The sequence below is a fragment of the Cervus canadensis genome, chromosome 21 (genome assembly GCF_019320065.1).
Source record: "Cervus canadensis isolate Bull #8, Minnesota chromosome 21, ASM1932006v1, whole genome shotgun sequence".
In the NCBI taxonomy this organism is placed as follows: Eukaryota; Metazoa; Chordata; class Mammalia; order Artiodactyla; family Cervidae; genus Cervus; species Cervus canadensis.
The window spans coordinates 6,263,645-6,545,252 of NC_057406.1; the positions used below are offsets into that span (position 1 = coordinate 6,263,645).

The window sequence follows — 281,608 nt, forward strand, 5'->3', positions numbered from 1 at the left end:
TGTGGGTGTTACCAAATTCATGTTTGGTTGCTCCTCACTCAGTAATCCAATACTGAGGACTCCCTTAGTGGTCCAGCAGATAAGAATCCACCTGCCAAGGCAGGGGACATGGGTTCAATCCCTGGGCGAGGAAGATCCCACATGCTTTGGAACAACAATTGAAGCCCATGCATACAGCCTGTACTCTGCACCAATAAGAAGCCTTCACATTGCAATGAAGCGTAGCCTAAGCCTGTTACAACTAGAGAAACCCTGAGCACAGCAGTGAAGACCCATCATAGCCAAAAATAGAAATAAATAAATACACGAAAAAAAATTTTAAATTCTGTATTAAAAAAAAAAAAGAATCTAATCCTGAGAGACAAGTATTAGGTAAAAGGAAAGGCAACTTTATCGAGGAACCTGGCAGTCCTGGGGAGGAGGTGGACTCATGCCCCAAAGAATCAACTTCCCGTTGCTGATCAAAGGACAAGTTTTTATTTATTTTATTTTATTTTATTTTATTTTTTAAGGGACAAGTTTTTAAAGGGGAATTTCTGGGGTGCTTAGGTGGGGGAGGTGGGGTGGCTATGTACAGAAGAGCACAGTCAGCTCTGACAATCATCTTGAAATCAGCTATGTGGTGGTCTGACCAGCGTCATCTTGATTGTTTTAAGTACACTTAATCTTTGGTTTCAAAGTCAGTTTGTTCTCATTTCCTTGCGGCCAGCTCCCTGAATTGTGTAAGATGGAACACATTATGTCATGGTTACAACCTGGTCATCATATAGTTAACTTCTTCCACTTGGTGAGGGTTTCAGTACCTGCAAAACAGCTCAAAGGACACAGCTCAGAATATTATCTATAGTCCTTGAAGGAGAACTAAAGCTCCTTGACTTTGTTTAAAGACTAACTTATTATTGTCTTGTTTGACCATTTCCCTTTGCTTCTGTGTTTTTCTCATTTTTCTGATTAAATGTATTATTTGACTAAGATTTTTCTACTTACAAGAGGCAGACAGAGGACGTGAAGGCAGGGGCTGGATGGCGGGGAGGGGGCATTCTGTGCTGGGGAGGCCCTGTAGAGTCGTGCTCCACGACATTGGGAATGGGGTAGTGCTCCACGACAATGGGAATGTTACATCCATACAGATATCCCACTGACTCAACACCATTTACTAGAGATGTGTGTTATTGTAGTGTGGCTGGCACTGCTCGGCCTGTGCACTCACCTTCCTGTTAAAAGCTCACCTTGCCTATGGTCCACTATTGTCCCCATCCTGCAGGGGAAGAGACCGAGGCTCAGGAACCCGGGGACTTGCCCACAGCACACAGGTAGTGCTCACACAACAGAGCCGGAATTCAAACCTGGACAGATCCAGCTGTAAGGCTGTTTTGAAGGAAAATGGTGACGATGGTGATTGATGATGGTGATGACAATGATGAGCCTTTGGGGTGACTTCACAGTTCAGAGCGTCCCGTATCCAGAGAGGGGCTGTGACTCTGGTCCATTGTTCCTGGTTGGCCCCAGATGGAGGACAGGGTCTCAGAGCCCAAAGGAAAAGACAAACCCACCTGAGGAAGGGGGCGTACTTTGGGATGGCTGTAGCTGAGACATTCCTGGGGCTTCCTGGAGGAGATGTAGACAGGGTTTGGGGTGGGAAGCAGGGAAGAATCTTCCTGGAACTCACCCAGAGCACAGATGGTACTTCGGAAATGGCAGGAGTCTGCCTCTTTAATTTCTTCCTCTCACTCAGAAATTACATCAGGCCAGGAAAACCTAGTGATGGATTGTGGGGACCTAATTGGTATTTAATTTGCTGATCTTGTCCATTTGGAGAGGGTAGAGCAGCAAAGAAATCTGCCAGACCTGGAGCCAGATGCCTGGATAATTTGGTTAGTGCCAAGACTGTGTGGACAGAAGGCCTGACAAGTGTCCTGGGAGGACCAAGGGAGGGAGGCCACGGGCCACAGAGGCACGAACTCTCATGGCAAGGGAGTCATGTGGTCCGCTTCGATGGTGCCCTCATCCCCGACACAAGCCCCCAGGTAGCGACTCTTCATCCTGAACTTGGGAGGGAAGGATGAGTTTTATTTCTGGTTTGACAATGAGGAACCTGAGGCTCCGAGTGGCCCACAGTCTCCTGGAGGATGAACAGCTGAGGGATGAGATGCCCAGACAAGCCCACAGTACGGAGGGGCCCTAGCATTTCTGCTCCCCCTCTCTCCCTTCGCCCTTGCCCCCCACCAAGGGGACCCAGGACAGGTTCGGGTGCAGGGAACCTGCCTCTCAATGCTGCCTGAGTACAGGGGATGCCTGTCACCCCTTCCCACGTGTATTTGTGATTCTGGGGACAATTTATTTTATTTAAAATTTTCATTTATTTATTTTTAGCTGCGCTGGATCCTGGTTGCCGCACATGGGCTTTCTTTAGTTGCAGTGAGCGGGGGCTGTTCTGATTGGGGTGCCCGGGTTTCTCACTGGGGAGGCTTCTCTTGTCTCACAGCACAGCTCTGGGTGCAGGGGCTTCACTGGTTGTGGCACATGGACTTAGTTGCCTTACAACGTGTGGAATCTTCCCAGACCAGGGATTGAACCCATGTCCCCCGCATGGGCAGTTGGATTCTTAACCACTGGATCACCAGGGAAGTCCCCAGGGATAATTTAAATTCCTCTCTTTGTTCCAAAATTGTTGCCACACCTGTCCAGCTTTTGGGGAAGCCATTTAAGCTGGTTAAGGGACAGAGGAGTCTGGTGTGCTGCAGTCCATGGGGTTGCAAAGAGTCAGACACAACTTAGAGACGGAACACGGGACTTTTCTTTCTTTCTTTTTTTGGCCAAGCCTCAGAGTTAGCCAGATCTCAGTTCCCTGACCAGGGTCTGAACCCAGGCCACAGCACTGAAAGCCCAGAATCCTAACCACGAGGCTACTAGGGGACTCCCTAGGGGATTGTTTTTATGTCCTGTTTTGCTTTATTTCAAATGACAGGTCAAAGCAGCTCTGAGTAGGGTAGTCAGAGAATCGCATGTGACCTGGGGCAGCCTAATTCTGTGGATGGAGAAGACAGTGGTGGCCCCGCCGAGCTGTGGGCTCTGTGTGAGGCCCCCCACAAAGACTAATCGGATTCTGAGTCCGGGCAGCAGGCCTGGGGCCAGCGGTGCCCACAGCTGGCTCGGTCCCCACTCTCCACTCCCTCTGGCCTCACCCTTTGGGAGGCCCCACCCCCATGGGAGCAGTTTCCTAATGTGGAGGGTTGGCCATGGGGGATCTGGTCTTGGTCCTGCCGAATCTGGGCCCCACTGCACAAGGAAGAAGGTGAGGAAGCAGGCCTGGCCCTTGGCTTTCTCAGAGCCCTGGCCCAAAGCCCGACTCAGCCCCAGCTACCAGCCCCCCTTTCTCTTCCTCATCTGCAATCTGGAGACCCTTGTCCGGTCCCAGCTACCGAGGCTCTTTGAGGGCAAAGCGACCTGGTCATCGTGCTCCCTCATCGGGTATGTTCTTGATTTTGCCTCCTGGAGACTCATTTGTTTGGAAAACAGAAGCCCAGAAGGCCTTGGAGCCCAGCCACCTGATCTGAAGAGCCGACTCATTGGACAAGCCCCTGATGCTAGGAAAGAGTGAAGGCAAAAGGAGAAGGGGGCGGCAGAAGATGAGATGGTAAGATAGTATTACCAGCTCAGTTGGATACGAATTTGAGCGAACTCTGGGAGATAGTGCAGGACAGAAGACCTGGCAGGCTGCAGTCCACGGGGTCGCAAAAAGTTGGACATGACTGAGCGACTGCACAACAGTAAAGAATCTGGCTGACAGCAGAACTCACAGGGCTATAGTTGGTAGTGATGACACGAGATTCCTATTTTACGGCAAGAGGAGACACATTTAAACATAAACTTTTTCTTTGCCCATTTGGGCCTGCTCCCTCCGGTTCAGTGTATGTTCTGTGTCTGCCTTAACCAGTCCTCCTTAATATTGAGATAGCATTCCTTCTTAATCTCACCAAGGGTTACAGCTTCCTTGGAGATAACCTTTCTTGTTAATCTCTTAAGAGGCCACAGCAACCCAGAACTCACCATTTGCTTTCCACATGTAGACCTAGATTGTGCAAACAATCAAGAACACGTCATCTGACGTATAACCTTCTTTGTCTCAAACATGTGTATCACTGTGCTTTGACCTCTAAGGGGAGGAACAGTCCTCAGAGCTTTTTAGAAGACTGTTTCCTGTGTTATAATCCTCTGTGTGTGTGTGTGTGTGTGTGTGCCTGCGTGGTCAGCTGCTTAGTCATGTCCAACTCTTTGAGACCCCATGGACTGTAGCCCAACAGGCTCATCTGTCCATGGGATTTCCTAGGCAAGAGTACCGGAGTAAGCTGCCATTTCCTACTCCAGGGGAGCTTCACGGACCCAGGGATCAAACCAGCATTTCCTGCATTAGCAGGCAGATTTTTTTTTACCACTGTGCCACCTGGGAAGCTCTAAAATCCTCAGGTTGCCTCCAATAACATTTTCCATTTCTTTCTTCGATGGACTATTGATTGATTTTTCATCAACAATAGTGATGAAGGACCTGGGTCTGGCCAGAGGCCGTGGGTCATTGGCCACCCACAGGCCTAGCCTCAGGGCGCCCAAGAGGGGCTTGGCTGGGCCTGTGCCTGGCCTTTGACAGGGGCGGACGAGCACCTGGAGAAACCAGCCTGCAAGTTGGGACATGCTGGGGACTCACTGGTCATCCAAAGAGAGGGGACGAGACAGGGACCTCAGTGCCCAGGACACTCACCATCGTTCTTGGTCCCCATATCACCTCCACACGAGGGACCCGGATATAACACCTGTGGGGACACTTGGGTTGCCCCTGTGTGCTGTCACCCAGGATCTGAGCCTTACCAGATGATCCCATCTTGTGTTTTGCTTTAGATTTTTTTTTTGCACTGTGCCACACAGCATGTGGGATCTTAGTTCCCTGACTAGGGATCGAACCTGCATCCCCTGCATCGGAAAGGGCGGAGTCTTAACCACTGGGCCACCAGGGAAGTCCCAGACCCCGTCTTGTTAAGTACAATTACTGTGAGGTACATATGCTCAAAGGGCTTCCCAGGTGGTTCAATGGTAGAGCATCCACCTGCCAACGCAGGAGACACAAGAGATGTGGGTTCAAAAAAAAAAAAAGAGATGTGGGTTCGATCCCTGGGTCGGAAGATCCCCTGGAAAAGGAAACGGCAACCCACTGCAGTACTCTTGTCTGGGAAATCCCATGAACAGAGGAGCCTGGCAGGCCGCAGTCCATAAGGCTGCAGAGAGTCAGACAGAACTTTGTGACCAAACAACAACAGGAAGCAAGGAGCCAGCACAAGCTCTGCCTGGTGCTGAGTTCCTGCTGTGAGCGAGCACTCCATCCACCCTGAGAACCTGCTGCGCAGCGGTAATTACGCTTATTTCTGCTTCAGATAGCTGCAGTGATCCACCCAAGGTCCCACAGGGGAGGGCAGGGCCCCGTGGACACTGGAAGGAGACCCAGGCCAGACGTTCCTCCCACAGCCAAGGCCCAGCACATGAAAACTCAGGGGAGCACAGGGCAGGTAGGGAGATGCTTTGAGCCCCATAGGAGGCAGCTCTTTCTTCCACTCCTACGGATGAATCCAAACCTCCTCCAAGGTGAGCCGCACCCTGCAGCCGCCAAGGCCAGTAGTGGGGCAGGGAACCTCATTCCATCTTCAGGAGGAAAACGCTGAGGTCCAGAGAGGGCGAGGGGCTTGGCCAGGACCACAAAGGCTCTGCAGCAGGACTTGGACCCAGGCCTCCTGAGGCTGAGGACGGAGAGGCTGTAGGAGTGGGCCCAGGCAGGCCTGGGGACCAGGCTGTCATGCAAGAGCATCCCTACCTGGCCTGGGGGGTGGTAAGGGCCAGGCACCTGGCCCATGAGGCTGGGGAGGGTGGCTAAGCAGCTCTCAGGAGAGGACGGAGCTAGGGGAGCAGAGAGTGACCCTGGCAAGACTCTGAGATCGAGTTCTGCCTGGCCGTGAAGCCGGGGGAGCTGGCTGTCACCAAAGGAACAGCATGTTGTATTCAGAGGCCGTGGGAACTCAGAGGAGGTGTTTGAACTTTGCAGTCTTGAAACTGTGTGACTCAGATTGGGACTTGAACCCACGGTCTTTTTACTGAGACCACATACCTGGTTTCAGGGCTTCAGGAAGCTCAGGTCCTTGACGTCTCATCACAGAAAGAATTCAGTGAGAGACAAAGCGATGGGAAAGAAGCAGGTTTAATTAAAGAGAAACACACTCCACAGACAGAGTGAGAGTGGCCCTGGGGTATGGGGTTGGCAGTTTTTATTTTGTTGTTGCTGTTTAGTTGCTAAGTCATGTCTGACTCTTTGCAGCCCCATGGACTGCAGCACACCAGGCTTCCCTGTCTTCACTGTCCTCCGGAGTTTGCTCAAATTCACGTCCATCAAGTCGGTGATCTACTATTGACTAAAAAGATGCACAGCTTAAGAGTTTTGAGTTAAGTTCTATTTGGGGCCAAGTAAGGACTGCAGTCCGGGAGACAGCACCTCGGAGAGCTCTAAGAGGCTGCTCCAAAGAGGCAGTGCGGGACTGTCAAGATAGAAGATTTTGATGAAGGGGGAGTTCAGTGCAATCAAGCATCTACTTTACAAAAGCTTTGCTGCTAATCACGAGGAGCTGATGTCACCATGAAGAGATTTAGTGCTCCTCTAGACACGAAGAGATGCAAGGATTGTGATCATGAAATCAGTTCCTGAAAGTATCTAACTATATAAAGACCCGTTCCACCAGATTCCCCGGAGCACAGAGTGCCTCACTGCACCCTGAATTCCCCTCAAGGGGAATTGAAGGTCGGCAACTGCAGCAGGCCAGGGTTCAGTCTCCAAGGAGGCAGATGACAATTGCCCTTGTTGTTGTTCAGTCTCTGGCAAATGCTCTTGGCAAGCGCCAATTTACAGTTGACAGCTAAGATGTGGATTTGAAGAGAAACACACTCCAGAATGTGGGCCATCTGTGAAGGTGAGAGCGACCCCAGGGTTGTCTGTTCTTATTTTGTTGTTGTTGTTCACTCTTTGTGACCTCGTGGACGGCGGCACACCAGGCTCCTCTGTCCTTTGCCATCTCCCAGAGTTTGTTCAAATTCACATCCATCAAGTTGGTGATGCCATCCAACCATCTCATCCTCTGCTGCCTCTGTTGCCTCTTTAATCTTTCCCAGAACCCCGGTCTTTTCCAACAGTCAGCTCTTCACACCAGGCGGCCAAAGTATTGGAGTTTCAGCTTTATCAACAGTCTTTCCAATGATTATTCAAAGTTGATTTTCTTTAGGATTAACTGGTTTGATCTCCTTGCTGTCCAAGGGACTCTCAAGAGCTTTCTCCAACCCCACAGTTCAAAAGCATCAATTCTTCAGCACTCAGCTTTCTTTATGGTCCAACGCTCACATCCATACATGACTACTAGAAAATCATAGCTGACTATATGGACCTTTGCTGGCAAAGTCACGTCTCTGCTTTTTAATATGCTGTCTAGGTTTTTCACAGTTTTCCCTTTCAATGAGCAAGCATCTTTTAACTTCATGACTGCACTGATTTTGGAGCCCAAGAATAAAAAATCTGACACTGCTTCCACTTTTTTTTTTTTTTTTGCTTCCACTTTTTACCCTTCTGTTTGCCATGAAGTGATAGGACTGGATGCCATGATCTTATTTTTTTATACTGTCAGTTTTTATAGAAGTGGGTAATTATACTGGCAGAAGAGTGGGAGGAGTATTGCAGTTATTTGGGGAAAGGGGTGAGGATTTCCAAGAATTGGGCCACCACCCACCTTCTGTTCTTGAAACTGTAGCGGCGCCATTGGGTATTTCATTTAGCTTACTGATGTGTTGAAAGAAGAAAGTGAAAGTGTTAGTCACTCAGTCATGTCTGACTCTTTGTGACCCCGTGGACTGTAGCCCATCAGGATCCTCTGTCCATGGAATTCTCTAGGCAAGAATATTGGAGTGGGTTGCCACTTCCTTCTCCAGGAGATCTTCCCGACTCAGGGATCGAACCCTGAGTCTCCCGTATTGCAGGCAGACTCTTTACCAACTGAGCCACAAGGTCTGGTGGAAGTCAACTCATCAGCCATATTAGACCCATTTGGTACTTATCAGTTTATGTTGTGTCCTTGGGCTATGCCATTGTTTTAAAGGTTATGCCCTGCCCCCTTCCCTCCTGTTTCAATTTTGTAAAAATGAAATTGAGTGGAGCCCTGTGGGGCTGCCAGGCACAGAGGCCTTTTTTGTCCCCCATTTCTTGTAGACAAGACTCCAGTCTCCATGCTGTTTCCTGAGTTCCCAAGGGCAGATTTGGACAGTTGGTAATTAAGGGAGGAGTAACCCAGAAACCTCCTGAGTTCAGACCAAAGAAACCAGAGAAGCTCATCAAGATAAGCTGAAGGACTTCACTGGTGATCCAGTGGTTAAGACTCCATGCTTCCACTGCAGGAATGTGGGTTTGATCCCTGGTCAGGGGACTAAGATCCCCAAATGTAGCCCAGCCAAACTAAGATTAAAAAAAAAGATTACCTGAGACCTGAAACAAGATTAAAGGAGGACAGAGCCTAATCAAATCCCTTACGACTATACAGTGGAAGTGAGAAATAGATTTAAAGGACTAGATCTGATAGACAGAGTGCCTGATGAACTATGGATGGAGGTTCATGACATTGTACAGGAGACAGAAATCAAGACCATCCCCAAGAAAAAGAAATGCAAAAAAGCAAAATGCCTGTCTGAGGAGGCCTTACAAATAGCTGTGAAAAGAAGGGAAGTGAAAAGCAAAGGAGAAAAGGGAAGATATTCCCATTGGAATGCAGAGTTCCAAAGAATAGCAAGGAGAGATAAGAAAGCCTTCCTCAGCAATCAGTGCAAAGAAATAGAGGAAAACAATAGAATGGGAAAGACTAGAGATCTCTTCAAGAAAATCAGAGATACCAAGGGAACATTTCATGCAAAGAAGGGCTCAATAAAGGACAGAAATGGTAGGGACCTAACAGAAGCAGAAGATATTAAGAAGAGGTGGCAAGAATACACAGAAGAACTGTACAAAAAAGATATTCATGACCCAGATAATCACAATGGTGTGATCACTCACCTAGAGCCAGACAACCTGAAATGTGAAGTCAAGTGGGCCTTAGGAATCATCACTATGAACAAAGCTAGTGGAGGTGATGGAATTCCAGTTGAGCTATTTCAAATCCTACAAGATGGTGCTGTGAAAGTGCTGCACTCAATATGCCAGCACATTTGGAAAACTCAGCAGTAGCCACAGGACTGGAAAAGGTCAGTTTTCATTCCAATCCCAAAGAAAGGCAATGCCAAAGAATGCTCAAACTACTGCACAATTGCACTCATCTCACACGCTAGTAAAGTAATGCTCAAAATTCTCCAAGCCAGGCTTCAGCAATACATGAACCGTGAACTTCCAGATGTTCAAGCTGGTTTTGGAAAAGGCAGAGGAACCAGAGATCAAATTGTCAACATCCGCTGGATCATTGAAAAAGCAAGAGAGTTTCAGAAAAACATCTATTTCTGCTTTATTGACTATGCCAAAGCTTTTGACTGTGTGGATCACAATAAACTGTGGAAAATTCTGAAGGAGATGGGCATACCAGACCACCTGACCTGCCTCCTGAGAAACCTGTATGCAGGTCAGGAAGCAACGGTTAGAACTGGACATGGAATAACAGACTGGTTCCAAATAGGAAAAGGAGTATGTCAAGGCTGTATATTGTCACCCTGCTTATTTAACTTATATGCAGAGTACGTCATGAGGAATGCTGGGCTGGAGGAAGCACAAGCTGGAATCAAGATTTCCGGGAGAAATATCAATAACCTCAGATATGCAGATGACACCACCCTTATGGCAGAAAGTGAAGAAGAACGAAAGAGCCTCTTGATGAAAGTGAAAGAGGAGAGTGAAAAAGTTAGCCTAAAGCTCAACATTCAGAAAACTAAGATCATGGCATCTGGTCCCATCACTTCATGGGAAATAGATGGGGGAATAGTGGCTGACTTTTTTTTTTCTAGGCTCCGAAATCACTGCAGATGGTGATTGCAGCCATGAAATTAAAAGACGCTTACTCCTTGGAAAGAAAGTTATGACCAACCTAGACAGCATATTAAAAAGCAGAGACATTACTTTGCCAACAAAGGTCAATCTAGTCAAGGCTATGGTTTTTCCAGTGGTCATGTATGGATGTGAGAGTTGGACTGTAAAGATAGCCGAGCGCCGAAGAATTGATGCTTTTGAACTGTGGTGTTGGAGAAGACTCTTGAGAGTTCCTTGGACTGCAAAGAGCTCCAATCAGTCCATCCTAAAGGAGATCAGTCCTGGGTGTTCACTGGTAGGACTGATGTTGAAGCTGAAACTCCAATACTTTGGCCACCTGATGCAAAGAGCTGACTCACTGGAAAAGACCCTGATGCTGGGAAAGCTTGAGGGCAGGAGGAGAAGGGGATGACAGAGGAAGAGATGGTTGGATGCCATCACTGACTCCATGGATATGGGTTTGGGTGGACTCCTGGAGTTGGTGATGGACAGGGAAGCCTGGAGTGCTGCAGTTCATGGGGTTGCAAAGAGTCAGACATGACTGAGCTACTGAACTGAACTGAGCCTAATCATATCAGATGCCCTAATCAGATGTCCCACCCTTGAGACATTGCCATAAATCTTCTCACCAAACTCTAGTGGGTTGGGACATTCAGTTTCAAAGGCAAGAGCCCACAGGGACCCCCTTTTCCTGGCAAAGCAATAAAACTATCCTTTTCTACTTCACCAAAAACTTTGTCTGTGAGATTCGGTTCGGCTCCAGCATACAGAGAAGTTGAGTTTCAGCATCAGAAACATATCAAGGGTTAGGGGCTTTCCTAGGTGGCTCAGTGGTAAAGAATCTGCCTGTCTGACACAGGAGACACTGGTCCAGGAATATCCCACATGCCTCAGAGCAACTAAGCCCATAAACCACAACTACTAAGCCTGTTGGGAAGATCCCCTGGAGAAGGAAATGGCAACCCACTCCAGTAGTCTTGTCTGGAGAATCCTGTGGGCAGGGGAGTCTGGCAGGCTACAGTCCATGGGGTCACAAGAGTCGGACAGGACTTAGCGACTAAACCACCCCTGAGCCTATGCTCTAGAGCTGAAAATAATGAGTCCACAACTATGGAAGCCTGCACACCCTAGAGCCCGTGCTCCCCAACAAGAAAAACCACTGCAGGAAGAACTCTGCCCACCTTAGAGAGCAGCCCCTGCCTGCTGCAACTGGAGAACAGCCCTCAAAGCAACAAAGATCCAACACGGCCAAAAATAATTGAGAAATAAAATTATTTTTTTTAAATACCTAGATTTACATTACTTTTGTTTATTCTGCTTGACATATGCTGAGATTCCCGTATTTGTAGATCCATGCCTTACACCATTTCTGGAATATTCTCAGCCATTATCTCTTCTTTGGCCACCCCGCCCTCTAGGACTCAGGTTAGAGCTGCTCTCTGTCTTTTTGCTTCTGTCTCCTGCTCTCTGTGCTGCGTCCTGAGCAATGTCTTCATATTCAGCGAATTTTTCTCTGTGTCTAATGTGCTGTTTAAGGTCCTCCACACTGAGAATTTAATTAAAATTTTTTTAATGTTTACACGTTCTATTTGGCTTAATTTAAAATCAGCTGGACCGCTTTGGATGGTCTCTTGTTCCCCGCTCACTATTTTTGCTCCATCTTCTCTATCTCTAAACATTTGAAACTTGGTGGTTTTATAGTCTAAATCTGATATCCACTACCTGTAGTCCTCGATTTGGGGGGAGTTAACGGCTGCATTTCTCGTGTGTTATTTCAGTTCTCAGTGGAAACAGTGACAGACTTTATATTCTTGGGCTCCAAAATCACTTCAGATGGTGACTGCAGCCATGAAATTAAAAGGCGCTCACTCCTTGGAAGAAAAGCTATGACCAACCTAGACAGCATATTAAAAAGCAGAGATATTACTTTGCCAACAAAGGTCTGTCTATGCAAAGCTATGGTTTTTCCAGTAGTCCTGTATGGATGCAAGAGTTGGACCATAAAGAAGGTTGAGTGCCTAAGAATTGATGCTTTTGAAGTGTGGTATTGGAGAAGACTTGAAAGTCTCTTAGACTGCAAAGAGATTAAACCAGTCAATCCTAAAAGAAATCAACCCTGAATATTCATTGGAAGGACTGTTGCTGAAGCTGAAGCTCCAACACTTTGACCACCTGATGCAAAGAGCTGACTTGGAAAAGACCAGGATCCTGGGAAAGATTGAAGGCAAAAGAAGAAGAGGGCAACAGAGGATGAGATGATTGGATGGCATCACTGACTCAATGGACATGAATTTGAGCAAACTCTGGGAGATAGTGAAGGACAGGGAAGCCTGGCATGCCGCAGCCCATGGGGTTGCAAACAGTCAGACACAGCTGAGTGACTGAACATTTCAGTTCTCAGAGTGTATGTGTGTGTGTGGTGTAAATTCACATGTTGTTGAACTTAATCTGGAAATCCAGAGAGCTCACACTGGGGATATATCCCTCCAAAGAGGACGTGTACCTGCTTCTGCCAGGAGCCGGGTTCTTGGATCATCACTGGGACTTCAGTGCCCTTGAACAGCCCAGTTTTAAGGGCTTTTTTTGGTGGTGGTTTTTTGTTTTTTAAAAAATATTTATTTATTTTTGGCTGTGCTGGATCTTCATTGCTGCGCGGGCTTTTTCTCTAGTTGCAGCAGTGGGCTTCTCATTGCAGGGCTTCTCTTGTTGTGGAACGCAGGCTCTAGGACCCAGGGCTTCAGTAGTTGCCACACAAGGGCTTAGTTGCTCCGAGGAGGTACATGGGATCTTCCCCGACCAGAGACCTTTCTGGGGAAGCAAACAAAGACCAAATGACAAAGTGAAGAGCAGCCCCAAGAGTGGAGGGGCCAGGTGGGTCTCCGGCCAGGCTGTTTCCCGGGGCCAGGCCTGAGCCTGGCTGCAGATGTCTGCCCCCCACCCCACCAGGGGCTTCCTACCCCAGCCTCTGGGCCTCTGTATCAGTCAAGGGCCCCCAGATGCTCTCTCCAATCCCCGGGGAGCGCCAGTAGGAGAAGTGAGAGGCAGCAGGTCAGGGGGCAGGGCTGGAGTTCCCTGGAGGCAGCGACATAACCAAAAATGAAGTGTCTGTCCTCTGAGAGGTGGGTCAGCAGCCCGGAACTGAGGTCGTTCTGGCCCCAGCCCCATCTGAGAGTCCCTGCCTGAGACCCTCACATTTTTTCCATTTCCTGCCACACTAGATGGTCGCTGATGGGGGAGAGTCTTCCCAGAGGAAGGGGACACTCTGACCAGCCATTGTGTGTCCAAACCACAGGCAACTGGCTGGGAGGACCAGTCAGGACCTGCATCGGGGATTTTGCAAACTGGAGCCAAGGAAGAGAAAGCAATGTTTCCCTGGGGCAAGAAATGTCCCAAGTGGAAATGGAAGCCTTTGGCAGAGCCGTTTCTGACCACAGGGAAGGACTTGATCTCCAGGACTGGGAGTGCGGGGTGGGGCATGAGAGAAAAGTCAGGGGGGCGGGGGGAGAGCCCTCTGCTCCTGATGGGCAGGGGGTGGCATGGGGTGGCATGTGAGCCCCAGGCCCGGGGCACTTTTGTCCTCCCCAAGATTTGGTTTTGAAGGGGTTCAGAACATGCTACCCCCAAATACACTGCTTTGGAATATTGATTACTCTGAGCTGAAGATATTTGAGAAACAGAAGATGCAGGAAGGGCTCTCCCCTTCCCACCTAAATTCAGGTCACACATTTCCCAAGAGAAACATGCCCTTCTGCACCAGGAAGAGAGCAACTAGTCACCAGAGACTGGGTGGAGGGGAGAGAGGGGGGTGATGCTGAAAGGGATCTGTACAAGCAAGCTGCTAAAATAACCTTGGTTTTCCATTAGTTTCCCCCACGTATTTCCTAGTCACTGACCCACAACTTACTGCCCCGGCCCCAGCCCCTCCATCCCGTCACATCTCCACAAAGTGCCATTGTTCATGTAAAAAGATATATAAGCTTTGGGACCTGAGACCTCCCTGGGGTCATCATTTTCCTTTTGAAGACTCCTGCATACATGTGAAAATATTAAACAAAACGTGAGTGCTTCTCTTCTATTAATTGGCCTTTGATCAGTTTAATTCTCAAGCCAGCCACAGAGCCTAAGAGGGCAGCAAGATATCTTTCCTTCCCTACAATTTGGAATCTTCTACCTACTCCATCGGTTTTCCCGGGGCTACTTAAAGAATCTGCCTGCCAAGCAGGGGACTCGGGCTCAAACCCTTGAAGACGGAAATGGCAACCCACTCCAGTACTCTTGCCTGGGAAATCCCACGGACAGAGGAGCCTGGTGGGCTACAGTCCATAGGGTCACAAAGAGTGGGACACAACTTATCAACTAAACAACAACACAATAACCTATTCCACCAGCCCATGAATCCCCTTGTGTCTAAGGGAATGTGAATTAGGTTTCTGACACTTAGAACCCAATAATCAACCTGAAAACAAAACAAACAAGAAACAAATCTAGCTCATCACCTTCTGGCTCCAGGTCGTCCCTACTCCCCTTTGCTATCCACACTTCTCAGGAGAGCGGTCTACACTTCCTGTCCCTGCTTCCTCCCACCAGCCTCTCATCCCTGGGTCCCATGCTTCTGGAATTCCCCCCAAACCCCCGCAGGGTCCAATGCTGCCCGAAGCCTCCTTCCCGAAGACCTCTCCTCTGGCCTGTTTCTGCATCACGGGAGGGCTGTCAGCTCCCCCAGCCCGGCCCGGCCCGGAATGTTGCAACGCCCTAGAGCTCAGTCCAACCTCTCATCTTCCCATGGAGAACTGCTCCACACCGTTCCCAGGGCAACAGCATCCCCACGTCCCGGTCTCCAGCCCAGTGACTCTGCTGACCTCCGTGGACCTCCCCCACAGGAGATGCCCCCAGGTGTGAAACACGTCAAGACTGAGCTCATTCCTTCCCCAGAGCCCTGCCTCCCGGCCTCTGGACCGGCCGTCCCCTCTGCCAGGCTCACCCTTGCTACTCAGGCCCTCAAGATAAAACGCCTTTCATGCTTCAAAACCGGTCCTAGAGCAAAGATGGTCACTTCCTCCTTTGTCGTCATTCGGATTTCAGCATCACTGGGATCGACCAACTCAGGCCAGGCTTTTGTCGGAGCTGGAGGAGCCGAGTGCGGGGAGGGACAGGAACCCCGCAGGCCTGAGTCAGTCACACGCCAACCCCGCCTCCGTCCTAGGACAGTCTGTAGGGTGGGGACAGTGACCTCCAGCTCACCTGCCTCCTGGGCTGACCTGCAAGTCAGGTGAGGGGTAGGACTCCATCATTTCACGGGAGCAGCGTGGTTTCTCTTTCTTGGACACCTTAATGGGGTGTCAAAACCAAGCCACTTAGAGTTAAAAAGGCACTTTGAGCTGAGATTTCTGGAGAAGCCTCACTTCATTTATTCACTCATTCATTCATTTATTGTTCGGTCATCCAACACTGCCTGAGTGTCTAGCACCTTCCAGGCCCTGGGTTTGAATCAAACCTGGGCCTGCCCTCCAGAAGCCCTTGGTCAGTGGGGCCAAGAGGGGAAACAGCGGACTAAATCCCTACCCTGTCACCAGGCTGACTTGGGGCAGGGAGAGGCCAGGCAGCACAGAGAACCAAAAGCCCCGGGGGTCCCGAGAAGAGCTTGGGGGCTGGCCCACAGCCATATGCATATTGGGAGGCAGAGCCAGAACACAGAGCCAAATTTCTGCCTCCCGACCCAGAACTCCCCGAGGCAAGGGCCTCCCCAGCACTGTCTCCAGCAGCGGCTCATCTCCCAGGGCCAGGAGCGCTCTAGGCAGAAGAGGGTCACAAGGCTACAAGGCCTCAAGGTTACAGCAGAAGAGGATTCAGCCTTCTGGGTCCCCATCTGATGGGCAAGCGTCCACACCAGGCAGCAGCCAGGACAGGGTAAGGGTGGAAGCTGCCAGTCCCCTGTGCTGCCCACTACCCTCCTCGGACAAAGCAAACAGGTGCCCCAGAATGAGCCCCATCCTCGTCTCTATTTCTGGGGTGGCCAAGGTCAGCGTGAGCTGAGGGCAGGCTTTTAAGACCAGAATTCGTGCATGCGCGCTCAGTCACTTCAGTCGAGTCTGACACTTTGCAACCCTATGGACTGTAGCCCGCCAGGCTCCTCTGTCCATGGGAGTTCTCCAGGCAAGAATACTGGAGTGGGTTGCCATGCCCTCATCTAGGGGATCTTTCCGACCGATCAAACCCACATCGCCTGTGTCTCCTGCATCACAGGTGGATTCTTTGCCCACTGAGCCACCTCGGAGGCCCTAGGCCAGAGCCCAGCATTGCCCAGTGCCAGGCCGCTGATGCCGGTACAAACAAAAAGATCCTCCCCAGGGCTTCTCAAAGTGGACTTCTCAGATCAGCAGCAGCAGCACCTCCTGTGGGAAATGCAGGTTCCTAGGCCCCATCCGTGGAGAAGGCAATGGCACCCCACTCCGGTACTCTTGCCTAGAGAATCCCATGGACAGAGGAGCCTGGTAGGCTGCAGTCCATGGGGTCGCTAAGAGTTGGACACGACTAAGCGACTTCACTTTCACTCTTCACTTTCATGCATTGGAGAAGGAAATGGCAACCCACTCCGGTGTTCTTGCCTGGAGAATCCCGGGGATGGGGGAGCCTGGTGGGCTGCCGTCTATGGGGTCACACAGAGTTGGACACGACTGAAGTGACTTAGCAGCAGCAGCAGGCCCCCATCCCAGACCTGCCAAGTCAGAAACTCCAGGGATGGAGTCCAGCCACCTGTGTTGTTACAAGTCCACCCAGCGATCCTGGCGCCTTCTCGTCCTAGAGTCCAGAGGACTGTCCACGGAGATGGTAATCGATGTCTGGTATGCACTGGGCACTCTGCCTGCGTCATCTCAGACAACTCCTCCAACAACACATGCAGAGGGGCCAGCATGGCCCGCAGAGGCTGGGGAGAGTCACGTGTCAGCCCAGGGCCGTGTGATCACTCCAGTCAGGTGGCTGATGGCTTCAACCACCGGACCAAACTCTGTGCAAGACTCAGCACGCACGCAGCAATGGGTAGGCTTGCAAAGGCCTTTTGTGTGCCTCTGCTGCTGTTTCCCACGCCTCTAGATGCTCCAGCGAGGCAGGCACCTCTATGCTCTGCTGGATTGGTTAACAAATTAGTCCTAACTAGGGTCTGCTGAGCAAACTCAAAAGAGGAAGGCAGATAGATTTGGTACCATGTCTGGTACACTGACCCCAACGTGTCCAGCAGTTTCTTTGAGGCTCAATTTCTTTATCCGTAAAACAAGATGATAATCCTTCCTACACAGTCTGGCAGCGAGGTTGAGATCTTATGTTGAAGAACCACCTCTACCTTCTTACAAATCTCAACCAAAATGACACAAAAGGGATATTTTTAGAGGCGTAAATCCTCAAGGACAGAAGGGAAAATAGGAAAGAGATGGTGATAACACTTTGGAAGCTGAATGGCGGATGGATGAGAGGAACTCATTGAACAGACCCAGAGAAGATGAACCCTAAGCAGATGCGACCAGTTTCAGAAGCTGCAGATCCAGCAAGGTTGACACCTCAGAAAAACCTAGGGGGATGGTGGTTGGACATCCACTTGACAAGGAGTTGTGGAGATCTCTCTCTCTAGCTCTGATAGAGAAGTTTACAGAGCATCGATGATCCCACCAAGATCTGGGATCTGGAAAAGCGAGATGTAATACCCAGTCAAACAAACCAAACCACAAAAGCAATGTGTTTGAAGGCATTATTTAAAAGCTTTGGAAGAAATCGAGTTTAAGGGGGACTTCCCTGGCAGTCCAGTGGTTAAGGTTCAGTCCCTGGTCAGGGAGCAAAGATCCTGAATGCTGTTAGGTGTAAGGGAACCACCTTTGAGAGAAGCTTTTCCCTCCGGCCATCTGCTTATCTGAGAGTCTGGCAAGCTGTGAATTGGGACAGATGGAACAGACGGCCTGGGCAGAGGGCTACAGAGAAGACAGCAAAGCTTCTGACCATCTTGTGAAGCTGGTGAGCAAAACTTAGAGCCGCAAGGGCTAGGATCCCAGAGAGAAGGGAAGGATAGAGAACTGAGCCCAACATCCCCTATCTCCCCCAGATATTTGCAGAATTCTGCATACAGGATGTGAGGTGCAGAACCTCTGATAAGCAGAGTGGAGGTTGGGTAGGCAGGGGAAAGGAGACTGGGAATTGGGGGAAGTAAGGAAGAGAGCTAAATCTTCAGCTTCCAAAAGTTATCTGTAACTTAAAAAATTAAGAAATGGCAGTATACATTTATAATTTTAAGTTATGAGGGATGTATCAGTTAGAAAGACCTTTGCCTTTTAAAAAAACAATAAGAACAAAACCGTAAATGCTCATTTCAAAGCTTAATCTGTTTCTCTTCCTTTCTCTGCTTCATATAGCAAGAATTATGGAAGTATGCAGCTGCTAGGATTAGTTTCGAGGCTTGATGCTGTGAGAGCCAATATCTTGAGATTCTCTTTGCCCTTTGTGCTTGATACCTCATAGTTACAAAATGATGGGTGCAGCTCCAACCACCACATCCATATTCCAGCAGGAAGAAAGGAAAGAGGCAACTTCCGTATCAGGAAAGAAACCATCTTTTAAGAAATGTCATGGCAGACTTCTCCCTGTGTCTGCTGGCCACTTGCCCACCCTGGCTGGAGTACTGTGAAAGAAAAGAGAGAGAGAAATGGGAGCTGGGTGAGCTGGCCACAGTATTTACCACAGAGCCACAGAGATAAATATCAAAGGAAACAATTGAAAATGTCTGCTTCTGGGGAGCCACTGCAGAAGACTGGTGTTTTAAATTATGTCTTATAGGACTAATTTTCTTTAAGCTATGCATCCATGTAACTTACACAAAAATGAAAATTAAGTTTCACAAAAGAAAGGGCATACACACACACACACAAAAGAAAGAGTAGATAATGTCCCAGGAAAAACTGATGCAGAATTCTCATCTTACTAAAGTTACTGAACTTTAACAAAAGAATTCTTTGAACATCCCTGCAAAAGGCTAATGTCACCCATAAGGATGACCTCAGAATTCTCCATAGCAACATCTGGGGCTGGACTGAGCTGACACTGTCCTCCAGGAAAGAAAGCAGGATCCAAGAATATTATAGCCAGCCTGAGTGATTTAAAGTGTAAAGGCCATGGACACATGTTCTGAAGCATGCTAGAATGCAAGGAGTACGGTTTCCATGGTCTCTCCTTGTGTGTGTGTGTGTGTCTGCCTTATTGAAGTATAGTTGATTTACAGTGTTGGGCCAGCCTCTGCCGTCCAGCAAACTGACTCAGTTATACACATATATAGATTCTTCTTAAATATTTTTTCCACTATGATTTATCCCAAGAGATTGGATATAGTTCCCTGGGCTGTATAGCAGGACCTTGGTGTTTATCCATTCTAAATGTAATAGTTTGCATTCACCAACCCCAAACTCCAGGTGCATCCCTCTCCCTTCCCCCTTCCCCTTGGCAACCACACATCTGATCTCTATGTTGTTGTTGTTATCCAGTCGCTAAGCTGTGTCGGACTCTTTGAGACCCCATGGGCTATAGCATGCGAGGCTCCTCTGCTCTCCACTACCTCCTGGAGTTTGCGTAAATTCAAGCCCATGGAGTCGGTGATGCTATCTTACCGCCTCATCCTCTGCCACCCACTTCTCCTTCTGCCTGATCTCTATGGGTGTGGGTCTATTTCTGTTTTGTAGGCACGTTCATTTGTGCCACATTTTAGATTCTACCTGTAAGTGGTATCATATGGTATTTGTCTTTCTCTTTCTGACTTACTTCACCTAGTATGATAATCTTTAGTTGCATCCATGTTGCTGCACATGGCATTATTTCATTCTTCTTTTATGATTTAGTGTTCCATTGTATATATGTACCACATCTTTATCCATTCACCCATCAGTGGACATTTAGGTTGTTCCCATGTCTTGGTTATTGTGAATAGTACTGCTGTGAACACAGGGGTGCATGTATCTTCTTGGATTATAGTTTTGTCCCAGGAATGGGGTTGCTGGATCATATGACAATTCCATTTTTAGTTTTCTGTGGAACCTCCGTACTGTTTCCATAGTAGCTGCAACAACTTACATTCCCACCGACAGTATAGGAGAGTCCCCTTTTTTCCACACCCTCTCCAGCATGTGTTATGTGTAGACTTTTAGTGATGGCCATTCTTTTTCATTTTTAACTTTTTATTCTGTATTGGGACATAGTCGGTTATCAATGTTGTGATAGTTCTAGGTGAACAGCAAAGGGACTCAGCCATACAGTGATGACCATTCTGACCAGCGAGAGCTGGTACCTCACTGTAGTTGTCATTTGCATTTCTCTAATAATCAGTGATGTTGAGCATCTTTTCATGTGTCTACCGGCCGTCTGTGTGTCTTCTTTGGAGAAATGTCTATTAAGGTCTTCTACCCACTTTTAGATTGAGATAGTTGGTCTTTGTTGTTGTTATTGTTGAGTTGTATGAGTGGACTGTGTATTTTGGAGATTAAGCCCTTGTTAGTCACATCATTTGCAAATGTTTTCTCCCATTTCTTTTTTTTTATGGTTTCCTTTGCTGATCAAAAGCTTGTAAGTTTGCTTAGATCCCATTTGTTTATCTTTTGTTTTATTTCCATTGCCTTGGGCGACAGTAAAACACATCCCTCAAAGGTCCTTTCAGAAAAGTTTAAACGATACTTGAGGGAAACAAGGCCTTCTCCAATGACCCAGCAGTAGAGAATCTTCCTGCAATGCAGGAGATGCAGGTTCGATCCCTAGGTTGGGAAGATCCCCTGGAAAGGGAAATGGCAACCCACTCCACTATTCTTGCCTGGAGAATCCCATGGACAGAGGAGCCTGACGGGCTGCAGTCCATGGGGTCGATTAAGAGTTGGACATGACTGAGCAGGTGATGGATGGATGGATGGATGGATGGATGGGTGGATGGGTGGATGGGTGGATGGATGGATGGGGTGAAAAAGGAAATCAAAATTCAAGCTGCAGAATATTTAGGAAAAAAAACAATAAAATCATATGTCAGACCTTTGGGATATGGGGTGAAGCAGTGCTCCACACATATTAAAGGACAGGACTTGTTTGTGTTAACAAACCAGAAAGAATGAAAGAAAAGAAATCAAAGCACAAAGGAGTTATAGAACATGCCTGAGATCATAGCCGGTACAGAGCAGAGGTAGTATCTGAATTCAGTCTGCTTAATATGAACAAACATTGTCATTACAGCTCACTTTGTAAGAGCCACTCTCTCAGGGGGAAAAAGGGAAAGAAAAAAACAATTAAAAGGGTGTCCAGCAAAATTTAAACAACCATAACACAGCCCTGCCAGGAGACAGGCACACAGGAGGGAGAGGCAGCCATCTCGCCAGTCCCTAGCACTATGAACATGAATTAGCTTCTCTCCTGGGTACCTAGAAAGTATTGGCTACTTCCCGTCACGGGGACCATTGAGAAAGTAGCCCTCCACCTCACGTTCACGTCCTCAAATCTCAAATCTCTCAATGAACCTGACTGAGAACCTGGTTGTTGCTTGTGCAGTAGAAAGTCCTCCAAGATACATTGTTAAGGGAAAAGGCCAAATGCAGAACAGTGCATCTGTGTGTGTGTGTGTGTGTGAGTGTGCTAAGAAGAGCTGCCACTGGAGAGGGAAATGGGGAATAAGGGAAGGAGACTCACTTTTTCTCTCCACTTCTTTTACATTTTATACCATGTGCAAGTATGACCCACCCCAATAAATCATCACAAATATATTTTTGGCTTTTGTTAAAAATAGGATTTTTAAACCAACAGACTTTATTTCTCAGAGCAGTTGTGAGTTTTCTGAGAATTTAGCTGACACTAGATGGTGTTTATCAAGATGAGTCAGTTCCTGGGAATTCCCCAGTGGTCCAGTAGTTAGAACTATATATTTCATTGCTAAACGTCTGGTAGGAGAATTAAGATCACAAAAGCGTCACAGAACAGTCAAAAAAAGAAAGAGGACATTCCCGTGTATGCTGGTGGGTGTTGGATTTTGTGTCAAATGCGTCTCTAAAGCATTTAGATGTGATTGCATGATTCTTTTTAGCTTGTTGATGTGATTATAGACTTCCCTGATGGCTTGAGCGGTAAAGAATCCTCCTGCCAATGCAGGAGACACAAGAGACATGGGTTCAATCCCTGGGCCAGGAAGATTCCCTGGAGAAGGAAATGGCAACACACTCCAGTATTCTTGCTTGGGAAATCATAGGCACAGAGGAGCCTGGTGGACTACAATGCACAGGGTCGCAAAGAATCAGAAATGAGTTAGAACATGATAGATTATAATAATTGATTTTTTAATGCAACCAGTCTTGCCTACCTGAAATAAATCTCACTTGATCATGGTGAATATACATTTTTCAAATTATTTTCCATTATAGGTTCTTGTAAGATATTGAATATAGTTCTCTGTGCTATACAGTAAATCCTTGTTGTTTATTTATTATACATGTAGTGATGTGTATCTGTTTATCCCACACTCCTAGCTTATCCTTTCCATAGTAGCTGTATCAATTTACATTCCTACCAACAGAGTAGGAGGGTTCATTTTTCTCTACACCCTCTCTAGCATTTATTCTTTGTAGACTTTTTGATGACGGCTACTCTGGCTGGCGTGAAGTGATACTGATAGGAATAGAATAGGATAGTTATACAGACAGCTGTAGCAGTCCCAGCAGAGGGCTATAGATAGAGAAGGAAAGCTAGGAAACTTTTGGGGAACCACTGTAAATTAATGGTCGCTCAAGAAAGCTATTGGAACACTCTTCAGTGAAGTAGCCTTGCTTAATGATAAAAACATAAGTAAAACCACAAGATATGCCTGAAGCCATTAGATGGAAGAAAAATGTCACCACCCTTCTACTAATACAATAATCCTAGTTTGACCTCATTTCTGCCTAATATGAAGTGGGAACGAGTGATGTATGTCTGCACCTGCATCCACTTGAAAGCAAGATTAGAAAGAATTGGTGCCATTTCTTCTCCAAACGATTGGTAGAATCCACCAGTGATAAAATCTGGGCCCAGTGCTTCCTGTTTGGAAAGGTTATGAAGGAGAGACTTTCTATAAGCTTTTATTTAAATCTCTATCGTTGTTGTTTTTATTTTGGGTAGGCCAGAGTCCCTGGGCTGTGACCTTCAGGGGAGTTTCATAGCCTGTTTTTCTTCCCTTTTGTAGGACCAGAAGGTTAGAGTGAGTGCAATTGACTAATTTCCCTTTCCTAGGTGGGATAAGCCTCTGGCTCCCAGCCAAGGGCTGCCTTGGTTACTGAAGGGCTCAGGACATCCCCCCCACCACCACCAAACTTGCCACTCTGACATGCTATTTTGACTTCAAAACACTTGAGAAACAGCATTTGAATGAACGGCACATTCTGACTTTGCTTTTTTTCCTGAAAGCAGGAGGCAAAATTTCCAAGTGAAAGACGTCCTCTGCGTTCCAGGAAGAGAAAGCATTCCTATCACCAGAGGCTGAGGGTTAAGAGAAATCTATGCAAACAGACCCTATTATCAATACAATATCTCTCAGCTCCCTGTAGTCCTCCCAGGTCATTTCGTTGCGATTTGTTGCCGCCCCCGAGGACTGTAGCCTGCCAGGCTCCTCTGTCCATGGGGATTCTTCAGGCAAGAATTACTGGGTTCCTTGTCCACAATTGCTGCTCTTTCTTTAACAGAGTATATAGAACATTTGGATCTCATCACTTCTCCGGGTCACTTTGCTGTGAGGGCTCCCACTTCTCTGTAAATAAAATCCGTCTGCTTTTCCGCTCTTACTGTTTTATGTCAGTCTCGGCTGGCAACCTTAAGAGGGTAGATGGGCCATCCTTACTTTCCCTACACGACAGATGGAATGTATTTCAACATGGCTCGTGTATTTCAGAATGTGTTTCAAAATGGTTGGTTTTCTGTCTTCCTGCCCGAAGCACCGTGTGAGTTCCTTAAAGTCTTTAACTCCCAGGCTCGGCTATGCTGAGCCGCCTGCAGGGTGACTGTCCGACCAGCGCCGGCCCCAGCTGTGGGCCTCCGCCCAGGTGCGGCTGTGATCCTGTGCACCCACCTCTCCCTCCGGTTTTCAGGCCGCTGCTTTGCCCTGCGACCTCAGTTCTCTGACAGATCTGAGAAGAGTTACTGATTTTCAGCTTGTTCAGATTTTTTCTCTTGTTGTGAGAATGGGAATGATGACTTCAAAGTCCTTTACATGCTCGACCCCAAAACTGGAAGTTCTCATTATTTCTAAGAGAAAAAAAAAAAGTCACCACCCTGATGGCAAACATTCAGCAACTCTCCTGATGGACCTTGAACCTGTTGCCCCTCAGGTCTCTGCCCAGGTGTCCATCACTCTAAGCCAATGACCTCCGACAGCCCAGACCCATGCTTGGGGCTCTAGCACCAATATCCTTCTTCCTTTGCCCCCCACCTGGATGGCACTGGTGCCTCAAATACACCTCACACACGCGTTAAGTTGAATTCACCATCTTTCTCCCCCAAACTAATCTACAGCTCAGGTTTCCTGTCTCAAGGGGCTGGCACAAATCTCAGCCTCCCCCGAAAACCTTCACTGGGTCCCCCTCCTGCCTGCACACAGCCAGTGGCCTCAAGTGTATGCGGGATAAACTCTGCTTCTCCCAGCTGGCAACACAAGGCCAGGTGACCCTTGCACCTGCTTGGTCCTCCCTCCAGAATCCCTTCTGCACTCCCAGCATCCTTCTCTGAAATCACTTACTTCTTTTCTAGGATAGACCAATGGTTCTTGCCCACTTTTGAGTGAGCCATAAGCAGGCAGGTCAAATGTTCCAGGTGAAGGTAACACTTGCCCACCCCTCCCCCCACTCATTCTGCCAGCCTCAGCTCGGAAGTCGTCTCCTCCAAGAGGCTGTCTACATCTCCCAGACCTGGGTGAGCTGCAGCCGCGTGTTAACCACTTGCTCTGCAGGAAGTCTGATGTGCAGCGTTTGCCAATTTCCGTGGTGTAAATATTCCCAGGATAGCCAATTTCACTCTGCCAATGTGATATCACTGAACTTGAGCTGGGAAGAGATGCTGACGTCAGTCAGCTCAAGCATGTACCAGGTGGAGGAGCCTCTTGGGGACTCACATCACACCTTGTATAACCCTGCATCACGTAGGGCTCACAGGCTTCCCCAGTGGCTCAGTGGTAAAGAATCCTCCTGCAATGCAGGAGACACTGGTTCCATCCCTGGGTTGGGACGATCCCCTGGAGGAAGGTGTGACAACCCACACATTTTCTTGCCTGGAAAATCCCATGGACAGAGGAGCCTGGCGAGTTACAGTTCAAAGGGTTGCAAAGAGTCGGACACGACTGAGCAAATGAACATACATGCGTGCTAAGTTGCTCAGTTGTGTCCAACTCTTTGTGACCCTGTGGACTGTAGCCTGCCAGGGTCCTCTGTCCATGTGATTCTCCAGGCAGGAATACACACACACACACACACACACACACAAACACACACACACACGAAGTATGGCTCACAAGGAGATGCTCAAAAACAAAAACTCTAGTGGTCCAACAGAAGGATAGGTTGAAAGGCTTAGCTCTAATCCCCACTCATCGCTTTCCTGGCTGTGTGACTGGAGGTCACTGGCCAAGCCTCTCTGAGCCTTAGATGTGTTGTCTATAAAATGGACAACATAACATGTTCTTCCTAAGCTTGTATAGAAATTAAATGAATGTAAACACTGTAAAATCCCACGAAGTTAGAGGGGCAGTCAAGGAGTAGGGAGGGACATTCATGGGGAGACGACCAGCAGGAGAACAGAGAAGCAAGAGGGAGAGGATGTACTATCTTAGTTGGAGCCGACCTGGGAACCCTGGGTGGGAAGGCAGTGGGGAAGCCCAGGAGGGCGGTCTTTGGTGGGCAGTGTAAGGGACTGGGGTTCATCCTCAACCCTGGGAGCTTTGGGAAGTTCAGAAGAAAAATTAAATTGGCTATATTAGAAGCAGGAGATCATTCAGGAGTTGCTGGTGGGCGAGGGGCACAGGACTGGTCAGGCCACGGCCCTTTCAGAGGTTGGGGTAGATGCCGTGAAAGGGAAAGGGGTTGAGGGCCACAGTGTTTGGTTTCTTCTCTGGAGATGGGGTGAAAGCCTCGTGCATCTTAGTTATCAAGCTCAGGAGGCAAGAGGCTCACTAAGCATCATGGGAAATTCCCCTATCCAGCCAGGAATAGGAGAAGAACCCTGTCCTAGGGAAGATGATTTGATGAAAGAACCCAGATGACTGCATTTGTCCTGGAGAAGGCCTTAACTGGGTCAAAAGAACTCTCCACCCTGGGCCCTCCAAGGCCCTCTGCCCACGCTCTTTGGCAAGACTCCAAACCCCTGTGTAACCCGGGACCTTGTTACTCAAAGAATAGGTCTGGAATCACTAGCAGCAGCAGCAGTACCTGGGAGCCTCTTGGAAATACAGAGTCGCAGGCCCCACCTCAGACCCGTAGCATCAAATTTTGCATTTTAACCAGTCCCCCGGAACTGGTGTGCTCAGTGAAGCTTGAGAAGGGCTGGCACAGGCTCCAAATGGCAGGACCTGGTCCATCTTGTGTTTCTAGGACCTTAAACATTGTGAGGGCTCAGAGAGTGCCGAGGGATGGATTGACAGCTGTCTGAGGGCTGTTTTAGGGGGACAGAAAGGAGAAGGCGTGTTTGAAAGAATGAGAAGGTGAGTTCAGCAAGACTGAACTGGGTGGTTGATTGGTTACTGCAGTGGGACAGACGAGGGCCCAAGAGAGTTGATGCCACCATTTCATGAGGTTGAGCAAGTGGTTGCCCTGAGTATCTACAATGCCATTGTGGTCTGAACAAGGTCTCAGCTTTGGAAAGAGGCCAGGGTGGGGTGGAGGCCTGGCCACAGGTGTAGGAGACACCTGGGCAACGTGCAAGGCAAAGGGAGAAGGGGCTAGGAAAGGGCTGAGGGGCTCCTGTGTGTGGCAGCGGTAGGTTGAGAAAGAAAAGTCCACCAGAAGATGACCAGTCCGAGGGGCAGGAGGCCAAAGGCATGGATAATTCATGGCCAGCTGTCAAATGCCACCAGGACAATCAGAGAGGCAGCCTATAAACCACCCACTGCATTTATTGATGCAGTTGTTGCTATCAAGATGTCTCATTCCCCGGATCTAGGCAGACCCGAAAGCTCTTCTATCTCACAAATAAAATTTAAAAATCCAATTTTTCTTGAGTATCAGATGTGATTACAAACTTGAGTAAGTAACCCTCTGTCGATTTAAAGTGCAATTACAGAATTTTTTATGGCTGCATCCAAGAACAACATTGTTATAACAATTATACGTAAAACTCTTGTAAAATGTCAAGACCATGAGCATCATTTCCATCCTGGCTTTTATTTCTTCTTAGGGATTTTGCCATATTTGTGGTTTCTCTCCAGGGCTTTGCTGGTGAAATCTGGATACCCTCTCATGTTTGTGATAATCTTCCAAAACTAACTGAGGTCACTGTATCCGGATGTTTGACCTTGGTCTTTGGCTAGGACACCAGAGCTTGACTGCCTCTCCTGGAGAATGTGTGTGTGTGTGTGTGTGTGTGTGCGTGTATTCAGTTGCCAAGTCATGTCCGACTTTTTGCGACCCCATGGACTGCAACATGCCAGCCTTCCCTGTCCCTCACCATCTCCTGGAGTTTGCCCAAGTTCATGTCCATTGAGTTGATACTGTCATCCAACCATCTCATCCTCTGTCGCCCTCTTCTCCTTCTGCCTTCAATCTTTCCCAGCATCAGGGTCTTTTCTAATGAGTTGGCTGTTTGCAATAGGTGGCCAAAGTATTGGAGCTTCAGCTTCAGTACCAACCATTCCAATGAGTTTTGAGGGTTGATTTCCTTTAGGATTGGCTGGTTTGATCTATTTGCTGTCCAAGGGACTCTCAAGAGTCTTCTCTAGAGTTCAAAAGCGTCAGTTCTTCTCCTGGAGTGACACTTAGCTAATTAATCATTGTGGATATTTTCTGTGAACTTTTCTTTCCTGGGATAACTGAGACTGACCCATGTTGTGAACCTAAAGGAGCCTCACCTGCCTGAGGTTCTGTGCGGTCACCAGGAGTTACCCCTCTTTCTGTGGTACAGTTCCTGCCTCTCCCACTCCTTCAAGAGAATTATAATTACCTTGTAATTGCACATACAAAGCAAACATGTCTCTCCAATTAGTTAACCCTAATAAAAGAAAGAAGATACACAAAGTAACACATCCCAACTTAATAAGCTCCATAAAAATCCAAACAAGTCATACAACAGTCATCTTTCCTATACTACAATCCCCTTTGAAGGCGCTATGGTCATGTTTCATTTTAAAGTGTCATTATAGCCATGGCTTTTCACGGAGTGAATTTATTCAAATTAACTATAATTATTTCCATTAACACCTTTGATGCCTGTATTGCTACAGGTTGACTAGCGTTGGGGGAGACGTCTAATCTTCCCTCATCTTTCCCTTGCTTCTCTAATATTTCTGAGAGTGGCCTTCTTTCCTGCCACAACAGGGCATTCTGAATCATTAATGTATACATATATATATGTATATATTTATTTCTTTGGGCTTCGCTTGTGGCTCAGCTGTTAAAGAATCCTCCTGCAATGCTCCAGACCTGGGTTTGATCCCTGGATTGGGAAGATCCCCTGGAGAAGGGAAAGGCTACCCACTCCAGTATTCTGGCCTAGAGAATTCCGTGGACTGTATAGTCCATGGGGTCGCAAAGAGTCAGACACGACTGAGTGACTTTCACTTTCATATATTTATTTATGTTCCAAGGAATCCATTTTCCTTTGGTGGAGAAGGTCTTAGAAACCAAAGTCTCAGCACTGGGGTGCCCGCTGAGACTTGGGGGTGGCAGACCAGAGGCTACTGTGGCTTTTGGGTCACTCTTGTCAGAGACAAAGCTGGAAATACTTTTTATTTTTGAGATCTTAAGTTGACAGTCAATTCTTTCAGCTTGTTGTTTTGTGAACAAAGGTTAAGGATGCTGTTGTTAATCCTGTCTTGATGGGACTGGGCCACAAGCAGGAGACAAGCTGGGGGACCGGGGAGGGCAGGATCAGAAACAGCAAGTGGAGATGACTCTTTGGACAAACCTGGTTCGAGGCGGGAGAGAACTGGAGGTAATGGGTGGACTTGGCTTTTTGTTTTCTTGTCCTTTTTATTAAAATGGGAGAGGCTCCGGGTGGAGCAGAAAGTGCTGCCGTGAGAGCTATATCAATTAGGACTCTTCTGTGTTCAAGGGGAAAAGAATCCAGACCATCTGGTTAAACCAAGCTGTATAAAGGGGAAGCCAAGGGCCAATCAGACCAAGCCCTGAAGGACACAGAGGCTCCAGGGATGTTCCCCGGCCTGTGTCTAGCCTCCCTGGGGACGGGCTCTGTTCTGAGATGGGCCCTCCCTTCTTGTGGTGGCCAGGCAGCAACACAGCTCTGGTCTCTACACTCCTCCTCCAGAAGAAAGAGAGTACACCCCACACCCACACAGAAGAAAGGATACCCTTTTCTCCCAGACTTCCACAAAAATCCCGGGGGGGGCCAGGCTATGCTTCTCAGGCAGCACTTTATAGATGGGTAAACTGTGGCCAGCCCCCTCAAACTCCCCAAACAACTGCCCCAGCAACCAGGCCAGCTCCGATGAGAGGAGACTTGGCCTCAGAGGCCACTGAGGACCTAGGATCTGGCAACGGAAATTCCAGTCTCTGCCCACGTTAATGTGCTCTGTGAGCTTGGGCGGGCTTCCACCTCGGCCTCAGCATTCTCATCTGTAAGATGGGGGGGTGGTGATGGCATGATCTCAGAGGGCTGTTGTTCAATTAGTCAAGCTGCAAGGTGGTAGATTCCCTGGGGACATCTGAGCACAGCGCTGGAGATGGCTTCCAGGAGAAAGCCATTGCCCTCTCGATTCCGGATTTCATTTTTTTTTTTAAAGTTCTCTGCTAAGGTCCAGGTCCAGAGTTGGTCTCTACCAGGTGCTGGCCTGCCTTCACCACCTTTCTATACCTTGTGAATCTCACTTTTTCACAGGAAGAGGGCAGGAAGTGGCTCAGCCCTTAGACAGGCAATGGGACCCCCAAAGCCTTAGAACAGTTTTATTCTCATCTCTACTGTTTTATTCTAGGCTAGTGATAGTGGTGCTCCACCTAGGGCAGTAATAGAAAGTTTCCTTTTAAAATAAGTTTATTAGAATCAAATAGCCAACATAAGGGGCTTCCCAGGTGGCGCTAGTGGTAAAGAACTCACCTGCCAATGCAGGAGACATAGCAGATGCAGCAGGTTCTGTCCCTGGCTCAGGAAGGTCCCCTGGAGGAGGGCATGGCCACCCACCCCAGTATTCTTGCTTGGAGAATTACATGGACGAGGAGCCTGGCGGCTACAGTTCTTAGGATTGCAGAGAGTCGGACAGGACTGAAGCGACTCAGCACACACACAGCCAACATAAAGGAAAAGTATTGTAATATCAGCCGCGGTGAAGGGGTACAAGCTGATCCATTCCACACACAGTTGCTGAGTTGCCCAGTTACTGGTCCAGACACCGTTTCAGGAGGAGATCACAGCAGGGAACAAGTATAATAAATCAGCAGGACCCCCTGCTCTGTGAACACATTCTAGGGCAGGGGGTTGGCAATAAAATGAGTGGAGAGAAACATGAAACAAGTGAGACGGTGGCGATGCTGATAAGCGTGTGGGGGGGAGTGGGGAAAGGAGTGCCGTGGGGAGTGCAAGATAGGTGTGTCTGGAGGTCAAGGAAGTCTCACAGAGGAGCTGAACCTGGAAGCTTGAACCTGGAGAGAAGTAGCTGCAAGGATATGTAGTCAAGGCTGTTCCAGGCAGAGGAGTGGCAATAGCAAAGGCCCTGGAGGGGGTGAGAGCCAGCAGGGAGGCAAGTATGGCTAACCCAGCCCAAGGAGAGGAAGAGGATGTGGCTAGAGGGCAGGGGTGAGGTTTTTTTCTGAGTTCAGTGGGGAGCCTGTGGTGGGCTGAATTCAGTGGAGGGGGTGGGGCAGAGGAGGGCTGTGAGCTGGATCTAGTTCTGCCATCATCCGTCAGGCTGCTGTTTGGACAGGGGGCTGGGGGAGGCAGGGCTAAGAGTGAGAAGAGGCCCCTGCACTCGGCCTGGGGAGGGGCTGGGAGCTTGGACAAGAGGGTGGGGTGAGAAATGTCAGATTCCGGGGGTGCTTTCAAGGTGGAGCCCGTGGAATTCGCTGTTGGACTAGGTGTGGGGTGTGTGGTGGCGGGCAGAGCGAGGAAGCCAGGGGTTTTTTGCCGGTTGTTTTTGTTGTTCAGTTGCTCAGTCATGTCCGATTGTTCGCGACCCCATGGACTGCATGCATCCCTATCCTTCACCATCTCCCGGAGCTGGAGTACCTAGAAAATGGGCTTCCCAGGTGGCTCAGGGGTAAAGAATCCTCCTGCCAATGCTGGAGATGTGGGTTCAATCCCTGGCTTGGGAAGATACTCTGGAGAGGGAAATGGCAACCCACTCCAGGATTCTTGCCTGGAGAATCCCATAGACGGAGGAGCCTGGCGGGCTCCAGTCCACTGGGTCACCCAAGAGTTGGACAGAACTTAGCGACTAGACAACAACCACCTAGAAAATGGAGTTTTCAGTAACTGAGAGGAAGATGCAGGATGACAACTCTGGGGAAAGAAGATAGGGACGTTGGATGGAGAGAGATAAGGGAGGTCTCCAGCACACAGATACATGAGCTTCGGAAGAGGGCCAGACTCCCGGGTGTCCTCAGCAGATAGAAGCTGCAGGCTGGGGTGACATTTAGAAGCTGGGGGCTGCTACAAAGGAGAATGGGGGTCACCGAGGAGGAGAAGGAGAACCAGGCAAGTGTGGTGTTAGGGCAGCCAAGAGAGGAGGGTGCATCGGAGAAGAGGGAGTGGGCAGCAGGGACAAATCCGGCTGGAGAGACCAGGAGGACAGAATGGAGACCTTGCACTGTATCCAGTGACTGTACATCACTGGAGCCCCAGCAGGACGGTTCTGGGGGATCAGTGGGAAGAGGGACAAGAGCCCGATTAGGGGGTTTTTAAGGAGAATGGAAGGAGGGAGACTGAAGACAGCCTGGAGAAACAGCTCTTGGAGGGCTTTTGCGTAAAGGGAAGAGGAAATGAGACAGCAGTAGCTGGAGGGGGCAGAGGGATCCTAAGACAGTTTTTGGTGGTTTTTATCCCCCCCTCTGGTTTCGGTTTTAGGATAGGAGAAGTTAACAGTGTGTGAACAGATGGGAATGATTGGACAGAAGGGAAAGAGAGCAGAATCACTTGATCGGCATCGGCTTGAAGGGTGGGATCTTGTGGACAAGTGGACAAGTGGGCTTCCCCTGGTCATCCTGAGTGAGAGGATGGGTGAGGAGAAAGTGAGGACAGCGTGGCACGTGTGCAGTGGACCAGCGAGTGAGAGGGAAAAGATCAGGGCAGGAAGGCTGTGCAACACTGGATGGATGCAGGCAAAACGTTTAGCACCGGTCACCTGGTGATGGAGGGAGGAGGGACAGAGGCAACAGGCAGGCCCGAGTTCAGATGCCGCTACTGCTCTTGCCCAGCTGCTTGACGTGGAAGTCACTTAACCGCTCTGAGCCTCGTTCGGCCCCTCTGTTAAATGGGGGGTGGGGAAGGGATCGTAAACCCAAAGACGACGCGGCAGGGAGGCACAGGGAGTGCTCCGTACCTGTGGGCCCGCGGGCTGATGGGGGTCCAGCCCCCGGCGCCGCGAGCCGCGAGGACTCGCGGGACCCCCTCGGGGCGGGGCGGGGCGGGGCGGCGCTGACCCCGCCCCGGGACTTGAGGAGCCGCGCTCGGTCTGCAGGTCTCCCGGCCCTGCCCGCCCGCCGCCTGCCGCCCGCCTGCCGCCCGCCCGGCTCGCGGGGCCGCGTTGTCCGCCGCCTGGAATCGCAGGAGCCGGAGGTACGAGTGGCCGGGCTCCGGGGTACAGACCGGGGGGCGCCCCGGGCCGGGGCGAGGAGGCGCGCTCCGAGAGAAGGAAGGGGCAGGGGCTGCGGAGGGCTCGGCCGCCTCCCGCCGGGACCACCTGTTCCGGAGGGTCGCTCTCGTGCGCACCGATTTTGCGCTCTGGTTCCCCGACCGCCGCCTCCGCCCCAGAGGCACCCGAAGTTGAGCGCGGCGGCTGGGCTGGAAGCCCAGCCCGAGAAGGGAGGGCGCGCCCCGCCCGGGAGCCCTCCGGGCAGCGCCGCCCGGGCGGGGGTCCCCGCGGCAGTAGCAGAGCGGCCATGGGGGCGAGAAGCCCGGGTCTGAGGGCCGGCTCCCCCGGCCCACGCTGCGCCCTTGGGCGAGCCGCGCGGCTCTGCCTGGGGGAGCGCGTAAGTCCCGGAGGCCTCGCCGCCGGCCGCGATCGCCGCTGGCCCCGAGGGGAGCCGCTGGTGAGAGGGGTCGGGGGGAGCAGCAGTCTGCGGGGAAGACTGCAGGGCGGAGGGGAGGCGTGCCCCTGGGTCTTTGAGGATGCTGAAGCTTTGGACGGCGAAGGGGGGAAGGGTCTCTCCGGGAGAGACCGCCCGGGTCGGAACTGGGAAGTGGGGAGGGCAGGGTCTAAGCGCTCCGTCTCGGGGATCGGGATCCGCAGACCACCCCCTCTTTCCGGCATGCTTCTCTCCTCCAGATGGGAAACGTCGAGTCCCAGCGGGAGCTGTGGTGCGCTGGCAGAGGCTCTTTCCGGGGATGTCCAGTCTCAGTCCACGCCCCTTGGCGCTAGCCGAGTCCCCTGGCCTCAGTTTCCGCTTCTGACACATGGGAGATAGAGGTTCCCACCTCCCGGCCAGACGCAGCCGAGCCCCCCAGCTGTGAGAGGGTTAGGAGCCACCTCCCCTGACCTCCCGGCCCTCTCCCTGGAGGACACCCTTTTGCTCTCCGCCAAATACGGAGTGATCGGCGGCTCCGTGGTGGCCCTTTGGGGGTCTCTGGAATCGCTTTGTGCCCTCCTCCTTCAAACTCCGCGGGGCACCTGGTGTGCTACCCCTCTGGCACCCCCTCCACCCCCACCCCAGCTGCCCAAGGAGTCCTCCTTTGTTACCACCTCCCCAAGATGGGGGAATCACCCTGCCCAGAGCGACAAAGCAGGGCCCAGGCTGGCCGCGACTGTCCCCTCCTGCTCACACCCCTGTTCCCACTGCCAGAGAGCCCTGTAGCCAAACCAGGCCCAAATAAAAAATAAAAAAGGAGACTCAAGATGGAACTTTCTCAGTTGCTCCTTTTCCTTCCAAACCCGTTTCCTGTCCCTGCTTGTCCACTGTGGCCGCTCCATGTTAGAGGACAAACGCCGAAGTGGAAATTCTTTGACATTTTGTTTTGCTTCCTTGTACCCGTTGAAGCCCTATAGCTGCCTGGGCTAGTGGACTTGCTCCTGGTGTGTGCGGGGGTTGGCAGAATCTTTCAATGTGACTTGTACTTAGTCGCTCCGTCGTGTCCGACTCTTTGCGACCCCCATGGACTGTAGCCCGCCAGGCTCCTCTGCTCATGGGGATTCTCCAGACAAGAGTACTGGAGTGGGTAGCCTGTCCCTTCTCCAGGGGAACTTCCCGACCCAGGAATTGAACCAGGGTCTCCTGCATTGCAGGCTGATTCTTTAGCAGCTGAGCTGCCTGGGGGAAGGTGATTTACTTGGAACTTAAGGAAGTGGTGACGCACCACATCATCAGGTCGGCCCCCGTCAGCCCCTTCCACAGGGCCATGGAGGGCCGTCCGGCTCTTCAGGGACCCAGGGCAGCGGAGAATGCTGTTCCCCGTGGGTCAGAGTTGGTACCAGGGCAGAGTGAGACAAGGTGGCTGCCGGGGGCATTTGTAACCAGATGGGAAGAGGGGTGGATGAGAAAAGGGGAGCTTAATCTGTGAAAACAGCTCTTCCCCACCCCGTCCCCCCACCCTCATCCCACCAGCTGCCCCACGTCCTGGTGGGGATGGTCCCACCTTCAATCCTGCCACCCAAGCTGTACTCATTACTGCGCTGTCTGGAGTGCACTTTCTCCTGGCCAGGTATCTCCAGTTGACTGATCTGCCCTGCATCCCATTGCCTTCCTCCTCCTCTCCAGATTGGAAGCTCCTGGAGGGAGGAACCTTGCCAGGAGCCTAGAGCCCAGTCTGACATAGTAGTTGTTTACTGCCTTTTGCTTGGATGAATGAACTGAAAGTAGGGGGTAAAACTCCATATTCACATCACTTGGAGCTATGCTGTGCTTAGTCACTCAGTCATGTCTGACTCTGTGACCCCATGGACCGTACACCCCAAGCGCCTCTGTCCATGGGGATTCTCCAGGCAAGAATACTGGAGTGGGTTGCCATGCCCTCTTCCAGGAGATCTTCCAACCCAGAGATCAAACGACCGTCTGAGCCACCAGTTATCACTTGGAGATAACTGTTGTTAAAATTTGCCAGACTTTTTAAAAAACACATTGATACATATTTGAATGGGCTTCCCTGGTAGCTCAGTGATAAAGAACCCGCCTGACAATGCAGGGGACTCAGCCTCCATCCCTAGGTTGGGAAGATCCCCCGGAGAAGGAAATGACAACCCACTCCAGTACTTTTGCCTGGGAAATCCCATGGACAGAGGAACCTGGTGGGCTCCAGTCCACAGGGTTGCAAAGAATCAGACATGACTGAGCAACCAAACAACAACAACATATTTGGATATCTTGTTTATACAAACGTTGCAAATTCCTCATCTTTCTCAAATTCTTTTTTTATAGTTTTCAATGCTTAGATATTGTGACATCATATTTAGTTAATGAATTTCAATTGACATTTAGGTTTTGTTTGGGTTTTTTTTTTTTTTATATTTGGCTCTTTTAGATAGTATTACATTGAGTTCATAGATAAATTTATGCATTGCCAGATATTTTCTTCTGGAGAGGGAATTACCTGATAGTCAGTGTAGCATCAGCTGTCTCTCCAGAGGAACAAGTGCCGTTGTGTACTTACTTAGGCTGTGAATGTACATTTCCTGTTATTGAAATTACTGGGGTCAAAGAGTATGAACATCTAGTATCTTTGGGTGTTTTCTTATTCACTTGTTTGAGTTCATCAGTGAGACACTTGCCCCTTGTCTGGTCTCTTGGTGGCAAAGATCTTCTCCCAGGTTATGACTAGGCTATTACTATTTTTGCTGCTGATGGTGTGTGTATTTGAGCAGCACGTTTTAAATTTTTATTTTACTGTGTCTGTGCTTTTGGATAAGGGAGGCTTGGCTGCATTTATAAGCTGATGGGAAAGAGCCAGGCGAGGGAGTGGCTGAAGTCCCTGAAGAGGGAGGGGCAGGTCGGTAGATGAAGTCCCAGAGGATGCTGGAGGCGGGAGAGGGCTGGAACTGGTCCAGAGGGGGGCCTTCTGAACTGGTGAGGACAGGAGGTGTGAGGGAGGGGCTGGGAGGGCATCTTATGAATCGGCTTTGATCTTCCCAGAGAAGAAAGTAAAAAAAGCATCATCAGCGGGTTCTGGACCTGAGGCCCCCAGCGCCCTGTGCTGTTTGCCAGCCTCATTTCCCTTGAGTCCTCCTTGTTTCCCTGGGAGGTAGGAGGTGTTATCATCCCCATCGACAGACTCCAGAGGGGAGGGAAGTGCCTTGCCCCCTGCACTCACCGCCTGCCCTTGAGAGTCCTCGCCGAGCCTCCATCTCTAGTAGCTAGCGGGAAACAGTACCCATGTCCCTGTGTCTCGAGCTTGGTGAGCGAGCATCCCTTCCTCTCCTGCCTGCCTCTGTTTGTCTCCCCTCTGGACAGACCCCAGTGGGGCCAGGGGCTTCCAGCTCCGCAGAGCTGGCCACAGGGACTGGGAGGGCCCCTCCCACTCAGGGCAGTGCCCACACCTTCTGTCACCCAGTGCTGCAGGGGCACACGGCCTTCTGGATGTCACACTTGTGCGAAGTCTGAATTGCTGGGTAGACGTGAAAGTAAAACAGAAAAGTAGTCCTTACATCCCATGAACGGCTTGATTTGAAAGTGCAGACCCCATTGTGCCAGATACAGATATGGGGCCCAGAGACACCCGCCCCAACCCCTCCCCAAGTGTCTGTAGTCATCAGTTGCTTTTTTCCAGCAGCTTCCAAGGCAATCTCCTGATTTGAGGGCAGGCTTCTGGCTTAGACAGGAAAGAATCCACCTTCAGTGCAGGAGACCCCGGTTTGATCTCTGTGTCCGGAAGATCCCCTGGAAAAGGGAATGGCAACCCACTCCAGTATCCTTGCCTGAAGAATTCCATGGACAGAGGAGCCTGGTGGGCTACAGTTTATGGGGTCGCGAGGAGTCGGACTTGACTAACACTTTCACTTTTCTTTCCATTGATCAAGCCCCCACCTGATTCCAGAGCTTTTGTTAACCCGATCTTTTTTTAAACCCCCTCAGCCCTCCTGAGCTGTCAGCCCCATCTTACAGATGAGGAACTGAGAGTCAGCTGCCTCCTCTTGACCACAGCAAGATCTGAGCCCCTGGCCACAGCGCAGGCCCAGTTGAATGGGACTGAGTTACAGAGTTATTTCACCTGGGAGAGGGTGTTTGAATCCCAGCTGGGCCTCGGTTTCCAATTCTTAAACTGTAATTGATAATAAGAGGGCCTGCTTCACGCAGCTATTGGGAAGATTAAACAAGTTACTGAAGGAAAAACCACTCCAACCAGTGGCTCTGCATGGTAAGCCCTCAGGAAATATACACTGTTGTTAGTATTAAACCACATAGCTCCATTCCTGACGGGGAGCTTTTAATAAATGCTAACTCGGCCACACCCATCTCTCTTCCGGATGAGAGGATGGAAAGGAGGACAAGCCCTGACCCTGGAGAGAACTTGGACTTTTTAAGTTCTTGAGACCAGTGATGACCTGTATGGAGAACAGATTTGTATTTCCTTTTACCTAAGCAGCTCATTTCTAGAAACAGTCCTACAGAAGTGATTAAGGATGCGTTGAGAGATGTAAGTGCTAAGACACCACAGTGTTGTCTATAAAAGCAAAAAGATAGAAGCTACCTTTTCAGCAGTCAAAGTGAAAAGTGAAAGTCGCTCGGTTGAGTCTGACTCTGTGCAACCTCATGGACTATACAGTCCATGGAATTCTCCAGGCAGATTACTGGAGTGGGTAGCGTTTCTCTTCTCCAGGGGATCTTCCCAACCCAGAGATTGAATCCAGGTCTGTGCATTGCAGGCAGAGTCTTTACCAGCTGAGCTACAAGGGTATGCCCCTCTAGCAGTCAAGGTGGGTTACCCTGGAGAGGTAGGGTGTGGAGCTGTGTCTACTATCATAACAGAGGCAAGGCATGTATTTCCAGAGTTTAATTCAGGTAGAATTTACACCCCACTGCATGCATCCAGTTTGATGAGTTTTAGGAAATGGGTCTGGTTATGTAACTGCCACCACCTGGTTTTAGGAGACAGGGGCCCCGCATATTTTTAGGTGAAAAATAAAACAAGGTGTAGAACAGTGTGGGTAAGGATCACTTTCTGTGCGCCTCCTGGACACAGCCTGTGTAAACATGCTCCGTGTGAGTGGAGGCCGCTGAAGGACTGGAAAGCATATGCCAAAATGCTGACGTGTCACATACCCTCACCTCAAACCTTCACGATAAAGAGCAAAGCAAGAACTGTTCCCTGAGGGTGGTGACTGGATGTCCCCTCCCCTGCCTGGATGTCCCCAGGCACGCACGCACACACACACACACACATACACACACATCCCGCTAGAAGAACTGGGAGCCCCACCAGCCGTGATCCCACTGTTGGCTAAGTGTCTGTGTATTCGCACTGTGGAAACACAGAGGCAATACTCAAAGGAATGAAGAAAACCATGACAGTCTTTTGATGGATTCTTGGCAAATAGCAGCTCATCTTCCCCACCATGACTGAGAGGTTGCCGGCTCGGGAAGGTGGAGGGACATTTTGGGAAGAAGAAAGAGTTTGTTTCAGAAACTTGGTGTTCCCAGAGCCTGGTGCCTTGAGCAACAGAGAAGAGCTGTTTTTTCTTGCAAGTTTTTAACCATCATTTTCAAAGGCATTGAGGATATATCGGGATGGCTGTCCTGTATCCCTCACCACTGTCAGTCATCACGCACTTATCGTGCACCTGCTGTATGCCAGGCCCTCCCTGATTTAATATCAGGCTGAGTGGGCAGCGTCTGGCTTGGTGCCCACTTTCCTGCTATCCCAGTTCACTCCAAGACCACATCCAACCCGGCGGTTCCCCACAGGACTTGCTCAGGGTCTCTGAAGGTCTGCCAGGGGTCTGGGCCGTGGGGGAAGCACAGGGTTTGGGGTGAGTGCTGTTCGTACTCCTTTGAAAGGTAGCCACGCGCTCCTCCTGGTGTGAATGTGTACAGAAATGGGGACCCAGCCCATGGGCCACAGTAAGAGTCAATATCTGGGCAGATTCCTAGGTCAGGAGAGATGCAGGAAGGAGAGTCTGAGACTGGGGAACACATACCTGGGTGGTACCGATCCTGCCTCCCACCTTCACTAGCCCAGCAGCCCCTTTGCTCTGCACCTTAGTTTTTCATTCGTAAGAGGGGCCACCGCAGTAGACATGGAGACCCAGGATGCGTGGTGTTCAGTGGGGTGCCTGGTAGGCGGTGTATTCCGGACAGATGATAAACTTCCTTCGTACCTTTTCTGCTCAGGAGGTTCCAGGGGAGCATGGAGAGATGTTTTTTGGGAAGAGGAAAGAGTAGGTTGCAGAAACCTGGAACTTCCAGAGCCTGGTGGCTTCAGCAATAGGGCAGACATCAGCTTGCTAGTCTGGAGGTCATGCGCCCAGAGCGGGCAAGGCTAGGGGGGCAGAGCTTGCAGGACCTCAGCACTGTGGGGTCTGCGGGCTTGTGTGGGGCTGCAGCAGGAGGAGGCTGGGGTGGCGCATCCCAGGCATCCCAGGACAGGGACCAAGAGATGGAGAGAGCTGAGCTGGGCTGGGGGGAGCGAAGGAGTGGTAGAGGGGAAATCTGTTTAGCGGAGCTCTCCCCCTACTTCCCTGTCTCCACTTCCCTCTCCCCAGATCATCACAATAGCCCTGTAACACATTCCTGTTGCTCCACATCCCCTGTGATTTAGACTCAAAAAGCAGCCAGGTCGTAAAGATTTCTTTAAGACATGAATCACATTAGGGAATTCCCTGGCAGTCCAGTGGTTAGGATTTGGGGCTCTCACTGCCAAGGTGGGGAACTAGGATTCCACAAGCCATACAGGGTGACCCCCCCAAAAAAAAGTCACGCTATAACCCTTTCCTCCTCAAAAGTACCCAATGGCAACCCCTGCCAATCAGCTGTCAAGTCCTCCCAGTGGCCCGCAAGCCCCCTGCCCACCCCAGCCCAGTCTCCCCTTTATCTCTCTGGCCTCTCCTGGTACTTTGGTGACTCCACGGTCAGCTCCTCAGGCACACATGCCCCAGGGCCTTTGCACTCACTGACTTTCTTCCCTGGGCACCCTTTCCCCGGAAATCCGTCCAGCTGCTGCCCCACCTCCTTCTGGCGTCTGCACACGTGTCAGCTTTTCAAGAGAAGCCATCCATAACCATTCCGCAACCCTGCCCCTGGTCCTCCCAGTCCAGGGACGCTAAGAGCAGATGTCTGGGTGTCCAGGTCCATGGTGAGTTATCACTCCCCGCGCTGAGCAGAAGGTGACTTCACCGTGATCCTGAGAGCGGAGCCCAGGCTCTACTGCAGAGTGACCTTGGGGGGCCGGGATGGCCTCAGGGAAGAAAAAAGCCTCTGAGACTTTCAGATGCAGACACACATGACAGTAGATCCTGGCACCATCCCCCCCTCGACCCCTCCTCCCCACCAGGTACTAGCTATGTCGTGTTGGGAAGGTCCCCTTTCTCTCCTGGGACAGGTGCATACTCAGGTACTTGAATATAAGGGACCATATTTTGTGCCCTTAGCTGGTGAGGCGGGACACATCAGTTACACATTCTGACAGTTGTCCTCTGCACGGGCTCGGGGTTTACCAGGTTGCAGATGCCACTCCCTTAGATTAGTTGCTCATTTGGTCCTGGCTTTCTGGACAGTTTAGGGATCATTCATTCATTCTTTCAGAAAATATGTATTAAGCACCTATGATGGGCGAGGGTCTCTGCTGTCCATGCGAGACCAGGCGATGAGTCAGAGTGACCTTGTTTCTGGCCCCCTGGGAGCAGACATTGTTTTGCAAGATATCGGTGTCACTGTGTGTTTCACCAGTCCCTTCAAGGAAGACCTTGGGTTATTTCTAATCATTTGCGGTTGCAAACAAACCTGTGACCAGTACAGATGTCACTTATCTGTAGGATAAATTCACAGAGTGGGACGCGAGGTGAAAGGGCATGTGAATGTGTAATTCTGATAGATGTTGGTCACGCGCCCTCCACCCTGACCAGCACTGTATAGGTGCCTGTGTCCTCAGAGCCTTGCCTGAAGGATGTGTTGTTCAAAGTTTTAGATTCTTGCACATCTGATGGGTGAGAGATGCTATCTGACTGTTTTGACTTGCATTTTTCTTACTTACAAAAAGCTCCCTCATCTTGGCTTACCTGTTTAAGCATCAGTGTGTGTGTGTGTGTGTGTGTGTGTGTGTGAGGTGACCTTGGCTCGTTTTCCTTTGGATTGCTCATTTTTTCTCCTTGATTTGTGGGATTGCTTTCTAAGTTAGAAAAATGAGACATCTGGTATCTGAGAGAAACAAAAGCCATCCCAAGATGTCACTTGTATTTTTTACTTTCTCGGTATTTGGCAAAAGGTTGCAGGGAAATTTTTCCTTTTCATGACTTCTGGATTTCATGCATAATTAAGAAAACCTTCCCAATTCTAAGTTTATTAAGGAATTCACCCATGTTTTGTCTGAAACATTTATTATTTTACATTTGGGATTTATCCTGGGCATATTCTGAGATACCAGCTCATCTGGTTCTTTTTCCCCCTTCCCTGCTTGCCCAACAGTTGTATCAAAAAATCCATTTTTACTCGAGCATTTGGAGATGCTGCCTGTGTTGGATATGCGAATATCATACTCTTTCTGTGATTTGTTTCAATGCCCTGTTTATATGCAAAAACTAGGTTCTTTTAATTATTGGTGCGTCATGTGTCAATCTCTAAAAGACCAGTCCTTCTTCTTGTGTTCCTTTCCCCAGAGTTTTCCTGTAGGTTCTTGCTTATTATTTTTTTTTCATTTATTTTTATTCGTTGGAGCCTAATTACTTTACAATATTGTAGCGGTTTTTGTCATACATTGACATGAATCAGCCATGGAGTTACATGTATTCCCCATCCCGATCCCCGCTTCCACCTCCCTCTCTACCCGATCCCTCTGGGTCCTCTCAGTGCACCAGGCCCGAGCACTTGTCTCATGCATCCAACCTGGGCTGGTGATCTGTTTCACGCTAGATAATATACATGTTTCGATGCTGTTCTCTCTAAACATCCCACCCTCGCCTTCTCCTACAGAGTCCAAAAGTCTGTACTGTTCTGTGTCTCTTTTTCTGTTTTGCATATAGGGTTATCATTACCATCTTTCTAAATTCCATATATATGCATTAGTATACTGTAATGGTCTTTATCTTTCTGGCTTACTTCACTCTGTATAATGGGCTCCAGTTTCATCCATCTCATTAGAACTGATTCAAATGAATTCTTTTAATGGCTGAGTAATATTCCATGGTGTATATGTACCACAGCTTCCTTATCCATTCGTCTGCTGGTGGGCATCTAGGTTGCTTCCATGTCCTGGCAATTAGAAACAGTGCTGCGATGAACATTGGGGTGCACGTGTCTCTTTCAGATCTGGTTTCCTCGGTGTGTGTGCCCAGGAGTGGGATTGCTGGGTCAGATGGCAGTTCTATTTCCAGTTTTTTAAGGAATCTCCACACTGTTCTCCATAGTGGCTGTACTAGTTTGCATTCCCACCAACAGTGTAAGAGGGTTCCTTTTTCTCCACGCCCTCTCCAGCATTTATTGCTTGTAGACTTTCTTTTTTAAATTCTATTTTATTTTATTTCTGTATTTGGCTGTGCTGAGTCCTCGTTTCTCTAGTTGCAGCGAGTGGGGGTTACTCTCTAGTTGTGGGGCTCAGACTTATTGCAGTGGCTTCTCTCGTTGCAGAGCACAGGCTCTATCTAGGTGCATGGGCTTCAGGAGTGGTGGCTCATGGGCTTAGTTGCCCTGTGGTGTGTGGAATCTTCCTTGACCGGGGATTGAACCCATGTCCCCTACATGAGCAAGCAGATCCTTTACCACTGTACCACCAAGGAAGTCCCTTGCTTATTTTTCTAGATAAACTTTAGAATCCATTTGTTGAACTGCAGAACCGAGTGCAGTTTATACATTGGCTAAGAGAAAATGGACCTCTTTAAAAAGCTGAATCTTCTATCCAAAAACATAGTGCAAGTTTCCACTTGTTCAAGTGTACTTACTTTGTATTGTTGGCAGCTTTAAATTGTTGTTCACATGAATGTTGAACGTCTTTTGTTAAGTTTAACCCTAAGTATTGTGGTGGTGGTTGTAAGTAGGAGTCTTTTCATTATATCTTCTGCTTCTAGCTGCTTTTTTATATTTGTGTATGTGTCTGTCTGTTTCCTATCACCTTATGGTATTTTTTAATTATTAGGAGTTTTTCAACAGTTTCTCATGACTTTTCTAGGTATATAGTAGTATCGTATAAAAATAGCAGTAATTTTAGCTTTTTCTATTTGGGGGGTTGGGTTGGTTTCCCCCCCGCCCCCCGCCCCTGTTTGTATCATAGCTTTGCTGGTAGCTCAGACAGTAAAGAATCTGCCTGCAGTGTTGGAGACCCAGGTTCAATCCCTGGGTCAGGAAGATGTCCTAGAGAAGGGAATGGCAACCCACTCTAGTATTCTTGCCTGGAGTATTCCATGGACAGAGGAGCCTGGCAGGCTACAGTCCATGGGGTGGCAAAGAGTCAGACATGACTGAGCAATTTTCACTTTCATTCGGTTTTTATAGCTCTAATTTCTTTCTCTTGTCGAGTTGCCTTGATGAATACCTCCAGTGCCCATGAGGGTGCTGGACACTTTGTCCTTTTCCTATCTTCAGCAAGAGTTCCCTCATGTATGAAGCTGAGTGTTCATACTCCTGTATGAAGCTGGCTCTTGACTTTGATGTTGATATACATAATTTTGTTAAGGAAATTTCCATTGATTACTAATTTATCCAGAAAGAGTGTTGGAAATCTTGTCAAATTACTTTAGCCTTTCTGGGGATAATAGTATGGTTTTTTCTCCTTAGATCTATGAATATGGTTAATTATATTAAAGACATCCTAATATTGAACCATCCTTGCATTCCAAGAATAAACCCACTTGGTTTTGTTTTGATTTGTTGTGGCATGTGGGATCTAGTTCCCTGACCAGGGATTGACCCAGGGCCCCCTGCATTGGGAGTGTGGAGTCTTAGCCACTGGACCACCAGGGAAGTGCCAACCCACATGGTTTTGATTTTTCATTCTTTGATGTGCCGTTGAATTCTATTTGCTTTTTTTATTTAGGATTTTTACAGTAGTATTCGTAAGTGATAGTGGTCAGTAGAGTGTCTTGTGCAGTCTTTGTCAGGTTTTGATGTCCATATTGTACTAATTTAAATTCTTTATACTTAACTTAGACTTCTCTGGTGGCTCAGTCAGTAAAGAATCCATCCGCCTGCAATGCAGGAGACCTGGATTCGATCCCTGGGTCAGGAAGGTACCCTGGAGAAGGAAATGACAATCGACTCCAGTATTCTTGCCTGGAAAATCACGTGGATGGAGGAGCCTGGTGGGCTACAGTCCATGTGATTGCAAGAGTCCGATATGACTTAGTGACTAAACCACCATACTTAATTTTTTTTAAAGTGTTCCTTCTTATATTTTGCTATTTAACACCTTTAAAAGCATTGAGATCTTTTATATAAATTCATAAAATTCCTCTCTAAAAATATCTGGTCCTGTTGCTTTTGCTTCTTAATGATCTTGTATAATTCTATTTCTTATGTAAAAGTTTGCCTGTCTAGACTGACTGTTCTGGGAGCAGTCTTGATTTATTACATTTGTCTAGAAATTATTTTTTTCAGGTTTCAAATGTTATTTGCAAAGTACTATCTTGTGATTAAAAAAAAAGTTTTCCTCTGCTTCTTTGGTTCCTTTCCCGTTTGGCATGACTTAGTTTGCACTGGATGCTCACCCCTCATCTCCTCACTCTCTTGTTTTCTTAATTAGGTTAATGGTGATTTATATATTTCATTGAATTTTTTCCAAGGAGCCAGTTTTTTGGCCTTATGTCTTAGTTCTGCTGCTTATCTGCTTCCTGACTTTTTTCTACTGTAATTTTTCTTTCCTTAGTCTTCTTGTTTATTTTCTAACATTTTAAGAAAATGTTTAGGTTCTTTTTCTACCATTTTTTGCCTGCTGCTTGCTTTCTTCTTATCAGTCCTATTTTACTTGTCACATGTATTGGAGGCTATAAATATTCTTCTGATAAATCTGCAACTGTGTCTTATAGATTCAGGTTATTGGTATTTTGATATGGCTGTTTTCTAGAAATGCCACAAATCCCGTTTGTACTTCCCTTTTGACTTAAGAATTGTCCAAGAGAGAGGTTTTGTTTTTAAAAAAATTTCCTAACTTTTACGTTAATTTCTCCTCATACTGCTTTGTATTTATAAAATGTATTTTTTATGTTTATGGGTTTTGTTGAGGTTTTCAATTTTCATAAATGTTCCATCTGCTCTTGAAAAGAAAGTGAATTATCTATTATTAAGATCAAGAATTTGATATAGAATGGTACTTTTTGATATATTGGTAGATCTTCTGAATTACTTTGTGTTTGATCTACTTGCTTCTTGGGCTCAGAAAGGTGAATTAAAGTCTGTTATTAGTGTGTTGCCATCTGTTTATCCTGACATCCCTGTAATTTCTTCTTCCTGAAAATTGCTGCAGTGTTTTTGATGCCTTGTGAATTATACCACTTAGCATTATAAGTGGCTTTTCTTTGGCTCATTTAGGGATGCCTGGCTTCAATTCCCATTGTCCGATACTAAGATTATGGCTTCAGCTTTGTTTTTGCTTGTATGTGTCTTTAAACCTTTGCTCATTCTTTTACTTTTAACCTTCTAGATCACTTTTTTGATGTATGTCTCTCAAATACAAGATAGAATTGGAATTTGCTTGTGATCTAAACTAAAAAAAACTTTTCCTTTGTATAGATAAGTTAAATCTGTTTATATTTATTGATATGGCTGATGTCTATGATCTTTCCAGTCATGCTGTGTGCATACTTGTGCATGCCTTGGTGCTTGTGGGGGAGCTACATTCTTTTTTATATACAATATATACACATGTGTATTTACTTGTTTGGTTGTACCGGGCCTTAGTTGCAAGCATGAGAGATCCATAGTTGCAGCAGGTGGGATCTTTTGTTGTGACATGTGGGATCTAGTTCCCTAACCAGGGACTGAACCCAGTCCCCCTGCCTTGGTAGCACGGAGTCTTAGCCACTGGACCACTGGGGAAGCCCCTGGGAGGGCTATATTCTGATGAAAACAAACAAACAAACAACCCAAAACAAAAAATAACAATCTTTCTGATGTTTGGAAAAGCTTGTATTTTTGTTCTAGTGGCTACATTTTGGTTTTTTTTTATCCTTCATATAATACTCTTAGTTCCTTCTTTCTTTAGATAGTGTCTATTGTTTCTCTTCTATGAACAACAATACATTTAACTTGTTTCTTCTCCATCCTCCCCTTTCTCTAGTCACTACTCATTTCAACTGATTCTGTACTGAGCAAAGGTGTATATTGTTTCCATCCAGTGCTTCTGGAAGCTCAGTCAGGCGGTGTTCCTGACAGTTGACACTTCCTGCTCATGCAGTGACATGATAACCTGAAGAGATGTCCGCAGCTCAGAAAAATCCTCCCGAGGCAAGGGCGAAGCACCCTTTGAAGAGTAGTGCGCCATCCACAGTTGATGGAAAGTGTGAGCCAAAGATTAATATGTGGTTGTCCCTTAGTATCCACGCAGGGAATCCCCCACCGCCACCAAAATCCTCCCACACTCAAGTTCATGATGTAAACTGGGCTGGATGGTACCACGTAGGAAAACACAGACATCAGTGACACTGAGGTGAGCTCATTCAGAAGAATTAGGTTTTACGTGTGGTGAAATTTCAGGAACACCTTACTAAAACTTTATTTGTTTCACTTATATTCTTTCCTATAAGTACACAGATGTGATAGGTGATTTAAAAATCTAACTTAAAAAAAACTCTTGCAAAAGAAAAATCCTACATAATAAGAAAGCAGAGTAGCTTAGCTTAATTGGCAGCGTTTTTATTCTTTTAGTGGTATATAACATAATGATGCATTTTAGTAAATGCGCTAACATTGGGGAGTGTTATCCTTCTTCGTATCACCTTTGCACTTTAAATATGCTCACACTTTTACCACTTTAGTTTTTACCCCCAACAATTAGAGATGAGGCAACCACTGAGTTTGTTCTACTTTCCAACTTTTGGCCCACCCTACCAAATTTTTGTTTACATTTTCACATTGTCTGACTAGCTACCATTGTCATTCCACCCTGTCATCCTTATTCCTACCGTTTTGATGGGTGGAGAGGAACTGAAGTTAAATATACTCAGTCCTGTTACTAAAGCTAGTCCAGTCACCATTTGGTTTGCTGTGTTTATTCCTTATAATACATTAGTGCCCAAGTCCTTATATTTTGAAACTTGGTGTATAACCTTTATATTTAAAGAACAGCTTGGCTATACACTCAACCCTCCAAATCTCTGGGTTCCACATCCACAGATTCAACAAACTGTGGGTCTAAAATATTAAAAGGAAAAAAATTCCAGAACATTCCAAAAAGGAAAACCTGAATGTGCTGCACGCTTGCAGCTATTAATGTAGCGTTTACATTGCTGAGCGGCGAACACGTTCACTTTTCACCTTATATTGGGTATTGTAAATAATCTAGAGATGATTTAGAGAATTTGGGAAATGTGTCTCGCTTATATGCAAATAGTACACCATTTTATGTCATGGACTTGAGTATCTGTGGATTTTGGTGGCTGTGGGAGTCCTGGAACCACTTCCCTGCATGGATACCAAGGGATGACGTATATTAATACTTGGCTCACACTTTCTTTCCTTGAGGATCCTGTAGGTGTTGCTCTGCTATCTGTCATTTAATGTCTGCTGAGAAATCTGATACAAGCTGACTCTGTTTCCTTCATAGATCTTTCTGTGTGTGTGCTCAGTCACTCAATCATGTCTGACTCTTTGTGACCCTACGGACTGTAGCCCGCTAGGCTCCTCTGTCCCTGGGATTCTCCAGGCAAGAATACTGGAGTGGGTAGCCATTCCCTCCTCCAGCGGATCTTCCCAACCCAGGGATCGAACCTGGGTCTCCTGTATTGCAAGCAGATTCTTTACCATCTGAGCCACCAGTAGCTGCCCAAAGATTTATTTTTGTGTCTTTATAAAGTTCATTCATTTTACTAGAAAATGTCTTGGGACTTAACATTCTGGGTCACTGATCTCCAGTACTACATGGGGTACCTTTTTGATTCATGAAATGAAATCATCCCTTATTTCAGAAAAGTTTTTCTGAATTATAATTTTAAATATTTATTCTGGTCCACTGTTTTCATTTTCTTTAGAAACCCTAGTTATGCATTTGCTGGATCTCCTTTACATCTTCTCTCCATCTTCTTGAATTCTTTCATCTCTTTATTTCTATTTGGTTTTGTTCCCTTTTCTCATTTTAATCTCTGTACCTCTTACTGTACTTCATATGAAGTCTACTCTCTTTGTGTTTCTTGTAGTTTGGTCTTCATTTCTGAAATGTTTTTGTCTTTTTCTTTTTTTTTTTTTTTTTGCAGATTTAACTGTCTTTTTCTTCTAGTTCTTTCCTGAGGTCTATCAGTTCTCACCTGTTGTCCTTATATCTTTTTCAAGAACTTCTCCAGTCATTGTATTTCTGTTTTCTGGTCTTCCTTCAAGCGGGAATTACTTTTTTCTCAGCATTTTTTATTTTAATTGTTTTCAATTCATGCTGCCATTTTGGATTAGAATTTCTGTTTGTTTTGTGGTGATATTTTTATAGTGACTCATCTTTTTACATAAGGGAACACCAGTGTTCCTTTCCCTCTTCATTCATGTAGCATCTTTGGATGGATGTTGTGTTTATGCCTTTAACAAATTTTTTTTCCCCTCTATTTGAATTAGCAGAATTTTCCTGGACCAGCAACTAACAGGAGGTTTTGATGGAAATTGGGAGAGAGGCCAGCATCTTTCTCTAGATTTCTCTACTGAAAGACTCCCTCTGTTTTTACAGGAATAGATTGTCCCTTTAATATATGGTCTTCCTCTGCAACTTCTCTTCTGTTGCCTGTCAGAACCCAACCTGATTGAAGAGGCCACCATCTCCAACCTTGAATTCTCCTGGTTCATTAAGCCCTTGGCCCCTGTCTTATTCATCTTCATTTTTTAAATTTGTTTATTTTTTGGCCGCACCGCATGGTATGTGGGATCTTAGTTCCCCAACCAGAGATCATACCCATGCCCCCTGCATTGGAAGCAGAGTCTTAACTACTGGACCAACAAGGCATCCCTTTTAGAAGTGGTGATTGCTGTGATCTTGCACTGGTGGGTACCCCTGGTACCACGCTCTTCCCCACCCCCACTGCCGTATCTGCTGGTCTCAGGTGCCTTGTGCAACACTTACATGTGACTTGGAGTTTATGAGTTTTTCCTGCTCCTGGTTTCTCTCCCTAATGCTGTAGCTTGTGGTTTATTTTTTTCCTTTCCCTCATTGCTCAGTCTGACATCAGTAGAAGAGGGAAGACTCAGAACTAAGAATATGCCTTATTCTTCTTGGAAACAGAGGTTTCCTCCTATTTTTCTGTCTGTCGTAACCCCCCAAAAGCAAGCCGCTGCCTGTTGACTCCTGGCTTCAGGAATTTCTGTCCTCGGAACAACTTACAGGCTTTGGAGGGGAACATTTTGTAACCTCGGCTCTGGAAACAGCCACTTATACAAGGATCATTGCCTTCTAGTATCCGTCAGTCTTACTTCTTGAGTAGAAATCATTTATGCCCTGAAAGAGTGGGGGTGGGGTCCATGGGAGGACCATACAGCAGATCCTCCAAGTGGGGTTTGGAAGCTGGAGATACTGATTTTTCCCACTGAGGAGGGTCTGAATTCTAAGACCAAAAGCCAACCCCCCTCAATTTTATGAATGTAAAGGGCATGGGGGCAGGCACAGGCCCAAGGTCACAGAGCCAATCAGTGGTGGAACAGAAGCTGTCAGCAGGGACCTGCGTTTGAATTCTATACTCCATTTCCTGGCTGGGTGACCTGCCCCGGGATCCCTCGGTGTAGAGCCTCCATATCTGCTCAGCCATTAACTTATCAAGGAGGTAGATCAGCACCGGCCCTGCGTTCCCACAGTTAGAACTTTCGGTTAGTCCGGCTCTGGCTTCCCCGCGGTGCAGAAGGAAATCTGAGGCCCAACAAAGGAAGGGAGTTGCCTAAAGTCACAGAGCAAATCCAACGGGGCTGGGCAGACCGGCAGGCACCCTCCAGCCCCACTGCCACTAGCACGGCCCCTTGGACAAGTCACTTACGTTTCCTGAAGGTTAAACAGGGGAGCGGGTGCTGGGGTGAGCCGGAGTAATCCTGCAGCCCTCACTGGGGATCAGGCTGAACTGAGAAACACACTGACCCCAGCCGGGGCCGGTCAGGGCCTCCTGACCCCCATGAGATGCATCCTCCTCAAGCAGAAGGATGCAGTTGACTCTCTGATCTCTTCTTTTTTTAATTAACCATTTTATTTTATTTACTTGTGTTTTGGTCGTGCTTTTTTGTCATGTGGGATCTTGTTCCCCGACCAGAGATGGAACCCCAGCCCCCTGTGATGGAAGGGCAGTCTTGAGCCCTGGACCACAAGGGAAGTCCTCCCCATCTCTTCTGTCACCCATGGCACCCCCCTCCCCTGCCAGGTCTCCAGCCCTAAACCTCCCGGTACTTAATGAACCCCTGTGTGTTTGACTTGATATGGGGCACAGGTGCCAAATGGGGCCTTTGTGTCCCTCGCCTGGGGAAGAGCTTCCTTGGGGCGAGGGGAGGCAGCTGCCTATCTGGGTCCTTTGAATGTGGTCAACCTGGCCTTTGGCCCCTGTCTGCCTCTGTGTCCTCCCCTTGCACCCCTGCCCCTATGCAGTATCATGGGGTCAAGGACCAAAAGGGCACCCCAGGGTTGTTTGAGAGGGAAAGAGATGGAGAGAGAGACAGACCAGGTGGGGCAGCAGGGGGGAGGAATGTGTAGGAGGGACCGAGAGAGGGGCCAGGGACAGAAAGGCAGAGAGAGGAAGAGGCGAGTGGGGTTGAGGCATCGATGGATTGCTGATTGGTTGATTGGAGAAATCTCTGGAAGGTGCCATCCTTTGGCTCCAAGGCTCTTCTCTCCTCTCCGGTCAGGGTCCGCCCTCCATGTCAGAGAACAAGGTTCCGCCAGCTGCTACCTCTGCCGTCCTGGGAGTCTCCAGGAAGGAGAAGGACCCTCTGGCAGTGCCTCCCCCATCCGTCCTATGGATATCTGCCCCCAGGCATTGGTTTCCAAACCCTACACTGCCCCCAACCGAGAGCAGAGCCAGCAAGGGCCACGTGCAGGTAGAGAGGCAGGTAGAGATGCATGTGGTACCCAGGGCAGCCTCTGCACTCCCCTCCCACAGGTGAGGAAACTGAGGCCCCCGGTCTTAGGTGACCTGTCGGGGACTTCCCTGGTGGTCCAGTGGCTAAGACTCCACACTCCCGATGCAGGGGGCCCAGGTTTGATCCCTGGTCACAGAACTAGATCTCACAGGCCACAGTGAAGATCAAAGACCCCACGTGCTGTAACAGACCCAGCACAGCCAAATGAATAAATGAATAAAATAAATTAATAAAAAGAAGGGAGGACTTCCCTGGCAGTCCAGTGGTTAAGACTCCACACTTCCACTGCAGGTGGCTTGGGTCCAATCCTTGGTCGGGGAACTAAGATCCCACAGGCCATGTGGCAAGGCCAAAAAAAATTATAAAAATTTTTTTAAATCTTTTTTTTAAATTAAGTGACTATCGCAGAAGTTGAGGACAGGTAGTCGTTTGCATCTGCTGAGTCCAGAGCTGGGTCCTGGCTCCCAGGGCCCATGGGAGGGAAACAGTGGAGAAACTGCAACCCTGACATCTAGTTGCATGTGGGCTGGTGTGAGAGCTGAGTTCTAGTCCCGCCTCGACTGTGATTCTCTGCGTGGGAATGGGCATCACTAAGCCTCCATTTCTCCCCCTCTGGTGTGAGGGGCTGGGCAAGTCGTCTCTAGCTTGGGTTGGTCGGTGGCTCCTAAACCCAGTAAGTGCCAGAGCCCTGTCCCACGTTCACCGGGTCTTGTCCTTGTGCTCCCCAGTGAGCAGGCCACCAGCATCCCTGGCACCTCCTGGGCTCTGGGAGCAGAGACTGTGGCTGGGGAGCGCTGCTCAGCCAGTACCCAGACCTGAATCCTGTGCCCACCCCCAGAGCTGGGAGTGGAGTCTGTGGGGCAGGGGCGGGTCCCCAAAGGAAATGGGGGTGCGGTTATCAGAAGTGGGAATGCACACTGGACAACCCAGACCAGCAGACGGCCACCCCGTCTCCCCTGGGGACTCCAGTTACACATGACTTATAACCCTTTTCTCTGCCATGGGCTGGACCCAGGAGCCCAGCGAGGGTCAGAGGTGGAACCTCCCTACTCGGGGGGCAGAGTTGGGTGTAGGCCACGGTGGGGGGTGATGAGCGCCAGGTCCAGGAGCCTTTTCTAGATATGTGAGCCTGATGCCCTTGATGCCATGCTCCTGAGGTGGGATCCACGGAGCCTGTGCTGAGGGCCAGCTCAGAAGGGGACTGGTCAGACCTTTAGCCCTCTGTCTCCGCCAGCCTGCACTTCTTACCCTTCCTTCCTCCCTGAGCTGGATCACGGCAGGTCTTGATGATGGAGAGCCACAGAAGGACAGAGCCGGGACATGACCGCAGTTAGGTGCTAATGGGGAATATCTCCCCAAGGCAGGGCTGGAGGTGGTGGCCGGGAGATAGGAGGTGGCAGGAACGCGCCAGGCTGCACTTACAAAGGCCAGGACTTGGGCTGTGAGGCTCTCCGGGGACTGGAGAGTGCTTTGGGCCTGAGGTCACATGGCTACTGGGCTGCGGCCAGCTTCGCGTCATAAACGGTTTCCATTCCCGGGTCTTGGGCTCCGGCACCAAATACGGTGCTGCTGCTCGCGTCTGGCTCCCTCAACCACGGCCAGCACATCCTGCCTCCTCGACAGGCACCTATCCCCATCCTGAAAAAACACCCCATGGGAGAGCCAGGACCCTCCGGGCCCCCACACAGCCCCGGCCTCGCTCCATCCACCGCCGGTCTGTGTGTGCTCAGCAGTGTGGTTCACAGAGGATTAAAAATACTCAGGACCAAAATAGCCTCTCTCCCTGTAGGGGAAAACCAGGGCCCGGGGAACACACGGTTATGGGTTGACATCAACGGCTCTGCCACTCACAACCCGGCTGGGGGATCCCAGGCAGCTCTCTTTGACACCCCCCAGTTTCCTCCCCTCATGTGCTCACTATTCCCTCACTCGTTGATTTGCTAACTCATTCATCTATTGATTCATTCATTCACTGATCATTGATTGGCCCCTTCATTCACTCACTTGCTCCTTTACGTGTGACACACCCACACGCTGAGTCACTCACTTACTATTTATTACATACCAAGACCCAGGCACTATTCTAGGCACTGAAAAAATAAATAATAAACCTACACCAGACATATGAAAATACCTATCCTCATAGGGGTTACATTCCAAATAAATAACCAAAACAGACAAGTACAGAAACATACAGTATATTAGAATAAGTACTAGGGAGAACAGACCAGAGGAGGAGGCTGTGGGGCGGTGGGGAAGCTGGGATCTTAGAGGGGCCGGGGCAGGGAGGACGTGGGAAGATGAAGGAGCCAGCCCTGTGAACATCTACAGGAAGAGCATTCCGAGCAGAGGGAACAGCAGGTGCGGAGGCCCTGAGACATCAGCATTGGGGGATGGGTTTGAGGAAGAACCAGGAAGCCAGGTGGTGATGGGGAGAGAAGCGGGTGTGAGGTCAGGGTGGGGGAACGTGCCACCCCTCATGAACTGGGCCTCCCACCTCACTCATCGTCTGAGCAGAGGAGCAGCCTAGCCAGACTTGTGTTTTTAAATCGTCCCCCTGGCTGTTGCCTGGAAAATCCCTTGGACGGAGGAGCATGGTAGCTTATAGTACAAGGGGTCCAAGAGTCAGACACGACTAAGCGAGTTCACTTTCTTTCTTTTCTTTCTTGGCTGTTGAGTGGGTAAATCAGGAGGTGAGTCCGTTTCCTGTTGACTGCTGTCTACCTGATGCTGAGCCAGGCCCTGGGGAGAGAGAGGTGTGCAGGTCTCCTCTGCGCTCACGGCTGACTCCCTTCTCATCAAGTGTCACCTCCTCCAGGAAGCCGCCTGCTCCCTCTCTGCTGGCCCCTTGGCTCCAGTTCTGCCATCACTGAGTTGATTGCCTCTCTCCACATGATCTCCCCTTGAAGCTGAGCACTCCTCCAGAGTGGAGCTGCACCTAACTCTTCTCTTCTCCCCAGCATGTTCCCCTTAGGGGCTGAGTTTCACTCTGTCTCTCGCCATCTTTTGCAGATGGATTTGCGGGCATGGAGAGCGTGGGGAAGGACCCAGTTCCTGCTGACAGAGAAGGCTGGCTGCTGACCCAGGGTGTGTCTCCAGGAGGCCAACCAGGCTGCCCAGTTCCCCACCTCGCCACCATGGGCTGCCCAGGCTGGTCAGTTTCCAGCCCATGCCGTGGCTGTGGTTCCCAACCTCAGCTTTGGGGAGGGACAGGCCCCAGTGGACAAGTCACAGCCTTCTGGGACCCTGCTGTGACCACAAGACCCCTCTGTCCTGGGGAAGGGTTGACCCTGGCTCCCCCAGGCTCCCTGGCTATACCCAGTGCCCCGCCCGCTTGCACCCAAGCTTCCTGGCCTCAAAAGTGGAAACTATGCAACTGCACCCTGGCATTATTGAGGGCTGGGTGGATGTAGATTCAGGACAGTAAACGCTGGCCAGCGTCCTGTTAATAGTGAGTACTCTCCAGGTCGACGTGTACAGAGTCCCCAAGCGCCAGCACGTTCACACGGTTGTGCCATCTCTCTGCAGGGCAGGATGGCACAGTGGTGAAAGCACAGACCTAGAGCCAGGTGGCCTGGCCTCAAAGCCCCCGCCCTGCTACTTGCCGACCAGAGGACTCTGCATGAGTTACCGAACTTCTCTGTGCCTTGGTGTCCTCACCATGTAAAAGGAGGATGGTTCCCGCCCCACAGGATGGCTGTATTTAATGAGCTAATATGTTTGAAATGCTGAGAAGACCCCCTGACATGTGCATGGTGGCCAGTCAGTATTCGCTGAGTGAATGAATATAATCCTTGCTCCAGTATGACCATCCTGCAGCTGGTTCAGACAGACGCAGGTCCCATGTGTCCCAGGATTCACCTGGTCCCACCACAAGCCTCTCCTGTTCCTCCCAGCCTCCTGCAAGGCACCCGGGAATGTTCCTGCTGCCGGCCAGCCACAGCCTGGGCATCAAGAGAGAGTGAGGGTCCGAGGGCAGCGGTGCTAGTCAGGTGACAGAGTGACAGCTTATATAGCACGACCTCCCGTCCCTCTCCCTCCAGGCAAGGGCTAGGGAAGCCAGGGGCCCAGGAGACTCTGTTATGTCCACCCCAAGGGCTTGGGGACCCAGCAAGCATGCCCACGTGCCTGGAGTCCACCCGTCCTGCTTCTGAGTGAGCTTGCATGCCAGCACCCAGCCCCCCAGGCCTCCTGCTAAAAGTCCCTGTGGCTGCAGGCAGCCCTTCCTCAGACCAGCTCCAGGCCCGGCTGGTGGAACCGAATGAGGCTGAGAGATGCCTGCACTGGGGACTCACATCACAGGCCACCAGGCTGGCAGTTCAGAGGGGACAGACCTTGCAGAGAGGCCAGAGCCTGCCCTGGGCCCATGTTGGCCTCACATTGTGGGTGGCGCCGGCCCAGCCCTTGGGGAGCTCACCGGTATGTCGCAGAGTGGAAGGGACCCTGCCCAGATCTCAGCCCATGGCCTGCTGCTCCCACTTTACAGTTGAGGTCAGAGAGGGGGCCCTGAGCACCTGGCCGGCCCGTGGGGTCTGGAAGCCGGCGTCAGCCACGGCTGGTGTCTGTAGGCAGTGTTCTTGGGCTGGGGAAGCCAGCAGGCTGCCTGAGTGTGGTGCTCATCTCTTACAGACCAGCTGATTCCTGCTGGAGGCTCCTGACATCTGGGGAGATGACGTCTGCGCCCCCCGACTGCCTGCTGCGGCTGCTCCGGGGCACCCCGAGGCAGCGGGTCTGCACCCTGTTCATCATCGGCTTCAAGTTCACGTTCTTTGTCTCCATCATGGTCTACTGGCACGTCGTGGGAGAGCCCGGGGGCCGGGGACAGCTCTCTAACCTGCCTGTCGACGTCCCCTGCCCCCACGTGGTCCCCCCGACCCCCCTGCCCTCTGGCACCGCGCCTCCAGGCAACATCTTCTTCCTGGAGACCTCCGACCGGACGAACCCCAACTTCCTGTTCATGTGCTCTGTGGAGTCAGCCGCCAGGGCGCACCCCGAGTCCCCGGTGGTGGTCCTGATGAAGGGACTGCCTGGCGGAAACGCCTCCCGCCCGCGGCACCTGGGCCTCTCGCTCCTGGGCTGCTTCCCCAATGTCCAGATGCGCCCCCTGGACCTGGGGGAGCTCTTCCGGGACACGCCCCTGGCCGCCTGGTACGTGGCCGTGCAGCGGCGCTGGGAGCCCTATCTGCTGCCCGTGCTCTCGGACGCCTCCAGGATCGCGCTGCTGTGGAAGTTCGGCGGCATCTACCTGGACACGGACTTCATCGTCCTCAAGGACCTGAGGAACCTGACCAACGCGTTGGGCACCCAGTCCCGCTACGTCCTCAACGGCGCCTTCCTGGCCTTCGAGCGGCACCATGAGTTCATGGCGCAGTGCATGCATGATTTCGTGGCCCACTACAACGGCTGGATCTGGGGCCACCAGGGCCCGCAGCTGCTCACGCGGGTCTTCAAGAAGTGGTGCTCCATCCGCAGCCTGAGCGAGAGCAGCGCCTGCCGCGGCGTCACCACCCTGCCCCCCGAGTCCTTCTACCCCATCCCCTGGCAGAACTGGAAGAAGTACTTCGAAGACATCACCCCGGAGGAGCTGACCCGGCTACTCAATGCCACCTTCGCGGTCCATGTGTGGAACAAGAAGAGCCAGGGCACGCGCTTCGAGGCCACGTCCAGGGCTCTGCTGGCCCAGCTCCACGCCCGCTACTGCCCCACGACGCACGAGGCCATGAAGATGTACTTGTGAGGGGGCCTGCCGGCTCACCTCTCTGCACATGGCAGAGAGGGGCTCTGGGTGCCTGCCTTCCTGGGGGAGGTGAGATGGGAGGGTGGAGACGGGGAGGCTGGGCTGCTGCAGCCCCGGGATCTGGGGCAGGTGGTGGGGAGGACGGAGAATTGTTGGCCAGAGAGCTGTTACTGGAGGGCGCGCTGCGGCCCCTGGGGCCTGCTCTGGTGGGCCAGCCCCTGGGCCCACGCACCGTCACAGGGTTGAGACGACCAGTGGTGGGGGAAGCGTCTCCAGACAGAATGAGCTGGAGTGGGCTGGGTGAGCACCCCTGGGTCTTGTTCACAACGGGCAAGCCCAGCGAATATGCAAGCACCTTGCAGGGTGGCAGGCTGGACTAAAGTGCCCACGAAGTTGGGCGTGGGGGTGGTGTGGGGGGAGCACTGAGGGGAGCACGGAGAAGCAGGTAGGAAGGAAGGGGAGGAGGCAGTTGGTGGGGGGGAGGGCCGGGCGGCAGACCCAGCTTCAGGAGCCCAAGGGGTGGGGTGCTTTCGGGGTTTTGGTTTCTTTTTCCGGGGGAGGTGGGGTGGCGGGGTGCAGCTGGCAGAGTTGGCCTGGGGAGCTCTTTGGGGAAGGCCCTGACTGCCCACCCCATCCTTTCTCCCAGAGATGTTGCAGGAGTGACATGGACCAGCTGCCCACTCAGGGGCAAGGGGCCTGGAGTCCTTTCGGCTCAGGAAAAGCATTTTAAAGAAAACACCCCCTACCCTGCCCGCAGTAAACACAATAAAGTGACTCACCCACATCCAGCGCTTTCTGGTGGCTGAAATGCATTCATTCGCACCACTCTTGTGAGCCCCACCCTGCAGCTGCCGGCAGGCATCTGGGCGGGTAGTGCTGGTGACTCGCCTGAGTGCACACGGCCTGCCTTGGTCAGAGGGGTCCGGGGACCTGGCCACTGGGCGGGCTCTAGGCCTGGGTGCCGGAGAGTGACTGGGGTGGGCAAGGGGAGGAGCCTGCCTTCCCACCTCATTTTTCAAGGCTCAGACAGCCTCAGTTGGGTCCCCCCTGAACCCCCACCTCCACCCCATAATCAGCCTGATTCTGTTCTGGCCTGAACAGAGCCAGATGAGGAACCCACCACCCGGGCATGTGCCTCCTAGGTTAGAGGAGGCCCAGGGAGGGAGGTGCGAGGCCTGTGGGGTCCCTCCCGGCTCACGCTGGCTGGCTGACTGAGAACCTTGGAGAGACTACAGTGTCATGCTGGCAGCCCCAGGGATGGGCCAGAGGAAAATCTCGCAGGGTGAGGCCCCAGCTGGTTTGTGTTGAGGAAGGAGGCTTCCTGTGAGAGCTGGGCCTTCCAGCAGGCTGCAGAAGCCCTCCCCGTAGGACAGAGGACTGGGGATACTGTCAGGAACTCGGGCTCAGCAGGCTGCTCTTTGGCAGCCAAGGCAGAGGTGTTTAGAGGCCTCGATCCTGCCAGTAGAAGATCGTGGGCAGCCTGGTAAGGAGGTGAGGTCCCTGGTTCTAGGGGTAATCAAGAGCAGGTGACATTTTTGATTGAAACAATGAATGTATGAGGTAGTTCTCCAACCATAGTATCATCTCACCTGTCTTTTAAAATCTTTTGAAAATTAGTAGATTTTACTTCAATAGTACAGCCTGGGGTGAGAGTTTGCCCTCCTCATCACCTCTGGGTGCAGCACCTCCAGTCCAGAACCCTTTCTGGGCCCCTGGGCCTGGACTGGATTCCAGAGAGACCCTCTGCTTCCTTTTGCCCCGTCCCAAGTTCATCATATGATGCCTGGCAGCATCAGTCCGCTGACCCTGACAGAACCTTTGTTGGGCATTTGCTCTTAAATTCTCAGAAAGGAGAAGAAAGGGAGGTGGCTACTGCCCTGGCGACAGTAATCAGATCCTAGGAATCCTGTTATTTGTTTCGGGCCGATGTTTTTACAGATATTTTTGTCTGGGGAGATGAGATCCCATCCCTCCACTAGGGGGCAGTGTGTGGTCCAGCAGGGGCCAATGGCAGGTTTCCCGTCAATTATTTAATGAACCCCCCGAAGCTGACCAGTCACACGCAAGCAAGTAGGTAGCATTTCCAGCAGCTCTGGGGTGGGGGAATAATTCCCCCTTGCTGCTGTATCAATATTCAACTTCTTGTTTAAACATTAAATTAGAATGTCCTCTATCTGAGAAAGAAGAATGGGGATAATTTAGGGCTCTGTTCCTGGAAGTCTGGTTTCATGGTTCACTTGTTCCTAAATCTCTGTCCTAAAGTGGACCAGCCAGTGCAAGCCGTGCTGGGAAGTCTGCTGTGGCCCAGCCAGCGCAAGGCACGCTGGGAAGTCTGCTGTGGACCAGCCAGTGCAAGGCATGCTGGGAAGTCTGCTGTTAGGTGGACCTGACAATGGACAGAAGACTCAAGTGCAATCTAGGCACCACGGTGGGGGTCAGGGAGGTCATCCCCTTCCCTGGACAGGGACCAGGAGTAGGAGGGAAAGGTGGTAGGCGAGACTAAACTTGGTGGGATGTCGGGAGGAGACAACCTCAAACAGGAAGACATTCCTTGCAGACATAGTCCACCATCAACAAAAATTGGAACTCCACACCAGCCCCCACCAACTTCCGAGGAAGAAAGATCAGAGAGGAGGTCCTGGCTGCTAGAAACAACTCAGGTAGCTGAAATCAGGAGGGCACTTATTTTTTTATTTTTATTTTTACAAAGTGTTTATTGATTTATTTGTTTGGCTGCATCAGGCCTTAGTTGCAACACTAGACATCTTCGTTGTGTCACATGGGATCTTTCTCTGCAGCACACAGACTCTAGTTGTGGTACACGGGCTTAGTTGCTCCAAGGCATATGGGATCTTAGTTCCCCGACCAGGGATCAAACCCGAATGCCCTGCGTTGCAAGGTGGACTCTTAACCACTGGACCACCAGGTAAGTCCCAAGAAAGCATTTATTATTCCACATGATATATTGGCTAAGGTACTTGAGAAGCTACTGTAACAAAAAGACCCCAAAATAAAGTCACTTAAATAAAGTAAAAGATTGTTTCTGTCTCAAATCATTGCTCCAAGGTGAGTGTGCCAAGGCCGATGGGGCTTCCAAAAGACTACATGTGTGCTAAGTCGCTTCAGTCATGTCTGACTCTGTGACCCCATGGACTGTAGCCCACCAGGCTCTTCTGTCCATGGGATTCTCCAGGCAAGAATATTGGAGTGGGTTGCCATTTCCCTTTCCAGGAGATCTTCCCGACCCAGGGATCAAACCTGTGATTCCTGCATTGCAGGCGGATTCTTTACCACTGAGGCTCCAAGGGACTCTAGCTGTTGCAATTTTCCAGCTAGTGGGAACAGGGGAAGAGAACGCCCAAGGCAAATGTCTTTTTTTTTTTTTTTTTTTAAGTATAGTTGGTTTACAATGCTGTGTTAGTTTCTGCCTGCTAAGTCTATTCAGTGGTGTCTGAGTCTTTGTGACCCTATGGACTGTAAGTTCCTCCAAGTTCCTCGGTCCATGGGATTCTCCAGGCAAGGATACTGGAGTGGGTTGCCATTTCCTCCACCAGGGGATCGTCCTGACCCAGGGATCAAACCTGCATCTCTTTTGTCTCCTGCACTGGCAGGCAGATTCTTCACCAACAGAGCCACCTAGGAAGTGTTAGTTTTACTGCACAGCAAAGTGAATGAGTTCTATACATAAACATATGAAAAGTTAAAGTGATTCTTTACTGTCTGGACCACGAGGGAAACCCACATATACATACATCCACTCCTTTTTAGATTCTCTCATGTAGGTCATTACAGAATATTGAGTAGAGTACAATAGGTCCTTATCAGTTATCTATTTTATATATAGTAGTGTGAAGGCAAACATCCTTAAGGAACTAATACAGAAATTGTAGGTATCACTTGTGTTTACGTCCCATTGGCCTGGACTTGGTCACATGGCCACACCCAACTGCCAAGGATGCTAGAAAGTGTGGTCTGCAACTGGGGCTCCCAGATGTCCAACTAAAACTCAACAAGGTTTATTACTAGAAGGATGACAGGAAGAATGGCCACTAGAGGACAGTTAACAGTGCCAACCATAAGCAATAAGGAGTCTGGTGATAGGGTTTCTCCAGGGTTGATTAATTTAGTAGCTCACCAATGTCTTCATGTCTTCAAGGATCCAGTATAGTCTCCGGCTTGTTCCCTCATGGCCTCAAGATGGCCACCACTACTCCAGCATCACACCCTTAGGCACTAAAGCAAAAAGGCAGAAAAGAGAATGTTTCTTCCTTGTGTCTGTGAAAACTCAGAAATCCCCTTCTCCAAATGACTTCCTCTAATTCTCCTTGGCCAGAATAGCATTACCTGTCCATTCCTGCTCCAATTACTAGCAAAGGGAGTGGAATGACCAAAATCGGCTTAAGACCTGTTGAGAATCACCCTCAGGGCATGTGATATTTCTACTTCATAATCATTTCTAAGAACTTAGAGACAACTTAACTAAAGGAGAAGTTGAGCTGTGATGCAGTCCCTTTACAAGGCTCAGGCAACTCCCTGATGCTGAGATGGACTTGCAGAGCTGTCCTGAGCTGGGGCAAGTTTCTAGGTCCTTACGGTCCACATTGATCTGTCACTGGAGACAGGCTGTCCCTGAAGAAACGACCTGGGATGAGCCAGTTTCTTCAGCCCAGGCAAATGAGCTCTTCTGGTGTTTCTGCCTCAGGAGCTTGGAGGAAGGATCCCGTTGACCCAGCCCCAGGCCTCTGAAGAGGGGCCACCAGTCAGCTGGGGCCAGAGTCTCTGAGGAGGTGGGATGCAGAGTTTGGAGAAAAATCTAGAACTGGGACTGAGTGTCACTGCTGCCTGAAGAGCCCAGAAATAAACCCTTATACTTACGGTCAATTCTTTTTACATGGGTGGCAAGACAATTCAATGGGGAAAAAATAGTTTTCTCAACATATGGTGCTAGAAAACCGGATATCCACACGCAAAAGAATGAAGTTGGACCTCCCCACACACATCATATTTGAAAAGCAATTCAAAACGTATTGTCATGTAAGGGTTAAAACTATAAGACTCAGAAGAAAACATAGGATTTAATCCTTACCAGTTTGGATTAAGCAATGGTTTAAATATGACACTAAAAGCACAGGTGACTAAAGAAGAAAATAGTTGAATTGGACTTCATTATAATTACATTTGTTTTTTTGTCTCAAAAGGACACCATCAAGGAAGGGAAAAGACCAAATTCCCTGGCAGTCCAGTGGTTAGTCAGGACTCAGCACTTTCACTGCTGAGGTCCCTGGTCAAGGAACTAAGATCCCACAAGCTGCCTGGTGCAGAAAAAAAAAAAAGAGAGAACCCACAGAATGGAATAATTTGTTTTTTCGGGTGGGGGGGCAGTGCTTGTAGGATCCTACTGCATGTTTTGTAGGATCTTAGTTCCTTGACCAGGGATGGAACTCTGTGCCCTGTGCAGTGGAAGTGCAGCCATTGGACCACCATGGAATTCCCTGGAATCAATTATTAATTTTTATCAATTATATATCTGATAAGGGACTTGAATCTGGAATATATAAAGAATTCTCACAACTAAAAAAAACAACAAAAAGCAATTAAAAATGGACAATGGATTTGAAAACATTTCTCCAAGGAAGATGTATACAATGACCCAAAAGTACATAAAAGGATGTTCAACATCATTAATCATTTGGGGAGTAGAACCAAAGCCACGATGAGATACCAACTTCACACCCACTAGGATGGCTATAATCAGAAAGACGAGGCAACGACCAGCATCAGAGAGATGTCTTACATGGCTGGGGGACACAAAATGGTGTAGCCGCTTTGGAAAACAGTTGGGCAACTCCTCAAAAAGCTAAGTGTGGAGTTACCTCATGACCCAGAAATTCCCTTCACCAGTGTATACCCAAGAGAACTGAAAACGTATCCACACAAAAACACGTACTTGAATGTTCTTTTTTTTGGCTGTGCCGGATCTTAGTTGCAGCACGTGGGATGGAATTCCCCAGCCAGACATATAACCCAGGCCCCAGGCATTGGCAGCACAGAGTCTTGGCCACTGGACCACCAGGGAAGTCCCACGTACATGAGTGTATACAGCAGTGTTATCATTATAGCCAAAGGCGATAACAACCCAAATATCCACCAACTGATGAATGGATATGTCCATACAGTGGAATATCATTCCGCAATAAAACGGAAGGAAGTATTGACACATGACACATTGACATAACACGGATGAACTTTGAAAATATGCGGAGTGAAAGAGGCCAGACAGAAAAGGCTTTGGAATCGTTATGAATAGATTCATACCATTCTAATAGAGTCATATGATTCTATTCATATAGAATGTACCAAATAGGCAAATCCATAGAGACAGAAAACAGATCAGTGGTTGCCAGGGGCTGGAGGGAGTGAGGAATGGAAGTGACTGCTAATAGGAACGGCGGTTCTTTTTTGGAATGATGAAACTGTTCTAAAATTAGTAATGATGATTGCCTAATTCTGTAAATATACTAAAAAGGGGGGGGGGGCAAATGTTATGGTAATAATATTTTAAAATGTATAATTTATATTTTATATATTATATATATTTACTTTATCTGTTTACTTTGGTCCCAGGGATAGGGAGATTAACACGGCCTTGTAGCAGTCCCAGCTTCCAATTCAGTGAAACCATTGATCTGTCCACTGTTGGAAACATTCCCCCTGCAAGTTTCAAGAAAAGGAAACAAAAATTCTGTAAGCAATCACTGGGTATAGTCATGATTCCTGACTGTGTGTTTTGTTACAGGACATGTTGGTCTCTGATTCACAGACAGTGTAGCCTCTAAAGTCAGGACCCCGTTTTTCAGGTGTTGCTTCCCAACTAGTCATACCTTGAGTCTTCATGGTGTGGGTCATGCCCCATTCTCTTCGACCAGCTGTTTCTTTTACTTTTTAAAAAAAATTTTATTTATTTATTTTTGGCCATGCTGGGCCTTTGTTGCTGTGCTTGGGCTTTCTCTGGCTGCAGTGAGAGGGGTCCTCTTCCTGCAGAGGCTTCTCTTGCTGCAGAGCAAGGGCTCTAGAGCATGTGGGCGTCAGTAGAATGTGGTCCACGGGTTTAGCTTCCCCCTGGGATGTGGGATCTTCCTGAACCAGGGATCGAACCTGTGTCTCCTGCATTGGCAGGTGTATTCTTAGCCACTGGGCCACCAGGGAAGTCCTGAACGAGCTGTTTCTGAATGGCAAACCATCTTAGAGACAATAGGCTAAGAAAGGCCCACTCCGTCCTGGCTTGCAGATGAAGTGTGCACAGTTGTGCTCGCCCAGCTATCAAGCAGGACAGGGGCAGGGGGAGCAGCAGCTCTGACCCCAGCTTGCTTTAAAGTCATGAGTGAGACGTGACCCCCCATCCCCCACCCCACCCCAGTTGAAATGTTTAGGAAGAGTTCATTTTACTGGAAAGGAAACAAGGATTGAATAGTGATGGCTGAGAGAGAGAGAATTTTACCATCAAGATCCTGGAAGATAATATTCAAAACGAAAATAATGACGAGCCAAAACAATGTGAAAGGACTAAAAAATTGTTGTCGTTGTTCAGTTGCTGAGACGTGTCTGACTCTTTTGCAACTCCATGGACTATCACCCACCAGGCAAGCTCCTCTGTCCTTGGGATTTTCCAGGCAAGGGTATTGAAGTGGGTTGCCATTTCCTTCTCCAAGGGATCTTCCTGACCCAGGGATTGAACCCGAATCTCCTGCATTGGCAGGTGGGTTCTTTACCACTAAGCCACCAGGGAAGCCTATACTGAACACCACTGAACTTTATACTTAAAAATGCCTGAGAGGGGACTTCCCTGTTGATCCAGTTGTCAAAACTCCATGCTTCCAATGCAGAAGACGCGGGTTCAATCCTTGGTCCAGGAACTAAGATCCCATATGCCTTGCAGCCAAAAAACAAATTATTTTTAAATGAGAGAATACATTTTATATTATGCATATTTTACCACAATTAAGTTTTTAAAAATGAGTAAAAAGGAGATGGGAAGTGTGAGGCCAGGTCAGGAAGCACTATGACAAGCGAAGTCAGTGGCTCGAATTTGAAAGCCATCCAACAGATATGTGTCAAGGCTGACTTGTGCTTAAAAGACAGAAGTCCCAAACCAGAAGGTCCTCAAATTTCAGGGAAATTGAAACAGCTCACAATTTGCCTTTAGAAGTCAGACACGTCTTGCCTTTCCACTGTTTTTAAAGCAGCATGGAACTCTCTCATGACAAAACTTTCTTGGTCTGAAAGACCACAGCTGACTCCAGTGAATAACTGTCTGTTTAAACAAGGGCGGGCGGAGGGAAGGGAGGACGATGACAATGATAATGGTGATGATTGATGATGGTGGCGGCAGTGGCTGCTAACATTTTCCAGCCCTTATTCTCAGCCAAGCACTGTCATGGCATGCTAAGTCACTTCAGTCGTGTCCAACTCTGCAATCCTATGGACTGTAGCCCGCCAGACTCCTCTGTCCATGTGATTCTCCAGGCAAGAATACCGGAGTGGGCTGCCATGCCCTCCTCCAGGGGAATCTTCCCAAGCCAGGGGTCAAACCCACGTCTCTTATGTTTCTGCACTGGCAGGCAGCTTCTTTACCACCAGCACCACCTAAGCACTTTTTATACGGTAACTCATTCACTCCGCGTTCAGCCTTTGAGGAAGGGCGTGTACTGACCCCACTTCACAAGATCTGGAAACACCTTCTAAGTCAGGATGATTCATGTGTAGTCAATGTCATTTTGACATTGGTCTTTCCACTTCCGTGTTTGGCCAGTCTGACTCCTGGGGAAGCATGCGAGGTGAGTCTCCCTGGATAAGATCAGAGAGAGGGCAGCATGGGGACTGTGCCCCTGGAACCAGTACCTGGCTTCCCTGCCCTCAGACCTCTGTTCTCAGCCAATGCTGCCCTGTCACCCACTCTTCCATTTCTGCCTCTGCCTTAGCCTCACCATGCTGGGGCTCCAGGCTCCATCTCCTGGCAACCCCACCTCCCCTTTCACTTCTGCATTTGTCTCCCCCACCCCCTGAGCCTCCCCATTCTGTTCCCTGCCCCAGGCAAGTCCCCACACACCCAGAAACATAAGAGAAGCCAAATAAACCTGAATATTTCTTCACCAGGAAACTCCACATCCTAACCATACTGGAAAAACAAGCATTTTTTTTTTTCTTAATCAGAGTTCATGAAACCTCCAATTACTTCACAGTGTTTTGGCAGAGAACAAACAAAACCCAGCATTTCACAAAATGGATTTCTGGCTATTGCAAAATGATCATCAACTGTCCCTACTTCCCAGAGAGGCCGAAAGGAAAATTCGTTTGCAAACAGCTTCTTACTTTCCATTTGGGTTTTAAATATAGTCCGACCCCTAGTTCAGTTACAGAAGGTCAGAACTGAGGTTGAGGGAAAATATTCACACAAAGAAAAGGAAGACATGATCAGCATCCAGTCCAGAGCCAAGAAACTGCTGGAAGCCCTCAGCCCAGCCCAACCCTTTCCCATCAAAACGCCACAGAATTTCAGGACTGAAAGTTACTGTAGACCTATATTAGCCCAGCTGTTACATCCCTGGACAAGCATTTTCCCTTCCATTTGGATTGTCTATAAATTACCATGATTTGATATGTGAAAACAAACACTGAAGTTAACAATGGCTTAAAGAGAACTCTGGGCCTGACATTTAAGAAAACAGGCGGTTTCTACTTCTTCCCTCTTGTACCTGAATGCCATGCTGTGAGGAAACCTAAAAGGGCTTGAGAACCCCTTACACAGCAAGGAGATCAAACCAGTGCATCCTAATGGAAATCAACCCTGAGTATTCATTGGAAGAACTGATGCTGAAGCGGAAGCTCCAATACTTTGGTCACCTGATGTGAAGAGCTGACTCACTGGAAAAGACCCTGATGCTGGGAAAGATTTAGGGCAAGGGGAGAAGGGGACGACAGAGGATGAGATGGTTGGATGGCATCACCGACTCAATGGACATGAGTTTGAGCAAACTCTGGGAGACAGTGAAGGACAGGGAGGCCTGGCATGGTGCGGTCCACAAGGTGGCAAAGATTCAGACATGACAGCAACAAAAGAAGCGAGAATTATTTCTCTTTTCTCTTAGGTAAGAGGCCAGAGGTGGGAAGTCAGGGCTCAAGGATTTAGCCACCCCCCAAATTCATTCAAAGACCCCAGGCGTTGGCTACCCTGTCTGTCCATTCACGCTCAGTTTTCATCTCATGGTCACTCCTGCCATTGCACCCATACTCAGCCAGCAGATCTGACTCAGAGATCACTCTCATCACTTCTGCTTTCAAGGGGAACTGGGGGGAAAAAAACCGAAAACAGTTGTTAGTTGGGAAGCCAGGTGCCCAACCAAAAAATCTGTTGCTGTATAAGATAGAGAAATGGGTATTAGGGAGGAACTGGCCATGTCTGCCACAGAGGGCTCCTATGGAAAAATGCAAGTCATTTTATGACACAAATTTCCAGAATTCATTGTGCTGAAGCATGAAGAATGTCACATTTTGTTTTATTTGGAACTCGCTAGCATCTTGGGCACAGTTCCACTTTGTTCTTAATGCCAAAATCACATCTCAAGAAAAAAATGTAATGGCTATTGGACTTGGCTGCTGGTGGACTCTGGACTGTTTAGGCTTGATTCTGGGCTCTCCTTACAAGGCAAATGGCTTTGGGCAAGTTACCTACCTGCCTGTGACTCCGTTTCCTCATCTGTAAAATCAGGGATGTGGTAGTCTCCAAAGATGACCCCAAACAGTCCCAGCCCCCCATGTACACAGGCCCCTCCTCCATCAAGACCTGAAGCTTACGTCTAACCCTTGAGTCTGGGATGGGACTGGGACCCAGCAGATGTGCTGGGCGTGCCACTCTGGGCCTGACATTTAAGAAAACAGGCGGTTTCTACTTCTTCCCTCTTGTACCTGAATGCCATGCTGTGAGGAAACCTAAGCAGCTGCCTGGACAGGCCCACATGGAAGACAACCAGGTTCCTAGCTCATCCAACAGTCTCCACTGAGCTCCCCGCCTTGTGAGGGAGCCCTGTGGGAAGTGAATCTTCTGGGCAGTCAGCTATCCCCGTTGATGCCATGTAGAGCTGAGGGATGATCCTGCCGAGTCTATGAAATGCAAGCTGTGAGCAAAGAAATGATTGTTGCTTTAAGCTGCTAACTTTGGGGATAGTTTTTAATGCAGCAACAGATGTTACTGTTTAAGCACTAAGTTGTGTCCGCCTCTTTTGTGACCCCATGGACTGCAGCCTGCCAGGCTCCTCTGTCCATGGGATATTCCAGGCAAGGATACTGAAGTGGGTTGCAATTTCCTTATCCAGGGCATCTTCCTGACCTAGGGATCGAATCCCCATCTCCTGCATTGTAGGCGGATTCTGTACCACTGAGCCACCAGTGGAACGCACAGCAATAGATGACCAGAAGGCAAATTGATAGGTACAAGTAGGATGCTGTTGAAATAAAAACTTTAAACATGGGGCACTGGTTTGGGAACCAGATGGTAGGAAGGGCCTCAAGCAAACTGTTAGTGAAGCTTAAAGAACCGTGAGGAGATTGCTATTGGATGCTGAAGAAAACAGAACCCCAAGAAAAACAAACATCATATATTAATACATACATGTGGAATCTAGAAAAATGATGTAGATCAACTTATTTGCAAAACAGAAATAGAGACATAGACATAGAGAACAAACACATGGACACCAAGAGGAAAAGGAGTGGGGGGGGGCATGAATTGGGAGACTGGGGCTGACATATATACAATCCTATGTATGAAACAATTAGTAAGAACAGGGAACTCTACCCAGGCTCTGTGTGACCTAAATGGGAAGGAAATCCAAAAAAGGGGATATATGTATATGCAGGGCTGTACGGCAGAAACGAACACATTGTAAAGCAACTATCATCCAATAACAATAAAAATAATTAACTGAAAATAAAATTTGAAGAAAAAACTAGGACCCCAGCAGGTAGCCAAGGTTGGATAAAAGCAGACACTTGTGAGTAGACCCTGAGTGAGCAGGTGGCCTCCATTTCCCCATCTGTGGAGTGGTGGTGATATAGACATCTTCCTCCCAGAGCGGTGGAAGGAGCGGATGAGTTAAGGTGTGTGCACAGCGTCAGGCATATAGCGAACATTCTCCTTTCATCATCAGCCTAATCATCTGATGAACAGATGAATGGAATTCATTGCAAAACCATAAGGTAGACAGGAAATTAACTCCATTTTAGAGATGAGAAAATGGAAGCTCAGAGGTATTAAAAAGGTTGCCAGAGACAGAATGGGTACAATTATTCTCATTTTACAGATGAGGAAACTGGGGCTCAGGAAGTTAAGTAACAAACTCAAGGTCAAAGGCAGGTCCAGGCTCCCCCTCTGTCCTCAGTCACATCCCCCTCTTTAGACTTCTGCCCTAACCCAGCAGGATTTCATAGAAAGCACAGGTGGCCGTCCTCACCAATGGCCAGGACAAGTGGCCTGAGATGACGGGAGGTTCTGCAGTAGCTTGAGCCTTCCAAAATCTGCCCGGGGCCTCACCGGCTCAGGTCTCACTGGCTCGTGTTGCAGGGAGTCCCCCTGGGAAATGTTGGCTCAGGAACCCCCACCCCTCTCCCAGTGGGCTCAGCACCTTCCCCTGCCTAGGAGGATGGAGGTGGGCGTGGGTGAGTGTAGGGGGGAGTGTGGGGGAGGGGGGAGGGCTGGACTTGGAGACCCTCAGGACCTCACCCCCAGTTGGCTGGTGCACCATGATTGGGTCCTTTGGGTTTAAGGTGCTATGTGGCTGGAACTTCCTCAAGAAACAGAAGTTCCCCGGGGCGGGAGTGTTAAGAGTTCCTAATCGGTAGCAGACAGCAAGAGCTGGGTGTCTTTCTGGATTTTTAGTCAAAGGATGGAGTCTGTTTGGAAGGAACGGAAGTGGAAAGGCATGGAGGAAAAGTCCAGAGTGTGGAAGTCAGAGGCGGGGTGGACTGGTACCTACGGGAGGTTTTGGGGGCGGGGGGGGGGAGACTGCAGTTCAGAAAAGCTCGCGGATGAAGAGCGTTCTTTGTGCCGGGCTCTGAGCTCCGCGAACCCGCCAGGTGGGGACGGCCTGCGGCGAGCCGTCCACAGGTCTCGTCCCGCGGACCCCAGCGCGGCCTCCGTGCAAGCTCTCCATCCCACCGACCTCTGGAGAACCAGGGGCGCAGGAGAACTAGGGGGACCCGGCTAGACGACCTGAGCGCAGCGAGGCAATAAACGGGAGAAAGGCAGACGCGGGAAGGAGCTGGAGGGGGACAGGAGGAGGATTTTTGTCTTGAGCGCTGGGGGGTGGGGGTGGGGGGCTCGGCCCTGCCTCCTGGGAGGCAGACGTGAAGCGGGGGCGCTCAGAGGCGCCCGGGGACACCTGCCGCCTCCCGGGGAGTCTGCGGGCGCCCTCAACGACGGCCGCAGGGCAGGGGACGCAGGTCTCGGCAGGTGGACCCCCGCCCCTCACCGGCGCCCCAGCCGGCCTCTCCCACTCTGGCTTAGGGCCCCCCCCCCACCCAACCCCCAGATCTCGCAACCTCAGGGCTGTGCCCCCGGCCTGGAACCCTTCCGCCACGCATTTAACTCCGCGTCCTCCCAGGCCTACTCCCAGGCCTCCCCAGCAGCCTCCCTCGGCCGTGCACCCCTCCCGGGGACAGTTTCCCCAGAGCCCCACAGCCCTCGGGTCCAGCGTCCTCTCCCCTCCCCATCGAGGAGTCCGCAGGCTCCGACAGGCAGATGCCGAATGAACTGGAAGAGCTGGAGCGGCGGGGACGCGGGGCGCGGCGGGTCAGCCCCCTCCCCCCCCATGGACCCCCACGCCCGCCTCCCAGGGGCCGCCACGTGGGTGGAGGCAGAGACCGCAGGACCCGGCGCGGCCGCCGGGAGCCCTTTCCTGGCCCAAGGCCGCCCCCTGGAGGCCAGAGCCTCCCAGCGGGCACGTTCCCCGGCTTGAAGCGCCCCCTAAGTCCGACCTCTGGCCGGGTGCGCCCCCGAGAGCCCCTCCCCCCCCACCTCCCCACCTCTCGCCAGCGTCCACGACTGTAGGTCTCTGAATCAGACCGGGCGCCTCCTGGTGAATACAGGAGAAGGAGCGGCCCGGAGAGCAGATCTGAATCCGCCACGACCCGGCCTCTTGTCGCAGACTCCCCCGCTCCCCTGGGTGACACGTGCACACCCTGGGCACACACGACATGCGCTCACACACATCCACCTGTGCCTGCTCGCACACGCGTCCACAGCGCCCTTTCTGGAAGTATGGTCCACCCTTCTGCCCACCTCACCTCGCCTGGGTCATCCCCAGATGGTGCTCCCCAGGCCTTGCCTCCCGTCTCAATCCCTCCTGCTGCTCAGGTTCGCTGCAGGGCAGAGGTGCGCGCCTGCTCAGTCCTCTGTCCTGTCTGACCCCACGCACTGCAGCCCACCAGGCTCCTCCATCCAGGGCATTTCCCAGACAAGGGTACTGGAGTGGGTTGCCGGTTCCCCCTCCAGAGGAACCTTCCTGACCCAGGGATGTAACCAGAGTCTCCTTGTCTCCTGCATTGGCAGGTTCTTCACCCCGAGCCACCTGGGAAGCCAGGGCAGGGGTAGTATTGGTATTTCCCAGAATCCCTTAGGGATGCCCACCTTCCAGACTAGGCCCTTCCACTGCCTACTCACACGTAACCCACTCATGAGCCAGGCCCCTGGGAACAGAATACCGGATAAATTAGCACTGCTCTAAGAATGGATTTGACAATGACTAGCGTGACTGCACCTTAACTCAGCCAGAGGGGCTATGTTGGTGGAATTGTAGGTCATGTGACAGACTGTGGCGGGGGGCGGGGAGGAGATCTCAGTAATCTCCACCAACCTCTTTATTGACTAATTCATCATCTTTCCCCCTCGATTTGAAATGCCACCTGTATCCTTTGGTCTGTCTCTGGACTCTCAAACGGTTCCATTGATGTCCAGTCTGCATTGGACAGGGCTTCCCAGGTGGCGCTAGTGGTAAAGAACCCACCTGCAATGCAGGAGACATAACGAGATGCAGGTTCCATCCCTGGGTTGGGAAGATCCCCTGGAGGAGGACATGGCAACCCACTCCAGTGTTCTTGCCTAAAGAATCCCAGTTATAACTTCTGGGCATACACACTGAGGAAACCAGATCTGAAAGAGACATGTGCACCCCAATGTTCATCGCAGCACTGTTTATAATAGCCAGGACATGGAAACAACCTAGATGCCCATCAGCAGACGAATGGATAAGGAAGCTGTGGTACATATACACCATGGAATATTACTCAGCCATTAAAAGAATTCATTTGAATCAGTTCTAATGAGATGGATGAAACTGGAGCCCATTATACAGAGTGAAGTAAGCCAGAAAGATAAAGACCATTACAGTATACTAACGCATATATATGGAATTTAGAAAGATGGTAACGATAACCCTATATGCAAAACAGAAAAAGAGACACAGAAGTACAGAACAGACTTTTGGACTCTGTGGGAGAAGGCGAGGGTGGGATGTTTCAAGAGAACAGCATCAAAACATGTATATTATCTAGGGTGAAACAGATCACCAGCCCAGGTTGGATGCATGAGACAAGTGCTCGGGGCTGGTGCACTGGGAAGACCCAGAGGGATGGGATGGGGAGGGAGGCGGGAGGGGGGATCGGGGTGGGGAATACATGTAACTCCATGGCTGATTCATGTCAATGTATGACAAAAACCACTACAATATTGTAAAGTAATTAGCCTCCAACTAATAAAAATAAATGAAAAAAAAAAAAGAATCCCAGGGATAGAAGCTGGAGGGCTACAGTCCATAGGGTTGCAAAGAGTCGGACGTGACTGAGTGACTGAGCACACAAACACACATTTTACACAAAATTTACAAGAGTCCACACCTGGTGTTGCACAGTGCTGTGCGCTTAGACGAATGCGTGTCAGGGGTCCACCATTTTGAATCACACAGAATAATTTCACTGCTCTGAACATCCACTGTTCATCCTTCTCCCTACTCCCCTAGGACCCTAGGCATTGATCTTTTTACTGTCTGTATAGTTTTGCCTTTTCCAGAATGTCATATAGCTGGAATCATACAGTAAATAGCCTTTCCAGACTGACCTCTTTAACTAATTGATAGTTTGAAGTTACTTGACATCTTTTTGGTGGCTTGATAGCCACATTTCATCTTAGTGCTGAATAATATTCCACTTTATGGATGTATATTTCACTATCCATTCGCCTATGGAAGGATGTCATGGCTGCTTTTTAGGTTTCAGCAATTATGCAAACATTATGAAATTAATCATTTAACATTAATAATTTAATAATCATTTGATTATTGAGTGATTAATAATCATTTAATAAATTATGAAATCATAACACTGCTATATATATCCACGTGCATGTTTTTGTGTGGACATAAGTGCTGGGGTCCAGCCTCGGCAGGATCCAGGGGGTACCCTCAGGATGAATGGCGTAGGCGAGAGATAGAAGACACGTGAGATCAGCCTTGATAGGGCCAAGTCTGCGAGGGAGAGAGAGAGACAGAGAGAGAGAGTGACCAGACGGGGGGTGCAGAGTCTGGCAATGCTTTTTTTATACCGTGGCTTTTATACCCCAAGTTAGTACATTTCTAAGGGGAAGATAGTTTAACATTACATCAGCTTGTTCTTCATGAAACCAGGATGTTTTCTGCATACTTCTTTGTTTATGAGGGTCTTGTACATTATCTTCTGGCCTTGGGGCCTATTAACATTTTATGCAGGTCAGGTGAATGTAAACCTATTTTCTGTTTCTCTGGTGACCTTAACTGAAAGGTAGCAGTCTCATAGGGCAACAGTACAGAGTAGAAGTATAACCTTGTTAACACAAAAATTAATCCTTCTGCAGAAGTTGTCAGTTGAGTTTATCTGAGAAGTTTACCCCACACAGACTCTGCGGCTTCAGTGAGGCAGCCTCTGCCTAGCACTCCTGGCTGACAATTAACAACCATTTCATTGTTACGACACTAGGGCTAAGTTCTTATTTCTCTAGATCTTTAACTATATTAACAATGGTTTCTATAACACAACCTTAGCACATTAAGAGCAAAAACACAGCAAGCAAAACACAGCAAGCAAACGTCAACCCAATAACCACCTTTAGAATAATTTTTCTCATGTTTTCTAATAGGACTCCTTCACCCCTCAAAAATGCTCCATGTCTATTAGGGCTTTTATATGATCAGGTTCTTTATGTTATTTTATGATTAGGGTATTATAAGCAATCATGCATATTAGTACCAAGGGCATAAACGCATTTGCCAAACAAACTAAAATACCAGCAAAGGAGTTTAAATTAAAACACTCCTTTCACCCTGGATAATCTCATAAAATACCACCACCTGGGAAACTTATTGATTAAAGTTCTAAATTGATTCTTATTTGGAAAGAGATCGGGGAAGGCCTTCTGCTTGTGTCACAAAAATTAGGGAGTAGTCTATCGAGGCAGGCATCAGAAAGACAGATATCATCTTTAAGGTGAGCACCAGGGGCAGCTTTTCGAAATCCCTGAAAACCTGATCTGTCTTGCCTGTCAGGCTTTCTCCTCGTGACCTTGTCATGGGTAGGGTCTCGTGTGTTGGCTCCCAGCACATAAGTTTTCAAGTCCTTTGAGTAAATACCTTGGAGTGTGATTGCTGGATCATATAGTAAGGCTGTTTAGCTCTGTAAGAAACTGCCAAGCTGTCTTCCAAAGGGGCTGCTTTGCATTTCTACCAGCGATGAATGAGACTTCCTGTTGCTCCACCTCCACGTTGGTATTTGGAGCTATCCACGTTGGAGTTGGAGTTGCTCCACCTCCACGTTGGTTTTGTTTTGTTTTTCAGTTTTTTGGATTTGAGCCATTGGATTTTAATAAGCATGCAGTGGTATCTCACTATTTTAATCTGCAATTGCCTAATATGGATTATATTGCCATCTTTTCCTATGCTTATGTGCTATGTGTATGTCTTCTTTGGTGAGGTGTCTGCCTCCATCTTTTGCCCATTTTAAACTGGGTCATTCTTTTTTTTTTTCTCATTGCTGAGTTAGAAGAGTTCTTTGTATATTTTGCATGTAAGTTATCAGATATGTGTTTTTCAAATATTTTCTCCCAGTGTCTGACTTGTCTGTTCATTCCCTTGATGGAGTTCTACTTTACAAAGCCCATGGTGGCTCAGTGGTACAGAATTCGCCTGTCCATGCAAGAGACACGGGTTCAATTTCTGATCTGGGAAGATTTCACATTCCATGGAGCAACTAAGCCCATATGCCACAAACATTTAGCCTGTGCTCCCGAGCCCAGGGGCTGCAACTACTGAGCCCACAGGCCCCAGAGCCCCTGCTCTACAAGAAAAGCCTCCACAATGAGAAGCCTGAGCACCTCAAAGAAGAGTAGCCCCTACTCGCCACAACTAGAGGAAACCCATGCACAGCAACAAACACCCACCACAGTAAAAAAAAAAAAAAAAAAATCTTAAAAAAAAAAAGAAAAGAAAAACGCTGAGACTTCCCTGGTGATCGAGTGGCTAAGACTCCATGCTCCCAATGCTGCCTGAGTTCAGTCCCTGACCAGGGGAACTAGATCCCATATCCCAAAACTAAGGCCCAGAGCAGTCTAATAAATAAATATTAAAAAAGAAGCCCACTGTTGCCCCTGCCTCTGCCTTGGCCTCTAATCCAGCTTCTATCAGTAAAATAAGGATATATTGACCTGACTTCCTCGTCTTCCTCTCAGTGGATCTGAACCTTTGCAGGAGAAAAGGGTCCATGTATTAAGCCCCTACTTCCACCAAGTGTTGTCATGAAGATCAAATGCTTTAGTCTTTATAAAGCCCTTGGAACAGGGCCTGAAACATTAAGTGCTCAGTTGCTGTGGAAAATTATAATAACAAGCATCACATCTTTTAATAGCAAATAGAGTCAGTCCTTCCTCATTACTCTTCCTTTTCAGGATTTTCCTAGCTATTTTCACACATTTACTCTTCTAGGTAAGTCATTTGATTAATTTTTAAATATCCTGTTTGGATTTTTTAAATAAGTAATTCAGAAAAAAAAATGGGCATTTTCATGATGTTGACTAGATTTCTCATTCAAGAATAAAGACTGTCTTTTTATTTAAATCTTTCTTCACATAGGACTTACACAATCCTTACCTGGGGTTATTCAAGGAGGGTGGCGGCAGGTGTGTTAGAAGTCCAGCCTGCTGCAGACTTTCTGGGACCTGAAAGGTTACCTTTGCATTCCTGTTCACACCAGTGAAAACTCGGCGTCAGGGAGGCGGGGAGGGATAGCCAATTAGCTGATGACCTCCTGGGATTGAATCCCACTTTACAAATGACAAAGCTGAGAATTCCAGTGGCCTGCCTAAAACCCAGAACAGGTAAGAAGTGGGGACGGGATTCAGACGGGGTTGCCTGTGGCTGTCCCACCGGGGAAGGGAGGGCAATGCTGCTTTTCTCTCATTTATTTCAGGATTTCCTGTCATTCTCATATTGTCCACCTGGGGGCGCCGGATAACAAGATTGTGAAGGGAGCCTTGCAGAGCGCTCTGGGCCCCCTGCTCCTATTGCTTCCGCTCATAGGCTCCTCCTCCACGCCGGCCCTGGGGCCGAGGGAGACGCCCCAGGTGACATCTTTTGCTCGCCCTCCCCAGCCCTGAGTGCGAGAGGCCTGGCCTGTGCTGATCAAGGTCACACATCAAGACGCGGGCGGTCTGGCCCCATCGCTGGCCTCGGCCCTGGGCCCTGCCCCCTCACCTCCTCCATCACCAGAACTCCTTTTTCTTCTCCCCTTTTCTCCTCCCTTTCCTTCTCCATCTTTGCCTTAAAGCCGAGGGCCCAGCAGGTGACCTCCCGGGGCTGCTCACAGGCTCGCGGGAGCTGCCTGTCCTTCCCTCCCCCTTGGTGCCCCCTCCGCCATCTCCGTCTGTCACACCTGTTTCTGAGCCTGCACCCCATCCCTGCAGCTCCCGAAGGCAGGCCCGCAGGGGCCTCCCTGCAGTGTGCGGGGTGCACCAACAGCATGAGGTCCCCCGGGGTAAAGAAATGTGTCTGGACAGGACAGGGATCCTCAGGACCAACCTCAGGGGGGCTGCCCTGGGGTCCTCTGCCCCTGGCATTCCCAGCAGGAATGGACTGTGGGACTTGACTTTCAATTAAGGAGACCCGGAACAACTGACCAAGAACCCAGAGCAGCCAGGTCTTAGTTTACACAGAGGACACACCTTAGTTTACATAGAGGGACTCGCCTGAGTGTGGGCACGGCCCACTGGGGCCAGGGGGTCCTTGAGTCAAAACCTAAACTGTGTATTAAAAAGCAGAGAAATCACTTTGCTGACAAAGGTCCGTATAATCAAAGCTATGGTTTTTCCAGTAGTCATGTATGGAGGTGAGAGTTGGACCATAAAGAAGGCTGAGCACCAAAAAATTGATGCTTTTGAACTGTGGTGTTGGAGAAGACTCGTGAGAGTCCCTTGGACTCCAAGGAGACCCAACCAGTCCATCCTGAAGGAGATCAGTCCTGAATATTCATCGGAAGGACTGATGCTGAAGCTGAAACTCCAGTACTTTTGCCACCTCACGCGAAGAGCCGACTCATTGGAAAAGATCCTGATGCTGGGAAAAATTGAAGGCAGGAGGAGAAGGGGACGACAGAGGATGAGATGGTTGGATGGCATCACCGACTCAATGGACATGAGTTTGAGCAGGCTCCAGGAGATGGTGAAGGACAGGGAAGCCTGCGTGCTGCAGTCCATGGGGTCACCAAGAGTAGGACACGACTGAGTGAACAACACGTCGTGGCAGGCATTAACTGATGTGGACTTTCGTGGATAGAAAGCGCCTACCTTTTCAAGTCTCTTTCCCACCTTCTGTGGAGGAGAAAGCTCAGTTCAGGGTGAGGACACCTGGCCGCCTCTGAGCACCTTCTGTCCAGAGGACAGCAGGCCCCCCTCGGGCCTCTGGTCACCCCAGTGCACAGCTCGAATGTGGCCCCGTATCGCCGCCGCGCTCATCTTTATGGTTTTACTTTCTGTTTCTGACAAGGGATCCTTGTCCTCTGCTTGTGAGGACATAGTTTCTTTTTTAAGGAAAAAAGCGAATCGATTTAAGGACTTAACAGAGGAGGTGGGGCTCAGGGGAACAAACCTGTCACAGGCCCTGGGATGGCTGGAGTTTGGGAAATGGGAGGTGTGCTCTTCTGAGCCATGATACCATCAGGTAGGAGGTATTGTCCGCTTGCACAGATGAGGAAACTGAGGCCTGGAGCGGTGAAGTGACCATGACAGTGAAAGCCCTTTGGGTGGGAATGTGCTTCCCTCTTTCTCCCATTGCCCACACCTGGCATCCCAGAACCTGGGCCCCTTCTCATGGGGCCAGGAGCCCACACCTTGGCTGGTACCTGGACTTGGGGGCTGGGATGGCAAAGCCCATTCGTTTCTTTAAAACTAAGGTCAGGACTGGATGAAGCCAGAGAGGCTGTCTCCTCAGGGCCCAAAATGAAGGGGCGCCCAAAAGCAGTGATTAAGACAACCCAGTTAACAGTCGGGGGCCTGAGCAGCAGTTCTGTCGCCAAAGCACTGGGCTCCTGAGAGGTACCCCCGGTGGAGGAGAGAGCGCAGACCCACAGGAGGGGTGTCCCACAGAGGATGCGTGTGTTGTCATTGTCTCCATGTGGCAGCGGGGGAGACTCCAGCCTGGCCACGCAGCCAGTGCATGGAGGGGCCGGGCCTTGAACCCGGGTCTGTTGGACACCAGAGAGCCCCGAATGCCAGGCCACACACCAGCCGTGGGGCCGCTCCCGCCCTGCTGTGGGCGTGTCATGGCCCCGGGAAACTGGGCTGTTACCTGTGTCTGTAGCCCGCCCAGGGCTGCAGTGCGGGCCCAGGGACGTGGTGGGCAAGCTGAGACTGAAACCCGGCCGTCACCGAGCTCCTCTCCTCTCCTGGACCCTGGGTCTGTCCCGTCGTCTCCCCACACAGGATGCTGTCACGTGGTCAGGCCCCCTCTTCTCCCTGGTGGGACGGGGACGGTCAGTTAGTGAAGGAGCTCTTGGACTCAGAGGCGCATGCGTGCCTTAAGCAGCTTGCCTTAAGTGCTGTGAGTGGACATCCCCTCGGAATTTGTTGATGAGGACCCCAGACGTCTCTGGAGGTTGGAGCTGCCCTGGAGACAGGCCCTTGCTTTTGGTGTTACCCACCCCCACCAGGTGAGGCTTCCCTGGTGACTCCGTGGTCAAGAATTTGCCTGCCAGTGCAGGAGATGCGGGTTGGATCCCTGGGTCAGGAAGGTCCCCTGGAGAAGGAAATGACTACCCATTCCAGTATTCTTGCCTGGGAAATCCCATGGACAGAGGTGCCTGACGGGCTACAGTCCATGGGGTTGCAAAAGGGTCAGACACAACTGAGCAACTAAACAATAACCCCCACCAGGCAGTATCTGGGACTCCAGGCTTGGCTCCCAGGGAGAGTTCGAAATCTTCAGAGATTTAAGAAGCCATCTGAGTGCAGAATTAAGCAGTCATTTCACCCACCTAATTTGGAGGGTTTTTTTTCTTTTTTGGCTGCACCATGCAGCATGCAGGGCTTTGTTCCCCAAGCAGGGTTCGAACCCATGCCCTCTGCAGTGAAAGCATGGAGTCTTAACCACTGGGCCAGCAGGGAATTTCCCATCCTGCAGAAACTTTATGCAAGTTGCCTATATCAGACTTTTCCATGGGATTCAAGTTTGTTTTCACAGAAACCCCCACAATCCTTCTGTTAGCCCTCAGGTTTCAGCAGCTTATGTGACACTGAATTACTTGAAGGGTTACAGTGGAAAGGACTCAACAGGCACAAACCGGTTTGGGGACAGACATCCTGGAGCTGGCTCAGCTGGGGGTGACCTGCAGGCATGGAGGGACAGGGGTGCCAGAGAAGCCAGCAGGTTGTGCCTGTTTTGTGCCAGCTCTTCAAGCCCAGATGCCCTGATAGTTCCCACTCCCTTTCTATGGGCCAAGTGAGCCCTCCAGCACCTCCTCCCCACACACACTGGGGCATCCACCCCCCCGGAGTTGGGACTCCTCATCCTTGTGGCTGCCCCATTCTCATCCCACATCTGGTGACCAAAACCTCTGGGAATGGATGAGATGCCCCCTCACTCAAGTCCACTACCCCCCATTCTTTTCTTTAAAACTAAGGTCAGGACTGGGTGAAACCAAAGAGGCTGTCTCCTCAGGCCCCAAATTGAAGGGGTGCCCAAAAGCAGTGATTAAGACAACCCAGTTAACAGTGGGCAATTCCCTGTAGCTCATGCGGTAAAAAATCTGCCTGCAATGCAAGAGACCCAGGTTCAGTCCCTGGGCTGGGAACATCCTCTGGAGAAGGAAATGGCAGCCCACTCCAGGATTCTTGCCTGGAGAATCCCATGGAGAGAAGAGCCTGGCGGGCTATAGTCTGTGGGGTTGCAAAGAGTCAAACACGACTGAGCAACGAACACCACCCACAGGGTCTGAATGGACATTTCTCCAAGGTACACAAAAGCCCAACAAGCATATAAAAAGAGGCCCTTGAGATCATCAGCTCTTAGGGAAATACAAGTCAATACCACATCATACCCACTAGCATGGCTATAATCGAAAAGACAGATGATAACAAGCATTGGTGAGAACATGGAGAAATTGGAACCCTCCTACACTGCTGATGGTTATGGAAAATGCTTTAGCAAACTGGTTGTGGAAAATGCTTTAGCAAACTGGTGGTTCCTCAGTAAGATAAACATAGAATTATATGACCCAGGAACTCCTAGGTATGCCACCAGGAGAAATGAAAACATGCCCGCAGAAAAATTTGTACACAAATGCTGTTCATAGTAGCATTACTCATAATAGCCAATAAGTGGAAAACAGCTTAAATATTCATAAATAGATGGGTGGATAAATAAAATATTTATCCATACAATGGAGTATCACGCAGCCAGATCTTGGCTTCTAATGCCATTCTCCAATAAAAGGAACCTGGTCTCCTTGGAGAAATGCCTGATCATAGAACTAGGGCAGGGATTATACAGAATGTCTGGGCTTGTCTGGGCTTCCTGTGTAGCTCAGTCGGTAAAGCATCTGCCTGCAACTCGGGAGACCTGGGTTCAACTTTTGGGTAGGGAATTTCCCCTGGAGAAGGAAATGGCAACCCACTTTGGTATTCTTGCCTGGAGAATCCCATGGACAGAGGAGCCTGGCAAGCCACAGTTCATGGGATCGCAAGAGCCGAGCACGACTTAGCACTATCTTTCTTCTTTCTTATACAGAATGAGCCTAGAGCACTTTGCAATGCCAGAAACTACGGAAAGACTCAAACACACACATACAAACACGTATACTGTGTTAAAGGGACACGGGCCAACTGACAGAGCTCCCAACAGGCAAAGGTTGAACAATCTGAAGAAGATAAGGAAGGAAGGAAGGGAGGGAAGAAGTTTCAGATGAGGGATTGGGTGGAGCTTGCCTTGGTCACCGGTCCTCAGAGGCTTCTGCTGGTCACCTGTCTTCACCAATCAGCATGGGGGGCTGAAACCAAGCAGCTCTTTGCTTCTTCCCCACCTCCGTGTGCCCAAGAGGCTTCTCTGGGGAGAGTGCCTGGGTCCCGGTGGCCCATGTACACCAGGAGGACCCCTGCGCTATAGCGATATAGCCCACCAGGAAGCAGGTGCAGTCAGAACCATCTTGTCTTGTTGTGCGGGAACCCAGCGGAGGTGGGAGTGGAAACCCAGCTCAACACCCAGTGTGGTCACTCACCAAGCCCTGGATCCCAGCGTGGGGCCGAGGTAGGGGGCTCTCCCAGAGAGGCGCCTTTCCCTAACTCACACAAGGCATCCCTGGACCAGCACCAGTGCGGGACGCAGACCCCTCGGCTCCAGGATCTGCATTCTCCCTTAGCCTCTCCCCTCTTGGTCCAGCCCTGGGTCCATCTCTCCAGGCAGGGCTGGGAGCCTTCCCTCCTCCACGTGTCCTCAGGGAGCCCTGTCCATGCCGGGAACCCTCCCCCTGACCCAGACTGCTGGCTTTCCGCTCTCCCGGACTTTCCCCTGGGGCAGTGAGCACATGGAAAGGGAAGGAGAAAAATACAGGGGAAACTAGAGAAAGCAGAGCCCCGATCAATGTCTCGGATCCAATTGTTCCACACAGGCAAAGTGCCTGGCACCAGGGGCTGGCCCCCTTCCCCCTTGGTTTACACAAAATCACAGTGTTTTTTGGTTTTTTAATTTATTGATTGATTGTATTTGACTGTGCTGGGTCTTTGCTGTTGTGTGTGGTCCGTCTCTAGTTGTGGCAAGCAGGGGCTACTCTTCGCTGCAGTCTTCAGGCTTCTCATTCCAATGGTTTCTCTTGTTTCTGATCATGGGCTCTAGGTGCACAGGCTTCAGGAGTCGTGACGTGTGGGCTTAGCATATGGGGTCTTCGCGGATCAGAGATCAAACCCATGTCTCCTGCGTTGGCGGTAGATTCTTTACCACTGAGCCACCACGGAAGCCCAACAACAATAGTCTTTTAATTTGCTTACTGTTGTGAAATTTGAGCAGAGCTTGTGGGGGGTATGGCTTCATCTGCTCCACAAGGTGTCAGCTGGGGTGCTTAATGGCGGGGTAGGGTGGGGGGAGGAGGGGTTGGAGGACCTGCTTCCGGGATGACACACTCACATGGCTGGCAAATTGGCAAACTGGTGTTGACTGTTGGCTGGGGAGCTCAGCTGTGCTGAGGGTCAGAGACCTCGGTTCTTCTCTACACGGACCTCTCTATGGACTGCTTGGGCTTTCTCACAGCATGGAGGCTGGGTTTCAAGAGCTAGCTCCCTAGTGGGTGGGGTGGGGGATATATTGGAAGATCGGGATTGACAAAAACACACAATTATATATAAAATTTATAACTAATCAGGACCTACTGTATAGCACAGGGAATTCTACTCAATACTCTGTAATAGTCTACGTGGGCAAAGAATCTAAAAAAGAGTGAACATGTGTGTACGTATAATAAATTCAATTTGCTGTACACCTAAAACTAACACGATGTTGTAAATCAACTATACCACGATAAGAGTCTGAAAAAAGAGCAAGCATCCCAAGAGACAGAAAGTGGAAGCCAATCTCTTATGGTCTGGCCCCCACCACAATGGCAGCGGGTCACTCAGTCAACAGAGCTTCTATTGGTCAAGAAGTCACAGAACCCAGATTCAAGGGGAGGGGACACAGACTCCCATGGATTGAAAGTCAAAGAATTTACAGACATTTTTTTTTTCCATTTATTTGTATTAGTTGGAGGCTAATTACTTTACAATATTGTAGTGGTTTTTGCCATACATTGACATGAATCAGCCATGGATTTACATGTGTTCCCCATCCCGATCCCCCCTCCTGCCTCCCTCTCCATCCCATCCCTCTGGGTCTTCCCAGCGCACCAGCCCTGAGCACTTGTACAGACATGTTTTAAAACTGCTTTAGGTTTGCTATGAGGATTAAGTCAAATCATGCAATCACAGTCTCAAAAGACCACCCCATGGATGACATTAAATACAAAGAGGCTGGAAAAAAGACCTTTATAGGGAGAAGACTGGCAGACATGGCTGGGCCAAGTGGTCAAAGCTGGCTTCACAGTCAAGGAACAAACTGACATCATTGCTGCTTCTTTTTTTTTTTCATTGCTGCTTCTTAAAGGAGCCAAACACCCCCCTGTCTCAGGGCATTTGCACTTGCTATTCTCACTGTGTGGAATGCTCTTTCCCCGTTATCCACAGGGCTTGCTTGTTGACTTCCTGCAGGACTCTGCTTTAATAGCATCACCTCTGGAAGGCCTCCCTGGCTCCTAAATAAAACAGCAATTCCCCCACTACCACCTGTGTCCCTGTGACTCTGGTCTGCTGTTCCTTTTCCCAGTGAAGTCACATGTCTATTTTTAAAAATTATTTTTTATTTACTCTCCACCTACCCCCAATGTCAGCTCTTCCAAGGCACTTTTGTCTGTCTTGCTCACTGCTCCAGTACCTAGAATAGTGCCTGGAACAGAGAAGGGACTCAGTAAAGATACGGGGAATGAGGGAATTCCCTGGTGGTCCAGTGGCCCCAAAGCTCCATGCTTTTGCTGCCGAAGGCATGGGTTCAATCTCTGATCGGGAACTAAGATCCTGTAAGCCACACAGCATAGCTCCCCCCACCCAAAAAAAGATATGAGAAATGAATGAATGAATCTGGCGGCAGCAGCTCAATATCACCTCCTCGATGAGGTCTCCCTTGATTTCACTCATAAGTGAAAGACCCAGACCCGGGGTTCCTCCCCACTGTTCTCAGCTCGGTCCTTCTGTGTGTCTCTGGGGACGAAGCCGCATTCAGGTGTGATTCCTCAGCCTAGCGTTCAGCATAACATAAACATTCAGGTAATGATGCTTCTAATTCCTACCTGTCCATAGAACTGGTTTTGTAAAGCAGGTTGACAGCTGACATCTCAGTCCATCCTCCCCATAGACTTTTGAGATGGGTGTGTCACCCCTGTTCACAGTTGTGACCTGGAGAGGGCTGGTGACTGGCTCAAGATGAGACAGCTGATTGGGAGCTGAGCCATGCCTAGAACGCGTCTCCCGCTTCCCCGGAAGCAAAGGCTATGGAAATTATGTTGTGGGAGCACCTTGGGAGGATTTTAGAATGAGCAGCACCAGAGGCTGCGACCGCAGCACCTGCAAGGCCTGCAGCTGGGAGCTGGTGCAGCAGGAGCCTCAGATTTGTCACAAGAAGTCAGAAATCCTAACTTGGCAATTGACTCAAATGAAGCTCAAACCCAGAACAGACTCTTACGGGGGCAGGATGCCAACCTTCGGCCAACAATTTGCCACCTTTGCTCTATCAGATTCTACTGGATTCTAGATAATCCCTCACTTTACAGCTGATAAAACTGAGGCCCAGAAAGGAGAGGAATTTGCCCAAGGTCACCCAGCAAGAGTCAAGATTTGAAAATCTCTGATCTGGAGAAGACAAGCTTTGGAGGAAGCGACACAGACCCCCTCACCCCCTAGTCAGTCTCTAACCTTCTCTGGAAGGTGGCTCAGGCCAGCAGGGAATAGGAAAACAGATGCCTGATTCCAGGGGCAGGAGAATATGGGGAGAGCTGAGTTTCAGAAGCCAATAGACCTGGGTTGAAACTGCATTCCCAGCCCTCACCAGCTTTGTGACTTTGGGCCAGGCTCTTCCCTCTCTGAGCCACGGCCTCTCCTCTGTAAGATGGAGACAGGATGCCCTGATGACTCACTCTCAGCCTCGCTGGCCCAGGGGTGCTGGCCAGACGCCACTGGCTCCATGGGGTTTGGGATCCTGCCGGCCGGGCCTGTGCTGTGAATCCCTCTGGAGAACTTGGCGCGGTTGCCACAGCGCATGCAGGGCACCAGTTCCTGTTGCATCAACATTCCAGCTCCGCTGGTATAGGTTCTGCACCAGAGCAGACTGTGTGGCTTCCAGAAAGGCCTCCGCAGGACAGGCTTGGTGACACCGGAGCCGCCCTCCGCTCCCAGCGCCCACTCCCCGCTGAAGCCCGCTCACAGCCTGAACAGGTGCTTAATTCTACCAGTAAAGCCTCAGTCACTGGCTAAAAAGCGACTCCAGTCCCTGCTGCCCCTTCTTTTTTAAAAAAACGAACTATCTCCAAGGACAGAGGAGCCTGGTGGGCTACAGTCCCTGGGGTCACAAAGAGTTGGACACAGCTGAGCGACTGAACATGCACGTTCTCTTCGGATTGCAAATGCACAAGGGGATTAACACATCCTCTCCCAACATATCATCTCCCCGGTCTCTCCAGACACTCAGCTCTGAGTGCAGGTAGGCGGGTGGTGAGGCTGGTTCTGGTTGCACCCGCTCCCGCCTCCAGGAGCCAGGAGACACAGCCCTCCTCTCCCAGGGCCCTTAGGTCCTGCCAGCTCCTCCTACAGCAGAAATGTGGCGGGGGAATACTTCAGGCAGAAATGCCTCCTTGGCGGTCACTCCACAGTCCCCCACCTGCCCCAGCCTCATGTCCCTCCTTCCCTGCCGCCGGGCCACTCTCTCCTCCTTCTGAACTTCAGATTCTGGTCTCTACTGCCTCTCAGACTTTCCCCACCCCCTCCCAAAGTCCCTCCGAAACTTGCCCCCCTCCCATGCCAGGCCAGAAGCCTCCTGCCTACTCGCTCCAGCTGGGGGGCCTCAGGCCCCATCAGTCCTGCCTCCTGAATGCTCTCTGCATCCCCTGACAACTGGCCTGAGCCTCATAGCATGTCGCCGGCCACCGTGGTCTCCCCCGACTGGTCCCTGGCCTTTAGTTTGGCTCCCCTCTGCCCATGCTCCATAGCCAGAGAACTTTCTAGAACTGTTTGGCAGCGGACCTCCAAGCTTTCATCCCTTCTTTCAAAACTGTCAGCTACTATCAGAAGCGCAGCTCAGCCCAGCATTCAAGGCCCCACTGACTTAACCTGCCTCATTTCCTAAACGTGGTAACACATGCTATGCATTTTAAAAACTTATTTATTTTACCAAAATTTATGAGATCACCCTCTGCCCCTTTTGAAAGTGCTTTTTTTAAAAAAAGAAAAAGAAGAACATTTATTTGGCTTCCTCGGGCCTTCGTTACAGCAGGTGGGATCTTTCATTGCAGCGTGTGGACTGAGCAGCCGCAGCATGCAGGCTTGCTCCTTCACAGCATGTGGAGTCTTAGTTCCCCGACCAGGGATTGAACCTGCGTCCCCAGCATTTCAAGGCAGATTCCTAACCCCTGGGCCACTGGGGAAGTTCCTTGAAAGTGCTTTTGACTGATTTCTTCCTGATGATTTTCTTTCTTTCTTTTTAAATTGAAGTATAGCTGCTTTCCAATGTTGTATTACTTTCTGCTGTGTAACTAGGGGAATCAGCTCTATGTGCCACACATTATTTATTTATTTATGTGGCCATTCCGCCTGGCATGTGAAACCTTAGTTACCCAACCAGGGGTCAACCCAGGCCCCCTGCAGTGGAAGCCTGGAGTTTTAACCAATGGACCACCAGGGAAGTCCCATATAGGCCATACATTTTTTTAATTCCCCATACCCAGGTGAAAAAATCATCCATTGTTTCTCTGAAATTAAATTTGAACTGTGTCCCATATTTTACCTAGCAACCCTAATGTCAGTCCAAACACCCTGGACATCTTGAGGTTTTAGTTTAATTTTTTTTTAATATAGGTATGTTTAAGTGCATAGGTATGTATAGGTATGTTTAAGGCTTCCCAGGTGGTGCTAGTGGTAAAGAACCCGCCTGCCAATGCAGAAGACATAAGAGACTCAGGTTCAATCCCTGGGTTGGGAAGATCCCCTGGAGTAGGAAATGGCAACCAACTCCAGTATTCTCACCTGGAGAATTCCATGGACAGAGGAGCCTGGTGGGCTGCAGTCCATGAGGTCTCAAACGAGTCGGACACGACTGAGCGACTTTCACTTCACGTATAAGTGCAATATCTTGGAATACTTGAACTAAAAAATGACTCTTCCTTTAGCCTAAATTCAAATCTAATTGGGCATCCTGAATTTTTATTTGCCAAATCTGGCAACCTCGGTCCTACACAGGTAACAGAGACCAGATGGCTGGCAGGGGTTGGGTAGTCCCAACCCTGGACCCCGATGCTCTGCCCCACAGTTGGCCTGAAAGCCTCCTTCCCAGACTCCTGCCTTGGTCCATGGAAGGAATGGGAGCCCAGAGACCCTTGGGAGGAATTTTTCCACAGCTTCCCACTTCTCTCCTCTCTCTGGACCTAGGTTCCTCCTATATAAAAGGTTCCTCCTATGCAAAAAGAAACTCATGGTTTCTCTGCCCTGTTTCCCCGCCTCTCCTAGGGATCTGAGACTTGAGTAGAGCAGGGGATTCTTAGCCTACCCCGAAGGCAAACAGGCTTGTGAGAGTTTCTGTTCTTTGGCTCAATGAAGGGCCTTGAGGAATGACTAAGACAAAGGTCCTTTCTTTTTTTCCCCACAAAGTACCTTGTAAACCTGGCTTCCCAGGTGGCTTAGTGGTCAAGAATCCATCTGCCAAGCAGGAGTCATGGGTTCGATCCCTGGATAGGGAAGATCCCCTAGAGGAGGAAATGGCAACCCACTCCAGTATTCTTGCCTGGAGAATCCCATGGACAGAGAAGCCTGGTGGGCTACAGTCCATGGGGTTGCAAAGAGATGGACATGATTTAGCAACTAAACAACAACCTTGTAAACGAATTAAACCACGTTAACAAGAACTGTTACAGACAAAGATCATCAACAGATGCTAAAACCATTGGATGGAAGTTTGTTGGGAATTAAGACATTCACACGGTATCAAAGGAAAAGTTACCTTTACAATAGGGAGACCAGGCAGGCGCCAACAGACCCGTCACCTGCCCTGTGATCCAATCTGTCCACTGGTTAAAGGAGACTAAAGACATCTGCCAAGTAAACGCCAAGCCTGACCTGGGATTAGAGCCTGGACCAGAAAAAACAATGGCTAGAAAGGACATTATGGAGCAACCGGGACAAGTGGAATGTAGACTGGAGATAAGATAATTGTGTTGTTTCAGCGTTACATTCCCTGAATTTGATGCTTGCATAGTGGTATGTAGGAGAATGGCCTCATTCTTGGCAGATGCTTGGTGAACGGTTCAGAGGTGAAGGGCCATTTATCTGCAACTAACTCTCCATGGTTGAGCCAAAGCAAACAGATAGATAGGGAAGAAAGAAGGAAGACGTCAAATGATGATGTTGTCATTCATTCGCTAAGCTGTGTCTGACTCTTTGTGACCCTGTGGACTGTAGCACACCAGGCTCCTCTGTCCACCACTATCTCTTGGGGTTCGCTCAAATTCATATCCATTGAGTCAGTGATGGCATCCAACCATCTTATCTGTCACCCCTTTCTTTTCCTGCCCTCAATCTTTCTCAGCATCAGGGTCTTTTCCACTGAGCCGGATCTTCGAATCAAATAGCCAAAGTATTGGAGCTTTAGCTTCACAACAGTCCTTCCAGTGAATATTCAGGGCTGATTTCCTTTAGGATGGACTGGTTGGATCTCCTTGCAGTCCAAGGGACTCTCAAGAGTCTTCTCCAGCACCACAATTTGAAAGCATCGATTCTTTGGTGATCAGTCTTTACAGACCAGCTCTCACATCCATACGTGACTACTGGAAAAACCATATGATAACAGTTGATGAATCTGACCACTTTACCATATTGTTCTTGCAACTTCTCTGTGCATTGGACATTTTTCCAAATACAAAGCCTGAAGGAGGACTTCCCTGGTGGTCTAATGGTTAAAACACAGGGGACATGGGTTTGATCCATGGTCTGGGAAGATTTTACATGCCCCGGGGCAACTAAGCCAGCGTGCCACAACTATGGAAGCCAGCTTGTCCTTTGTGCTCTGCAGCAAAAGAAGCTGCTGTAATGAAAAGCCTGCACACGACAACAAGGAGTAGCTCCCATTCGCCTCAACTAGACAAAGTCCATGTGCAGCAATAAAGACCCAGTGCAGCCAAAATAAATAAATAAAACAAAATTCGAAAAAGCCTGAAGGAATGCCCACACAGAATAAAATATCAGATGTAGCCCTTTCCCAGAGATAGAAAGGTCTTGGCCTGTGGTCATATAGTGAATTGGCTGCTGAACCTGCCCCACTGGGTTCGCATCCCCAGAGTAGGGATGGGCCACCTAATCAAGGTCACCCCTTGTTCTTCTCATCACTCCCTCTCACTTGCCAACATTTTGCCACTGAGGCCTCCCTACAGTCAAGCAAGAGGTGAACAGGCCCTTTGGAGTCTGGGGAGAAATTTACCCTGTAACCCTACAAAGAAACTGGGTCACAACTCCCGCCTGCGAGGCCAAGCCTGGCATGCGGGTTACTTTTAGAGAAGCCTTCAGATGTAAGCAGAAGTGAAATCCTCTTTTGCACTTTACACATAGAAGTGTGTCAGCGGGGTGAGGTGTAAACACAACAGGTTTTACTGTGGTGAAAGTAAAATGCTTCAGTAATTTATATTGATTGTTATTGTGTAAATTTTATATATCGAAACAATTATGAAAAGGCTCAAAAAGATAAACAGGAAAAGAAATGGGCAGTTAATATGACCTTAAGAGAGGCAACCACAGCAATGATAACTTAAAGAGGGAGGCTATTTCCTTTTTGAGTCTACAAGTGCATATAGTAATTTAAGTGAGAATATAAGACAGAAGCCAGGCTTCAGCTATACGTGAACTGTGAACTTCCAGATGTTCAAGCTGGTTTTAAAAAAGGCAGAGGAACCAGAGATCAAATTGCCAACATCCGCTGGATCATGGAAAAAGCAAGAGAGTTCTAGAAAAACATCTATTTCTGCTTTATGACTATGCCAAAGCCTTTGACTGTGTGGATCACAATAAACTGTGGAAAATTCTTAAAGAGATGGGAATACCAGACCATCTGACCTGTCTCTTGAGAAACCTGTATGCAGGTCAGGAAGCAACAGTTAGAACTGGACATGGAACAACAGACTGGTTCCAAATAGGAAAAGGAGTACGTCAAGGCTGTATATTGTCACCCTGCTTATTTAACTTATATGCAGAGTACATCATGAGGAACGCTGGGCTGGAGGAAGTACAAGCTGGAATCAAGATTTCTGGGAGAGATATCAATAACCTCAGATATGCAGACCCTTATGGCAGAAAGTGAAGAGGAATTTAAAAACCTCTTGATGAAAGTGAAGGAGGAGAGTGAAAAAATTGGCTTAAAGCTCAACATTCAGAAAACTAAGATCATAGCATCTGGTCCCATCACTTCATGGGAAATAGATGGGGAGACAGTGGAAACAGTGTCAGACTTTATTTTTCTGGGCTTTGAAATCACTGCAGATGGTGATTGCAGCCATGAAATTAAAAGACGCTTACTCCTTGGAAGGAAAGTTATGACCAACCTGGATAGCATATTTAAAAGCAGAGACATTACTTTGCCAACAAAGTTCTGTCTAGTCAAGGCTATGGTTTTTCCAGTAGTCATGTATGGATGTGAGAGTTGGATGGTGAAGAAAGTTGAGCACTGAAGAACTGATGCTTTTGAACTGTAGTTTTGGAGAAGACTCTTGAGAGTCCCTTGGACTGCAAGAAGATCCAACCAGTCCATCCTAAAGGAGATCAGTCCTGGGTGTTCATTGGAAGGACTGATGTTGAAGCTGAAACTCCAATACTTTGGCCACCTCATTCGAAGAGTTGACTCATTGGAAAAGACCCTAATGTTGGGAAGGACTGGGGGCAGGAGGAGAAGGGGGCGACAGAGGATGAGATGACTGGATGGCATCATTGACTCGATGGACATGGGTTTGGGTAGACTCCGGGAGTTGGTGATGGACAGGGAGGCCTGGCATGCTGCGATTCATGGGGTTGCAGAGTCGGACACGACTGAGCGACTGAATTGAACTGAACTGATAAGACAGAAAAAGAGACTCAATCTTAATTGTAACTCTGTAGGGTTTTTTCATTGGATTAGTGTCTATAGCTTTGATCCAAATAGGATTTAAGTTTTGTTGATTTAATGCCACTTAGGTGATGAGTCTTTAGAGGAAAAGCCCTGTGGGAATACTTCACGGCTTGTGAGAGAATGATTAAAAGGAGAAAGCCAACTTAGTCACCTCCAAATTACACAAGGAGAAGAAAACCCAGCATCACATATCCACTTTTGCCAGAGCCGTCATCGATCCAGGTGTGACAATAAACAGGGAGAAAATTCGAAGTGACTGGGGGAGACACAGAGGTTGGGGGTGACCTGCTGCTCTCCCGGCCTCCGTGGAAGGTGGCTCTGGAGAGGGTACCTGTGCCGTGGATAGCCTAGGAAGCACCTAGCCCTGGGAACTTACCGGCTGCACACGCTGCGGTCAAGCTTTCCTATTTGTAATATGAAAACTGTGATCCTCAAAACTGAAAGAACACCTAACTGATCTGCGGTGACATTTACCCTTGTGTTCTGTGGTAAGACGTCTCTCTCCCTGTCTCTCTCACCATGCTGTGCCCAGGGTTCTATTCTTGAAAATGATTTACTCATTCATTTATTTATTTTTGACTGTGCTGGGTCTCTGTTGCTGAGTACTGGCTTTCTCTGTCTGCGGGTGGTGTGGGCTTCTCATTGCAGTGGCTTCTCTTGTTGTGGAGCACGGGCTCTAGGCGCATGGACTTCAGTCGTTGCAGCACGCAGCCTTGGTAGTTGTGGCTCATGGGCTTAGTTGCTCCATCGCATTATGGACTCTTCCCAGACCAACCAGGGATTGAAGCCGTGTGGCCTGCATTGGCAGGCGAACTCCTAATCACTGGACCACCAGGGAAGTCCGTTTCCCCTTTCAAAACCAGCTGGTCTCTCCCCCACCTGCCTAAATCCTCCAGGGCTCCCCACAACCCCCTCCATCCCAGTTCCCTCCACCTGGGTCCCCACACTGCCTCACCCTGACCTCACATCACACCAGTGCCTCCAGGTCCCACTGTCTCAGCCCCTCTGTTCTTGCTGACCCTGCGTCTGTCCACCTCTTCCCCAGGCTCTGCCCGGCTCCTTCTGCCGGGCGGGCCCAGCTGTCCTCTGCCTGGCCAGCTCCACACTGCAGGACACACTGCCTGCCGCAGGCTGCTGGTCACAGTACCAGGAGCTCACGGTCCGGTTCAAGACCATTCCAGAAGAGCAAGGCTAGAGAGCCCCGTGGGGCCGGCATGGGTTTGTCCAGAACAGGTGCCCACTGCCTGTTTTTAAGTCACTCAGTAAACAAGTATTTATTGAGCACCAACTATTTGCAACTGGGCTTCCTAGGTGGCTCAGATAGTAAAGAATCTGCCTGCAATGTGGGAGATGTGCGTTCGATCCCTGGGTTAGGAAGATCCCCTGGAAAAAGGAATGGCTACCCACTCCAGCATTCTTGCCTGGAGAATCCCTATGGACAGAGGAGCCTGGTGTGCTACAGTCCATGGTGGGGGGAGGGGGTCACAAAGAGTTGGACAGGACTGAGCGACTAACAGAACTCTTTCGCTTTTTTTCTGCCCCCATCCCACCCCGCCCCCCTTTGCTACCATATGCTCTGTGCTATGGCAACCCACTCCGGTAATCTTGCCTGGAGAATTCCATGAACAGAGGAGCTTGGCAGGCTACAGTCCATGGGGGTGCAAAGAGTCAGGCATGACTGAGCAACTATCACTCACAACTATCACTCACTCAGGCTCCAGGCATGCAGGCAGCCCAGAGTTCTCTGTGATGGGGTAGGACAAGGGGCAGGCCACCCTTGAGAAAACGCACAGGATGACTTCAGCTCAATGCTAAGTGCTGGGAAGACCACCAGGGGCGGCCTGCAGGGGGCGGGCGGGTCAGGGCAGGTCTCACTGAGAAGGGAACATCTGACCTGATGCCCAAGCAATAAGGCGGGACTGACCCTGAGGCAAGTGGGGATGGTCTTCCAGGGAGAGAAAAAGGCCTGGAGGTGGGAGCCAGCCAGTCTGAGGAACGAGAAGGCCCTGGGGAGGCCCAGGAGTGCGATCAGAATCAGGCCAAGCGGGGGCTTCCTCCTGCCAGCCTGGGAAGCCACAGTTTCCGGATTTTATTTTAGAGCCCAACAATGGGGGTGGGGGCGCCATCTTCTCCCCTTTGGGGACGGCCAACGAGGCCCAGAGACCGCCAGCGTCCTACTGGAGGCCACACAGCGGGCCGGTGGGTGGGCTTTGGTGGGGGCGGTGGCCGGCAGCGCCGGCCGGCCATGCGTTCCGCCGGCCCCTCTCCGGTATCTTCTGGCCGCGGACGGAAGCGGGCGGGGCGGGGCGGGGCCTGGAGGCCGGCCTCCCGCCCCCCGCGCGCCGCCACTGGGCCGAGCTCGGCGCGCCCCTCCTCCGGGGTGACGCGGCCGCGGGCGGGCCCGGGGCGCGTTGGTGTCGGCGGCGGAGCGAGCGCAGCGCGGCGCCAACATGGGGGCCCAGCTGAGCACGGTAGGCGGGGAGCGGGGCTCCGGCCGCCGCGGGCCGGGGTGCATCGCTGCGGACTGGAGCCGCGGGCGCCGGGCCTCCATCCCGGGCAGCGACAACTGCGGCCGGCCTCGGGGTCGGGGGCGGGGGGGCGCCCGGCTCGGACGTGGGGCGCAGGACCCCACCCGGCCCCGCCCTGCCCGCCGCGCCCCGGCCGTCCCCTGGCGGCCGTGACTCAGGCTCCGGGCTCCTGCCCTCCGGCCGGCCCTCCCGGCCGAGGGGCGTCGCCCGGAGCCGGGGTTGGGGTGGCGGGGGTGGCGGAGCGTTCCGGGGGAGCCCCGCCCCTCTGCCGGGCCCAGGAGTGCGGGTGTGCGCGCCAGGGATGGGAGAGGGCGGGGTGGGGGCGATGAAAGAGACTGGTGACCCCGCCTGTGAGTTCATGAGTGTGTACACGTGTGAAGTGTGAACGGTCGCCTCTGTGCGCGTGTGAGATGTGTGTGTGACCGGGGTGCGGTGCGACGTGTGTGCATGTGCAACCGTGTGTTTAGGGGTGTGTTTAGGTGTTTGGGGACGCTGAATGAGTGTGCATGTGTGCGGCAGTGTGAACAAGTGCGTACCTGCGCGTTCGTGCGTGTGGAGTGGGTGTGTGTGTGCACACGTGCGATGTTGCTGGATCACAGAGTGTTGTTTTTTTTTTTTACCACCCACCACCCGGGGGCCCTGTTCTGGGCTGCACCCTGGGCTCTCCTTTTCTCCTAACCCAACAAATTGGCGAGGCCCCATTTTACAGATGAAGAAAATGCCGCCGGGGCCTTGGCCTCCGGCCCAGCTGGCTGAGTCTGAACTCCCGAGACCGCAAAGTCCACTGTCATGCTGTCACGTTGGCCAGGCCCAGGGCTGCCTCTTTTGTGATTCCTCAAGCCGCAGTGGGGGTGGGCGGCCTGTGTTCCCCCTGGAGGCTGTGACCAGGCCCGCCCCCCACACTAGTCCCTGGGGCTGGCTGGGGTTCTCCGGGAGGGAGCCGGAGGCCCAGAGCCTCTTGCCTGGCCTCCTCCCCCACCTCCGCCCTCCGGCTCTGTGCGGCTCCCCCTTCAGGATGAGGCAGAAAGCCTCCTGGCCTGGCCAGTTTGCTCCTGGGTGAGTGGCCCAGCCTGGGACCCTGGGGGCCATTCAGACGGAGGGGCAGCTTTGCTCAGGGCGAGCCTGGGGGCATCAGCCCAGCTCAGTGGAACATCCTGACCGTGTTCCCAGAAATCGTCTTCCTCCCTCGCCGCTCAGCCTCCCACCCGCCAGCCCAGACACCTCCCACCCCGTGCTGTGTTTCCCACAGGGCTTCTCACCTTCTAGCCATCCACGTTGCCTGGATTTGGCTCTGCGTCCCTTCGATGGGCTTCCCTGGTGGCTCAGATGGTAAAGAATCCGCCTGCAATGCAGGAGACCTGGGTTCCATCCCTGGATTAGGAAGATCCCCTGGAGGAGGGCATGGCAACCCACTCCAGTACTCTGGCCTGGAGAATCCCACGGACAGAGGAGCCTGGCGGGCTGCGGTACACGGGGTCACAGAGTCAGACACGACTGAGTGACTAGGTGCTCACCCTGGGACGTGGCTGCTCAGTATTTTTGCCGAGCTGCCAAGGATCCCTCGTAGCCCCTCCGTGAGGGACAGAGCCCCGTGTGAGCGTCAGGAGACCTGCCCCAACTCCTGAGCCTCCTCTGTCCAAGGGGTGGTGGGATGGCCTCTTCCTCGTGGGCCCTTTTGGGGTCCCCGCTTGGCCCAGAATACCTAGAGCAGATCCCAGTCCTGCCTCCGGGCACAGAGGCTCCACGCAGTCTGCAGGAGGCCCGCTCAGGCTCGGGGCACCAGACTTCTTATCTGGGATGTGCAGGCCCTGCAAGAGGCCTCCTCCCACTGACGGAAGAGGGGTTAGCTCTGGAGTCTGCCAGCCACCTGGGGTACATGCTGGGGGGCTTAGCTGGCCAGCCCCAACCCTGACTCCCCTGGCCCCAGCACAGACGTGAGCGCTCAGTGGACCCGGACAGGACCACAGGTAGAGTCCAAGGCTTTCTCCTGCCCTGGCAGCTCTGTGCCTCGTCTGTGGTCCCAGCCCCCCCGCCCCTGGGCAGCAGGGCTGGGTCTCCCTCGTGGAGGGCGGATCGGCTCTGCACCCGCCCCTCCTCCTGGGTTCCCTTCACCGCAAGCCCTGAGCCAGGAGCCCTTCGCTGCAGCACTTCCTCTGCTCCCTCCTCCTTCCTGAGAAGGGGGCTATGAGGGAGGTGAACGCCCAGATCCCAGCCAGACAGCTGGCGGGCAGGCAGCAGGCAGGTAAGCCTCAGCACTGGGGCTGGCACCTGGGGAGGAACACGCCTGCCAGGTGGAGGTCCTGGCAGGTCCCTTTGCCCGCTGGGATCTGACCTGGGTAGAGAGGATGGCAGGGTCCCGGGGTGGTGTGGGGGGAATTCCAGTGGGGAGCAGCTGGCAGGGTGCCACCTAGGGGTGGCACGGCTACCCAGCCTCTCTGCTCTGTTGGGCAGGCTGGGGGCTCCCTGGAGACACCCTGGCACCCCATTTTCTTCTCCCCGTCCTATGTTATCAGAGGCGGGGAAAGGCAGGTGGGTTCCCTGGTGGGCAGAGTGTGACCTTTGGGGCGCCAGGTTAAGGCCTGGGAGGCAGCTGTCCCCTGGTCCCCCGGGTGGGTGGGGGAGGTGGTGTGTGTGTGCGCGTGTGTGTGCAGTGCACTCAGGAGCTGGGATGGGGCCGTAGCCTCGTCCGTCCTGTTTACTCTGCCCACTGTTTGCAGGGGTGGCAGGGCATCCCAGCCCCTTGTGAGTCTGGTGAAGCCTCCAATTTCCCAGACACAAAGCTTTGACCTTTCCATGGCACCCTTTTCTCAGCCAGCTGTGCCCACTGGGGTTTGGGTCCTGAAGGACAGACTGACGGCGAGAGTCTGCCCACAGCTGCCCTTTAGAAAGGAGTTTGTGCAGAGTCCACCCCTGGTCTCTTCGGTGGCCACACTGTCCGCAGGGGCAGAGATGTGGCTGCGGGGCTCAGGGCCGCCAGTTCTCACCCTGCCTCAGTGTCCTCACTGAAGTAGGGTGGCCGTAGTCCCCGCGTGCTGGGCTCAAGGACCTGTGCTCACGCGGGGCGGCCAGGCGCGGGAACTGGAGGAAAGGCCGCTGGTGTTTACCCATCCATCCGGGGTCAGCCCCTTCCAGCAGCGGCTCCAGCCCCGCCTCACCTCTGGGAGGCAGGTGTGTCTGGCAGGTGTGGAAAGAGCCAGGAATTCAGGATCCACCCATCTGGCCAGTGCCTGGTGGAGGGCCAATTCCTGCCCTCCCCCTGGGGGCATCTGGTCTCCTGTCCTGGTTACTGAAACGTTCAAAGTAAGAGAAGTCAGACTGCAGGGTAGGCGCTGGTGGTTGTCCCTGTGTGAATTTATCCACAGATGTTTACCAAGTCTCTGCTCTGACTGCCGGAGATGAGACACCAAGGCCCCCGCCTCCCTGTGTCTGCCATTCTGCATTGTGATCGCGCGTGGGGAGCTGGCCCAGCCGTGTGAGCCCCAGGCTGGCATCCAGGGCACACGGAGCTTGTGTCTAGAATGTGCAAGTTCTGTGGGAGGGCCGAGGTCAGTGTTGAGGGCTTGCCTTCAGAGCTGTTGACGAATGAGCCTTTTTCATGGCTCAGCACCTGCCCTGGGTTGGCATTTGGGGCAGGTGAGAGATTGGAGGGGAGAGACAGAAATTGGGGAACCAGAGCCCAGACTCTACCCTGGGCCGCGCCGAGCCGATGAGGGAGGCAGCTGGCCCGCCTCCCACAGCTGAGGGTCAACGAGGAAGCACAGAGGAAGGTGCTATGCAGACTGCGCAGCAAAATGCTGGCCAGGGGTGTGTGTGAGTCACTCAGTCGTGTCTGACTCTCTGTGACCCCACAGAAGCCCGCCAGGCTTCTCTGGTCCATGGAATTCTCCAGGCAAGAATACTGGAGTGGGTTGCCATTTCCTTCTCCGGGGATCTTTCCAAACCAGGGATCAAACCCGGGTCCCCTGCATCACGGGCAGATTCCTTACCTGCCAGCCAGAGATCTTAGTTATCCAACCTGGCTGTGCATGCACTTAGACAGCTGTGCTGGGAGGAAGTGAAACTCCAGGGAGCAGAGCTCCACTTGGCTCTTAATGTCATTTAAGTTTATTTCCAGGGCTGCCAACAATAGTGATTTCCTGCAAATGTAACTTGGCTCAATTTTTTTCCTAAACAATGTTCCCGGTGGATATGCCTTCCCTGATAGACGTGGAAGGGGCCTGGAGCAGAGGAATCATCAGAGTGCCCCACCCTCATCCCCAGGGAGTTGGCAGAGGGCAGTAGGGGCTCCGGAAGTCTGTTAAGGACTTGATTAGCCAGGGAGGGGCCAGGCAGGTGAGATCTGAGGTTTGAGCTGGACTCTTGGAAGCTAAATAGGAAAGGAATGTGCTGGTTGGATGAGGGAAGAATGTGCAGAGGCCTGAGGCAAAAAAGGCTGGTGACCGGCTGGTAGGGACCTTGAGTGTAGGCAGTGGGGAGCCGTGGTGGGGGGTGCTTGGGGGTCGGGGGGAGCAGCTGGGGCCTGGCTTTGGGAGGTAGGAGATGGGATTTCAGTGGAGCTGGGGATCTGGGCTGTGGGCTCCGGGGTATCTGTCTTGGGAGGCGCCTCCGGCAGAACCAGACTATACAGGACTGGGTTTCATGGCCTTGGGCAAGTCACTTAACCTCTCTGAAAAATGGGGACAGCAGTCTCACTTGTTTTGAGCGTGGTCCCTTGAGGACAGACTTTGTTTATTCTTAACTGGATGATAGTCACGGTGCTGCAGCCTGCGGTTGAAGTGAGGATTAGCTCAGAGGATTCACAGCCCACTCGTGGAGCAGTGCCAGCTCGGGGCCACGCGTGCTCTGTGCATGGCCTTTTCCAGCCTCAAGTCCCCCCCAGCCTTAGGTGGGACCTTCCTGAGGAGGGTGGAGCCTGGAGAGGTGAAGGTTCTCTACTGAAGTCCTGAGCTGGGTCTCAAACCCGGGTCTCTTGACCCTGGAGTCCTGGGCTGCCAACGGGCCTTTTTTTCGATACTTATCTTATTCCTTGATTTATTTGGCTGTGTCTGGTCTTAGTTGTGGCACATGGGATCTAGTTCCCTGACCAGGGATTGAACCTGGACCCCCTGCATTGGGAGCGAGGAGTCTTAGCCACTGGACCGCCAGGGAAGTCCCCCCAGTGGGCCCTAAATGAAATTCAGCGTGGGAGAAATAGCACGTGGTGGTCAGGACATGGTAGGTGCTGGATTAGTGAGCAGGAGGCCAGAGACCCTGTGTGTGGCCCTGGGCAGGCCAGGGGCCGGGGAGTGTGTGTGCTGGGGCCAGCTCCGTCGGGCCTTCCCTTTACACCCACTGGTACAGACCAGGGGCCCCGTGGGATGAGGCCTTGGCTGCACGCAGCCTGGAGGCCCTGTCTGCCGGAGAGGCACTGTCGATGGAGTTCTGAGCCCAACAAAAGGCCTGTAACCAAAGCTGCGGCTTTGCAACTTGAAGCCGCTGGGCCGGTTTGGGGGGCAGGGCCAGGCCTGGTGTGGAATCCGGGTACCTGTGTTCTTCATTGGCTTGTGGTGGGGGCCCCATGAGGGTGGTAGAGAAAGCTCCTGTGTGTGTGTGCGCACACGCATGCACACGTGCCCACATTCCGCAGGTTGTAGACCCCTCCGTGACCTCAGCCCCCCACCTCATCTCATGTTCCAGCTCCCCTGGGCGGTAGGCCAGCCAGTGGCCTTGACCTCTTTCCATAGATAAGAACAGCAAGGTTCAGAGAGGCCTCAGGTACTGGCAGGGCTTCCAGGAAGGGAGGGAGCAGTGAGGCTCGGCCTAGAGAGGGGAGGATCTTCTCAAGCGGTCTGCAGAGGAAGCAGAGAGGCCTCCCTGCAGGCAAGGAACTTGGCTGTGAGCTTCCTGGCGGCCAAGGAAAAAGGGGAACTCGTGCGGGTGTGATGAGAAGAATACGTACAGTCAGTCGTCTACCGTGAGAACTAAACTCAGGGAGCTACCCTGGGGAGGACAAGTGAACAAGCTGTGAGGCTGTTTTCTTGAGAACCAGTGTTTTGGGAGAACTTTCGGTTCTTGACCTCGCTGTTTGAACTGCCAGTATGGACTCCCTTCTTCACTTTTTATTTTGAAATAGTTTCAAACCTACAGTAAGTTTGGAAGAATGCATAAAAGAGCCGTTATATACTCTTGACCAAAATATACCAGATGTTAACATTTGCATGTATTTACTTTATTATTGTATGTGTGTATTTTAACCCGTTTGAGAGTAAATGACATTATGTTAATTCTTTGCCTCTAAATCCTTGCGTCTGTCTCCTAAGAGCAAGGACTTTCTTCTGCATAACTGCAGGACGATGATCAAATCAGAAACATACGGTGCTATTGTCTAATCCCTGGGCCTTAATGCATATTCCGCCAGTTGTCTCAGGATTGGCCTTCACAGCTGTGTTGTTTTTCTTCCCTCCTGGCCCAGAATCAAATTCAAAACCACACATTGCATTCAGTTTTTCTGTCCCTTTGGCCTCTGTACAGTAAGTCTCCTCCACACAAACCTTGTCCCTGTCCCTCGGGGGAAGTGGAGGTTTTCGCAGAAAACACGGGGGTGTAGAGTACGTCCCTTACACACGAACCTTCAAGTTGCAAACTTGCAAAGATGCGAATGTGTATTCCATCAACGTGAGGCGTGAATGAAATCACCTTATCTTGCTCGGCCTCCGTCTCCTCTTGCTGACGATCCTTCAGTTCCGCCGTCTCCCACCTCTTCTCCCGCCTCCAGTCCGTAACTCTTCTTGTCTGTTGACTCAATGCCAGACCCTGTGTGCCACCTGTTGTCCTGGACTACTGTATTTATCAAGGTACTCTACTGTAAGACTAAAAAATGTTGTCTTTATTTTTTGTTTGTGTATCATTTGTGTGAGAAGTATTATAAGCCTATTAGAATAGAGTACTACGTAGCCGGTTGTGCGAATTGGGTGCCTGTGTCAGACTTAAGAACAAATTGGACTTAACAAAAGCGCTCTCGGGACGGAACTTGTTTGTAGGTACGGGACTTCCCTGTCTTCATTTCCTATGACTGCATATAAATTGTCACAAACTGGGTGGCATAAGCGATGGAAATTCCTTCTCTCACACTCTGGAGGCCCAAAGTCTGAAATGGGGGTATTGCAGGGCTCACTCTGGAGGCTGAGGGGAGGGTCCTTTCCTCCTTCATGCAGCCCTCTCCCCTGAATCTTCTCTCTCTTAGAAGGAACTTGTCATAGGATTTGGGGCCTACTGGCAGAATCTAAGAGGATCTCACGTCTAGATCCTTAGTTGTTTTTTTTTCCAGTTAATTAATTTCAGTGGCACTGGGTCTCTGTGGCTGTGAGAGCTTTCTCCTGTCGTGGCGAGCGGGGCTACCCTTCCCTGGGGTGCCCAGGCTTCTCATTGCGGTGGCTTCTCTCGTCATGGAGACGGGCTCTAGGTGTGCGGTCCGGGGACTCTAGTAGGTGCAGCTTGTGGGCTCTAGGGCGCAGGCTCAGTATTTGTGGCGTTTGGGCTTTCGTTACCCTGAGACATGTGGAATCTTAGTTCCCTGACCAGGGATCGAACCCATGTCCCCTGCATCAGCAGGCAGATTCTCATCCACTGTACCACCAGGGAAGTCCTCCTTGGTTTAATTACAGCTGCAGAACCTCTTTTCCCATCCCCTGGATCTGGGTGGACAGGTCTTTTGGGGGCCACCCTGCAACCCACCAAAGCGTCCTTTAATCTGGAACCTGTTCCTCAGCCTTCGTTTCTCGTGGCTTTGATATCTTTGAAGCGTCGTGCCAGTGACCCCAGAGGATGGCCCCTCGGTGTTTCCTCCTGTCAGAGGCGGGTCCTGAAGGAGGCACAGGGCGGTGCTGGCCCCTCGCTCCGTGTCAGGAGTTGCCTGGCCCTTTCCTGTGCTGCTCGCTGGTCAGGGTGGGTCTGCCAGCTTCTCTACTGCAGGGTTGGTCTGAGCGGTCTTGAGGCTGTTCTTGTCTTCTCCTTGGGTCTCGCTTGTGGTCCAGTTTGTGGAGGCTGCCCAGGACACGACTTCCGGATGGCCCCGGGTAGCCGCTGCACCCACATACATGCCCAGTGAGGTCACATGCCTGCTGGGGGACAGCCTGGGTTAGCCGTTTTCCATGGCTGATTTCCATCTTGACAACCAGGAAGTGTGGTTTCTGATCCCCATTTCACAGATGGAGAAGCAGAGCAGGGAGGCTCAGTGGGTTTCCTTCCCAGGGACAAACATAGCTAGAAAGAGCAGCAGGCTAGTTGCCTTTCTTTGCAAGGATGTCCTCTCCAGGTGAAACCTAAGCAGTTTTATATGGCCATGTGATTTGAGTTTTCTCTGTTTTCAAAGTATCCAGACCACCTCTGAGGGTCTTTGTGAGGCTGAGAGTATGGGGCAGGGCGTGCAGGGGGCTGGCAAGGAAGAGCCTCTTAGAGCCACATAGCAGGGTGAGTGTGATGTTGAGGGTGAGGACTGATGAGTGCCTGTGGGTGAGTTGCTTCGCCTCTCTGAGCTGTTCCCTTGTCTGTAAAGTGGCAGTGATGTTAGCACCTTCTTCAGGGTCATTGTGAGGTTAACCCCTGTGTGGGGCTCAGCACCGTGCGGAGAGCTTCAGGGACCTTGCCGATCACCTTTGTCGGGTTCAGTTTGGAGTCGGGGAAAGGACTCGCCCAGGGTCACCCAGCCAGCAAGGAGCAGATCTTCCCAGCATCCAGCTCAGTGCCCCGGCTGCCCCTCGCACCTGAAGGCAGAACCCCAGGGCTCAGGGGTTTGTCTGTAGAGAACTAGCACTTCGCATCACGTAATGGGGTCAGGGAGATTGACTTGAGGAGGGAGGAGGGGAGCTCCTCAAGGTTAAGCACTCCTCCTCAGTGCTCAAGGTTAAGCACAGGTACTTGAGAACTTTGTGCTGAGCTTCCTGGCAGCCAAACTGAAAAGGGCCACGTGCTCAGTTACATAGCTTTCCTTGTCCCTGTTCCTCAGGGGAAATGGAGCTTTTCCAGTGGCTCAGTAACACAGTGATGGCTTTCATGAGTTTGAGTTTTGTATTAATAGCGTCTCCCAGCTGGCACCAAGATGGTGCCAGGGTCCCTGGATGAACTGGGGAGAGGGTGTTCCTGGCAGAGGAGCGGTCCGGAGGTGTGGACCAAGTGGTGTGTTTGGGGGAAGGGCAGGGGGCAGGCCCTCTGCTGGGCCGAGCTGACCTCTTGGGTCTGCCCTGTCGTTTCAGTTGGGCCACGTGGTCCTCTCCCCAGTCTGGTTCGTGTACAGCCTGCTCATGAAGCTGTTCCGGCGCTCCACCCCGGCCATCACGCTCGAGAATCCAGACATCAAGTACCCGCTGCGGCTGATCGACAAGGAGGTCAGTGCGGGGCCCGAGGGTCATGGGTCACGGGCACCTCTCTCTCCTTCTCAGCATCACAGCATTTCGTGGGCATCTACTGTGTGCTCAGGGCACGGCCCCTCTTGAAGTAGATCCCATTATTTGCCCATTTTACAGATGGGGAAAGTGAGGTGATGTCCCTTTCTAAGGTCTTCCCAGGTGGCACTAGTGATAAAGAACCTGCCTGCCAATGCAGGAGACATAAGAGATGTGGGTTCAATCCCCTGGAGGAGGGCCTGGCAACCCACTCCAGTATTCTTGCCTGGAGAACCCCATGGACAGAGGAGCCTGGCAGGCTACAGTCCATGGGGTCACAAAGAGTCGAACACGACTGAAGTGACTTGGCATGCATGCACGCATGTCCATTTCTAAGGCTACCAGTAAATTACCGAGGAATTTGAACCCGGGTCTTTGATCACAGAGCAGGTTCTCTGAACCACACTTACTATCCCACAGAAAATCAGAGTGAGAGGGATGCTGTAAGGACTTTTGGGTCCAGGTACCCATTTAACAGATGTGAAAACAGAGGGCAAGAGAGGAGTAACTCGGGTCACATTGTGAGTTAGGGCTGGGTTAGGACTCAGGCCTAGGCCCCGTGGTCATTCAGGGTGCCGCATCCCAGAGCCCCTTCCTTAAAGACAAGGTCTCCTCCCTTTCTCCTACCCTCACTCCCAGGCCCACACACTCAGGGCCCCTAGAGCCCTGCTTCCCTGCGTGTTCCCGTGATCTCACATGTGGCTCGGTCTGCACCTCCGGCAGGCTCACTCCTGCTCTTCCCCTCCAATGCTTTTCCGTTTTCAAACGTCCAGTCGTGGTTTTGATTTCAAACCATCCTCTCCCCATCTTCGCCCAGCCGCCCACCCTGTAAGGCCGCCTCCCTCCTCGCTCTCCCCCACCAAAGCCCCTCCCCCGTGCTATTTCTGGCCACAGGCAGCTGCCTCAGAAGGGGTGTGGCAGGGAGGACTGAGTCATGGGGCAGAGAAAGCCAGTCACCTGCTGCCAGCCTGAACCCCGGGCTCTGGTCTCTGCGCTGGGCTCCACGTTAGCGCTGGAGCGTCTGTGACCGTGGTTGTACCAGGAGTTCTTCTCGGAAGTCGAAAACCAGAAAGAGGCCAAAAAAAAAAATGACCACTTCCCAGATGAGACCAGACTTATACACAGTTTTTTCTTACTAAAATAAAACCACAACGTTTTGAATCCTTCTCCTTTCATAAAGTTCTTTTTCCTTGTTTTTTTCACCACGTGGTTTGTGGGATCTTAGTTTCCCGACCAGGGATTGAACCCTGGCCATGGCAGTGAAAGCCCAGAATTCTAACCACTAGGCCACCAGGGAACGCCCTTGTTACTGTTTTTTAAACCCAGAAGTAGCATATGATTTACATGTGCTCACTATAAAAATGGTACTTTTATAAAAGAAAAGCGCAGATTTATACATGCTCTGTTCTCGAGCTGTGACTGTTCCCCTCCCCCACCATGACCCCTGTGCAGAGGGTCCCATTCCCGGGTCATCGTGAGCCTTTTCTGGTGTCACATTTGTTACGTACATGAGGTGGGGACGTTCAGGTGTGTGTATCCTTAGTTTCTCTTTTTAAATAACCTGATGTTTTTACCTGGCTGTGCAACACGGACTTCCCTGGTGGCTCAGACGGTAAAGAACCCACCTGCAATGCAGGAGATGCGGATTCGATCCCTGGGTCGGGAAGATCCCCTGGAGGAGGAAATGGCAACCCACTCCAGTATTCTTGCCTGGAGAATCCCCATGGACAGAGGAGCCTGGCGTGCTACAGTCCAAGGGGTCGCAAAGAGTCAGACACAACTGAGCGACTAACACTTTCACTTTCACACACAGCACAGACACCTTTTCAGGTCTAACCCAAAGCCGATTCATTCTGTTTGACGACTCTCTGGTCTTTTGTCACAGGGATGTCCGCAGTGGACCCTCCAGGCCCCTTCGATTGAGCAGGTGGCGAATGTCCTAGCAGTTACCCTCCCCCGTTGTAGCCTCCTGGTGGCTTTGCAGGGTCAGCAGGCGGACTTGCTCTTGCTACTTGCTGTGGTGCAGGGAGGGGTCCTGGCTGCCTGCCCTTCCCTTCTCCGAACGGGACTGGACCAGGTGATGGGCAGGGTCACCCTGAGCTCTGAGTGTCCACTGCTCGGCTTGTCTTGGCCAGCGGCTTCCTGGAAGCAGCAGCGTGCCAAGCCCTCACAGACGTTAGCCTTGTGACTTCTGCTGTCCTGGGCTAGAGATTGTCGAACACAGTAATCATCAGGGTCTTTGCCTCATTTCTGTTCTTCCTCCAAAAATGTCTGGCATGTGGGTTTCTGACCTCGAACCCCAGGACTGCTTGATAATCCTGGAATCCACTTGCGGGAGGCCTTGGGCTTCTGTTTGCAGCTGGACTGTGGGGCAGAGAGACCCTCCAGCTGCCAACAAGCCCTGTATCCTGAGTGGGGGCTGGGCGCCGTCTTTCCTGAGATCCAGGCCTCCTGCCCCAGCTTGCTCACCCCAGTGATGCTCTGGCCCTTTGGAGAGGTCTCTTGACCCTCCCTGGGTGGTAGCACTGTCCATCACTGGACCTTGCCTCATGTGAGCGTGAACACAAGTGCTGGACCACTAGCTGCCTGTCTTTCCAACAGCCCTTCCGCAACCACTGTCCTGCAGCGCCTGGTGCAGGGGAGACCCCCCAAGGGCCTTCTGGAGCCCAGTCAGGGTCTGGGCACTGGGTTCACGTCCTAGCTCTGACACTGTGGGATGCTTGCCTCCCTGGCCTCTGTTAAGACCAGGCCCCATCCTCGGCCCAGCCTTGGTCCTAAGCCCCCTCTGCCCCACCCTGGAGGGGAAATGGCCTTTGCCCATTGCCCACGCCCTGGGTGCACATGGCCACGTCCACCTCCCAGGCCGTGAGGCTGCCATGCCTCCTGCTCTCTGTAGCCCCACCACAGTCATGCCATCCTGCCTTTGGGGGGCTTTTAGTTTAGTGGCTTCTGGAGCCCCTCTCTCGGGCCCAAGACTCACATGGATCCTTGTCTCAGCCCTCCCCCCCTCTGCAGCCAACCCCCAAGCTCTTCCCGCCACCCCAGGACAGGACACTTCTCAAGCTATGGCAGAGGTGGGTCCTTCCCTCCTGCCCCTGGAAGCCCTGGAATTTTCTGGGCCATTTGGCAGCCTCCCTTTGGGATCTGGAGCTCGCTCCTGCGGGTCCCTGCCTTTCTCCAGGCCAACGAGAACAGAGTACTTGCAGTGTTGCTTACCTCTGTGTCCTCACTCACACACGTGTGTGCAGGGCGTGTGTCCACCTGTCAGTGTCATCTCTTAGTGACACCCTGGTGCTGGGGCAGAGTGGGGGCTCTGGGTCCAGTGGCCCCTCTGGCCTGGGTGCCATCCAGCAGCTTGGCCTCCTTGCAGGTCATCAGCCATGACACCCGGCGGTTCCGCTTCGCGCTGCCGTCGCCCGAGCACATCCTGGGCCTCCCAGTCGGTGAGTGCAGCCCCGATCCAGCCCACACGGAGCCAGCCAGCCAGAGCCAGGAAAGGGAGGCAGGGCGGGGCTTTGCATTTCAGTGAGAGCAGGGAGGGCTTCAAGGAGGAGGTGTCAGCCATCCAGGCCTTCAAGGGTGAGTGTCAGAAAGAGAGGGCAAAATACCCCAGTGTTCCTGGCAGTGGCCCCATCAGGAGCAAAGGCAGAGAGCTAGGATGTGATGGGAGTCCCTGGGGTGGGAGGCGGTGAAGGGTACAGCGGGAGCCAGGGTCAGTCCAGGCTGTGGATGCTGGGTAGGGTGCAGGGAAGTGGGTTGACAAGACCTAGGGGACACTGCAGGGATGGTCCCCAGCCCAGACTCACCCCCACCGCCCTGCAGGCCAGCACATCTACCTCTCGGCTCGAATTGATGGGAACCTGGTCATTCGGCCCTATACGCCCGTCTCCAGCGATGACGACAAGGGCTTTGTGGACCTGGTCATCAAGGTGAGGCCCTGGGGCCCACAGCTGGGTGGGGCGGGGGTGACCACATGGCAGCCCAGGCCTCCACGGGGCCCAGGTGCCCGAGTCTGGCCTCTGCAGGCCCTGTGCTCACTGAGCCCAATCTCGGAGTGAGGAGCACCCCGTGGTTCTCAGCACAAGCCAAGCATGGGGGTCTCAGCAGAGGGCAGGGGGCTGGGTTCGGGATCAATGTCTTCAAACCAGGACAGATGGTCTGTGGAGAGGAAGCAGGCAGGCCCACCAGCTCACACAGGGCCCGCCTTCCCATCACAGACAGGGAAGCCCGGGGAGCTGGGCGCCCGCTCACCCTTGAGAAGCACCCCAGAGGCCCACTGGGGCTGCAGTGTGTGGGGCTTGTGGGTCCTTGTCTGGGCGCTGGGGTGAGGGGCTCTCTGGGATCCCCCACCAGTCAGGGGCTGGGTGCACACCACGGGGAAGATACAGCTGTTAGATGCAACAGACCAGAGAGACACAGACCACCCAGAAAGGCTTGTAAAAACCAAGACACGTGGAAGGAGAAGTGACGCCTCTAAGCCAGCACGTGTTTGTGAAAGTTAGAAACACAAGCTTTACAGCAGTGAGTCACTTTCTCTGATTATACACCCCAAAAGCGGGAAGCTGCCAGAGCTGCTGGTGGGCGTGGGGTGTTAGACACCTTCCCCAGTCAAGGCCCAAACCACACCCCCACCCACAGCCACCCTGGCTCAGAACTCCCCCGGGCACCAGGCTTATTGTCCCAACGCTGCTGTGCAGGCCCCAGGCCCCCTCACTGAACCCCAGGGTGGAGGGTGCAGAAACAGACCCCTGCTGGGCCGCAGCTTCAGCCCCGGGGGTTTTCAGGGTCCCGGGCCGGGCGCTGGGTCTGTGAGGGCAGGAAGGGAGTGGCCTGGCAGTCCTGGCTCTGGCCTGGGTCCCTTCTTCACTCGGTGTCACGCAAACCGCACGCCGGGTGCCCAGCCCACCGGGCCTTGGGAGCCTATCTTTGGCTGGAGAGTGGCCACTGAACAGGTGGGCACACAGAGGTCAGTATTTGTTCAGGGGACGGACACCGGAGCTGGGTCAGGGTGATGACAATTGTGCCTCCTACCCCCTGCCCCGAGCAGGCAACTGTGAGGCGAGCAGGTGGAGATGGAGGGAAAGGACCCTCCCGGTGCAAAGGCCCTGGGGTCAAGAGGAGGCTTGAGGACTTGAGGGTCAAGAAGGGGAGAGGTCAGCAGGGCCGGGCAGAACCTTGGAGGCCCTGCAGGAAGGGGGGCTTTGTCCAGAAGGAACGGGAAGGTGGTGAGGGTTCATGCATCTCTTCTTGCTGAACTCACTGCAGCCAGATGTGGAGGAGGTGTTGGGGGGGGATTCAAGTAGAGGATGAAACGCTCATGAGGACCAGGTCCTTCCTGGCTTGGAGGCCTTGTGGCCCCCTTGGTTCGCCCTCGCTAAAAGTCAGAACGCTGGCCTGGCACACAGTGGGCTTGCCCACTCTCCTCCCGAATCCCAGACACACAGACACACCCACTGTCCTGCAGCCACACGTTCTCCCCCCCCACCCCCGAGGCTGCAAGCCGTGTGAGGCCCCCCGCCTTGGCACACCCTGCCCCTGCCCCCTCTCTGCCTGTCGGTCCTGCTTCCCCTTCAAGGCCCAGCACAATGCCCCCAGTGTAGCCCCCTCTGCCCTGGAGCTGCTCCTCCGTCTGCCCATCTCTTTGTCGAGAGTCGAAGCTGCATCCCTTTTTCCCAAAGCTGAAATCCCAAAGGGCACAGAGAAGGAAGTTGTTCCAAGAGTGACGTTTTCATGGCAGCACAAAGCGGAAAGAACTGAACATCCACCAGCAGGGCCTGCCCTGGGCTGACAGCCGTGGGAATCTCCTGCCGGGAGGGGTCACAGACACGGGTCTTGGCAGAACGTTATACATCAGGCCCTCGGGTCAGCTGCCGTGGACACCGGGCTGATGCTTTGACCTCCAAGGGGACGTTACGGGGAAGGCAGGCCCCCCAGGGGGACGGGACACAGACAGGGAAGTTCTGATGGGTGGGAGCAGCACCGAGTGAGCAGGCCACACGTGGCCGCAGAAGACCCCAGAAGAGGGTCTTCCCACTGTGCCCAGAGCTCTCCCTGGCACCCTGGGGACAGGGGCTGAGAATGGTGTGTGTGTCTTGCAGGTTTACTTCAAAGACACACACCCTAAGTTTCCCGCTGGAGGGAAGATGTCCCAGTACCTGGAAAGCATGAAGATTGGCGACACTATTGAGTTCCGGGGCCCCAACGGGCTGCTGGTCTACCAGGGCAAAGGTGATCTGGGTTGGACTCCCCAAGGGCCTGGCGGATGCCGTGGATATTGGTGCAGGTCCCGCCCCTGCTGCTGTCTGGAGGGGTGACTCCTGTAGGGCAGGCCACCTCCTCTCCGGGGCCTCAGTTTCCCCAGCTGCTAGGGATCAAGGTGGCCAGCGCAGGAGTTGCAGACCAGTCTTGGGAGGCACATCCAGCTCACAGACTAGCTTTGTTAGGCTGGAAACAACCAGGGGAGAGCTGAGCTGGGATCCCCTGCTTCTCCAGCCTCCTGCTCCTCTTGGCATTTGAGCTGGTCCTAGTCCCCCCTTCCCATCCCCCTCACCTGACTGGCTGGAGGGGGGTATGGTGGTCGCCGCACCCAAACCCTTGAGATGGGGACAGGGTCTCATCCTGTCTGACCCCCAAGCACGGTGTGTTTGAGAGCTGGACTTCACCCCGTCTGCTCTCCCCAGGAAAGTTTGCCATCCGTCCAGACAAGAAGTCCGACCCTGTTGTCAAGACGGTGAAGTCTGTGGGCATGATCGCGGGAGGAACGGGTATGTGGACCTGGAGCCCCGCCCCAGTCCCCGGTGGGCGGAGTTGGGGGCAGGGTGTGGGACGCCGCACAGGTTACGAGCGCCCGGGAGCTGCCTGAGGTCAGGGTTGTCCTGGCTGGCACTTCCCCGGGCATCTGTCTGGCACTGTGTGTATGCAGAAGGCGCTCACACAGCGTGTGGGGGTGGCTTGTTTTGCAGGCATCACCCCGATGCTGCAGGTGATCCGCGCCATCATGAAGGACCCTGAAGACCACACTGTGTGCCACCTGCTCTTTGCCAACCAGGTCAGCAGGTGGTCCTGAGGTCTGCAGGCCCGAGGGTGGGGTGCCAGGCAGGCACTGCTCGGGGGGCTGCGAGGCACTGCGGAGACGCTCAGGGTGGCTGGAAGGTGTGTTGAGTGTTCTGTGCACAGCGGCCTTGCAGCAGCTGGTGAGGTCGGGCAGAGCTAGAGCGTCTGACCCGAGCCGGCCGCTTCGGTGGTGGGGGTGAGGCCCCTGGAGCACCCCCACACCAAGACTGGCTCCCCTGGCCGCTTCCTCGGCACCTCAGCGCTCCCTCCACCGCACGTGGAATTTGGGACTCAGCAGGGACGTGGGAAGAGCCTGAGGGTGCGTCTGCATAGATGCAGTGCAGAGGACACACCCACACGAGGTCCCTGAGCTGGCAGCATTGGGATTGCGTTCGGACCTGGGCACTCTGGCTCCCGAGCACGTGTCCTCCTCCCCATGCCTGCCGCTTGCCTGCCTGCCCTGGCCTGCTGTGTGGCCTTGGACAAGTCATTCTCCTTCTCTGGGCTTCCCTGTCTCCCTGAGGAATGAGCTGATGAAGGCAGGTCATCACGAGGATCTCTCCAGGCTCAGCGTTTCATGACTGAATATGTGGATTTTGCAGCGAGGCCCCTTTGTGGGGAGGCTCAGATGGGACACCCCCTGCCTGCGTGGGGGCGTTCACCAGGCCCCCCGCACCTCTCAGATACGGTTCAGGTCAGCCTGCCCCCGGGTCCGTCTGCCCTAGGCTCTGCCCCGTCCATCTGTGAGGACGCTGAGCCAGGAGGGAAAAGTTCGCCTGCGGTCCCTGGGCTCCCACACAGCTGCAGAAAACTGCCCTGAGGTCAACCAGTGCAGCCTTGACCAGGCCCGGGGGTGGGTGGAAAGAGCCAGAAATTCCAGGCTGGCTGGTGGGGTGAGAGGGTGGGCTGCACTCAGCTTGGTGGTGCTGGGCGGTCTCCATGGAGGCCCTCCATCGCCTGAAGGCATCTCTTTGCCCGTCGAGGGGCGGTGGCTTCCGTTACCTATTTCTGCCTTTAGTCAGTGCAGTATCACAAGTCACGGAGCCTCTGAGAGTTCCACTCCGCACTTGCGAGGGAGCAAGAGTGAAAAAAGTGCAAAAAAAAAAGTATCACGTGAAAATTGTTCTGATCTCAGGGTCCCACTGGAGGGTCTCAGGGACCCCAGGGGTCCACAGGGAGCCCCACACTGGGAACCCCAGCTTTGTTCCAGTCGAGTTGTTGCCTCTCCCTCCTTCCCCCTGAGTGACGTGCGTGCTTGACTGGGACGGGGGCCACAGCCCCTTCAATTCCCCATCTGCAATGTAGGGTAACGGGGGTCCACCTCTCAGGACCATGTGAAGACTGAGGTGGCCTGGGACCGGAGCACCTAACATTGCAGATGTGTGCGTTCTTCCTGGGGGGACCAGGTGGCCGGGAATGGAGGCCGGTAGGGGCCCAGGGTGAGGAGGGTGTCCTGGGTCAGCCAAAAGCTCAGGCTCTGCCCCCAGTCTCAGCCGAAGGGAAGCCCCACTTTCAGAAGGGCGTCAGGGAGACAGTAAACAGCAGGGCAGCCTGGTTCTTGGGCAGGGAGACTGATGTTTGAAGGCGTCTGTTCTGCAGAAAGTAATACTCAGAAGTCCCAGTGGGATCATTTTTTTCCTGTTATGATGTGACAAAATGATGCACTATGGCCTGAAAGACCAAGTATACGTGGATAGCCAAGAAAGTTTTGAAAAAGAAGAGTGACAAGGAAGGAATACTAAAAAGTGTTGGTGATAAAAATAGCTCTGGAGCCACACGTGAGACCTGGGTTTACTGGACTGGCTGTTTCTGGGTAATACAGCAGGAAGTCTGGACTGTGCTGGAACATGCTAGAATATGTGGCTATTTACACTGAGGTTAGTTAAGACTAAATAAAATTAAAAACTCACTTTCCCAGTCTCTCTAGGCACCTTTTGTTGATTCCATAGTCTCATATGACCAGTGGTTACCCTGTTGAATAACACAGATCTAGAACATTCCCATCATTGTAGAAGGCTCGGTTGAACAGCCCTGGCCTAGAAGCAGACCTGAGTGTAAATGAGACTCTATCTGATGCAGGTGACATGTCAAACCTGAGGAGATGAAAAGGAGTGTTGGGTTAGTGCTGTGCACTTAGGAAAAATGTAGATCCCTACCTTACCTTATAGAAAAATGAAGTGTAGGTTAAGGATGTATGTATAACAAAGTGAAGCTTTAAAAGTAAAGGGTGAGCATTTTTAAATACAAGAAGTGTCATTGAATGAGTGAACAAAGATGGTCAGGCTAAGCAAGACACTGAAGGAAAGCCCGTCAAGAAGGCTGATAGACCCATCTGCTTGAAAATGAAAAGCTCCTCTGGGGAAAAAACACAAACTAAATAAGGTAGAAAGATAAACAACTGAGGGTGAGACACATAATGTATCATCAATAAAAATTAATATCCTTCATATAAAAAGAGTTTTTACAAACTAGTAAGAAAAAATATGAGCAGACCAGTGACAAGCTTACTAATAATAAAAGATAAAACACAAGCTTTACTTTCCATCAATCTGATTGGCAAAGCTTAAATGATTATTACCCAGTCCTGGTAGAGGTGTAGAGGGGTGAGTACCCCAGGACTCCCTGCTGGCCTCTGTGTTGGTTGTAACCTACGTGGGGAATAAAGCAGCGGCTTGTATCGAACGCCCTAACCATGTGGAATTTTCTGCCCTGGACTCCACTTCCTCAAGTTGATCCTAAGGAATTGACAGGGCACTGAGGATGGTCAGAGAGATGTTGTTCACAAAGGAGGATGTTCAGAACAATTTCCATACCTCTCTCGTTGCCTGCCTATCCCAGCGGGGGGCTCAGGAGAGGTCGGTGAGCGGGTGACCTTTGCTGGTTGACGGAGCTCTTTGGCCCCAGTTTCACAACAGTCCTGTGAGTCCGTCATACTGCCCACTGACCGGAGGAGCCAGGTCTGTGAGTGACCTGCAAACATTCCGGGCAAAGTCTGTGCTTAGGAATGGAAAGGGGATGTTTCCGGAGTAGATTGCTAACACTCCCCGGGGGTCTAGGAAGGCTTCCCGGAAGAGGTGACACAAGCTGAACTCTACAGGGCCACGTGGGGCTGGCTGAGTGAAATCAGTGGGGGTGAAGGTGGGGAGCTGCAGGCCAAGCAGAGGGATCGATGTGGGCAAGGTTGCGGGTTGTGTGATTTGGGGAGTCGCATCTATATTTCCTAAATTATGCACCTATTGATACAGCCTGAGATGCCAGAACATAAAAAGACTTGGACTTTCCCTGGAAGCTTTGCCAAGCGTGTGGCCCATGGGTGGGCGGGATGACGAGGGTCTCCAAGGGCAGTCCCTGTCGCTGTCCCTCCTGACCACTGGGCCCTGTCCGCCCCCCCGCAGACTGAGAAAGACATCCTACTGCGGCCTGAGCTGGAGGAACTAAGGAATGAGCACTCTGCGCGCTTCAAGCTCTGGTACACAGTGGACAAAGCCCCTGAAGGTGAGCGGCCCGGGCCAGCGGGCGGGCTGGGGTGGGGGCGCTGGCCCACGCCCGCCTGTGCTGTGAGCCCTCTGCCAGGTGGAGCCTTCTGTCTGCATGGTCTCCCTTGGTCCAGCTCACCGTGGCCCTGTGAGAGGAGGGTGGTAAGGAAAGAGGGATCAGAGAGGGGAGGTAAGTGCCCCGCAGCGCACAGTGAGAAAACCCCAGAGCTGGGACTTGAACTCGTGTTCACCTCTTACGGAGCCCTAGGCCTCCCCCTGCCTGCACTGCTGGACACAGAAGGCCAGCATTCTCCCCTGGATCTGGGGCCGGTGCTAGGGGTGGAGGGTGATCGTTTCCACACACAGTGCAGTCATCAGCCCTGGGGGGTGGGCTGCACTAACGTACAGTTACCCTCAGTCTACCTGTCCAGATGCTTGGGCTGTTTGCCAAGGACATATAGGAGGCAGGGAGTGAAGGCTGCCCCCAAAACTTGAAACAAGGTTGTCCTCTGGGAGCTAGACCCTGCTCCAGTCTCTTGCCAGCGAAAGGCCCAGCCGCGCTGTTAGTTGGAGAAGGGCATGGCAACCCACTCCAGTATTCTTGCCTGGAGAATCCCATGGACAGAGGAGCCTGGAGGGCTACAGTCCATGGGGTCGCAAAGAGTCAACTGAAAAAGACAACTGAAGCGACTTAGCATGCACAGGATGCATGCATGCACTGTTCGTGGACACTGCCCTCTGGTGGTGGCACCTGGCAACGCCGGAACCAAAGTGCCTCCTTCTGGGGACAGTTTTAAGAGGAGTCAAGTAGTCCTGGCCAGGAAGAGACACAGTTGGGTAGTTTTCTGGTATTTTGCACTTACATTTATTATTACCCTGTCCGCAATTCGAGAGTAGTTGGAGGGCTGCTGAACCATCAGGTATAAACTGGAAAAGGTAGATGCTGAAAAAGAACACAGTACCAGGCCAGCGTGGCGATTGTGGAGCTAGAGGAGTGGGGGGAGGGGCCTGCTGGCTGTGTTTCCCCCACAAAGTCTCCTTCAGTATACATGTAAAGAGAAAGACTTATCTAAAAAAAATCCTTGTCAAACTGAGATGTCTCTTATACACCTGTACATTTCATACACTAGCAAATAGGGTTTAATCCCATTAAGTTTTTTTACAAAGTACTTTGAGATCTGTTGATAAAATGTGATCTACATGCCTACATCCTGCCCTGTTCCAGAGGGATTTTAGGCAGTTTAGGGAGACTTTGTGGAGTGAGTCAGAGTGGTACCAATGGAAAGTGGGAGTGAAAGAAAAAACCAAGGGCAGACCCATAAAATGGAACCTAGAGTGAGGTTTGTACAGGAGTATGGGCGGTGGTGCACCCTTACCAGGACTGACCATGCGTATCCCTCTGAGCTTCCCAGCAGCCAGTTACTGAGCACAGTGCCCGTGTAGTAGAGAGTATACCCTGTTTCTCAGCACAGTGGAGGCTTCCTCATCTAGGACCAGCTGAGACTGACTTGCTCCCCCTCCCCCAAGGGACCTCCCCCTCCCTCGTGGAGCGTGCACAGTGTGACACGGGGCAGTGTCCATCTAGACAAGGCCCCTCAACCTCCGCATGACCTTGGACTTCTGCAGCTGCGTTTCTGTTGGTGTCAAAGGCTTTAGTGAGGCTCTTCCAGATTGTGAAGGACAGAGAGAAGCCAGATAAGTGGGTGTTTGGAGCTGGAGGTACTCAGGGAACAGGACCCGTCCCCCAGCCTCAGGCGGGCCTGGTGGAGCCTGCTGGCCTGATAGACGCAGTGTTGCTCTGTCTGCTGCTCGCACGGCCCTCGGCCTGCTGTCTTGCCGGAGCCAAACCAGAGGGCTGGCCTGGGTAGGCCCCCCACTCGTTGGCCAGGGCTCAGAGGCTGGCCTGGGGTCAGGCACCTCCTGTGGGATCAGGAGGTGGCTGACTGTGGCTTCTCGGAGGGGAGGGAGCATGTGGCAGGTGGCAAGTATCTGGCGGGTCCCTCTGTCCCTCTGGGGTTGAGATCCTGCTGAGCTGCTCGGCACAGGGGTCACTTGAGGGGCCAGCATGTGCCCTCAGTCCCTAAGCAGTGTTTGTCCCGACTGACCATTGAAGAACTGCGGAGCAAGGTGAGCTTCAGACTGGGTTGCTCCTCACACATCTGCAAAAGGGGGTCACATTGTTGGGCAGGACAGATGATGGGGGCAGGGAGCCGCGCACCAGGACCGGCTGGTCCCCTGTCCCTGAGCAGCCCCCATCAGCGGGTCAGTCCTGAGGGTCCGTGTGGGACTAGAGTCCTGCTGGCCCCAGGGTGCCGGGTTCTCACCATGGGCACCGGCAGTCACTGGGAGGAATAAAAGGCAGCTCTGGATCTCAGGTGAAATCTGGAGACACAACTGCGCATGTGCGTGTGCAAGACAGGGAAGCAAGCAGGACTTCGAGGAGCTGAGGCTGCTCTTTTGAGGACCCTGCATCTGAAACTTCAGCCTATGTCCTGGCCTTGCTGTTTTCCAGCTCAGTTCAGTTCAGTTCAGTCGCCCAGTCGTGTCCGACTCTGCGACCCCATGGAGAGAAGCACGCCAGGCCTCCCTGTCCATCACCAATTCCCAGGGTCCACCCAAACCCATGTCCTTTGAGTTGGTGATGCCATCCAACCACCTCATCCTCTGTCATCCCCTTCTCCTGCCTTCAGTCTTTCCCAGCATCAGGGTCTTTTCCAATGAGTCAGTTCTTCACATCAGATGGCCAAAGTATTGGAATTTCAGCTTCAGGTGAATATATTCCAATGAATATTCAGGACTGATTTCCTTTAGTATAGACTGATCGGATCTCCTTGCAGTCCAAGGGACTCTCAAGAGTCTCCTCCAACACCACAGTTCAAAAGCATCTGATGCTTATTTGGGACACATTCCTTTGTTCATTATTTATTGAGCTACTACTCTGTGCTCAGCTATCTAGGCACTGGGACTACAGCTGTGGATCAGACATGGCTCCTCGTGGGCTGACGCCCAGCGGAGGGAAGAGTCAGACAGTAGGCATGGGACTCTTAGGTAGCAAGGTGGTGGTGGGGGGGTAGGCAGTGTCACCCTGACCAGCCTGGCACTGAGCACTGGCTGGGGGGACCTCTGGGACCTGGGGTTGATGTCCCAGCCCTGTCCATGCCTTGCTGTGTGACCTGAGACAACTCAGTTCTGGGTCCTCTGGGCTCAGATTCCACATCTGTAAAATGGGATCAGTAGGTCCCGCCCTGTCCATCCACGAGGGTCACACAAGAGGCAAGTAGAAATGAAAGGCTTTGCAAACTGTAAAGTGTGGTTAGGGAACCTTGACAGGCTTGCATTTGTGGTCCAGGTAAGCCAGGCATGGGGGCAGGGGATCAGGGCTGAGGTCTGCTCCATTCTGTTTGTTGAAAGGAGGAATTCACGGGCACAATAGCTTCGGCATGGAGGAGGGGGCGGTGGGCAGTTGGTGGTCGGTCACACGGCCACCCTCGGGCTCACCTGGTCTCCTGCCCCGCAGCCTGGGACTACAGCCAGGGCTTCGTGAACGAGGAGATGATCCGGGACCACCTGCCGCCCCCGGAGGAGGAACCGCTGGTGCTGATGTGCGGACCGCCCCCCATGATCCAGTACGCCTGCCTGCCCAACCTGGACCGTGTGGGCCACCCCAAGGAGCGCTGCTTCGCCTTCTGATGGATGGGCCCTGGCCGCCAGGCCTGCCCACTCTCACTGTGCCCTGGCCGCACCCACCCCTCCTGCCATTGTTCGTTAACACCACCTGCCCTGTGTCTCCTGCTGCGGCCGGGTTCAGCCTGGCCTGCCCGTGCCTGGGAGGTCACCCCGCTGGGCTGGCCCCTGAGGGGCCCCTTTGGGAGCAGGTGTCTGTTACAGGTGCGCCGCCGTTGGCCACCTTTAAGGCAGATCCCTGTCTAGGCCTCGCTGGAGATGTTCCTGCCCTTCCCCCCGACCCCAACATACACACTACTAGGCAGAGGCTACCAGCACCATGCTCTCCAACCTCCCCAGAGCATCCCGCACCCTGGAAATAAGCAGAAATGTACAGGCATCCCTTAGCTACGGGTCCCAGGCCCTCACCCCCAGCCTCAGACCCTCGCCTGCCGCCCCTGCCTGCTTCAGGGCCACGGCCAGACTTCCACACCTGATACTACGTGGTAGCTGACACCAGTAAGTCCCTTTGGCAGGGGCTGCTGGGGTGAGAGGTTACCCCCACCCACCCAGGGCCCAGCAGGTCCGGTCAGCAGGGAGGTAGGCTGTCCCTGGGCTGGTGTGGGAGGAGGGGGCTGGCCAAGGGCCCTTCCAGCTGGCACATGGACCCTCCCAAAGCCTCAGCAGAAACACCCAAACATTCGGACAGCTTTGGAAGTTCCAAGCAGTCCACCTCCCATCGACTGCCTTAGTGTCCCGGGCAGCCAGCCCTGATGGCAGAGCTGAGATGGTGTACATTTATTCATCCGTCCCAGAGCCCCCCTGCTGCCCCTGCCCCAAGTCAGGGAGATTTCGAGCAGAGCCCCTTGTCTGAAGGACATTCACAGTGGCCTCGATGTTGCCTTAGACACAGCGTGTTAGCCTCTTGCATATCGGCTTTTTCAGAACCATTTATGAGCAAACATAACATTAAAGTAAAACTTTGCTAGTTTGAACCCTTTTGGAACTCCTAGAGGCTCTGTGACCTACGTTGTTGGGGGTGGGGGGTGGGGAAGGGGCTGTGCAAGACCTGGCATTTATTTCTGAGGTTTATTTGTGTTTGTAGTAGAACTCTGGGGAACTCCTTGACTGTTTCTCCACTCCATGCTTCCACTGCAGGGGGCACAGGTTCTATCCCTAGTCAGGGAACTAAGATTCCACAGGCTCTGCAGCATGGCCAAAAAAGAGAAAGAAAATTTGTGGAGAGTACAGAAAAATATACACAGGAAAAGAAATATTCACAGGAAAAATATATATGCAGGAAAAATAAAAACTATACCCAGGAAAAGAGCAGACATCCAGAGGCAAACACTTATAACTTAGATGAAACCACACGGTCCACTGTGCGGCCGCTGCTTGCCCTAATGGCAGGCATGCTTTCCCTCTGTGGTCAGAAACTTGCCATAGGCCTGCTGGATCATGGCTTTTTGGTAGCAGATCCCTGCTGTTGGACAGTTGGGCTGTTTCCAGTTTGCGGATTTGTAAATAACAGTGGCTATCTTCAGCCTCCTCTCTGGTGGTTTCTTTTAGGATAGACTCCTGGAAAACAGAGTGTGGACACTGGAGTTCAGCATCTGTCATACCCAGTCTTGCACAGATCATCTCCGCCGTGTCAGAAGGTGTCCCCAGTCCTAACTTCAGACAACCCCATGTGACCCGTCTTTTCCATTGTACACTCTCCTCTGGACACCCTGAAAGAAGTAGAAAGAAGTTAGTAGCCCCCTCTCTCCCACAGAGAGACTGAGGCTGAGGGCAGTGAGTGGCTTTCAGGGTTGGGGGGAGGTGGCCCGAGGTGAGGCAGGTGTCACCGTGTCCTGTGGAGGCTACAGGTAGAGAAGGGAGTTCCTTCATTGAGGGTCCAGGTAAAGAATCTGCCTGCAACGCAGGAGACCTGGGTTTGATCCCTGGGTCAGGAAGATCCCCTGGAGAAGGGCATGGCAACTCACTCCAGTATTCCTGCCTGGAGAATCCCTTGGACAGAGGAGACTGGCAGGCTACAGTCCATGGGGTTGCAAAGAGTCCGACCCCGACTGAGCAACTTCCACTTTAACAGCCCCTTTACTCACCTGAGGTGAATTCACAGGGTGATAGATATCACCTACCCATACAGAATTTTTAAGAAATCAACGCAAAGCTCCAACTATATTATAAAAGCAAAAAAAGAAAAAGAAAAGGAGGCGATCTAGGTTAAGACTTAGTGCTTCCACTGCAGTGGGTAACAAGTTTCATCTCTGGTCGGGGAACGAAGACCTCACATGCCTTTGGGCCATAAAAAAAGAAAGAAAGGAATGTATAAAGTTATGCAGATTTCAGCAAGTCAGTGCTGGGCGCAGGCCGGGGAGGAAGCACCGGCCTGTGCCCAGACACAGGGGCTCCGCCCAGCGCAGTCTCGCCTCCCGGGCTCTGCCTCCCGATGCAGTTCTCCCAGGCCCAGGCCCAATCCTTGCTTAGTCTCCAAGGAAGGCAGGACCCAGTACCCTTGGCTACAGCGCAGTTGCACTGCTGGCAATCTATGTGTGTTCTCACCGGACAAAAAGTCCTGCGTGTTCGTACAAGAAACGGAGCGAAACCCCGGCCCAGAGAATCGTAACCGGAGCCTCCGGCCCCCAGACGTCGGGCATGGGAAGGCCAGCGGGACGCCCCACCGCGTGGCCGGATCCCCGCCGCCCGAGCCGCCAAGTGCGACCCCAGAGTTGCGAAATCTCCCTGGTGGAGGGCCATCCCGCTCACTGTCACAGATACGGTATCAGTTAAGGACCCTACTGTAGTTTAGGGGGCCGGCACCCAGTTTCGGCAGTGCAGAGGCGACCTGTATTTTCCCCCTCCGTCTGGAGCCCAATCTCAGACCCCCTCCGGCTTCACCAGCTCGTTTTTCCAGTGACCTTCCAATGCCGGATTTTTTATTGTGTTGTGGTGCTCTGTCAAGAGTAACTAACTCCACTGGCAGGACTTAGAAAAGATTAACAGTAGTGACTCATAGGGCACTTAATCCGTGCCTGGCACTGTGCTCAAGGCATTGCCTGTATTTTCCATTGATTGTGTGTGTTAATGTCTCAGTCGTGTCCGACTGTGCGACTCCACGGACTGCAGCCCACCAGGGTCCTCTGTCCTTGAGATTCTCCGGGCAAGAATACTAGAGTGGGTTGCCTTGCCCTCCCTCCTCCACGGGAGCTTCCCAACCCAGACAGAGACTGAACTGAACGCGCGTCTCCGGCATTATACGCAGATTCTTTACCGTCTGAGCCACAAGGGACCCAGGTTTCACTAACTCCTCAGATACGACTGAATACCCATCTCATACCAGGGTCAGTGCAGGAGGTTCAATGAAAAGGTAATTCAACATGTTGCCCACTTAAGTCACAAAAGCCTGTGTTACTTGCCCCACTTGCACACTACAGACCAGCAAGACACAAGCACATACATACACGTGAAGGAAAAACGGCTGGCTTCTGAAGATTATAGAGCACGGAAGTGTGACACGTGAGACTGGAAGCTGTTTGAATCCCATGCGCTGCACTCAAACATAAATAACTAACGTTAAAAATGTTAGCTGCTTACGCGATCACCTTTGAAAAACAGAAGCAAGTTGGTCGCCGCAAACTTAACCTGTAACAAGCATACCAACAGTGATTGCTTTCGACTTTAATCCTGTATCATACACATCCAGACTGTTCTATTTTTTAAAGTAAAAGGGGGACGGGCAGATCGCGACTCCCAGGCATCCCGCAAAGTAGGCGGGTCACCTTAGGGGCAACCTTTACCCGCTCAAAAATTCGTCTCACATTAGCAGTGAGGATTCGGGCGTCACCCCGAATCGTTATTTTCCTTACTCATAAGTTTAAGGCATAAAGACGTACCTGTCTTACTTCCTAGGTAATGAATCCCATTCTCATTAGCGATACGGTGAGTATAAAAGTGGAACGTTGAAGGCCGCACTTTGTTCGGTGAAGGTTGCCTTATTCATTTCATTGTTTTGTGTCGCTTTTCATTTTACTACTTTTTTGTTGTGAGAGAGGGGGAACGGTAGGGCCACAATATGCAGATAAGCAACCGGTTCGCAAAGGTTCACGGGGAGAGCCCCGCCCCTTCCGGTTCCTTTCTCAGTCTGAACTGTCGCGAGAGTTCATCTGCCGAACGCCGGAAGCCGCTAGTCGCTCCACAGCGGCCGAAGGGGCGGGCTCGAAGGCTGAGGGAACCTAAGGTGCTCTCGGCTCGCTCGGCGGTGCAAGATGGCCGACATCTCTCTGGACGAGCTCATCCGAAAGCGAGGAGCTGCAGCGAAGGGGCGGTGAGTGGCCTCTTTCCCTTCGGGTTTCTGGGTCCTGGTCTTAGCGGGGCTTGGGGCGGAGGAGGGAGAGGCCCGGGAGCTACGCGCAGGGCCGGTCTGCGCCCGCCCCCTACCTCAGCCGCGCTCCTCATTGGCCCGGCCGCCGTCGCCGCCGCTGGCCAGGTCGCCCTACTCCCCTCCTGGCTGCAGGCGCAGTCGCTCCTGCTGGCCGGAGGAGGCTGGTGGGGCCGCCGCTGATGAAGGGGTAGGACTGCTGGGCTTGTGCGAGCGGCCCGAGGGGCGGCCCGCCGAGGGCGGAGCTGCGGCCGCCGACGGGACACGTTGCCCCGCGGCCTGCCTGGGGTCCGGAGGGTCTCCCCGGCGCACCCCCCTCCTCCTCTGAGTAGACGGGCGCGGCGCCAAGGTCTCAGCGCGGCCTTCGAGTTAGGACGACTGGAGTTTCTCGGGGAATTGACTTGCTCAAACTCTCCGGGTCTGTTCCTACCGAAACCGCGACTCAAAGCCAGACCTTTAAAATTTTCAAATTCTTCGCCCGGCTCCCCGCTGTTCACACTCGCGGCATTTTGTGAGGCATTTCAGGTTCTCGGGGGTCGCTTTGCCGCCGGCTCGCAGTCCTGTCAGCCAGCTATTAATGTTTTCCAAATGAAGGGCTTGAGGTGGAATTTGCCCGCGGCCGCGGAGAGCTCAGAGCAGGGCCGAGTGCGCTCTGAGAGTTGGCCTCAGGCTTGGGCAAGACAAACTGGCGGGACGGGGCGGGAGGCCGGCCGTTTCTTGATGACTCTCAGAGAACCCTGTTCAGTGTCGGAGTGAACAGTCGCGGAGCTGGTTTGCAGTTCTGTGACCCAAACTTACTCTGGACCCTCAAAATAATGGTAGTCATTTCCAGACTCAATAGGGGCTCCAGTTCATCTGTGTGAAAGAGATGGGAAACCTGGGCCAGTGGTTTTCTAGCACGCGTTAAATTAGTTCAGATGTCCTTGTGGAAAAGCCAGCCTGTAAAGAAGGATGTTTTCTCAGACAGTCGTTCACCCGGCAGATGTTTATTGATACCGCCTGTGTGCCCGTGGCTGGAAAATGGATTCTTTTCATTGTGTAAGGTATTCCCCACCCTCAACCTGCACACACAGATCCACCACAACTGCTCCCGCCCCCGCCTAATTCCCCAGCCAGCCCCTCACGAGGTTTCTGGTTCATAATAGGCACGCATCATTAATTTTCTCTATCCTTGTTGTGGTTGTGTTGTGTGCTCAGTCGTGTGCAATTCTTGGCGACCCCATAGACTATACCCTGCCAGGCTCCTCTGGTCCATGGGATTTTCCAGGCAAGAATATTGGAGTGTGTTGCCACTTCCTTCTCCAGAGGTTCTTCCCCACCCAGGGATCGAACTCGCATCTCTTGTGTGCCCTGCATCGGCCAGCAGATTTTTTTACCACTGCGCCACCTGGGAATCCCTCTTTTAGGTCTACCCTCTAGTAACTGGCATGTAATTGGTACTGGGTCCTCTGGTCACTTCTAAGCCCATCCAAGTTTCACAGGTTTGCTGGACAGTTGCTGAGGAAGCCAGCTTCCCAGGACCTGGGCTTCCTGCAGACTCTCCCCATAGTTTCTGACTGCAGGCAGTCTGTACCTGCAGTTGGTGTTGATGTGTGCAGTGTCTGTGTTAGGCCTTGGATGGGACTGCAGGGAAGGGAGGATGTGTGGATCCATGACAAGAGCGGAGACTCTGTAGCCAGGCAGACCTGGTCCCTTGGTGGGCCCCGTTGTGGGGTTCTGTGCTTCTTTGGCCTGATGACCTCTGATTTAGGCAGTTTCCTCGTTTGTAATAATGGTTCCAGGTAGGTGGTTGAGAAGATTAAATATGAGAATGTAAGAGTGTATGTTTTAAAGTTTGTGTCAGTAAGTTTTCAGCAGATGGCTTTAAAGGAGTAGAAGCCCAAATCCCTCCTCTAGGGGACATAATAAGTAAGCATTGGGGTCCTAGAGTCAGACTGCCAAATTTCAATCCCACTTGCCATATGAAAGTTACTTAACCTTGCCATGCCTCTCTTTTCTTATCTGTAAAACATGGATAATATTTACTGGGTATTGTCAGGACTAAGTGAATTAATGTATCTGAAGTACTTCAGAAAGCATCTAATGGGTACTAAGTGCCCAGTAGATGTTAGCTCTCATCATTATTGTTAATGAAGGCTTTTAGGGAAAGAAGTAATATCCAGTCTTCAGTGTGAGAATATTGCATTGCTATTATGTAAAGATTGAATTGGGGGAAATGCAGGCCAAGAGACACTGTGAAAGAAACTGGACCATATGCTGGGTTTGGATTAAACCTACTGGAAACTCCATTTTGCTTGCACAGCCAACAGAGAAAAACTAGATAGGGGGTGAGGGGGTTAGGGTTCTCGTCAAGAACTGTGAAAGGTCTGAACAAATGGCATTTCCTACAGTAAATAAATGCTGTTCTACTTGCTTCTTAGAAGAAATCTCCTTACTGGCACCTTGGTGTAGTGTAGGGATGTCGCAGAGAGAACTTTGTGCATAATAATTTAGGAAGAGCCTGTGACCATCTCAGAAAACTTCTTTCCTCTTCTTAAAGGAAATAGCAAAGGACTGAGCCTCTGCAAGTGTAAATAACCCCCTTCTCAAAAGTCGTGGAATGTGCTTGTTCTTCAGAACAGCCATTCTGTTTTGTGTTCATTGTACAGTGTAAGTCAAGAAAGGTGTCATTACCATCATTATTATTTGGCCCTCAGTCAATCATCAGAAAGTTCTTTGATTAATATGAGATTCGAGAAAGTGGGGAATTCTTTTATGATACTTCACCCAGGCTGTGGTGAGGTGCTGTCCTTCCTCCCACACAGCATGTCTCTAGTGATTTCGGTTGTTCAAGACCCATAGATGAGTCTCCCCAGGTAGCACTGGGCGCCAGCTGCAGTGTGGGCCTGCCTCTCTTGTCAGTTTCTTTCTTTGGATGTAATTGGTTAGTCAAGGCACCCTCCTCTTTGGTTTGCTTAGTTCAGCTCTGGGAGGATAGCTGTCACTGCTTCCATGCAGGTAGATGGTGACCGGCAGTCTTAGCGGGGAAGTTGGGCCTAGAGTGTGCTGGAGGTGAGTAGCTCTAAGCTGGATACATATGTGGAGAATCCTTGAAGCTGTGGGGAGAGGAGGTTAGGGAATTTTCCAGTTCAGACCGGGGCTCTGCTCCTGGTACTCTGCTGGTTTCCTTATTGAAATAAGGTAAGAGAAATTAGACCTAAAATAAAGAGGAGGGAAATGAGTTTTTACGTTAGCTTGGAAGGGAAGAATTATAATTTAAAATGAAACATCTGCACAAAGGTAAGGGGATCCTGCCTTGTTTTTTCTTGTGTTTCTAAAGCACATAGTTCAGAATTGACCCTCAGTAATTGTTAGAACTAAACTCTGTTTTCTAAGATGACCTCAACACACACATTCTAGAGACCCCATGGGTTAAAACCCACTTTGAACAATTCAGGGTCCCTCCAAATCCTTTGGACTGTACATCTGTCCAGAGCCAGGGGCCACTGTGCCCTCCACAGGCAGATCCAAGAGGGTGAGGCATTCCTAGCCCCGGACAGACCTTCCCTGGTCATGTGTCTGCCAGGTTCCAGTGGAGGGGGTTTCTGGGGGAGAGGGCTCAGGCTCCAGTAAGTGTCTGCTCTCTTGCCCACACCACTCTTCCTAGGACCTGGTGAGCGCCTGGAAGCAGTGCACAGTTGCACTGTTACAGGTATCATGAGGCAGGGCAGTAAAGAAACTTGCTCAAAACCTTCCTCTCTCCCCCTCCCAAACATTTACTGAAGCCAAAAACCCAGAATGTGTTCAGGAACATCAGATAGTCTGCAGTGGGAAGGGAGGCTGCAGTCAGTGGGAGACAGACTGGGGGTTCCACTGGGGGGTTGCACTTTTTTTAGGGAGTGCTTATCAGTTAATTGAAGCCAGGAGGGGAACAGAATTGGCTCTGTGTTTTATTAGAGACCTGCTCCTAGCAGGAGTGTTTACTTGAAAAGTTCCTGATGACTAATGCCTGCCATATAAGCTGCCTGCTGGGATGAATAGCTGTCTTCTCATGCAGGGAGAGGAGCAGTGATTAGAAAAATCCTGAACACTGAAACCCGCTAAAGCTGCTCATGAAAGGAATTGAAAGAAGTGATGTAACCAGGGAACCGAATATATGTAATTGAGGGAAAGTAGCTTACTTAGGCTTCTACATCCACAACTGTATCACCTCCCTCCTGAAAATTTACCTTTTGTGCTGTTCAAGTAGATAAAAATACCAGCATGGACCATCATGGTGGTATTTCTTGCCAGACAAGCAATATGGTGTGTGGGTCTCTGGTGAGTCCACCATCCTTAGTGTGTGTGTTCACCCTCTGGTCACTAGAGGGTGCACTGTGTTCCTGGATGTAACTGGAGTCATCATTTTTTTCTTAGTTTGAGGACAGTATTCACCCTTCCTTAACTTTTCTAGTCTTGTTCTTTGTTTTTGACCCATGCTTGATTTATTGGTATTTTAACTAGGTGTGGTGGTGATGGTTGTGGTTTTGTCGCTAAGTTGTGTCCGACTCTTGGGACCCCATGGACTGTAGCCCACCAGGCTCCTCTGTCCATTGGATTTCCCAGGGAAGAATACTGGAGTGGGTTGCCATTTCCTATTCCAGGGGACCCAGGGGTCAAATTAGCATCTCCTGCATTGTAGGCAGATTCTTTACTGACTGAGCCACCAGAGAAACCCTTAATTAGGTATAGTGAAGTTCAAATCACATTATAGCTCTATGATTTGAAATAAGTTACTCTACTTGAATCTCAGTTTCCCCATCTATAAAATGTGGATAATAATCTAATTCTCAGAGTTGTGAGGGTTAAAGGAGGTGTCTCAGAGTTTATAAATCTGCAGTTAAGTGCTCAAAATGATTAGTTGAGAGTGCCTTCATTATAAAATCTTTTCATAAACCGTGGTAGCCAGTTGCCCCTTATGTGCCCATGGTAGACATTGCTTATCAAGCATAAACTCCTGTGAATTCTTGTTACTAACATTTCAAACAGCCATTACAGCTTATCAGAGAAGGGAAATTGTTGAGGAATATGAATAAATTAAGGTTGCAGAAACCTAATCTCCCTTGCTCCTCCTACTTCGGAGGTGTACTGTTCAGACCCAATTGGAATGAACCAGAAAACTTTTGAATCTGCCCCCTCTTCATTTTTTGTCCAGGGATATGAATTTTGTTTTCAAGAATCTCATTGTTCGTTTAATTACTCAAAATAGTTGCTTTCAATAGGTTTCTCTTTTCCTTTGTTTCTTTTTTTGGCAGTAATGCTTAATTGATTGAATAGTGAAATTGGGTAACTAGATTTTTTGAAAGCATAATTTATGCCATGGGGTCTAGATTTGCCCAGTTTTACCCTATGGTAAGATCATTTGGCCACCTGATGCGAAGAACTGACTCACTGGAAAAGACCCTGATGCTGGGAAAGATTGAAGGCAGGAGGAGAAGGAGACCACAGAGGATGAGATGGTTGGATGGCATCACCAACTCAGTGGACATGGGTTTGAGCAAGCTCCAGGAGCTGGTGGTGAACAGGGAAGCCTGGCGTGCTGCAGTCCATGGGGTCGCAAAGAGTGGGACACGACTGAGCAACTGAACTGAACTGACGATCATGGTGTATTACATGATAAGATCAGCTCACTTCCTAGAGTTGTAAATATCAGGAGCCTTTGGTAGGGGTACCCTGGTGATGGGAGAAGACATATGAAGACAGGAAATTTTCATTCAGGACCTGCTGACATTTGGATGTGGATGTGTCTGACCCCTCCTGTGTGGTGGACCTGGTCATCAGTGATGCCTTCATTGTCAGTGTTTATGTAGCTTGGTTCCCTTGGTAATGTCCACTCAGTCAGAGACCAGATGCTTTCTCTTCTAGAAGGCCTTTCCTGAAGCTCCTGCAGTTCAGCAGGATCCTTGTGGGTCCACTTTTGGGGTAAGGGCCAGAGGGGCCCCTGTGCCATGGCTCTGTGGGTGCCCTCTATCAGCTGGGAGAGCAATTGGTGGCCAGGATCCTAGGGCACTGGACCAGTTGTTGAGGGCTGGTGGAGGACTGCCTTTGCAGAGGCAGTCTTCTCTAGGAGAATCCCTTCCAGGGCAGCCATCCTTTCTCCCATCTTAACTCCCCTGAGGCTTGGAGTAAGAAAGAGGGAAGCTTGAAATCTGCTATTGGAAAGACTGTGCTCTTTGATTTGGTTTCTCCCCTATAAGGTCGAACTGATGGCAGGTAATCTCAGAGATGGCGAGCCTAAAAGGAGAAGGTAAAATAGAAGCCCTGTGGGGTCCCTGACAGAGCTCTTAGAGCCTTTGTCATTCCCGTGGGGCAGTATTGAGGTGGAGGAGGATACTTAGGATCTACCCTCAGAAGCTCTTAGTCCTTTGGGAGTTGCAGGCTTGTAAACAAATCATTGTGATGCTGCATGGTAAGTGCTTTAATAGAAGCTTTGTCCAGTGCTTTGAGGGCTCCAAGAGCAAAGAAGCTGCAAGCCCTGGGCTGTTGGGGATGCTTTCCATATTTGGTCTGCCTAGGATGTCCTTTGACACTACTCTTTCCAGAAATCCTGGAAGCCCGCCCACAGACCTTGGCCCTTCCTCTCCTAGAGTGGGAGCATGCTGATTATTTGTTGCTCTGTATGTCCCATCCGCTCCACCCCACCCCACCCCATAGTTTGGCGTCCTGTTGCTCACTGTGCTCCTTTTGGTACCCAAGGCCTCTGCCTTCAGAGGGTTCCAGTGCTTGATGAGTGAGGAATTTCATCTGGAATGCTTTCCACTAACTCGGGTTTCGTCTGGATGTGCCTGTAAATGTTAATCTAAATCTTTTCCCCCATTTTATGAGTAGACTTTCAGTAGTAGCCCCTGGTCTGAACCGACAGCCTGTTGCTTTTCTTTGATGGGCATCATCAACAGATACAGGGAGTTGAAAGCATTAAAAAACAAAAACAAGCAAACCTTAGTGGAGGCCTTACCTGCCAGTTGGTCCTGGGGACAAGGCTTTGTTACGAAGTTTCTCCATAAATACCAAGGGCCCCTCTGTAGCTACAGGTTTCTGTGGTCACCACAGAGCACAGCCTCACTATTGCCAGTGGCTTCACCGGCTACAAAGCCTAGGGTAGCCCAGTTCAGGGACGAATAGATGCTCCTGCTGCACACAGCTGTTTCCCTCTCCCTGATTGTGTTTACTAGTCTCCCTAAACACCTCATTCCTTTGGGCCTTGCTTTTTCTAGCACCTCAGTCTCCCAGAGACTACATGGGAAAATAGAGCAGGGATGCACAAGCAGTCCCACCCACCTTCAGCCTAATCTGATCGATTCTGTAAATGACCCTTTCCACTGTCCCACCTGTTTTTTGTGTAAACCCACTGGAAAGTACTTAAATCCTAAATCTGTCAATTTTCAAAGAAAAATATTACTGTGCATCACTGACTTAGGTATGGCTCTGGCCTAGCAGAAGCAGCAGGTATTTTTCCTCTGTGCTTAGGACAATAAGATGAAGGTCCAGATGTTCTTTTACTGGTGCTGGGAAGACTCACCTTTGGGTGTGCTCCTGCTGTTAGCAGAAGAGCTGAGAAACAGTCTCATTCCAGCTTCCAGCTGAGGAAGAATGAGGCAGTAAGAGAACCCAAAGGCTTGCCGATGATGAAGAATGCCTCCTGGGAGGTGTGGGCTATGATGTGGGACATGATGTAGGAACTTGTTTATTCAGCAGTTTTACATTAAAACTCCAGGTTAGAGATTCTCAGCACTGCTATACTCCAGGATCACCTGTGGAGTGAAAAATGCATATGCTCAGGCCTTTACACATATTTTGGACTCAGTAGCTCTGGAGTGGGGTTTGGAGAGCTGTATCTTTTTGTTTCTTTCTTGCTTTTTTTTTTTAAGAGAGTTGTATTTTAAGAAGCTCCTTAGACATTTCTGATGCTGAGCCAGGTCTTAGCAACACTTAACAAAGCACGGGGCTCTGAAACAGGAGTGATCTCCATCTGCTCCTTCCCTCCCATTCCAGGGTGGGGAGAGAAAAGAACAACACAAATGGTCGTGATAATAGGCACAAAGGAGGGCAGTCCTGGAAGGATCAGAGAAGGTTTCCCCAAAAAACCACGGATGCTGCCATGGGAGTCTGTCACCAGGCAGGGCACCTGCCACGGGAGGGAGTGTCTATGTGGCCGGAGGCTTTGTGGTGGGGTGGGCGGGTGGGGCGAAGCAGAAGCCCACAGACCCCAGGGAGGGCTTTAAGGGTTGGATTTGAAGGGCTCTTCTGTTTCCTCTCACGTCACTGAAGAGCCAGCAAGGAGCCCCAGAGGAGAATGGGGCTTGTGTAATGGAGTTTTGTTCCCTTTCAATTTTAAGTTTCTGAACTTGATGTTTTTGTTGTTTCAGAGTGTAATAAAAATATATATTTAGTCTTTGTCCCGGGCATACAGTTTCTAAAACCCTTGGAATTTCCTGAGTGGTAAGGTTGTTAGGAGTATCTTTTGTTCTAATGAGGCAGCTCTCAGTGGGCCCCTTGATCCCTTCAGGACAGAGGCTGGCCTCCAGAAAGATGGAGACCTGCTTAGCTTGTTGGAACTTGCAACTCCACTTGCAACCGCCACTCTCTGCCCTGGACCTCCAGGGAGAAAAGAGGATCTAGAGATTAAGCGATTATCATCTGTGGCCAGTGATCTGATCAATTATGCTAGGTAATGGACTCCATAGAAACCCTTATACAGTTGAGTTTGAAGAAATTTTGGGTTGGTGAACACATCCATGTACCAGGAGGGTGGTGGTACCATACCGTTTCTCCATACCATGCCTTATACATCTCTTCTATTTGGCTGTTCTTGAGTTGTATTGTTTGTAATAAATTGTTAATAATAATAAATAAAGTGTTTTCCGGAGTCCTGTGAGCTACCCTAGCAAATTATCTAACTTGGGGGGAAGGTCCTGTGAACCCTCCATTTTATAACCTGTTGTCAAATGAATAGGAAGCCTAGGACTTGAAATTGTTCTCTGAGGTGAGAGCGGTCTTGTGGGACTGAGCCTTTAACCGGTGGAGTCTGTGCCAGCTCTAGTCGGCAGTGTCAGAATCGGGCTGTCAGACACCCAGTTCGTGTCTTGAGAGTTGGAGAATTGGTTGGCATGAGGAAAAAACCTACACATTTTGAAGTCACAATGTTATGAATAGAAACAGTTCAGACAGAGTGATTATTTTTCTTTTCTTCCAAGTCTTTATGTCTTTATTAGACGTCAGACTCCGAGACAGACCCATGTGTTGACTTTCTTGGCCCCAGCCCATTGAGGGTGTCTACCTGCCCTGGAGGCACGAGACTGTCATAGGCCAGCTGGGTGCCCTTTGTTGATCATTGAACCTCTCTGGGCCTGTGTCTTCCTCTGTAAATGGGCATAATACTGCTCACTTCGCAGGGTGTTTAGAGGGCTGATGGAGAGCAAGGATATGAAAGAATTTTAGAATCTGAAGTTACTCTTTGGCTGTGTGGGGTTACGATATCTGGGAAATATGCATTTTTTATTTGGTATTGTCTAGAGGTTATTGTCCATGATACTATCTCAAAACACCTGGTCTGGGGTGTAAAGCAGTCTTCCCTAATGATAGAAACCACCAGGCCCTCCTCCCTTACTTTGTTTACCATGCAGACTTAAAAGGCAAAACTATGAAGGAAGTCTCTGTATAGACTTAATTGTTTCCTCTAAGAGGAAGCAGCTTTCTGGTTTCTCCAGGACCTCCTTTGTTCCCAGTATTACCACAACTCTACTACTACCACAGGCTACTGTTGATATCCAGATCTTCTTAATATTGCAGTTTTTATTTGCAGGCTCAATGCCAGACCAGGAGTGGGAGGTGTCCGATCTCGTGTTGGGATCCAACAGAGCCTTCTTAGCCAGCCAGCACGCACAGCCACCTTCCAGCAGAGGTTTGATGCCCGGCAGAAAATTGGTCTCTCAGATGCCCGCCTCAAGCTGGGAGTCAAGGATGCCAGGGAAAAGCTTTTGCAGAAAGATGCTCGGTTCCGGATCAAAGGGAAAGTGCAGGATGCCAGAGAGATGCTGAACTCGCGCAAGCAACAGAGCACAGTGCCCCAGAAGCCCCACCAGGTCGCTGATGCCCGTGAGAAAATCAGCTTGAAGCGGAATTCCCCTGCTGCCTTCATGAGCCCACCCATCGGAACAGTGACCCCTGCTCTGAAACTCACTAAAACCATCCAGGTAGGTTGAGACTCCTGCCAAAAACTCCTCGAAACCAGTAACAACTGGAATCAGGCAGAGACCAGGTGTGTTTAAGCAAAATGACAGTCCCCCCAACTGTTTGAAGAGTAACCATATGTGGAGGCAAGATATCATCTCAGTTTTCGTGTAAAAGAAAATGGGCGGGGTGGTGGTGGGGATTTGTCCAGAGAAATTAAGTGACTTTCCAGGTGGAATAATGGTAGAGGGAAGAGAGGAGAGGACAGATATTTGTTAAGCTAGTGCTATGTGCAGGCACTGAATATTTATTCCTCATGCAACCCCAGTTATTACCACAGTTTATAAAAGAAGAATCTAAGTCTCAAAGATTTGAATCATTGTGTGCAGCTATACAGCTGGTCAGTGGAAGCAACAGGATGGAAGCCCGGTCAGACCTGGCTCTTAGTGCAGGGTCCTGGCCACCTGCAGAGCCATTGCCCCAAAGGGAGTGGAGACAGTATCATTTAATCTTCACAGCAACTTTGGTAATAGGAACTACTGGAGCAGTGAACATTTATTAAGCCAGGTTCATTGAGCCCTGCAGGTGCATTGTTACATGATCTCTGGGATGATGAGTCTTCCTGTCGCTTTCCTGCTTTGCAAATGAAGCACTCTGTAGGGCCTTTTACCACAGACCAAAACTGAATGCCCACCATATTTAAAGTTCATTTATCCCCTACTTGTAGAGAACGCATGTAGGCCAAGTGGGATGAATTGTGACCACTGGGTGTTTCTAGGTTCCACAGCAGAAGGCCATGGCACCAATTCATGCTCATCCTGCTGGAATGAGGATCAATGTCGTCAATAACCACCAGGCCAAACAGGTGGAGTGTGTGTGTGTGTGTGAGAGAGAGAGAGACTGCACACAAGTGTGTGTTTTGATGTGGTCTTCCAAGTGGATTAACTGAGGCCTGGCCCAGGGTTCCAATTTGAAGAGTTGGAGGTTGACACGTTTTACAGTTTATGAGTTTTAAGAAGAAATTTCTTAAATGCATGGAAGCAGAGAGGCAAATTGAAAATCTTTTTATTTCTTTAAAGTAAAAGTAGTGTGTGCTTACTATAGAAAATTAGCAAAACAGAAAGATTGGGGGGGATGGGGGTAGTTCTTATGCTGTGGCTCTCCATAGCGAGCCCCTGTTGAAATTCTGCCCTGAATTCTTCCTGTGTTTTTCTTGTTTGTGTGTGTGTATATGTGAGAGAGATTATTTATTTAATGCATAGCTGTAGTTGTGATTATGTTATTATCCAGTTTGATATTGTTCTATTTTCACTTTATAACTCAAGCATTTTTCTGTGATTCACATTTACTGTAAACATTTTAATAACTGCTTGATCCATTGAGTAGACATTTAGTTAATTTCAACCATTTTCCTGTAATTTTCACTGTTAGACATCCTTCTCTGAACATCTTGGAGGATAAAGCTCTTTCTACAGTTTGAGTTTATTTCTATAGACCAGATTGCTCAGCACAGACTTGCTAACCAAAGGATATAAACAGGCATTTTAGGGATCCGTAATAGATATTGCCCCCTTGTAGAAAGGTACTTCTGATGTACCTGAAATTTCACAGCATTTGCATTCGGCTCTCATGGGCAGGGAGCCTGCCAGAACTGAGCTACAGTCGCCCAGGCCAGTTTGCCCAGGCACTCCATGTGTACCCACTTCTCCCTCCACCTCGCTTAATTCCAGCTCTCATCTCCCTGCTGTCCTTACTCCAAAGGTCTGCTGAGAGCCGGCATGCTACATTAGCATGTATTTCTTTATTTTTCAGAATTTATATGACCTGGATGATGACGATGATGTTATAGCTCCCATTCCTACTAAACAGATGAAATTTGCAGCCTCAGGCAGCTTTCTCCACCACATGGTATGTTATCTTACATTCTTCTTACACTCTCTATATATCTGATCAGGTACATGGGAGACATGGTGGAGAGTAGGATCTTTCAATTCAGAAATATTTCCTCATTTGGGTCCTAAGATTATCAGAACCGGAACTAATCCAACCCCTGGTTTTTATAAATACTGAAGCTTAGCATGTCTGCAGACTTGTTCAAGACCCGACAGACAGTGAAGTGCAGGCTCTAGTTCCCAACTGCTATGTTTGGAGACTTCAGGGGAAATGTGAGTGATCCCACAGGACAGAATCACATTTTATTTCCTTTAGGGCAGGACATTCTGCTGGTTCCCTTTCTTCTGTGGTCATCAGCTCTGGCCTCATTCTTGAATCTGGATTCCCTTGGTTGGTGTGTTAGCAAGAATAAACTGAACCTTTCCTGAAAGCTCCACCAGGTGCCACCTGTGTGGAGGGAAAGTTTGATGGATGTTCTGCCATGCAGAGAAGGAAAGAAAGCAGTATATCTGGGAACATCAGGGAACTCTGCATTGCTTGGCTCAGTGCATGCGACCAAATCACACATAGGAGGCGAGTGGGTACCCAAGCTAAGTGCCTTTGTTTGGTCTTCAGGCACCCAAAGACTCAGTTTTAGTCACTGCACTGAATATGTGGACCAATTTCCTGGTTACCCTTGAAGCTCTTAACTTTGAAATATGAAGCTGAATGATGCCAGTTTGTTACAAAGGAGCTGAGCCTTTCTAGTCATTAGAGTGCTTGTGTATGTTACCAGCCGGGCTGTCAGCTAACTCAGTTAGTGGCTAACCCTAATTGGAAAAATCTGTTTATATTAACTTATTTAAGAGTTCCATTTCTCCCCACCCTGTGAGATGGGTACTGTTACTACCCTTATTGTATGGACTAGGAGTTAGACACAGAGAGGTTAAATAAATCTGCTCAGCTTGTAAGTAGTGGATCTAGGATTTAAGCCTCAGCAATCTGGCTCCCAGGCCACGTTTTAACCACTGCACTCTGCTGGCTCTTGAGACTCAGAAAACAGCTTGAGAAGTGTGGGGTCCACACTGAGTCACCTGGGTTGGTGAATTAACCCTGTTCCATCATCTGTCTCTCTGGCCGCTGCATTCATCCTTTCTCCATGAATCAATGGCTGGTAGACACTGTCCTCAGTCAACCAGACCACTAACCACTTCTGCCTCATGCATCTTTTTTCTCCAGACACATTAAAACTGGTTTATATTTCTAAGGGATCACTTGCCCAGTTAAGGGTAGCAGGGGAGGGAGGGTGGGAATGGTTTCTGCTGGTTTGCACTTGCTGACTCTGCTAGCATGCACCTGACCATCTGGGAGTTGCAAAGGTGAGCTACTTGTTGTGGTTCCTCTATATGACCAGAACAGGGACCAAAAAGCGGGGGTCTGGTCCTTCTTAAGAGTGACTTCCTAGTCCCATCCAGCCCATGGTGATAGAAGAATATCTGGGAATGAACTTGACTCCAAGCTTTTGGACTCTGACTAACTTCCAGACTGTAAAATCAATTCTAAATGGTATGGCTGAGCTATGGCTCCTGTTGGGGAACTGCCTGGATGCTCCTTGCCAAGGGCTCCTGACACTGGAACGTGGCTTCTGTGAGCACGTGTACAGTCTGCTTTTCTCTCCTCCTGTCCCTTCCCTGGCAGCTGGTACCTTTCTGGCTTTAGATCAGTAATGGAACTGGGGAGGTAGGAGGCCTTGAGATTGGGGATCGTCAGTCCCCTAGGGTATCTGGGTCCCTGGCTTCTCAGATTCCTGTCTGCCTCTTTGTTTAGGCCGGGGTGAGCAGTTCCAAGCTCTCCATGTCCAAGGCCCTTCCTCTCACCAAAGTGGTTCAGAATGATGCGTACACTGCTCCTGCTCTCTCCTCCTCTGTTCGGACAAAAGCCTTGACCAACATGTCCCGGACATTAGTGAACAAGGAGGAGCCCCCCAAAGAGCTGCCGCCTGCAGAGGTGAGGTGAAGGTGAAGGAGAAGTGTTCACACTAGTCTAGAGTTAGCCTGAGCTGGGTGGGCAGTGTGCATCCCTCAACGGGACGACCTCTGTGCCTCTGTGAGGTAGGTGTTGCCACCCGTGTTTTACAAATGAGCAAACCAAGATCCAGTAGCCCCCGCCCTCAGAGAGCCCACAGGCAAGCAAGTAGGGAGAAGAGAGCTGCAGACAGAGCACTGTGTCTGTGGGACAGAAGAGGGCTGCCAGAGCACTGATGAAGGAACATCTCATTCTGCTCGGGAAGTAGAGGAAGGCTTTAAGGAGAAGGTGCCATCTGAGCCAGATGGGTCTTGAAACATGAGTGGCATTCTGTGCAGAGGTTCAGGCCTGAAAGGGCCTGGAATATTTGGGAAACATGAGAGGTTCCATTCCGTAGCATAAGGTGACGGGGACATGATTAGAGGGGCCCAGCTGTGATAGGAAACCCTCCATAGAGGTTTCCTCTGGGCCTTCCTGGTCGTTTGCCGAAGTGAGTTCTGCCGTTCGAGCACAGCAGTTCTCTGGTGACGTTCTGTTGTCTGGTAACTTCTGGTAACGTTCTTCTATCTGTGGCAGCCTGTCCTCAGCCCTTTGGAAGGCACCAAGATGACCGTGAATAATCTGCACCCTCGAGTCACCGAGGAGGACATTGTTGTGAGTACTGTGGCCTGCCAGAATTTCAGATCTCAAGCCACTTCTGTTCCAAGGGTCCCCAAGACCACCCCCAGGTTAGCTGATTGTCTAAGAGGACTCACAGGACTTAGCATAGAGTTGTGTCAGGGCTGAGATGCACTACAGAATGCAAAGCAAAATCAGCAGAGGGAGACAACTTGTGGACGAAAAGCTAGAGGAAAGCAGACTCAAACTTCTGGAGTCCTCTCCTAGGGGAGTCACATAGAATGTACTGACTCCCCCAGCAATCAGTAGTAAAGACATGTGTAAAACCAGGGAAGCTCATTAGAGACTCAGTCCCCAGAGTTTTTCTCAGGGACTAATCACATATGCACCCTCTGCCACATACCAGAATTCCAGACACAGAAGGAAGTCAGGTGTTTGGCATGAACCACATTGTTGGCACAGTTTAGGCGCAGGGTGCCACTCTTACCAGTTACAGTGATGAGAGCCCTCCCAGAATCCAAGATCCCAGACGCGAGCTAAGGGTCAACCTTGGAAGCAGGCCTTCCAAGGGAGAGCAGACAGGCCAGATACGTTAACCCCTTTTCCTCATAGCCTGTAAACTAGAGCCAGGGGAATTCCCTGGTGGCCAGTGGTTAGGACTTGGAATTTTCACTGCTGGGGCCTGGGTTCAATCCCTGCTTGGAAAACTTAAGATCTCACATGCTGCACAGCATGGCCTAAAGTAGATCTTTAAAGACAATAATAAAATTAGGATCACACTTAGTATTCAGTTTTGTGTCTTGGTTTTGATATGTACCATTTTCCCTTTGATCGTTGGAAATCATTTCAACGACCTTTTCACAGATCTTCTCTTTGTCCTCATTACAACCTTGTGAAGGCAGTTGCAGGTGAAGAAATGGTATGGTTGTTAGTTAGCCTTTGCAGTCTGTATCCATACTGTGTTCCCTCTCTGACTTCAGCCTCTTCATCTGAGAAATGAGGGATTGGAGTAAAGGATGATGACGACACGTGTACAAAGCACTGCCTTGAAAATGGTTTCAGTTGAAACCCCTCAATCTGGCCAACCAGGATGATTGGTCACCCTGCATTGAACTGCGGAATTTGTGTTTCTGACTGATTCCCGGGTGATATGTTAGCCACTGTTTGTCCATCCATATGGACATCCAGTGGAGCCTACATGTCCATCCATTTTCATGACACAGCACTCTTGACAGAAATTCCATATTCCATTATCCTTGTTAAGGAAGTGGGCACTGAGGCAGGAGGACTTTGGGGTTGACTTGGAGTCATAGGGATCCTAGGCTTATGAGCCCAGTAGAACTCGTTCCCTCATCTGGCCCCAGGTTGAGGCCTCTGGATGTCCCAGAAATACTACCTGACATGGAGCCTTCCTGAAATCTTGGCTGCTTAGCATGTTCAATCAGAGTGAAGCCACCACCTGTCAACCCAGAGCCCTGTCTGAAGTATGTGAATTGCAGGCAGGGAGGACGACTGCGTGAAATTCTTCCCCAACTCAAGCCGTCTTGCTCTTCATAGGAGCTTTTTTGTGTTTGTGGAGCCCTGAAGCGAGCACGGCTGGTCCATCCTGGGGTAGCAGAGGTGGTGTTTGTGAAGAAGGACGATGCCATCACTGCGTATAAGAAGTATAATAACCGGTGTCTGGATGGTAAGTCAGAGAAAGCAGCCTCCTCACCTCGATGCTCTTCGCCACACACAGCAGGCCTTCCGGGGAAGCCCTCCTCTGGGAGGAGTGGGTGGACATCCTAGTGCTTTAAACTCTCCAGGGCCTCCTGTGTACTAAGAACAAGCAGTGATGTTTTGTTTTTAATTGAAGTGTGGTTGATTTACAATGCTGTGTTAGTTTCAGATGTACAGCACAGTGATTCAGTTATATATATCTTTTTTTTCAGATTCTTATCCCTTAAAGGTCATTACAAAATACTGAGAAGTTCCCTGTGCTATGCTATGCAGTAAATCCTTGTTGGTTATCACAGCCTTTGCCTTCTGATTGTATTATTTAATCCATTTACATTTTATGCATTATATAAGTTTTTTTGCATTTTTTGCATTATATAAGTTTTTTTATATAGGTATTTTTTAGTGTAGCATTTTAGTTCCTTTAATGATTTTTTCCACTGTATTTTTTGAGTCACTTTTCTTAACAGTTGCTCAAGGATTTATAGTATATATTGTAGGTTATCAGAGTCTATTTCAGATTAATATTAATGTAGCTACAGTGAAGTTTAGAAATGTTACTCTAATAAGGCTCTATTCCCACTTTCCCCTTTTTTTGTGCTGTTATTGTTATACTTACTACATAAAATGCAAAGTGGGAGTCTGGTACTTGTGAGGTTAATCTTTCATGGACAAAGTATAAATCTGAACATACACTTTCGAATTTTTTTTCACTTAATTTTGTACCATAAACATTTCCCCTTTCTACTTGTTTCACAACCAGTTTGGGTTGTTTCATGCTGTGTGTACTTTCTCCCTTACTTTGATTCTGATCTCCTCCTGCATGAAGCAGGGTCTGTTGCCAGTTTGCTTCTTGACACTGTCATTACCAGAGTTTCATGGACCTCATAACCCTCGTAGTCTCTGGGCTTTGCTGAAACCTGACAGCCCCAGCACTAGCTGTGAAACCAGAGCTGCCAGTGGTGGGTGCTTGGACTCCTGGTAATGAAAGTGGCAGCCCCTTTCCTTCCATGTGAGGAGCTGAGGGCTCATGGCAGAGCTTTTTCTTTTTTGGTTTTTCAGGGCAACCAATGAAGTGCAACCTCCACATGAACGGGAACGTTATCACCTCAGACCAGCCCATCCTGCTGTGAGTTCCGGAGGCAGAGGTGCTGGGGACCATGAGGGGCTTTTCTGCTTGCTTACTGGGCATGACCATCTCTCTGTTCAGAGGGGTGGAATGCCTGCATCACAGCTCCATTCCATTTCCTCTGCTCTGAGAGCAGGCAGCCGACTAGGAAACTTAAATTTGTACAGAGTTGGTTGTTACATCATTTCTTCAGGAGACTGACCCCACAGGGGCTAACTTAACCTCATTCCCTGACTTACAATTTAGAAAGTAGAGAGCAGGCTGGTTGTGTCCCTGTTTGCACGATTAGGTGTGCATCGTCAGATGAGCAGAAAACCCACCTCCTCATGATTGACTGATGGGGACTGTGCTGGGTGCGCCCCCTTGTTTTGTTACACCCAGTGTACATGCCTGGCCCAGGACTGAGGACTTTTTGAAGCCTGAGATGCAGAAAATGTCTAGATTGATATGTAAAAGAAGGTCCTTTTGAGGAGGAGACAGAGACCCAGGGAGAATAAAGACTGCAGTTTGAACCCTGGATATTGAATTGTGTGGTTTAGATAAATTTCTTAAACTGTGTTCCAGGATTAAGTTGTATTCTGAAAACGGAGGGTTTTATGACATTAGTGGATTTAGGAACCACTGGGCTAGACCCAGTAAAATCTACTGGACTTCTCAGAATGTGTGATATGCTGATGTGTGTTTGGCTGTCCTTGAGGCTTAAACTTAAAACCCCAGATCTTAGCAGGCTGCATCTTAACTTTCTTAGCAGATTTAAAGAATGGTAAGTTTGCTATAAGAAATGGGGTAAAAGGGTATGGAAAGCATTATGTTTGGTGCCTAGCTTATAACAGATCTCCAGCTAATGGTGGGACCCTTCTCCACTGAAGGGGGACCCAACGAGGATTTTGACTCTTCTCTGGTCTCTACAGACGGCTGAGTGATAGCCCCTCAGTGAAAAAGGAGAGTGAGCTGCCTCGCAGAGTGAATTCTGCTGCCTCATCCAACCCTCCAGCCGAAGTGGATCCTGACACCATCCTGAAGGCGCTTTTCAAGTCATCAGGGGCCTCTGTGACCACACAGCCCACAGAATTCAAAATCAAACTTTGAGCGGGGGAGCGAGACAGCCAGATGCGGGGGCAGAGGAGGGTGGCTGTGTTTCCCTAAACAAAGGTTGTGACCAATGGGCCATTGGCTGGGGGCCCCCGAGTGCAGGAAGGGTCACTGGGGGTAGAAAGCCTCCTCACTGGACGGCACCCGCCTTTCTGTGTTGTGTTCTGCCTTGTGCTCTTCTGTATGTTAACATTTCCTGTAGTACGTTTCTTCTCTCTCCACCTCATCACCAAGGTAGACTTGTGTTGTTCAGAGTGTTTCCCCCTAAACTCAGCCCCAGATAGGTTTTTTAAAATCTGGAAATGGTGCCCTAAATTCTCTGGGTGGCCTTCTTGTGGCCCCATAGAATGCAGGGCAGGGGCTGTTTGAAGGATACTGCTTTCTTCAGGGTGAGAGTTTGACTCCCCTTTCTCTTTTTAAAACTTTTCAAACAAAGTAGGGAATGGAAGCCCCTGCCATCCTAATAGGAACCACATCAGCTCAAAAGCTCTGCCACTCACTCTGCTGGTCAGTGGAGATGGCCTAGGTGGGGATCAGGTCACGGGCTCCTTGTCCTCTCCCCGCAGTTGGCTTCAGACCAGTGCTTTCTGGAGAGAGCCCTGTGGCAAGAGCAGGGTGAGGCTACTGCTCTGCTAGGAAGAGTATACCCTAGGTCTTGGTTTGGGGCACCCTACTGTCTCACTTGACCCAGAGTAAATTCTTGAGCTCACATTTCCCCTTCCCCTGAGTTGTGCCGAGTGGCCCAGCCCAGCTTTCTTGACCTTCTGAGTGTCACTGCTGGGCGGGGCTGCCTTGTTAGTCCCATTTCTAACCCAGCCTAGCACTTGTCACACTTGGTTTTGGTGCAAATGCCAGCTCTCTGCTAGTTGGGTTTTCAAAGGGTCTGCCTCCTGTTCTGTGACACTGAGGACCTTGGGGGTTGTTTGAATAGGAGATGGCTTGCTCCAAGATGTTTTTTTCGTGGCCTCAGGTTCATGTGATAGTCAGGGATGCTGAGAGGTGGCAAATGCCCAGCAGCCACCAGGGGGCACTGTCTCCACTACTGTGAGCTACCCATCCATCCTGACCAGAGAGGCATTTTCCTGCCTTGACAGAGGTGGGAGGAGAGCAGGGGGCAGGGGGGAGGAGTTGAGAGAGCAGAGCAGCCTTTCCAGGCAAGTGGACAGGTTGTCCCTTCAGTGTGGTTCCAGGCACTGGGGGCACAACTCTAGAACCAAGGGGGCAGCCCTGAATACACCAGGACAGCATTACTCCAGGGGCATTCATCCTCAGTTTCTTGCTGGTTTGTTGGGACTGTAGAGGGGATCCAGCCTAACAGAGCTGGCACGTCTTGGGGAGCAAGAATCTGTAAGTAAATAGTGTGAAAGGCACAAACCTACAAAGTGTAAGGGGGGCCTGAGACAGAGTCTCTCATGGCCTACTTGGGGCCAGTCTAGCGAAGAAAACCTGGAAACTCACATTTCCACAGAGTTAGATCAAGTAGCAAGGACCTAGGGTTTGAACTCAGCTCAGTCCTCCAGCTCTGAGGTTTCCCAGGCCTGGGAAGTCCAGGGAACGTGCCTGATGGTGGTCCACTTTCCAGTACTTCGAAGAAGGCTGCTTTTATTCCCTTCTCCCTCTTTGGGAGGGAGAACTAAGTTCTCTTCATCAGCTAAAAGACATTCCTCCTACACTTTGCCCTTCTTGACCCCAGAGAGTGTCCATAAGACACTAGGAGCTGGCTTCTCAGGTCTGGAGACAGTCAGATCACTGTTTGGACTCTCTGTTCAGTAGGGAAGGTAACTACGTTGCCTGTATGCCTTTATCCTCCCACTGGCCCTCTGGACCTTGTCCTCTGGGTAGCCATGTGGTCCATTGCCTGGTAGAGTGTTTGCCCCCCTGTTCTACAGGTGTCATTATGGGAAACAGAAGAGAAGGTGGTAGGCCAGTCCTTGTGTCCCTCTCCACCTCCCACTCCCCTACATTCCCCGTCTGTCTCTTTTTTTTTTCCCCCAAAAGGAGAGGAAGAGGCATTAAGGGATGGAGGAGATTATGTGTTACTTACCCATTTCTGAATAAACATTTGTTATTCCTACTTTGAGCGGTCATTTCTTAAAAGATTTTGTTTAAAAAAAAAAAGATTATGTTAAGGGGCCTCTTGGAATTTGGCACCAGAAAACAGAGATTTGCCTCTGCTTTGCTGCTCACCATCTATGACCTTCAGACAATTCCTCACAGGACTCTTTGAACTTCGGTCTCCACAGTTGAGAGAATATGAGCATGAATGTCTGGGAAGGACCTAGCATAAGAACTTAGTACCTCCTGGCCCTACAGTGCCTCACTGAGTATAAGCATGGTCAATTTGAACATAGTTAGGTCTATTCATAGGGAACAGGGGAGTCTATGTGTTGAAGTTACACTTACGGGTAAAATTTACCTCTTAGATCAACTATGCACTAGAAAAAAATTGGTAGGTTTTTTGATTGTGTTAAAATATACATAAAGTTTATCATGTTAACTACTTTTAAGTTTATAGTTCAGTGGTGTTAAATACATTCACAGAGTTGCACAACCACCACCACCATCCATCTCCAGAGCTTTTTCATCTTGTGGAGCTGAAACTGTTTCCTTCAAACCCCAGCCCCTGGCAACTAGTAGTCTACATCCTGTCTTCATGATTTTAACTACTCACGAAAGTGGAATTATACAATATTTGTCTTTCTGTGACTTTATTTTCTTGGGCTCCAAAATCACTGCAGATGGTGACTGCAGCTATGAAATTTAAAAGACGCTTGCTCCTTGGAAGAAAAGCTATGACAAACCTAGACAGCATATTAAAAAGCAGAATTGTTACTTTGCCAACAAAGGTCCGTATAGTCAAAGCAATGGTTTTTCCAGTAGTCATGTATGGATGTGGGAGTTGGACCATAAAGCTGAGTGCCGAAGAACTGATGCTTTTGAACTGTGGTGTTGGAGAAGACTCTTGAGAGTCCCTTGGACTGCAAGGAGATCAAACCAGTCCATCCTAAAGGAAATCAGTCCTTAGTATTCATTGGAAGGACTGATGTTGAAGCTGAAACTCCAATACTTTGGCCATCTGACGTGAAGAAACTGATTCATTTAAAAAGACCCTGGTGCTGGGAAAGATTGAAGTTGAGGAGAAGGGGACAACAGAGGATGAGATGATTGGATGGCATCATTGACTTGATGGACATGAGTTTGAGTAAGCTCCGGGAGTTGGTGATGGACAGGGAAGCCTGGCATGCTCCAGGCTTCCCTGTCCATCGGGTTGCAAAGAGTTGGGACATGACTGAGCAACTGAACTGAACTTTGACTTAGCATAATGTCCTCAAGGTTCATCCATGTTGTAGCATGTGTCATTTCTTTTTAAGGCTGAATAATATTCCACTGTGTGCATATACCATATTTTGCTTATCCATCTGGTGGACACTTGGGTTGCTTCCATGTTTTAGCGATTGTGAATAATGCTATGAACATGAATGTACAAATATCTCAAGACTCTGTTTTCAACTCTCTGGGTATATACCCAGAAGAGGAATTGCTGGATCATGTGGCAGTTCTATTTTTAATTTTTTGAAGACTCAACCATTTTGATTTCCACAGTGGCTGCACTATTTTACATTCTTTTATGGGAAGATGGAATGGAAGTATTTTATCCCTATCCTTTCCACTAAATACAACTTTGGATATTTTATATAAAACATAAGACTGAAAGGTGGAGAGAAAAAAGGCTGGCTGGGGCCCCAGTGCATGACCAGCATTGAGTTCCCTGGGTTTCCTTTTTGCTTCATATGTGCCAAGCTGGGTGCTGAATAAGCAGACCAACAAACAACCAAAAAACCCAAATGAGGACCCGAAAAGGGATAGCTTAACAAGACAAAGAAAACTAGTAGTGAAACACCACAGGAAAAACTGTAGCCTCACCTTCATTGGTAAATGACAAGTTGAGTCCTAGACATGCATCCTTGCTCAGTAGGCTGTATTGGGGGCACCCCCAAATGTGCAGGGGTGGAGTCAGAGAAGGCCAAACAGGGGGCTGGGACTTTTAAGTTGGTGTCAGTGGAGGCCACAGGAGGAGAAATGGGCGCCCCCCCACCACCACAGGTCCTCCCAACCAGGGTATTAGCAGAGGGTGGTGGGATGATGGAGGTCACTGCCACCCATAACCTGGTAGTAATGAAGCAGTTCCTTTCTGTGCCCATTAGAGGAGGTGTGCTGTAACATTTAAGTAAGATCCAGAGCTTTCATAATGCCCATGTTTCAGTCAAGAGTCTGATCAAGATCAGGAAAATTTCACCCTGAAGGAGAAAAGACAATGGATGTTAGCTCCATGATGACAGAGATGTTAGTTACTGATAAAGAAACAATTGAAGAAATATTTGAACTTCAAACAATTGAAGTAAAGAAATGGAAAACCATTTCAAGTTGGTTTCAAAGGTAGAGAAGAACCATTTCAAGTTGAAAAATACACCAAATTCCCTGGAGGTCCAGTGGTTAGGACTTTGCCCTCACTGCTGGAGCCATGGACTTGATTTCTGCTTAGGGAGCTAAGATCCTACAAGCCACACAGTGCAGACAAATAAAGTTGAGAAGTACAAGTACCATTCTCCCCCTCCTAACCCACCCCCCAAAAGCAATGGAGAAGAATCTGTGAACTTGAAGCCAAAACAATAGAAACTACCCAATCTGAACAATAAGGAAAAACAGACTTAAAAAGAATGAAGGACTTTGGGGGCCTATGTTACTGTAACAAAAAGTCTAAAATCTGTATCATGAGTCCCAGAAAGAGAAAAGTAAAAGTCGAAGAAATAACGACTGTTGGGAGTTCTCTGGTGGCCTAGTGGTTAGCAAAAATAATAACATGTTCTCAGTGAATGTAAAGGAAATATTTAAAACAATTATAAATGGGAAAGGGCTAAGGAATATCTAAAGAAGGTATGTTTCTGCAGTTAGAAATAACAAACTGATAACAGTATACTGTGGTAACTTTTAAATATATTTATATATTTACATGATATTTACATAAAACAATGTTTACATATTTATGTATTGTTTTACATATACATACTGTATGTACTTTAATTCTTTATTCCAAGCACATGAAGGTTGGTAATGGGCAGAGAGGCCTGGCGTGCTGCAGTCCACGGAGTCGCAAAGAGTCGGACACGACTGAGCGACTGAATTGGACTGAACTGAAGGTTGGGCCCTGGGAGGACCACGGGAGTGGACAGGCGGGGAGTAGGGGCTGCAAGAGGCGGGCCTGGAACCCAGAGGGCGGGGTCCCAGGCGGTGCCGTCGTCACGGAAACGGCTACCAGCGACCAACTACAACTCCCAGCATCCCCCGCAGCTTCCGGTCGGCAAGATGGTGGCGCGCAGAAGAAAGCGTGCGGCGCAGGAGTCTGATTCGGGGGTTCCAATCCTGCCCGGCTACTCAGGTGAGGGGCTGCGGGGCGCGAGGCCGGGGAGCGGCCAGGCTTCTCCAGGAAGAGGCTGAGGGGTCGGCAGTGGCTCAGGACCTTGAGGGGCAGTCACACGCTTGGACGTGAGCCCCAGAAGGTTCTGAAGCCCCGGCCCCCTCAGCTCACGCGGCGCCTCTTCCCGTCTGGCTTCACTTGGCTCGGGACGACCCTAGTTTGGCCAACGCTTTCCTTGAGTGAACCCGCCGCTACACTTTCCAGGGCGAACCTGTGTCCGTCTACATTTTCCACACCCCCCCCCCCCCGAGATACACCCATCCACTTATTAGCCCCTCGTTGCAATTCCTGGTCCAGCCCCCTCAGAGCTCATCTCGCCTGTTATGTGCCCTCCTCACTGGTTCTCCTGCCTTCTGTTTTTCACCCAGGTGCCAGAATGTTCTTTCTAAAGTCAGACTGAACTCAGATCTTGCCTCACACGCCCATCCCCGCAGAACTCTGTTCAGTGACTAAAGTTAGCACGTAAAACAAAATCCAGACTTCACATCCGTCCTATCCTGGCTCTAGCTAACCTACAGCTCTGTCTTTCTGTTTCTCCGAGACAACAAGCTCTTTACTCCCACAGAGTTTTTGTACTTACTGTGTCTTTTTCCTCTGAGTTCCTCAGACAGCTCTGCCCTGTTACAGGGCTTCGTGTCATTCTGGTCGAAGCTTTTATGTTAGTTCCTCAAAGAGGTGGTCCTGATAGATGCCTGTCTAAAGGCCTGTGTCACCCATTACCCTGCACTATTTCACTCTGTGTGTTTCCTTCCTGTTTGGAATTTTATTTATTTATTTACTTTTGGCTGTGCGGGGTCTTGGTCGCTGCTCAGGCTTTTCTCTAGTTGCCAGGAGTGGGGCTGCTCTCTGGTTGCAATGCTCTTCTCATTGCAGTGGACCTCCAGGGAATTTGGTGTATTTTTCAACTTGAAATGGTTCTTCTCTACCTTTGAAACCAACTTGAAATGGTTTTCCATTTCTTTACTTCATTCTTTTGTGGAGCATGGGCTCTATCGAGGTAGGGCATGCAGGCTTCAGCAGTTGCCGCTCCCGGGCTCTAGAGCACAGACCCAATAGTTGTGGTGCACAGGCTTCGTTGCGCTGTGGCATGTGGCATCTTCCCGGATCCGGGATCCAACCTGTGTCTCCTGCGTTGGCAGGTGTATTCTTCACCACTGAGCCAAGAGGGAAGCCCCTGGTGGAAGCTTTAATGTTACTTCCCCAAAGAGGTGGTCCCGAAAGGCCTCTGCCTCCCATCAGCCCGCTCTACTTCACTCTGTGTTTCCTTCCCATTTGATACCACCTTGTTACATGCTGACTTGTTCTGTCTTCTCACTTTACCACGTGAGCTTCCTGAGTGCAGGGCTTGCAACTGGATCCTCTGGATCCTCTCTGTGCCCTAAAGAAGGTGGTGAGAAAGACAGAACAGTCCTTAGCTTTTCTGAGGATTAAAGTTTATGGGAATGCTAGCGATTATCCAAATCATCACACACCAAGGGACTTAGAGACCGAGAGAGATGTTAAGAAGGCACAAAGCAGGTAGATCTAACCTGGCATGTAAGGCTCTCCTGAGGAAGTGAAAACCTGAAGAATGGATGGAAGGAGGCAGGTTGATGTTTCAGAACAGCATGGGTGAGGCCCTGGCTGATTGGAGCAACAGAGAGGACGCGTGTGGTGTGGAGAGGGGAAGATGGGGTGAAGAGAGGCTACACGGGGGACCGTGGTAAGGATTTGGGGGTGCTCTGCACCCCCAGAGCAGCAGTGTTTGAACCTCTCTTCTTTTGCATCCCACTTACATTCTCTCTATTACCGGCTTTGGAGCCCCTCCTGCGCAGATGATGTTGGTTCCGCCGCGTAGCCTGCGCAAGCATCTTGCACAGGCCTTGCCTAGGAGAAGAGCTCAGTGAAGGATGGGTGGATGGACGGACAGACAGGCACACAGGACTAGAAAGGGACAGCCTGAACCTGACTCATGTGTCATCCCTCCCCGTGCCCGTGTTCCTTCCAGCCATTCCGATAAAATTCTCTGAAAAGCAGCAGTCCTCTCATTACCTCTATGTGAGAGAGCACAAGGTTCGAGAAGGCACCAGGTCTTCCTGGCCTCAGAAGCGGACTCTTTTTGTCCTCAACGTGCCCCCATACTGCACAGAGGTAACTGGGTGTCTGGGAGGGAACCTGGGCCTGGGGCAGGGGCTCCTGTGGGCCCTCCACCCCTCAGTCCTCAGTGATGAGAGGGAAGCAGCTACCTGAAGCCCCGAGGGGCGGTGTCGGGAAGTCTGCATCTCTTGTGACAGGAAGTTGACTTTTTAAAGGTGTGCTTTTCAGATAAAAAAAAAGTGTGCTTTTTTAAATATAATTCTCTAGGGAGCCCATAGCTTTTTATACGTTACCCAGAATTGCTTGAGTTACATGTTTTTTTCCCCTGATTATAAAATTGATACATGTCCACTGCAGGTAGTGTTATAGTACAGCTGAAGTGGTCTGTTGCCTAAAGCAGTTGTTGCATAACTGTCTGCCAAGCATAATTCCACCCAAAGACAGAGACACTTGAATGTGAAAGTGTTAGTTGTTCAGTCGTGTCCTACTCTTTGCAACCCCGTGGACAGTAGCCCGCCAGACTCCTCTGTCCTTGGAATCCTCCAGGCAAGAATACTGGAGTGGGTTGTCAGGCCCTCCTCCAGGCAGACACTTGTTCTCAAACATTTTTTCATTGAGTATTGTGAAGGTTGTGCTAACTACTTGTGTGAAGTCTGACAACATAAACATTCTTTTGTTTTTAAATTGATACGTGTCCATAATAACAAAATAAGAAAAGCAGGAGAAAATAAAATTACCTCTGAGTCTACTGTGCAGAGATTTCCCAGGAGGCGCTAGTGTTAAAGAACCTGTCTGCCAGTGCAGGAGACATAAGAGACTCGGGTTCAATCCCTCCAGGAAGATCCCCTGGAGGAGGACATGGCACCGACTCCAGTATCCTAGCCTGGAGAATTCCATGGACAGAGGAGCCTGGTGGGCTACAGTCCATAGGGTTGCAAAAAGTTGAATATGACTAAGGTGACTTAGCAAGCATGCACTACTGTGCAGACATGTCTGTTACTTTTTTTTTTTCCTTCACAAAAGTATTTCTTTAATTTACAGAAGAGAAACTAAAGGAATTACTGGATTTTTGATGAATTTTTTTTTTCAGAAAAGAAATACTAATTTATAAAAGATTCCTCTGCAGTTAAAGAGAGAAACAGTGAGAGGGGAGGATGTCGTTTTTAATGTTTCCTGAAGACTATGAACAGAGAAGCACCTGAGCCCAAGTGTAGCACTCGCTGCACTTCACAGATTGAGCAAATCTGTGTCATCAGCGCCCAGACTGAAAAACAGAGCATCACCCACACCCCAGAAATCCCCCCGTGCCCCTTCCTCCTGCCAAGGATAACCACTATCCTGATTCCAGCAGGGTAGATTTAGTTATTTCTAAATGGTTGATTCAGGTAGTAAAACTTAATTGGTTGTCTTATAAAATCAGAGTATGACTAAAAACATCCCCACCTATTCTTTTAGAGACTCAGGTTCGATCCCTGGGTCGGGAAGGTCCCCTGGAGGAGGGCATGGCAACCCACTCCAGTATTCTTGTCTGGAGAATCGCATGGACAGAGGAGCCTGGCGGGCTACAGCCCATGAGGTCGCAAAGAGTCAGACACAACTGAAGCGACTTAGCACGAATACATTCTTGTAATAGTGGGAAAAAGAAAAGTTGAGAACCCACTCCTTCTTTGGAGATCCTTCAGAGAAACTGACAGGGGAAGAGAGAACTTTCAGCCAGATGGCCTTTCAAAGGGAGCAATCCCTTTCCGGAACAGACAGAGCATACCCTAGGCACATGCTCCAGCAGGGTCCGGTGGTAAAGCCAAAAAATTATACCTGAATTCTGTCTCCCCTCTGTCTCCTCCCTCACGAGTCCCTTTTTACCCACAGCTTTGAACACAAAGTCAAAAAAGGTAGTCCTATATATAGGACTACTAACGCATATATATGGAATTTAGAAAGATGGTAACGATAACCCTGTATGCAAAACAGAAAAAGAGACAGAGATGTACAGAACAGACTTTTGGACTCTCTGGGAGAAGGCAAGGGTGGGATGTTTCGAGAGAACAGCATCGAAACGTGTTTATTATCAAGGGTGAAACAGATCACCAGCCCAGGTTGGATGCATGAGACAAGTGCTCAGGGCTGGTGCACTGGGAAGACCCAGAGGGATGGGATGGAGAGGGAGGCGGGAGTGGGCATCGGGATGGGGAACACATGTAAATCCATGGCTGATTCATGTCAATGTATGGCAAAAACCACTACAATATTGTAAAGTAATTAGCCTCCAACTAAAAAAAAAAAAAAAAAGGTAGTCCCCTCCGGCCGTGGGGGTCTGGGGTTGTGACCTCGGTGTTGAGGAGGGGGTGGCGTGCCCAGGCCCTCTGTGCGCGCCCCCGCCAGGCTGGACTCCGAGGCTCCGGTGTGGCGGGAGGCTCACCCTGCACTTCTCTCCACCCGGCAGGAGTGCCTGTCCCGCCTCCTGTCCCCCTGCGGGCCCGTCCAGTCGGTGGAGTTACAGGAGAAGCCGGAGCTTTCTGAGAGCCCAAAGGAGCCCCCATCGAAGTTCTTTCACCCCAAACCAGTTCCTGTAAGCCTGCAGGACCCGGCCGCGCCAGTGCGGGTGTGGGCGGGGCCCGAGCGGCGTCCCCGGCGTGTGGGGGAACGTGGCATCCGGGGTGGCCGCGGCACTTCAGGGGTTGCCTGTGGTCAGGCCCGTCCGGACCTGTGTGGTCTAGGAGGCCTGTCCGCTGAGCGGCCTCCACCCGGATTTGCCACGGCCTGGAGCTTCCCGTCCGGCTCTTTCCATTTGTCCTGAGGGGGAAGCTCAGAGACATCTCTGCTTCCCGCCCGAGGGACCTCCCCAAGCACCCCCACCGCTGGCTTCACGCCGCGGAAGTCGATTCTTCCTTAGGCTCGGTCGCCCTGGTCTCCCTTCTCTGCGTCAGGGAGCCCACACCTCCTCCTGTTGAGGGGACTTTGCACTAGCGGGCGCCCCCCGCCCTGTCTGTCCGTCCACTCCTGGCCCCGGGAGAGCATGCCCTCCCCTGAGGCCCTCCCACAAGTGGAACAGGAGCCCCCGGGGTCCACCACTCCCTGGTGAAGACGTGGCATCGGGTCACTCTTAGCAGAAGTTGCGTAGCTAGGAGTGTGGGCGCCCCACCCCCGGGTAAGAACAGCCCTTCTCCCCCTGGTCCTGCGACAAAGTCAGGCTGACGGCGGGTAGGGGGGCCCTGAGGTGAGACGCCCCTGGGGAAGGCTCCGGCCGCTGACACCTCTCCTCCTGCAGGGCTTCCAGGTGGCCTACGTGCTGTTCCAGAAACCCGGCAGCGTGTCGGCCGCCTTGGCCCTGAAGGGCCCCCTGCTGGTCTCCACTGAGAGTCACCCTGTGAGGAGCGGCGTCCTCAGTCAGTACCGCGGCCCTGGGGCGGGGAGGGCAGCTTCGGGGGCCGCGCCTGCCTATGTGGCCTGGCCCTAAGGGCGGGGGTGGGAGGCCCTCAGGGTGGGCAGGGGTGAGGGCACCCGCTCGCCGCCCTGGACTCTTCTTCCGCCGCGAACCCGGGCCCACCCGTCAGCATCCCGGCAGCCTGGGCAAGGAGATCCTGCCCGGCTGCCAGGTCCTGGAGGCCCCTGAGGGGCGGGCCAAGGAATCACCATCTTCCTCACCCCCTTCTCCCTCAGAGTGGATCCGAGACTACACGGACTCAGTGCCGGACCCCGAGGCCCTGAGGGTGGAGGTGGACGCCTTCATGGAGACTTACGACCGGAAGATAGCGGAGGTGGGGCTTCCGCATGGGCGGTGGCTGGCTGGGCCTCCCAGCTGGTAACATCCAGTCTGAAACGGTCCTCTCAGGGGAAATGGTCTCTGGGGGGGCGGGCGGTCAGGGCTGGAGGGGAGCGGCCTGAGGGCACATGGTGCTGGGCGCAGAGGGAGCAGCCGGGGCCCGAGGTGCCAGGGTGGTGCCAGGTGTGGGAGAAGAGAGCCGAGAGGAGGCAGCGAGGGGGTCCTGGGGCCGCACGGTGGCTCCCAGGCGCCCGCCCGTCACCGGGCCCTGTTCCCTGCAGGAGGAGGCCAAGGCCAAGGAGGAGGAAGGCGTCCCGGACGACGAGGGCTGGGTGAAGGTGACCCGCCGGGGCCGACGGCCAGTGCTCCCAAGGACGGAGGCAGCCAGCCTGCGGGTGCTGGAGCGGGAAAGGCGGAAGCGCGCCCGCAAGGAGCTGCTCAACTTCTACGCTTGGCAGCACCGCGAGACCAAGATGGAGCGTAAGGGCGCCCCCTGGCTCTGTCCTTCACACCCCTGCCTGGGTGCCCGGCTGTGGTCTTGTGGCCACTCTGCCAGCCCCAGCCACACAGAGCTCCCTAGTCTGTTAGGCTGGGAGAGGGGTCCCGGGGGTCTCCCAGCACCCCCAAAGCCTTGCTTCACCTTCAGGTGCGTGTTGGTTGTAGGGAGGATAACAGAGGTATTTTTTTTTCTTTTAATTATTTGGCTTTGTTGGGTCTTAATTGCAGTGAGCAGGCTCTTAATTGTGATGCGTGGGTCTCTAGTTGAGGTGCCTGAACTCGGGTAGTTGTGGCATGAGGGCTTAGTGGCCCTTCTGCGTTTGGGATCTGAGTCCCCAGACCAGGGATTGAACCCGAGTCCCCAGCATTGCAAGGCGGATTCTTAATCCTTGGGCCACCAGGGAAGCCCCGTTGACCTGGTAAAGTTTCTGTCTGAAACCTCAGGCATGCCATCTTCTCCACTTCAGCCTGTGCCCTCTGACTGGGTTACGGCCCAGTTCCATTTGGTAGCATCTGTACCGTCTCTCAGCACAGGGGCGATGGGGGAGGCCGTGCTGAACGCCCACCCAGTGGGGAGTGGGGGCTGAGGGGAAGAGCCGTTGTCCTCTCGAGTGGGGGCCGTGGGGTGGGGCATAGCTCCCACCTGGCCTGCCGTCTGACCCTGGCCCTATATCCCCTCCTGCCCTCTCGCCAGATCTCGCGCAGCTGCGCAAGAAGTTCGAGGAGGACAAGCAGAGAATCGAGCTGATGCGGGCCCAGCGCAAGTTCCGACCTTACTGAGCCTTGCCCGCTCCCACTGGCCCCGAGGAGCCGGGTGGTGCCCGGCTGGCAGTGTGTGGCCCGGCTGGACCCGGGGTCCTGGAATATCCGTCTCAATGGCTGTGCCCAGGCCGAGGGGCCCCTGTGTGAAACCCCAGAGACCTGAGCCCATGGGGTGGGGTGAAGGACAGAGTCACCCATTGGTTCCCATGTGCTTCGGCCATCCTGGGGCCCGGAGCGAGGACTTGGCCTCCAGAAGCCCCTGGCCTAGAGCTGGCCCCTTCCCTGTTCTGGGTCCTGACCTTGGCCTGGCTCCGGACTCTCATCTCAGGGCTGACTGTCCGCTGTGTTCGCCCCTTCCTCCTGATGGAGAAGCCCCTGTGGGCAGTAAGACGGCCTCACAAGCAGGGAGAATACAAGAACGTTTTTATTTTTCATCCAGCTGGGTGGCAAGAAAGGACTACAAAAGCCAGCTGGGCCTATCCCAGGCCACATACACACCCGCTGCCCAGTCACAAAACAGACACCGTCCCCTCTTCCCGCCTCCGGAAGTCACAGATACTGAAATCAGAATCTTACACCCCTCCGCGCCCCCACCCCCAGCTCTGCCATAGCACTCGCTCTGGCCGTGCTAGTCTTCGGGACCAGGGCCGGTCCCCAGCACGGTGGCCTGGGCTCGGGAGCTGGGAGTCCGGTGCTGAAGCAGGTGGCTGTGGCCCCAGGCCCCGGGCTACAGTGGGGCAGGGCTCCTCTCCTTGCTCTGTAAAAAGGAGCTGATGACATCAGCCACAAGCTGGGGTTGGTTCATGTGGACGTAGTGATTGCCCGGGACTTCCACATACTGGAACCTCTGGGGAGGGGAGGGGACATGGGATGAGGTGACCCAGTGGAGGGCCGCCTCCCAGCGGTTCCGCGTGTCCACAGCTCTGCCGGCCCTTGTCAGTCAGGGGAGGGGGTAGTCGGGCCTGGCTCGGAGCCGGTGGGAAAGGCCTTCCTGGGAGGGAAGCACCCAGCCCTAGGGTTCTAGGCCACTCCGAGCTGAGGTTGTAGAGCTCGGCTGGGGCGGGCCAGCAGTCCAGGGGCTGCTCCTAGGTCTGGTCATCGGCTAACATTCACTTGAAGAAAGAACAAGCAGCCTTTCCAGCCTGCCCAGGAGAAAGGCCCACAGGGCAGGAAGAAAGACGCTAAACGCTGCCTTTCCGTCTGCTCAGGCCCCAGGGTCAGCTGTCTGTGGTGGGTGATGCTCCTAAAATGCCAGGTGCTCCCAGGAGCACAGGCAAACATGGGAGTCACAGCGCCCATCCCAGCCCTCCAACTTAGGCTGGCCCCTGCTGGTGGAACTGGTCATCTGTTCCCATGAGACCCTAGGAAATTGTAGCAACACTCAGTTGGGCGTGGCCCAGGAATACAGGAGGACAATAAAACCAGGAGATTCTGCCAATGAAAAGCCTGCTTTCTAAAAAAAAAAAAAAAGAAAAGCCTGCTTTCTGTGCTGATTTATATGTGATTCCAGGGACCACAGTGGAACAGGAGGCCTGGTAGCTCCTGGGGTTACCTGTTAGACCTGGGCCCAGAGCAGGGGTCCCAGTGCGAGAAAAGAGATGGAGAGGTGGAACCCAGGGCAGCCTGGCAGCCCCTCCCGACCCCAGCTGCCCTGAGCCCTGAACACCCACCTCTCTCAGGACAGACTTAAGTGAGTTGGTCCCGAACATTATGGACTCCCTGTTGGCGTCATTCTCTCTCCGCAAGGCATAATATCCTTCGGTTGCCCTGGAAGATGAGAAGGAAGGCTCACCTGGGACCAATCCCTGCATGCCCTGCCTCCCCCCTGGGCTCTAGGCTCTGAGACCGGCCCAAGCCCAGGCATCCCTCTGACCTTCCCACCGCCGGGCCCTTCAAGCCCAGGTTTAGTTCAGGGCTGCGGCACTCAGTCCCCACTGGCCCTCAGCTCAGCAAGGCCTGCACAAGGTTCATCTCGGGACCTTCCCAGGGTCACAGCCACTGAAGGGTGGAGCCAGGATGGGCTTCTGAGGGCGTGCTTTCTCTTTTTTTAACAGCTTTATTGAGTTAATTTCACCCATTTAGAATGTACAGTTCCATGGATTTTGGTACATTCAGAGGTGAGCAACCATCACTACAGTCAATTTTAGATCCAATTTATCACCTCAACTGAGCCATAGGTGATCTTGCAATGCAGAAGGTCCAGTTCCTGGGTCCAGTTCCCCTGGAGGAGGAAATGGCAGCCCACTCCAGTATCCTTGCCTGGGAAATCCCATGGACAGAGGAGCCTGGCGGACTACAGTCCACAGGGTCACAACAGTCGGACATGACTTAAGCCACTAAACCACAACCACCACCACCGTCACCTCAACAAAATCCTAAACCTGTAGTTTGCGCACACAGCTCCAGGTCTTACACAACCACCAGTTGGCCTTGCCTCTACATTTCCCCCATGCCTCAAGCGATAAAAGAATTTGCCTGCGGGGCAGGAGAGGCAGGAGATGTGGGTTTGGTCCCTGGGTCTCGAAGATCCCCTGGAGGAGGAAAAGGCAACCCGCTCCAGTATCCTTGCCTGGGAAATGGCTGTGGACAGAGGAGCCTGGAGGGCTACAGTCCACGGGGTCGCGAAGAGTTGGACACGACTGAGCACGTGCTGGATGTGGACTTGCAAGTGAACGGGATCACACAGTACGTGGGCTTTCCTGACCGGCCTCTTTCAATGAGTCTAATGTTTTCAAGGTTCCTCCCTGTTGCAGTGTCACTGCGTCACTCCATCTTATTGCTGAAAACAGTCCATCGTGTGGACGGAGCCTATTTGCTTGTTGGTGAGCTGAGGGGCATCGGAGTTGCCTCTGACACGGTTCATTCTGTTACGAAGGACACCGCTGTGAGCCACCAGCACTCGCTGTGGTGTGGACAGACCCTGGGGTCACACTGAGGAGTGGAACTGCTGGGTCACATGGTGATTCCAGGGCTTGAAAAACTGCCAGACCTTGCCGAAGTGGCTGCACCGTTTTACAATCGCAGCAGCCTGGCAGGGTTCCAGTTCAGCTCCTCCACAGCCTCAGCAGCGCTCGTTATCTCACTTGTGAAGTCTAGATGTCCCAGAGGGTGTGCAGCGTCCCTCCCTGGGGCTGGGATTTGCCCCCCGTGAGTCCCTGCCTTCTGAACCCCTGTGCTCAGCAGACGTGTCCCTGGAAGTCACGGTTCCTGCCAGGCCCCAGGTCCAGGATGAATGCTGTGGAGCGGGGGTGGCATCTGAGCCCCCCTCGAAAGGATGTTCAACGGGCTGTGGGGCCCGGAGGCAGCAGATGGCCTCTGGCTGACGATGGGGGAGGGGAGGACAGCAGATGGAGGCGTGGGGCTGGCCTGGGGATGCGCGGGGCCTGGCGTGGCTGGAGGGTTTGGGAGGACGGGGCCAGGCAGTACAGACACCTGTGGAAAGGTGTGGTGCCGTCCCTGTCCACCCCTAGTGCCCTCCTCCCGTCCCCCCTCCCCTCGCCTGCCTTCCACACACCAGCGACCCATGGGGCGGCTCCCAGTAAAGATGGCAATGTGGTCTTATACCAGGAGACCTGGGCATTCCTGAAACTCAGGTCTGTCTGGGGCGCTTGGTTCCGACTTACTTGATGAACAGGATGCGGGCCTGCAGATTTTTGATATACTGCACAAACAGCTCCTTGCCGACGATGTCGAAGCAGTGCTCTGGCTGCAGAGACAAAAAACCCCACTGAATTTTCGCCATGAGGCCCCAGGCGCTGCTGTGGGTGGAAACCCAGCTCTCTTGGGAGCAGCAGACACCCCTCCTCGGGCACCCAACCAGGACCAAGCCCCCTGCCTAGTCACATCACCACCTCAACAGAGGCTTCACCTCCCTCAGACTGCAGACTCTTGTCCCCATCATCATTCTCCGTCTTGGGCTCATGGCTGCCCAGGCAGACGACATGTCCAGGCCCCCCTCAGCCAGGTGTGGCCATGCCACTACATGCAGAGAAGTGACCTGGGCCACTTCGGGCTGAGGTTTTAGGACTGAGGCGTGACACGGTACCCATACGTGGCTACTGAGGGCTTGGCATGGGGCTCGTCCAGCCTGAGATGTGCTGTCTCACTGGATTTTAAAGACTTAGTATGAAAGTGAAGTGAAGCCGTTCAGTCGTGTCCGACTCTTTGTGACCCCATGGACTGTAGCTTACCGTGTTCCTCTGTCCATGGGATTTTCCAGGCAAGAATACTGGAGTGGGTTGCCATTTCCTTCTCTAGGAGATCTTCCCGACCCAGGTATTGAACCCTGGTCTCCCGCATTGTAGGCAGATGCTTTATCATCTGAGCCACCAGGGATTTTAAAGACTTACTATGAAAAAATAATGTCAACTATCTTGACTATTTTTTTATGTTGACTCCATGCTGAAGTGACAACACCTTGGATACACTGAGTTAGAAGGTATTATGAAAGTCGACTTCACCTGCTTCTTTTCACTCTTTTTGTAGGGCCACTAGAAGGTGTGACTTTAACATGAGCTCACATCACACTTCTACTGGACTGCGCTGCTCTGGGCTGAGAGCCCTCTGAGGGCGGGAGCTCTCAGGATTTCCTGTGTCCACAGCTCTCGGCACACGTGTGACAGGCACGGGGTTCAGTGAGTGTGTGCCGAGTGGGTTAATTGAAGAGCGCCCCCAAATGGACTGACTTAATGTCTAGTTCCCCTACAGCATCTTGAGGAAGCTGCACGCACACACACAACTATCTGGTCAGCCAAGAAAACTCATCCTTGTTCTGCCCTGACCCCTCCCAGCTATCGCCTTCTCCTCAGGCTGCAATGTCCAGAAACAGAGGTCCCCCTGTCAACTACAAGGCCTGATGGATGAAGATTTACTGAGGACCCAGACATGCCACATGTTATCTCCTCCCCGGAGGATCAGAAAGGCAGAGCAACTGTGTCATAGTCAGGCTTCCCAAGTGGCTCAGCGGTAAGGAATTCATCTGCCAAGGCAGGAGATGTGGGTCCCATCCCTGGGTTGGAAAGATCCCCTGGAGAGGGAAATGGCAACCCACTCCAGTATTCTTGCCTGGAGAATTCCATGGGCAGAAGGGCCTAGCGGGCTATATATAGTCCTTGGGGTCACAAAAGAGTTGGACTCGACTTAGGGACTAAACAAAAAAAGGTGACAGAAGATGGTGGCAGAATCCTGCCGCCTGCCCCGCCCCCTTCCCCCAGTCTCTCAGTTCAGTTCAGTCGCTCACTCATGTCCGACTCTTTGCGACCCCATGGACTGCAGCACGCCAGGCCTTCCTGTCCATCACCAACTCTCGGAGTTTACCCAAACTCATGTTCATTGAGTCGGTGATGCCATCCAACCATCTCATCCTCTGTCATCCCCTTCTCCTCCTGCTTTCAATCTTTCCCAGCATCAGGGTCTTTTCTAGTCAGTCAGTTCTTCGCATCAGGTGGCCAAAGTATTGGAGTTTCAGCTTCAGCATCAGTCCTTCCAATGAATATTCAGGACTGATCTCCTTTAGGATGGACTGGTTGGGTCTCCTTGCAATCCAAGGGACTCTCACGAGTCTTCTCCAACACCACAGTTCAAAAGTATCAGTTCTTTGGTGCTCAGTCTCTCAGCCTCATTTTAATCCTGCTTCTCCCACCAGGACTGGGACCCTCTGGCTTAATGGCCCAGGCAGGCACTCAACAGAATTACATGCAGGTCCCCAAGGCAGAGATTGAGGATATCACCGCCATGCACGTCTCCAGACGTGAAAACAACACAGATCTGGGTTTGTGCAGTGCTTTCCTCAAAGGCAATAATATGAAGGCTCCAAAAAGCCTTTGAGGATAGCTGCTGGGCACATCTTATCTCCTTCTGGCTTCTTTTTTCTTTTCTTCTCCATCCCTCCTTTGACCTTCTTTTCCTAGTCCGCTTTCATTCCCTGATCTACATTTTTCTTTCATAATTCAAGTGTGGTCTTCTCATGTGGCTCAGCAGTAAAGAATCCACCTGCCAATGCAGGAGATTCAGTGGGTTTGATCCCTGGGATGGGAAGATCACCTGGAGAAGGAAATGGCAACCCACTCCAGTATTCTTGCCTGAAAAATCCCATGGACAGAGGAGCCTGATGGGCTATAATCCATGGGGCTGCAAAAGAGTCAGACAACTTAGCAACTCAACAATAACAATAAATTCAAGTGTAACTTAAAGTGAAGTCCACAGACCTGAGTGTTACCTCATCATGGCCTCTGACACATGGATACATGTGTCACGTAAGGATGTAACCATGACCCAGATGGAGGTTGGAACTGCTCAGCAGCCAGCCGAATCCCTCTGGGGGGTCTTCTCCAAGGACACCACCTGTTCTGACCTCTAGCTCCCTACATCAATTTTGCTGCTGTTCGAACTTCATATACATGGAGTCACAGTGTTCTTTTTGGGTTCGGGCTTCTTTTGGTTTGTATGTGTGTTTTTCACATTCCTGTATGAATGTGTGACAGTTTATGCATTCTATTGTTGACAGACATTTGGGTGATCTCCACTTTGGGGCTATTAAGAATCAAGTTGCCATGTCTTTTGGAGCACACAACGCGCAGTGTTGCCGGATGTATATCTAGGGTTGAGATTGCTGGGCACAGAATTTGCATATATTTTCCTTTAGTAGTTAACTGCCGGTTTTCCTAAATGGCTACATCACCTTATCCTTCCTCCCACAGTGTGGGACAGTTCTGCATTCTCCACATCCCCACTGAGACTTGGTATTTACTGTCAGGACTTCGGTTTTAGCTGCTCTGGAGCGGGTGTGGAGGTCTCTCCCTGGGGCTTTGATTGGCGTTGCCCTAATAACTGACGGCGTCCAGCACCGTTCGTGTGCTCATCGGCCATCTGGATGGCCTCTTTCAGAAAGGGTCTGTTCAAATCTTTCGCCAGTTTTTAAAACTGAGGTTGTCAGCCTCTAATCTTAATTAATATGTAGGAGTTCCTTACGTATTTCAGATATGAGTCCTTCAGTAAACCTGTGTGTTTAAATATTTATTTATTTGGCTCTGTCGTGTCTTAGTTGTGGCACGTGGGCTCTAGTTCCCTGACCAGGGATCAAACCTGGGCCCTCTGCATTGGGGGCGCAGAGTCTTAGCCACTGGACCACGAGGGAAGTCCCCTTTTTCATTAATATTCTGTTTTTTAAAAAAATATTTATTCGTGTTTATTTATTTGACCGCACTGGGTCTTAGTTGCAGCATGTGGGATCCAGTTCCCTGACCAGGCATCAAACCTAGCACCCCTGCACTGGGAGAATGAAGTCTTAGCCACCAGGGAAGTCCCTCTTTTTTTTTTTAATATATTCTATTTTGATGAATAGAAATTCTAAAATTTAATAAAGCTGTATTTATCAACATTTTCATTGATTCATGGTCTATGTATGTGTATTGTTCTACTTAAAACATATTTGTCTACCTCAAGGTCATGAAGCCATTCCCTAATTTTTCTTCTAGAACATTACTGTTTCACTCTTCATATTTGATCTATGATCCATGATGAATTAATTTTTTGTATATTGTGTGAGGCAGGGACCTAGGGTCATACTTTTCCATCTAGATAACCCACTGCCCGCCCCCCACTGAACTGAGGTGGTGCCTTTATTATAAGTTGGGAGATCCTCATTCATAACTTTCATAATTAAATTCCGGAAGTATTCCACAAACTCTTCCCAATATAATTTTTAACAGAAGTTGATGGCTCTAAACTTCATTCAGAAGGGAGACTATGCAAGAAAAAGCAAGAAAATGTGTGAAAGAACAAGGAGAGTGGACTAGTTCTACCATCAAAACGTATTAGAAAGAAATGGGAATTAGAACGTGTGACTTGATGTGGACAAAGAGATCGATGGGACATACAGGGCAGGGACAGGCCCATCCTGGAATTTGTCTCTTTGGTGACTTAGTTTCTGCCCCAAGGGGAGTTTTCCCATCTGTGGGTGGCCCTCACTCACCCTTGGGCCCTGTGATGACCACGGCTCCCCCTGCAGAACAGCTGTGGGACGGTGGGCACAGTCCCCGAGGCTGGAAGGGCATTTCCAGACACCCTCAAAAACAAACAAACCGACTTCCCTGTGGTCCAGCGGTTAAGAATCCGCCTTGCAATGCAGGTGATGCAGATTCGACCCTGGGTGGGGAAACGGACTTTACATGCAGCAGAGCAACGCAGCCCTTGCACCCCGACAACTGAGCCCACAGGACACAGTGAGGACTCCTTGTGCCGCAGCTAAGAACCGATGAAGCCAAATAAATAAAAAAGTGAATCAATATTCTAAAAAATAATAAACTGGCAAGGGTAGTACTACTACAGAAACTTAAGGAAAAAAACCCAAACTGCGCTCTGGGAGGTGGACAGCTGGGGCAATGGCCTGACTCAGGCCCAGGGGGGCCAGCCAGGAGACTCTCCCTGGAGGAAGACTTCTCCATCAGGGCCTCCAGGACCCTGATGATTAGGATCAAGCCGTAAGCTCTACCTCCCCCGCCAAGGATGGGCACTCAGAAGACAAGCCACAGAGAGTGAACCCGGGTGGGGTCAGCCCAGATTAACTGGCGGTGGACCCACTGGTGTTCCTCTGGGAAAAAAATGAAAATGGATCCCTACCCCTCCATGGACTTCCCCAGTGTCTCAGCAGTAAAGAACCTGCCTGCTAATGTAGGAGACCTGGGTTGGGAAGATCTGCTGGAGGAGGAAACAGCAACCCACTCCAGTATTATTGCCTGGGAAACCCCATGGACAGAGGAGCCTGGCGGGCTACAGTCCATGGGTTGGACTCAACTGAGCGACTAAACAACAAGCAACAACCCCTCCATGCTTGAGAACAAATTCCAGCTGGATCAAAACCAAAACTCGAACACTCCCATCCCCTTGGCTGATGCCCTGGTTCAGGCCTCACGTCCACGCCTGGGCCTGGGCGACAGCTCTCAGCGGGCTCCCTGGGGCCAGAACGTCCCTCCTCTAGTGCGAGCAGTGTAGAGCATTTTACTCTCTTACACAGTTGCAGAAAAAGCAAGTCTGCGAGCGCCAGAAGTGACAACACAGCGCCTGGTCACTCAGCGCGTGACCTTAGCTGGTCTTCCCACCAGCGAAGCCCAGGAAGGCGTGCACAGGGGCTGACACCGCCTGTCGGCTCACCAACTGGCTGCGTGAGTGAATAAACGAGTGAATGCGTTTTCTTTCTGCACACAAGACAACTTAGGCTCAGAGAGGGTAAGTGCCTTGCCCAAGGTCACACAGCCTCTCTGTGGTGGAGATGACTGAGTTTCTAGAGTACGCCTGTCACACACCCGCAGGCCTCCAGACCACCTGCCGGTTTCTGAGGCCTTTGGTTTGCTTGTTTTTTGGCCACACCCTGCTGCATGCAGAACTTCCCCAGCGAGGCATCAAACCTGAGCCCTCAAGTGCAGAGTCATAGCCACTGGACCGCCAGGGAAGTCCTCTAAGGCCTCTTGTTAACCAGTCCCTCTCTCTCTCCTCTTTTAGTCTTCAAACCCTCCAGCAGGAACCCCCTCAGATGCCCAGAACCGACTCCAAGGCCTCACCTGTGTGGTCACAAGTGCCTGAGCATCCTTCCCTTCTCCACCCCCCTCCTGGGGCCCACCTGTCCTAAGGGACTTCTGACCATGCTCTCCCCCAGCTGCCGGCTGGCTTGCCCCAGAACTCCTACTGCCCTTCCAGTCATTCCAAACCCATCTAAGCATTTGTCACCATTTGGCAACCCACTCTAGTATTCTTGCCTGGAATATCCCATGCACAGAGGAGCCTGGTGGGCTACAGTCCATGGGGTCCCAAAGCAGCAGACACGACTTCGAGACTAAATAACATGTAAACACCTGAACAATATTAAAAAAAAAAGCCCTAGAACAAGAGTTTGTCTGTATAGAGTGTCTGTGTTTGTCTGGGTAGAGTGTCTGTGTTTGTCTGGGTAGAGTGTCTTTCTAACAGCAGGCCTTGCCTTCATGGATGAATGGTATATCCATATTTTTTATTGTTGTTTAGCTGCTAAGTGGTGGTGACTTTTTTCGATCCCATAGACTATAGCCCACCAAGCTCCTCTGCCCACGGGATTTCCCAGGCAAAAAAAAAATCTTTCCCAGGCAAAGATCCCATGGACTGTAGCCCACCAAGCTCCTCTGTCCACTGGCATTTCCCAAGCAAAAATGCCATTCCCTTCTCCAGGGAATCTTCCTGACCCAGGGATCGAATCCATGCCTCCTGCATTGGCAGGGGGATTCTTTACTGCTGAGCCACCAAGGGAGGCCCATGTCCATGTTCCGTTCAGTTCAGTTCAGTCGCTCAGTCGTGTCCGACTCTTTGCGACCCCATGAATCAATATTACTCAGACACAAAAGGAATGAAATTACGACACATGCTATAATGCGAGGGAACCTTGAAAACACTTATCTAAGTGAAAGAAGCTGGACACAAAAAGTCACACATTGTGTGATCCCACTTCTATGAGGCACCTAGAGGAGTCAACTGAGAGAGACAGAAAACAGTCCGGTGTTTTCCAGGGGCTGGGGGAGGAGGATGGGGGAGTCGGTGTTTAGTGGGTACAGAGGTTTTATTGGGGATGATGATTGATGCTTTTGAACTGTGGTGTTGGAGAAGACTCTTGAGAGTCCCTTGGACTGCAAGGAGATCCAACCAGTCCATCCTAAAGGAGAACAGTCCTGGGTGTTCATTGGAAGGACTGATGTTGAAGCTGAAACTCCAATACTTTGGCCACCTGATGCAAAGAGCTGACTCATTGGAAAAGACTCTGATGTTGGGAAAGATTGAAGGCAGGAGGAGAAGGGGATGACAGAGGATGAGATGGTTGGATGGCATCACCAACTCAATGGACATGGGTTTGGGTAAACTCCGGGAGTTGGTGATGGACAGGGAGGCCTGGCGTGCTGCGGTTCATGGGGTCGCAAAGAGTCGGACACGACTGAGCGACTGAACTGAACAATTTTGGGGTGGTGACAACTGCACGACATCATGAATGTATTTAATGCCACTGAGTAGTACATTATGAATGGTTTGAAAACGGTTATTTATCATGCTATATATATACATACATATATATATATATATATATATCTTACCACCATAAAAAAGGAAAGAGGTTGACAGGCACTGTGAAGGGTTGGGAAGACAGTAGCACTCACCAAAGTGATCCTCCGATCTCTGTTCAGCCACACACCTGAAAGGAAGCACAGACACGTGGACTCAGCCTCGCTGGTCGCTAGTGGAGGGGGGTGGAGACACAGCTCAGTTCCCCAGGGACCCTGGGTCCTTCCAGCCAGGGCTCGTCTCCTCTTCAGTCTGGGCCCGCAGGGACCACCCTGAGCACCCTCTCGGGCTTCCTCAGAGCAGAGCCTGCCCATAGCTACCCTGCCATGGACTGGAGTGGTCCATGCAGGTGCCTCCAGGCCATCCTGGAGAAAGTACAGGGTGACGGTGGTGGTGGTGGGAACAACTACCCACCTGGTGTCACACTCTCATCTCTGGGAACCCCGAAATGTTCAGTGGGATCTTTATGTCCCAGGAAGTACCAAAGAGCTAAGAAGAACATCATCACTTGTTGGAGAGAAATCGAGCCAAAAAAGAAAGGTTGTGTGTTGGGGGGAGGCCTGGGTGGTCCCAGCTCCATCTGGGTTCTCTGCCACCGTCCCTGTGGGGGCCACCTAATCCCGTGTGGCTCAGAGGGTAAAGAATCTGTCTGCAATGCGGAAGGCCTGGGTTCCCTGGGTGGGGAAGATCCCCTGGAGGAGGAAATGGCAACTTACTCCAGTATTCTTGCCTGAAGACTCTCATGGACAGAGGAGCCTGGTGGGCTACAGTCCATAGGGTTGCAAAGAGTCTGTCACGACTGAGCAACTAAGAACAGCACAGAACAGCGACATGTGACCCAGCAATTCCTGCCTGGGCAATGTCCCCTCAAGAAAGGGCTGCAGGAGTCAGGATGGCAGCCGCCATCAGCTCCCTCCCAGCTAGTCTGGCACAAGTGTCCAAGTCCCCAGCGTGAGGCCACCTCATGCCTGCCTAGGAGACTCTCCAAGACCAATAGGAATTAAATCAACAGCTGGAAAAAAAAGAAAGAAGTGGAAGAACATAAAAAGAGAAAGATAACTGCTGAAGAAAAGCACAAAGAATGGGTTCAGAAAAAGAATGAACAGGTTTTTATAGTGGGAATTCTTATCCAGAACCAGCCTTTTATAACCCAATTCCAGGGAAACCAATTCCTGCCCCCCCAAAGAAGTGAAGGATCTCTCAGGAAAGAAGGATAAGAGGCCGTGATAAGCCAGCCACATGGGTCATCCTCTCTGGTAGGGCACAAAGCTAGAAGCAATCTTTGTCTTGGAACTCTGTGCAGAATACAAAGATAATAGATGTGGGAAATTACATGCTTTTACCCGGAGCTATTTAATTTTAAAATCACAATTTTTTTTTTTTACTGCTCAGTTATTAGTAGTGCAACATTTTGATGGATCATTGATAAGTTCAAGTTTTTGCATTTGTACACGGAGTCCTTAGAGTTAATTGAGGACACTCTAAAAATGAAAACATTTTCATTTGTATAAATGCTTCAAGGTTGATCTTGGCATATTGTTCAGCAAGATAAGGGTCTGAGTATCTAACAATCATTTGTATTTAGCTTATATTAAAACTACCCTCTAATACCAATAAAACAAACACTTTTCCATGTGTTCTTTCATACTAAAAAAAAAAAAAGAAAGGGCTGTAGGGTGTCAGGGAGGGTGAGGAACCTCAGAGCCTGGAGGCAGCCTGATCTAAGTAGTGCAGGGCCTGAGTCGGGGAGAGAATGCAGTGACATGGGTCACCCCACAGACGTGCTGCCTGAGAAGCAAGGCCGTCTCCTCCTTCACACACGCCTTTGCGCAAACATCACGCTCCCAGCCAGGCCTCCGGGGACCTTTCCTCACACCCGACCTCCCTGCACAGGGGACCGCAGATGATTTCTTTCTCTCCCTTCTTCCCAGAAATTTCTAATGCGTTCTGTCATCTACCCTCTGTGCTTCTTTCCTCTGCTAGGTCACAGCTTCCATGAGGACAAGGGGATTTGGTCTCTTTGTTTGTCCACAGCTGATTTTTCAAATGGATTTTTGCCTGCGCTGGGTCTGCGTCGTGCACTTGACTTTGGTTGTGGGGGCTGCCCTTCGTGGTGGTGTGGGCTTCTCACTGCCGTGGCTTCTCTTGATGAGGAGCGTGGGCTCACAGGCTCTGTTGCCCCTTGCCAAGTGGAGTCTACCAGGATCAGGGATGGAACCCGTGTCCCCTGATTGGCAGGTGGATTCTTAACCACTGGCCCACCAGGGCAGTCCCACAGCTAATTGTCGGTAGGGGTTCTTGGGCATTTGTCACTCAAAATACTTAGAAGGAGCATGTAATTGGAAGACTCTCTGGTCACTGCGCTACTAAATCACCACTGTCTGCTGTAACCACGGCCAAGGCCTCTGGGCTGCCTTCAGCTCCGGCCACGACCTCCCTGCACAGATGACACGCTCTGCTGCGTGTGCAGGACTGGAGCTGACCCCGGGTCCTCTGGCCTCCAGGCTCTCTGCCCTGCTCCCTCCTCCAAGCCTGAGCTTCTGCTGCTCAGAGGATGTGAAAAGACTTAAAAGGGGGGGCATTTATCTCGGGGGTGGGGTGACCTCCAAGGTACTGGGGACCCCACAGTGCTGTTTTCTCTGCCCTGAGGCCCTGCCCCTCCCTGAGGTCGTTTCCATCTCTTCCAAGCCTCGCCGCCAGCTGACACCCGCCCCGCCTGGGCACTCCCGCACCTGTCTGCTTTTCTGCCTGCCTCTCCTCTGACAGTGGCCTCTGTGAGGGCAGGAACAGTGTTTCTCAGACCAGTGGGCCACAGCAGCTGTCACTTAAATAAGGAGTCCAAGTACCAGGTCCAAGAGCAAGTGGCCCCGGCATCCCTGGTCGTCAAAGAGACTGGTGCGTGGTGTTCTCTCAGTGAGAGTCCGATCCCACAGTCAGCACGTGCCAGCAGCCCTGAGCAGGGCTTTGTGCCAATTCACCTCATTTAATTCCCTCAACAACCACACAGAGGCAGACGCCAGCATCTGTTTTACTGGGAAGGAACCAGGGAGGGTTGAGGTTGAGCTTGGCCTGGTGGCTGGAACCCCTCAGGCTGGCCCAGTCCCTGACTTGTGAGGGACGCTCCCCCACCCCAAGGGTTTAGAAATCCCTGGAAAGTTGCATGAAATGTACATTTCATAAGAAAATAATTTTGAAGGCAGGAGACGTTATGAGAACCCTAGACTCCCCGCTTCCCTGCAACAGCCGACAGTTTGAGACTGTGCTGTGGTGATATAATACAACACATTTTTCAGTCCTGCTCTTTGGCTCCTGGCCAGAGCGCCTAAAAACTGTCACTTCCTAAAGCGGGAGAAATGCTAGGGGCATCTTTTATCCTAACACTTGGTCTCTGACACAGAACTCCTAAATCTCTTGGGATTTCCTGGGCAATAGCTGGGTCTTTTGTTCAAATGGGGTGATCCTGGGTGGTTCTTGGAAAGCTTTAGGATAGGGGCTGGTCACCAGGAAGATCAAGCCATGATTAGGAGTTGGAACTTTTAGCCCCACCCTAGTCCTTCGGGGACAAGAGAGGGACTGGAGGCTGAATTGGAGAAAGCAATGGCACCCCACTCCAGTATTCTTGCCTGGAAAATCCCATGGACGGAGGAGCCTGGTGGGCTGCAGTCCATGGGGTCGCTAAGAGTCTGACACGACTGAGCGACTTCACTTTCATGCATTGGAGAAGGAAATGGTAACCCACTTCAGTGTTCTTGCCTGAAGAATCCCAGGGACGGCGGAGCCTGGTGGGCTGCCGTCTCTGGGGTCGCACAGAGTCGGACACGACTGACGAGACTTAGTAGCAGCAGCAGTAGCAGCAGAGGCTGAATTAACAATCAAAGATGCATGCCTATGGGGTAAAGCCCCATAGAAATCTCTGCGTTTGGAGAGCTTGCGGGAGGTGTTGGGAAGGTGGCGCACCCCTCCCTTTCTCTGCTGGCACCTGCCAAGGTCACGGACTCAAACACCCACAGGAGCTGGGCAGAGTGGGTGCTGCACCCACCAGCACATAGCAGGGTCTCCGTCCAGCTGCTGTTGCCTATACTGAAGGTGTTGCCAGGTCTTTTCGTTTTTCAAAAGAAAACCTCCCTGATGGTCCAGCAGCTAAGACTCTGCTCCCAACGCCAGGGAGCCCGGGTTTGATCCTCGGTTGGGGAACTAGATCCCACACTGCACAGCTAAGAATTCTCATGCCACAACTAAACATCCCGCGTGCTGCAACTAAGACCTGGCATAGCCAAATAAATGAACAAAAAGAAACTGGAACTCTCCATTTTCACACACAATCTTTCTATTCTAAATGAGAGCGACCTATTCAAAATGTCCCTCATGTCAAATTTTTGTGCTTCAAGTGCACAAGTCAAAGCAAATCACGCTTGCAGCCCCAGGGCAGCCCAGCTAGTGACCGAGTCAGAGCTGCAGCGGCCGAGTGCTGACACAGGGCTATCCGTGGTCACGAAAACCACCCGGAGCAGGACTCTCCCCACCTGCCGCCAACTGAGCTTGTTTCTAGACGGCCTGGGCCAGGGCTGTGACAGGAAGGCAGATAAGAGGCAGATAAAATCGGAGCTGGCCTCCCTCCTCACCCAGCTTGCTGCCTCCTGCTTTTCCCAGAAGCCCAATCAAGCTCCTGCCTCAAGCCTTTCCTGGAGGTTTCCCTGCATCACTGGGTTCAGAGGTCACCTTCTCCACGAGGTCAACCCAGGCCCTTCTATTGAAGAGAGCAAAGGACAGGCTCGGCCCCAACTCTGGCCTTCTTACTCGCTGTTTTTTTTTTCCTAGAGTGCTCTCATCTCAGGCTCTGGGAAGACCTGGGGAGAGAGACGGGGCCACACACGGGCCAAGGAATGCCTGAGGCCACCAGAAGCCAGGAGAGAGGCACAGACGGCCTGTCACAGCCCTGCCAACACTCTGATCTTGACTTCTGGCCTCAAACTGTAAGAATAAATGTCTGCTGTGTAGGCCGTCCCGTCTGTGGGGCTTTGTATCGGCAGCCCTAGGAAAGAAACACACATCCTGGGGGGTTGGGTTGGATGATGGGGGTGTGACCGGCTCCAGAATGCAGTGGGGGGCTGTCAGGGGGTCAGGACTCAGGAGGAGCCTGGGACACCAGCTCCCCGGGGTCACCCTGTCTGGTTGGGTCTGGGAGGCTGCTTGGTCTGCTTTTAGGTTAACCCCGGGCCTCGAAGGGGCACACTTCTGTGGAGGGGCTTGTCCCAACACAGCCATCCAGCCGCCTGCCCACTGCCCAGGATGCCTCTCTCCTCTGCTCCCACCCCCTTTACATCTGGCTCAGCATCTGCTCACCGTCTCACGTGACCCCGGGCTGCCCTAATCGGCTTCCCCAGCCTCGCCAGGTGCCCTATTTTATTCCAGATTAGCCCACTTCTGCCATCAGGGGAGCTGGAGCCCATAGGCCTCTGCCTTCCACCTCCCTTTTCCATGATGGATTTGCAGGGAGGGACAGAGATGGTGACTAAGACAAGACCAGGTTGCAAACCCCTCAGGTATATTCCCCTTGACCTAAGTTGGGTTGGCAACTTCTGAGAAAAACTATAGCACAGCAGGCTCTTCCCTGGTGGTTCGGTGGTTAAGGCACCACGCTTCCACTGCAGGGGGCACAGGTTCTATTCCTGGTCGGCAGGGCAGCGTTGTGCCTCGACAATGAGCCCTCAGACCCCTGACTAAGTTCCGCACAGGATGTGGCTTTCTGGGATGTGAGGCAGCCATCTGACCTAGCACAAGCTGCTTGGCACTTCCGAGTCTCCGTTTCTCCTACTTTAAATGGGATGAGTATAGGGCAGTGGGCATGGCAACCCACTCCAGTATTCTTGCCTGGAGAACCCCATAGACAGAGGAGCCTAGTGGGCTATAGTTCACGGGGTTGCAAAGAGTCAGACACAACTGAAGCAACTTAGCACGCATAAGTCAGTAGGAGCATTAAAGGAGGTACTTTTGCAAAGCACTTAGGATCACGCCTGGTCCAGAGCAAGCAGCAGTAAAGCTTAGCCACTGTCATTCCTCAGAAAGGACAGTGCCCATAAGCAACAGCCTTGAACAGCGAGTCCCTTACCCGTGGCCGCCTGTGTGGTTCCTCTCTGCAGGAGATGCTTCCCATTCTCCTCGCCCACGTGGCTGTTGTTTTTCAGGAACCTGGGGAAGAGGGGACACTGGATGCCTGGGGTGGGGGTGGGGGGCCAGGCGGAAGGAGAGGAAGGTGGGGAAAGGCCACTCGCCAAGGACACGCGCCTGTACCAATGGGGATGTTTGCGTCAGTGTTGTGTGAGTGTCTCTGTCTGTGTGTGTGGGTACCAGGCGTGGCAGAGAGCTTGTGGAGGGGTGGGGCGAAGGGCACAGCCACAGTGTCGGGTGAATGAGGGCAGACAAAAGCCCAGCTGGGGTGGCGAAGAAGCGCCAGGTGAGCACACAGAGACTGGCTTGCTGCAGATTTGGGACTAGGAGATGGAGCTTCCTTTGGGCCCCAGAGACTTGCCCCCTCAGTGGTCCATAGCTCCCCCAGGTCTCTGGCCCCCACTGGTCCCACCCGCCACTCACCACTGCAGCATCTCTTCCGGGCTGACCACCTGGGCAGGCTTCCTGGAGGCCTCCACCTGCAGCACGTGCTCTATGGCCCTCCGCTTGTAGGTCAGCAAGTTGTCCATCTCCTAAATGCCCCCCATGGGTTCTGCTGGGCGGGCGGGGACCCAGGACCTCGCCCAGCCCCACCCTCCACTCAGCGGCACACCCTCTTAGCCTGAGAAGACTCTGAACCCGAGAGAGGCAGGGCACCGGATCAGCCCCTGCCTGTCAGCCCTGTGACCCGGAGCAAGTGGTCCGCCTCTGTCACAGCCACCCAGCCCAGCCTGCAGCCCGGGAGAGCTGGAGGGGTCGGGCTGAAGACGGAGGGGAAGGGACAGCTCTGGTAACTGCCTAGTGCTTTGCGAAGGTGCACTATTAGGGTCCAATCGAATGGCAGTTTCATCTGTTCTAACTGACACTCTCATGCTACCTGGTGGAGAGGAACTGGCTGAGCGGGTACAACCTGGGGAGTACAGCTGGGTATAGCTGGGCATTTCCAGCCCAGCTTACTCTCAGCACAGCCTGGCCTCGTCCAAGGTCCACTGCCTGGAGCAGCAATGGGAAGTGACTCCTCCATCCACCCCCGGAAGAGGCAGGAGACGGGGAGGAGCAAAGAGTCACCAGAAACTCCTGAGGAAGCCCCTCCTCGCCCCCCACCCCGGGCACGGTGTTTGTCAGCTCAGTGGGTGAAACCAATACGGATGCCAGAGTGGTGGTTACCACGGTCTCGGAGATCCTCACTGTAACCCACGACTCTCCACTCACGCAATGCACACTTACTGAGCACTTACTGTGTGCCAGGACTGGGCGTGTGGTGGTAAAGAGACAGCTGTGATTCTTGGAATCTTTGGCTTAAGGAATCTGTGGGCATCTTATGGACAAGAAAACTGAAACTGATGAAGGAGCTGTGTGAGGCTAAGCCCTCGGGAACAGAAAGACTCCCGTCAGAAAGACTCCTGGAGGGTGCCTCCTCATCGTCTAGTCCAGGGAACCTCAATCTTCCTGGTACCAGGGACCAGTTTTCATGGAAGACAATTTTTCCTCGGACCAAGGCGGGGGAGGGAGCCAGTGTCGGGATGAGTCAAGCGCTTTACACTTGCTGTGCACTTTATGTCTATTATTACTACCGAAGCTCCACCTCAGATCATCTGGCGTTAGGTCCCAGAGGCTGCGGACCCCTGCCCTAGTCCAGCCTCCTCATTTTACAGGTGAGGAAACTGAGGCCCAGAGAGGCAAAGTGACCTGCCCGGAGTCACAAAGCAGGAAAAGAGCAGAGCCAGGACTCAGACATAGAGACAGCCCTGGTGGTCGTCACTGGTGGTGCTGGCAGGAGGGGTCAACGCTTTGCCCATCAGTCCACACTCAGGCCCCCTGTGTGCAGCTGTGCGGTGGGTGCACACCTCGAGGGCACTTGAGTGCAGGTGGGCCCATCCAACTAGGGTTTCCTCAGCCCACTGCTCCTCCCCTCTCCCACCCCTGCTGTTGTGATCAACCTGGCCTTCTGCAGACTCCAGGCCACAAGCAGGGCCTCCGAGGATGACACAGGCCCATGGCCCTGTTTGCTGCCTACTCCGAGGGAATAGGTAGCACAACCCTGCCCTCGGGGGCGGGGGAGGGGACCCTGAGCCCTCTTGTCCACCCTCTGCCACCTCCTCCTGCCTCCCTGGTATCCGCCAAGGGGGGCAGGGCTGAGGACACTACCTGGGACCCAGGTACCCAGCGACATGGTACGCGCAAGCCCCGTCCTTACATTCGTGTCCAGGACAACTGGTAAGGCGTCCAGCAAGATGAGTTTGTCCACCATCTCAGGGAAGATACAGGAAAACTATGATGTGACATGGAAGAAAGGAAGCATGAAGAGGAGAGGAAGGAGGAGAAGGACTCAGACTGTCCCCTGGGGACACTGGCGCTTGGGTGGGGACAGGGTACTGACCACTAGGCCACCGGGAATCTCCTACCCTTTCAGGGCACCTTTCTCTCCCCTCCCCCGACAGTCCACACCCAGCATCAACCCCGGTGACAGCTGGATTCTCCAGGGTTCTCTGCGACAGAGAGGATGGGCAGTGTGGAAACACTTAACTCCATCAGGAATGTCCTCACAATAGTGATTATCATGGGTCCTTCCAAAGGAAGCTGGCACAAACCACTAATGGGCTGCCTGAAACTCACTACCCCTTCCTCCTCTCCCCATCCCACCGGGAGGAGAGGCCAGAGGTGGTCACTGCAAAGCCATCTACTCACCATTCCACCCACAGTGCCACCTGGGGGAGAAAAGAGTAGTTGGCGAATATTCCCCAGCTCTCCCCGAGTCCTACCAAGACTCCTTCCCAGAGGTGGACCTCCCCCCAGCCAGAGCACCCAGCTCCTGTCTCACACCAGCAGGCAGGGCTCTGCATTCACCATCAAACTTGAGGCTCCCTCTCTGGGGCCATGTGGCCCCTGCATCAGACCTGACTCTCTTTCCCTTCTCAAATCAGGAGACAGTGGCCATCCATGCAGTTGCCTGAGGCCACTGGGCATGGTGCCCATAGGTCAGTGTCTAACGAACTCCTTTATGTCTCCTTGCAGTTCCCAGGGGTGAAGGAGAAAGGTACCTGTGTACTAGTCCTCTCCCTCTCAGCCCCACAGCTTGACACCAGTCACATCCTGGCAAAGTGTACTCACCAAAACTGTGGCCCAGGAGGGAAAACCGGTTCCATTTCAGGGCTGAAAACACATGGAGCCAGGTCAGGGTGGGCCCAGCCTCCCCCACCTGCCCTCAGCCTCGCAGTCCCTGTGCCCTGGGATGCTCCACTCAGGAAACACCCTGAAAGGGCCCCCAGGGCCACTGAGGGGTTGGAACTCATGGGAAAAAGCGAGCTTTCTCCAGCTTGCGCAGAGTCACCCATGAGTTGCTGGCAGAATTGGGGCCAGGCCCTAAAGCACTTTCAGGCCAGCGTTGCTTCCTGGCCATCACACCCCACTTGCAGAGTACCTCCCCAGTTCCCTACTCCATGCCACCCCCAACCCCTACAGACAAACACACAGGCTCTGTCTCTTGCTTACCTGCTGCAACTCTCCGGACCTCACTCACAAAGTTTTGATGGTAATATGGGAAACCTTGGCTGTAGTGGGATGAGAGCCCATGACCCCCGAAGTCCATGGCAACATAATGAAAGTCTGAGACAGAGGGAGAGGGTGAGTGGGTGCATCCAGGTCAGCCATCTCCCCCACTCCTGATGCTCCTGCAGACCTGCTGCCTCACCCGTTGGCTTCCCTTCAGCCCCCAGGCCTACCCTTCGGGAGAAGAGGGATGAGTCTGTCAAAGGAGTTGGCATTGTTCAGCCAGCCGTGAAGGCAGAGAACGGGGGCGGCTTGATGGGAGCCCCAGGCTTTGGCCGCAATGTGGCCCCAGGGAACAGCAAGCTTCAGCTCTGAGATGAGACCTGAAATAAAGAGAGCCGGATGTGGGTGTGGGACTACCCAGAGGAGGGACAGGCAAGATGGGTCTACTGGGTGAAGAAAAACCTTGGGAGGGCTTCACTGTAGAATTTTCTAGAATAAGTCGGGGGTGGGGGTTAGCTAGGCCTGGGGTCTGTAACTTATGGCTGTGTGACCTGGAGCAAGTCACTAAAACCTCTTGACCCAGTTTTCTTTCCTGTAAAACTGGAGTAAACAGAGTAATAAGCAATGGCCAAGGTTTTCTAAGTCTTCGCGGAAGGCCCGATGGGGTGGCCCATCTCCCCACATCTTCACAGTAAGTTGGAGCACTCTCGCCCTCCTTCCCAAACCCAGAAACTGAGGCACAGGGAGGTGAAGTCCACGCCCTAGGTCACACAAAGGCAATCAGGTGGAGCGCGGATTCAGTGCGGGCAGCGCGACCCCAGGCCCCTTCCCCTGACCCCCCGGGGCACGGGCCCGCTCAGGTCCTGCTGCATCCTCCATCGCCAGGGCTGACCTTTTCACCCGCAGGCGCTCCTGGCCAGGCCTGAGACCCGCGTGCCCCCAGAGCCCCCGCGAGCTTGCTTCTCTAGCTTGGGGCTCCCGGAATCCTGAGAGACCACGTGCGACCCGTTCTCGGGGCCCCACCCTCGCGCCGGTGGGACTGGGCCTGCTCCGCAGGCTGCAGACGGAGGACGCGCTACCGCCGGGAGGGCGGCATGCCCACCCCGCTTCCGCGGTCTCAAGCAGGTCGGTGGCCTCGCCCATCCCACTCCGGTCTAGGGAGCCCGGGACTGCGGAGCCTCACCCATCGTTCGCATCCCAAGGTCTCACGGAGGCCGTCACTCCAGCTAAGTCTCGCCCCGAGCGACAGACACCTGCTTTCTGGCTCTGGCTCCTCGGGGGCCGGCCCCGCCCCGCCCACCAGCAGTCGTCCTCCCCCCAAACCTGCCCTCGGCCCCGCCCATAAATGGCCTGTCCGTCCCGCTCCGCCCCCGCCCACTAGCGTCTGTTCTCCAGCCTCGCCCTCGGTCCCGCCCACCAAAGACCTGCCCCGCCCCGCCCTCGGCCCCGCCCACCAGTGACAGGTCCCACCGCCCGCCCACCAGTGGCCCCCGCGCCCACCAATGACCTGGCCCGGCCCGGCCCGGCCCCGCCCACCAGTCCTTGCAGGTGAGACGCATATCTCCCCATCTCTTGTTTTTGAGGCGGGTATACCACCTCTCACCCCCTGTATGGTGTTGTATTCAACTGGGTCCATTCCCTAGATGTCAGCTTCTAAAATTAGAAAAAGGTCTTACTCAACTCTGTTTTCCCCTTTAGCATCTACCAGAGCACTTTGCACACAGTAGAAGCTCAATCAGCTTTTTGCCAATTGAACTGGCTGAGAATTACAAAGAACATTTCCTCCCAGCCTGTCCCCGTGGACTCACAAAAGCAACAGCCCAGAGTGGGGGAAGTCAGGGAGTAATTCTTAAGGTCTTGTGTCCTTACTACCTTGGTTACATTCCTCAGGTTAGAATGCTGTCCACATCCAGAGAGGTGGGAAGGTATTAAAAGAGGCAGAAATGTTCCCAGGAGTTCCTAGTCCATCAGCAAGGGGAAATTTCCCCTGGTTAAGTTTATGAAATAAAGGCAATCTCTGACAGTAAATGTAGTGTGGTACCCTGGATCGGATCCTGCAACAGGAAAGGGACGTTCTTGGAAAAACTGGAAAAATCTGAAATCTAGAGTTTAGTTCACAGTAACATCCTAATGTTAATTTCTACCTTTGTATCATGGTTATTCGAGGTGTTTACATCACAGGGAGCTAGGTGAAGGACATAGAAGAAATTCTGTACTATCTCTGCAGCTTTTTCTGTGAATTAAAATTATACCCAAACTTAAGAGTTCCACTAAAAAACCAAAAACCTGACAAGAACCCTTGATTTATAATTTAGATATGATTAAATGCATAAGGGAATAGCAAGTATGTTGCACTGTAAAATGTTGTCAGCCGTTATTAACAAGCCTGTTTTGCTCTGTTCCAACTTGCTTTAACTTAAAAAAATTTTTTTCCTTGTATCCTATTCACCAAATTTAAAGCTTTAAGTGTTTTTTGTTTTTTTGGGTGGGGGGAGTTGCGTCTCAAGGCATACAGAATCTTAGTTCCCTGACCAGGGATCAAACCCATGCCCCTAAAAGTGGAAGCATGGCATCTTAACCACTGGACCACCAGGGAAATCCCCTAGAGCTTTACACTTCTAAAGATGATTTTAGCTGTGTCCTATACGATTTGACATTGTGCATTTTCCGTCTCGTTAAGTTATGCATATTTAAGTTTTTTGAAGCGATAAGGCACTCCTGTTGTTCAACGTAGGAACACACAAGAAGGTATGCAGTGGGGTATCTCGTTTTTACCCCATCCTTGGCCAACCCGCTCTTACCACTCAATTCAGGAAACTTCTATTAATTTCTTAGTATTCCTCAGTGTTTGTTTTTTTTTTAATGTACATGTGGGCAAATCTTTCCCACTTTTCCCATGGTGTTGCTAGATGTTTCCACATTGCCAGACTGTCCCATGCTCTACTGCACCGGTGCTGGACAAGCCTGCCTGCTCCTCTGTGGCCTTGACAGAGGAGGCCAGTTGCCAGCTTTTGAATTTGTGTCAGTCTGCTAGAAGAGAAATGGTATCGCAGGGTGCTTATATTTAGAATTTCTCTCTTGGTTTAAGTGGGCTTGATTTTTTTTGTTATGAACCTCAGGGCCATTTGTGTTTTTAAATGTCCTTTCTCTACTTTTTCCCTGATTTCTTAGAACTCAACTATTAGAGAGATTAGTTCTTTTTCTGTGACATGAATTGCATATGTTTTCCCCAAATGTCTTTCATTTGACTTATGAGTGTATTCATCGCCACATGGAAGTTTTTTTTTGTTTTGTTTTAATGTAGTTGAATCGGTCAGTCTTCTTTCACTTCTAGTTTTGAGTCATCCCCAGCAAAGCCTTTGTCACTGTCTTGGTGTGGATGGTTATCAGCTGTGGCGCATGAAAAGAGCTTGAGGATTTGTTTGTTGAACGAATTAACACAGGGAAGAATAAGGAATGGTGCATAACCTCAGGAAGCAAGGGCCCCTGAAGAATTGTACTTTTCTTTTTAGCTTCTCAGATGCAGTGCCCATGGGAAGCTCCAGGATGTTTGGGGCCTCTGGTGTCCAGTTTGATGGGTCAGGCTCTGGAGGATGTTGCTCAGATCTTATTTGCAGTCCACTGTGGGTCAATTTAGTTTCACACCGTTAGAGATGTCCCCACTGTACACAAATGCATGCCCAGTTGCAAGGGCCCTGACCGAGGGTGACCCACTTGGGCTCAGCCTCAGGACAGACCCCTGCCCTCTCCCCTACCACCCCACCAACCCCTGCAGACTGGGAGGGCAGGAGTGAGTGGACATGCACTCCGGAGGCTTCGAGAGAGCAGATCCTCTTTGGTTGGGGCCTGGATTCAGGACTTAGATGGTGACTTAGGGGACAGGGGGTATACCAGAGCCAACTGAAACAGTGACAGGCAGTGGCCCAGGCTGGTCGGCCTGGGGAGCTGGTGTGCTGGGGTCTCAGCGAGGGGGCCTTGATGAATGGGAGTGCCGGGTCCCGGTGGGGTGCCCAGCCCTGGGCAAGCAGCCTCAGGGTGAGCGAGGTGGCCGAGGGCAGCTGACCCAGCCCCGAGGCTGGCCATGCACTCTGGCACTCCACCCCACGCAGTCACAAGAGCTGTCTGTGCCCTGCTGTCCTCAGCCCGAGCTGGCTGCGGGCCGGCCCCGTCCTCCTGGCCTGAAGCACAGTGACCTCAGCACTCTCTGCCAGGCCAGCTGTTCCGCCTCCCCTCCCACTTCTGCCCGGAGGCCAGGCCTGACCTGTTTCCTTAGAGCCCAAAGGGGACTGATGAGACAGAGGGAGATGGCCCTGCCCTCTGCTTCTTCTCCACAAACAAAACCCCTTCTTTGAGGGACTAAACAGCCCGTTCCTCTTGCGAAAGACCTGCAGCTTCCCCTTTAGGTCTTTTGGCGCAGGGACTTTGGGTTTTCACTTCATTTCATTTAGACCTTGAAAGTCACAAAAATAGACATTGCTGTATTTCTTTATTATTATTGGGGATCTTCATTTCATTTCATTTAGACCTTAAACATTACAAATAGACATGTTGCTGTATTTATTTCTTATTATTTTGTTGGTTTTTTTTTTTTTTACTTCGTTTCACTTAGACTTGAAAAGTCACAAAATAGATACATTGCTATATTTATTATTATTATTATTGGGAATCTTCATTTCATTTAGACCTTAAAAATTACAAATAGGCATGTTGCTCTATTTATGTATTATTATTTTGGTTTCTTTTTTTTTTTTTTTTACTTCATTCCATTTAGACTTGAAAAGTCACAAAATAGTCACATTGCTATATTTATTACTATTATTATTATTATTATTATTGGGGATTTTCACTTCATTTCATTTAGACCTTAAAAGTCACAAAATAGTCATATTGCTCTATTTATTTATTACTATGTTGGAGGGGTTCCACTTCATTTCATTTAGACCGTAAAGTCACAAAACATACATGTTGCTACATTTATTAATTATTATTATTATTTTGAGTCTTGTGGGCTTTCTCTAGTTGCAGCATTCAAGGGGTTCTCTCCAATTTGTGACACATGGGCTTAGTTGCCCTGTGGAATCTTAGTTCCCCATCCAAGGATTGAACCCGTGTACCCTGCATGGGAAGGTAGATTCTCAGCCAAGGATCCACCAGGGAGGTCCCTGCTTATTTAAAATAACCAACAAGGACCTACTGTAAAAATTAATTAATTAAGAAGTCATAAAATAGAGCTCACCCAAACCAACAGGTTTTTTTTTTTTTTTTTCAGACCAATAGACCTTGACTCAGTGAAACTAACTCTCCTTCCACGCTCACCCTTCTGGAGTGATAGTCAAAGTGTGCAACCACTTGCCAGGCTGGAGTCCACCTTAACCCTTTGTTTGCTGGGGAGGTCTGCAAACCATCCCTGGAGGGTCTTGTGGAGGCTCCTGACCCTTAGGTGTAAGAAGATCTCGGTAGCTCAAAGAGTGGTCCAACTGCACTGCCTTGTCACCACCAGGGTCTTCCTGTTGCCTCAGGTGAGAAAGGGAAGCTGCTTTCTTTATCCCAGAATGTCTAACTGGAGGGGGTCTTAAGGTTCATCTGCCCCCAACACTTCTGTTTTCAGATTCATCAAAGAAACATTTTGTGGGCAGGCGATTTTTCCCAGACCCTGTGCTGGGAGCCAGAGCAGGGAAACGTGTCAGGAGGCCCTCAGTCGGTGATGACAGGAGGGATTAGAGAGATGGGGAGGCAGTACAGGCAGGCTGGGGGTGGTTGAGAGTAGGTAGGAGACGGAAGAGGTGGAATCAGGATAACTCTAAGGATTCTGACCATCAAGATGCATGTGTACAAATAGTATTGCTTGTGAAATTCAAAAGCCTCATCAGTGAGGATGAGTAAATAAATTGTGGTGTATGAATTTGAGGAACTACAATATAGCAATGACAAATGCTACACACATTACCATGGATGAATGTTACAAACGTAATGGTGAGCGAAAAAAAGCAAGAGACAAAAGCGAATGACAGTGTAATACACTTTACACAGAGTTCAAAAAAAGAAAATCCATAAAGTACATTGCAGTAGAAAAAAAAACCTCCCAAAGATGTTTGCGTCCTAATATCTGGAGCCTGTGGTTGTGTTACTTTACATGGCAAAAGAGATCTTGCAGATGCGATTAACTTAAGGAGCTTGAGGGACTTCCCCGATGGTCCAGTGGTTAAGAATCTGCCTGCCCTGATCCCTGGAAGATTCCGCATACCGTGTGGCAACTAAGCCCACAAGCACAACTACTGAGCCCTCATGCCCTAGAGACTGTGCTCTGCAACAAGAGAAGCCAGCAAAGCACAACTAGGGAGTAGCCACAGCTAGAGAAAGCCCACATGCAACAGTCAAGGCCCAGCGCAGCCAATAAATAAATAAAAAGTTTTGATAAGGAATGGTGGAATGAGAATTACAGAAGTTTTAAAAGTAAATTAATAACCAAAAATTATACACAACACAAGACATAGGCGTCTCTTGTTTTGGAGCCTGGTCACATATTTTGGGATAGGATGATAGCCCATGTGGGCCTCTGCAGTGAAGTCCCTGTGGTGTGAGTCTCCAGAAGGCTTCCCATTACCCACCCTTACAGTGAACAAGTGTAAAATGGGCAAGGGGCTGATCCAAACAGAGTCCTTCCACAGGGAAGAGGGGGTGTAGCCAAATGCACCAGAAACACATTCTGGGTGTTTAAACGAAGCCATGTCAGGGCATTTGTGTCATCACAGTATCAGCGACAGACTGCATTACCTATAGACACTTGCTGTTACCCAGAAACACTTGCCACAGAGACCCTTGCATCTTCTAGTACTAAATGACCCAGAGACCCTTGCTGTCAGCCAGGCATTACCCAGAGACGCTTGAGTTGCCTAGGACTGCATTACCTACAGATCTTTGCTGTTGCCCAGGAAATAGAATCCTGACACACAGTCAGAGATCCTCTCACTTTGGAATTCTCTTTTTTTCCAAAGATTACAGTTAAGAAAACTGCATTCTAGGTTGTCCTTGCTTCTTCAAAATGTCGTTACAGCTTAGGCTCATATATGGTCTTGCATGTGAATAACTGCTTTACCTTTTTAATCACAAGAAGAATAAGTTCTTGTTATACAAATTCAGATAGTATGGGTTATCTTTTATTAAATCGATTGTCTTATCAAGAGGTAGGGGAAAAGAAGATAAGCAAGCCAGCAAATCTCTAACACCTGATTCGTAGGGTAGACTAGATAAGACAGAGAAGGCTCCTAGCCCAATGTATGGCACGGGGTCAGCATTCAATAATATTGCTATCCTCAAGCCGCAGGGCAGAGCCTGGGGAGAGGGATGGGAGGGAGGAGGGCTGACAGATCGTCCATTGTCAGCTGCCATTGTCAATTGCCAGAGTCAATTGCCAGAGTCAGACAGGTGAGCCCAGGAGCAAGAAATCTTCCCTGGGGCATGGAAGGAGCACAGAACAGGGAGTCCAACTGCATTTAGTTCCTCTAAGTCAGGTGTGGGACACATTTTCTTGCTGTAAAATGAAGCAGTGGTCTCAGAGCTCTAACGTTTTGGCATCCCCCAGCCAGGTTCAGGGCACACTTGTGCCCCGAGTCCTGCATCCTGCCCACCACGATCTGCACAGTCAAATGAGGTAGGCTCTTCATGGTTTATTAAGCAACCAGAGCAACACAAATTAGAATGCTTCAACTGCTACCATATAACGGAAGAAGTGGGATTTTCCTTCTTTTTACTCAACGACCATGATAAAGGTCAGTTCGGCCTCTGCTACTTTATACATCAACATCTCACTGAAACATCTCAGGGAATTATTCTAGTAAGTTCTACATTCAGCACTGCTGGGAGGTGCTCTGGAGAAGGCTGCTTAACGTCTCTGTTGTCAGTTTCCCAGTTTCTTCGCAGTTGTATTTCTAGCCTGTAATTACATCTGGTACATAGCAGGTGCTCAGTAAATGTTTGTCAAATGAATAAATGCATGAACTCTCGGAAATGGCATACTCTCCACTCTCCCATGCCTTGGCATATGTTGTTACTTCAGTCTAGAAGCTCCTACTCATTGCTGTGGTTACCTCTGGATGGATGCCTAATTCACAAGAATTCTCCGTTGGGGAGATCTGTCCGCCTCCCATGCACACAGTCACCAGGGTGGGTCCTGGGCAGCCTTGTTGGTATCTTGGACTCTGACCTGAGACCATAGCTAATTACTGGGTGGGCAGCCTGACCCAAGTTGAGCCAAGGTCTCTGCCCCGCAAATCTGGAATTGGGTTTGATATTCCAGCCTTAGTCTAGGCTTGTCTTCAGAATGGAACACATTTTTAAAAAATTAGGAGCTATGGTGTGACCATCATCTATCCTTGAAACCTCAGGAGCAGGAAAAGAAAACTCCGATGTGCAGAGAACAGAGAAGGAAGCAGGCTGCCCTTAAGAAGTGGACAGGGTGCTGGGTGCCCCGCCTGGCATCCTCTGAGGCCTGAGGCCTCCGGGGTTCCTCCAGCCGAAAGCGGTGAGAGCTCACAGCTGAGCTGTCCCCTCAGATGCGCCCTTCACTGAAGGGACCTGCCATGCCCAAGGATATGACCTCCCTGGAGTAGTCCTCTGCTAACGTCCAGTCCATGCTGGGGTACAAAAGCTTGGGCCCCTACCTCGACTCAGGACCACTCTGAAAGTCCATCCCAGCTCTTGAGCTCCCTGTGGAATTAGGTGAGGCTCCCAGCAGGGCTTCCCGGGTAGCTCAAATGGTAAAGAAATCTGCCTGCAAAGAGGGAGACCTAGGTTTGATCCCCGGGTTGGGAAGATCCCCTGGAGAAGGGCATGGCGACCCACTCCAGTATTCTTGCCTGGAGAATTCCATGGACAGAGGAGCCTGGCGGGCTAACATAACAACGACTCCCAGCTGCATTAGAGTCAACTTCTGCCCAGCCTGCCTGATTTGCTCAAAGGCCAGTTCCTGAGAGGCTGCTCAATTAGCTTTCTGAATGCACCAGTAAGAGACTCCGGCTCTGTTTCCCAGGGCACCCAACCTAAGACAAGAGGCTTTCAGTTGAAAGGGACTGGTGGCGTAGCCCGTGGTTGCTATGACGATACAGTGGTTCCTCCCAATAAGCGTAGGCTGCTTTCTTGCTGGGAGTGCTGGGCTTCCCTAAATTAATGTTTACTAAATGGAACATAGTTTGTGGGAGGTCAGGGTGGTAATTATTTTGGCCTCCAGCAGAGCAGGGCAGGCCCTGGACAGCGTCTCAAGGGAGGCCAAGTTTGGCCTTGGCGCCTCCTCGTATCTCTGAGGCTCCCTCACTCTGCCCATCTGGTTGCCCCCTCCCTAGCGCCCCAGGGTGGAGATGGGTGCTCCACCCAGCCCTTCCGGCTTCTCTCTTTCAACAGGGACTGAGGGTCTGTGAGATGCCGGGCTCCTCCTCTCATTCATCTCGCCATCACAGTGCTCTGGAGCACTCAGAGGCTGGATCCTGTCTCTGATCCCTGTGGTGGGCGACACCCACGTGCATTGAGGAGCACCCGCTGATTTTACCACAGTGCTTCCCCTTGGCTTCTGTTCTGGTCTCAGGGTATTCCCACCTCTGGTGAGGCCACAGTTCAGTCTCCGTTTAGATTGTGGAAAAGTCTCAGGTTGAAGGTGGCCCTTCAATAGATGCTCAGAGGCTCTCAGATGGGCTCCAGAAAAATTTCATCCAAGCCCCTCATGTTGCAACTCAGGAAACATAAGTATTTTAACCAATCCTGCGGGCCAGGACGGGCGGGTGGGAAAACTGCTTTCCACCGAGTGAGGTTCGACTCAGTTTGGTTCTCTTGCCACCCAGCACCGGCCGCCTCCTGCCCTTTGGATGGTTTCCAGGCACGAACGTGCTTCTGAGAGAGACAGAGAGACACCCCCCACACACAAGAACAGTGTCTTATCCTCACTGTGCCCTGCAAACCCCGTTCTCCCTCCTTCTAGAATCCCTTCTCGGGCGGGACATGTTTCCATCCTGGCCTGGAGACTTGTGTGACACTTTCTTTTGGCGCAAGAGGACGTCCTGAATGGAGGGCATGTACCTATTCCCTGAACCTCAAGCTGATCCCACTGACTTGCCACTAGCTTTGTATGTTGTTTTCTATTAGAAAATTTACTTTAAAAAAAAAAAGAATTTACTTTAGTTGTCCACGTATTACAGTTTTGGGGTTCTTGTAATCTCAGCTACTCCTCTTTTGATCCCCCCAACTCAAAAAACCTTCAAGCATTTGCTGAGAGTCTTGACCCATGCAGGATACACAAACACAGTGACATGAAGTTTTCTGTCACAGAGAATATACAGTATATTATATATAATATAACACAGTGTACATAATACTGTATACAATATATGTAATTCCATTGTGGCCACTAATTTTCCAGACTCTATTAAGTGCCAAGAGTTCTAGGACAAGTAACTGTTTTGTTTACTTTTTATTTTGTCTTGAGGTATAGCCAATTAGCAAACTGTGATAGCTTGTGATAGTTTCAAGTGAACAGCAAAGGGACTCAGCCACACACACACATGTATCCATTCTCCCCCAAACTCCCCTCCCATCCGGGCTGCCACATAACATTGAGCAGAGGTCCATGTGCTATACAGTAGGTCCTTGTTGGTAATCCATTTTAAATGTAGCAGTGTGTACACGTCCATCCCAAACTCTCCAACTATCTCTGCCCCCGATCCTTCTCCCCAACAACCATAAAATTGTTCTCTAAGTTTGTGAGTCTCTCTCTGTTTTGTAAGTTCATTTGTATCATTTCCTTTTATATTTCACTTTTAAGGGATATCCTTCAATATTTCTCCTTCTCTGTCTCACTTACTTCACTCATGTGACATTCTCCGGGTCCATTCATGTTGCTGCAAATGGCATTATTTCATTCTCTTTAATGGCTGAACAATATTCCATTCTGTACACACACATACACACACACACACACCTCTTCTTTATCCATCCCTCTGTCGATGGACATTAAGGTAGCTTCCATGTCTTGGCTGTTGTAAACAGTGCTGCAATGAACATTGAGGTGCATGTAGCCTTTCAGAATATGTTTTTCTCTGGATGTATGTCCAGGAGTGGGATTGCAGGGTCGTATGATAGCCCTGTGTTTAGAACCTCTATACTGTTCTCCATAGGGCTGTACCAATTTACATTCCCACCAACAGTGTAGGAGATTTCCCTTCTCTTCACACCCTCTCCAGCATTTATTGTTTGTGGATACTTTGATGTTAACTAGGTAATTGCTTAGTTTTTAATACATGTCCTGGAAACCTAGAGGAGTCAGAATCTTCCAGAAAGGAGGAGTGGACTTGAGGTAGGTCTTCAAGGATGCTTAGAGTTCAATAGGTGGCCTTGGCAGGAGATGGGTGTTTGGGGAGAACAGAGCCCAATTTGCTTGTGGGGAGAGAATTCCTATTTGGGGTTGGATGGGTTGGGGTAGGACCAGATTATGGGGAACTTTGGAAACTAATCAGCTTTTTGGATGTGACGAGAGAGGAAATGGAGAGGCCCTGTGTATCTGAAGCAAAGTCTTAGATAATTACAGTCCCTACTAAAAGAGCCTGCGTTAGGGTAATAAGATCAGTGGAATGAACAGAGCCTGGGAGTTTTTCTTGAAAAGCAACTTTGCTTTTGTTGTTTTATGTCTTTGTTTTTGTCCTTAATCTGTAGAAATTGTGAATGGAATCAAGATGGTGACATGTTTTATTTTCTCTCCACTTCATGAAAATAATATTAACCACTGATCCCAGTGGCACCTGGCATTGATCTTTGTTTTACGGTAACATTTCCTCCATGGATCAGGAGCCTGGTATATTCTCCCTTTTGAGAGCACAGCTAGACATTTGCTCACTAAATACTGAAATTCTGCTACATGCTGGATATAGTACTAAGGGCTATCTTTTTGATAGACAAGGAAGTACAACATATTCTTGTTTTTATGAGTTTAATGTCTTGTTGAAAACTGACATATAAATACATAAACAGAGCAGTCCAGGGGTTGGCAAATTTTTCTATAAAAAGCCAAGTAGGGACTCCCTTGGTGGTCCAGTGGTTTAGACTCCATGCTTCCACTGCTGGGGCAGGTGGTTTCAATCCTTGGTTGGGGAACTTAAGATCCCACATGCCATGAGGTGACAGCACAAAAAATAGCCAGCTAGGAAATATTTTAGGCTTTGCAGTCGTACAGTCTATTCAATTCTATCATTTTAGCATGAAAAGCAACCATGGACACGCATTAACTACGTAGAGAAATGTGGCTTTGTTCCAATCAAATTTACTTATGGACTGAAATTTAAATTTCATATAATTTTCATATGTCATGAAATGCTCTCCTTCTGATTTTTGTTCACCATTTACAATGTAAAAGACACACTTGGTTTGCAGGCCATACAAAAATCAGTGGCAGGCCAGATTTGACCCACAGGCTATTTTTTTTTTTTTGGATTCCTGAGCTATGACTGACCTTATAATGTACAAAATGCTACAGAATACAGAGCAGGCAGAGGGTAACTATTCCTGCAGGACTAAGGTAAAATTGAGAATGCTTCCAGGAGGAGGGGAATTTTATACAGGCTTTGACAGTTATATATTTGTTTGCCTGGGATCAGTAAGGGGGCGCGGTGGAGGATAAAGACAAGTGCAGAGCAAAGGTATAAGGGCCACAAGGCCTACAGGGTGTAGCATGTTTGGAACCCTGAGCAGTTTGGTATGGCTTGAGCTTGGGTAATTGCAGTCAGGAGAATGGCCCCAAGTGGGCAGGGACATTGCGCCAAGTTTTGCAAAGGGCCTTTATTGCCCTACCAGAGCGCTTGGATTTTATTTCACAAGCAATGGAAACCTTGGAAGTTTCCCAGCAGAGAAGTGCTTCAAAGTGTATCAGTGTCTTAGACCTTCCGGTACATGGGCATGGGGGCCAGGTTAGAGAAGGGGGCCCAGGAGCAGTGGGTGGTCAGGTTAGCCTGGTGGGATAGGATTGGGGGGATGAGGGCCATCCCCAGATGGCAGACTGTGGGCACTGCCAGATGGAAAAGAGGCTTTAATGGAGTCCAGGGCGTGAAGCCAAAAGCCAGGAGCCAGAAGCAGCCTGGCAGGGCATTGCTTGGCAGGGCATTGCCTGGCAGGACTAGGGGAGCAAGGCGTTGGGAGAGATAACAAGAGGTGGAGGGTGTGGGGAGGGGCAGAGATGTTTCTCCAGCTCCTGCAAGAGCTGGACAGGACCTGTGGGGGGGAAAGATCTCATTTTTTACTATAAAAAGAACACAGTAATTGTTAAAGAAAAAAAAAAAGCAACCAACACAGAGTATATATGGTCCTTTTCACCCTCTGCCCTCCTACACCTGGGGGAGTTACCGATCACAGTGGTATGCATCCTCCCAGCTCTCTGCACATGCTTTTTATTTTATTTTTACTTTTTTTAATTTTTTTTAGTTCTACCAATTTATTACTACCAACCCATCTCCTTCCACCCTCATGCACGCATTCTCAGTCATGTAATCCCATGGACTGCAGCCTGCCAGGCTCCTCTGTCCATGAACTTTTCCAGGCAAGAATACTGGAGTGGGTTGCCATTTCCTTCTCCTAGATCATGCTTTTTAAATAAAAATAGAAAGCATACGTATTTTCATGCACTTTATTCATTTACTGACAATGTCTGTGTGGCAGACATTTTCCCCATCAGCCTGTATATTTCTACCTCCTTCTTTTTAACAATTTTGTCAGTTTTCAGAGTCTGGGTGTACCATAATTTATCTTCGGATGGGTGTTTCCATTGTGGCCATCCTACTAAGCTTTTATTTTATTTTTTAAAAATTTGGCTGTGCCATGCAGCATGTGGGACCTTAGTTCTCCAACCAGGGATTGAACTCGTGGCCCCTGCACTGGAAGTGGGAGTCTAAACCTCTGGACCACCGAGGAAGTCCCTATCTAGCCTCTTAAATAAGGCTGCAGCACACACACATCGAATGCATATGAACACTTGCAGTGGAACTGGGGGCTCAGGTTTGCGTGTGCAGTTAGCTCAGTGCTGCCAGATTAGGGCAGGAGGTCGGTGCAGCCAACGGGGCTGCCCTGACCACTTAACATTTGGGCAGGAAAATGGGTCTTGACTTGAGTAATGCATATGAAGCAGAACTTTATCTACCTGGCACAGTAGATAAGGCAGTAGCAAGGATTTAAAAACTGGGCGAAAGTGTTCTAGTTCATCAGCAAATCCCACTGACTTTATCTTCAGAATTAATCCAGAGTCGGTCCATTTCTTCCTCCACCCACCAGCACCCATTCTGATCCAAGCCATCCTCTCGTCCTTGTACTAGGGAAATAGTCTCCAGAGCAAATGAAATGATCCTTTTAAAATGTAAGTGAGGCCAGGCTATGCCTCACCTCTTAATCTTTCACCAGCTTCCCCGTCACTCAGAGTGAAGTCTGGTTCCTCACCGAGGCCTCCGGGGCCCTGAGGTGATTGCCTGTGTGACTCCTGGGCCATGAACTAACTAGCATTCCTCAGAGGTAAAAATGGAGGCTAATTTTTTAGGAGAGGGAAAGGGGGTCAAGGACACTGATGTGAAGGTATCCTGCAAGCTGAAGGTGTGGCCAGGTTCCACGTGATTCTTGGTGTTTGAAGAAATTCGATAGCAGCTTGTCATGTCTGGTGAAGGGCTCTGGATTACTATGTAGTAGGACAGGGGATGAGTTTTACTCTCTAAAATGTAAAATCTTTTTTTTTTTCTGCACTGCATGGCTTGTGGGATCTTAGTTCCCTGATCAGAGGTTGAACTCATGCCCCCAGAAGTGGAAGCTCTGAGTCCTAACCACTGGGCCACCAGGGAAGTCCCTAAAATCTTGTTAACATGTGTCCAACTGCAGCACATGTCTAATTTTGCAGGTATGTATTAGAAAGATGTACCAGCAGCCACCTGGGGCTTTCCAGATGGCGCAGTGTCTGCCTGCCATTGCAGGAGACGAAAGAGATGTGGGTTCGATCCCTGGGTCGGGAAGAACACCTGGAGTAGGAAATGGCAACCCACTCCAGCATTCTTGCCTGGAAAATCTCATGGACAGACAAGCCTGGTGGACCATACAGTCCATAGTGTTGCAAAGACTCTAAGCACACAGCACACACACACACACATCAACAGCCACAAAATCCCCATCTTGCCTTTTCAAAAGCTATACAGGAAAAAAGGGATTAATTTTGCTAAAAGTAGAGCCCCAAGCCCTCCTTAGGGACTGCAGTAGGGGACCAGGACCGTCTATTTAGGATCATCAACCTTTCCTTCTAAAGCTACAACCCTCTGTGAAAAAAGAAGGAAAAAGGAAAAACAAAAGGCTGGCTGGGGCATCCTAGAAGGGGCACTTAAGCAGGATGAGGCTACCAGCAATTGACTGCTAATACATACCTGCAAAATTAGGCACAGGTCAGACAGAGAGAGGAAAAACTTGCATTTAAGACTCAGTCAGTAGTTGGTATATCTCGTTTTCCCATTACTGACAGGTCCTCATGAGCCTTTCTTGCACAAAAAGAGCAGATGTATACTCGACAATCTGAAGCTAGACTGTGCTGGGAGTGTCAGTTTCATGATAAACCTTTGGTGTCAGTAGAAGCACACAGATAGTCGTACGGGTTTTTCACCTCCCACTATTCCTCTCTCCTCGGCTCCTAGCAAACTCTGCAAGTCAGCCCCAGTAGGAAATTACAACATATATTAATGCGTAGGTAAAAGATAGGAAAGCCAGATTAAGTTAAAAGCCCAATAAATGTCCTTTTTCATGATAGTGCTTTAAACGGAGATGCCTGTTCCTATTTCCTCCCAACAGCGCCACATCATTTGTATTTTTAGGGTCATTGATTCATTTAGCAAAAATGTGTTGAGCCCATGTGGAGCAGCCTTGTAGCTGCAGAGGAGGCCCATGGTATGAGGTGTAAGGTCAGGTCACAGATCTTGGTGTGAGCTGAAACCTGGACCTTGGGGAGCAAGAGATCAAGACCTGGAGACAAGAAATCAAATGATTTGCCAGGACCTCCTGACTTCAGGGGCTTCCCAGATGGCACTCGTGGTAAAGAAGCCACCTGCCAATGCAGGAGACTTGTGTTTGATCCCTGGGTCAGGAAGATCCCCTGGAGGAGGGCTTGGCAATCCACTCCAGTATTCTTGCCTGGAAAATCCCATGGACAGAGGACCCTGGTGGGCTATAGTCCATGGGGTCAAAAAAGAGTCGGACACAACTAAAGCAACTTAGCATGCACGCATCCTAACTTCAGCCTGTAAGGTTTTCTTCTAGACTGTGTCCACTGTATTCTTTATATATATATATACACACACACATGAAGAAGGACTTTATTTATTTTTATATCATCTTTATTTATTTTATCATCTTTACTTGTTTATATCATCTTGGGTGACCCTACACTGCATGGCTCATATTTTCATTGAGTTAGACAAGGCTGTGGTCCATGTGATCAGTTTGATTAGTTTCCTGTGATTGTGATTTTCATTCTGTCTGTCCTCAGACAGATAAGGATAAGAGGCTTATAGAAGCTTCCTGATGGGAGAGACTGACTGCCAAGGGGAAAGTGGATCTTGTTCTGATGGGCGGAGCCATGCTCAATAAATCTTTAATCCAATTTTCAGTTGATGGGCGGGGCTGTGTTCCCTCCCTGTTGTTTGACCAAAGTATGGTAGGGGTCATGAAGAGCCTCTTGATGAAAGTGGAAGATGAGAGCAAAAAAGCTGGCTTAAAACTCAACATTCAAAAAGCAAAGATCATGGCATTCAAGTCCTATTGCTTCATGGCAAATAGATGGGGAAACAGTGGAAACAGTGACAGACTTTATTTTCTTGGGCTCTAAAACCACTGAGGATGGTGACTGCAGTCATGAAATTAAAAGACGCTTGGCTCCTTGGAAGAAAAGCTGTGACCAACCTGCTACTGCTGCTGCTAAGTCACTTCAGTCGTGTCTGACTCTGTGCGACCCCATAGACGGCAGCCCACCAGGCTCCCTCGTCCCTGGGATTCTCCAGGCAAGAACACTGGAGTGGGTTGCCATTTCCTTCTCCAGCGCATGAAAGTGAAAAGTGAAAGTGAAATCACTCAGTCGTGTCCGACTCTTAGCGACCCCATCGACTGCAACCTACCAGGCTCCTTTGTCCATGGGATTTTCCAGGCAAGAGTACTGGAGTGGGGTGCCATTGCCTTCTCCGATGACCAACCTAGACAGCATATTAAAAACCAGAGACGTTACTTTGCCGACAAAAGTCCACCTAGTCAAAGCTGTGGCTTTTCCAGTAGTCATGTATGGATGTGAAAGTTCAGTTCAGTTGCTCAGTCGTGTCTGACTCTTTGCAACCCCATGAACCGCAGCACACCAGGCCTCTCTGACCATCACCAACTGCTGGAGTCTACCCAAACCCCTATCCATTGAGTCAGTGATGCCATCCAACCATCTCATCCTCTGTCGTCCCCTTCTCCTCCTGTCCTCAATCTTTCCCAGCATCAGGGTCTTTTCAAATGAATCAACTCTTCGCATCAGGTGGCCAAAGTATTGGAGTTTCAGCTTCAACATCAGTCCTTCCAGTGAACACCCAGGACTGATCTCCTTTAGGATGGACTGGTTGGATCTTCTTGCAGTCCAAGGGACTCTCAAGAGTCTTCTCCAACACCACACTTCAAAAGCATCAATTCTTCGGCCCTCAGCTTTCTTTATAGTCCAGCTCTCACATCTGTACATGACTACTGGAAAAACCATAGCCTTGAGTAGACGTACCTTTGTTGACAAAGTAATGTCTCTTCTTTTTATTTTTATTTGTTTATTTATTTTTTGTCTCTTCTTTTTAATATGCTGTCTAGGTTGGTCATAACTTTCCTTCCAAGGAGTAAAAGTCTTTTAATTTCATGACTGCAGTCACCATCTGCAGTGATTTTGGAGCCCAGAAAAATAAAGTCAGCCACTGTTTCCACTGTTTCCCCATCTATTTCCCAGGAAGTGATGGGACCAGATGCCATGATCTTAGTTTTCTGATTGTTGAGCTTTAAGCCAACTTTTTCACTCTCCTCTTTCACTTTCATCAAGAGGCTCTTTAATTCTTCACTTTCTGCCATAAGGGTGGTGTCATCCGCATATCTGAGGTTATTGATATTTCTCCCTGCAATCTTGATTCCAGCTTGTGCTTCCTCCAGCCCAGTATGTCTCATGATGTACTCTGCATATAAGTTAAATAAGCAGGGTGACAATATACAACCTTGACATACTCCTTTTCCTATTTGGAACCAGTCTGTTGTTCCATGTCCAGTTTTTAACTGTTGCTTCCTGACCTGCATACAGGTTTCTCAGGAGGCAGGTCAGGTGGTCTGGTATTCCCATCTCCTTCAGAATTTTCCAGTTTATTGTGATCCACACAAAGGCTTTGGCATAGTCCATAAAGCAGAAATAGATGTTTTTCCGAAACTCTCTTGCTTTTTTGATGATCCAGTGTGGATGTTGGCAATTTGATCTCTGGTTCCTCTGCCTTTTCTAAAACCAGCTTGAACATCTGGAAGTTCACGGTTCACATATTGCTGAAGCCTGGCTTCGAGAATTTTGAGCATTACTTTACTAACGTGTGAGATGAGTGCAATTGTGCGGTAGTTTGAGCATTCTTGCATGTGAAAGTTGGGACTATAAAAAAATGCTGAGTGCTAAAGAATTGATGCTTTCGAACTGTGGTGTTGGAGAAGACTCTTGAGAGTCCCTTGAACTAAAAGGAGATCAAACCAGTCAAGCCTAAAGGAAATCAGTCCTGAATAATCATTGGAAGGACTGATGCTGAAGCTGAAACTCCAATACTTTGGCCACCTGATGTGAAGAACTAACTCATTGGAAAAGACTCTGATGCTGGGAAAGATTGAAGGTGGGAGGAGAAGGGGACGACAGAGGATGAGATGGTTGGATGGCATCACCAACTCGATGGACATGAGTTTGAGGAAGCTCTGGGAGTTGGTGATGGGCAGGGAGGCCTGGTGTGCTGCAGTCCATGGGGTCGCAAAGAGGTGGACACAACTGAATGACTGAACTGAACTGAACTGTTGGGTCTTTGTTGCATCAGCAGGATCTTTCCGTATAGCCCATGGATTCTCTAGTTGTAGCACAACGGCTCCAGAGTGTGCAGGCTTCGGTAGCTGCAGTGAGCAGGCTTGGTTGCTCCACAGCATGCAGCATCTTAGTTCCCTGACCAGGGATGGAACCCACATCCCCTGCATCTCAAGGCAGATTCTTAACCACTGGACCACCTAGGAAGTCCTATGCCCACTGTATTCTTGATTTGATTTTTTAAACTTTGGAGGAAAAGGAAAAAATTTTCATAGTCTTGAAACTCATTGGATTTATATGAAAGCATGATTTCCCAAACTGTATTTCATACAATAGTAGTTCTATGAGATATTACTGTGCTCAGTTGCTCAGTTGTGGCTGACTCTTTGCGACCCCATGGATTGTAGCCCACCAGGCTCCTCTCTCCATGGGATTTCCCAGGCTAGTATACTGGAGGGGGTTGCCATTTTTAAACATTAAATCAGATTTTTTTAAAAGTTTGCATTTAGTTATTCCCGGGTAGCTCAGCTGGTAAAGATCCGGCTGCAACACCGGAGATCCCAGTTCAATTCCTGGGCCTGGAAGTTCGCCTGGAGAAGGGATGGCCTACAGACTCCAGTATTGTTGGACTTCCCTGGTGTCTCAGACAGTAAAGAATCTGTCTGCAGCGCGGGAGACCTGAGTTCGACCCCTGGGTTGGGAAGATCCCCTGGAGGAGGGCATGGCAACCCACTCCAGTATTCTTGCCTGGAGAATCCCATGGACAGAGGAGCCTGGCGGGCTATAATCCACAGGGTCACAAAGAGTTGGTCACGAATGAAATGACTGACCTCACATGCTTATCTAGAATCTGCTGTCCTACAGACAGACAAGTGGGTAGATGTGGAGCCCTCGAGGACTGTGGCTTCTTGGTGGGAGAGAACAGCTCACGAGCTCATGATTAGTTCTATCATGGGCTCAGTGTGTGGCCTCTGTTGCTGCAGTTCCTTGGTCTGTAAAGTGGGCGTTGACCAAAGAACTTCCCAAACAGAAAATAAAAGGGACCAGAAACACACCATGGAGACAGGTATTGAGGGATGACTTATTCCATAATCTTTATCCAAAATGTTTTTTGAAGGTAACAATTTTATACAGTTGAGCCCACATTTAATGTAATTGCACAATTATTAGGCATAAGCGTTCTGGAAAATGTTCCTTTTGTGTGTGAATATGTTTTAAATAAAAAACAAACAAATATATGCCCCATATAGTTTGTGATGCATAATTCAGTGGACTTAATGATTTTCCCTTAAAGACATTTAATAAATATTTTGTAACTTGAGGGGGGAGCTCAAATTTAGTCTTGGTAAGAGTCTTGGTCTTAATTCAGAATTAATTTTTGACTCAGTGAACTTTTCTGAAGAACTCTGAATAACAATGAGGTCGGGTTCTAAACATTCTTAGAATGTCCTAGCTGCAAAGCACATTTAGTAAGAGTTGGTCAAAGGTCATGGTTAAAATGAATTTTCTGGTGTTAGGAACTTTATATTATGAAAGATATATTGGCTTCTAAATAGCCTAATACTGATTTTTTAAAAAGAATTGATCAGTTGGTCCTGGTTTTTACAGATATTTTATTATATTTTAATTTAAATATTATTGGTTTTATTATACTGTTTTATAAGTTTAGTTAATGTAAGAAAAGCTTTCTTTACTTGAGTGTTTTGGTGATAAATACTGCATCTTCATTCCTCCTGCATAGTGACAGAAGATAAATGATTTACTTTGGTCCTCAACTGTGTTTGTTTTTTTAAACATTTACTTATTTATTTATTTTTATTTATTTGGCTGTGCTGCGTCTCAGTTGCAGCATATGGGATCTAGTTCCCTGGCCAGGGATCGAATCCAGGCCCCCTGCTTTGGAAGTGTGGAGTCTTAGCCACTGGACCACCAGGGAAGTCCTCAACTGTATTTATAGCAAGAACCAAAACATGCAAGTATGACTGATGGGGGCCTGCCCCAAATTTCCCTTAATAAGCCCTTTCTTTACAGTATGCATGAAGAATTATAAATAAAGATTGTAAATAGATCATTTAAAAGGCGTACGTTTTATTACACTTGGTCTAATTCATAACTTTCCCTGACCCAGACTGGCCTTTCCCCTCAAATGGGCCAAATGGGCCAAACTGTCACACACGGCTGTCACCAGCGCTAGGAGCAGCACGGATTCCTGACCCGCAGGGATCAGAGGGACTCTGCGGGTTTAGCAATACGTTCAGAGTTCGTAACTTCAAGCTCTCCATCTGTGACGTTCCGGCTGGCTGGACTCTTCGGTGACTTTACATTTTTTTTTTTTTTTTTCCTAAGGGGAATTTTTAAAGCATGGGAAATTGGTGTTCCCTTGGGAACGACATGCGGAGAGCGGGTAGCGACCCATCGCCCAGGCAGGTCCTCTGCTTGCACCACCGGTGCGGGTCTGTCCAGAGGGAGAGAAGAAAAGGGAAGACGACGGCTCTCCCGGGCTTAGCTGTCGGGGTCGTCCTCTGTGGCGGGCGGTTCAATCAATGCGAAGGGACAGTGACGCCTTCAAAACCTTAGGGGCCGTGAGCCTTTGCAGAGAGCGACTGCGTTTAGGAGCGCGTCCCCAACTACGCAGCCGCTGGGAACGCGCGCGGCCTCGGAGACCTCGGGCGGCGGCCACCGACCTTGGGCCGGGGGGACGAAGCTGAGCCAAGGGGGGCGCACGTGGCTCCGACCGCCCGGCCTCGTTTTCTTCCCTCGTACAGTGAATTCCTAGAAGGGTTCTGAGGCTTTTGCTTGGCAGCGCAAGGAGGGGGGGAAAGACATTTCAAAATGTATTCCATTGTCTCCGCTGGTGCCAGAGCGGCACCCCCGCCCCCGAGGCAGTCTCAGAGCATCTCTTTGGAACCGGGCAGAGCCGGGCCTCCCTGTTCCTCTTAAAGCGCAGCAATGACGAACAGGGAGAGAAAGTGCTTGATGCCGATGGAGGCTTATTATATAGGTCTCCAAGCGTTCCGCATCCCCGTGCTGAGAAAATCATGCCTTTACCTGTGCTAGGATTTATGGCGCGGTTCATTTGCAAGTGGAGAAGACCCGAAAGCTGGGAACGGACCAGCGCTAGCTTCTGGGACAGATCCTGCAGAGTGTTTCAAAGGTGGGTGCAACATGGTGTGGGGGCCCCGCAGAGGATGAGATGGTTAGATAGCGTCACCCACTCAAAGGACATGAATTTGAGCGAACTCTGGGAGATTGTGGAGGACAGAGGAGCCTGGCTGTGCTGCGGTTCATGGGGGTCGCAGAGTCAGACAGGATTCAGTTAGTGAACAACAACAAAAGCAACAAGGTTTAAACATCTGGTAGGTTCTTCCTCTGGGTTTCCACCACCCACCCCAGGGGCAATAATATCCACACTCCTTTGGCTGTGGCCCTGTGTAGCATAGGGTACCTGGCACATTCCCTAGGACCTGAGCTAGCTGAAGAGGGGACCCTAGGCTATTACACGCACCACGTGTAACTGTATTATACAAGCAGATGATGGCAAGTCCTTCCAAAGCTTGGGTGCTGACAGGTGGGAGATTGGGCAGAGAAGTGGAGGCATGACTCCAGAACCTTCTCTTTCCCCCCCTAATCTAGACATGTTATATTAAAACTGCTGAAAACCAAAGATAAAGTGAGAATCTTGAAGGCAGCCAGAGGGAAAAAAATAAGTTACACTCAGAGGAACAAAGATAAGAATTGTATCTTTAAAGAGCTAAAAGAAAAAATACCGTCAACTCAAAAGGCCATACCCAGTGAAAATATCTTTCAAAAATTAAGGCAAAAATACAGATGTTTTCAGAAAAACAAAAGCCAAGAATTAATTCTTGTGCTATTAGAAACATTAAGGGAAGTTTTTCAGGCAGGAAGTATATGATACCAGGTAAAAATTTGGATTTATATCAAGAAATGAATGACTCCAGAAATGGTAACAATGAAGGCAAATATAAAATACTTTTAGGGCTTTCTAGGTACACAGTCATATCACCTATGAAGGATAGATTTACTTTCTATCCCCTATTCTTATACCTGATGGCTCTGAATCACAGGCCCAGTAGTTGTGGTGCATGGGCCTAGCTGCTCCTCAGCATGTGGAGTCTTCCCAGCCCAGCAATTGAACCCATGTTCCCTGAATTGGCAGTTGGATTCTTAACCACTGGACCACCAGGGAAGTCCTCTTATACCTCTTATTGATTTATCTTCTCTCACTGCTTTGCCTAATGCCTCCAGTACAATGTCGAATAGTAGAGGACCTCTTTGATTTATTGTTGATCTTATGGAAATGCCTTGTTCAGTCGCTAAGTTGCGACCCCATGAACTGCAGCTTGCCAGGCTTCCCTGTCCTTCACCATCTCCTGGAGTTTGCTCAAACTCATGTCCATTGAATCATCCAACCATCTCATCCTCTGTCACTTCCTTCTCTGTTCCTCAATCTTTCCCAGCATCAGGGTCTTTTCCAATAAGTCTGCTCTTCATATCAGGTGGCCAAAATATTGGAGCTTCAGTTTCAGCATCAGTTCTTCCAATGAATATCCAGGGTTGGTTTCCTTTAGGATGACTGGTTTGATCTCCTTGCTGTCCAAGGAACTCTCAAGAGTCCTCTCCAGTACCACAATTCGAAGGCATCAGTTCTTTGGCACTCAGCCTTCTTTATGGTCCAACTCTCACATCCATACATGACTACTGGAAAAACCATAGCTTTGACTGGATGGACCTTTGTTGGTGAAGTAATGCCTCTGGTTTTTAATATGCTGTCTGGGTTTGTCATAGCTTTTCTTCCAAAGAGCAAGTGTCTTTTAATTTTGTGGCTGCAGTCACCATCTGCAGTGATTTTGGGAGCTCAAGAAAATAAAATCTAATTTCCCCATTAAATTAGATTCTAGCTTTAGGAACAAAGTATATATATTTTTATCATCTCAAAAAACCACTTATCCGGTTTCCCTGTTGGCTCAGTGGTAAAGAATCTTCCTGCCAATATAGGAGAGATGGTGGGTTCAACTCCTGATCTGGGAATATCCTACATGCTGCAGAACAACGAAGCCTGTGCACCACATCTATTGAGCACAGCTCTGCTCTAGAGCCTGGGAACCGCCGCTGCTGAAGCGGCCCATACCGAAGGGCTACTGAAGTGTGCCCCATAGCCTGTGCATCACAACTGGAGAAAAGCATACCCAGCAGCAAAGATCCAGCACAGCCAGATAAACAAATAAATAAAATTATTTTTTTATAAAACCACTCATCAATTTCACTCCAGAGCCTTCTCTCTGTCACATACTTGTTGTGGCTTTGAGGAAGTCCTGTAAACCTCTGTCTGGGACCCCAGTTTCATCCTTTTCCAAACAGAGGATGGTCAGTGGCCTCCTGGGGTTCTGAGGTCATCTAACAGGACACAGCAGTGAGTGTCCACTGGGGGATGAGGGAGAACAGTATTCTGCCTCCGGTATCACTCAGCTCTTTCCCCTGAGCCTCTTCAGCACAAACCTCCTTTGTACTGTGGCCTGAAGTCAGCCAGCAGCTCAGGATAGCTGTAACCGTTTAGGAGAGTGAGCCTGTGTATACTAATTAGTTGATATAAAGATCAAACTCAGATTCTAACCAGATTTTCTAAGATAAGCACTTTGCAGAGAGAAATGGACCTGAAAGCAGGTGTCTGGAGGATTAAAATGGCATTCAGTCTGCTAGGCAACTGCATTGTAGAAAGACTTCTTGATTTAAAAAAAAAAAAGCTGTGGCTGCAGTCAAAATCTGGGGGAAGGGTGAGAGAGGATGGGGAGGAGAGGTAACTTGTATACAGACCCACAGACAGGAAAGTCTGGCTGAGAACATAGCTCCAAGCAGGGTAGCTCAAGGAGAGGGAACTGGGGTGGTACTAAGACCCTGGAGAGTCTTAGTAACAGGGGGACTAAAGGTGTCCTGGGTTGGACCAGTGTCCCTCAAATATTCGTGTCTGCCTGGAACCTGTGAATGTGACTTTATTTGGAAACAGGGTCTTTGCAGATGTAATCCAGTTTAAGGTGGAGCCCCACTATCTTAGGGCGGGCCAGAATCCAATGGCTGATGTCCTTATAAGACAAGAAAAGCTTGGACACAAAGGGAAGATGGGCATGGGAGGATGGAGGCAGAGACTGGAGTGATGCTGCTACAAGCCGAAGAACGCCAAGGACTGCTGGCGTCTTAGTCCCAGCTGATATAATAAAACAAAATATCACAGATTGGACTTCCCTGGCAGCACAGTAGATAAGAATCTGCCTGCCAATGTAGGGAACATGGGTTCAATCCCTGGTTGGGGAAGATCCCACGTGCCAGAGAACAACTAAACCCGAATACCACAACTAGTTGCAGACCCCACACGCTGCAACTGCTGAAGCCCAAGTGCCTAGAGCCTGTTCTCCTCAACAAAAGAAGCCGCCACAATGAGAAACCCCATGCCCTGTGACTAGAGAAAGCCCAGGTGCAACAACAAAGACCCCCTGTAACCAAAAATTAAAATAGAGAAATTAATTTTAAAAAGAGCACAGATTGGGGGGCTTAGATGGCTGTCTTCTTCCTGTGTTCTTACATGGCAGAGAGACAAAGAGACAGAAAGATCTTGTCTCTCTTCTTATAAGGGCACTAATCCCATGATGGGGGCTCCACCCTCATGACCTCATCTAAACCTGATTACTTCCCAAAGGACTCAAGTCCAATCACATTGGAGATTAGGGTTTCAACATTTGGATTTGGAGAGACAGGTATTCAGTTGATAACAGCTGGGAACCACCAGAAGCTAGAAGAAACAAGGAAGTATTCTCCTCTAGACCCTTCTGAGGGAATGTGTTCTATGGATACCTTGATTTCAGATTTCTAGTGTCCAAGACTGTGAGAGAATAAATTTCTTTTCTTCTCTTTGGAGGGTGTATCAGTCAGTTCATCAAGTTTAAAAGATGGCCTTATCAACAGATAGCAATTATCTGCTTTATACTGTCAGGTCTTAACTTCATAGAGCAAATCAGTAAGAATCACGTGTTATGAAAATGCAGCTGTCTCACACACAGAACCAACAGCATGGAATCATGCATGACCTAGACTGGGAGACAAAACCACAGCATCTTCACTAGTGTCTGACTCCTGCCTCCCTCCCCAGCCTCACCGGGGACCACTCTCCCCTTGCTCAATATACTGTAGTCTCTCTAGGTAACATTCTGCTTCTTGATAACGCCAAGCTCTTCTCTGCCTCAGGGTCTTTACACATGTTTCTCCTGCCTGAAAAGCTCTTCTGGCTCTTCACATGATGAGCTTCTCCTTGTCCTTCAGACCTTGCCTTCAATGCCAACTCTTCTGAGAAGCCTTTCCTGACCACCCTATCCATTAGGGCAGAATAATACCCCTCCTTCAAAGATATCAACTTCCCAGTCCCAGGAACCTGTGAATATAGTGAGTTTCCTGCAAAGGGGAATCAAGGTTGCAGATGGAATTATGTTTGCTAATCAGCTGATTTCATGACATCATCCTGGATTATCTGGGTGGGTCCAGTGTAATAGTAAAGGTCCTTAAATGGGGATGGTGACTGCAGCCATGAAATTAAAATATGCTTGCTCCTTGGAAGAAAAGCAATGACACACCAAAACAGCGTATTAAAAAGCAGAGACATTACTTTCCTACAAAGGTCTGTGTAGTCAAAGCTACAGTTTTTCTAGTAATCATGGACAGATGTGAGAGTTGGACCATAAAGAAAGTTGAGCACTAAAGAATTGATGCCTTTGAATGGTGGTGTTGGAGAAAAGTCTTGAGAGTCCCTTGGAGAGCAAGGAGATCAATCCAGTCAATCCTAAAGGAGATCAGTCCTGAATATTTATTGGAAAGACTGATGCTGAAGCTGAAGCTCCAATACTTTGGCCATCTGATATGAAGAGGCGACTCACTGGAAAAGACCGTGATGCTGGGAAAGACAGAAGGCAGGAGGAGAAGGGGGCGACAGTGGATGAGATGGTTGGATGGTATCACCAACTCAATGGACTTAAGTTTGAGCAAACTCTGGGAGATAGTGAAGAACATGAAGCCTGGTATGCTGCAGTCTATGGGGTCAGAAAGATCTGGACACAACTGAGCAATTGAAGAACAAAAATGGGGATGAGAAAGGCAGAGGATTCAAACCTGGCATTCTGAAGGTGCCATCTGAGAGATGGCATTGTGAGAAAGCCTTGACTGACCATCGCAAGCTTTGAAGATGGAAGCAGGTGCCAGGAGCCAAGAAATATGAGTGACCTTTAGAAGCTGGAAAAGGCAAGGATGCTTATTCTGCCCTGGAGCCTCCAGAAAGGAATGTGTATCTGCCAACACCTTGATTTTAGCACAGTGAGATCCATCTTGGACTTCTAACCCCCATAACTGTCAGGTAATATATCTGTGTTGGTTTTTTAATATATATGTATTTATTTGACTGCACTGTCTTAATTGTGGCATGCAAGATCTTTAGTTGCTGCACATGAACTCTTAGTTGTGGCATATGGGATCTAGTTTCCTGGCCAGGGATCGAACCCAGGCCCCCTGCATTGGGAGCTCAGAGTCTTAGCCACTGGACCACCAGGGAAGTCCCACATCTGTGTTGTTTCAGGTCATTAAGTTTGTAGTGCTTTATTACAGCTGCCAGAGGAAACCAATACAGACCTTAACCTCAGTGCCAACCCCTGAGAGAAGCCTCCTCTGACCCCCAAATCCAGAGTAGCAACCCCTCCCTCATCCAGTTACTCTCTCAGGCACCTCTGTGTGCTAAGCACTGTTTTAGGCACTAGGGATAACAGCAGTGAACAAAACATTAAAAATCCCTGCCCTCGGGACTTCCCGGGCGGTCCAGTGGTTAAGACTCCAGGCTGCCAATGCAGGGGGGCGCGGGTTCGATCCCTGGGTGGGTAACTAAGATCCCACATGCTACATGGTGAGGCCAAAAAATAAAACAGAAACTGAAAAAAGAAAAAAAAAAACAAAAAACACCTTGCCCTCACAGAGCCTGCACAAGGGGGCAGGCAGGGAGAGACAATAAACAAATGAGAAAAATAACTGGTGTGCTGAGAAGTCTAGGGAGGAAAAGCAGACCCAGGAGGTGGGCAGGGGAGGAGGGGGTCCCGGGGTCCGGGGAGTGTGCGGTGTAAATGGCATGGTGCCTGACGGCTCTCCACGGAGGGAGGGGGCCAGGCCGAGGGGAGAAAGCAGGATAGCAAGTGAGTGGCCAGCGCGGCCATCTAATTCATCATGCAAACTGGGGCCTCTGAGAGTGGAAGTGACACCATTAATAACCGTGCTGGCCAAACAGGCAAGAACCTACCCCATCTCTCAGCGCAGGGTCGCTGGCAGCTGGATCACAGTGGCTGAAGGAGGGAGTAGGGGTCTGCGAGGCAAGGACCGGGCTTGGTGTGGCCTTGCAGGTCACAGTGAGAAGGCTGGCTTTTACTACAGGAGAGGTGGCAAGTTACGGGAGAGTTTTGAGCAGAACACTATGGGTTTACATTTAAAAGGATTTCCCTAGCTGGCATGGTGAGAACTGACCCTCGGGGCAGGAGGGCAGAGGCTGGAGGCTGGTAAAGACACATGGGATCCCCAGGGGCCTCTGCATGGTGGACTTGGGGGAACAGAGTCTGAAGACAGAGATGAGAGGATGTCTTCAGACCAGAAGTGGCGTGAGGGAAAGGGAAGCCAAGGATGGCAGCTCGTCTCCTGCAGGGACTTTCCAAGTCTGTGAGTTTCTGACCCCCTTGTCTTCTTCCTCTGTGTAGATGGAAGATCCATGGAGTGGGGACCCTGTCTGGCTTGCTCAGCACCCAGCTGTCTGGAGTAAGATAGCATGTTATTGTGCCAATAAGAAATCTGAAACAAATTAAATAAATGGTTTGCCCAAATCATTGTTTTCTCAGGAGCAAAGTCCAGGTCGTCCAACACCACCTCCATAGCACCTGGCTGTAGATTGATTGCCTCCCTGCTTCACATTCTTGGTCCGTTTCCTTGCCTTTGTTTGAAACGTGGTGCAAGGGGAAGTAAGAGCCTTGGAAGTGCTGGGGTTAGAAAGCAGTTACAAATGATTGGGAATTAATTTCACAAGGAAAAGCTCTGAGTGCTCCTGATGTGAGAAAGGGCACTGAACTGGGCTGGACCCCAAAGAATCAGGAGCATCACCTCTGTTCCCACCATCAGGACTGACGGGACACCGAGGACAAGTCTTCTGAACTCCCTGCTTTCATCGCCACTGCAGAAGGGAGGACGGTCTTGCCAAACAGAGTTATTTGTCCTAATAATTCAAGAGGAAAGCAGGCATGTTTCTGAATTGCCTCACCAAGCTACCTTTTTCCTTGCCTGAATTTTCTCTCCTCCCTCGGAATCCATCCAGTAGCACTGCCTGGTGAGACGCTGACGGTGGAGCTGGGTCAGGGAAGGTGGGACAAAGGAGCTGCCTGCAGCTTTCTGAGAAGGCGTCTTGGTTTTCTCTCTCAATTTAGGTCATGGATGATTTCCACGCTGTCGCCAAACGTGAGCTTGGTTCTGTGTGTGAGGCAGCTGCATTTTGATCCTGTGTGATTCTTGCAGATTTGTTCAATGAAGTTGTTGGAGATCTCACAGAATCCATCAGATGAATCACTGCTCATTAATAGGTCACCTTTTAAACTTGCTGAATGGACTGGTCTACCCTTCAGAGAGAAAGGATGGACTTATCTGACCAATTCTTAAATCATCATCTTGAGAGACTGAATATATCTCATGAGAGACAAACCAGGTGGCGCAGTAGTAAAGAACCCGTCTGCCAATGCAGGAGATGTAAGAGATAAGGGTTCGATCCCTGGGTCAGGAAGATCCCCTGAAGTAAGAAATGGCAACCCACTCTAGTATCCTTGCCTGGGAAGTCACATGGACAGAGGAGTCTGGTGGGCTACAGTCCATGGGGTTGCAAAGAGTCAGACACAACTGAGCACTCACACATTTAATTTCATTTTACATCATTATTACAAGAGACTGAATATATAAAGACAATGGCCACACCACATATAAAAATAGAAATTTTACCCACAGCCTGCCTCCATCTGCCTGGGAAACTGGCCCCCTCCCTGCAATAAACAGCCCAGGAAGCCAGTCTGCTGTAAATCAGACTTGCAGGAAGCCAGATTCCTATCCCTATGACAATCCAAGAAACCAAACAGCAAATTCTAAAACAATTGACCCCAAATGACCAGATTTAGATTAATAACCAACAGCTTTCTTAATCATTGTCCTATCTTCCAATTTAGGACCAATCAGAGAAAGCCAGCTCTGTATGCTTAACCAATCATGTAGGACATCCGCTTGTAGTCAGCCAGCCTACAGCTTCCCAAGGCCAACAGCCTCCAATCAGGGCACATCTGAGTCCTTCCCTTTTTTCCACCTTAAAGCTTTCCAGTCTGCCTTTGAGTCTTTGCCAAAGTGCAGGTGACACTGGCCCACTCCTTTGCTATAGCAAGTTCAGAACAGATAGCCTTGTTTTCCTCATTTGGTTGATTTTTGCTTGTTTCCACCATTAGCTGAGGACTAGGACTTCCCAGGTGGCACTAGTGGTAAAGAACCCACCTGGCAATGCAGGTAGACGTAAAAGACGCAGGTTTAGTCCCTGGGTTGGCAAGGTCCCCTGGAGAAGGGCTCACAACCCACTCCAGTATTCTTGCAATGAAGGCCTAAACAGTCTTAACTATACATGCGTGCCTGCGTAAAATGTGTACGTGTATATGCATACACATACAGGCAGCACAGAGTTAAATATTTTAAAAGTTACGTTTTCATTGGCAAATGACTGAATTTTAATTCTGGGATTCTTTGGCAAATATCTAGGTAAAAATGTGCCTAAACGAGATGCAGGCACTTCCCCAGAAATTACTGTATCCAAAACATCATGGTTCTGAATTTGCGGAGAGTTACGTTCGAAGTGTCACCTCCGCTGTTGGAGAATAGTGACCAGTCCTCCAGAGCAGGCAGTGTCTGCCGACTCCAAGCCCACTTTTGCCTTAAGATGGTGAAACCAGGACAGACTCCCAGCCAGCTTCAGGCTGGGGAGACCGCCACTGCTGGGTGCTGCGGATCTTTATCTGTTCCTAGAAAGGACTGTGACAATCAAAACCCACAGGGGGACGGAAACACCAAAGGCTCCAGGTATCACTGGAGGAGAAACCGAGAGGACCCTGGGGTCAGATGAGGAAGGAGAGGGCTCTGTGGGGGTGTCGTCACCGTGAGGGAGGGAAGAGTTAATCAACCTTGAAAATTGAGTTGAGCCCCCATGGGCTGAAAGAAATTAAGGTGACCTTCAAGTAAATCAGTTATGGCCAAGTACAGAACATTTTGATTAAACATTTAAATCTAGCCCTGGCTGCTAAACCAACCAGATGAAGCATCATGACTTTCTGTGACTGGCCTTCTTAGACTAGAGCTGGGGCATAGCGGTGTTGTATGGAGACACGGCCTCTCCCCTGAGTTCTGCTGCAACCTGAATCCCAGGGCTCTGAGACAGGAAAGAAAGCAGATGCCCCTGGAGAATCGGAAATGTCTGGTGAGGGGTTTGATGTGGGCTTTCAGATGTATTTGCACCACCAGCCATCTGACACCCCACGTTCCTCATTCCAACTGTCCCCCCTGCCCTTTTCCATCACGAGGGCGATGGCCACCCTCACCGAAGCTCTCCAGACTGGATGCCTTGTCACTATCGGGTTAATGAGTCAGTGTGTCCATTTTGCTGGTAAAATTCCTTTCTGGCAGTTTAAACACATGTTCAGCTACTGTATTTGAGTTTTCAGCATGCCATCCCAGGCGTGACTTCTTTTACCATTAAATTATCATCGTTTCTGACGTGCGTGTTACTGGCTCAGTCGTGTCCCACTCTTTATGATTCCATTTTCGGTAGCATGCCAGGCTCCTCTGTCCACGGAATTCCAGGCACGAATACTGGAGTGGGTTGCCATGCCCTTCTCCAGGGGATCGAACCCAGGTCTCCTGCATTGCAGGCAGATTCTTTACCGTCTGGGACACCTAGGAAACCCATCATTATTTCTGCCTGAGTTCAAATCCTAACTCCATTTCTTATTGGATCTGCTTCCTCTGTGACTCTGTTCCCTCATGTAGAAAGAGGCAGTGTGAAGTGCATACTTGTTTGGGCTGATAAGAGGACTCAGTGAGTCCAGTGCTCAGAGGGGTCCCGGGCTCGTGGTAGGCACAGCAGATGTCCTAGCTATTCATCACTCATCTGTCAGTGGAGACCAGAATCAAGGCACTCGGTGGTGGGGCGGTGGGGGTGGGGTGGTGGTGCGGTGCAGGCTTTGAGGGCCGCAGGCAGCTCCAAAGGCAGCCATCCCAGGAGGGAGAGAAGGAATACGGCAGAAATCATGAGCAAGTGAGACAATTATACTTGGAAAAAAAATGAGATGCTCCTGGAGATTCAGAAATATTTGATGGAAAGGTCCTTGGAGATGCCACTGGTGGGGTCAGAATTCGACCTTGGTGTTCCTGAAACCATAGCCCTGCTTTGGTTGTGTGGTTGGGGTGGTCTACCAGGCGGGGTGATGCCTTTTGAGTTTTGACTGTCAAGGATGCCTGCTACCGGGTGGGCCGGCTCAGCTGAAGGCCTAAGACCCAGCAGACTTCCTCCAGGTGAAGCTTCCATGAGGCTAGAGCCAGCTGCGGGATTTGTGGGGCCCAGTGGGCAATGAAAATGCAGGCCTCTTGGACTTCCCTGCTGGTCCAGTGGTTAAGACTCCGAGCGTCCATGGCAGAGGTGGGGACAGGTCAATCCCTGGTCAGGGAAGTTCCATACACCACACAAGGTGTGGCCAAAAAAAAAAAAAAATTCAAGCCTCTTGTTAGAAAAATAGGAAGTTGCGCCATTATAGATATTAACAACACAGCACCTTTTCCTTTCTTCTGAGGCCTGTCATGATGCTTTTATTTGCTACTTAATGTCATGTTCCATCAGGCAGGAGGACGCTAGAGGCAAGGTGCAGCGGTTGTCAGGGTCCCATTCTTGCAGCTACTGACCCTGACTGGGGAGGGAGGACTCTCCGTTTCCCACGGGCCTGCCACCCAAGCTCATGGTGGAGGGGAACCCCCAAGGAAATGCACCTTCCGTGGGCACAGCTGGTGCCTGGATAAGGGGTGGGCCCCCAACAAGCCAACTGCTAAACACGCCATGGCACAGCCAGCCCTGAGCGAGGAGAGCTGCCCGTTTTGAGGCTCTTGCTGGGAGCTGAGGGTGCCAGGGACACGTTGGCCTCCCTGCCTCCCCCCACCCTCACCACCCAGTCCCTGGCCCGAGCAGAGGGTAGCAGCAGGCCGGGGTGGGCAGGGTGAGGCTGAGGAGCAGGTGACTGAGAACTGTCTAGTTGCTGGCCCCAAGAGGCAGTGGGAGGCAGAACCCCAAGTCCCCAGCCATCTATTGCTCCATGAGACTTACAAAACACAGATTCAGAGGGAAAATTATTAAGCAATCACAGAGCATGAAACACTAAGGACGGGGCCCTTCTGAGCCCAGTGCCCTGTGTGACTGCCCTGATGCAAGCCCGTACCCACCCCTGGTGCCCCCGTCAGCTGTCTGGCTCCTCAGTGCCCCAAGCATGCCTCCATCACCGGATAAAATCTGTATGCGGTAAGCAAAGGCGCACAGAAATGCAACTGAAAAATGGTCTATAATTGATTCTGTCTTGCTCCCAAGTCCCCATTCCTGCTAAGGGCAGAAAAAAAGAAAATTTAAACACCGTGGACTTGCTAATCAAAGCTAGCTCAGTCTCTCCAGGCTTCAAAAACTCCTTCTGAGTTAAGTCAGACACATCAAGACAGGAGTTCAAATACATTAAGTTTCAGGTTTCCTCCTGGGCTCCTTCTCCCCACGCCTTCCAGACAGGATCCCGATTCCAATTCCTGCCTCTAAGACATGTGGTTGAGGTGGTACCAGGCCACTTGTCCTAGATTCGATGAGCTGCCATCCACCTGGTTCTTGGGCTCCAGCCAAGAGTCTGGCCACAGGGTCCTCTTACAGTACCGCCCAGCAGTCACGCTCCCCTCGGGCCTTCCCACTGCTGTTTTGACCTGGAGGAGGGTCTGATCAAGCTTCTGATCTCTTGCTTCTTCCTACCTTGGGAAGGAACTTGGGAACTTCCCTAAGTCATATCCTCTGACCCTGTTATGGGTCCAAGTCCACCAGATTCGGTCATAATTTCTTAAAGGGGAGCCCATGGAATTTAGAAAATCCCTTTCTTCCCTGAACCAAGTTCAGTTTCAAGACTATTATCTCATATACACTCAGAGTTGATCTTAACACTCAAAGGTAAAAAAGTCCTTTTTTCTCTTGTTATATTTCTGCTATGAAAATCACAATCCTCCCTGAGGCAAACAGGTAGCCCTGGTTGAATAAGAGAAGGAAAAATATTAATATGTTAGAATTTTATTTCTCTCTTACCTCTAGCATAGCACTTACCACAAAGGTATTGAAACTGTTTCCTTATCTGTCTTCCCAAGTAGAGTGTATTTGCTTAAAGGCAGGGGGCAAACATCGCTCATTTTCTGTATCAAGTACCTAAATATTAAGTCTGGCACTTTACAGACTGTCAGAAATGGATGGTTGTACGGATAGGTGTGTGGGTGGGTAGACAGGTGGACAAGTGGATGGATGGGTGAATGAGTGAAAGGATGGGTGGTGGATGAATGGATGGGTGGACAGATTTTTTAAACCTTAAAAAAATATACCCAGCAAAAAGTGAAAGTCTCTCAGTTGTGTCCGACTCTTTACGACCCCATAGACTGTAGCCCGCCAGGCTCCTCTGTCCATGGAATTCTCCAGGCAAGAATATTGAAGTGGGTAGCCTTTCCCTTCTTCAGGGGATTTCTCAACCCAAGGATCAAACCCAGGTCTCCCACATTGCAGGTGGATTCTTTACTGTCTGAGCCATCAGTGAAGCCCAAGAATCCTGGAGTGGGTAGCCTATCCCTTCTCCAGGGGATCTCCCCAACCCAGGAATTGAACCAGGGTCTCCTGCATTGTAGGCGGATTCTTTACCCGCTGAGCTACCAGGAAAGCCCCATACCCAGCAAACACTTACTTATATCTCATTGACCAAATGGGGTCACATGCCACCCTGGGATGCAGAGGAATCTGGGACTGAAGTACAGTAGTTGTGGTTATTTTAAATGGGGCATTTTACTATCCTGAGCAAAATTATGGTTCTGTTGGTAAGGAAGAAGGGTAGAGTGGATAATGGGTGGATAAGAACAGCCAGAGGAGTGGCATTTTAGCACAACCTTCCAAGATGTGTAAGAGAGAAAGGGTGTTTTGTGCTGAGGAAACAGCAGAACCAAATGGATGGAGGTGAGAGAGCCCATGGCAGGTGCATGGGCTCCTAGCGGATTGTGTATAAACGCCAGGACCTCACTGTTACTATACCCAGGCAGGAGATTCTGTAGGGAGGATTTATAGGTCAGCCTAAACTGGAAATAAATGTTCCTTTGTAGAATGAGGTATAGAGACTGACTGGTAAATGTGAGCTCTCGTTATTGCCGAATCTCTATTCTAGCTGTGTTCTGTTCTTCTTGTTCATTCCTAACATGCCCCATCCCTTCTCCTTTGTATTCCCAGCCACTCTTGCCAGAGATCTGCCTGTTTTATCAGTCTTCTCAAAGATCCAGCTGTGGTTTTATTGATCTTATTTTTTCCTTAATTTCTGTTCTTGTCTTTGTTGTTTCCTAATTTCCTTCCTTCTATTTTTGGCTTTCTTGCTTTATTCTGTTCCCTTTCTTCCTTCTGGAGTTGGACACCGAACTCACTCAATTGGAGTTTAGAAAAGTCTCTTCTTTTCCAATGTGTGCGTTGGCAGCTCTGCCTCTCCCTCTATGTAACCCTGCTGTGGGATTCTTCTAGTTTAGTACAAAGTGATCCAATTATCTTTCAGTTCTCAGTATTTTCTGATTTCCCTTAGGATACCTTCTTTGACCCTTATATTGGGTGATCCATGAATTTAAAGTTTAAAATATATGAGTTAAAAAACAGTTTTATCTCAAAATTGTGTTGCCATATAATCCAGCAATCCCATTCCTGGGCACATGTCTGGAAAATCTATAATTTGAAAAGATACACACATGCCCCAACATTCATAGCAGCACTGTTTATAATAGCCAAGACATGGAAGCAACCTAAATGTCCATCGACAGATGAATGGATCAAGATGTTGTATATGTACATCTCACTCGGTGTATTAATGGAGACATATGTACTTGCAGTTCACTTATTTCTACTGCTTTATATGACTAAGATGTAACCTATTTATCTTCTCTGCCACTAAAGGATATTTAGCTTATTTCTGCCTTTTCTCCATCATACACAATACTGCCATAAACATTCTTACATGTAGCTCTAGTGCTCATATTTTCACGTATGAGAAGCAAAACTAGAAGTAAAGCTGTCAGGTCATAGCATCACCAGATAATGTCAAATTGCACTGTAAGTGGTTGTCTGTCCTCTGTGTCTCTTAATCTCTCTTGAAGGGTTTTCTACATTTTCCCCTCTACTTTGCATTCTGGATATTTTAAGAATAACTTCCAGTTCATCCATTCTCTCTTCATTTCTGTCCGATCTGCCATTAAGCCGGTCTTGAGCTTTAAATTTCATTATTTATGTTATTCATTTCTAAAAGTTCTGTTTGGAGCTTTTAATGTCATTTGTTTTTAATTTTTATTATGGACATTTGAAACGTAAAATTAGAGACAATAGAATAAGAAATCCCTATGTACTTATTCTTATTCACCTTCCACAAGTATCAACTTATGTTTATACACAAGTATCAACTTGTTTTATACACATGCCTTCCCACAGCTGTCCACTCTGAGATTTTTAAGAATATTTATTTATTTGTCTGCTCTGGGTCTTAGTTGTGGCATGTGGGATCTAGTTCCCTGACCAGGGATCGAACCTGGTCCCCCTGCATTGGGAGCATGGAGTCTTAGCCACTGGACCATGAGAGAAGTCCCTACTCTGAAATTGTTTTGAGGCCAATCTCAGTGACCTTATCACTTCACCTATAAATATTGTTCGAATCTGCCTATTCTTGTTTTCATAAAGTATTGTTATTTTCTTGAGAGTTTGAATCTTTCATTTTGGCTTTGGATCATTATAAGCATTCTTATCACATAGTCTTTCTCGACCCTGCTGTTCTACTGTCTCAGAGTCTTACAGCCCTATCCTCCTGATTGTGGCATCTGCTGTATTCAGCATGACCTCTTCATAAATACAGGTATACCTTGGAGATGTTGTGGGTTTGCTTCCAGATCACTACAATAAAGCAAATACCAAATAAATGAGTAACATGAATTCTTTGGTTTCCCAGTGCATATAAAAGTTATGTTTACTCTATACTATAGTCTCAGTGGTAAAGAATCCACCTTCCAATGCAGGAGACACAGGAGACGTGGGTTCAATCAATCCCTGGGTCAGGAAGATCCCCAGGAGAAGGAAATGGCAACCCATTCCAGTATTCTTGCCTGGAAAATCCCATAGACAGAGGAGGCTGGTGGGCTGCAGTCCATGGGGTCACAGAATCAAACACAACTGAGCATTCAAGCACAACGATAACATAGTCTATGAAATGTGCAATAGCAGTATGTCTGTATAAGCAAGGTACATACCTTAATTTAAAAATGCTTCTTTGCTAAAAAAAAATGCTAACCGTCATCTGAGCCTTCAGCAAGTCACTGTAGTAACATCACAGATCATCTAACAAGTATGAACATAATGAAAAGGTTTAAAATGTGAGAATTACCAAAATGTGACACTGAGACATGAAGTGAGGGAATACTGTTGGAAAAATGGTGCTGAAGGATCCGCCCGACACAGGGTTGCCGCAGACCTTCAACCCGTAGGAAACACAGTATCTGTGAAGCGCAATAAAGCAAAGTGCAATAAGATGGGGTACGCCTATCCTGGGATTCGCTGTTGTGAGCTCATCTTTGGAGGAGCTTGTTCTTCCCAAGAGAACTTCCTGCTGTCTGAGTTGTAACAGCACTCCTCTACAGTCAATTTTTTTTTTCTTTTTTTTCAATCTCACCACGCAGCACATGGGATCTTAGTTCCCCAACCAGGGACTGAATCCACGGCCCCTGCATTGGAAGCTAGGGGTCTTAACCACTGGATAGCCAGGGGAGTCCCTAAAGTCATTCTGCATCTGCTTTTCCAGATGGTCCAGGGCTATCACCAGCCTGGGACCAATTTTTTTCTTCCAGCATGAGTATCTGAGACCATGCAGACGATACAAATCTGGATGTCAGATCCACTCATAGCACATCTGTGAGGTTTCGATTTTTCCGAGGATCATTTTTGAAGCCCCCCTCCCCGCCCCCCGACTGCTCTTGCCTGTGCAGTAATATCAAGCTTCTTATTATCTCCTTGTTAACAAAATCAGGTTTTCTTAGTTCATCGGCCCTTTACTAAGAGATCAGCCTTCAGTGGAGCCTGGCTTTGCAAGGAGTCAGAGTTCCAACCCTCCACATCCTGTCAACGGAAGATTTTACCTTCCATCTCCACATCTCATCTCAATCTGAAGGCCAAAGCCAGGGTCCTTGCGTTACTGGCTCTGATTGCCTCCCTCCCTGAGGCAGCTGTGGGGTCAAATCAGTGATCACCACTCTGGTTTTTCCCTCTTCATTATGTCCCTGGGGATATCCCTTGCTTGCTTGCTAACTCAGCCTATGGGTGCCCCGGGTGGCTCAGTGATAAAGAGTCCACTTACCAATGCAGGAGACTCAGGAGACGTGGATTTGATCCCTGGGTCCGGAAGATCCCCTGGAGAAGGAAGTGGCATCCTACTCTGGTGTTCTTGCCTGGAGAATCCCATGGACAGAGGAGCCTGGCAGGCCATGGTCCATAGGGTCTCAAAAAGTCGGATCCGACTGAAGCGACTAAGCATGCATACTTTATAATGCATTTCTGTGTTTTTGTACAGAGTTCTTTCACATTTCTCTGGTCAAGATTTTGTTAGAACTGAGTTTCCTTTATTGTGAAAGCTGATTTAATTTGTTTTTGCTTTTGTTTCTTACTTGCAATTAAAAACAAATAAATCTACATAATTATCATAGCATCATGCTCAGATCAGACTCCCCTGCCCCCAAAGCCACTGCTGAGGCGCATCCGTTCTCTTTGGTCCTTGCCTGGCTAAGGACTCCGGGTTTGAATGGTCCATCTACTCTATACAGAGGAAGGTCTGCTCATGACCCTGGTTCACGTGACCACACTTCGGTCACCCTCCAGAGACTTCCAGGACAGAGCCTTCGCCTTTTTTGGCTTACAGACCAGCTGTGGTTTTTGGTTCATGAAACACATGAACAATGCTGTGATACTCCCATTTTGCAGACACCCCAGAGTTCTGGGTTTTGCTGCAATTCATATGGCTCTGTCCATTTTTCTTTGTAAATGGGCAACAGTCATCAAAAACACTGATTTGTATCAGTGCCACTAAATAGCCAGCCAGTAAAAAATGGCCTGAGTGTTCTTAAACCTAGTTCTTTTCCTGTCAAGGAAGAAGAATCGAAGAGATGGAGTAAATTTCACCTGCTGTTGCCACAAATCTTTATGCTTGTGCTCAGTCCCTGCGATACTCCTTGCTTACCTTCTGGGCTTGAGGAGGGAGGGACTGGGCTTGCCCCTCCAAACCCCTTTCTGCCCTGCTGCCAAATAGACATGAGGCTAATTTGTCCAGGCCCCTATCAAAACCCCCACTCAGAAGGTTTCTTTTGGTGGTGATGAAAATGTTCTAAAATTAGATTATGGGGATGGGTGTATGACTGTAAACACACACAAATATTACTCTTCAAATATACAAAAAAACTAAAACCATTGAATTGTGCACTTTAAGCAGTGAATTTATGGAGTATAAATTAAGTCTCAATATGAGATTTTTTTTTAATTTAAAATATTTATTTATTTGACTGATCCGGGTCTTAGTTGTGGCCCACAGGATCCAGTTTTCTTACCAGGGATTGAACCCGGGTCCACTGCATTGGAAGGACGGAGGCTCGGCCACTGGACCACCAGGGAGGTCCCCAATAAGAGTAGTGTTTTAAGGGCTTGAAATTATATGGGGGGAAACCTCCTCGGGCACCCAAGCTCTGCTGTAACCATAACCTCCACATGAGGTTACCCTCCTCCCACGCACCATCCTGTTCCAGGCACCAAGAGGCTGCACAGACCGCCTCCTCCCGCTGGGGTGCCCCTGCTGCTGACCTCTAGTTGACCTATATGGCTGAGCTGCAGCATGGCCTTCTCCAGAAGTTACTCTGAGTCTCTGTGCATCCCGAAGTACCCTGGCCACGGCTCTGGTCACGTGGAAACTGATGTCCCCAGTTTTATTGGTTTGTCTCCTGCGATAGCATCTTTGTCGTCTCTGGGGTCTATCTAGGCGCCTGGCACCTTGAAGATGCTCAATTGATGTTTCAAGCTGACCCAGCTGGCTCCCCAGGTCTCCCTAGTGAGTACTGAGCCCTCCACAGTGGAAGGCGCTGGAGCCGTGAGCATGCAGGTAGTAAAACTCCCTTGCAACTACTGAAATGCCTGGGTACCCCACCTCCTGGCCCTCCTCGTTAGCTTTTTTTCTTAACCTCTGATTTAGCAATGATCAATGAGCAGTCATGTGAGAACCACCTTTCCTGTCCTTCTGGAATGCTTCTCTATAAGGTACTTTTCCTTTGAGGGGTTGAAAAAAAATCTAGGGGACTGAATGTACTCACTGTAGGAAAGAACTGGGAAAGGCCAATTAACATTCCGCTAAGAGAGAAAATGATTTCTCCCATCAGCAATAAAAACTGACAGCTCTATCAGAAAATGAGCGGGGGGAGGGGGGGGGAACCTGCAGAGCCTGGCGGGGCAGGTGGGGCGGGGAGTGTGTGCCCTCCTCACTGAGGGGTAAGGATGCTGAGTGCAGAGACCGCTGCTGGGAGTCAGGGGAGCTCAGACAGCCAGAGGTGTCGCCGTCTGGGGAGGTGACCCACGGCTCCCGTCCTCACTGATCTGGCCCCCAGGCAAGAAGACGAGCCCTGTTCAGGTTTTATCCCTGGAACTCAGAGCTTCGACTCTCCCAACGGCTTCTCCCTGTACGCTCGTTTCCTCTGACCTTATCATAAAAGGAAGCCACGTGATGTCTATTTATGGCAGCGGCGTGGTCTGGGGAGAAGAGGCTCTCAGCCCTGTGAATTCCAGGGGCTGATGAAATTGCTCCTCTGCTCCGGTTCTCTCCCTGCCAGGAATGAATAAACGGGCGCGGGGGCGGCGGAAAGAATCAAATGCCAACTATCTGACAGACAGGTGCCTTCTTGAGTGCTACGGGTGGGTAATTTGGTTCCTCTAAATCAGAGCTTATAAACCAGGATAGGAGTTAATAGAGCTCAAATGCACTAGCTTTAATATGAGAGGAAGTGCAGAGGAAGAAAGAGGGGGGGAGGCACCCTCATTTGGCCTGGTGGGGAAGACATTTAGCTTTAAAAAATGTAACCACTCACTTTCTATTCTATTTTGCTAACTTTTAAATATATATATATATATATATATATATTTTTTTTTTTTTTGGCCACCTCGTGCAGCATGCAGGATCTTAGTTCCCTGGGATTAGAACCCATGCTCTTTGCAGTGGAAGCAGAGAGTCCTAACCACTGGACCGCCAGGGAAGTGTCTCTATTTTAAATATCAGTATGTTTTGTTTAAAAAAAAAAAAAGAGGAGGCCAGTAAGACAGATAGAGCAAATGATATCAAAGAGATCTGAGATTAGAGCAGTTGTTTATTTTCACTGGAAACATGTCGACAGGCAGTTTGGCGCCATGTTTTGTATACAGTTCGGAACCATGTCCTCTCTGATTTACAAAAATGAAACAGACAGGAGACCAGGGTCAGGGTCTAAGAGCACCAGCTCTTCCTGAGGCATTTGTGTGCTTCTCCTGGGGAGGCAGGGAGCAGAAACTGGCTGGTGAGACAGTGCAGGGATCTCATTTCTCCAGACACTTGTCTTCAGCAGACATTAGTTGGGGGAAAGCAGAGGTCTGGGCCAGCACTGTCAGAGATGATGGCTCTGGGGCTGTGTGGTTCTCTGAATTGCTCCCAAATGCTTTTGAACTGGGATTTCAGGTCTCATGTCCAAAATGTTCCGCTTTTTTGTGTGTTCTCTGTATAGCAGATATAACAAGGCAATAAACTGAAGACCTTCCATACCCAAGAATTGATCCTGGATGAAATCAGTAACTTCAGGTACATTTATGGGTGCCATGTCCTCAATGAGTTGTTAGAAGGTGTCTTTCAAGTTCCACTGCTGACCGTTGAGGTTAACAGCAGGGAAATGTTAGCTGTTGTTAACAAATACATCCCAAACTATTAATGAGTTGTGGGTGCATGCTCAGTTGTGCCCAACACTTTGTGACCCCACGGACTGTAGCCTTTCAGGCTCCTCTGTCCCTGGGATTTTCCAGGCAAGAATACTGGACTGGGTTGCCATTTCTTTCTCTAGGGGATCTTCCTGACCCAGGGATCGAATCCACATCTCCTGTGTCTCCTGCATTAGTAGATGGATTCTTTACCACTGAGCCACCTGGAAAGCCCAAACTATTAATGGCAAATTTAACACAAAAAGACACATATCTCATCCATGTAACAAACCAATGTGAGTGTTCATGATTGGCGGGAGGCTTTCCTCCACACAGTGACTCAGGGACCATTCCCTTTCTATCTTTGGCTCCACTACCCTCTAAGGCTTCCTCATCATTACCTGCCTCTGTTTTGGAAAGGGAGAGGGTGAAGAAAGAATGTTTATTTCTCAACTGCATTGGCTTGGCAGTGACATACAGTACTTCTCACACTCCATTGGCCAGAACTGTTCATATTGTCTCACTAGAGACAAGGACAACTTGGAAACACAGTCCCTGGTTGGGTAGCCACTTCCTGGCAACACGTCTGTGCTGTCTAGCGGAGGAGCATGTCTTTTGGTAGATAGCTGTCTTTGTCTCCTCCAAATATCTTAGTGCCACTTAAAAAAAATAACCCTCTAGGGGACCTCCCTGGTCCAGTGGCTAAGACTCTGCGCTCCCAATGCAGAGGGCCCAGGTTTGATCCCTGGTGGAGGAACTAAATCCCACATGCCACAATTAAGACCTAGCACATTAAGACCAAATAAATAAATAGTAAATATTTTTTAAAATAACCCTTTATATAGAACTGAAAATGAAAACGTATTGAAAGTTTGTGGGATGCAGTTAAAGTGGAACTGAGAGGGAAATATATAGCATGGAGTGCTTACATTCGAAAAAAAGAATGTCTCAAATCAATGACCTAAATTTCTACCTCAAGAAACTAGAAAAAGAACAAAATAGAAAAAACTAGAACAAAATAAACCCAAAGCAAACAGCAGGAAGGAAATGATAAAGAGTAGAAATCAGTGGAATTGAAAAGAGGAAAAGATACAGAAAATCAATGAAACTAAAACTGGTTCTTTGGAAAAAAAATAATAAGCCTCTGGAAAAACTGAGGATGTAAAAAGGGAGAATACACAAATCACCACTATCAGGAATGACACAGGGATATCACCACAGATCAGATAGCCATTAAAAGTACAATAAAGGAATACTATGAACAGCTGTACACTCATAAATCAATCATTTAAATGAAATGGATAAAATTCTTGAAAACCAGACTACCAAAACTCAACCAAGGTGAAATACATAATCTGAAAAGTCCTATAGCCATTAAAGAAATTGACTTCATAATTTTAAATCTCTTATTAAAAAACCTCTAAGACCAGGTGGGTTCAATAAAAAATTCTACCAAGTAGTTAATGAAAAATTAACACCAATATTATGATGCAATTGCTTCCTGAAAATAGTAGAGAAGAGAATACTTCTCAAATCATTTTATGAGGCCAGTATTGCCCTGATACGAGCTTCCCAGGTGGTGCTAGTGGTAAAGAACCCACCTGCCAATGCTGGAGACATACGAGATGCGGGTTTGATTTCCTGGGTTGGGAAGATCCCCTGGAGGAGGGCATGGCAACCCACTCCACTGTTCTTGTCTGGAGAATCCCATGGACAGAGGAGCCTGGAGGGCTATGGTCCATGGGGTCACAGAGAGTTGGACACAACTGAAGTGACTTAGCATGCATGCATGCACTGTCCTAATATAAAAACCAAAGACAGCATGAAGAAAACTACAGACCAATATATTTCACAAATACAGAGAACTCCTCATCAAAACGTTAACCAATCAAATTTATAACAAATATTAAAAAAGAATTATATACCACAATCAAGTGGAATGCATTCTATGCATGCAAGGCAGTCTCAATATTAAAAAATCAATTAATGTAACCCATCATATCAACAGGCCTGTGAAGAAAAATTTTACGATTGTAACCAAATAATGCAGAAAAAGCATTTGACATAATCCAACATCCACTCATGTTTTTAAAATAACCCCAAACTCTCAGTAGACTGGGACTAGAGGAGGATTTCTTCAACATGATAAAGAGCATCCACAAGACATCTAAAGCTAATAATCCCACAAAACTTGACATGCTGTTTTATTTTTTCAGTCAGTTCAGAATACTTTCAAATTTCTGTTTTGACCCGTGTGTTATTTAGAAGTGTGTTAGTTTCCAAATACTTGGGCATTTTCAGAGATCTTCCTATTATCAATTTCTAATTTAATTTGTGATAAGGCATACTTCGCGTGACTTGAATCCTTTTGGATGCACTGAGACTTGTTTAATGGCCCAGAATATTGTCTATCTTGGTAAATGTTCTGTGTGAACTTGAGAAGGATGTGCATTTTGCTATCATTGGGCAAAGTATTTTATAAATGTCAGTTAGGTTAGGATGGTTGATAATGTTGTTCCAAGTCCTCTAAGTACTTACTGATTTTTGCCCACTTGTTCTACCAATATTAAAAGAAGAGTATTGAAAGAGTCAACTCTAATTGTCACCTTGTATATTTCTCTTTGTAAATCTATCAGTTTTTGCTTCAAGCATCTGGGGACTCCTTGAGACCCCCATGTACTATAGCCTGCCAGGCTCCCCTGTCCATGGGATTCTCCAGGCAAAAACACTGGAGTGGGTTGCCGTTTCCTTCTCCAGGAAATCTCCCCGACCCGAAGTTTGAACCCAGGTCTCCCGCATTATAGGCAGATTTTTTATTGTCTGAGCCACCGGGGAAGCCAACAATTGTGCATGTGTGCATGCTGTCGCTTCGGTTGTGTCTGACTCTTTGCAACCCTGCGGACTGTAGCTCCTCTGTCTGTGGGATTCTCCAGGCAAGGATACGGGAGTGGGTTGCCATTTCTTACTCCAGGGGATCTTCCCAGTTCAGAGGCTGAACCCATGTCTCCCGAGTCTCCTGCAGTGGCAGGTGGCTTCTTTACCACTGCACCATCCGGGAACCCTTTTTTTGTTATATGGAGTGTTCCTTATAATGACTGTGGTGGTGGTTACATAACAAGTGGTTACACTTGTCAAAACCCAGAGACTTATATACCCCAAAGGAGTGAATTTAACTGTACATAAATTTTAAAATAAGTTTAAAAATAAATCTTTTTAAAAGTTAAAAAAAAAAACCCAAAACTCATTGTTTCCAAATAAAAAAAAGGGAAGGAATCTAGACAGATGGTACTGATGAACCTGTTTTCAGGGCAGCAGTGGAGACGCAGACACAGAGAACAGACTTGCGGACAGCGGGGGAAGGAGATGGTGGGAATGGAGAGTGGTGCTGAAACATGTACATTACCATATGTAAAATAGATAGCCAGTGGGATTTACTATATGACGCAGGGAGGTCAAACCCAGCACTCTGTGACAATCTAGAGGGGTGGAACGGGGTGGGAGGTGACCGGGACGTTCAAGAAGGAGGGGACACATGTATACCTATGGCTGGTCTATGTTGATGTATGGCAGAAAGCAGTTATCCTCCAATTTAAAGTAAATTTAATTAAAAAAAATGTAGAAGGAAGGGGAAAAAAAAGAAGGGGAAAGTTGTGATACATCCACATTTAGGGATGATCCAGTACTTTGGCCACCTGATGTGAAGAGCCGATTCATTAGAAAAGACCCTGATGCTGGGAAAGATTGAAGGCAGGACGAGAAGGGGACAACAGAAGTGAGATGGTTGGATGGCATCACCAACTCAATGGACATGAGTTTGAGCAAACTCAGAAGATAGTGGAGGACAGAGGAGCCTGGTGTGCTGCAGTCCATGGGGTCGCAAAGAGCCGGACACGACAGAGAGATAGAACAACAAAACAGAAACCCAGTCTCATCATGTTTGAGCTTTTTGTCAGAGAGGGAGAGGAACTGGTAATCAACAAGCACTTTGCTGAGATGTGGTGAGTAGCCGAGGGGGTCATGCTCCTGCTGGAGGTGCTGGGGGAGAATCCTTCCTTTCCTCTCCCGACGTCTGGGGGCCCCCAGCATCCCATGGCTTTTAACGACATTCCCCCAGGCTCTGCCTCCATCTCTAAGCAGCCTTCCTCCCTGCATCCCTGTGTGTACTGGCCCCTTCTCACAGCAACACCAGCCAGTGGATTTAGGGCTGACCTTAAATCAAGATGATTTCATCTCAAGATGAAAGGAACTAATTATATCTGCAAAGACCCTATTTCCAAATAAAGTTTCATTCACAGGGGGTTAGTCCTTGAATGTGTATTTTGGGGGAACACAGTTCAACCCACTGCGTTCAGTAAGACTTTCTCAGGGAGGGCAGAGGCAAGCTGGAGCCTGGGGCTCGCTGATGGCCCTGGAGCCTTTGTGGTCCTTGACCATCACCCTCAGATCTCAGGCTGGGATGTCCCTCCATCTCCCCAGCTCCTCTGCCTGATAGGTGGGGTTGGGGGAGGTATCCCTAGAGTTGCTACTTAGCAACAGAAAAATCACAAAGTCCTCATTCCAGATAAAGTCCATTGCTTTTCCCTCTTTCATTCTCCCAGCAATTGCCACAGTGGTGTCTGTGGTGGGAGGGAGGGGAGTATGGATTAGAAAAGAGCTTGACAAAAACATATCTGTTTTTGTTGGCCGTGGTTCTTGCCAGTTTCTGCCAGTCTAGCATCCTCCGCCCGTCTCCCACCAGGAACAGCCTTGATTTTCCTGTGGGGACTTCTGTCCCCCACCAGGTCTTCTAGCTGGGCAGGGCTGTCCCCACCCCCAGCTGACTTCTTTCAGCTCCCTGCCCTCTGCCGCCTTGCCCAGGGCCAGTTCCCCCACCCCCACCCCACCCCCCACCCTGGGCAGAGCAGATCCTTGCTTGGCTGCAGCCTCGCCTGGTCCTCCCTTCTGACAGCTGACTGGCCAGGTGCTGGCTGGACCTGCCCCTCACTGGCCTGCTCACCAGCCTGAAGCAAGATACATTCAAGTAGAAAGGGTGAGGGTGGCCCTACTGCAGTAAAACCAGCAAGTCCAGCTCCCTGGAGGCATGTGGCTCTGTTGCTTTATATGTTTGCAGGTCAGAAGAGTGAGGAAGGTGGCAGGTGGGATAAAGGTGTAGACACCTTTGGGGGAGAGGGACTGGGGTGGGGGGTGGGGGGTGATGACTTTTCTCTTTATAGATTTTTTTTAAAGATTTATTTCTGTGTCGATGGTGGGTCTTCATTGCTGCACATGGGCCTTTTCCAGCTGCAGCTTGTGGGATCAGTAGTTCTGTTGCATGGGCTTAGTTGCTTCAAGGCAGGTGGGATCACCCCCAACCAGGAATCGAACTGCTGTCCCCTACATTGCAGTGTGGATTCTTCACCACTGGACCCCCAGGGAAGCCCTCTTTATAGATCTTTGATTGTTACACTTTCTGAGTTCGATTTCACTCTCACGGGTCCTTGTTTCTGCCCTGCTCTTTTCGGCCTCCTCACCCTTGGGATGTCATGGCTTCCATCCTGAGCCCTGGTCCAAGGCCCACTCCCATCTCCCTGGCTCCCCGCCCTGACACCCACGCAGGTTCCCAGCCGGGTGCCCCTGGCCTTTCTGACCTGTGAGCATCCTTGACAGTAACCCATGAACGTGGCCCAGCTTCTCCAATCCCCGGCTCCCTTCCCTGAAAACTTGGGGAGCTGCTACCTCACAGGGTTCTGTGCACAAGGGGGAAAAATGGTTGAGAAAGTGCTTTCGTAAAACTGGGATTCGCTGTCAAATCAGAAAGCTCATTACTAAAGATGTGAGATGCAGAACACTTAGCCAGCACTGAATCAGTCTTTTTCCTTACCATCAGGAAGGCTGAGCAGAGGGACCGTGGAGGCCAGGATACCAGTACAGAGATGCCACCTCAGTCTGTACTGTGCCACCCCTTCCCCTCCCACCCTGTCCCTCCTGTCCAACCTGGGGCAGGGCTGGATAGAGCATCCCCGCCCAGGGAGGACAGCTCACTGCCTCTCTGACCCTCTCCCACAAGCATTCAGCTCACCGTCTGTCCCTCACGGGGGCTCTGTTAAAGGGCAGAGAGCCAGGGGTCGTGGGGGCCGTGGTTGGGGGGCCTTGAGGGCATGAAGGGGCCCCCAGGGAGCAGATCAGCCATCCAACCTCAACTTCGGGACTTCATCAGTATCTGGCCAGGGTGCAACACTGGAGCAGTCCTGCAAGATTCAGGACAGCTCCAAATCACCACGCTTTCAGAAAATGGATGAAAAACTGATCAAACAGACATTTGATGCCGGGATGAAGGGGAGCCGGGTCCTGCACGATCGAGTTGCAGGCAAAGTGTGGGCTGGAGTTCTTGCCAGTTGGAGGAGGAGCCTTCCGTCATCCATCAAGCCTGAAAGTGAAAGTTGAAAGCCTCCCGTGGCTCAGTTGTGTCTGACTCTTTCTGACCCCATGGACTGTAGCCCGCCAAGCTCTTCTGTCCATGGAGTTCTCCAGGCAAGATTACTGGAGCAGGTACCCATTCCCTTCTCCAGGGGATCTTCCTGACCCAGGGATCAAACCTGGGTCTCCTGCATTGCAGGCGGATTTTTTTGTTTTACCACCGTCTGAGCCACCAGGGAAGCCCATCAAGCCTGAAAGGAAAAGGGGGGGGAAATAGGCTATCTCCTGCAGCCTGCCCACTGAGGTGTCCATGTGGGCTGGAGTGCCAGGGTGAGGGCACACCCGGGCCAGGGCGAGAGGCTGGGGCTCCGCCTGCAGGTAAGGCACAGCCCAGTTGGGCCTGGTTCTGAATCCTGGTCAGAATCACCACCCCTTTCTCCACGCCTGGGAGACAGCTGAGCTCCCACATTGGCCTCCGGGGGCCTGTTGCTCTGTTGTGTTGTGCCAAGTCGCTTCAGCCGTGTCCGACTCTTTGTGACTCTATGGACTGTAGCCCAGCAGGCCCCTCTATCCATAGGATTCTCCAGGCTAGAATAGTGGAGTGGGTTGCCATGCCCTCCTCCAGGGGATCTTCCAGACCCAGGGATCAAACCCAAGTCCCTTATGTCTCCTGCATCGGCAGGAGCGTTCTTTACCCCAGGAAGCCGGGGCCCCCTGCAGACCCCCAAATGGCAGAGTCCCCGGACAGACGAGAGCAGCTCCACGTTCATCCATGGCCTCTCAGTGTCACGGTACTCGCTCTCCTTGTGGCTGCTCTTCTCATAGGCCCTGAGCAGGAGAAGGCTGAGGCTCAGGGGACCCTGGTGACTGGCCCGGGTTCCCGCAGGTCGGATGTGGCAGAGCCGGGCCTTGCAGACCTCAGCAGGAGCTCGGCTGCTGCATCCTCTCTGGGCCGCTCCCTCTGGAACAGCCAAGGAGCGCCTTGGCTTCGCCTGCCGGGATGTACCTGCTCAGTCAGTGCCATTCAGTAAAAACACAATCTTTGTTTCAGCCACTGAACTGCAGTCTGTCACTGCATTGTGTTTACGTGATCACAGGTTTCTGCAGACATTTTAACCTCAGCGGAACCTTGTGCCGCTCTGACGGCCTCCCCTCCTCTCTCCCAGGCGGGTGGTGTTGGACCGGCCATAGCTTATGTGGCTCCCAGTTACCTCCACGTGGAGGCCGGTCCTTGGGCTGCTGAGGGTCTGGATGACTTCCAGGAATTATCCCACCGAGGAAGGAAAAAGAGGACATCCAGTGAAAACGATGAAATAATATTTGAATTTCTTAATGATTTGGCATGAAATGTTGACGTTGATGGGCGTCCCTGGTGGCTCAGATGGTAAAGAATCTGCCTGCAATGCGGGAGACCCAGGTTTGATCCTTGGGTCAGGAAGATCCCCTGGAGAAGGGAATGGCTACCCACTCCAGTATTCTTGCCTGGGGAATCCCTTGGACAGAGGAGCCTGGTGGGTGACAGTCCACGGGGTCACAAAGAGTCAGACAGGACTGAGAGACTAACACTTTCACTTTCTTACTTTCCTGACATTAGTAAACATAACACAGGGACCTCCCTGGCGGTCCAGTGGTTAAGACTTCACGATTCTATGGCAGGCGGCGCGGGTTCGACCCCTGGTCAGGGAACTGAGATCCCACAGGCTGTGCAGCACTGCCAAAAAAACAAATACAAATACACAAGCATAACACAAAACTCAAAGTATGTCCCTGCAGACAGGCCATCGAAGCTACACTGGGTATTGAGGGTCGTCCATCCAAGAAGCAGGTTGGTCTCTGTGGAAGGAAACAACATGCCCTGAGTTCTTCCTGCTCATCTGCAAAGGAAACTTGATCAAAATTTACATTCTCTGTATCAGTTCAGTTCAGTCACTCAGTCATGTCTGATTCTTTGCGACCCCATGGACTGCAGCACGCCAGGTTTCCCTGTTCACCACCAAATCCCGGAGTTTACTCAAACTCATGTCCATCAAGTCAGTGATGTCATCCAACCATCTCATCCTCTGTTATCCCGTTCTCCTCCTGCCTTCAATCTTTCCCAGCATCAGGGTCTTTTCCAATGAGTCAGTTCCTCGCATCAGGTGGCCGAAGTATTGGAGTTTCAATTTCAGCATCAGTCCTTCCAATGAATATTCAGGACTGATTTCCTTTAGGATGGACTGGTTGGATCTCCTTGCAGTCCAAGGGACTCTTAAGAGTCTTCTCCAACACCACAGTTCAAAAGCATCAGTTCTTCAGTGCTCAGCTTTCTTTATAGTCCAACTCTCACATCCATACATGACTACTGGAAAAACCACAGCTTTGACTAGATGGACCTTTGTCGGCAAAGTAATGTCTCTGGTTTTTAATATGCTGTCTAGGTTGGCCATAGCTTTTCTTCCAAGGAGTAAGCGTCTTTTAATTTCATGGGTGCAGTCACCATCTGCAGTGATTTTGGAGCCCAAGAAAATAAAGTCTGTCACTGTTTCCATTGTTTCCCCATCTATCTGCCGTGAAGTGATGGGACCGGATGCCATGCATTCTCTGTATAGAGCATGGCATTCCAAAATCCCCGTCAGACAAAGAGGTGATCAGCGTACAAGATCACAGGGAGTAGTGTATAGAGGTGGTTGGGAAGTTACAGAATTCCCGGTTATGTTCCTGAGTTGCTGGTTGTTTATGGCGTTGTCAGCCTTTCAGAATTTGTAACTTGTGAGTTCTGTTCTCACTGGAAGGGGAAGTTACTATTCACTGTCACACCTCATATTGGTTTTGCAATTGTGGAGATCTTTTTTTCCAAAGAAGATCTAGTCAAAACTGTAAGCCTCAGCCCCCAGCTTCCTCTGAAAGCAGGCAATTTACAGAAAAGGTGTGGGGGGGCGGGGGCGGGGGGGTTTGTCCTGCCGCTGCTTCACTCTGGATCCTGGCTACCTGGGCTTCCCAGCTCGGCTCTTTCTGTTTTACTAGGAGCAGCGTGTCGCTCCTGGGGGGCTATGAGATCACCTGTGTGAAGTGCCCAAAGGCCTCCTGAATCCTCACAGAAGCCAGTTCTTGGCCCCATCCCTCCCTTGTTTCCTGGTTCACGTCCCACAAAGATGGTTGCTGTTCCCTCCACGGGCCACACTAACTGGGCGAGTTATCTTTGCCTACACTCTGAGCTTCCCCACAGAGCGTGGATCGCACAGCCTGAGAAAGCTTTTTTCAAAATCAAAATGACCTGTGGGCAACCTCAGCTAATGAGGCGAGGGTTTGGAAATCAGAGTGTCGGAGGGGACAGAGAAGGGGGACTTCTGAAATGGTGCCTCCCCACAAGCCCCACTGATGGGCCTCTTCAGGGAACGCCAGGCTTTTGCCACGTGGGAGGCAGACAAGATCCAACCAGTCCATCCTAAAGGAAATCAGTCCTGAATATTCATCGGAAGGACTGATGCTGAAGCTGAAACTCCAATACTTTGGCCACCTGATGCGAAGAACTTACTCGTTTAAAAAGACCCTGATGCTGGGAAAGATTGAAGACGGGAGGAGAAGGGGACAACAGAGGATGAGATGGTTGGATGGTATCACTGACTCAATGGACGTGAGTTTGAGTAGACTCTGGGAGTTGGTGATGGACAGGGAGGCCGGGCGTGCTGCAGTCCATGAGGTCGCAAAGAGTTGGACACGACTGAGCGACTGAACTAAACTGAACTGAGGCAGACGATAGTCACCATCACGAGTCACCTCAAAAGAGGACCCACGTGGGGGTGGCTTCCGAGGACATAGAGGGGGCACAGAAGAGGGTGGACCAGCCGCTCAGGGGCAACAAGGGACCCAAAAGGAGCCGAGGGACTCTTGGGCAGCACCTGTCTAGGATGCGGACAGGGCCACACTCCCACTGACCTCAGCCCTGCACAGACCCCAGCTGGACACCAGGGAGATGCAACCAGAGGAGCTGGAAGCCAGGTGGGGGAATGAGGAGGACCAGGGATGTCTTGGCCTGGTTGGAGGCTGGGGACCACACCCCCATCCTCACCTGTGGGAAGGAAATGGAAGAAGTTCCTCCAAGGAAGGACTGTTCACCCAGGGCAGGGGCTGAGAGCCTCCTGTTACAGGTGGAACACAAGCGGGGGTGGGGGGGCTTGGAGGGGGAGGCAGAAAGGGGAGGGGCAAAGCCACAAGGGCTCTAGGGAGAGGTGGCAGGAGCCCCAGGTCACCTGCAGACCCCAGGAAGCCCCCAGAGCCCATCCCCTTCACTTCCTCCTCCCCCATCAAGTTCCCCAAACAGCCAAGGCCTCCTGCCCCAACCCCTGCTCTGACCCCAAGCACAGCTGTTGCCTCGGCTGTCTGGACCCCGGGACCATCTGTTAGTCCCCTCCCCTCCCCCTCTGCTTCGGCCGCGTGTCCCTGGGAGCCTGTGATGCAGGCATCCGGGATCCCCACGAGGGGAAGGGAATCATCTGGGAGGGCTCTTGTTTTCCCATGATCTCAGCACCAAGCCCAAGGCCTTGTCCCAGGGAGCACAGTGTAAACACCTGAGGAACTGAGTTGAAGGGGGAACTCCCTTCTGAGGCCAACTTCCTAATACTTGATAATTCTACAAGTTAGCCAATTCTTTCCTATGAAGGGCCAAATCCCATGTTTTCAGATTCTGACACCCACTTTCTACAAGTTTATAACCAAAGTCATATGCATCTACTGTGAATTTGATTAAGGCTTCCCTGGTGGCTCAGTGGTAAAGAACTTGCTTGTCAATGCAGGTGACACAGGTTTAATCCCTGGGTCTCCAGGAAGATCCCCTAGAGGAAGAAATGGCAGTCCACTCCAGTATCCTTGCCTGGGAAATCCCATGGACAGAGGAGCCTGGTGGGCTACAGTCCATGAGGTCGCAAAGAGTCTGAGCCTGAGCGACTAAACAGCAACAAAAATGTAATCAGAACTCCCTGGGGGCCCCTTTTACCTCTGCATTCAGAAAAGGGTCTCATATAGGACTCCTCTCCCAGTTTCCCATTCATTCATCCAAGAGATACTTTTGCTTGTTCTGAGCACCTGCAAAGACAGAGGTGTCCTGTCCCTGGAAGGCACAGCTGCTGCATGCAGGGCAGGTGAGGACCTGGGAGGAGAAGCAGCCACGGAGAGCTCACCACCTAGCCAGGGAGTGCAGACATCCCAGAGGTTGTTAAGAGGCAGCCCGTGTGAGCGGGCAGAACCCGATTCAAACCGCAGCTCTGCCCTTGTTGGCTGTGTGGCCTTAGAAAAGTGACTTCTCCTCTCTAAACCTGTTTCCTCATCTGCAAGATGGGGATACCTGCCCGGGAGGGTGGCCAAGAGGATGGATGCAAGCCCAGGATCTGGCAAAGACAAGTTCCATTCCCTCCTGGGGCCACCCTTCCCGCCCCCTCCCCCGACCCCAGACACTGGCCAGACACAGGTAGGCAGGTCGACGCTGAGGCAGGGGGGTGGGCGCAGAGTGGTGTCAGAGGGGCCCCTTGCCTGCTCCAGGCCCTGGGTTTCCTGCCCGCCCTGAGGTCAGCTGCATCTGGCCTGGAGCCCAGCCCCCGTCCCGTGGGCAGCTCGGGGATGTCCGCGGCCTGTGCACGGCTCATCTTCCAGAAGGTGGTGACAACAAAGATCAGCAGATAGATTTAGGGAGCGGAGAAAGGAAAAGGAATGGCCAGCAGGGCGCGGGGATGCGGTGACTCAGGCCGGGGCGCTCCGCCAGGCTGGGCCGCTGCTTAGGAATACTTTCACCCAAGCCAGATGCAAGGAGCCTGAAAACACTTTCCTCCAGGCTCCCCAGGGGTGGTGGGGGGTTTCCCGGGGAGGAGGTTTCTGGGGGCGTGAAATCCTCGGGCCCTCAGGCTGCTGCTGTTCTGTGGGACCTGGTGGAAAGATCACAGCATCTGAAGGCCTGGACTCAGCTGACTTTCTCCCTTCCTTTTCCTATCTGGACCCAGGGCAGGCTGTGGTTCTTGTCAGTCAGCACATCCCCTGTAGATTTCTGGTCCTAAAAGCCACAGTGTGGCAGGCGTTTTGTACAGAACGGGATTTTCACTCCAGGGAACACAGGAAGTCTCTTTACTTCCAAATGAGCTGTCTTCCGGAGAAAGTCTTTCCACTCAGAAACCATATCACAAATGATGCCAGGCTTCCAGGAACAGCCAGCAAGCTGCTTAACTCAGAGTGTGGCTGAAAATCTGTACCTGTGAAATGAACACAGTGGAAATCGATACCAGTTGCAACACCAGTAACTTTTTAATAGAAACATAAATGGTTTTATTCATCTGACTGTTGACCCTGGAGAGAAGGTGGCTTCATCAGGGGATGGGGAAGGAGGGGGGCTGTCTCACTCCGGCTCCCCTGGGCCCCCTCTCCTGTCTCAGCTCTGGAGCCTGGAGCTGACATCTCAGCCCCTCCTGCCCGCCCTCTCTCTTCTACTCCTGGGAGCTCCTTACCAAGCCTCAGAACGCTGTGGCCGTGGTTTCCATGGCAGGCTCAGCCTGATCTGGGCTTGCATCCCTTTCACATGGGGTTCCTACTGGATTGTGACTTAGATATGTGGGCGAGAAGCTCTGTCCTAGATGGAAGGTGCCCAGGACAGGTCCTGGGCCAGAGCAAGGCTCTGGGGACGTTTGTTGAGTGAATGAATGAGTGAACCAAAGCTCCTTGTGGGTCATCTGAAGGACTTGCGTAGGAATTAGACGTGCCGGCCCGGGGTCTTTGCCATCTGTGGATTGAAGGCCTTCTGGCATTGACCCAGGTATCCCCAGGCACGAGGGTTTGAGAGAGCAGGCCAAGATGCAATTCAATGGACAAATAGGAGAAAGGAAGGCAGAGCTTTCTGGAGGGTCAGCGGTAAGAGACCCAGGGCTATTTCCCTCCCGCCGCCCCCCACGGCAGACTTCCTCGTTCATAACTGCACACCCTTGGGGGCTGCACCTGCCTCTCTCCCGGTGCAGACCCTTGTTGTTCTCTGCAGAACCTCCCCCAACAACCCACCCCCACCCCCCACCCCCACCCCTGGCCCAGCCCCTGTAAAGAGACCTCTTCGAAAGGGGCTCAAAAGTTTAAGGCAAAGCAGCTACTTTCAACGAACACCTCCTTCTTTGCAAAGCGCTCTCACCTCTGTTACTATGACTGTTCTTCATCAGATCCGTGCAAGGTGGGTATTTCATCCCCATATTGAAGGTGAAGCAACTTCCCCCACTGGCCTGGGATACAAATGAAGGGGGGGCTTGCTTGAGCTTCACCAACTGGCCTTCTAAGAGGGAGGAGGAGGGAGAGGGAAAGGAGGAGAGAGAGGGAAGGGAGGAGGGACGACCCAGTCTCTTTGAAGGGCTCCTCCTGGCCAGAGCCTCCTTTCAGTGTTGGCTCCCTGGAGAGCCGCCCATCACTGCCCACAGACCCTTAGGAATCCACCTTGGGAAGCGCTGTGGGCAATTTCTCAAGTGTGAGAACCAGCATCTGTTACAACACAGGTCCTCTGGTCTCCCAAAGCCTCATGGAGCTGGATCTCCCGGGTGGGGCCAGAAATCTTTGCAATTAGTGGCTGCCACCCCCTCACCGCCCCCTACTCCCGCCTCGCGCCCTGCCCACAGGGGAGGGAGGTCCTCAGTCCCAAAGTACCCTGAGCCATGAGGGGTGACAGTGCATGAGTCAGCCTCAGGGGAGGCTAATTGCTCCCTAATTGGCTGAGCTCTCTATGGGGAGTCCAGCCTGGAAAGTCCCTGGTTGTCACTGCAAAGCCACGGGCTGGTTTGCCTGGAGCCCAAGAGGCGGCTCCTGTGAAGCTACCCCAAGAGGAGTTTCTAAGGTGTTCCCAGCCAAAGCAGCTGTCAGGATGGAGCAGGGCGGGCTCTGAAGGAGGTTCCCGTGGATGCTGCAGAAAAGCATCAGAGAGGCAGGCAGGGTGGACTCCTATGGCCTCACACCCTGCCTTCTGTTCCCACGGGCCCCAGCACATTCCTGGTCCTGCCTGCCCTGTCCTCCCCCCACCCCCCGCCACTTTATCATGTGGCCTCTCAAGCCCTGGTCTGCCCCGTGCTGACCGGCAGCCTCTGGGCAGCCCAAGACCCCTGGAGAGGGAAGAAGCAACTTGGAGAGGCAGGCATCCCAGGTGAGAGAGAGCAGCGTGTGCCACCAGGTGGCGCCATGGGCATAGGACAACCCAGGGGCCGCCCTTCAGGCTGGAGGGGACTGGGGTGGGAGCCTTAGGATGAGACCTTCAAGCTCTGCACACACCCCTCCCCCGCCACCCGAGGCCCTCCAGTGATCAGCCTCCTGGTGGGTCTTTGTCTCTCCCAGGGACACAGTTGTACCAAGAGTCTAAACCTAACAAGGCCATGGCACATGGTGAACATGCAATAAAGGTTGAAAAACGATGCTACCTTTGTTCTTCAGACCCTCAGGATTACTTTCAGTCTGGCAGGGGCATGGGAGGGGGCACTACCTCCTTGCTGCCTCTCCCAACGGTGTTAGCAAGGGAAGTCTTATCTAACTCTGGGTATACATCCAACAGGAAACCCCGGACTCTGTCCCCTCTGTGACCCCAGGCAGGCCACTTACTCTATTTTGCTGCATCACTAAATGAGGGTTGTAATGCTAGCCCCACCTGGAGAATCAAATGAATTGCAGGACAGCATAGTGGTTAAAGAGCTTCCCTTGTAGCTCAGATGATAAATAATCTGCCTGCGATGCAAGAGACCCAGGTTAGATCCCTGGGTCAGCAAGATTCCCCTGGAGAAGGGAATGGCTACCCACTCCAGTATTCTTGCCTGGAGAACTCCATGGACAGAGGAGCCTGGCAGCGTACAGTCCATAGGGTGGAAAAGAGTTGGACATGACTGAGGGGCTAATACCTTCACGTTCCTTTTCACAGTGATTAAAAGCAAAGCCAAGGAACTCGAGTCCTTGTTCCACTGCTTACTAGCTGTGTGGCCTTAGGGAAGTGACTTGCAGTCTCTGAAATGCAGTTTCCTTGTCTGTAAAATAGGGGCAATGATAACATCTGTACACACGAGGTTTCTGTGGGGACTGAAGTATTCAACACATAAAGAGCCTTTAGCATTGTGGCTGGCATGAAGCAACTAATTCATAAACAGGCCAAATTTGGGGCAGCTTGAGCTGAGAAGGGACTTTGGAGATGGGTCAGGTCAGCAATCCAGGCCAGGCAGGCGTGTTTCAGCAGTGTGCAGGGTGGATGGTTTGCACACCTCCGGTAACAGAGAGCTCATCCCCCCAAGAAAGGAGGCTGGTCCACCGTGGACGAGCCTAGCTCACGATTGGATGGGTCTCGTTCAATGAGTTGCAGCCTGCTCTCTCCTCTGGGCTGGGTGGTCAGGGCCACTCTCAGAGCGAGGAGTCAGCACCACCCACCTGCCGGCTGCCATGTGGTGCAGAAAGGGGCCCCCAAGGCCAACCTGGGTGTTGCTAGGAGGGGAGGGAGGCCGCCCTGCACACCACTCTCTCTCTCTCCAGTGTGCGGGGTACCCGAGGCAGAGGATGGAAGAAAACAAGATCCATCTTCCCCTGGTGCCCTGGGCAGTGGGGTCACGGTGCCCAGAGAAGAGCCACATTCTCCATCCCGATTACCAGGTCACTTCAGAGGTTGCTCTCAGGGGCCCCTGGCAGGCTCCTCCTGGTGCGAGGATCTACAGGGAGGAAGGAAATGACTTCCTGCAGGTGGGAGAGGAGGAGAGTGGTCCCCTTCCACTTCCTGTGCCCCCACGGCTCACAGTGCAACCTGGAGAGGACGTGAGGAGGAGACATAGCAGATCCTGAGCCAAACGCAGCTCTGGGGCCCCACCTCGCTCACTCACTCACCCTTGTTTCACTCACTTGGGGCAGCTGGAAATCCTGTCTGGGGGTTCTGTGTTCCTCCCTAAATGGGGAACACCTTGAGGGCAAAACTGTGACTTATGTTTTGTACCCCCACTGCCTGGCACACAGTAGGTACTTAATAAGTGTATGGAGGCCAACAACATGTGGTCTCATTGGGAAAGCTTTAGTCTTTGTGTGAGCAAGGCACTTTAGGACTGCAGGGGACCTATGTGCTCCCCCATGGCCTCCTCCTCCACAGCTGCCACCTCCTCCAAGAAGTCCTCCTGGTCACCCCTTCCTCCCTCCACCCCAAGTAATTCACTTCTTCCCCTGCCTCCCTCTTTGCTCTGTGCACACTATGCTATTGAGGCAGGCTGGAGCAGAGGCTGGAGTCATCCTCAAAGTCACTTCCCCTGGATGCATTTCTTAGCTGTGTGACCTTGGGCAAATTTTAACTTTCTTGTGCCTCATCGTCCTTATGTGTAAAATGGGAGTGACTATAAAATCTGTGTGTGTGTGTTAGCTGTTCAGTCATGTCTGACTTTTTGCAACCCCACAGACTGTACCAGCCAGGCTCCTCTGTCCATGGGATTCTCCAGGCAAGAATACTGGAGTGGATTGCCATTCCCTCCTCCAGGGGATCTTCCCGACCCAGGGATTAAACCCGCATCTCATGTCTCCTGTGTTGGCAGGTGGGTTCTTTACCACTAACGCCACCTGGGAAGCCCGATTATAAAACCTACCTCATGGAATCGCAGTGAGCCTTAAATAGATGTGTAGATTAAAATCATCTCATACAGTGTGTCTGGCATTGGTTGAGTAACTGCTCTCAACAGCCATGCATATGTGTAATTGTGCGGATGGCTGCTCTCCCATCTGAGACGTGGGCTCCTCGAAACTGGGGTCTTTCACTTCTGCATCCTCCTGTTGAGGCCAATGCCTGGGGAAGAACAGGTGCGCAGCAAAATGCGAACAGATGGATGGATGGATAGAAGGATGGACACACGACTGGGCGACAGCAGGAGCTGAAATGAGCAGGCCCTGGGGCCCTTGCCTGCAGACTCAGCTGCGAAGGCCTGGCCCAAAGGCTGCGCCCCGCAGATGCCAGTGGAGCTTTACACGGTCCGCTCTTCCTTTCACCCACTGATCGCAGCTCCCCTCAAAGGCAGGGGAGAGGAGAAGGCTGTGGCCCCAAGTCCAGCAAGTTCACCTCCCGGCAGCCGCTTCAGGGAGAGGAGGTGGAGTCTCAAGGAAACTGTGGTTCCTGAATGTGCTGTGACTTCTCTTTCATCACCATCACTGAGGCCCAGATGGCGGGGCCTGGGCCCCTGGGTCCCCACCCAAGGTCTGCGCCTGCCTCTCCCCAGGGGCTGGGTGGCCCCAGACTATCTAGGAAACTCAACAATGACCCTGGACTTCTGGCCACTTCCTTTCACGTCATGTCTGCCTGGGGAGGGTGCCCACCTCCTCCCGCCCTGGAGTCTAGCCTGATGCCCTGAGGCGCCCACCTCCACGGCCAGCCTGGAAGGGAGGTGCTTAGGCTCATCCATCCTTCATTCATGCACCAGGATTTATTGAGCACAGACCAGGTGCCGGCCCTGTGCTAGGCTCAGGGGAGTCAGAGGTAAAAGAAGACAAATGGGAGGCCCCCAGGCAGGCAAGAGTCTGCAGGCTGGACTCGGGCCCAGAGGCAGCCAAGTTCCTAGGACCCCGGGGCATGCAGACCCAGGGCGTGGGTGGCACCGTTAGGGGGCCGCAGGCTCTGTGTTGGTGGTCGCAGGGGTGAGGGGGGCAGAGCGGCCCCAGAGGGGACAGGCAGGGGTCCCTGCTCCGAGGCAGCCTGGCACTTGGCTGCCTCCTGATGCCAAGTCATAAAGAGACTCCTGGAGGCGCAGACCGATGCCTTTATAACGCTCCCTCCGTGCGTGGAGGCATTAACATGACGTCTATCACCATGGCATCGAGGTGCTTAGACAACCTGCTCCCCCCAGGAGTTCGGAGACAGCGTGAAGCCGATTATCTGTGTCTCACTGCGACATCTGCGATCATGTATCATGGTGATGGATCCACAGTCAATACCACTGGGGTCCCTGCCGCCCCCCAGCCCGCAGGAAGTGTCTGCTGTTCATACGTCTTCCTCACCTGGCGGGCGGGCCCTGCTGCCTGCCATCCTCCTGGCGCTCCTGGAGTTGGTAGGAAACAGCTTTCTGGTTTTCACTGTTCATGTGCTCAGCGGCTGAGGGGAAAGCATTCAGACCAAGGGCAGAAACTGGACCCAGTGCTGCCATCCCTGCAGGCCGGTCAGGGGTGGGAAAAGAGGCTCTGGCTTCACCCAGCTGGGCTGCCCCTATCGTGGGCATATCGCTTTGCCTCTTGGAGGCAGAGTTTGTCAGATTGGGATAAAAGCCTTGATCTTGAGGATTGATGGGGTACCAGGGGCTTCCTTGGTGGCTCGGCAGTAAGGAATCCACCTGTAACGCAGATGACTTGCAGGAGACTGGAGTTCGATCCCTGGGGTCGGGAAGATCCCCTGGAGTGGGGCATGGCCACCCACTCCAGTATTCTTGCCTGGAGAATCCCACAGACGGAGGAACCCGGTGGTCTGCAGTCTATGGGGTCGCAAAAGAGTCGGACACAACCGAGCCACTGAGGAGCACCAACAATGACGGGGGGAAAAAGGGGGTGTGCTCAGCTTGTGCTGAAACTTACCACCTTCAGTGCCCCCCACCTTCCTCTGCGGGCCGGCTGGCTGCTCACCCTCACCCCAGACCCCTTCCCTCTGCACCTCTGGACAGGCAGGCACATATCTGTCCCCATGCCATCCGGCTCTGCCCGATGCGGGGCTCCAGAATGCCAGGCCTGCACCACTCCCAGTCTGCTGGGGAGAGGGGTCCCAGGAGGCAGGTAGTCACTGACCCGTGTTGGGGGCCTGTGGAGGGGAGGACAGGGACTGGGGTTCCCTCCTGATGGGGAAGCAATTCCTGGGCCTCCTGGTGGCAGAGGGGCGTTTGAGTTTAGGGGAGCTGTAGCAGGTAAGACATCTGAGGTGGGTCGGAGGGGAGGGGTCTGTTGGGCCTCTCAGGGGGACCCCCACGGTGGCTGTTGCTGGGCTAAGGAGAGACAGCAGGCATTTTGGTCCCCGGGGAAGGCTGGGAACTTGGGGCTCCTGCCCACCACACCCCCTCCAAATGCCTGCCCCTCCCTCATCCCCCTAGCCACTTCCACCACCCCCCCCCCGCATCCCAAACCATCCTCTATGAGGAGCACCTTTACCCAGGGGGCTCCTGGGCTATTTCCGAGGGGCAGTTTGTGTGAATGGGGTTGGTCTGTTGTTTTTTTAAGAGTTTCAGACCTGAGCAGCTAGACCAGCCCTCCTCTGGGCTAGATTATCCAGCAGAAAAGGGGCTCAGAAGGCGAGAAGCCGCCTCCTCAGGGGTCGGGGTGGGGGGGGGGGGTGGACAGGAGGCCTAGCCCCTCCCTGTTCTTCTGCATGTCGCTGTTATTGTTCAGTGCTAAGTCGAATCCAACTCTTTGCTCCCCCATGGACTGCAGCACACCAGGCTTCCCTGTCCTTCACCAACTCCCGGAGTCTGCTCAAACTCATGTCCATTGAGTCAGTGATATCATCCGACCATCTCATCCTCTGTCATACCCTTCTCCTCTTGCCCTCAATCTTTCCCAGCATCAGGGTCTTTTCCAATGCATTGGCTCTTCGCATCAGGTGGCCAAAGTATTGGAGCTTCAGCATCAGTCCTTCCAATAAATATTCAGGGTTGATTTCCTTTAGGATGGACTGGTTGGATCTCTTTGCAGTCCAAGGGATGCTCAAGAGTCTTCTCCAGCACCACAGTTCAAAAGCATCAGTTCTTCAGTGCTCAGCCTTTCTTATGGTCCAACTCTCACATCTGTACATCCTGGACGGGTGGGAGCCCCAAATCCTCGCCCGGCGGCGCCCTGACCTAAAACTGTTCCCACCTGGAAAGTCCGGGGTCATTGAGAGGACAAGGCGGCCAACTAAGACCTGGAGGAAGCAAAAGGCCGGCCGGGGAGGAGCCTGTTAAGGACACCAAGGTCAACCGTGGCTACTAGCAGGCTGTCCCCGCCCGCCACCTAAAGAGGAAGGAGGCCCCGATGGAGAGCTGGCCTCCGCGGCGGCGGGCCCGGCGGGGCCCCCTCCCGGCCCCCGGGCTGCTGGGCTTGATCCTGCTCCCCTGGACCCTGCCGCTGGCAGGCGCAGGTACGCGGTTCTCCCCTCCTCCCGCGCTCTCTGCCTCGCGAACATCACAGCCGCTTTCATCCGCCGCGCGCGGCTAATTCCCCGGACCCGTCTCTGGGGATTTGCTGGTTGCGTTTGAACATTGCAGACTTCACAGGGGAAGCCTTCGGGGACCGGGAGATGTTTAGCTAATGCCTTGCCGAGGTGGCTTTTGAAGAGGCGGGGCCGTGCCCCCCTCTCGCTGCTGGAACAGCCTCCCTCCCGGCTGCTCCTGACCCTCTGGCCCCTCGGCGAGGTGGGTGGGCGTTGCTGCGGGCGGGGGGCCGAGGGTGTGGGATCTCTGGGGAGGGGCAGCCCTAGGGGCCAGTTCATCCAGGCCGGGGAACTCCCAGGAGTGTCCCCCACCAGGGCTGCCCACCTTGGCTCGGGGGTCTCTGAGGCTGTCTCACCTGGGCAGTGCCCACTTTCCTGTAGCCCCAGCATCCGACCACCCCTCTGGGCAGGCTGGGTGCAGGCTGGATGCTTTCCTTCTCATTCACCTTGATTTTTATGAGCCTTCCAGGAGCTGCTCCCACCTTTCTGCTCCATCCTCCGCCTTTCATTCATACCATAAGCAGTAACAGCTATATTTGTCAATGTATTTTTTTTAAATGTATTTATTTGGCTGTGCTGGGTGTTAAGTTGCGACATTCGATATCTCTAGTTGCAACATGTGAATTCTTAGTTGCGGCATGTGGGATCTAGTTCCCTGACCAGAGAATTAACCCGGGCCCCCTGCATTGGGAAAGCAGAGTCTTAGCCACTGAACCACCAGGGAGGGTTGACATCTACTCTTATTATCATAAATTAGCCTCTCTGCGCGTATAAGCTGGGCTTCACACTTGTACTCAGGCCCCTTTAAGGCATCCTTGGGGCGCTGTTCTCACTGGCACCATGTAAGCACTGAGAAATTGAAGCCCAGAGCAGCCAAAATAGCTGGCCCACAGCCTAGAGGGTGAGTAGAGGCCAGGTTCAGCTCTGCACTGTGGACTCCAGGGGGCCTCTTGCCTTTCTTTGTAAAGAACATCCTTCACAAAAGATCTACCCCTTTGGGAAGGCAAGACTGAACTGGGTGTACCCACCCCTACCGCAGGCCTGATGGCCCAGCCCCTGTGAGGTCATCTCTTTTCATCTGTGCACCTCACACCCCCCACCCCGTCACCAGCCCCCACCCCCCGATGCAAAGAAGGCTGAGAAAATGCAGCTTCTTGGTGACAACGTGTTGAAACTCATTCGTTTTAATTTTCCCCCCAGTTCCCATTATTTCTCTTTGTGTGGCCCCTCCTCCCCAAAAGGGACCCCCGCACACCCCAGTAACTGAGTAGAAGAGACTTTTTGGGGTGCTGCTGTGAAAAGTGCTGTTTGTAACTGTCTTGACCACGAACAAACAACATATTCCCCGCCCCCGCCCCCAGGATTGCAGCAAACATTGTACCCAAGAGAAACTCTGCTCTTTGGCAAGAGGTGGAAACACCTTGTGGTCTCCTCTTGAAGCAGCAGACAGCACCGCAGTACTCCTGGTCCTTCCCCTGCGGGTCCTGGGTTCTGTCTCTAGGCTATGCCATACCCCTCCCCACCTTCTTGTCTCTGAGCTTTGAAAGTTTGATGGAGGGAATCCAGTTTCTCTCACATCCCCCAAACCTCCCCTCACTTCACCTACCCGCCTGGTGCAGCCAGCTCCATCAACCACCGGCACCCAGACCCAGCCTGCAGCCTCAGCAGTGTCCATGGGGGACCTTGGGGAGCGTCGTGGTTGAAGCTTCAGCTCAATGCACTGTTTCCCTGGACCACCTGATGTAGGGTTGTGTGCAGGCCAGGGTGTACAGAGTCTGGATCTGAGCTCTACTTTGGATCTGGGCCCCTGGGCAGGTTCTTTCTTTTTTTCCCCCAATATTTATATTTCTTGTTTATTTGGCTGCAAGGGATCTTTGTTGTGGCATGCGAGATCTTTAGCTGTGACATGAGAACTCTTAGTTATGGCATGTGGGATCTAGCTCCCTGACCAGAGATCGAACCCAGGCTCTCTGTATTGGGAGTGAGGAGTCTTAGCCCTTGGTTGTTGTTGATGTTTAATCACTAAGTCATGTCCTCCTCTTTTTGCAACCCCAGGGACTGTAGCCCACCAGGTTCCTCTGTCCATGCGATTCTCCAAGCCAGAATACTGGAGTGGGTTGCCATTTCCTTCTCCAGGGGATCTTCCCGGACCAGGGATTGAACCCTTGTCTCCTGCATTGGCGGGCAAATTCTTTACCACTGAGTCACCTGGGAAGCCCTTTAGCCACTGGAACACCAGGGAAGTCCCCTTGGGCAGGTTCTTAATGTTGCTCGATGGCCTCACCTGTCAAGCGGCTGCAATAGTAATGCCTGAAGGTGCACGTGATGAGAGCTCAGAGAATGTCAGCCACCTGCCTGCCTAGAAGAGCCAACAGACAAGTAAGATTCAGTTGGCTGGCTCTACCTCTTGGGGAGCCCCTGGGCTCCTTGGGGTCACTCTGACCTTTCCAGAGGTTTCTAGCAACACCCTGGAATGGTATCTCAGGACAGTTCTTGCTCCCAACCCTCTTCCTCCTGCTCTCCTCTGATATCTCTGCAAATTCTGCTTTTCTCAAAGGGTCTAGCGGCTACCTCCGGTCTCAAGGTCACCTCCTTAGAGGAGAGTCATCTGAGTCTGAGGCTCAGCTTTCCTGAGAGCAGCTACATGCCTGCTCTAGCCCAGCTTCCACCAGGCTTCAAGTCACTTCCAAGGACTTTGAAGCCAGACAGAGCTTGTTCAAATCCTGCCTTCTTCTATTAACTGCTGTGTGACCTCAGGCAAGTTATTTAACCTTTCTGAGCCTTGGTGTCCTCAACAAACATCAGTCTCCATTCTCTCCCTGGCTGTGTTTATTTCTCAACTATTCATTAAAGAGGGCCAGTTCCAGGCACTGGGGGGAACTGGGGGTGAATAAGCCACAGCCACTACTCCCAGCCTGGCAGAAACTGTGAGACTCACCCGCAGAAGCACGACCCCAGGGCCGGAGTCCTGACGCAGGCTCGCCTCCCCGCCCCCGTTAGCTCTGGACTCAGGTGTAACCGCTTCCTTTGTTGTCCAAAAGATGTTCGGGATCCTGCTGCCTCCCTCCCCGCAGCTCCGGGCCTCTGTCAGGGCTGGCCTCTGCTTTTGATCTTTGTCTAATCCCAATAAAGAGCTTCCGAGGCAGGCGGAGGAGAAGACCTCCCTGTTGGAGGTGGGGCGGGGGGGCGGTGCTGGAGGGGGCGGTGGGGAGGAGACGGAGCAGGTGGGTGGGTGGCAGGCACAGCAGGAATAAAGGCTGGGAGGCCAGAAGGCAGAGCCCGGGGGAGGGAATGGCGAGAGGTTCAGACTCGCTGGGGAGGAGGGTCTCTCAGTGGAGCTGCGGGATACGATTCCCACTGGGATGTGGGTCCAGGTGGATCATAAACGCCTGTCAGGTAGGAGTGCAGATGCCGTTCCAATGGGGCATTGTCAGTGCTTCCTCTTTTAAAATTGCGAAATAGAATACATACACAGAAGAGAACCATAAATATTATAAAGCAAAGTCTGGCGTGTCTACCACCCAGGTCAAGAAAGAAAACATTTTAGTGCCCCAACGCCCCTGGACACCTCCCAAGACACCCCCTCTCCCCCACTCAGAGGTACCACCATCCTGAATTTAGGGCAATTGCTTCCTGGCATTTTTTTTTTTTTTTTTGTACTTTTATCCTTTGGTTTGTGTCCCTAAACGATATAGATTAGCCTGGCTTTGTTTTTGAACTTTGTATAGTCCGAATGATGTTGTGGGTGTTCTTTGTGACCTACTTCTTTCACTCAACATCTTTCTAAAATGTATTTATCTACCCACTTTGGGCTGCACTGGGTCTTTGCTGCTGTGTGGCTTTCTCTAGCTGTGGTGCGCAGGCTTCTCCCTGCCGTGGCCTCTCCTGTTGCAGAAAACAGGCTCTAGCGTGCGAGGGCTCAGTAGTTGTGGCACACGGACTTAGTTGCCTCTCCGTACGTGGGATCACCCTGGACCAGGGGTTGAACTTGTGTCCTCTGCAATGGCAAGCAGATTCTTAACCACTGGACCACCAGGCAAGTCCCAACATTATGTTTTTTAAGCTGCATCCGGTTGACAATGTGGCTGAAGTTTGTTTATTTTGGTTGGTAAAGAGCAGGGGTCCCAAACCCTGGCCAGTGGGGGTTAAATCCAACCCACTGCCTTTTTGTATGGAGTTATGAATGTATTTTTCTAATGGTCAGAAAAACATCAAGAGAATACATGCTTCACAGTGTGAATATGAAATTATACAAGAAAGTATAATTTTATACTAAGCCCTCTGCATCTGCCGGTTCTGCATCTGCGGATTTAACCAAAACCAGATTGAAAATATTCGGGGGAAAAAGAATTTCCAGAAAGTTCCAAAAAGCAAAACTTGAATTTGCAGTTCTCATGGCAACTATTTATATAGCTTTTACATTGTATTTACAACTACTCACATAGTACTTACAGTGTATTGTCTTTTTTTTTTTTTTGGCTGCACTGAGTCTTAGTTGTAGCATGTGGCACGTGCAACTCTTAATTGCATGAGTGAGATCTAGTCCCCTGACTGGGAATCAAACCCGGGCCCCCTGCATTGGGAGCACAGAGTCTTGGCCACTGGACCATGGGGGAAATTCCTGTATTAGGTACTATAAGTGATCTACAGATGATTTAAAGTGCAGCTAACCTTCGGACAGCATACATTTGAACTGCTCAGGTACATTTATACACAGGTGTTTTTCAGTAGTAAATACTATAGTAGTAAATACAACAGCTACACTGTTGGCTGACTCTGAGGATGTGGAACCTTGGATACGGAGAGCCGCCTGTAAAGTTACACTTGGATTTTCAACTGTGCACGGATCAGTGCCTCTAACCACGTTGTTCAAGGGTCAGCTGTATATGGGAATCTTGTACCATTTTACGAATCCTATGTCATTATATTATGAAATATAATTTTTGTGGTTGTCATTTAGTCGCTAAGTTCTGTCCTACTCTTTGTGACCCCATGGACTATAGCCTGCCAGGCTCCTCTGTTCATGGGATTTCCCAGGCAAGAATACTGGAGTGGGTTGCCCTTTCCCACTCCACAGGATCTTCCCGACCCAGGCATCAAACTCGAGTCTCCTGTATTACATGCAGGCAGATCCTTTACCACTGAGTCACCAGGGAAGCCCCATAAAATATAATACAGACACAGAAAAGTACAGTACGTATTAAATAAATATCGTCCTATGTGTCCACCATCCAGCTCAAGAGAGAGAATATCCCAGTGTCCCAAAGCCCCAGTATAGGCTTCCCTGGTGGCTCAGTGGTAAAGAACCGACCCGCCAGTGCAGGAGATTCGGGTTCAATCCCGGGTCAGGGAGATCTCTTGGAGAAGGAAATAGCAACTCACTCCAGTATTCTTGCCTGGAAAACCCCATGGACAGAGGAGCCTGGTGGCCTACAGTCCACGGGGTCACAAAAGGGTCAGACATGACTAAGCAACCGAACAACAACAGCAAAGCCCCAGAACCCCCATCACTCTCACGACACCCCATCTCTTAAGCATCTGTGGATTTCGGTGTCTGTAATGGGTGCGGGAACCCGTCCTCCATGGAGAGTGAGTGATGACTGTGTTCCCATTTCTGTGTCCATAAATAAAGTTTTATTGGAACACAGCCATGCCTATCCATTCATGGCTCATTTATGGCTGCTTTTGCCCCACAACAGCAGAGCAGAGTAGCTGAGATAGAGACCATATGGCTCACAAAGCGGAAAATATTTACTCCCTGGCCCTTTACAGAACACGTTTGTCAACCCCTGCTGTGGCGCGTCCCACTGAATGAACATACTGCGATCTATTTAGTTATGATTGACGTTCCAGGTGTTCCCGTCTCGGAGTGCTCATGTGTGGTCTCCAGGCACACGTGTGTTCCGTGCCTCCAGCGGGTATGTTCCCGTTAAGCCTGCTTCTCTCTATACTTTCCTCCTCCCTGTGTGAACTGCGAGCTTCGCGAGGACAGGACACACGTGGACTTACTTGGCTTCGAATCCTTGGCTCCCAGCACGGAGCCTGGGGCCCAGAGGATGCTCAGGAAATAGTCACAGTAATAGGCAGAATTCAGCTCCCAGCCAGACAACCCCCCACAGAGCGCTGAGCAGGGTGGAGATGTCATGCCACCAGGAGAGGAGTGAGAAAACCCTCCTGACTTGTGACCGAAGGAGTGGGTGCCCGAGAGCCCGGAGACAGGATCTGACCCCCTCCAGCTTCCCTGCCCGCTCTGAGCCCCAGCTTCCTTCCCTACGCAGGCATCTTGCCCGAGGCAATAGGAAGGCACATCCAGGACACCGATGACCCCAGGGCGGGCACCTGGGACCCCTCAGGGAAGGTCTGTGGGCCTCAACCTTGGGGAGAGACTGTCTGGAGAAGGTGGGGGATCTGGCAGGTACCTGTTCCCACGCCCCCCCACCCCTGCCCCAGGCCCCAGGGTGGGGGGGCCCTGGAGGCTCTGGGCTCGTCCCTGCTTGCTGCTGACGGGGAGGTTGTGGGGTGGTAGGCAGGAGGGAGGCACCAAGTGGGTGCAGTCCAAGCCCCAGGGCAGGCATGCCCTCCCATAGGGCAGCCCGTCCTCGGACAGTCAGGGGAGGCACTCACTCCAGCGTTGGTCATAGGGTCCAAGGACGCGCGTGTCTGAAGGCAAGTTCATACATGGCCACACACACCAGACTTAAAACATCTGTCGCTGTTCAGTCGCTCAGTCATGTCTGACTCTTTGCGACCCCGTGGACTGCAGCACGCCAGGCCTCCCTGTCCCTCAACTTCTCGCAGAGATTTAAAACAGGCACACTCTCTAAATCAGAACCTCCCCTTCTCAGACCTGTCCTAAGGAGCTGGGGGCCCAGGAGACAGCCCCTGGTCCTTTGGAGCACAGCTCAGCCTGGCTGCCAGCAGCTGGTTCACCGCAGAGCATCTCGATCTGCCCTGCCCCCTGCCCCTGCCCTGGGCTGCCCTTTCCTCCCACCCCCTGCCCACACCCCACTTCCGAGCCACACTGACGACTGCCTGCCCCGGAGCTTTTGCTCCTGCTGGTCCCTTGGCCTGAAAGGTGTCCTCGCACTTGCCCACCTGGTGACTCCAACCTGTTGTTCAAGGTCAAACCCTGGTGCTCTCTCTGGGGTGCCCCTTCGGGTCCCCTCTTTCAACCCCTGACAAGCCCCGCCTTGCTCCCCACAGCGTTCACCCCCGGTTCTGAATGTGCAGGAGCTCAGAAGTGTGGGACAGGACTGAGCTCACTTGAGGCAGGTAGAGGATAGAGGAGGCCCAGGAACAAGTATTCAACTTCTGGGGGTGGGCTGTGTAAGGAAGAGGGCAGGGCGAGGCTGGAGAGGAGGGGTCTGCAGGGTCGGGTCAAGGCTGGAGAGGAGTCACAGCTTAGTCTCAGGGTTGACTGACCTCCAGCGTGGGAAGCATCAGGGGCTGGGGGCTGGGAGGGGTGGGGTGAGGGGGCGGGGATGGGGTGGGAGGGGAGGAGCGGTGGGGGCGGGGATGGAGTGGGGTGGGAGGGGCGGGGAGGGGTGGGTGAGATGGGGTGGGTGGGGCTGGTGCAATGGGAGGGGCGCTGGGGGCGGGGCTGGATGGGGTGTGATGGGAGGAGCGGGGATGGGGCGGGAGGGGAGGGGCGGGGATGGGGTAGGGATGGGGCGGGAGGGGATGGCCAGGCTGGCAGACTGGCGGATGCGGAAAGGGAGGGAGAGGAGGAAGGAGCGCACTGAGTGATCTTGTACCCGGAGGGGGTAGGAGCTTTGGGGAGGTGGAGATTTAAAAGAAGTCGGGGTAAAGGTGATCTGGCAAAGGCGTCCCCAGGAAGGAGTTAGTGTGTTGTCCTCCAGAAGCATTTATATATTAAAAGGAGGCTGGAGCTGGTTGGGGGCGGGTACTGAATCCCACATAATGAAACCACCGATGCGAGGGTTTCAGGCTGCTGAGGAAGGCTGTTTAGAGCTCTCTAGTATTTCTCTCCTCCTCTCCCTAACAGGAAGTGTGATCATGTCATTTCCCAATTTCGAAGCCCGCAGAGGTTCCCCAGGTTTCTAGGTCAACATTCAACCCCCAATCTCCCCCTGGCCCCTACCCGAACCCTTTCTTTCAACTCCACCAGGGCTCTGGAGCCCCCAAACTCCCTGCCCTGGCTCAAGGCTTGTAGAAGCTTCACCCGAGAGCTTCCTTGTGCTTAAACCCCCTCGCTTGGACTCTCCCCTTTAAACCTGGCTCCTACTCTTCCTTCAAAGTTCAGCTCAGTAAAGAGGTGGGAAAGAAAGATCAAAACGCTCACAGCTGTGATACCTGTCGGGGGAGGACTGCACAGAAGCTCCAAGGCCTCCTTGATCCCTCACTGGCTTCTAGAATGTACACAGGGAGCGTGTTACATGCTTTTATAATGGAAGGGGGTGTCCTGAAGAGATCTAATTTAAAAGACAAAGTGCCGGCTCCCTGGGTTGCCTCTCCAGGAAGCCCCTGCCCGCTGCCCGCTCCGGCCGGGCTGGCTCCTGTCCACTGGGCTTCTGTCACCCCTGAGACTTCCCTTTATCTCACCACTTTCAGTTTTGTCGGGCAGCCCCCTTCCCAGCGGCAGTGGGACTTTGAGGGGCTGCAGACGCCTGGTTGAAGAGGGAGTCCTGGTGGGGTCTCTCCCCTCACTCCATTTCTCTCCTTTCAGAGACAGGGAGCAGCGCCTACTCCACACGTGGGCTCTCCCACACCTTCACCCCGTCCTGACAGCCTTCTCTGAAGGTAAAACAGGTTGTAAAGGGAGAAACAGTCCCACGTTCCCCCAGGCCATACTCTCAAACGAGCCCCCAAGTATGAGCAGCTTGCCTTTCAAAACAAGCCAGAAGGGAAGTGACTGCTGAAAAAATACCAATTAACACCAGTGAAGCTTAGACATTTCTGGACTAAACACTGGACGGTCTGCCCTTGGCTTGTGTCCCCACGTGGCCGCTGTGCACCCAGGGGCCAGAGTCTAGAGGTCTGAGAACAGGATGCCGGTGGCCGTGGAAACGCCCACCCCCACCCCCAGGCAAGCCACATCCGTGAGCATCTTTGTCATTCGGAGGTGTTGAAAGATGTGACAGCCAGTCTGATGGCAGTGTTCCGGGGGCATGAGCGCTAAAAAGCTCCAGGATACACACGCTCTGTTCAAAGACTGTCTTCCAGCGCCCGCTCCGCGCTTCTCCCTAATCAGCCGCTCGGTCCACGCACCTCGGTGTTTGATGCGCGTGCCCTGAAGGACTCGGCCGTTTTTCGGTGGCGTCCTGGGATTCGTGCTCGGGCGAATGGCCAGAGCCCCGTGATAAAACCAGCAGCCCCACACCTGCAGCCCTTCAGAAGGGCCTGGAAAAAGAGTCCCGGCTCTGAGAGATGCCGGAACTAAATTGGAGGGCAGAGCTCATGCCTAAAAGAAAGACCGTGGGAACGGCTTTCTTCTGTAGCCGGAAAATCAAAGTGTTTTCATTTAAAATCAACCTAAGTTGGAATGGATACCTTTGATCACCACCTCTGGGCTCTCAGAGCCTTGGCTTGGTGCCCTAGAAAGGATGGCGTTCTGGGCAGAGCGGGAAGCTGGGGCCAGGGCCTGGCTCAGGGTTGGTGGGAGAGAGGAACAGAGAGTGGGCCAGGGTGGCTGGATCAGGGGCGGTGCTGGGGAGTGTGTCAGATCCTGGGAGTGAGGGGACGTTGCTACTGCCATGGGTGCGGTGGGCGGGCTCTGGCTGGCCTTGCCACAGGGCCAGCTATGCGGGACTAATGGGGCCCACCAGTTTCCATTTCCTTCTCCAGGGGAATCTTCCTGACCCAGGGATCGAACCTGGGTCTCCTGCATTGCAGGCAGATCTTTACCATCTGAGCTATAGGGAAGTCCCATCTGCCTGTTAGATGACCCAAATTTAGGGGAAGGGCCTCTGAATTTTTGTTTCCCTTTAAAAGAGTGCAGTTCTTTCATGTGAAAAGTGTTTTCTCTTTTGCTTACTTTGAGATTTTCAGATGGTTGCCTATAGTAGTGATTAAGGGGTTAGGGCTTTGCTGGTGGCTCAGTGGTGAAGAATCCCCCTGGAGGAGGGCATGGCAACCCACTCCAGTACTCTTGCCTGGAGAATCTCATGGACAGAGGAGCCTGGTGGGCTATAGACCATGGGGTCGCAAAGAGTCTGACATGGCTGAGCGACTAAGCAGAGCCAGTGCAGGAGACATGGGTCTGATCCCTGGTCCAGGCAGGTCCCACACGCCGAGGAGCAGCAGCCCGAGCCCCTGCAACTATTGAGCTTATGCTCTAGAGCCCGGGAGCTGCAACTACTGAAGCCCGGGTGCCCTAGAGCCTGCGCTCTGCGACAAGAGAAGCCACTGCCGTGAGAAGCCTGCAGGCTGCGACGAAGAGTGCCCCTACTCACTGCAACTAGGGAAAAGCCTGAGCAGCAACTTAGACCCAGCACAGCCAAAAATAAATAAGTAGATTCATTAAATTAAAATGAGAGAGAGAGAGTTGGGGGGTTAGGGACTTCCCTGGCGGTCCAGTGGCTGAGACTCTGCGCTTTCACTGCAGTGGGGGACAGGTTCCATCCTTGGTTGGAGATCTAAGATCTCACATGTTGCAGTGCGACCAGTTAAAGAGAAAGACAAAAATAAAGAGGGTGGGGTTATTGGCTCAAAGAGACTCAGCTTAAAATCCCATCTCCACCACCAGGCTCCCCTGGTGGCTCAGAATCTGCCTGCCATGCAGGGGACCCAGGTTCCAACCCCGGGTTGGGAAGATCCACTGGAGAAGGAAATGGCAATCCACTCCAGTATTCTGCCTGGAGAATCCCATGGACTGAGGAGCCTGGAGGGCTACAGTCCATGGGGTTTGCAAAGAGTCAGACACGACTGAGCGACTAACCCTTTCCACCACTATTAAGTAACTGTGCTGATTGAACAAACCTCTCCATTCTCTGAGCCTCAGTTTTCTCCCGTGTGAAAGGGAACACGCCCAGCGGAGGTCAGTTCTCATCATCACAGGCTTGACTGCGAAGCCTGAGGGTCTGCGCTGCATAAACAGAACGTGCGCACACGGGAGCGGCTCGGGGAGGGGCTGAGCGAGCCCCGCACACCTCGAGGCTGACTGCACAGTCTGTGGAGGAGAAGGGCACAGGAGGGCGTGCTGGGCAGGGGGAACAGTGTGAGCAAAGGCTCGAAAGCCTGGCAGGCTTGGCATGTGTCGGGGAGCGAGCGAGTGAGAACCGAGGGCAGCTGAGTTGGGCGGCACGGGGCCTGGAGAATTGGGCTGGATCCTTCAGGCTAGGGAACTTAAAAAAAAAATTCCTTAACAGTGGCCCCAAGTTAAGGGATACATGGTTATAGTGTGACCCTGTCTGAACCCAGCTGTACGAATGTAACAAGCCAGAAGGTCATAAACATCGACCTTACTACAAACGAGATGCTCTCTGTTCTATTTCTTGTTTTTAATTGTGTGTCTTGACCCTGTAAATTGATTTCAGACTCCTTCCTGGGCCTCCCCTGGTTGGTTGTGGGGGGGCGTTCAGGCAGGGTCAGGCAGGGCAGGAGCAGGATGGCAGGCGGCTCCCTCAGGGGCAGTGCCAGGCTGGCCGGGCAGGGGAGGAGAGGAGGCTGGATGCTGGAGCTGTCAGAGGAGGATGTTGTGCTGGGAGCAGGAGGTCTGGTGGGGTGGGCACCCCTCCCACACGCGGTCAAGTTCCTTGATTGCAGACCCGCCCCCACCCCACCCCCAGAGGACTCAGCTTGGAGTCCCTGGGCCAGGGGTGGGAGTGAGGCGCCGCCGACTGCCAACCAGCTCTCAAACTCACAGTTCACGCGCCCACAGATTCAAAAGAAGAACCGGAAAAGGAAGGAATCAGGCGCCAGCGGGTGGTAGATAAAGTCTTTCCCAACCAGGACAGCAGACTCGCGGGCAGGATGGGGGAAGGGCGGCAGGAGGCTCCTGGCGGGGAGGGCTCTTGGGCACACACTGCTGAGCCCACGGGGCAGCCTCAAGGGCCAAGCCCAGGATCCACACCCCAGGGTGTCGCCTACCCCCATGTCCAGCCCAGCACAGGACCCGAGGCATCAGAGAGGCTTGGGCAGGAGGCACGGGGCCCTCGGGGGGTCCTGTCATGCCCGGAGACTACCCCGTGCTGCAGTGCCCTGTGCCGAGGGCCTGTCACTTACATGGGCAGAAGAGTCAGGCTGGCATTTGCCCTTCCAGGTTCCCAGCAAGGACTTAGGACTGGTCTGGCTTCCCGCCTCCTGTCACTGGGGAGAGACCAGCTCTGTGTCAGGCGTGCTGTGTTCTTGGACCCATTTATTGCATGACAGCCCTGTGAGGTTGGCCTTGCTGTTCTCCTCTTGTTGCAGGGAAGACGCTGAGGTCCAGAGAGGTAAAGTCACTTGCCTAAGTTTGCACAGCTTTTTAAAAAAAGATTTATTTTTATTTGGCTGCGCTGGCACACAAGATCTTTGATCTTTGTTGCAGTGTGTGGAATCTTTTAGTTACAATGTGCAGGCTCTAGTTCCCTGACCAGGGATCAAACTCGGTCCCCTTGCAAGGGGAGCATGGAATCTTAGCCACTGGACCAGTAGGGGAAGTCCCAAGCTTGCACAGCTTCTAATGGCAGAGCCAGGATCTGAACCGAGGCTGGGTGCCTCCAGAAACTGGTCTTCTCCCAAACACCTCCTGCCCCCTCATTTCTGGTCAGGCCCCTGGCTTTCTAGCAGTCCTTGGAGCTGCTGATAAGCGAGGGAGGAGGAGGTGGTTGTTGTTTAGTCGCTAAGTCCTGTCCGACTCTTTGTGACCCCATGGGCTCTTTTTTTCCATGGGATTTCCCAGGCAAGAATACTGGAGTGGGTTGCTATTCCCTTCTCCAGGGGATCTTCCTGACCCAGGGATTGAACCCACGTCTCCTGCAGGGGCAGGTGGGTTCTTTACTGCTGAGCCACCAGGGGAATCCGATGGTGGAGGTACCATCCCTGAAAACACCATCTCCCGCAAAGCAGGAGTGGGGGGGCTTCGTGGGGGTAGCTTGGGCTGCCCAGTGCAAGCTTCTGTCCTTGCAGTTGTGTGGGGGTGGGGAGAGGAGGACTCGGGGATTTGTCATAAGCAGCCAAGCTCTCCAGCAGGGCTGAGCTGGGGTGGTGGCCCTGGGGATCAGGGCCCTCCCAGACACCCCACTGCAACTGTCTCCCAGACCCTCCCTGGCTGACCCTGCTCCCAGCTGGCTCCCACTTGCCATGGACCTCACCCAGCAGGGGTGCCCCTCCTCCGGCCCTGCACCATCCACACTGACACAGGCTCACAATTCTCCCGTCAGAAAAACTCCCCCTGGAACCGACCTTCAGATTCTCCCTGCGTCTTTTAGATCTGCGCCGGAAAGAGCAGTCGCCTCCAGCTCCTCCTCCCTTCTGCCACCAACCTGTCCCCCCTGCAGAAAACAACGCCAGACTCCTCGAAGCGCTTCCCTCCCGGTGCCTGTCCCAGACTAGGCTGCACTGGGGATGCACAGAATAATCCAAAATCTACTCTGGGATGCTCCTGCAGCCCAGACCTCTTGCGGAGATGCTCCTGGAGCTGCGCCAGCCATTCTGAGCGAGTCGGAGCGCTGCGGTCATTTACAGCCGCAAATGAGTCCTAGTTCTTCGAATCCCAGCCAAGATTCAGAGCCAGTTCCCACTGAACTCATCCCTGGCGCCATCTGGGGTGAGAGTAAGGGGTGAGGGCCCTCTTGGCTCTCTCTCTCTCTCCTCAAACCCCCTCTCCAACCTCCCCCACCCCTGCTACAGGGTCCGCCAGCTGGAGGCAGGAGCCTGGAGGAGCTGGAAGAAGCAGAAAAGCCCTGCCCATCAGGTGCTGAGGACATGGGGCCCTGTCTCTGGGCACTTGCAGGGGTGTGGAATGGACGCCCTTGGGCGCTTTTGTGGCCACTCAGGGGCCCCCAGTTGGGCTCTTGCAGCTGTCCCTCCTGCCACTGCCTCAGGAATCCAAGGCCCACCCCTGTCCTCCTCTCGGGGCCCTTTGCCCCTCTTGGCAGCCTGTGAATATAAGGGAACCCCTAGGCTGGCTCACGTGGCCCCAGCCCACTTCGTCTGCTGGGAGACACACTCCCTTTGCTGAATTAAAGGCAAAGCGGGAAGCAGCAGCTGACACCAGGCTTGAGACAGAACAGACACCAGCCAGTATGCCATCCCTGCGGCACTCAGCGTCACACCTCAAGCTCAGTGAGGGTCCCCAGGAGCACCTCCCCCCCAACACACACACTGCATCTAGGGTGAGAAGCAGGCCCCCGCAGGGCAGGCTGGGTGCCCTGGCAGCTCTGTCCAAGCCCCGCTTCACCCGTGCTCTCTGGCCCATGGTTTCCATGTAACCTTGCAGCCTTGCAGCCCCTTGTTAGCCTCCAACTGTGAGAACGTGGGCCCCCTGCCAGCAGCCCCCTCTCTATCATCTGATGTCACTGTGCTTGGCGCCACCCCGGAGCACTCACAGCCCAACACCCGTCACACTTGGCTGGGTCTGACCTCACCTCCTAACCTGGCAGCTGGCTTTTCTTCCTTAGCACGGTCAGACAAACCTGGGTTCAAATCCCAATGCCACTGCTTAGGAACTCTGGGGCTTTGGACCTCTAAGACCCTCTGTTTTCTTTTCATCTGCAACATGGGGTTGCCGTAGTTGCCTCATAGGAATGCCATGATGTTTAGTTGACATAGGGCCTGGGTCACACCCAGCCAGGGGACAGTTTCTGCACGTTTTCTTTCCCCTCTGTCCCCGGGCCCACTCTGGCCTCACTGGATGTGTGTGTTCCTGCTCCCACGCTCTAGGATACCACTACCCCTTCCTGTCCTCCCCAGTCTCAATTAATGGTGCCCTCCCCTGGCTCCCTCTGCTGCCCTGTTAGACTGGGGACATTGTGAGGGCAGGGAGCGCCTCTGGGCCTTAAAGTACTCTTTTTATTTTTTAATATAAATTCATTTATTTGGGTGCTCTGAGTCTCAGTTGTGACATATAGGATCTTTGAGATTCATGACACTTGCAGGGTCTTTAGTTGCGGCAAGCGAACTCCTAGATGCGGCACTTGGACTCTAGTTTCCTGACCAGGGATCGAACCCGGGGCCCCCTGCATGGGAAGCACAGTGTTAGCCATTGGACCACCAGGGAAGTCCCTAAGTGAAAGGAAGAAAGAAAGTGAAGTCGCTCAGTCATGTCTGACTCTTTGTGACCCCCATGGACTATAGCCTGCCAGGCTCCTCCGTCCGTGGGATTTTCCAGGCAAGAGTACTGCAGTGGGTTGCCATTTCCTTAGGTACTCTTAAATGTTTGTTGGAGGTGTAAACAGATGGTAGCTGAAAAGCCGTTGTGGACTCGGAAATCACTCTGAACCTGACTGTGGCTCTGAGCCTGAACTGTGGAATGCTTCAGGTGGCCACCAGTTGGAGCAGCCTGGACCCCAGAGGGGCTGCTTGGAGGCACTGGTCCAGGAGAAGAGGAGGGAGCTGGGCTGCTATGGTCCAGGCTCTGGGGTACTGACACCCCAGTAAAAAGAAGGGACGCTGGAGGCAGTTAGCTCCATCATCGAGTCAGAACCCAGTTGCCTTCCTCCAACAGCAGGCCTTCCTCCTCGCTGTTCTTGGCCCGCCGTCTCCTGACTGGCCACCCTCACTGGTCCACAGAGACGGCCTCATCCTTCCACATTTTTGGAGACAGATCCACCCCAGATCTGGGGTTCTTTCTGCGGCGGACCTGAGCCAAAGCCATCCCCTTCCACAATCCCATCCCTCTGACCTTAAAGTAACGAATCCCAGAAGAATACAGAACAATGGTCATCTATTTTTATAGATTTCCCCAGAATTATAAAGATGGGTTTAATTGCACTAGCATTTTCTAGAAGCATTCCTCAAATGGGGATCATTTTTTACGGCACTTGGATGGATGTCTTCCTGCTGGGACAAACAGGAAGGTGGCCCCGACATGATGACCACATGGCCAGCCTCCCCGGCCTGGCATGGCCTCTTGGATACGGGAGAGGAAGAGGTGCTGGGGGAGGGGGCGAGGCCTCGGTGCGGCCACTTTCCTGGTGGCTTTGGTTGGGTTCCGGGCTTCCCTGGTGGTTCAGATGGTAAAGAATCTGCCTGCAATAGGAGAGACTTGGGTTCGATCCCTGAGTCGGGAAGATCCCCTGGAGAAAGGAATGGCTATCCACTCCAGTACTCTTGCCTGGACAATCCCATGGACAGAGGAGCCTGGGGGGCTACAGTCCATGGGGTAGCAGAGAGTCAGACACGACTGAGCGATTATCACTTTCACTTCACTTTTGGTTGGGTTCCAACCTCCCAACCCCCATGAGGAAACACCAGGCTGTCACTGTGCTTGCCGGGCTGCCTCGAAGCTTCATTGCGAGAACCAGACGGGAGGAGATGTGTAAAGGTTGCAAGTGGTTCCTGAGCTGACCTCAGGGGACTAGGGAGGCATTGGCCGGGGGAGGGGGTGGTGGTCTGGGCAGAGGGGACAGCAGAGGGGGCTGCAGAGCGGGGCGGTGGCCTGTGTATGCAGAAAGGACACAGGGTGGGCTTGCTGGGGGGTGGTGGTGAGCACTCTGCATCTCCCCCCTGTCCTTCCCAGCCCAGCTGGGACCCTGGGGGATCGCTGACCACCCCTTCCTGCAGCTGCTGCAGCCACACCCTGTCCCTGCTGTGCCTTAAACCTCAGCCCTAACTCAAGGCTCCTTGTTTTATGACAAAACTAAAATATTATTATAGTTAAACAGTCACCACCACCAGCCCAGAGATAAAGTGCAATGTAAAGTCCTCTCCCCTCCCCCTCTCCCGAGGGGGAGCCCCTGGGGCCGGCTCAGTGGGGTCTCCATGCATGAGCATCACGTGTGACAAAGCCCACCCACTGTGACATCCAGACATGCCTGTGATCCCCTGGGACTAGCCTGAGTCCTTCAGGGGAGAGGGTGTCTAGCTTCTTCCCTGAAGCTCCAAATACAAGTGTGGCCCGAGCTTGGAGGAATTATCGGGTGTGGAGGGCCATCGTCCCTGTCCTGGGGTCCCCCAGGGAGCCTGACCTCACTCCCCTGGGGACCTGGCCCAGAGCTGAGCTGGAGACCCGAGAAGAAACCGGCCTGGCCTCTTGCCAGCCTCACACCCCCTACAGGCAGGCAGGGGGGCCCACGCCTCACTTCCGCAACCAAATAAATCCTGCTGCTCGCTCCGAGTGGCTCCAACGAATGATCTTCTCCCGATTAACAACCTGGCCAGCATGTTCTCGGTGGCTTGCTGCCGACCTCAATTTAGCACTGTCTGCTGGTTGGCTGCGGGCGGAGGAAGGTGCGGGGCGGGCAGGGGGACAGCACACTGAAGCTGGGGGGCTTGGGCAGCTGAAGTCCGGGGATGGGGAGGTGGCCGCTGCTGACCCAGCCCAGAATCTGACGGGCACCTCAGGGCCTGCAGGAGGGTGGGACGCCCAGCCAGGCAGATTGCCTTAGGGGAGCTTTCAGACTGTTTTCCTAGGTGCCTCTGATGAAAGGCCCTGGAGAAGGAAATGGCAACCCACTCCAGTCCTCTTGCCTCGAAAATCCCATGGACAGAGGAGCCTGGTGGGGTACAGTCCGTGGGGTCGCAAAGAGTCGGACACGACTGAGCAACTTTCGCTTTCACTTGCTGTATTTTTTAAACACTTGTCAAGTTCTTCTCCAAGCTCGGATTCAGGGAAAGGTTTATCTCTCCTCACTGATGCCTCCTCCAGGCTGGGGAGAGCATGCCTATGCCCAGAAGGGCTTCTTCCTGCCAGGAAGCGTTTCTTCATTTGGTTTCTTGCCTCCTTCCTCTTTGCTCCTCCTTCTCCAGCTTTGGGTCATCTCAGGCCTGTGCTTTTTATCCAACGTGGCTTCTTGACCTTTGGGAAGGAGGGTGGTTGGGAGCATGGGGTCTGGTGTCTTCCAGCTCCCGGGGCGGGGTTGCAGCTGCCCTCCATACCTCCTGAGAAACTGAGAGTTAGCAGTTGGACCCCCTGAGCCCAGACTCCTCCTGCAAAACGGAGCCCTTATGCACTTGGCCTTGGGCGTGTTGGGAAGTGTAGAGTTGTATATGAAAAGCGCTCAGCATACCACCCGCACCCATGGAGCGCGTGGCGAGCATGAGCCCCGGTCCTCATGGGAACACAGGGGGACTGAAGCTGCCACTCTGTCCCTTTTCTTCCCCGGCAGAAGAGCGGTCGTGACCCACACCGGCCTCCCCATTCTGGTCTCTCTGGCCAACAAGGCCGTCTCCTTCCACTGCAGCATCACCTACCCCTACACCCCCGAGTCCAAGAACTTCACAGTCAGATACTTCCACGTGGACCTCCAGGGCCGGACCAGCTCCGAGGAGAAGATCAGCTGCCAACCTGGCACGGGCAGTGAGAACCAGACCCACACCACTGTCTGTCCCATCACCCTCAAGCCGCCTAACGCGTCTGCCACCGGTACCTACTACTGCTCCGTGCTCTGGCCGGACTCCAAGATGATGGGTGGGGGCACCTTCATCCTGGTCAGAGGTGAGCTTCCTCTGTGGCTATACCCCGGGCACAGGGTCCGGCAGACTTTGGGGGCATAGGAGCGAAAGTGGGGGATGTTTGCCTCACCACTCGGCTGTGGCACAGCAGAACCGAGCCACCTCCGGAAGCCCCTGGCCACACACATGTACCGAGATGCCCGCCTTCTTGGGAAAGGGCAGAGTCTGGGATATGGGTCGACTCTGGCCACCTCTGGCAGGCCGTTGTCCTCGGGGTCCCTTTCACACCATGGGTTGTGTGAGTGCAGAACGGAGCCCGGGGGCCCGTGTGTGTTTGTGGAGACCTGTGAGCGAGCACGCAGCTCGTGGACCCCTTTCTGGGGTTAGATTCCTAGTTTTCATCACATTCTCAGAGGAGTGAGTAATGACTCCCAGAAGTTAATAAGAACAGCCCATCACCGAAGTCATGACCCTCTGACCCAACTCTGCCACTCCCACTGGTTGTGCCAGGGTTTCAGAAGGCCACGGACCTGGCCTTGGGCCCCCCAGTCCTGTGGCTTGCCAGGATGTGACCTTGGACTTGCTCTTCATGGCAACACCCCGCCTATCAGAGGCTTTTCTTGGGATGAGAGGGATTCTGAATGCAAGGGCTGGTGCCTGGTGGCAGGATGTTCTGGGTGAGCCCCAGACACACATGTGCCTGCCATGTGGTTGGCGTTCCGTCGTTCTTTGGTCCGCCACATGGAAGGAGGGATGGAGAGAGAAAGGGGTGGACGAAAGGATGGGTGGCTCAAGGGAAACGGCTGGACTGTGCCCTCGCCTACCCCTGATGCAGGGCAGCACCTGCCAGGCCTGGTACAGACTCCCCCACACCCCTGCCTCACCTCACCGCTCCTGCCCGTGTGATCACTACATCATGGGTGGAAAGGAGGAGGCCCCAGGAGGTGACGTGACTCACTCAGCCCAGAAGTGCCTCTCAGTGGAGCCAGTGCCCTGAGGCAGGGGCACCTAAGGAGCAAAGGATGTCGTCCTTGCCCTTGCCAAGAATCAAGGCAGCGAACACAGGAAGGGGCTCGGCCAAGCCGAGTGTGGGGTGGTGGAGGGCCTCAGCAGAGGTGGGGTCCAGGGGGTCCTAGTCGGGGAGAGTTGTAAGGAGGGCTGGGGGTGGGGTGTGCCTCTCCAGACAGCTGACCTCTCTGCTTCCCTGCCCTCACCCAGACACAGGATACCAGGAGCCCCCCCGGGGCCCCCAGAAGCTCCTGCTCTCCTGCTTCGTCGGCATCCTGGCCGTCCTGAGCATCCTGGCCACGGCCCTGCTTCTCTGGAAGAAGGTAGGGGACGTGGACCCACGGCAACCGCCCCCCCCACCCCACTCACCGTGGCTTAGGGACACCCCCTCCCCCAGGAGGGGTGCCTGGAATAGGTGCTTCTCGGGGCCATTTGCCCCAGGGACCCCCGCTTCGCCCCCACCCCCACCCCCATGGCCACCAGGTTCTTTTTGATCTTGTTGCGGGAGGTCAGGACTCTTGAGTCTTTTCCGGGGTTGCAGGTTCCTTCGAGTGTCTGATGGAAGCTGCAGGCCTGCATTTGTACCATTTCTAGCTCTCTAAGGTTCTAAAACCTTATCTCATATTTTCTGTGCGTGCATGCTAAGGCGTTTCCATCTTGTGTTCCACTCTGTGCGACCCTATGGACTGTGGCCTGCCAGGCTCCTCTGTCGATGGGTTTCTCCAGGCAAGAATACTGGAGTGGGTTGCTGTGCCCTCCTCCAGGGGATCTTTCCCACCAGATTCGACCCAGGGGTCGGACCAGCATCTCTTATGTCTCCTGCATTGGCAGGCAGGTTCCTTTTCCACTAGCGCCACTGTGAAAACACGTATTCTCTGAACCCCTGGCAACCCAGAAGGAAGGAAGGAAAGTTTCCTCAGGGCCGCTGGGTGCTGGGCACCCTCCCCTGCGTGCTCTGGTCGGCCGACCTCCATCACTTCTTCCCATTCTATAGCTCTGAACAGTGAGGCTCAGAGGACCGGCCCACAATATGTCTCTTCCCCACTGTGACTCTTACAAGGACAGGGACAGGCGGGAAGGCTCTGAGTCTGTCTTCCAGAGCAGCCCCCGGGCAGCAGCCTGGGTATTGAACACAGTAATCTGAGGCAGGGGTGCCAAGGGACTCACCCCCACCTGCGGATGCCCAGCCTGGGCATAGCTGTGTGCCTTCCCTTCCAGGGGCGGGGTGAGGGCAGAGCTGTGTCCGACCAAGAACTTGACCTGCTTCAGCACCTGCTCTGCAAAAAAAAAATGGATTTTAATGATTGGATCTCAGTGTCCAGTGAAGCCAGGGAGGCCGCGGTGCAGAGTAGGAGGTCACTAAAGAGGGGAGGACAGGAGAGGGCGGACCTCAGAAGCCTCAGCTTGACTTCTATCCCAGCCTCTCCCCCTGCCACCCTGCCTCGGAGACCCCTACCTCCTTCCCTGCGCCCTCCCGCCTTCCCTTCCCTCCCTCCGGGAATAGGTGCTGAGTGCCTAGTGTGTGCCGGGCTCTGGCCTAACTGCCAGACCTGGTGGAAAGCAAGACAGAGGCAGCCCCTGCCCTCTTGTCAAGCTTCCACCCTCTCCAAGCCTCAGTTTTCTCCTCCAGAAATGGGGTTAAGGACAGATCCCCTCCTCCATCTGAAAGGGTGGGAGAGACCACATTGGCCAGACGCCAGCTGGTGCCTGGCCCCGTGGGAGCTAGTGCGAGGGCACCTCAGACTGTCGTCCATGCACTTGGGGGCGGGGGCGCTGGGATGAGAGCCCGGCCTTGAAGTGGAGAGGACTCGGAAGGTCGGGAGCTACCACAGGGGAAGAATTGCCCAGAGTTCCCTGGAGCTGCATCCAAATCCGGATGTGGACCCTGTAGACGCTGCCCCAGAACTGGATGGCCCTTGTGGTTTGAACCCTGAGCTGAGCACAGGAACAAAGCATGCAGCGGGGTCCCTGGCCAGAGACAGGCCAGCCGGCCCGCCACGGAGGCTGAGGAGGGAAAGGCACAGAAGACCCCAGGAGCACATCTGATAAACGCATCAGAGCCGGGAGCTACCGACTCAGAAGGGGTAGATGAGTCCTGTCCTGAGAGCGGGTTCGAGGGCTCCCACTGAGCGTGAGGTCAAGGTGGGCTTCCCGGAGCAGGCAGCCTCCAACGTTGGTCCATCCATGCCCCTTGCGGGGCTTCAGACACAGAGGGTTTCCCTCCTCCAAGGCACACTCCATCCTCGGTTCTGGACTCCCCGGGGGAGCTGTGCACTGGGTCACCCACATTTCTGTGGCCTCTGTACATCGGCACGTCCCGGGCCCCTTCCTCGGGGCCTCATCTGTCTTCCCCTCATCTGTCTACACTCTTCCGTGACTGCTACGCTCCAGGGATTACAACCCCACCCAGCGTGGCTGCCCTGAGCCCTCCCGTGCTCTAGATCACGTCTTCTCCATGCAAGTGCCCACGGGCATCTGCACCCACCTTGTCGGGAGCAGCGCTCCTTAGTCCCCAGCAGCCAGCATCATCCCAGCAAATAGCACCACGCCCAGATGTTCAGACCGGAAGCCCTGGTGCTGTGTTTGTCCCCCCGCCGCCCCACGGCCGATCCCTGGGCCCGTCCTGCCGGCAATCTGCCCATGATCCGGCCTCAAGCCCCAGCCCAGGCCTCCGTCACCCCTCGCCCAGAATCCAGGTCTCCCTGTTTTCCGCTTGCTTCTTCTCACTCTGCCCCCCTCAGCCTTGTTTCTGTGTTACCACCGTCTCCCCAAACCAGAGCGTAAGCCCCGGAAAGAAGCCCCAGACTTGGTGTCTGGGGGAGCCTGACACGCAGTGCTTGTGGCAGGAATGATGGAGTAAGTGAGCGCTGAGACCTGAAAGATGAGTCCGAGGAGGCCGGGCTATGAGGTGGGCAAGGTGACAGTATTGCTCCCACCTTACAGAGCGGGAAACAGAGGCTTTACAGATTTCCCGAGCAGCTGAATGGCTTATGCATTTGAAAATCACAGTCAGAAGGGTACATGCTGATGGCCTGGGACAAGCGGGCAAGGCTGGCTCCACGGAGCGTCATTTCCTCCGTAACACAATGCACTGTTTCCAACCTGGACTCTTTCTCACGCTCCACTCCTGTCTTCAGACAGACAAGCAAGCCCTGAGAAGTCCGTCCCAGCCCCTGGCAGACTTGGACTCCTTCTCGTGACCCCACAATGTCTCTTACCTTCCCAGTGGCGCCCCCCCTGCCCCAGCCTCAGTGGAGCACCACGAGGCCAGGCCTACCTGGGTCTTGTCACCACGGGGTCCGGGAGAGCCCCCGCCCACGAACCCACGCCCACCAGCCTTGGCAGGGAAGCAGGTGGTACAGAGGAATGGCTTTCTATTTGAGAACAGGGCACCTGGGTTTGATCCAAGCAGTCACCGACTAGCTGGACAAACTTCAATCTCCCCCTCTGGAAAGCGGGAACTCCATGCCCACTTCCTCAGGCAATTATGAGAATTAAGTAACAATAAAAGATGGGTAGACAGCATCACTGACTCAATGGATGTGAATCTGAGCAAACTCCGGGAGACAGAGGACAGGGAAGCCTGGCGTGCTACAGTCCCTGAGATTGCAAGGAGCTGGGCTTGATTTACTTAGCGACTTAGCAAGACTAAGTCCTAAAGTTCTTTGTAAACTGTAAGGTGCTGCCTGAATGCCTGCCCCTGTCTGTCTGGGAGACCTACACATCCAAACAAAACAGAAGAGCCAAAACCCCAGGTACGGTCAGGGCAGCATCTTGGTCAATCACACAGACCTGGGTTCAAATCCTGCCCCAGCCACTTCTGGCTCTGTGGCCTCGGGCAAGTTGCCAGCCCCCCCTGAGCCTTCACAGCCTCCTGTGTGGAACAGGGGTGCCGTGAAGACTGGTCTTGCAGGTTTGTCGAGGGGCACAGGAGGTCAGGCAGGTCACGCGTTTAGAGCCCCACCTGGCACCCAGTGAGGCTCCGGCCTAGTCCTGAGCATTATTGTGCTGTGACTGGGGATGGCGCTGGCTTCTGCCTGAGAGTTAAGTAGCTCTCGAGAGCTAATCCCAAGTAAATGGGCTGGGGGCTGGCAGGCGGCCAGGGTTTTTAATTAGCTCCTGCCCCGAGATGAGGCTGTTGTTGCTCCACTGTTGGCAGCACGGTGCCTGCGATGAGAGGGGGGCGTGTGGACAGCCTCCTCCTGCCTCTGCACGGCCTCCCGGCTCCCAGAGCCCCCGCCTTCCGGAAGGCTCCCCCCGACCCCACTGTCCCTGCACCCTCGACCACTAGAGTTTCTCGCAGCACCCAGCACGGGCTTTCTGAAACCGCCTTCTGATCCTAGCGTGTCCTGCTTACAGCCTTCAGACGTTTTCCACCAGCCACCCTCTGCTCACAGCCCGGCACAGCTGCCCTGATCCATCCCAGACAGGTTCACATTTCGGACCACGCTGACCATCTTTTCATTTCTCCAGACCTTCAGGCCCCGGCACCTGCTGCTGCCTCTTCCTCTCCTTCCTCTCTTCCAATCTAAGAGGATTTTAAAAAAAAATCTTTGGCTGCGCTGGGTTTTCGTTGGCGTGCCTGGGCTTTCTCTAGCTGCGGTGCTCAGGCTCTAGGTTCAACGGCACGCGCAGCACGGGGATCTTCCCGCGCCCCCTGCATTGGCAGGTGGGTTCTCAACCCCTGGACCACCGGGGAGCCCCAGCCTTCAGGTCGTTAAGGCCCCTTTCTGCCGGGCGAGGCACTTGTTTCCTCCCGTGAGCCAAAGGCTCTGTCCCTGTTGGTTAGTGCGGGAACCACACTTGGGAAAACTGCTGGTTCATCGTCCATCTCTCCACTGGGTCCTAAGCCCCGGAGGCCAGGGATGGGGCCCCCGTGTCCACGCCGCCTGGTTCACCAGAGGTGCCTGGCAAGTGAGTGTTATTGGCCAAGGGCCACCTATGTGACACCCACATGTTAAGCACTTACTTCCTCCTCGGCTCCCTGAATCTGTGCAACATTCTATCAAAGGAGGTGATTGCTGAAGAAACTGAGGTCCAGAGAGGGGCGAAGGCAGAGCCCGTGAGGGACAGAGGGGACTGGACACCTGGTCTGACTGGTGCTCACTCTGCAGCCCTCCTCAGTAATCGGCCCTGTAGCCGGGGCCCCTGTCTCCCTGCAGCACCCGCCTCCCCAGAACCAGGCCCTGTGTGGAGGGCGGGGTGCCTCGATGGAATCGTTATCGTTTCCAGTATCCCCGAGCAGGTGAGTGACTTGATGTAGGTCTTGCAGGTGTTTGGGTTTCCCAGTTGGCACTAGTGGTAACGAAAAAAAAGAAAAAACGCCTGCCAATGCAAGAGACATTAAAGACGGAGATTTGATCCCTGGGTCTGGAAGATCCCCTGGAGGAGAGCATGGCAACCCACTCCAGTATTCTTTCCTGGAAAATCCCATGGACAGAGGAGCCTGGTGGGCTACAGTCCATAGGGTTGCAAAGAGTCAGATACGACGGAAGCGACTTAGCATACATGCATGCATTGCGGTATTTGCCACACTTCTCAGGAGAAGGTGGCTGGAAGGCGCTGAGTGATCAGTTTCTGAGTGGCCTCATGGATATCTGCCATCCTTTCCTCTGTGGGGTCTGGTGGGGCCTGGGGAGAAAGGAGCTGCTGGTCCCCAGCCTGAAGACCCTGATTCCTTTCCCCTAGGGACAGATGCAGGCTCTGTGGAAGCATGCTGCCAAGAAGTGCCCGAGCCCCACTGCCACCAGCAGCCCAGGGCAGCCTCCATCGGAATCCGTCTACACGGTGAGTCCTCCACCCGCTGAGGCCTGACTTGGGGACTCGTTCCCCGACTTGGTCAGAGTTCCAGCTGTGTGACTTCTCTGTGAAATCTGAGCCTCCGCTTCCTCATCCGTGAACTGGGGACCAGTATCCCCGCCCTGTGGGGTTTCTGTGAAGGTGAGTCGGGGTTACAGGTCTGCCGCCCTGGCCCCTGGCAGACACGTAGCTGGGAGGGGCCGGTGGGGTCCCCTCCGTGGCACGCCCCTCCGCTTCTGGAACGAGGGGGCGGCAAGGGCACAGTGGTGAGGTATGAAGAAATTTCCTCCGTCTGACCAAATGACAGTGACCAGCTCACCAACTCCTTCCTGTTTTTATTGCACAAACAACATTGGAGCAACAAGAAGAATCACAAAAAGAGGAAAAGGTCGGGCAGTGTCCCACACCCTAAATATAGCAATGAGTTTCAATTCTTCACTCTCTCCTTCCCCACCACACACACACACACACACACACACACACACACATTGTTTTATGTCCTTACAGCCAGGCAGAGGCATAGCCGGGTGCTGTTTGTTGCCCAGCCGGGCCCGCCCACCTGGTCAACATGCAGCCACTCTGCCCAGGGGCTGGGGTGGCGACAGATATTCCTTTTCAGTTGCATCTATTTTAGCTGAACGAGGAACATATGCTCATTGTCGAGAAAGTGAAGAATAAGGACTACCCAATGTCAGCTGCGGTCTCAACTCTACGGGACTTTCGGGTCCCTCCAGTTGCGGGTCTTGGCCTCACACCTGGGAGGTGCACAGCCGTGCCGGGGGTCCTGCAGGGCCCCCCAGGGCATGTTCTGGGACTCTGCCAGTACGAGCTTCAGCTGTTCCTGTCCCCACCACCCTGACCCGTACATGAAACACGGGTCTTTCCTCAATGTCCGAAAATCCCCACACAGAGGGTGTTCAGAATATGACCCCGATTATCAAGGATGAGGTGGCTGGGGATGAGGCAAAGATAGGGTTCCTTCAGGGCAGCACCAATGACCCCAAAGGGGACACAGTACTACCAGCTCTCCTGGGGCCTTTGTCCCCACTCCCACCCCAGGGAATTTCCAGCAGTCACTGCTTCCCACATGGCCCCAGACTTCCCCATAGTCTCTCTTTTCTCCCAGCAGCTCATCATGGTATTTTCCCTAGGAGGAATTCTGATGTCAGCTGTTAAATAAAAACACTTCTCTCTCTCTCTCCACACACACACACACACACACACACACATACACACAATCTTTCTATATATATCAAATAGAAGAAAATAACCATCATCCTAAACCTATCTTCTTCCAGGATAAATACTAGTAACATTGACTTCTATACCTTCCAGTCTTTTCTGTAAACACATACAGAGAGACCCATACACACACTCACACACACACATTTTTTTTTAAAGAAAATTGGAGTAGTACCACTATTTTTGTTACAATATCTCATGAACATCTTTTCACATGAATAAATATCCTTCTCCAAGGTTATTTTTAATGGAAGAGACTCACTTGCATGGAGCATCTCTCTTGCCTGTGTTTAGACTTCTCGGAGACTCAGGCTAACTTTGCTGGAGTGTGGGGAGGAGGTCTGATGGCTCTGCCAGGTTGCTGGCTGGTTCCAGAGGCTTTAGGGCTGGAAAGGCGCTGGGAAGAGAGGCCACAGACTCTGCTAGCCCTTGAGACCTGTCCCTAGTAGCTAGGGTTGGACCTGGGCAGGTAAGAATGACATGAACAAGCGTGATGATGATGTCAGGGGTTGTTTGTTGAGTACTTACTACATGCCTGGTGCCACGGTACACCTGTTATCTCATTAATACTCATAATGGGGCTTTAGGGTATGTGTGTTGTCCCCATTTTATTTTCTAGTTGTCTATTGCTGCCAAGTTGAGATATGACTGATTCTTTTTTATATGATTGATTTTTGTATGTTGACTATATAAAGAGTGACCTTGCTGAACTCACTAATTAATTCTAATTCTTTCTCTGTGAATTCCTTTGTATTTTTTACGGACCCAGCCATGTCATCTATGAATGATAGAGGTTTCATTTCTTTCTTTTTAACCTTCATACCTTGTATTTCTTGTCTTCCTGCACTGCCTCAGACAGTGATGGTAAATAGGAGTGGTGACCGTGGACAGGGAGGACCTTTGTGTACTTCCCCTCTCTACTTTCTTTCTCTGATTTGTTGTATTTATTTATTTGGCTGCACTGGGTCTTGTTGTGACCTGCAGGATCCTTAGCTGTGGCACTCAAACTCTTAGTTGCAGCAGGTGGGATCTAGTTCCTTGACCAGGGATTGAACTCAGACCCCCAGGATTGGGAGCACGGAGTCTTAGCCACTGGATCACCAGGGAAGTCCCTCTCCTCTATTTTCTTTGGATACTTTGATCATTGATTTTCAACCTTCCTTCTTTCGTAATTCATGCACTTAAAGCTATGAACTTTCCTTTAAAAGTGGCTTTAGCTGCTTCCCACACATTTTGATATGCCATATTTTCGTTATTGTTCAGTTTAAATTTCCCACTGAGATTTCCTTCTTGCCCCATGAGTTATTTTTAAATGGTCTGCTTGATTTTCAAATGTTTAATTATTTTCTAGTTTTTGTTGTTTTTTATTTCTTACTAATTCTATTGTGATCAGAGAATACCTTCTGTATGATTTCAATCCTTTGAGGTCTGTAGAGATCTGCTTTAGGTCAGCTTACATTTCAAATGCATTTGAAAAGAACTTGCATTGTGCATGGCTGAGTGAGTGAGTGTTCTGTGTGTGTCAGAGAGGTCAAGCTTATTGACTGTGTTGTTAAAGTATGCCATATCCTTATTGGCTTTTTGTCTATTAGATGTTAAGTGAATCAAGTTAAAATCTGCCCATATGATTGTAGATTGTATATTTCTCCTTCTAATTATGTCAATTTTTGTTTTTCATTCATGTGGGAAAATGCTCATGATATGTGACAAGAAAAGAAAAGGCTATCCTACTCCAATTTGCATGTGTATGTGTGTGTGTGTGAAAATTGACCGATTAAGGAACACGGATTTGGATTGAGCCAGAGAGACTGGGGTGCAAAGCTTAGTTTTTTTGTTCATGAGTTCTGCTACTCAAACTTTCTGAGTCCTGGTTCCATAATCTGTGATACAGGGCTGATGTACAGTTTTCCACTTACAGTTTGCAAACATGTTACGATTCCTTCCATCTTAAGTTTCTCATTTTGAGCCAGCAGCCTCCTCCAGTGACCCTGCCCTTTCTCCATGACTCCTTTTAAAAGGTCTGTCAAAATTCTGTCTCCAGTTTCTCTCTCTCTCTCCTTTCCGATCCACTGAGTCAGACTTTCTGCCCACCTGTTCTCTCTGCCCACCAAAGCCTTCCTTCTAAAGGTCACTGTTGACCTCCCTGATATTAAACCCAGTGGTCCGCTGGGTCCTCCTCTTCCTTGATGAGCCACAGTGTCTGAGGCCAGCGAGCACTCCCTCCTCCTGGACACGCTTTGTCTACTTGCTTCCAGAACATTCCACCCTCCCGTGATGCCTCTCTGACTCACAGCCATACATCCTCAGCCTCCTTCACCAGAGGAATCCAGAGGAATCCTGACCTCTAAACGTTGGAATCCAGGCCTGGAGCCCTTTCTCTTTGAGCTTCTCTCCCCTCCCTGGGTGATTTCATGCAGCCTCAGCCTTTTGAGACCGTCTACACTCTGACAGCTCCCTCATTTCTATGTCCAGCCCAGACACCTCCTCTGAACGCCGGAACCAGCTCTATTTGGACCCCTCATCAGCTTCTCTCTCAGACCAGTCCCCGGTTCTTCAGCTATGGAACTGCCTCTTCCCGCAGTCCTCCTCATGCAGGGAGTGGGTGCTCCATCCTTCCTGTTGCTCAGACTAAACCTTTTGAAGCTGACCCTTCCTTCTCTCCTTCCATCACTGCTCCTGTCAGGTCTATCAGCACAACTTAACTTCAAACACACCCGGGATCTGAATCTTCTCACCCCTCCAGGGCTGACGCTGGTGGGAACCACCACCATTTCTTGCCTGGAGCCCTCCACTTGGCTTCTCTTTCTTTCTTCTTTCCTTCCTTTCTCTCTCTCTCTTTCTTTCTTGTATCTGGCTGTGTCAAGTGTTAGCTGTGGCATCTAGTTCCCTGACCAGGGACTGAACCTGGGCCCCTGCATTGGGAACGTGGAGTCTTAACCACTGGACCACCAGGGAAGTCCCCCTGCAATTGGTTTCTAATCAGCTGGCCTGTTATTACCCTAGCCCCTCCATCTGTGCGCCAATCAGCAGCAGCGGAGTCACCCCCTCCAAACATAGGTCCCATCCTGCTCTGCTCTGAGCCCTTGGTGAGCCTCGGTCCTCTGAGCAGCAGACACCAAGGCAGGAGTAAATGTGTGATAGTGGTATTCCGGGAACCACCTGTGAGAGCAAATGGAAACACCTGGGAGAGCTGTCTGACTGATGCTGATCTGGTTCTGGGTAAAGAAAAGGGTGAAGGAAGGCAGAGTGGATGTGCTGACCTCCGCACAGTCTGGGGAAGCTTCAGCAAGGCCCCTGGGAGCCGGGTCAGCGGGGTCTGGGGGTTTCCCAGGGCGGGAGAGGCAGGGATGGCATCCCTGCCGGGCTCAGCCATTGGCTGGGGGCAGCCCACAGGGGTGTGGCCTCTGTGCACATGTGGGTCTCACAGCCCAGCAGCCGGGGCCCTGGGTCGGTGCTGATGGGCCCTGGAGCTGGAGATCTGCAGATCACATTCTCACGACAGTCTAGTGAGGTGGATTTCTGCCTCACTCAGAGTGGGCACTGGAACCCTGACTCTTCTTGGAGAGCTCTGCCCACAGGCCGTCCTGCCGGGGCACTCACTTGCTTCCGGCACGCTGGTCTCCTTGCTGTTCTCCAGACACGCCAGGCTTGCCCCCGCTCCACCCTCTGGTGGGGCCTTGGTGTTGGCTGTGTGTGCGCCCCCCCCTCCGGGGTTCTGTCTGGAGCTGTCCGTGGGGCCCCTCCCTCACTCCCATCTCTCCACTCGGGGGCACCTTTGCAGGGAGGCCTTTCTGACCTCCTCACCCCCCACCCCCCGCTGTGACCCAGCCTCCCTGCCTTCCCTCTCCAGGTCTCTCCGTGGCCCTTACGGCCACTGTTTACTTTCCGACTGTGGTCTGTCTGGGGCCCCGGGGCCCAGCACATAGCAGGCACTCAGCAGTCAGCTGAGTGGAGGCCTGCTCTTAGCTCCCGGGTGCCTGGGGTTCCCTGGGGGGCTCCGTGCTAGGCAGAGTGGGCACTCCATGGCGAATGTGAGGCATCAGCGTTGTAGTTGCACATTCCCCAGGGGCATCTGGATGCCTCCCCTCAGCGCTGCTCCAGCTTTCGCCTGGCCCAGCGCCCTCATTCTTGCGCTCAGCCTCCAGCCCTCCCACTCCTCCTGGCAGGAAGAGGGGCCTTTCCAGCACACCCCTGATGCTGTCGCTTCCCACCCAGAAACCTCCAGTGACTCCCCACTGCCAGCTCCTCAGCCAGCACATGAGGCCTTCACTGGAGGCCTAGCCCAGTCCTGCCTTCCCGGACTTCTGTTAGTGCCGTGGACCATTTGCTTCAGACATGCCAGGATCCTGACCTAGAGCAGAACTGCTCTGTCCCTCCTGAGTATCGCTTCTTGCTGAACGGGGCTCCCAGATCTGCCCCCAGAGTGAAGTGAGTAAAAGTTGCTCAGTCGTGTCCAACTCTTTGCAACTCCATGGACTTTACAGTCCATGGAATTCTCCAGGCCAGAATACCAGAGTGGGTAGCCTGTCCCTTCTCCAAGGGGTTTTCCCAACCCAGGGATCGAACCCAGGTCTCCCGCATTGCAGGCAGATTCTTTACCAGCTGAGCCACAAGGGAAGCCCCCAGAGGGCACCAGGCAAATCTCAGGTGTCCATGAGACACAGCTCTTGTGTTTCCTTGGTGACAGTTGTGGGTATTACTGGGGGAATCAATGTCCAGGACCCTCAGATTAGGTCTTGGTCCAGGGCTGCTGACTTCTGACCTCAGTCCACCAGGACAGAGGCCTCGGTGCTGACTTGACCCCTCTGCCAGGGCTGACGACCACTCAGCTCAGCACACTGTCCATACAGGACCGCAGGAGGCAAAGGGCTCAGGGGGCCTGGATCCCAGACAAGTGGCCCAGCCCGGCCCAGCCTCAGCGCAAAGCACAGCACAGCAGCGTGGCACCTCCCAGCATCCAGGCCAGCCCTAAAAGCACAGCATCAGCCCAGCCCAGCCCAACCCAGCAGCCAGTTCAGAGGCCTGGCCCTCTCCCCGCAGAGGGAGGCGGCCCCCATCACCCCCTCCCCGGAAGGCCAAGAAGGTGTCCTGTTGACAAGGTTGCCTGCATTTCACAGCCTAGTGATGCAGGTCCCAGCCGGCATGCAGATGCAGCCCAGCAGGTCAGGGCTTGTCAGAGGCTTCACTCAGCAGCTGCTAATTGGCAGCAGCTTCTGCAGCTGCCCTGTCCTCAGCCCCGCAGCTGCTCCCGCCCACAGCCTGACCACCGCCAGGGTGGGTCAGAGGCCTGCGGGGCCCCCGGGTCAGGATGCTCTTCTCTGGCTTGGAAATCACTTAGCCACGTGCCCAGGCCAGTGGAAGCACATAGCACGGAGGGCAGGAGGGGCTGTGTGACCTGAGACAGCTCCGGGCGTCTCTGGGCTAATAAGTGGTGGGCGGCCTATGGACACTGGACCTGAGGGAGAAGGGGACCCTCTGGGGGGCCCGAGATCTGGTCTTCTGCCCACATGTCAGCAAAGAGGCCCTTTTTCTTGCTTCTGTCTGTGACCAGGAACATCCAGCTTGGTGGGAGGCCGGCTGTCAGATCTTCGGAGATCCAGGACTGGGGGGGTGGAGGGGGTGGGGGGCGCAGGGCCGCTGGGGAAATCCACACCCCATGTGTCAGGCTTGCCGGTGGTGGCTGGTGCTTTGGGCAGGCGTGAGAGCCCAGCAGGCCAGAGCAGGTCTCGGAAGATGCCTTTCACTGGAACTGGGGCTTCTCCCTGGGGCCTCCCTGCTCCCGCAGGCAGGTCGGAAGCCCCTCTTCCAAGACCCTCCCTCTTTCTGACTCGGAGGTCCCTAGGGCAGCCTTGCCATCCCTGTGTGTGACGCCCTTGAAGTGAGGGTCTCCCAAGTGCCAAATGGTTTATTACACAGGTTTTCATGCCCCGCTGCTTCAGAGCCTCCTCCCACCCCTCCTTACCTCCCCTCCCTTCTCTTGCCTCAGAGTACCACCTGTCTCTCCAGCCTTCCTCAGCAACCCCTGCTTGCCTGTTGCCAGGGAAACCACCTCCTTGGCAACGAGCCGGCATCCATATGACATGTACACGTGGGAAGGAAAGGTTCCTGCCTCTTGCATAGGCTGTTGGTGGCTCTGCTCCAACAAGCCCCAAGGAGCAGCATCCACCCTGGTGCCCATCAGGGTCTGAGCGAGGGTCTAGGCTGTGACTGCAGAGAGGGGAGGGAGGCCCCAAGCCTCCCTTGACGATCATTCAGTCGTTATTAAGCACGTGTGACTCACTAGACCCGATGCTGGGCCTTTTGTGCACAATCTCTCATTGAATCATCCACCGAGCCTGCAAGATGGACATAGTTATTCCCATTTTACAGATGAGGAAACTGAGGCACAGGGAGGCTCCCAGTTGCCTGTGGCTGGCAGGTGTCAGAGCTGAGAGTTGAGCCTAATCTTGTCTGATTTCAAACAAGAAATCGTGTCTTTCTATGAATACCATCCTGAGGCCTCTGGTCAGGCTGTTCAGAGCTGGACCGAGAGTCAGTGTGGCCCTAAGACACACACACCCGGGGGAGCGAGGAGCCCCCTCACCACAGCTCATTCAGGGCTGTTCTCCAAGGGTCCCCACCGCAGCCACGGTGACTGAGAGACAGACCAGGCACCTCTGTGGGAGAGGAGTGTGATTCCAGTGTGAGCCTAGGTCCTCTGTGAGCACAGGCCGGGGGGAGGGGTCAAAGGAGAACTAGAGGGCTGGAGGGATGGGTGGGACCCTCCCAGGGGCCAGGCTTTGGTCCAGGGAGTGAGGGGGGGATGTCCACAGAGCATCCTATTGGAGCCTTGGCCATGGGAGTCACGTCGAGGGACTGCTGGCTGCCCGGTGCCCGAGGCCCCAAGGACAGGCAGGGACGGCAGGTATGGGCCTGGGCCCTTCCTCTTGCCCGTGAACTGGAGGCCTGGAGAGCCTGCTGGGCTGAGCACAGTCTCCACGAGGCTTGAGGTGGCGGGAGGGGGTGGCAGGGGGCACCCAGAGGAGTGGCACTGTACAAAGGAGGGGTGAGATGGCCCCGAGAGGGAATGGTGGGTGCGAAGGTGAGGCCGTGTGACCGTGAGGAGTGAGACTGGGTACCGTGGGCATCCCCTGACCTCACGGGTCTCCTGCAGGACCTACAGCACCGCGAGTCCGAGGTCTACGACTGCATCCAGAATGAAGCCGGCAGCCCGCCCGCCTCCCAGGGCCTGCTCTCCCAGGTACGCGGGGTCGGGGCAGCGAGCCTGGCTCCTCCTCTCCTTCCATGTGTCCTGCCCCTCACCTGGGAAGTGCCCGCTGTGTGCCGGGGGTGGGGGGTGGTGGTGAGCCACGCGCTGCTGAAGCAGAGCCCTCGCCCGAGGCGGCTGGCCTGGTGCTTAGGAGGCCTGGTGGGTTTACCCCCCAGCCCGGCACCACCCCTTTCCAGCTCTGCCGCCCTGCCCAAGCGGCTAACCTCTGTGCCCACATCTGTAAACTGAGGACCCTGAGAGCATTCACCTCCTAGACTTGCCATGAGGATCACAGGCTGTACTGCGACCCAGTAGGCCCGTGCAAGGGAGCAAGCGTAACCACCGCTGGGCACAGTAGAGTGTCTACGCCGGTCATTCAGGCAGGGGTGTGAGGCTTCTCACTGTCCCCAGGCTGAAAGTGGCTGGAGACTGTGCTGGCGGCAGCCAGGGCCGGTCTGGACAGGGCTTTGTTATCATGAAGGGGGCTAAGGTACATCCCTTGATCATGAGTCTCTCTTAAATCTCAGTCTGCTCATCTGTCAAGTGGGTGCATGACACTTTCCTGCAAAACCAACTGCCCATGAATTCAAATGAGTTCCAAGTTAAGTAGTGTCTATACCAGAGCTCTGGACACCATGAAGTGCAAGGGGCTCAAGGACTGTGGCTGGGCACCTGGGAAGAACCTTCTGGAAGTGAGGGGGACAGGTGCTTGGGCCCCCTGGCATAGGCTGACTGTTGAATTTCCTATTCTCAAAGCTCTTTCTGCAGTCATCTCTGAACTAGGCTGTGACTGGAGGCAAGGCTTCCCCACGCTGGGACCCAAGGATCCCTGGGCCGCCCCAGGGATTGACCACTGTATGCCAGGCCCTGAGATCCTGACCAGGACAACTAGACCTGTCCCAGTTCCCCAGCGTCCTTGGGTCTGCAGGAACAGGGTCATGGATTCTTACAGACATACAGAAACATCTGTGAACGGTGGGCTCTGGGGAGGGACTAGCCTAGAGTTGAGGAGGGGGCTCTTGGCATGCTGAGCTGAGCTCTGTAGAGTGAGGAGGAGGTTATCAGGGAACAGATAGGGTCCTGGGAGCACCCCAAGAGGAGAGAAGAGCATCTAGGGAGACCCAAGGCAGGAAAGAAGAGGCCCGTGGGGCTGGAGGGCAGAAAGTAGGCATGGGGTGGGGGGACGGGAGAGGAGGCTGTTGAGGTGGGCTTGAGGACAAGGACAGGGCTCCCGGTCAAAGCTACTTAGAAAGCTGTCTATTTGTCTGTCTTTGCCTAAAACTAAATTAGTGCAAATTTATCTTTCCCCTACCTACCATTTGTTTCTTTCTTTTTTTTCTTTCTAGGAGAAACAGCGAAAATTTGAGGGTGACAGTGAATTTAACCTAGTCTATGAAAATCTCTAGGATGAGCTCTGCCTGCCCATGGGTCTTGCCCTGGATCAGAGGCCCTGGGGCAGCCTCTCCCTCCCAAGAACTTGATCTATCCGGAAGTGAGGCTCCAGGGCTTCCCATCACCTCGCCCCCACATTTAAGAGGCTGTCCCCCACCCTGTTCCACAGCCCAGTCACACCCCTCAAGCATGCCATGTCTCCTGGCTTTGGTCCAAGCTGTTCCCTCTGCAGGTGGGCACTCCCTCCATCTCCAAGGGCTCTCTTGGACACCTCCCATCCCTGGGGCCCTCCTCACCCTGTAGGGATGCACTGGCTCTCTTGTACCAGCCTGAACCGCCAGGAGGTTCCAAAGGGGACACTTGTCAGTACTGTGTGCACACACGTTGCCAAGTAGATGAATAAAAGAGCAACTATACAAATGCCCCCCACCCCTCACCTCATGCCCGGCTAGGCCAAAGACAAAGCAGCCGTGCAAAGTGGAACTGGGGGGCTGGCGTGGGAGTTACAGGGTGTGGGCAAGAATGAACCATGCGGAGGCTGGGCTGGGAGACCGACCTGGAGGCCCAGGGGCTGGTCATCGGTCTGGGGGCCTGGGGCTGGGAGGGTCAGGGCACACGCAAGTGAGGAGGGAGATCTGGGCATCAGGGGGGCAGGGGAGGAGGCGTTGCTGGCAAGACAGGTGCCGGACAGACTGACGCTCTCTGCCTCCCCCCATGAGGCCCCCAAGGTTGTTTCCCCTTCAGCCTGCCCCCGACACTCAGCATGCCAACTGCTGCCTCCCAACGCCCCCCTCCTCAAAGCTCCTCCACCCCCAGGGCCTCAGCGGTGCGTCCGTCCACCCTGCAGCCCGGTTCCCCAGAGCCCCCCTCCACCTGGCCTGTCCCCACCCACCCTCCTCCTCCTCTTCATCTGCCTTAGGCCCCAGCCCTGCCCCCTGGGGATCAGGGCAGACCAGTCCCTTCCCGGCTTGCCCAGCTGCCCGAGGCCACCCCTGTCCATCTGGGCCTAGCTACATGGGTTGATTCCTGGGGCTCTCCCCCGGGAGTGCATAGGGGTCCCTTTGTGTGGCAGAAGCTCAGGCCCGTGCCTCCTCAGTGTCTGATCCTGAGACCTTTCTGCTGCCCGAGTGTGTGCTTCTGTTACCCCTCATTTCACCTTCAGCAGCTCCCGCAGCACCCCGTCTCACAGGCAGACCAGGGTTGAGGCTGGGGAGCACCAGGAGTGCCCTCCTCCCCTGCTCCCCCCATCCCCTCCTCACCTCCCCTGCTTGCTCGTCCTCCCTCCCTACACCCAGGGCGGCCCCAGAGGTCTCTCAGGGGCTTGGGCGCCCAAACCCCAGCCTGCCCGGGAGGGTGGCTGTGGGCAACACCGTCCGCTCAGCAGGTCAGTACCTGCCCCACCCCAGGCCCTGCAGGGATAGAAGGGCTGGGGGAGCGGGGCCAGGGCCATAGACTGATGTCCGGAAGAAGCCCTAGCCCCTCTGCTAGGGCAGCAGGGGCCCCCCACCCCAGGCTCACAGGACCCCCTCTGGGCTCACGGGACCCTCCTCCCGGGCTCATGGGGCCTCCTCGGGCTCACAGGAACCCCCTGGGCTCACAGGACCCTCCTGAGCTCACAGGAACCCCATGGGCTCACGGGACCCCCCTCCTGGGCTCATGGGATGCCCCTGGGTTCACAGGACCCCCCCGGACTCATGGGACCCTGCCCCTGGACTTACAGGGCCTCCCCAGGCTCACAGGAACCCCCTGTGTTCACAGGACCCACTGTGGGCTCACCGGATCCCTGCCCCCAGGCTCAAGGGACCTCCCCCCAGGCTCACGGGACCCCCCCTGGGCTCACAGGAACCCACCCCTGGGCTCACAGGGCCCACTGGGCTCACAGGAACCCCCTGGGCTCACAGTACCCCCCACCCCAGGTTCACAGGACAAGCCCCTGAGCTCATGGGACCACCCTGGGCTCACAGGACCCCCTGAGCTCATGGGACCACCCTGGGCTCACAGGACCCCCTGGGTTCACAGGACCCCTCCTAGGCTCATGGGAACCCTGGGCTCATAGGACCCCCCCATGGGCTCACAGGACCCCCTCCTGGGTTCACAGGACCCACCCTGGGCTCACAGGACCCCCTCCTGGGTTCACAGGACCCCTCCTAGGCTCATGGGAACCCTGGGCTCATAGGGCCCCCCATGGGCTCACAGGATGCCCCCTGGGCTCACAGGACCCCCTCCTGGGTTCATAGGACCCACCCTGGGCTCACAGGACCCCCTCCTGGGTTCACAGCCGCTGGGCTCACAGGCCCCACCAGGCTCACAGGATGCCCCTGGGCTCATAGGACCCCCCATGGGCTCACAGGACACCCCCTGGGTTCACAGGACAACCCCCCTGGGCTCACAGGACCCCCCCTGGGCTCACAGCGCTGCTGGGTTCACAGGCCCCACCAGGCTCACAGGCCAGCCCACAGCCTCCCAGCTCGGTTCCAGGCCCAGCCTCCAAGCACAGCAAGGAGAGCTCTGAACTGGATTACGGGCTGTGGTGGGGGTGGGGACACAGAGGTCCCTGCCCCCCCACCCCGAGAAGGCGGTTTATTGAACTGCTTAAAGTGGAAAACTGCCTGGAGCAAAGCTGCCCTCTAGTCTCCTGACTCCCACGGCCCGATGCAGAGGCCAGGGCTGGGGTCGGGGTGAGGCAGACACACTGCCCACGGGGCCGCGGAGCTGCTCCTGGAAAAGCCAAAACCAGCGAGAACAGGAGGAGGCCGCCTGGCCAGGCCCTGGGGCATCTGCAGCCCCTGGACCCCAGACCTGCAGGCTGGCAATCTACCTTTGGCACGTGGCCCCAGGGATAGTGCGGGGAGCCAGGAGGGACGGCGACCCCCGCCCTGGCCCAGGCCCCCGCAGTCCCCTGCCCACGAGGTAGCTGAAGGATCCTGGTGAGACGTATGTGGGACCTTGACCCTCCTCAGGCTCAAAACCTTTCACGGTCCCCACCTCACCTGGAACAAAATCCCAGCTCTTCCGTGCGGCCCGTGAGGCCCTCAGGGACCAACCCGTCACCCCCTTTTTTTAATATTTATTTTTATTAATTTGGCTGCACAGGGTCTTCATTGTGGCATGTGGGATCTAGTTCCCCACCCAGGGATCAAACCCAGGGCCCGAGCATTGAGAGATCAGAGTCTTAGCCACTGGACCACCAGGGGAGTCCCCTGTTACCCTTCTTGTGGACACAGACGTCAGTGGTGGCCAAGCTGGGTGCTCGCTGCAGTCTTCAGTGAGCAAGGAGAGAGGCAGGGAGGGGGAGGGGGGCACGCTCAGAAGAGAATGTTCTGAGACCCCCTACTTGGGGCCAGGAAGACCAAGCCCCCCATTCTCCGGCCCCCAGGACTGAGCCAGGACTGCGGAGATAGGTGGGGCAGGGTGAGGGATGGCAGATGACTGCAGGGGGTATGGGGCACAGGTGGCCGTGGGCGGGAGGAGGGGCCGCGGAGCCTGGACCTGAGCTCCTGGAGGGCAGGCTTGAGTGGACGCTGAGTGCGTGGAGAACAGGAGGGAGCAGCCGCCTTCGGGGGTAGCTTGGGGCTGGGTGCCCGCCGGCCTCTCTCGAACCCCAGCTCCAGCTCCGAGCAGCCACATCCACCTGAGCCCCGGCTTCAGTGACAATCAGGACATCGGGCGCTGCTCAGAGCGGACAGATGGGGAACTCCCTGCTCTGCGGAGGCTCAGCGGGTGTGTTTCCTTGTTTCAGCCTTCAGGAAAAACAGGCTGCCGCTGAGCAGTGCAGGGGCGGGCCTCCCCGGGGGTGGGGACCCCCTCTTTGGTTCCCCTACAGGGAGGACCTGGGAGTGGAGACAAGGCAAACGGAGGTGTGTGTGTGTGTGTGGTTCCAGGACCAGGAGGGGCCTTGAGAAGGGGGGACAAGGCAAACGGAGACGTGTGTGTGTGCCGGGCCCAGGAGAGGTCTTGAGAGGGGCCAGAGAGGGAGAGAGGCTCTTACCCAGCAAGGAGGATGCCTGAGGGGAGGAGCTGAAGAACCACAGTGAGCCCACCTGAAGGGGAGCCTTAGACCAGAAGGGTGGATGGCAGCCGTCCTGCGGGTGGACCCTGGGGCCTAGAGCTGGTAGGAGAAGCCCCTGGCAGCCCCTGAAGGTGGCCGCGGGCACTGCCTCCTGCTGCCCAGACTGGACCCCGAGCCCCTGCACAGACGGCAGGTGGACGTGTGCCAGGGCCTCAGCGGCTGGCCCTCTGCCTGAGGCACCCCAGCTCCGAGCCGGGATTTCCTGCCGTCTCTAGGTCACAGCCCCGCCACTCTCTTTGGCACCTCTGGGCGTCTGAAACCTCTCAGTACGGCCGACACCCTCGGCCGCCATGGCCTCTCCAGGGTAGTGGCTTAGAAACGGTTGGTTCTGCCCCTTTGGGTCGCTTTCAGCCTCCAGCCCTCCTTCGGCTCCTGTTCCTCGCAGCACTTAAAGACAAGCACTCCTGGAAACCAAGCCCAAGAACACAAAGTGGGTGTGAGAAGTGCTTTCCCCTCCTGGGGAACGATTTCCAAAGGAGTCTGCAAAGCAGGGTTTCCATGGGAACCCGTGCTGGTTACACTGGAAACCTTGGTGGGGCTGGGGTCTCCTTCATAGCAAGCGGCAGGACCTTGGTTCCGGGGGCGGGACCTTGGTGCGGGGCCGAAACCAGGCACAGCTGTTGCCTTTTGGCCACCAGCCCTCACTCACCTGAAATCAAGCTACAGGCAAATCTGCCTCCCCACCGCCCCACATTCTAATTTAAAGGCCACACTCCGTTCCAAGGATGCCTCTGGGATTTCCAGGATGGATTTTTATGTCGTTCAATAGTTTTCTTGGCAGACCACTCAGCAGGGAGGGGTGGGCTATGGCCTTGGTCCAGCCAGGCTGACAGCATCCTCTCTCCAGCCCGCCAGGGGATATCATTTGCCCGCCTGAGGGGCTTCTCCAGACAGAACCCAGACTCTGAGAGCTGGGGACATTGGCGGGAGGCGCTGAGACACCTTCCTTCCCAGGGTGCCTCCCTTGACCTACATTCAGAATTTTGGCCTCTGAGCCTTGGTGACGCGTGGGTCAGGCCTCTCTGGTTATGTGCTCAGTCCTGTCTGGCTCTTTTGCAACCCCATGGACCGTAGTCCACCAGGCTCCTCCTCTGTCCAAGGGATTTTCCAGGCAAGAATACTGGAGTGGATTGCCATTTCCTCCTCCAGGTGGTCTTCCCAACCCGGGGATTGAACCCGAGTCCCTGGCGGCTCTTGCATCGGCAGGTGGATTCTTTTAGGCTGAGCCACCTGGGAAGCCCAGGGTTAGCGTGGGTCAGGCTAACCATCACGACTGTCTGCACTTGGTGCCGGCGGGTGTTTTGTGTGTGTGTATCTCCGCAGGGGACACAGGCATATACTACAGTGAAACACCTAGACTCCAGCAAAGTGAATTCTCTTTGTTGTTCTTGCCACCTCCCAAACCTCCACCCAGTCCTCTCCCTGGAAGTAACCACTGGGTCATTTGGTCATATTCTCTTCTTCCAGGGTGTGTTTATGGCATCTGCACGCACAGATGCGTGTATACGAACATAAAATATATAGCGCTTGTGTGGGGTTCCGAGAAGCTGAAACGGGATCAGCTGTAGGTGTTGTTTGCTCCCGCTTTGTTTGAGCAGCCCCACGTGGCGGGGATCTGTCCCTACGTGACAGCACGTAGGAGCTGCCAGCCTCTTTAATTACAGCGAAGGGTCTGCAGGACTGATGGATCCTAATTCAATCAGGCCCCGATTAATGCCCTTTCCAGTTGTTTATGATTTTCCAATCTCACAGGAGGTATTGCAGGGATCACCCTTGGATGTATCTGCAAAACTTTCTCCACGGGAAATGTTGGGAAGAAATTGCTCGGGCCCAGGGCGTGGACATTAACTATTTTAACAGACACGCCAAATCTCCATGCATGGAGGTTGTCCTGACTTCTACTACTCAGGCTCTTTATCTACAATATCTCATTTAATCCTGAAAACATGCCACAAAGGGAGGGGGCTTGTCTCCCCATTTTACAGAAGCAGAAGCTAGAATTCAGAGCAGCTGCCTGGCTAAAGGTCACTTGGCACAGAAGGGCAGTGCTGGGCTGGCTGCTGTGTGCAGGGGAGTGGGCAGTGGGGGAAGCAGAAAAGAGCCAAGGAGGGACTCTGTGCCCCCAGGGCTGGGGGGGTGCCCATGAAGCGACAAATTTCCTTAAGAATATTGCTCAGAACTATGGGGATACGGCAGTGTCCTCCTGTCCCTCCGTGCTCTATTTCCTTGGGGAAACGAAGGCAGGTCAGTACGGGATGAAGCCAGGCCTATCCAGCAGCCGGTATCCAATGTGGGGCCTGGCTTCAGGCGGCCTGCGTGCTAGGATCCCAAACCTCCCCTGGAAATTTCCAGGCACAGCCTGCCTGGAGGTACGAGCTGCCTCTTGGAAGCCTTCTAATCTGGGGTAATGCTGCTGTAATTGGCATTGTTTTGCACTTGCAATCGTCTCGTTACCTGAAAACTCACTCACAGTGGCTATATCTGGAGAGGGTTTAATTTTAGCACTTTGTGAATCTTGAGAGGCTGAGGAGCCCAGGCTTTTTCTCCGTCATCCCCTCACCCCCATCCTGATTCCCCAGTGAATGCTACATTCCGGCAGATCTCTGTACCTGGCTCCCCACCAAGGTCCCCCCAACCCTGGCTGATGTGGGAACTGCTTTTCTCCCCAGTTCCCCCTCCCTCCCTCCCTTGAGCCCACCTGTAGAGTCTCCACTCCTCTTTCCAGCCCGACCCGGTCTCTGACATCAAATTGATCTTCCCATAGCACAGATCTGACCGTGTCACTCCCCTCTCAAAAACCCTGCAGTACTTTACATTTATGGTCAATTCATTTCAATAAACAGGCCAAGATAATTCAATGGGAAGAACAGCTTTTTCAATTAACAGTGCTGGGAGAAATGGACATCCACATGAGAAAGGATGGAGCCCTGCCTTACAACCTGGAAAAAGCTCATAGTGCCTTCCACCGTCCACAGGTGGGAGACTTGACCCCTCAGCTCTTACGACTCCTTCATTCCTTTGACATTTGTCCAGCTGTGACTATGTGCCAGGGCCCGTCCTGGGGCTGGAATATGAGACAGACAGTTCTGTCCTCATGGAGTCCATCAGCCTCCTTTCTGACCAGCTCCCACTGGTCCAAAGTCACCCCAACTGCTTTCCATGCTCCAGTCACAGCTGCTGCTACCCCTAGTGCCGAACTCCCCACCTCTGATCCTAGACTGGAGTTCCTGCTCAAATGCCACCTCTTCCAGGAAACCTTCCCTAACACGTCCTCCCCCGCCAAGCAGTTTCTTCATCTCTCTGACTGCTCTGACCTCCTTGCATTGAATCGGTTCACACACATCCCCAGGAGGCTTGAGCTTCCTGAATATGGCAAACCCCTTACTGGGTTCAATCCCTGGGTTGGGAAGATCCCCTGGAGAAAGGAAAGGCTACCCACTCCGGTATTCTGGCCTGGAGAATTCCATGGACAGTCCATGGGGTTGCAAATAGTCGGACCCGACTACGCGACTTGCACTTGTCTCTCTTTCCGTCTGACTCAAGAGCCTAAGAGCAATTTGTTTAAAGAATAAATGCAAATTTTGCTCTGCTGGTGATTTAGAGCTGGCTCTTCTTTAAAAAAAAAAAAATTGTTTCTTTTTTTTGGCCGTGCTGGGTCTTCACTGCCGTGTAGGCTTTTCCGTAGCTGCAGGGAGCAGGAGCCGCTCTCCAGTTGTGGTGCAGGGGCTTCTCATTCTCCTGCTGAGGAGCGTGGCCTCTAGAGCAGGTAGGTTTCAGCAGTTTGTGGCTTCTGACCCCTAGAGCACAGGGTTAGCTGCCTCGCAGCATGTAGGAACTTCCCAGACCAGGGACGGAAACTGTGCCTCCCACGTGGGCAGCTGGATTCTTATGCACTCAGCCACGAGGGAAGCCCTAGGGCTGGTTCTTGCTGGAAAAGGGAGAATGATTTTTTCCCTCCAATTTTCAGCACCTGTAATTAGTACGTGACCCATGTTATCTACGTGAAAACTGGGAAAGACAGGTAGCTGCCTCCATACCTAGGAAGGGCAGGGCAATGAAAGTGCAGGTGTTGGAAAGGCAGCCCTCTTTTGTCTGATGGGAAGAGGCAAGCTCTGAGCTGGACTGCTGGAGGTGAAGCCCGTACACATCAGACAGGCCAGCAGCGGCCCCTCACCCCACCTCCCGGCTGTGGAGGCTGTCAGAAGCTCTAATCAATCGATGATGCTGATGCGGGCCTGTGGAGCATGCAGCAGGGGCCATGAGCCCTGGTAGGGTGGTTCTGATAATTCACCCCAGAAGCCTCTATCCCTGCCAGGGGATGCCTCAGCCAGCTCCGCGATGCCCTTCCTCCGCTGCCTCTAGTTTAGGCCAGACAACTCTGACCATGCGGGGCCCAGGACCGTCCAAGCAGTGGGCAGGGACTGAGCCCAGTGGGGAGAGAAGGGTGGGAACACTAGTGTCTAGGTTGGCTCACAGCCACCCTGTTAGTGTCTGGGTGGGTAAGAAAGGCTCTGGGGGCTCAGGCCTTTTAAGAACCCCTACTCTGGCTTCCTGGGAACGAGTCAGGATCCAGCCTCAAATGCCCCCCACTTGCTGCAGCAGCCCCACAATCTCCTGCTTCCTATGGGAGGGGGTTGCATTGTGTGTGTGGGGGTGGACAGGGCAAGGTTGCTTCTGGCTCCCGGGGTCTGTTAGGACAAGTCTGTGCAGTTGAGTCCCCAGGGGAAGGAGACTCTGGAGACAAGTGACCAGGTCCAGAAATAAAACTGGTAACCACGGTGATGCAAAGCAAGCCCCGAGCTCCCCCGCCTCA

General features: G+C 51.5%; 6 protein-coding genes, 2 long non-coding RNA genes and 1 other non-coding gene across 25 annotated transcripts; 5 read left to right on the plus strand and 4 right to left on the minus strand.

Moving 5' to 3' along the window:
• The first annotated feature begins 32,739 nt into the window (after positions 1-32,739).
• A4GALT (alpha 1,4-galactosyltransferase (P blood group)) lies at positions 32,740-58,298 on the plus strand. 8 transcript variants are annotated; one of them, XR_006264197.1, is made up of 4 exons: positions 32,743-33,022; positions 54,784-54,925; positions 56,401-57,577; positions 58,155-58,298. XR_006264197.1 is itself a non-coding variant. In XM_043440987.1 (3 exons), the coding sequence occupies exon 3, from the start codon at positions 56,441-56,443 to the stop codon at positions 57,506-57,508; it is 1,068 nt and encodes a 355-aa protein (XP_043296922.1). In that variant the 5' UTR covers positions 32,740-33,022; positions 54,784-54,858; positions 56,401-56,440; the 3' UTR covers positions 57,509-58,298. The 8 variants fall into 8 exon arrangements, 7 of the variants coding, with proteins under 7 accessions (XP_043296922.1, XP_043296918.1, XP_043296919.1 ...); XM_043440987.1 differs by having other exon boundaries at positions 32,740-33,022; positions 54,784-54,858; positions 56,401-58,298; XM_043440983.1 differs by having other exon boundaries at positions 32,744-33,022; positions 56,401-58,298.
• Positions 58,299-61,617: 3,319 nt separating this feature from the next.
• On the minus strand, positions 61,618-82,472 carry LOC122423690. Its single transcript, XR_006264198.1, has 3 exons — positions 82,343-82,472; positions 79,420-79,586; positions 61,618-61,741 (listed from the first exon to the last, which is right to left on the minus strand). It is a non-coding gene; the product is annotated as an uncharacterized LOC122423690 (long non-coding RNA).
• An 11,897-nt stretch (positions 82,473-94,369) lies between these two features.
• Positions 94,370-119,189, plus strand: LOC122423043 (NADH-cytochrome b5 reductase 3). Of its 2 annotated transcripts, none has more exons than XM_043439788.1 (9): positions 94,370-94,526; positions 103,814-103,945; positions 107,373-107,445; positions 107,825-107,931; positions 110,101-110,230; positions 110,683-110,766; positions 110,965-111,050; positions 114,451-114,550; positions 118,049-119,189. In XM_043439788.1, exons 1-9 carry the CDS (start codon positions 94,506-94,508, stop codon positions 118,219-118,221), a joined length of 906 nt encoding a protein of 301 aa, XP_043295723.1. In that variant the 5' UTR covers positions 94,370-94,505; the 3' UTR covers positions 118,222-119,189. The 2 variants fall into 2 exon arrangements, with proteins under 2 accessions (XP_043295723.1, XP_043295724.1); XM_043439789.1 differs by lacking the exon at positions 94,370-94,526 and adding an exon at positions 96,790-96,825.
• LOC122423045 lies at positions 118,910-122,285 on the minus strand. 2 transcript variants are annotated; one of them, XR_006264078.1, is made up of 3 exons: positions 122,091-122,285; positions 119,513-119,924; positions 118,910-119,399 (listed from the first exon to the last, which is right to left on the minus strand). It is a non-coding gene; the product is annotated as an uncharacterized LOC122423045 (long non-coding RNA). The 2 variants fall into 2 exon arrangements; XR_006264077.1 differs by lacking the exon at positions 118,910-119,399 and having other exon boundaries at positions 119,471-119,924; positions 122,091-122,283.
• On the minus strand, positions 121,931-122,080 carry LOC122424143. The gene has a single exon (XR_006264331.1). It is a non-coding gene; the product is annotated as a U12 minor spliceosomal RNA (small nuclear RNA).
• A 79-nt stretch (positions 122,286-122,364) lies between the features above and the next one.
• On the plus strand, positions 122,365-143,289 carry POLDIP3 (DNA polymerase delta interacting protein 3). Of its 3 annotated transcripts, XM_043439785.1 has the most exons (9): positions 122,365-122,521; positions 132,396-132,786; positions 133,542-133,628; positions 134,576-134,671; positions 136,463-136,642; positions 137,237-137,314; positions 138,836-138,965; positions 140,057-140,123; positions 141,035-143,289. In XM_043439785.1, exons 1-9 carry the CDS (start codon positions 122,463-122,465, stop codon positions 141,210-141,212), a joined length of 1,266 nt encoding a protein of 421 aa, XP_043295720.1. In that variant the 5' UTR covers positions 122,365-122,462; the 3' UTR covers positions 141,213-143,289. The 3 variants fall into 3 exon arrangements, with proteins under 3 accessions (XP_043295720.1, XP_043295722.1, XP_043295721.1); XM_043439787.1 differs by lacking the exon at positions 136,463-136,642; XM_043439786.1 differs by lacking the exon at positions 133,542-133,628.
• Positions 143,290-146,533: 3,244 nt separating this feature from the next.
• RRP7A (ribosomal RNA processing 7 homolog A) lies at positions 146,534-154,320 on the plus strand. Its single transcript, XM_043440888.1, has 7 exons — positions 146,534-146,652; positions 148,679-148,821; positions 151,211-151,336; positions 152,036-152,153; positions 152,428-152,525; positions 152,812-153,010; positions 153,723-154,320. Exons 1-7 carry the CDS (start codon positions 146,580-146,582, stop codon positions 153,806-153,808), a joined length of 843 nt encoding a protein of 280 aa, XP_043296823.1. The 5' UTR covers positions 146,534-146,579; the 3' UTR covers positions 153,809-154,320.
• Positions 154,197-175,889, minus strand: SERHL2 (serine hydrolase like 2). 6 transcript variants are annotated; one of them, XM_043440881.1, is made up of 13 exons: positions 175,707-175,879; positions 174,754-174,903; positions 174,524-174,637; positions 174,143-174,184; positions 173,720-173,739; positions 173,229-173,303; positions 171,455-171,564; positions 170,973-171,052; positions 164,959-164,993; positions 161,763-161,935; positions 157,414-157,496; positions 155,461-155,557; positions 154,501-154,637 (listed from the first exon to the last, which is right to left on the minus strand). In XM_043440881.1, the coding sequence occupies exons 1-12, from the start codon at positions 175,717-175,719 to the stop codon at positions 155,499-155,501; spliced, it is 954 nt and encodes a 317-aa protein (XP_043296816.1). In that variant the 5' UTR covers positions 175,720-175,879; the 3' UTR covers positions 154,501-154,637; positions 155,461-155,498. The 6 variants fall into 6 exon arrangements, with proteins under 6 accessions (XP_043296817.1, XP_043296816.1, XP_043296820.1 ...); XM_043440882.1 differs by lacking the exon at positions 161,763-161,935 and having other exon boundaries at positions 154,197-154,637; positions 175,707-175,870; XM_043440885.1 differs by lacking the exon at positions 174,754-174,903 and having other exon boundaries at positions 175,707-175,889.
• Positions 175,890-223,314: 47,425 nt separating this feature from the next.
• NFAM1 (NFAT activating protein with ITAM motif 1) lies at positions 223,315-273,146 on the plus strand. Its single transcript, XM_043439893.1, has 8 exons — positions 223,315-223,351; positions 224,227-224,403; positions 237,304-237,469; positions 255,751-256,079; positions 257,255-257,367; positions 262,733-262,831; positions 271,239-271,325; positions 272,681-273,146. Exons 1-8 carry the CDS (start codon positions 223,315-223,317, stop codon positions 272,738-272,740), a joined length of 1,068 nt encoding a protein of 355 aa, XP_043295828.1. The 3' UTR covers positions 272,741-273,146.
• The last annotated feature ends 8,462 nt before the right edge of the window (positions 273,147-281,608 follow it).

Bases quoted from the DNA above. Each gene is read 5' to 3' on its own strand.
- SERHL2 (XM_043440881.1), bottom strand. The intron at 157,497-161,762 runs GTGAGTGAGGGC...TTGTCTCTGCAG, and splicing joins GGTCATCACAGGGCCCAAGG to CCAGAGCACTGCTTCGACAT. The intron at 155,558-157,413 runs GTAAGTCGGAAC...CTCATCTTCCAG, and splicing joins GCCCGCATCCTGTTCATCAA to GGCAACCGAAGGATATTATG.
- A4GALT (XM_043440987.1), top strand. From the start codon at position 56,441: ATGACGTCTGCGCCCCCCGACTGCCTGCTGCGGCTGCTCCGGGGCACC.
- LOC122423043 (XM_043439788.1), top strand. From the start codon at position 94,506: ATGGGGGCCCAGCTGAGCACG. The intron at 94,527-103,813 runs GTAGGCGGGGAG...CTGTCGTTTCAG, and splicing joins TGGGGGCCCAGCTGAGCACG to TTGGGCCACGTGGTCCTCTC. The intron at 107,932-110,100 runs GTGAGGCCCTGG...TGTGTCTTGCAG, and splicing joins TTGTGGACCTGGTCATCAAG to GTTTACTTCAAAGACACACA.
- RRP7A (XM_043440888.1), top strand. From the start codon at position 146,580: ATGGTGGCGCGCAGAAGAAAGCGTGCGGCGCAGGAGTCTGATTCGGGG. The intron at 146,653-148,678 runs GTGAGGGGCTGC...TGTTCCTTCCAG, and splicing joins AATCCTGCCCGGCTACTCAG to CCATTCCGATAAAATTCTCT. The intron at 152,154-152,427 runs GTCAGTACCGCG...CTTCTCCCTCAG, and splicing joins TGTGAGGAGCGGCGTCCTCA to AGTGGATCCGAGACTACACG.
- POLDIP3 (XM_043439785.1), top strand. From the start codon at position 122,463: ATGGCCGACATCTCTCTGGACGAGCTCATCCGAAAGCGAGGAGCTGCA. The intron at 132,787-133,541 runs GTAGGTTGAGAC...GGGTGTTTCTAG, and splicing joins AACTCACTAAAACCATCCAG to GTTCCACAGCAGAAGGCCAT. The intron at 140,124-141,034 runs GTGAGTTCCGGA...TGGTCTCTACAG, and splicing joins TCAGACCAGCCCATCCTGCT to ACGGCTGAGTGATAGCCCCT.
- NFAM1 (XM_043439893.1), top strand. From the start codon at position 223,315: ATGAAGGGGAGCCGGGTCCTGCACGATCGAGTTGCAG. The intron at 223,352-224,226 runs GCAAAGTGTGGG...CTCTTCTCATAG, and splicing joins CCTGCACGATCGAGTTGCAG to GCCCTGAGCAGGAGAAGGCT. The intron at 237,470-255,750 runs GTACGCGGTTCT...CTTCCCCGGCAG, and splicing joins CCTGCCGCTGGCAGGCGCAG to AAGAGCGGTCGTGACCCACA.